Source organism: Triplophysa dalaica, chromosome 12 (genome assembly GCF_015846415.1).
Source record: "Triplophysa dalaica isolate WHDGS20190420 chromosome 12, ASM1584641v1, whole genome shotgun sequence".
NCBI lineage: Eukaryota > Metazoa > Chordata > Actinopteri > Cypriniformes > Nemacheilidae > Triplophysa > Triplophysa dalaica.
The window spans coordinates 16,131,577-16,356,280 of NC_079553.1; the positions used below are offsets into that span (position 1 = coordinate 16,131,577).

Consider the following 224,704-nt stretch of genomic DNA (forward strand, 5'->3'; position numbering starts at 1 on the left):
TCGATGGACAGAATTATGAAACTTTCCAGCTGTATGCAGCAACAGTATAAATTACTTAATAAAACAATAGTTAAATGTTATCAGTTAATACAGTAAAGGCCTCATGCAAATAGTGTATATGTTGCCAATAAGAAATATAGTTAACAAAATAAAGACCTGCAAAATTCTGTACATCGAAAGAGGGAGTTTGTGATGCATTGAATGATATAACTCAGACAAGCCTTCAAATGCACGGAATGATAAAACCTTGCAGGAGTATGCAGAAACAGTACAACTTAAGTTATACAATTCTAACAATTATTCAGCTAAAAGCATGCATTTTAACAGTCTCTCCCAAAGAGATATCCCATGCTTTACAGTAAAACATCCAACCCTGAAGCCTCAACTCATTTATAACATTAACAGTATATGTTGGCCATATGTAACAAGAAATGTAACAAATGCTGATGGGTCAAAATTTACAAAAACAATGTTTTCCAAAACAACAGCAAAAGGATATGGCAGACATCAGACAGATCTAGATTACTAGATCTACTCTACTCAACAGATAGAACATAGTCACTTTAACAAAAACCAAGTAGGAATCAAACTGCCATTTCTTTGCTAGCGCATCTTAAATACTCACAAAATTAAAATGGACTCCAGTTGGCGGTTGGTTTTCCTACACGGGACGCCTAGCTTCTCTTTCACGCTTGCGCTGTATGCGGGGTGAGGAAACCAATTCAGTTTTTAATCATTAGTTCAAGCACATTTACTCTCACTTCATGAACAAGCAGGACAATTTAAATTTATATAATGTTAAAATTAATGATCTCTTTGTTTTTGGCATTAAAAGTAAAAAATCCCCGTTGGCCAAAAAGCAAAACATCCTTATTGACCGATCACCCCATATTGAAATGGTTTGGTCCTGCCCTAGCACTCAGTGACGGTGTTTAGTTGCAGTCAGTAGATGAGCCAGAACTACAGTGAACACAATGTTGCCTACTAACATTAAATCAAAATCTGGTTTTCAAAATAGGAAAAAGAGGAAAGATTAAGGAGAGTGTGTCAAACTGTAACCCAGTTTTTCACCAAGAAAGGTAGGTAGCCTATAGTCTGTGAGTGGTATTAACCTGTTGGCTGTTCCATAGTGAAATAAGCTAGCTAGCAACAGACTAGTGCTAGCCCACATTTAATCACCTTTCATTTCAGTGCAGGGAAACGTTTAGCACTATAATGACCCTGGTGTGAAAATTCCATTTTTCATGTCCACTTTATTTTCTTGTTGGCATATACAGTCATGGCCAAAATTGTTGGCACCCCTGAAATTCTTCCAGAAAATCAAGTATTTCTCACAGAAAAGTATTGCATTAACACATTTTTTGCTATACACATGTTTATTCCCTTTGTGTGTATTGGAACAAAACAAAAAAACGAAGGGAAAAAAGCAAATTTGACAATGTCACACAAAACTCCAAAAATGGGCTGGACAAAATTATTGGCACCCTTTCAAAATTGTGAATAAATAAGATTGTTTCAAGCATGTGATGCTCCTTTAAACTCACCTGGGGCTAGTAACAGGTGTGGGCAATATAAAATATCACACCTGAAAGCAGACAAAATAGGGAGAAGTTGCTTTAGTCATGGCATTGTGTGTCTGTGTGTGCCATACTAAGCATGGACAGCAGAAAGAGGAGAAGAGAACTGTCTGAGGACTTGAGAACCAAAATAGTGGAAAAATATCAACAATCTCATGGTTACAAGTCCATCTCCAGAGATCTAGATGTTCCTTTGTCCACAGTGCGCAACATTATCAAGAAGTTTGCAACCCATGGCACTGTAGCTAATCTCCCTGGACGTGGACGAAAGAGAAAAATTGATGAAAGGTTGCAACGCAGGATAGTCCGGATGGTGGATAAGCAGCCCCAAACAAGTTCCAAAGAAATTCAATCTGTCCTGCAGGCTCAAGGTGCATCAGTGTCAGCGCGAACTATCCGTCGACATTTAAATGAAATGAAGCGCTATGGCAGGAGACCCAGGAGGACCCCACTGCTGACACAGCGACATAAAAAGGCAAGACTACAGTTAGCAAAAATGTACTTGAGCAAGCCAAAATCCTTCTGGGAAAACGTCTTGTGGACAGATGAGACCAAGATAGAGATTTTTGGTAAAGCACATCGTTCTACTATTTACCGAAAACGGAATGAGGCCTAAAAAGAAAAGAACACAGTACCTACAGTCAAATTTGGTGGTGGATCAAAGATGTTTTGGGGTTGTTTTGCTGCCTCTGGCACTGGATGCATGGACTGTGTGCAAGGCATCATGAAATCTGAGGATTACCAAAGGATTTTGGGTCGCAATGTAGGGCCAAGTGTCAGAAAGCTGGGTTTGCGTCCAAGATCGTGGGTCTTCCAGCAGGACAATGACCCCAAACATACTTCAAAAAGCACCCAGAAATGGATGGCAACAAAGCGCTGGAGAGTTCTGAAGTGGCCAGCAATGAGTCCAGATCTAAATCCCATTGAACACCTGTGGAGAGATCTTAAAATTGCTGTTGGGAAAAGGCGCCCTTCCAATATGAGAGCCCTGGAGCAGTTTGTAAAGGAAGAGTGGTCCAAAATTCCTGCTGAGAGGTGTAAGAAGTTAATTAATGGTTATAGGAAGCGATTTATTTCAGTTATTTGTTCCAAAGGGTGTGCAACGAAATATTAAGTTAAGGGTGCCAATAATTTTGTCCAGCCCATTTTTGGAGTTTTGTGTGACATTTTGTCAAAATTGCTTTTTCCCTCATTTTTTTTGGGTTTGTTCCAATACACACAATGGGAATAAACATGTGTATAGCAAAACATGTGTTAATGCAATACTTTTCTGTGAGAAATACTTGATTTTCTGAAAAAATTTAAGGGGTGCAAACAATTTTGGCCATGACTGTATGTGCACATCAGTTAAAAAATCTGAAAAAAATGATGTTCATTTATTTTGATTGAAAAGTTTATATATAAGTTTGTTCGTTTTTCTTTTTTTAAATCTTTCATTAATAATTATAATAATAATTAATAATAATAATTTATCATAATTTTGTTTAGAGAATTTTCCATTTTGTCAAATTTTACAATAAAAATGCATTGAGACTGTAAAAGATAGCCTTCAGCACATTTTTTAGGGCTGCTTTTAATCTTGCATCCAAGAGTGAACAGCATACTAGACTTGCATGAACAAATCACCAGCAGTAAATACTGTGCTAGTAGTAGTATTGAACTACAAGAAGCAAGACATTTGCAAGACTGTAATTAGAGTTATGTGTATTACAGCGGTGTAGGCGGGATGAGGGAATACATTTTTTAATCATTAGTTCAAGCACCTTTACTCTCATTTCATGTACAGCCAGGACAATTTACATTTCTTCGAGGAAATAAAAATACATCTGTTACAATGTGTAATATTTGAATTGATCTAAAATGGAAACTTTATGGTAATCAAATGTAATGCCTATGGAAAGTACAGTTGTATAGATTAATTAATTATTCTAAAATTAATGTGAATTTTAAAGCAATAATAACATAGGGCTACTATGTAAAATTACAATCTGTGTACAAAAGGATAATTAAGGTATAATTTCGGTAAATTAAAAACATTTTTTGTGTGTATTTAATGTCACACTTCACATTTTTATTATTTTTATTAAACCGTAAGAGGATCTTCATGTGCTAAGTTAAAAAATGTGCCGTAATTATATCGTTTTCTAAATCAAAGCCTTTGAACTACACATGGATCCTCAAATACCAACACCAAAACTGCCTCAGGGTCTTTGTAAATAACTGACAGAAGGATTTGAAACACTTTTAAGTAAACCACTTGAAAGCTTATTAACTGTTTAATAATTAAAACTGTTTTAATATAAAAAACAGGAACACATCCTTGATTGACAGTTGGTCTCACTGCAAGTAACACCCTTTCCCACCAGTAAAAAACCTGTTTCTCAAAAGTGTTATCAGAAATGTGTATAAAGTCTCGATTTCAGAAAAAAGATACATAAAGCTGTAAAATCCTGTCTGACATGCCTGAACTCTTACTTTCAAAATCTTCTTGAACAACATAAAGATCTCTTTAAAGGATAGAGACACAACTTGATGGAACCCACTAGAAGACTTCAGGAAATTATCTGTCATCAAACAATAAACCTTTGGAAATATACTATCATACTGATCAGAAGTGTATTTGTATATTGTTTACTTTGGATGAACACAGAAATCATGTGATTTGTATCGCCTGTAGCTGAGAGAACTGAGAAACAGGTAGACTACTGGATTCTGGAATTATGATTTCTTTTTTTCTTAGTCAGTTTTTAGAAATCTCTGCTACCATGAGCCACACTTACTATGTGGCATGTCTCAAGTAAGAAAGAAATCTTGATTCCAGAATCCAGAGCCTGTTATCAACATTTATGTCGTATACAAGGACATTTGGGAGAAACACAGAGAAAACAGCAGCAAGATCAAACAGAAAGAGAATTTGCTTTAGAAGCTGAGAGATGCTGTGGGGTCTCATAAGGTGAGTTTTGTAAAGATACAGAAATAAGTAGCAGTTGATTATTGTTTGCCAATGATATAAAAAAGCAATTAACATGCTTTTGCATCGTGACTTTACTGTATGAATTATAGAGCACTGCTAAAGCAGCATTAAAGACTAAATATTACAATGTCCTTATTTACATTTCATTCCGTGTGTAATATAACTGTAATGTACTCTCTCACAATGAACAAACCCTAAATTTTAACACGTGAGTGGGCCCCCATTGTAATGGCGGCATGCCGTGTCAGCACATGTTGTGTTTATTCTTTCACATGGGTGCTGTTCAAAATGGCGACAAGCCTTTTGACGCACATGCTCCATGCATTTGTGAGGCGCCCTTGTAGGACACTGATCCAAGCCATTCTCTTCTACGCGGGAGATCGGGCTTCGATTCCCCACTTAACCATCACTTCCCATGTCCAAAGTACATTGTATTGTGTTTTACGTGTGGGCTATATCTTATATTATATGTGTCAATGCCGGGGCTCGGACATGGGTCTCCGGTGTGGGAGGCGAATCCTTAACCAAGATGACACCGGGCATGATGAACCCAAGAATGAGAAACATGGGCAGGCCACACCAAAACATGAGCATTTTGAATATACCCGTAGAATGTCTTTCAGTCTAGCACGGTTTGTTTTCCCGGATTTCCGGTGAGTTAACAGGACGAAAGCCCCCAATTGTTAAAACTTCAGGCTACTTTCGAACACTAAGTTTCTTTCTGTGTTTTGGATTACACTTAATATCAAATCAGAAATAGGTTTGATGTTGTGAGAGAATTCTTCTGCAGATCTGGGAGCATAAAAACAAGACACGGAGGCATAAAGCTTTTGAACTCTTCTTTTAGAAACTACAAGTCTTTATACACGTTACCAAAAGACATCTGGATGGTTTTATATGTCCAGGGCTTCACAGAATGACCAAATAAGGTATAGCAGGTCAGACAGTGAATGTTTAGCTAAGAAGGAATCCCCTTCTTAATTTAAATAGCCAGAAGCAAACCCTTCCTCCCACTATTTAGCCAGCCAAGTATTCAGTGAGCTTAACAACTTCACAATTCATTATTTTGTGGGCTTGTATTCATTTAGGCAGAAATTAAATATAACAGTTTCTATCCAATCTAAGTATTGTCACACTTAGGACATACGAGAAAACACTGAACTCACTGAGAAAGACACTGCTGTAACTCTCTTTCGTTGTAATGAATAAGCGTTACAGGTCACAAGTCTTCTGAGCCGATGGGCACGATGTGTTTTACCACAAACATTACGTCATAACACCTGTCTTTGGACCAATGTAAAATCGCAGGTTTAGCCGTGAACATGTAAACAACAGCCACTAACATGCTAAACACATTATTTAAGAAAGGCGATTTAAAAACGATGTGTAATACTTACTTCTACCGGTGAAGAAGTTTGATCGCGAACAGCTGGTACTGATCCACTCTTGAGATTTTGAGCCGGAGATACATTCGGCGGAATCCCACCGGGTCCTGGAGCTTCGATTTTTCAACCTTTCTGGCTACCTTTCCTTTCCTCGTTGCTGTAAGTCTTTCCGGACCGGAAAGACAGACCATTGAATGTTGGTTTGTCGATCCAAAAAAGAGCTTCTTTCCCGGACGCAGAGTTCTCCACATCCCGCCCGGGACTTTCAATCGTTAATAACTGCGGCCCCAGAGGTCGCAGCGGAAGGGTCTCCTCCCTGCCTCCTTTTATGTTCCATTTTACATCCAACAACATCACACATTTGTTGTCTCTTAGACATTTTGTCGCTGGCTAGTGGCTACATCTGATCATGCCTGAAACCGGAAGACAGTTTGTCTCTGGCGGAAGGTGGAGCTACTTGCTCATAAGGTGGAGTCTGTGAGCGGTCATGGGAAGGCATAAACAATGTGACATCAGATGGTTAGGGGATCCCCAACAGCCTGTTTTGTGTCACTGTTGTGGTTTAAAGGTACAGTGTGTAGGATTTTGAAGGATTTATTATTTTAATACAAAACTATGTTGTGAGTGGTGAAGAAATAACTTACAAAATGAACCGAAATGTTTATATTACCTTACAATGAGCCATTTTCTGTATATACACCGCGGGCACACCCTTACATGTAATTTATCAACGTGCACAGCCATGTTTCTATAGTATCACTACACGGACAAACTAAGCGCGTTTCGTAAAACGAAGGATGCACGGGACTAGTTATTCTTCTTCGGCTGTGTTTTGAGGCAGCTTGCAAAGCGACTACATAGAAGGATTAGCAGAAGATAGAGGAAGAACAATAACAGCATTTACTTGTCGTGTTTTTTATTAGAAATATAAACGGTTCTTTGTTGCAGTAAGAAGCAAAATTTGCGATAATGGTGGACCACACATACTCTGCACAAGAGCCGATAGAGCGTCAATCTGTTCGTTCAAAAAAGAGAAAATACGATGCAGCAAGGCGAAGTTGAGACAAAAAAACGGCAGAAAACCCGAAAAAACATCAGCGTGGCTTTTCCCAAATGGAGGGCACTGAAGCAGGACAAGGGTTTGCTAAGCGACGCCGAAGTTGCCAGCCTTCTGCTGGACCGGTAAATTTGTCTAATTTCCGCTATATAAGTGAACAGTTTGTTTGATAGCTTTAGCTAATAGATGAGCATGAGCATCAAGTGAGTTTTTCCTTGTTTTTAGCACTTTGTAATTGTACAATAATTCCTTTTTGCATGGCCGTGTGCAACTCAAGTTAGAAATCATTTTTACGATCCTAATTTGCATAAATCGGGTGTAAATTATATTATAATACTGCTTAGCTTCTGTGTAATTAAATAATTGACAGGATAAAATCCAAACTTCCAAGTTGCATGGTTTATCAGCAATACAGTGTCAACGAAGATTTGAGAAGATACAATTGATCAATTGGTGTGATGCCAGACGTCTGCTAAGACTTTCGCGGTTAGATTACTCGCAGTGGTGTAGTCTAGTTTTTTGTAGTGAGTATACTCTGATTCCCCCTAGCCTACTCATCCGTTCCAGGTCGACAACCCATGAGCACCACCACACTCACGAATGCAAGGATAGAGTATGCCTCTATATGTAATCAAGAAAGATTTATTGCAAGCAAGATTTCAATAGCCAATGACAGCTGTGGGACTTGCTGGTTTTAAATCAGTCAGTTAAGAGTTTTATTTATGTATACAGTCACTAAAGTACAGGTTTTATCAGCTGGCAATTTTCAATGCACATTAGTGATCGACAGGAAAAGCTATTAAGTATTTCTACATAAACCCATCCTGCTAAAAATAGTATTGCATACATTCTAGTGGTTTCAATTTAAATACCATTATGAAACACATTTCTTTATATTTTTTTTTATTTTATGCCTTTTCTATTGATTCCCATCTGCATCTCTTGTGTTTTGGGCAGGGTTCTATTGTTTTTTTAAGCAGGGCAACTACATAATGTAAAGAATATCTTGTGAATGTATAAACTTTAGATTTTGATTTAGTTTGACTAAGGCCAAGTCAGAGACATACAGTAAATCATATTGAAAAAAATGGTTAAAATCAAACTCTGATACTCGTCCCTAATAACTAGATTTTTCACACACTTGAAGTGTGAGAGTTGCATCTATTATTGACATTGATAGTTAACTATAATAATTAAGAATGAACATTTGTGCAGTTTTATCAAGCACCTGTTGCACCTATAGATTGCTGGCAGTGTCTCTAGCTTGACTTTCACAAGGCTTGTAAGGAGTTCTCATCTCTTATCATCTAAAACAATTATAAACAGTATCTCTGTAGTATAAGTTATCTCTCCCTTTCTCCCTCATGTATTGATTCAACACACAAACTAACGTTTGTGAAGTTGGCTAGTTAGATACAATTTAATATGCCGGCAGTCACAATATGACTTAGTTATGTTAATGATAACAAATATGCTTGTTTTATTAAAGACTTTGCAGTGGTTTTAAAAGTGGGGTGAGTTAAAGGCAGAAAGTATAATACACGGGCGAACAGTGTGCGCATTGCGACCCCGGAACACTAACGCGAGGAGTGGGGACCCCGCGTAAAGCATCGCATGAGCCTCGTCGTGCTCATTATCTGTAACACCTGCTGCAGCTGCACGAAGCGCCAGTAGCTTCGAGGGCAGGCTTACGATAACACTGTTAGTGTAAATGCTGCCTTTAATTATCTCCTTTGGTTTCATATCTCCTGGTTGCACCAAAAGTCAGTGCGTCGCACTTTTCTGACACAAACGATGTGGTTACGTAACCTTGCGCTTTTTTTAAGTGGGTATACGGAAATTCTTGATCTTTTCTAGTGGGTATACGGCGTATACCTGCGTATCACGTAGACTACACCACTGATTACTCGCCTTTAGCATTAGCAAGCGGTTTCAATAGGCAGTAAATTACGAACCAAGATACCGTGCCAAAAAATGCTATGCAAAATAAGCAAATACATCACTGACAGAATGCTAAACAAGTAACAATAATATTCACTATAACGATTAGAATAAATAAAAAATTAAGTCAATTTAATATATTTATTTTTCTTTGTAAATAAACCTCGTCACTTGACTTGCAAAGGTTACTCTCTGCTGTCTCAGACGACGACATCTCAGTCCTGTGTCCGTAGCTTCGGTCTGTTGTTCGCCTGCGAGACGTAGATTGCAATTATCAACACCACCGATAATGGCCGCTATCATTTACGGAACCCTTTTGTCCTGTGACGCCAACCGTAGCTTCTCTAATGGGAGGGATAGGGGAGTAGAGGAGCTGTAGGTTGCAATTTCAGCAAAGTAAAAAATTAGTCCAGTGAAAGTTTCACACATTCACTGGAAGGTCAGAGTCTGATCATTATCAAAAGTCAGAAAAAAGCAACAGATGGATCATAAAATGGATCATTTATTGGGGTTTTTTTTTGTGTGTGTGTGTGTCAGACATTCATGTTTATTATGTGATTGAACAAGTCTTACTTCTTGGGATACTTCACCCAAAAATGAAAATTCTGTCATCATTTACTCACCTTCGCGTTGTTCCAAATGAGTATAAATTACTTTGTTCTGATGAACAGAGAGAAAGATATTTGGTATAATGCTTATAACCAAACAGATCTGAACACCCATCGACTACCATAGTAGGAAAAAAAACCAGAGATAGTCAAAATTGCCCCAGAACTGTATTGCAAAATGTCTTCTTTTGTGTTCAACAGAACGAAAAAATATATAAATTAATTTTGTTCCACTATAGGAGTCAATGGGTGTTGAGATCTGTTTTGTTGTAGGCATCATTCCAAATATCTTTCTCTGTGTTTATCAGAACAAAGAAATTCTTAAACATTTAGAACAACGCGAAGGTGAGTAAATGATGACAGAATTTTCATTTTTGGGTGAAGTATCACTTTAACTAATGCTGATATTCTCAGTTACTTCTTTTTTGTTTTCAAAGCCAGTGCCTCAAGATTGGCTGGACCACCCCACACTGTCCCAAACACATTTCTCTCAGATGTAAGTGCTTCTTCTAATGGAAGCTCTCGTCCTGAGAGAACAACTCTTTTAACAGCTCGGATGACTGCTTCCGGCCCTTTAATGAACTGACTGAGCCACTGCTCTGCCTGATCCAGCGTATTCCTCTCACCAGAAGAGCAATGGAGCACCTCATCCACCAGTCCAATCTGTTTTCCGAACTCTGGATCCACCATTTTAGCCCCCGCAAGCAATTTCAAGGAATTCTGGCTGCCAACTATACGAACCAACCTTGAAGCTCCTCCCCAACCGGGTACTAAACCCATATGCTTATGGACAAACTGGATAACACCACCAGACGTCATCAACCTGGTAATGAAAACAAAATACTGAGATTCCACTTTACAAGTAAAATCCTGTGTAAACAGTTATACAAAATGTGGCAAAATGTTGGTGCTTTCAAACCTGAAATCACAGGCGGTCGTGACTTCTGCCCCACCACCCAATGCTTTTCCTTCAACCAGTGCCACAGAGATGAGTGGCAACCTACCTGAAAGTACAGGACTTTAGCAGTATATAACTGGACAACAAACCATACATTCACTTCTCGATATGATACACAATATTGGGTTCAAAGTTACGAATGTATCCTGATATTTCGAAGATAATGAAAAATATGCAAACAAAAATTTGAAGGACATATTTATTTCCAATAAATTAAGAAAAAAATTGTCAACATTTAAGGTTTCATTGAGCCTTCTCTGTGTACGGATAAAAATTAAATGAGTCTGTCAACTGAATTTAACTAAAATATGTTAACAAATAACAATCTTAATATAATCGCCATAGCTCTATGACACATCATTATTTTTCTGTATATTTTTGCTCTAAGATAAAAGAGATTGAAAAGTTGCTTCTTCAGACAAACAAACCTAAGGAGTCTTGTAAGAGTGGTCTGCATAAACTCGCACATCTTTATCCCATCCTGGAAAACAAAAGAGCATATTAAAATAAAGTTATGGTTTAAAGGGGAACTCCCTCTGCAATTTTCTGCCAAAATTCTGATATTAACTACTCACCTTCAAGTAGTTTAACATCCCTAGGAACTCTGTTTTCCCCCAGAACACAAATTAAGGTAGATTTGGAAGCTTTCTGACTCCTCTATAGATTGTAACACAACCAAACACAGGAGTCACATGACATTGTATCCTATGTCTTTGTCAGAACGTGCCCACTTTCAGCGCTTTGAAGATCGGTTACGTTGCAATCTAAGGATGATTCAGAAAGCTTCCAAAACTACCTTAATTTGCGTTTTAGTGGAAAATGGAGGTCCTAAAGATGCTAAACTACTTGAGGGTGTAATTTACATGTACATGTGGGCAGTCAAGTGTTCTGATTAATTAATCTGTCTGACGTCAGAAAGTTACAGAACATTTACCATAAAATGACCCTTTCCTCACGACTTGAACATTTCTTTGTGACATAACAGCATTAAAAGAAAGCAGGTTTTTAACAGAAGAAATTTACACCTGTGGGTTTGCTATTGCTTTGACCATATTCAAATCAGCTCCAGAGCAGAATGTTCCTGCAGCACCCTGTACAATGACCCCTTTCCCTTCTGACCAGGTCTCAAGCTCATGCACCCGCTCCTCCAATTCAAGCATCATGCTACCTGCAAGAGAGCAGGTGCTTAACACTGTTTCATCTCAACATAAAGTACAGGGATGCCTTTCTGAAAAGCATCGTAGCCTTAAGTTGATCTTAGAACCATTGTCACCAATGGAGCTAGGATCGATGTTAAGGCTACTCTGCATTTGGGAAACACAGCCCTGATAACTTAAATCCCAGTACCTGAGAAGGCATTCATGCGTGCTGGGTTATTGATGGTGATCACTGCCATGCCTGACTCTCGTTTCTTCAGGTCTATGGATCCTCCTGGAAATGCCCGCAGTTTTTCTCTGATATCTCCAGCTGATAAACTGGTGTGGCTGCTGCGCACTGTTCTGCTCTGAAACCTCACACCACTGCGAGACTGAATCAACCGAACAGCACTGCACACGGACATAATGGTTCTGTCTAGAAAGACAAGAAGGATGGATTTACAGATATGCAAAATTTACCATTAATATTATTAATTAATTATCGTCGGAAAATTAAGTGTTGATTGAAGCTGTTGAGTCGAATATAACTTACAGATAAGTCAAAAACGGCCACTGTGTTAGATCACGCAAAATTAATATAATGACACCGAAGCATATTTAGCAAAATAAGCATATTAATAAAAGGTGACGTGGTGCCTCATGCTGTAATGTTTCAAGTAGTATAATATCTTACATGGTGTAAATCGCTTTCAAAACAGTTAACAGTTCTTGACCTGCCTGTATCTTGCAGCTGGAGTAACTTTAAAAGCAGTCCTGAAAGAAACAACTGCTAACTATATGAGTCCGCTTTTCATAACCTCAAATTGAGTCTAAACTAATTGATGAATAGGGCTATGTTTATAGATTGCTTTCAATACGTGTGTAAAAGACAATGATTATGTATAAAAAGAAGAAAGGTGTTGATTAATTCAGAAAATGGCGCTTTTGGTCGATGCGACAATTGTCCAGAAGGAGGAGGTGTGCTACAACGAAAGCGTTACAGCCAAGGCAGAAGTACAAGTAAGTTGAAGTAACAAAATGTGGTTTGGGGTAGTTTGGCTAACTGTGTGATTACAAAAGTGTGTTACTAAGAGTTTTAAAAAACTACTTAGTATTTATTGGTTAATTCTTGTTAGTAATTGAAAAAACTGTAAATTCCCCCATCCTCCATCAAATGAGTCCTCCATATATATACCCTAACAACCCGAATACAATTTAAGATTAACTAATTTGGCCCAATTTACCTCACTTCATCACAAATCTCTTTGTGTCTATCATAACTTTTGAACATACAACTTTTTATAAGAAAACTAATAATACATTGTAAAATGATAGTTTGTATATATGTGAATATGCATTTTACATCGCGGTTTGTAGACCAATTTTGTTTCAGTACACTTTTTTGGTATTAGACAATATTTATAACTATAAAGTCTTTAATGCTTTAGGTTATACTAGACTGTTGGACTATGGCAGCCTGCGTATTTTTATCTGGCGCCAAACAGACGCTCTCGAACAGAAGCCTCGTTGTGGTGGAGCGGTAACCATAGCAACATAACAAGTAGGCCCACTGTCGTTATTTCTTGCTTTATTATTGTCATACTGTGTTTCACAGGTTACATATTTGTGACCATACTGAAAAAGAATAACAAAGCGTGGAAAAAGATATGTTGTGTCAACTAAATAATAAACTGTGTAGGTTGTCGGGGGGGGGGGGGGGCACGGTGGCTTAGTGGTTAGCACGTTCGCCTCACACCTCCAGGGTTGGGGGTTCGATTCCCGCTTCCGACCTGTGTGTGTGTGTGTGGAGTCTGCATGTTCTCCCCGTGCCTCGGGGGTTTCCTCCGGGTACTCCGGTTTCCTCCCCTGGTCCAAAGACATGCATGGTAGGTTTATTGGCATCTCTGGAAAAAATTGTCCGTAGGGTGTGAGTGCGTGACTGAATGAGTGAGTGTGTGTGCCCTGCGATGGGTTGGCACTCCATCCAGGGTGTATCCTGCCTTGATGCCCGATGACTCCTGAGATAGGCGCAGGCTGCCCGTGACCCGAGGTAGTTCGGATAAGCGGTAGAAAATGGAATGGAATGGAATGGAATGTAGGTTGTCATTATACACTTTGAACAATAAAGCATTTATTAGCTATTCAGATATTTAAATATCTTTATAGAAAAAGTCTAAGATATCTCATCTATATTCAAGTTACTGTTATAAAAATATTTTTCCTGTAATTTTTTTTTCAATAAGACCCTATAATATAACATTAGCGTCACACATAGTATTATGTGATTATGTTTAAATAAACACAGTAACAAACTTAAAATGACTGAATATACTGTCACAGATGCCTGACTGACTTTTCAATGTAAGGTTTTCTGACAGGGTACTACAATAAGCTGCAATAAAAAAAATGTCTGACCTAATAGGTGAAGAAATCTGAAATCTAAGACTGAGGGAGTTGATGTCTATAACCTACCTGAATTATTATGGTAGGCTATTGTGATACTCGTGAGGTACAATGGAAATCACTAATATAGTGATTTATAGTAAAAAGAAAATTTAGATCAAACTTCATACTTAAAAGGATATTTTATGTTAATGTTGAGTTTATGTGGTTGGAAAGGAAAAGGTTTAGGATAAGTTTACTCCTCACTAAAAAGATCTGTTCTGTGTAGAAATAGAAGTAGAATTCTGTTGTATTTCTTTCTAGTTGTGTTATTTAATCATATCATGTGGGAATAAGAGAAAATGCCTTTTCATCATTTGGGTTTCTCAACAATGGTTTAGATTGGATTTCTGGCACCAAAACATGTCACCACAAAAGTCACACTCACTATTTCAATGAAGGGGTAGTGTTCTACAGCAAGGCATAAGGAGTCCATGTCGAACTCAATAATACTTTCAGACAGGATGATAATTGATCCCCAGCTACACTGTTACTTACTGGTTATACTGTATATCATTCAAGCAACTATCCAAAAATACCATAGGTGATGGTAACTGACAGAATATTAAAGGCCCGGTGTGTAATTGTTTAGAGTATCTAATGACCGAAATGCAATACATATTCTATCTACATATACTATCTACTGGTCCTCTTGCATTGAATCGCCATGATGTTTACAGTAGCCCTAAATGGACAAACTGCTACAGAACGTGCTTCATAAATAAGTTTTCTCATAAGGCAAAGAAGTGAAAACGTGACGACATCTTAGTTCTGTGTCAGCCACGGTAGTGCTTCGACTGGACCTTTAACAGGGCATAAGATCACAAGACAGGTTATTGCTATTTAATCCAAAATTAAATTTTGCAAGGATACATTTCTGTATTGTAATGAATGACAATGTTTTATTTATTCTTAAAAATGTACATTAACTTGTATTATTTAAGGAATTGCATTGTCTATCTGATATGTCTTACACCAGATAACAGAGTTAGGAACCCATCACTTTTTGTAATAAGACAATCATTTTCGCTAAACTTGGTAAATGTATAACAAGGTGTGCTGTGAAATAGGCAGCACTACGGCGCTTTTATATTCTCACTGACATTAGACCTCACACATACGAGGCCACATTAGAGGCGGTTATACATTGGCAGTTTTAAAATATCTAATGGAAACATATAAAAAAGAACTGGTTCACGAAAACAGAAACAAGAACACACTATAGATATGATTTATGAATTTGTAAGTCACATTGGTAATAAAAGCATCTCCTCAGAACTTCAATGTAAACTCAAATAATTTTAAAGGCAATTGCATTGAATGGTTACGGCAATGTAAACAGACAAGTAGGTAAGTTGAACAATTGTTGGTATTTAGACAGGTTATCACTTTTTGGAGAACAAGGCAGCATTCAGTGCTTTAAAAGGCATTTGTAGATCTACCGGTCAGCATGTTATCCTAATAGCTTGCACATTTTAGATCACTGTCTCTGTGTGATAGGTGGAGTAGGCGAGTGTTTGCTGCTGGCTGAAAACTGTGGGTGGTTTTGTTGGTGGATGTGAAGGAGTAGATGCAGATGAGGTGAATGAAGGGCTAGCCCAACGTGAGGGCAAACGTCTCTTTGCAGGACATGCAGGTAGTGAAAACCTCTTCTTGAAAGTCAAAGATGACTCTTTGCCTTGCTGTTGAGACAAATACTTGTATGAAATTTAAAATATTCTTGTCAACAGGACCGTAATCTATAATTCCCCAAACTTTCATGTACATGTAGAGCAGTAAAGAAATTAATTTGAAGTACATGTTGTTTGGATATTATCAGAAATCTTAACACTGTGACTACACCGGACAGGCCACCCTGCTTGTTCTTAATGGGTTGTCGCGTCGCACCGTGCCACATCCAGTGTGGATTTTTTTTTAATTATAAAGGGGTCTAATGCGTTTCTAATGTTTTTTGTCATGTTGCACCCGTCACGTCCGGTGTAGACAAGGTGTAAGTTTTAGTCTTGTGCTGAAATATGACCTCATTTTTGAGATTTACTCTAATGATACCTTCTATGCTTTAAAAAAGGAAATGACTGTCCAGCCCTATAACAGCTATTTCTTCCTCCAAATGTTATTTATTTTTCATTCCCACTCGATAAGAAAAGAACTGATTTAATCACTTTGAAGTCTTTCTGATTCATCTGACATTCATTTCCAGCTTTTTAAGCCGTACGTGCAGAGGACTACTTTTACTAAGACTCCTAGTACATGTTTCTGTAAATACACCACATACCTTGGCCTCTTATGAAACTGTTAATTGAGGTATTATAAAGGACTCAACGTGAAAGATGTAAGATGTTAATAAAGAAATGTTTATTTCAAGCCTTGACGGAAGTCCTCAACTTCTACAATAAGGGCTTTATGCTTTGAGCAATCTGCTAATATTTTTGTCATAATTCAACCTCAGGAATTTTAATTGTGCTGTAGATGGTTTTGTGAAACCTACATATTTAACAAGACATTTTGAGTATTTCCAGACACAGTTTCATTTGAATTTTGAATTTTATATATTAAAAATAACTATTTTTGAGCAATGCGATTATCTTTGTTTCACAGTGTTGGCACTATATTGGTGCTATATTGAGTGTAGATAGTCCTTACTGAACAGTTTCAGTCTCAGGAAATACAGGAAATAAATATATTATAATAAATGGTATATTACTACAATACATTATATAGTAACATGAAGTTGTTTTGAAACACCTGTTTAACTGCATTATCTCACTGGATCGCACCACAGCCAACAAATACCCTAGTTGTTACAACAGAAACAATGCCTTCCAGCAGAACCATAATACAAACAAACTAATATATAATTTATTTTAACATTTGAATATTTTATTATTTATTTGTAATATTACATTTGTACATTTACTGACAGCAATAAGGCACTTAAGGCCATGCTATATTGTGAGTACACTCATGTCTCATGTCTAACAAAGCTCTTTAACCTTGACCATATTCGCAATATAGCAAGGTCTAGCATAAACTTATTGCTAAAATGCATTTAAATAAGGAACAAAGCTGTTGCCCTTTAAATCTTAACTTAACACACTTGCACCTCATACTCTTCCCCAGCAGAATTATTTTGAATTAGGTTTTTGAATGTGTTTAGCGCAGGTGTGCGTGTGTGTTTTTGTGGTTTAAATAATGTCTGTCTCTGTGTCGGAATGTGTGCAGTACTGACCTGCACTCTTACATGTGTCTCTTTGTGAGCTATGACCTGGTGTGGTGTGCGTGTTAGTCTCTGAATCGAACTGGGCTCATGTCGGATATCCAGCATTTCCAAGAGGTCCATGAGGTTATTCTCCTTCCCTGGACTAGGCTGTGACTGCTGTTTGTCCTGAGATCTATTCTGATCTTCATAACTTTTAAGAATCCTCTCAACAGCTCCATAGTTAGACCTAGACTCCACTGGCCGAGGATAAGCTGCAAGTATAGATGGCTTCCATGGATTATCTTCTAAAATCCGAGACCTTGTGTCTTGCTTTGCCTTTTTGGGCTGTTTTGATGGTTGCTCTATACCAACCTCAATATTTCTTCTGAAACGTTCTTTTTGGATCTGCATCTTTAATGGGGTTACACTCAATTCAAAGGATTTTTCTCCAACACTTGGACCAAACGGGACAACTGGCATTGCTGTGCTGTGTTCAGTCCATGAAGGCTTAACCTCCTTGCTATGCTTGGATGAGTAAATAAAATCTGCTTGAAGTGAGGACAAATCCTTGCTTGCTTGATCTGATGAACCTAAAGGTAATTCTGTTATATCAACATCCTGTTGAAGAGATGAAGACATAGAGACAAAGTCCTTTGTTTCATTTTTTAACTGTGGTCGTGTGTGGGCGTTCATCCCCAAGAATGGGTCTTCTTGGCACTGTGCCATATTACCTTTCTTTTTGCCCTCAACACTAAAATTGTCTTTTGATTTGAAGAATGTCAGACCTGCAGTAGAAGCAAGTTTACAATCGATAGACACATTTAAAGAATTTTCTTCATCACGCCGATGACCCACACCTGTTTGAAAGAGTGTACAATTGACCTCAGCTGTTTTTTGCTCAAGCCTCTTGTTCATGCCATTTGCTGTAAAATTTGAATACGGTGAAACAATATCCAGTGATATTACAGAGTCTGTAGACATTTGATCCAAGTTCATAGGATGAGATGAAGCCTTGGAATATTTTTTTTCCACTGCATCTACTGGGTTGCATTCTCTAGGTGTAGTTGCTATGTCAATGTTGGAGAGACATTTCTTAACGGGTGCATATTTTGATGACTTGATGCTTCCAAATGCATTACCATCACAGGACCAACGGCTCTGACAGCAACTGATATTGCACTTTGAATCAACATGCACGGTGCAGGTTACATTCTCAGAGTCCATCAGAATTTTCCCCTCATTCTCTTGAAGCATTGCTTCGAATTTTCGTACAATTGCAGGGCTGTTGAACTTTTTGTCTTGATGGAAACCGGGCCTTTGAAATTCTCTGTCTGACAGTGCCTCTGTACCACTAGACTCTAATAATGAGGGACTGCTCAGGTACCAAGATGAACTACGGGCTGGGATAGGTGGGGCACATTGACCTTTATTCGCAAATGGCTTAGCATCATTTTGGGTTGGTTGTCCTTGCTGTTTAAAACCTTCCCAGTTCATCCAGTATTGCTCATCAAGGGATTTAAGCTCTTCGCTCAAGTTTTTTAGGTCTAATGCTGTGTCAGCCATTTCCTGACTGTCCTTTACTTTCTCCACCATCTCATCCTTTCCTGGAAAATACACTGACTCATTGCAGCTTCTGAGACAGGAAACCAAAACAAAATTAGATCATTTTGACGCACTGATGTAATACAGTTCATTCATGATGCGTGCAGTACCTGTAAGCTTGGTTTACCTCTTAAAAGCAGGCAACTTCCTCATCTCATCCTGGTAGCTACACAGCTCCTCACTTACACGGGCAATCTCCTTAAGGGCCTAAACCAGAAAACATACAAGAAATGTGTTGTTGAAAAAGTAACTTGGCCTAATTGAACCTAAACATTTTTCTCAATATTTATTGATATCGCATGGAAAAAAACTATTAAAAATGTCTCCTTTTTTAATCTACCATTTGTGACACTGGTAGATGGCACTTAAGTTTGTAATAAGATTGCATAAATTACTCATTAGGTCATTTCTGGAGGAAGGCTTAAGGTATCTTCTATGTTTTGGTTAAGAAATGTCTCAAGAGAATTACCTTGAATGCAGAGCAAGAGTTATAGTATTATCTGAGTTATAACCTTGTCCCACTACTGTAGTGTATTGTACAAGGAAAGCCTCACCGTATTAAGGGCAGTATTCTTCTTTTTGTAACTTCCACAGTTTATTTCCATGCTCTGAAATCCTTGGAAAGGGTTAAGAAGGTCATCTTGTCCGATGAAGGAGGACTTGTTCGCCCGTTTCAATTTTAAACAGCTTTCCAAAATTTCTTCCAGCTCCGCAGTGTCTATTGCCTGTCGTTCACCAAGCTCATATTTCTCAGCACCTTGATGATTTAATTGCTCATTTTGATCGCTGTTGCACGGTTTATAAGATTCATTGGAGTCGTAATCAGGTTGATTTGGGGACTCAATGCTAGTGTTGCTATGCTGGGTTAGAATTTCAGAATATTCATTACTCTGGGCATCACTGGAAAAAGAACATGAACTGATCCTCAGGGTGCTGCTTTGTTGATCAGTGACTGGTTTGACAGGACATCCCTTACACTGTGCCTTTACTTCATCGTACAACTGCAAAAAGACAAAGAAATGTGAAATGTTTTCCATGCAGATTTAAACCCATTGGGGTGGTTTTCCATACAGGGGTTAAGACTAGTCAGCCTGAAATAAATGTCTGAGTTATCTAAACTGAAATTAGCTTGGAATGACAAATCTTCAAATATCATTGTTTTGTTTTTGTAAGGCATGTTTGTAAAACTACAGAAATAACTAATGCTTGGGCCCCACCCATTGGGCCGATTTCTCACCTTCCAAGAGTCCTAGGTAAAGTCCTGATGATCTTAAACGGCTTATCTTATCAGATTTCCCTGAGGTGTGATGTGTGTTAAGAGTGAATGAAGCTGATCGGAAGAACATCAGTGCGCCCCGATAGGGAATCTTAAACATTCAACATGTTGAATATATACGATTAGAAATCCTGAATTGTGGGTGAAACCCAGGGACAAAAGCACAAGAACTATGTTGATTGTCACGTGGAAAAAAAATACCCAATAAGAAAGCCATCTGTCAGAAGTATAACAACAGTAGTTATCACTTCCACAAACCCTTTTCTTTAATATATCAATTTTCTGTCAAAAGTATTACAAACACTATCATCTCAATTACAAATAATTTCATAAAAAACCAGGCTATGTGCAATTGACAGTAGTGGTTGAAGTCCGAGTGTGTGGATGCTTTAAGGTGAAACAGTAAAAAGGTCCAGGGGAGCTAGTGGAGCAAGTAGACTCTTTCTGTCAGAAGCAATTTTTTACAAAACTGTATTAATTATAGATAACATTTTTAATTACTGTGAAGACATAAATAAAACAATATTTGAGTTGCAATAAAATTATATCTGGTGCTGTGCTACCTTAAATGCTTTAGACAGCGCGGCTTGAGCAATTTATCAAGGATGAATCATTTTTAAAATGACATAAAAGGTTATATTGAACACATATATAATAAACAAAGCTTAGAGTGAAATAATAAAAAATTATTATTCTGAAATATCGAGAGAATTTGCTGTTGGTGTGTGGTGTGCTTTCTTTGTCACATCACGGTGCACCACACATTATAGGACTAATATGATTTAATCTAGGATTTCTTCTCCTCATGTTTGTGGTCTCTCACCTTTTAAATTTTTTATAAGATTTAAAGAAATATTTTGGTGTGGCCCCAGCATAAAGCCTGTCCTGGCTTAAAGAGAAAAAAAAGAAAGTTCTGTTATCATTTACTCACCCTGTTGTCATTTTAAACCGTTATGGTTTTCTTTCTTCCGAAAAAGAAGATTGTAGTGGAGTAGGCGAGGCGGGACCGTGGTACGAGACCGGTGAGTAATTGTTAATGAGCGCCAGCTGTGCGCGCACCGGTCTCGTATCACATAGGAGATCGAGCGACCGGACCGTCAATGAGAGACGACCGGACCCGCACATGTTTATGTTTGTATTTATGTTGTATTCGCCAGCTGTTGACCGTGAGGGGCGGCCGGCTGTCTTTTTACTTTTGATTTTATTTGATTAAATGTTTAAATGTCTGCCGGTTCCCGTCTCCTTCCTTCCTTTTATTGAGCTTTTCTACAAAGATAATTTTAAGAAAGTTGGTAACCGAACAGAACTGGACCCCATTCACTTATATTGTATGGAGGGTTAGGGGACAGTTGAATGGAAGTCATTGGGGTCCAGTAAACAACATTTTTCAAAATATCTTCTATTGTGTTCTGCGGAAGAAAGAAAGTCATACAGGTTTGAAATGTCAAAAGGGTGAGTAAATGATGACAGATTTTTTTTGGGGGTGAGCTATCCCTTTAATCTGATCCCTGTCTGGGAAACAGCCCCATTATGTCATACTTTCGATAGACACACGGCAATGACCTTCTCCACTCATCTTCCTCACGCACCAAGAGTCAATGTCATGGTTTAGTCTAGAGTGAAATTTGAGGCTAGGCGCACTACAAATATAAGTTAGAAAGGTTTCTGAATGGAGCTAGACATTCTGCACAACTGAAGCACCTAATCCATAAACCCAAAATGCAGAAATTAGTTTACTTTATACCTCTTGTTTCTGAAGTCACCACTGAGCTAGACTCTCTTTGGCAGTCATTTGAAATTCCAAGAGGTATTGGTTTATATAACATGACCAATTTTAGGTGTTACGATTGACAATCAAGGCTTACTGGCCTTACTTTTCATGTAACATGGAAGCAAACAGAACCCCTTGGACATCAGTTTATTTGAAACAAGTTTCTGAGGTATGGCACACATCATCAGACTCACTTCCTCGATCTTCTGCTGCATGTCCATGAGTTGGTTCTCCCATTCCTTCCTCTCAGAGTCAAAGCGTTCCAGCAGCTCAGATTTCTCCTTCACCCAACCCTTCTCGCTGTTCTCCAGTCTGCAGCGGAGGTCGATGGCTGCACTGTGGGTGTCTGCCAGCAGCCTCTTCTGTTCTTCTCTCTCCCGCTTTAGAGTGTCCCCTTGTTCAGGTCTCCTAATGGTCTCCACTGGCAGGATACATCCTCTTACTTCCAGCTGTAAAGAGATGAAGAGATATACGGACCGAAAAAAAAGCAAATGGCAGTGCAGGAAAGTTTAAACATTATGACAGTAGAATGAGGAAATTGAGGTTCCTGTTGCTAACCTCACTGGACATCGAGGCTAAATCTGTAACACAAACACCACAGACTAGTGCAGATGGTCTCTGTATGTAATGTAGAAGGCACATTCGTATGCTGACCCCCCAATGATCCTGGAGAGTACTAGACAGCAAACACTAAAACCAAATTTGTCACTGGGCTTCATGGAACTCTGCAGTAGTGATGGGAAGTTCGGATCATTTTACTGACTCGGACCTTTGAGTCTCGTTCAGCAAAATGAACGAATCTTTTTTCGAGTCATATCGTTCATTTTAGCAAAATATAATTCAAATATTACAGGTTACTTTCCAAACACATCTACTACTTATGCAAACGTTTATTACATTACAAACAATACAAAACGTTAATGTTATAAGAAACAGAAAAGATAAATTAATTGTTAACCTGGGTCTTTAGTCTATGATTAGCTCACCTCATCTGACAACAAGTCTTCGGGTCTGACGCGTTCGTTCATCACGTGACAGTTTCGTAAGCTAAACCAATGCAGTCAAAGCCGGAAAGAGAATTGATTAGTTCACCTCTCGAGTCTTCGGGTTTGAGTCGTTCGTTCATCACGTGACAGCCCCGTACGCATAAGCAATGCAGTCAGAGCCGGAAAGAGAATTGATTAGTTCACCTCTCGAGTCTTCGGGTTTGAGTCGTTCCTTCATCACGTGAAAGCCCCGTACGCATAAGCAATGCAGTCAGAGCCGGAAAGAGAATTGATTAGTTCATCTCTCGAGTCTTCGGGTTTGAGTCGTTCCTTCATCACGTGACAGCCCCGTACGCATAAGCAATGCAGTCAGAGCCGGAAAGAGAATTGATTAGTTCATCTCTCGAGTCTTCGGGTTCGAGTCGTTCGTTCTTTTGTCACGTGACCACTTGCCGTATCAGTATAAAATACTATAAAGTAAACATGTATTTTTTGTATGTTGGATTTTATTTAAGGAGTTATCATAAAATTATAAAAATATGTGTAATTATCATTTTTCTAGAAATAAAAATGGTCTGCTCATTTATGTGATGTATGTTTTTGTTACTGTTTCTTCAGGATCTGTGTTATTTTATATATAAATAAAACAATAATATATTGATTGATTTGTCATTAAACTGTCTTTGTCCATCAATAAACAAACACTAGGACTAGGCAATATAATAAAAAAATCCAAGCCTAAAATTACAAAGCACTTATAGTTTTTATTCCAATTTGGACCATTTTAACTAGGCAGACTTGACATATTGGTTTAATATTTGTATAAGAAAATTGGTCAAAAATTGGTCACAGTGACATAAAGCAAATAACATTTTGAATTTGAATGATTAATGTTAGTTTAACATATTAAGGTTATGATAACGTCAGCTTCAACATTTGTAACCAAACTGACATAAAACTGGAGAGCTAAAGTGATTTACTTAAAAATAGAGGGTGCTTGGGTCACACAAAGTTCAGCTGAAGGACAACTGTCACTCTGGACTGTCACCAAGGTGACCATTCCACACCCACCCCCACTAGGTGAGGGCAGGAGAAGAGCCTCAGACATATTCTAACATCTCAGGAGAATGATCACTAGAAAAAGGAGTGATGTTTGGATTCATTTTGTGGCAACTTCAGCCATTGAAGCAAAATGCAACATATGCAAAAAATGTTTTTCAACAAAAGGAGGAAGCACTTCTAATTTGAGGAGGCACCTTAGATCCTCACATCCTACTGTGCTGTTAGCACACGTTAGAACAGAGAATGAAGATGATAGCCCTGCAGCAGCTGGAGCTGTTTCTACCACCACCACTTCTTCAGCTGGACCTTCGACAGCTTTGGCTGGCATGCTGACCACATCTACCGCATCCAGTACACCAGCAGCACCCACCACCATCCAAGGACCAGTTAGGCCAAGGAGGCCACAACAGCAAACTTCCCTGAGCAATTTTGTAACAAGACCAATGGATCCATTAAGACAAAGCAAACTTGATGAGGCTCTGGTGAGAATGATTGCTTGTGACTTTCAGCCATTTTCTATAGTGGAGGACAAGGGCTTTAAGGAATATTCACATCTTCTGGACCCATCATACAGTCGACCTAGCAGAAAAACATTGTCAAAAACTGTAATGCCTAGGCTGTATGACAAGTTAAGAGGTAATTTAATGGACAAAATCAAGAGTGCCTCTGCTGTTTGTCTCACAACAGACTGCTGGACCTCTTTGACTACAGAAAGTTACATGACTGTGACATGCCATTTCATAGAGGACTTTCAGATGACCTCCTATCTTCTGGACTGCTTTGTTTTGACAGAGAGACACACTGCTGCTCACCTGGCAAGTGAGCTGGCAAGAGTTACAAATGAATGGGGTGTGGGTGACAAAATTGTAGCTTGTGTTACAGACAATGCCAGCAACATTGTTTCAGCCCTGAAAGACCATCTCCACTGGGACCACATACCTTGTTTCGCTCATATGCTGAACCTCATTGTCAGAGCTGCATTGAAGGAGGTCCAAGCAATATTGCAAAAGGTCAAGACAATAGTTGAATACTTCCATAGAAGTACAGTTGCTTCAGACAAGCTCAAGGCCACACAAAAACAGATGGGTCAAGAGACGTTGCGGTTAAAACAGGATGTGGCCACAAGGTGGAATTCAACATATTACATGTTGAAAAGATTTACTGAAATCAAAGATCCAATCATCTCCACCCTGGCACTTACTAATGCATCTCTGCCAACCTTGTCGCCAGAGGAATGGAACATTTCCAGAGAAATTTTGGACATTATTAAGCCATTTGAGGAGGTCACTACTGAAGTGAGTGCAGAAAAGTAAGTATGTTCAACATTTTTTATTATTATTAATTTTAAAACATTTTAAACTCTCTTAATGATCCATGTTTTTCTGTATCGTTATTCATAACAGAGAATTATATGAAGTACTGTTTTTTTTTGCTATAATTAATTTATAAACTATTTGTAATCTTCATAGGTTTGTGACTGCCTCCAAAGTCATTTTGATGATAAGAGGTCTTCAGAGGATTGTCACCCGATATCAAAGAAATCCCTCCAGCTCTGACCATGTTAAGAAACTAGTGGATTCCCTGATGTTGGAAATGACCAAGAGGTTTGGCAAAGTAGAACACATTCAGAAGCTTGCTGATGCTACTTGCCTGGACCCAAGGTTAAAAAAGCAAGCTTTTGTCAATCAGCAGGCAGCAGAAGAGACAGTAAAGAGGGTTACAGCAGCTGCAGCAGCTATGAACGCTGCTCAGAGTGAGGAAGAGAATACTTCAGATAGAACTTCTGAAGGTGGCACTGGTGCGACTGCCAGTGCAGGGGCCATGTTTTGGGAAGACTTTGACGAGAGGGTAGCAAGCTTGAGGCCTTCTGCTACCACTTCTAAGACGTCAGATGCTATGATGGAGATGCGGGCCTACCTTGCAGAGCCCCTCTTATCCCGCACATCAGACCCTCTGGCCTGGTGGAGGAGCTGTTCACCAGTATACAAAACCCTTTCTGAGGTCATGAAGGCAAGACTTTGCATTGTGGCCACATCTGTTCCATCTGAAAGAATGTTTTCTAAAACTGGGCAGATTATCTCGGAAAGAAGAAACAGACTCAGCCCATCCAAGGTCCGGGAGCTTGTATTTTTGAATGCAAACATGGCTTAAAGGATGTTCTAAAATATAGCCACAGTGTGCTATTTTTTTAAGCTTGTTGTGCAATATTTTGTTTTAGTTTTTCTTAAGGCTCTGTGGCTTTAGTTTATTTGCATTTTCTTGTATTTTTTATTTAAATTGTTTTAATTTATTTTGGAATTGTAATCCTCTTTGCTTAAGCTTTTCTGAAACAAAAATAAACAATAAAAAAACATTCAAGAGTGTGTACACAGTGTTAATGTCTAAAGTGTCTTATGTTACAAAAGTATAGTAAGTAACACTATAGTCTAATCTAAAGGGCTAACTCAAAGGAAATTAATTCACCAAGTTATTGTATTTTACGAAGATTAGACTTATTGTTTTTAAAGCATAACCAACTCTTTATTATCTTTATTTCCACATTCAGTGTTATGGAAAAGAACCATCGAGACAGAAATTAAAAGCAATAATTTGAGCCCAGAAATGACTGTGCATATGCACCAATTTGAAAGGAATATTGTAAATTAACTAATTTCTCTGTCAAAAAGCTGTCACGTCACATGACAAAAGAACGAACGTCTCGAACCCGAAGACTCGAGAGATGAACTAATCAATTCTCTTTCCGGCTCTGACTGCATTGCTTATGCGTACGGGGCTGTCACGTGATGAAGGAACGACTCAAACCCGAAGACTCGAGAGGTGAACTAATCAATTCTCTTTCCGGCTCTGACTGCATTGCTTATGCGTACGGGGCTGTCACGTGATGAACGAACGACTCAAACCCGAAGACTCGAGAGGTGAACTAATCAATTCTCTTTCCGGCTCTGACTGCATTGCTTATGCGTACGGGGCTGTCACGTGATGAACGAATGACTCAAACCCGAAGACTCGAGAGGTGAACTAATCAATTCTCTTTCCGGCTCTGATTGCATTTGTTAAGCGTCCGGAGCATGTTGCGCAATGCGCATGCGCGACTGAACGAATCACTTCCCAAGACGACTCGTTCTTCCCGAGTCACATTTAAGATTCGTTCAAAATGAACGAATCGTTCACGAACGGCCCATCACTACTCTGCAGATGACAGGTGCTACTGATGTCATGAGACCTATGGACTTTATGAGCAACTACCCCGTATTGTGCATGTTTTATTTTAACCAAACAAAGTTAATGACACTGATAAATGTATATTTAAATAAAATAGCCGTCACACTTTATTTTACAGTGCCCGTGTTACAGTGTAATTATACATTTAAGTACTGAGTGATAAAAATTAAATACATGTACTTTAGGGTTAGGATTAGAGTTTGGTTCAGGGTTAGTTACATGTAATTACGCACAATTTATAGTAAATACTAAGTTAATACATGTTACAAGTGTAACAAGGACACCATTAAATAAAGTGTTACCAAAATAGCTAATCATTGGCAACTGTACTATATAGGGGGTTTTGAAGCAAAAACATAAACAAACGTTAACTGCACATGCGAGCGTTCATGGACCGCCCTTAACTTCCAGGTACACATTTGCAAGTAATAGAGTGACTGTAGATTGTTTCTGAAAACAAGGAAAGATGCAGAGAAGAACCGTTACTTGGCTGAACTTGCCTCTCCAATATTTTGTATTTAGACTGCGATGCCAAGCTCAACCGCTTGATGTACCATACTGTTTACTTAAATGTGTCAAAACTACAGGACCCTTCCAACAGATAGTTAATTTAATAAAATGAATGTATAACAAAATTCAACAAATCGTTTAATACAATTAATATTAACATGAATAAATAAAATATAAATACTTATTAGACACTAGCCAGACTGATAAACAAACACCTTCCCAAAATTAACTGCAGTCCAGGCACGCGTGTCCGATGAAATGTTCTATAGATATTGCCCCTGGCTAATTAAGAGTTCATTTCAATCAACCACTAAAATTTGTTTTTTACATGAGTGAACCCTTGCCATTGTAATTAAGCATGAAATGCATCAACTTTTCCTTGACAAAAAGTCATTAAATATCATAAAAACTAAATATATAGACTTGACTAGATTAAACTTGTGTGATTCATCTTTGCGACAACACATACAAAGCTAAAAGTAGGCTAATCTTATTTATGTTTATCATAGCAACTCGGATTGTGTAAACAGTACAGCCCTAAACCACGAAAATGTGCTGGCACACTGTCATTAAACATATGCATTCTCCTAGGTACATGAGTCCACAAGCAGAAGGCATGTAAAACAGCGTAATATTTACTATCTGTGCATGAAACCAGAGTTGAGAGCTTTACGACTAAAACATAATCACTGCTGTTGCTGTGCTATGAAGCCTCTATATCTGGGTAACAATGTCACAGAAACAGACCTCTATAAATAGACAGTAAGACCAATCCTTTAGCATCTCACATTCCTAGGGTTGGGCCTTGGAGGAACACATCTCTGTTTTAAAGATAAAAAAAATATGCTAATAAATATACTGGCAAATACCCTGCTGTGAATGCCTTGCGGTTAACACAAGAAACCCACTGGGACACAAGTATGTGCTGTGGTAGGATATCTGCAAACAAAACAACTTTTTACAGTTTAGCTTGACCCCTCCCTGAATTTTAAACTCTTTACCAACCAATACTTTAACTGGATTGGTGCATTCGAGTTGCAAACAAGTGCAGTCTCGTTGCAGACACACATGAGATACACATGAGAGCCTTGTATTTTAGGTGTAGGCAATCCCAGCATCACACAACATTCCTTAAGCTGCTGTTCTCACCATCTAGCGTACAATGACTTGTGTAATACTGTATTAGGAGCGTCTCTAAGCCATTCACTTAGACATTAATGTATATCCACGACCCAAATGGGATGCAAAAGGTTCTCTCACCCACTCTTACAATAAACATGGGATGGTCTGGTCTGTGTCTTTAAACGGATGTCATAAACAGACGTTTCATAAGACAGAGACAATGCAAGAGTTAGAAAGGATGGATGCTATTTTATTTACTCCTTCCACACTACATTTTACTGATACATTTGCATCTGTAGAATATAATCTAATTACTCAAACTCATTTTCTACAGAAAGCTGGTTTGTGATGATAATGTTATCAGGAAATAAGAAAAGCCTAATCTCTGTTCTACATACCGACGCCTCCATAGGACGGCAACAAATAATTATTGACACCAGTTAGACTGTTGTGGTTTTAAAAAATGTTTGTGTTTTGTCTTTATCTATAGGCTAGTATGCTCCTAAAAGGTTGAAACAGTTAATGTTTGGAATGCTGCGCTTGTCCTGCCACTGAGCTCTTTAGCCATTAATTATTCACTGACCTGGCCAAAAAATAACATAATTTACATATTAGACAGTTCATATGGGTTCACATCTATAGTAACTAGGTTTTCATTTAATTTAAGTTTTTAATTGCACAAATACTTGTTTTCCCAATTTTGTATGTTGGTTTCAAACATATAGTTCACATATTAAGCTCAACTGTTTGTAACATCTGTCCTTTCAACAAAAAAATCTATACTATTGTTTTTTATAGATGTTGGGTAAATAACCGGTTATAACACCCTGTTGTTGTAACAATATTAAAAGTTAGTTTAAATAAAACATTTTTATACTTTATATGTTTTGTATGTTACCATTTCTATTTTTGCTGTTTCTGTTTGCAACTTTAGAGTATTTATATGCTAAAAGGCATTGCTCTTAAAGCAGTGTCAACATTCCCACTGTGACATCTGAATGTTAGCTTGTGTTCAATGAACTGTATCTTCTCCCTAGGCAACAGGGCAAAGGTTTTTTTTAGCCATAAGTATGCCTACCTATAAAGAAACTGAGTTTTATATATAAACTCACTCTTCACAAAAACAAGACTTAGCAAAACAAGTTCAGACACCTTTTATAAACGACTAAATTATTTTGAAGAGACTGACTGCTGCATACCTGAGTAATGCGACTCATCAGCTCTACCCGCTCCAGCTGCCAAGCGCAACGATCCTTAATGTAGCATAGCTCAAGATCGCTCCGTTTACTTTCCTCCCGCTTCACCTCAGACTGAACCTCCTCTAAAACAGACTTCATATCCAACAATATCCTCCTGTTTTCCCCACCCTGTCAAGAAACAGCAGAATAACAAAAAACATTTCAGTGCGCGCTGTACACATGACCTCTTTGGACAATTCGACATATGTCTCGTGCTTCTTCTAATACTTGTATATCAGCAAATTGTCTCAAAAGCGTTTCCTTCTCCATCCTCCAAGCCTCTCTCTCCAGGTCGTGGCGCTTTTTTAACTCCTCAAATCTCTTTTTTAGGCGCGTGTGTTGACTTTGCAGCTCGCTGTGGGGCGTTGCATCGGTTGCAGCAGCTGGTCCAGGTGGAAGCTGTTCGAGAAAGTTGCTCGGGAAAGACCGAACCCGAGGACTCTGGACCTTCTTACCGCCCCTCTCTGAACGAGAACACGGGACGAACTCCCACCCTTCCGCCTTGCTTGTAAACCCGCTCGATCCATTACCAAACGCACTCCACATCTTTTTGTCACAACTACACACGAATTAAAGAGCCTTTGGAAATATATTTGCAATTAGAGTCCCCATATAAGACGCACGGGTTATTATCCGAAGCCAGCCTTATTTGCCGTCTCTGCAGTCCATGCTGCTCTCCTGGAGCCGGACGCATTTATTCTGTCCATGTCAATAAATGACGATAAGGTCAGCCTGTCATTTTTGGAGGCGCCGACTTTACATTATTAAAAAAACAAAACGCCTTATATACTCCTAAAACACGTTTTTAGTAATCAACTGCCTGTTTACATTATTTCTCTTTAGTAAAACACACGAGTGATCTGCAGATTTTCGCCAGCCCTCCCTGCTTCATACTGAAAATGACACCAATAAGTCGGGAGCCATAAATAGTCCGAGTTCACTGATGTAAGAGTTCAGATGTATTTTTACCTCTACGACTATGTTGTTGGACTCCATTATACCAAAGTAGGCCTACGCTAAGAAAACAACACCTTTAAGGTTATGCATTAAAAAAATACGACAAGGACGCGCGTTACAGCCGTTGTCCCGTAGGCCTTCAGATGCTAAGTAGCCTACAAATAATAATAATTTTAAATAAAGCGAAAATAGTGTTGCGTTGCCATGGAGTAAACAGCGATAAACAACTTTGAAAAGTATTTAATGTTAAAATATCTACAATTATGAAGTTCATTTCATTAGATAACATTAACATATCAAACAAAACCCAGGTGTGGCAATTGACAAATATACAAAAGGATTGTTGAAAAAGAAGGAAAAACATCACAGTGGAAAAAAACAATTGACTTATTTCCCCAGCTTTCCTACAGCTGCTCACGACAGCACAACATTCAGAGTCCCTCCCCAAACCAATAACCACCCCACTGAGTGATAAAACATTTGGCCCTATACTGGCTATTTTACAGTCATTGTATAATATAAAAAGTTGTCAGAATAGTAAACTATAAAATAATGTGCTTTATTTAATTAAAGAAACATTTGGAATTAAACTGGTGTTCAAATTGGAATTCAAGCATGTGTTTTAACATTTTACAATCTGAGAATGCACAGATCATCAGAACATCCTTTAATATAGGGAAAAACATGGCTAGACACTTATGTATTTTATGTTTATTTACATGCATGTACATTACAGTCATAGCTGAACCTAAGGCTGAATGTTCTTGGATGAGAGTAAAGGGGACAAACTACCTCAACCTTCAAAATACAGTAACAGATTCAAAAGATCCTGGACAATAGTAATACAGGACATAGAGAAGATATTGTAAATATATTTTTCACTTACCAAATAAAATGACAGTGCAAACAGTGAGGCTCTCCCATCATTGCTGTTTTTCAGTGGAAGCTTTGTCTGAAGTGACTGTAGTCTGTGCCTGAAATTTTGATTGATTCCTGAACCTAGCAAAACCTTAATGACATGTCCAAAAATAAATGTGACAATAAAAGGGAACAGAATAAGGAAAGAGGAAATGAAGAAAATTTGAAAAAGGCTGAAAATAACAAAACAGTGAAACATATCTGAAAAATTTAATTACAGAACAAAGAAAAGTGTGAAAAGAAAGACTAGTTTGAAAATAGTGGCATAGGATAAAGACGAGAATAAAACAAGAATGAGAATAAGCAAAATAATGGGTTGAAACATCTGGGTTTATGTAAAAATGAAGAGAGAGAGAGAGAGTAACCGTGAGTATAAGGATGGAAAACTGTGTTTGTTACTTACAACTATTACTTGAAAAGTGATTGAATTGAGTTTTGTGTTTATTTGGACTTACTGACAGTGGCTCTTCTGTTTCTCTGTCATCTGGTTTTGGTACCTCCAGACGGTCAATGAAGTTCTGCAGCTCCTTCCTAAAAGCTTTCATCTGAGCGTTTATGCGGTAGAGAACCTCATGTTCTCGTATTCGACCGCCCTCATCGTCATCATCCATCCTTCCAAACAGCTCACCATTAGTAACATAAACACGTGCCTCTGCAATTATGGTGCTTGTGTCAGCGATCAGTCTATCGATGGTCCTGCTTAGCCGCTCTGCCTCTATGCGGATGTCAATCATGTGTTGACGGTCTTTGAAACTTCTTGATAAAAGACGTCCCTCTGGACTGTAGAGGGAGTGTGTTGGCGTGAGACACCGGATATTCCTCACTTCCTCCGAGTCACTCTCTCCACCGATGGGACCCTCACGTTTGCGATGAGGCGGGAGACGAGAGCAATCATCGTCGCTTTCTCTGCGGCCACAGTCACTCTCTGCATCACTGTCCCTTGGGCTTCCGCGGATGCCAAAGTGAGTGGCCAAATCATAGCGTTGCATGTTGGACAGCAACACGCGGTTCTCATACTGTAGTTGCATTACCTTCCCACTCAACTCATTGATCTGTAGTCTGGCAGCCTTAAGCTCCTCCTGCAAAGCCTCGACCTTTGCCCCATCAACCACCCCGCTGTTGTAGCGCAAACCCTCGTGTGACCCCGCCTTGTATTTAAGCTTGTTGAGCTCACTAGTCAATTTGGCATTCTGCTCTTCCACATCAGCCAAATTCCGTCTTAAAAGCTCAGCCTCGTCCTCCACCAACTGTAACTGCTGGCGCAGTTCAGAAAGGGCCTCACTCTGCCCTCGGGATGATGGGTCCGAAGTACCCGCCAATTCCTCCCCACGCAGGTCATCCAGCTCTGCCTTTAGCCCGCGGTTCTCTACTTCCAGCTCAACGATTTTACGACCTAAAATGTTGGCCTCTTCTTCCACCAGCCGCAAACGAAGCTTTAGTTCAGATTCTCGGGTAGTGGGGGGACCTCCCGCCTCACCTTTGGGGAGAGGACTGTCTACATCCCCATAAAAGGAGCGATACTTCAAGAGCTCCTGTTCCAGACGGTCCTTCTCTTTATCTATTTTAGCCATTTTCTTCCGCATTAAAGTAGCCTCCTCCTTGATGAAAGCCAACTGGCATTTTAGATCTTCATTTTCCTCCTATGGAAGAATACATTTCATGTCTTGTTAGCATTTTGTTATTTGCTTAGCATTCATTAACACTGCCATTAGTATGAATGGGGAGGAAATGCAATGCTCAATGTGACCGCAAAGGAAATTCCACGTTCCAATAAAAAGACCAATCCTCAATTAATAAAGACTACAACAACCTGTGGATCTGAAAAAGGTGCGGTTTTAAAAAAGATGGTTAGGGTGCTCTCAACTGTGCCCGAGCGTGATTGTCCCCCACTCCCCCGCTGGCCTGCGCTCACATTGCTTTTTACCATCCACACCCGGGCACCCTTTCATTATTACGATGCGACTGCTTTGAAGCAAATGTAAACAAAACGATCCCTCTCAGCACAAGGGAATCCATCGCAATGTTCAGTTTGGGGCTTATTGGAGGTGTTTAACTTCTTGCATGCGCTGCACAGACCGATCTGCCTAAATGATGTCGCTGTCATATGAGAGCGATACGAAGGTAAACGGCTCATTGTGCTTTTAAATCACCCTCTCGTACTTTATTATCGTAAAGCCTATCGTGACACACGTTGGATTATGTTTGTCAAACCTGGAGTAGTTATGGTTGCGATGACACACAATTGCACGTGTAAGTGCGCGGTTTATGATTTTTTTCCGGTGACAGTTGAATCTCAGGGAGAAATTTAAACAGTCGCATAATTTACGGCATGCTTTCAGTTCTGTTCTCTGGTGCGATTTGCGCTCACACTGCATGTGTACCAAACCCGAGCCCAACCTCACCATGCTCTGGTCCACCTATTCCAAGCGAGCCAGGGACTGCTAAAGAAACCATGCCGGGCGCGTTCACCCTTGTCAGATGAACTGGGCTTTGGGGGTCAAACGTGCTAGGGCACAGTTCAGATTACCTAGTGAGAGTACACCCTTAGTCATTTACCCTAGTCATTTATTTGGCAGCCAACCAACAGGATGATCAAGTTTGATGGCTCATACCCCACTTTAAAGAAACTCCTAAAGAAAGCTTTCCCCCAGGGTAACTGCACTCACTGTGTTTGACAGCTCAACATGCAGTTTTGCCATTGTTTTACCTCTGTTGGGGTTTGTGGAGTCCTCTTTTCTGATTTCTGTACATCTTTTCCTGCTCTTCGTTTTAGTGAAAGCTGAAAACATATTCATGCTTTAAAATACAGTTAAAATATAGTAATACTTATTCAAATATGCTAATTCAGAATTGGATTATGAGGTGTATGATATGTTTCATGTTTGTTTAATCTATGTCTATGTATGAATTTGAATTTAAAATTTTTAGTTTCAAATCTCCATACTTATTTTTGAAATATCTCTCTCACCTCTTTTGTCTTCTCCAGTTCATTTTGTAATGCTTGTTTTGTCACCTCCACTTCAATCAGCTTTTGCCTCAGTCTTTCATTCTCCTCATCCGTTTTTGTTCGTTTCTCTTCCACATTCTCCAGTTCATTGTGCAGTCTCACTGACACATCCTTGGCCACCTGCAGAAAAATTATATTTTACTGATCCTGTTGCCTTGTGACTGTGATTGTCTCATTTGCTGCTGATTGGTGATGGGGTAGTTTTTGTTCAAATTTCATATTTTAAAAAGCTAACATCAGATCACAAAAATCATACTTTTCTTGATCTTTATAAAATTTCAAAGTTTAAAAAAAGACTATAAGACACTTTCAAAATACTACAAACACAAACAGGCAAAAAATCCCAACCAATAAACACACTGTCTCGTTCTGAAAGTAGTGAGTAACTTTACAAATTGAGGATGCCTTTTGTGTGAAACTTTATGGGCCTAGTCATGGACTAATATAATGATTTACCAGTGTCTTTTTCCACCCAGGTCAAGACCATAGGTGTCATCTTTGATAGCACCCTATCATTTGAACCACACATAAATAGGGTAGTTTGCTCTGCATACTTACACCCATGAAATATAAACCGTCTTCGCATGACTCTTACAGCAGAGAGTACAGTGACATTGGTTCATGCATTAGTCACTTTGAGTATCGACTACTGTAATTCTCTCATTTACGGTGCGCCGTCAGAGCTCCTCCACAAATTACATTTGGTCCAGAACTCCGCTGCACAAATCATCTGTTGGACCTCTATAAATGAGCATATTACTCCCTCATAACAACATCTACATTGGCTTCGGGATAAACATCGCATTAATTTTAAAATCCTACTTTTTGTCTAAAAAAGCATTAAACAACTTGGTTCCTCCATATTTAGCAGAACTCCACAACTACACTCCAACTCGCACTCTCAGATCATCCTCTGCACTTAACCTTGTTCATCCTGAAACTCGTACTACCATTAGTTCTCAAGTTTTTTTGTGTTATGCAGCTCCTCACCTCTGGAACTTGTTACCGCAGGATGTTAAGAGTAGCGAAAGTCTTTGTGATTTTAAATCTCGTCTTAAATCATGTTTTTTTAGAGGATTTTCTGTGATTTTATATCTGTTGAAGCCTGTATTAACTGTTCTTAACGATGATTGTTTTTATTGATTGTTCCTGTACGGTGTCCTTGAGTGTCAGTAAGGTGCCTTTAAATAAAATATAGTAGTAGTTATAAAAAGAAAGCAGGATAGACACAAAGTTATAAAGGAAAACTGGCCTGTGCATTAGCACAAAAGACAGAGTTATCTGATCATACTACTCTACCTTTAAATCCTGCTCCAGGCTCCTCAGCAGATCCCCATCGATTTCACCTGTTTCAGCATATCGCAGTCTCTTCCTTTCTGCGTTGCGCAGTCGATACTGAAGAATTCGGCAGTTCTTATTGGCTCTCTCAAGCTCACGTCGCATGTCCTGCAGCTGACATGCGTCTTCCTCATAGAAAGTGTCCCTCATTTCATCCATCTCTGCGCGCACTTCGTCAATTTCATGCTATAAAGTTGCAAACAAGCATATATAAGCCTTGCCAGAGTATCATATATATATGGGTCAAAGTAGAATTTGAAAACTTAAGGTTTAACTCATGTGATTAATTTCAACATAGAAATGTAATCTTTGTATTCATGTTGGTTTAGAAACGTGTTAAAGATGTCAATTAGTGTCATGGTTCCGCCATCTTGTCATGTCTATTCTTGCTCTTGGTGCGGAGCCATTGCATAGCCTTAGGTTTCGTGTGGAGAGAGAGCGATAGTCTTCCTTTTATACTCTCTCTCCGGTCCGCGTCTCTGTTCCTGCCATCTCGTTACCTCGTTAACTCTCCCTGAGTGTTTCATTACCACCACCTACCTCTCGTTAATTGTTCTTGTCAAAGTCTAGTTAAGTCAAGTTTAGTCTAGTGTTTGTTTTACTTAGTTCATGTCAGTTGTCAGTTTATCTAGTACTAGTTAGTCTGTGTCCCGTCTGTTTACTCTTATCTTGTTTAAACTTCATCGTGGGTCTTTGTTTTATGTTTTTTTTATTAATAAATCACTGTTAACCCGTTCTTCCCTGTGTCTGCCTGCATCTGGGTTCTTCTGCCGCCAACCCTGACAGAATCCACAAGCCAGAACCGAACCCAGCAGGCAGTATGGAAGCAAGTCGATCGAGCCAGGCTCGTCTCCTGTGTAGCTTGCGTCAGGGACACTCTGACGTCTTGGAGTTCGCCGACAGATTTTTTGAGACCGCAGGGAGATGGTCCACGATGAGCAGGAACAGATGTTCTGTTCAGTGGCGGCCTCAGCAAATCACTGTCGCGGTGGAAAATGGAGACGCTGAGACCACTGGGCTTCACGGACATGATCAGGTATGCCATGAATTGACCGGAGCCCAGGGTCTCAGTCCAGCCCAGTTTTTCCGCCTGCTGGCCGCTATCCCAGAGGGTCGTACCCTGCAAATTGGCGTTGTGGGCCTCTCCGCACCCCCTGCAGCCTCTCCTCCACCAGTCAGCCTTCATGGGAAGAGAGGGAGGAGGGTGTCCTGGAGTTCCTCGGAGGCGTCCAACCCGGAGCCAGACGCATCCTTCACCTCATTCCTTCAGCCGACCACCAGACAGGTGGGTCAGCTGAAGAAGAAGAGGCAACGGAGGGGGGTCCCGAGTCCGCTGGTCCCAGCTCCGGTGGTCCCGAGTACGGTGGTCCCAGTTCCGGTGGTCCCGAGTCCGGTGGTCACGAGTCCGGTGGTCCCAAGTCCGGTGGTCCCAAGTCCGGTGGTCCCGAGTCCTGTAGCGCCGCCCATCCGCCAGAGAGCGCCGCCCAGCCGCCAGAGAGCGCCAGTCCGTGTGCCAACCTGCATTCCAGCCGGCAGTTCAGTCCGGCATTCCAGCCGGGCCCGGCCCGGCATTCCAGTCGTGGACAAAGACATCTTCCCCCAGAACTCCTCCTGTCAAACCCTCCGGGGCTACGCGCTCCCGAATGCCACCCAGGGCTAAGACTGTTCCACCCCCACCTTGCCAAAACCCCTCGAAACCCCCCATGTACTCTTGTTTGCCCTTAATCTTGTTTGCCATGTTTTGCCTTGTCTTGTCGTTGTCCCAGTCTTTCTTGTCTGGTTAATCTTCCCCTTGATGAACACCTGGAGGTGTTCTTTAAGGGGGGGCTTATGTCATGGTTCCGCCATCTTGTCATGTCTATTCTTGTTGTCCCTTGTTAATTATCCTTTGTCTGCCTCCCTATAAAACATCCTCATGTCTATTCTCCTGTACTTGTGGATTGTATTCGATTGTGTACTCGTATCTGGTTACCTCTGTGACAGTCCTCTTGGAATTGTTCTTGTCAAAGTCTAGTTAAGTCAAGTTTAGTCTAGTGTTGGTTTTACTTAGTTCATGTCAATTGTTAGTTTATCTAGTCCTAGTTAGTCCGTGTCCTGTCTTTTTAATGTTATCTTGTTTTCTTGTTTAAACCCCATCGTGGGTCTTTGTTTTATGCTTTTGTGTATTAATAAATCACTGTTAACCCGTTCATCCCCGTGTATACCTGCATCTGGGTTCTTCTTCCGCCAACCCTGACAAATTAGTGTAACCATCAACAAAACAGTGATATTGTTTTTCTTATCCATTGAAATTGTGTCTACATTCATGATAGGCTACTTGTTATTTTCAATGACCTATATTTTTGAGAGGCTTACTGTGGTCGACTCACTTCCACTGGCATAGGGGTCTAAAGGGGTAATGTATGTAACCAATGATATTTAACCTTTTATGATTCTCATGTCACATGACAACAGCCTGGATGTGGCTTATGATTGTTTAGGCTAACATAAACAAAACGGCTCTGCTTCTTACACAAACTTTTCTAAGAAACTATGTCAAGCTAGGTATATTTACAGTTGAAAGAAAAAGTATGTGAACCCTTTGGGCTTACTTGGATTTCTTTATAAATTGGTCATAAAATGTGTTCTGATCTTCATCTAAGTCACAACAATAGAGAAACACAGTCTGCTTAAACTAATACCGCACAAACATTATACGTTTTCATGTTTTTATTGAACACAACATGTAAACATTCATAGTGCAGGGTGGAAAAAGTATGTGAACCTTTGGGTTTAATAACTGGTTGACCCTCCTTTGGCAGCAATAACCTCAACCAAACGTTTCCTATAGATGCAGATCAGACCTGCACAACGGTCAGGAGAAATTTTGGACCATTCCTCTTTACAAAAGTGTTTCAGTTCTTGTGAATTTCTTCAGTATTCTTGGGATGTCTGGTGTGAATCGCTCTCTTGAGGTCATGCCACAGCATCTCAATCGGGTTGAGGTCAGGACTCTGACTGGGCCACTCCAGAAGGCGTATTTTCTTCTGTTGAAGCCATTCTGTTGTTGATTTACTTCTATGCTTTGGGTTGTTGTCCTGTTGCATCGTCCATCCTCTGTTAAGCTTCAGTTGGCGGACAGATGGTCTTAAGTTTTCCTGCAAAATGTCTTGATAAACTTTGGAATTCATTTTTCCATCGATGACAGTAATCCGTCCAGGGCCCGAGGCAGCAAAGCAGCCCCAAACCATGATGCCCCCTCCACCATATTTCACAGTTGGGATGAGGTTTTGATGTCGGTGTGCTGTGCCTTTTGTTCTCCACACATAGCGTTGTGTGTTCTTTCCAAACAACTCAATTTTGGTTTCATCTGTCCACAGAATGTTTTGCCAGTAGTGCTATGGAACATCCTGGTGCTCTTTTGCAAACTTCAAACGTGCTGCAATGTTATTTTTGGACAGCAGTGGCTTCCTCCGTGGTGTCCTCCCATGAAGTCCATTCTTGTTTAATGTTTTCATTATTGTAGATTTGTCAACAAAAATGTTAGCATGTGCCAGAGATTTCTGTAAGTGTTTAGCTGACACTCTAGGATTCTTCTTCACCTCATTGAGCATTCTGCGCTGTGCTCTTGCAGTCATCTTTACAGGACGACCACGCCTAGGGAGTGTATCAACAGTGCTGAACTTTCTCCATTTGTAGACAATCTGTCTTACCGTGGACACATGGACATCAAGGCTTTTAGATATACTTTTGTAGCCCTTTCTAGCTTTATGTAAGTCAACAATTCTTGATCGTAGGTCTTCTGAGAGCTCTTTTGTGCGAGGCATGGTTCACATCAGACAACGCTTCTTCAGAACAGCAAACTCAAAACTGGTGTTTGTTTTCAAGCTTTAATCAACACATCCAATCTCATCACATTGATTGGACCCCAGGTTGGCTGACTCCTGGCTCCAATTAGCTCTTGGAGAAGTCATTAGGTTTCACATACTTTTTCCACCCTGCACTATGAATGTTTACATGTTGTGTTCAATAAAAACATTCCATTTTCTACCACTTATCCGAACTACCTCGGGTCACGGGGAGCTCGTGCCTATCTCAGGAGTCATCGGGCATGAAGGCAGGATACACCCTGGATGGAGTGCCAACCCATCGCAGGCGATGATCGCAGGGCACACTCACTCATTCACGCACCACGCTCCACGCACGCACGCACCCTACGGACAATTTTTTCCAGAGATGCCAATCAACCTACCATGCATGTCTTTGGACCAGGGGAGGAAACCGGAGTACCCGGAGGAAACCCCCGAGGCACGGGGAGAACATGCAAATTCCACACACACAAGTCGGAAGCGGGAATCGAACCCCCAACCCTGGAGGTGTGAGTCGAACGTGCTAACCACTAAGCCACCGTGCCCCCCCCCGCAATAAAAACATGAAAACGTATAATGTTTGTGCGGTATTAGTTTAAGCAGACTGTGTTTCTCTATTGTTGTGACTTAGATGAAGATCAGAACACATTTTATGACCAATTTATGAAGAAATCCAAGTAAGCCCAAAGGGTTCACATACTTTTTCTTTAAACTGTATAGTAAACCACTTTAAAATGGAAAGACAATGTTAAAGAATTGCAACAGTTTCAGGGTGGTGTAATATCAATAATTAACATAAAAATATCAAAATGATTGTAAGTTAAGTTATGATTGTTTTCTATTTACGTGTGCTATTGAAAATTTAATTTTAAATATGTTTATAGCAACCTACCTTGAGGTATTCATTATCCTCCTCTAATTTCTCGATTTCTTCCTGTAGTTCGCGGTTTTGTTGAGTTATGGCCTCCGTCTGTCGAGCGATGTCCTCCTGCACCTGCCGATCCGCCACCGGCAAACTCGATTCTTTCGCCTGCATACTGCTTTCTTTCTTCAAGCTTTTGTTCATGTGAAACTGTATTAGTTCAGACTGCAGGCACCCCTCCCTCCAAAATCCCGGGCCGCATCCAACTGCACTCTTAGCGCTTTGCTTGCCTCCGTCGGCACTACCCGTCTCCCTTTTAGCTTGAGAGGATTTAGTAGAGCTCGGCTGATCGGAAACCACCACACCTGACTCGTCTGCGCCATAGGGCTCCTCGGAGGAGCTGCTGCGCTCCTCAATGCTCCTGCTCTTTTCCGCCCTCTTCAGCGTCGGGCTTTCAGCACCACTAGCGTGGACAGCCGCCGCGCCTTTAGCCTGCTTGTCTTTACCGGAATTTACAGTTATTGGAGAATTGCTGCGGCTGCTTTTACCGCCTGTTTTTGTAGCAGCAGGAGATTTGGCAGACGTGCTTTTGGTTTTGGATGGCGAGTCTTTGAACCTCGCAGGCGATGATGCTCGCTGCTGCTTCATGCTGCTATAATCCACATTCATTCTGTCATCTGTGTGATTTCTGAGGGGCACAACCCGTTTTCGTCCCACCTATGGAAAGAATTAGTTTGAGTAGATTTTTTATCAAAATGTATTTTCTATATTTTCTCCCTCACTCTGTCTTTTTGTAGGCGAACACTGTTATTTCCTGCTGGAATATTTATCTTGGCTGGTGGCTGTATTATAAAACATAAGCAAGATTTTGGGGATCCAATTTGGTTATTAGTTGGTCTACCATCTAGTCTAATGATAACCAATGCGTTTGGAGAAAGTAGAAACCAGTTCTCATGGATGTATTAGCACGGGCAGCCCAGCAATTGTAACTTTATTTTAGCTATGGAAATGTTAATTTATCTAATTTATTCTATTAGTTGATTTAAACTAATTTGCAGAACAGATATGCACACGTTTATGTCGATATTGTGGGCTATATAGACCATATGGGCCAGCGTGTTATGATTATGAACAGGAAAGGAAAACAGGAAAAATGACACAATATTTGCCGTTTTGTGGTAGGCCTAATTCAAATGCATATGAAAAATATCATAAATTGTTAGTGGTTTTATGATAGGATTACTGGACAGCTCACCATAAAGCCTAAGGTCAAGTATAATACTATTCCGTCATTTTAAAATTACTGTCAAGATTCGAATTCTAACTCTAAAAGATAATCTCACAAAGATAATTATAAAATAAGAGGTGAGGCATTTCGTAACCTCTCCAAGGTGAATTCATAATTAAAGCCTTTCTTTGTAGTGGTCGAGCAATAGCCTATAGTCGTACAGATAATATAAATATCTATAATGTGCCCGAGAATAAGAAGTGAACACAATTCTTACCTTTTAACATCTCATCTTTACTCCGGCACAAATGGTGAAGGCAAAGAATGATGATAGTGTCCGTCGTAAAGCCACCATTTAAAATCTGATCAATATTCACGAGTTGACGTCACAGCAGGGCGGGGCCTCTATCATAAAAGAAGTTGACAGCGCGCAGTCCCATCTATCTATCTATCTATCTATCTATCTATCTATCTATCTATCTATCTATCTATCTATCTATTTTTGTGCCATTTTATTTACCATAAATTCAAAAATGTAAAATGTAAAAAAATGTTACTTATCACCACATGTTTTACTTTGATGGTCAGACAATACTGTGGTATTTTTAGATATTTTTAGATGACATAGTAGTGACATAGTGTTTTTAAATAGCATGGCATTCACTTTGTTCAAAGTCACTATGGTAGTACAAAATATATAAATGCTTTTTAAATAGTTTTTAATAAACACCTTTTGTATCATGTTTGTCCTTTGATTCAAATTGTGTTAAAGGGGTCATATGACAAAGCTAAAACGAGTATTATCGTTTGTTTTCGATGTAATGTAATATGTATACACGATTTAAGGCTCAAAAACACTGTATTTTCCACATTCCGTGCATGTTTTTATCTCCTCTATGACCTGCCTCTCTGAAACGCGCAGAGACATCAGGTTCCAAAGCAATTGTACTGACAGGTAAGCCCACCTTACTTGCATATAATTTGGGAGGTCTTAGTCAAATCATACTACAAACTGACTAGATTTGTGGGGGTGTGGTTACAGGAGGCATTTCAGGCAGGTCTGGCTGAGCAATCGCTTTTAGATAAAATGCATCTTTTGCTCCGACACTTTATTTTTTGCAATTTTAAGTGTCTAATACATGCATGGGCAACTTATAACACACCAAAGACACAGAAAAAGATGTTATCGCGCCATATGACCCCTTTAATGCTGCATCAGCTTTTATCTTTTCACTTTAGAAGAATACAAGAATTATTACTTCCTTGCTTGCCAAAGTCCCATATTTATTTAGATATTTAGGCACTTTTGGCCCATTAGTAATTGCAGGTTAAATATATGAAGATCTGGGTACTAAGTACTAGAAAACCTTTTGTGACTTTAAAAACCTATTGAAAAAAATAACATCACTATAAAAGTCTCTGAGGGTTAAAACTGTTAAGACTATATTTTCTCTTCTACGATTTGTACTTTATGACCATACACTTCAGCGTTCGACAGAGACAAGAATATTCATTCAGGGGTAAGCCCTAGCAACCACACAGCAATCCACTATGTAGGCCCTATAGTATAATACTCAGAACACCTTGACAAGAGCAATGCCCTGACAACTACCAAACTCACCTGGCAGCAAGTTTACATGAGATAAACATCTTTTTCTGAAGAAATGTATCATGTATTGGCAATTTCAATATACTTTACTTATTTGCATGTCTCACACCTCTTTCTGGTCTTGTTGTGACGTCGCTCAGAAATGGGTTAAGTTAAGATCCACTCTCATAAAAAAAAGCACAATGACCGATATATTTTGGCTCCACCCAGGTGCAGCCTCCATTAAATCACCATCTGTGATTACATCACAACCAGACATGGCATTATGCAATTACTGCATAGTTGTTAGCTTACTGTTATCTTACCGTTTGTCCATGATGTACTAGCCATTATAATGATTTAGCATTAAATATTTTTTTTCATGCAAGATACATGTCTGCTGTGTTGTGCCTCAGAAATGATAGTAATTTAAATCATGCACATGAGAAGTGTTGCAGTGGTGAGGGGGATGGTCAGACATGACCTCTCTGGGCTCAGGGGCGTCCAGCTGGTAGCTGAATGACAGCTGGGTAACGTAAGGAAGGTTTATAATTGTCACCATTAGGAGAATGTTTAAGAGATTAATGAATTCAGTCAAATAATTGAGTATTGCAAGATGCTTGACAGCTGGGAGTCTCTGGGAAAAACACACAATCATACGACAAACTACATTTTTGCTTTTATGCAGCCACTCACATGGGGTACATTTGTAACCAAAATAAACAAGAAAGAAAAAGCAGAGAGGTCCTTAAACAACTTAACTGTCTAAGCAAAACAAATGGGTTTCTCATTATGATCTTCCATCTTTAAAGAAATATTCAATGCTATAAGAATTAAATTTGGTGTGCAAAAGACGAAACGTCTTTCGTTTATTTAGTTTCCAAGTGACCAAACTTAATTCTAGCCGGGTGGACAGTTGAAACACCTGCAGTTTAAACCACTTAGATCACTCTGGACACAAGGCACTTGATGTGTGTTTTGTGTAATAAAAAGTGCAACTCAAATTTAAAAACTAAATATTAAAGTATGTAAAGTCTTTGTTTATATTCTTTGTCTTTGTGAGTTTTTCTAAATGTTATTTTCCCTTTGTTTTCCAGATTCTTCAGCAGTTTACGGCTATTTATTGCTGAAAAAAATGCTCTTCTGATAGCAGGAAAAATCAATGGTCCATTCCACTGATCCTTTCAGTGTCTGACAGGCAGGAAAAGGATTACATTACTGTGGCATCTGTGAAGAATCAGAGTAAGAATTAAAAACAGCCCACTGCATCCTGCCTTAGGGAAGCAGGCTTTCATCAGAACCGAGGATGACTGTCTCATCCTTAGTAACATGAGCAATGCTTCTCATTGAGTTGAGCTTCATGTTGACATTAGTTTTGATTCAGAAAATATTTTGTAAAAGTTGTTTTATGAAACCTGCAAGTAAGAAAGTATACTTTAATGGTAGATTTCTATATGATTTTATAAGAGCGCAAAAATAACAAATCAACAAACTAAAGAGCAGTACTTTATAATCAACAGAACATTTAAAACCAAATCAAAATGTTAAAGTAATAAGCCTATCCATAACGGCGAGTTACCAGGCACAGAAGCGGATCTATGTGCAGTATAGAAATTTTATGAAAGTTAACAAAGTAACAGAACAATAAACGATCCAAGACATACAAAAACCACCTAGACAAAAGACTAAACCTCTAACAATGACAGAAAGACAAAGGAAACACATGGCCTTAACTACATAGGGTAACCAGAGGGCTAACAAGACACACCTGAAACAGATCATGACAAAAAAACAATGAACAAAATAACTACAAAAAAACTACAACACTAGACAGGAAACAGGAACTAAGAAATACAACTTCCACCTTAAAAAGTCCACAATAATCCACAAGATTTAATTATATATGTAAGATTTAAAAAAGAAACCCTAAAGCAACACTTTTCATTAGGTTTGATTAAATGCAATTTTATTATTATTTCAGTTATTCAGATATTCATTTATTTCTTATTTTATTTTCAGGCCCAACTTTGTTATTTAATCATATTCTTTATGAAACGTGGGGTACATGTTATGTTCAATATAGGAAAACGAGGTGTGAAAAGCAGCAGATGGTAAGTCCCATTTCAGTAAATCAGTAGTGAAACTGGGTGTGTGCAGGTTACTATAGAAACCTTTGTCTTTGCTGAGGAGGAGAGGCAGCGCTCTGATTGGTCCATTGAGCCCTCAGTAGCGTGTAAATGACTGAGGGGGAGGAAAACAGCGCTGGTACAGTTCATTGGGCCAAAGGAATTTGTACTGGAAATGGCAGTTTGTTGGGATGACGCTGTTGCTGTGGGTTATATTAAAAAGCGACATCCTCTGTGAAAGCATTGAGAATACAAATCAGACCTTTATATGTATGTCAGAGACAACAAATGATGACAAAGTGAAAGCCATTTTGGGCAGTTATTTTTATGAGTATTATTTTTGTGCCATGCTCGAGAGTATTTTGTCTTTGATGACATATAGCATGTTCCTGGAGTAATTAATGAGGCTAAAGGTAAACACACAACTACACCAATAGTGTTTTTTTTGTGAAAATTAAATAACATGTAACGTGTACTATGCATTAGCATACAATTTATTTTATATACAATGTATATTTGTCATTTAAAAACAAAACTAAAGCCAGAGTTGTTGATTATTGAATTTTTAAAAGCACAATGTACAAAATTGCACAGAATATACATTATAAAACAATTTGAGATGAAGCAGATGATGTATTTCAGGATTCAAAACTATTCAAATTAAAAGTTCTGTTGATGAAGGATCATAAGCCTTTATGTACAATGCAGTATTACAGCTCCAAACATTTTTCACACTTTTATTTTCCCTTTTTCCAAGGATATCGTTTTCTTAATGATCATTAAAGCTGATCCTTACAACTGTTTTTCAATAACCATGAAATATGAGAATGTCAACACATTTAATAAGGACTAACAGTATACTGCATGGTTTAATTTACTGTTATCCCTTTATATTGGCTATTTTTTCATTATTAGTATTGTTCTGATTTGTCCAGATAAGGGCATATTCCCATAAAACAGTTATTGATCTTTTCTAGTGTAAATATCATATTTTGTCTTAAATTTACAATTTCGGTTTGGCAATCTAAACACATATCAGACAAAAAATATAATGATATAATATAATCAGGATGTATTGGATGAAAAAAAATGCATTATAGCGGTTTCCCTATAACTAAGAATCCGCAGTGATTTTGCAGTGTCACATGATGAATGCATCATAATATTGCCATAATATATAACCCCAGCACCTTAACAGCTTTTAATTGACACCTTACAAGAAACGTGAAAGTTCAGATACATAAACATGTAAAAGAATGGATACACAGTAGGGCTCATAAGTTTTAGACTAAATTGAACATCTAAAATATTCACATTTGAACCTAAAGATAAACAGAATGCTTTTGAATTTGAAACACTTTGAACGAAGGAAAGTTGTGATATGAAATGAGGAAAAACTATGTCACTGATCCAATATGCACATTTGAAACGTCTATATTACGTAACTCAGATTTTTCAACTTCCATTGAAGAACACACGATGCGCCCTGACATATACAAATCATACTGATATGATATAAATTATCAGACTTTCTTTCTTCCATTCTGGCTTGAGTGAATGCTCACCAATGCAAAAGGGGGAATACCAAATAATAAAAAATTCCAACATTTCTGTCAATTAAAATTTCACTCAAATTGTTCTATGGCCATAACATTTATCACAAAAAGATTTGTCTGACAAATAGAATACAAAAGCACTTCTCTATTGGTATCTGACTTTGCCCGACACTGTATTGAATAATGAAAAAACTTAAGATCTTGACATTATTATAATAATAATTTAACAATGATGAGACACAGATCAGATACATATATTAATGTAACAAATATAAGGACTGGTGATAAGGAATGATATACTCCACATTGATAAGATCCTCTCATAAATTAATCACAAGTTTCCAGTCTCGCAATATCTAGACTCTGATTTCTCCCCCTCTGATGCAGAAGCTCAGCATACTGTTTGTTCGTAACAATTTTGGATTGATCTGAGCCAATACACACCACCTGATGGACTCCATCAATGCTATCAGCTCTCTGTGTGGAGGTCTGCCTGTGTCTGCTTCTCTCCCTGCTCTGGATTCATTCACGCTTTGCTCTGCCCTTCCGCTTTCTCCTCCCGGTTTCAGCCACAGTTGGCTTCTCGTCCATCTTGGTGGGGTTTCCATTACTGGCTGCCGGGGTTCCATTAGAGGCTCCATTGGAAAGGGCTTTGCTGGACCTGGACGTGCGTTCACGACGGGGCTGACGGCGGTATGTCTGGTAGTAGAAATTCCCAAAGAGGATGATGAAGGTCAGGGCGTATCCAATTAGACACCAGTGCATCCACTTTGGGAATGGGCAGTCGGAGTACAGTGACAAAGCAGTATGGCCGATGGTGACGTGAAACTGGATCTGCAGCATAAGTTGATTAAGCATGTTGGTAGTCAGGAGTTGTTGGTCATAAAAATGTATGCGTTTTACCAAATAAATGTAAATATTTGAATATACACATTCAAAGCTAACATTAAAACACACATGTATTTAAAACTGTGCAAGTAAACAAAAATGTTCTAATTGGAGAAGTCTCATATTTAACATAATTTATATTTTGCTTGCAAAATGTTTCACTTTACCATTTGGATGATAGTCAGATATTTCTTCCACCACAGATATTTCTGTATTTTTGGACCGAATGCAGCCAGACCATAATACAAGTACATCAAAACATGTATGGCTGCATTCATATGAGCCCCGAAAAATGCTGCAAAAACACATGAATGCACATTAAGGTCATTTAATGTAACATACAAGACAGCTTTATTTAAATTGGCTATTTACATTGTTTAAATTGCAAATTTATTGAACACTTACACTGTCCACCCGCAACCCATTTGATGCCAATCCACCACAAAGTGAACATGGTGCAGTGGTGATAGACGTGCAGGAAGCTGATTTGGATAAATTTCTTGCGTAAAATGAAAAACACTGTGTCAAGGTATTCCACACCTTTGGAGATAAAGTACCACCACAATGCTGCAGCCACCTGCACATTACAGGACAAAAGAGAAAAGGGATTTGATAAAGTCACTATAAATAAAGCTTTGATAAAAGTGAAATTATGCCATCCTAGATGTATATGACTTCCTTTCCAGTTGAAAATAGACAAATAATAAATTACTCCTGATTCTTAAATAAATGACTTTTGAAGCAAAACAAAACAGTTGTGAGAAAAAACTAATATTATACCGTTTATGATATGATATATGGTGACAAACAAATGACAACTAGTCCCGAGACATGCAAGAACCAAAGACTCTAAAAAGATGGACGACGCAAAAAAGTAAAGCCAAAATGTCCCAGATAATGCAACTGACATATTGCACCAATGACATCCTTTGGAGCCTGCCCAGTAGTGAGTGTGAGGTGTAACCCTGTTATTAATGTCCAGCCAATATTTCAAATGTCCACGAAAATCATGTTGCAATGCCACTTTTATAGCATAAGTATTTTTATAACATATCTTATAAGAAAACAAACCCTTGAACAAAGATCAGTGTGATTCGAACAAACTAAAATGACAGAAACCATCTACAGGAAAATGTCTCTTAGATGCAATTGGATTTTTTAGTTTGGTTTACATCCAGTTAGTTTACATGGACAGGGCGGATTAATAACATGCCACAACCAGCCACTAGGGGAGCTTTGGCTTTACTTTTCAGGACATGTAGGGCACCCTGGCAAGAACCAATAAGATCTAAAAGTATCAAAGTGCAGCCATATCTAGCGCTTGTTTGAGTTTCTTTGCAGTTTAATCTTACTAAATACACAAAAAACAAATTGTTTCACTTGTTTCACACAATATTTATTTACCCACTGGAGACATTTTAATTACTTTCATGATTTGTACTTTTTGGAGCTTTAACCTTTTGAGCACCACATAAGAAGACTTAATAATACTATTTAAATAAACAAATTTCTGTCTATGTTCAGAAATTAGAGTAAAAAATTAGAGAATTTCCATTTTCCGTTCCACTGTTCTTTTAAGGCGTGCAGTCCTAAAATACAAAAAACAAGCCTATGACCTGTGTGCCAGCTCAGTTCTTTACCAGCTACAGGAACCCATCAGATTAGATACTGTTTATTTCTTGAAATTCTGCAACCTATTTACGGATTTAGTCCAAAATAAAAACAAACAAAAAACTGAGAAGAAACATGGTGCTGTTGAAAATTCTCATGTGGCTCATTTATAGTATTGGACCCAGAGGCCAGATGGCATTTGTGTCAATGTGACATCAAAGTGTGAAACTGAGCTCTCAGGTTATCCTGCTCTGACAGCAAACTTTGGGCCAGTAACTGGAGAGCGGAATCACGGGTCCAGTTTCAGTTTCAGTGAAACTCATCATGACTTTATCCAGGAAATATACTCACCCTCACTTCATTAGGATCATCAGAATAGTCTACAGGCTGACAGATGTAGCTGTAGTTGGCTGCCCGTGCAGCCAGGAAGAGCTGAAATACAACAGGTAGTAAATGATGCATCACAAAACACTAAAAGACATTTCTGAGACTTATAATAACATGTATATGTTGCACAAGATAAAATACTAAAATTGATATAGTGCATTATTGATCAAATCCTGAAGAGTGTGGGTAATTTTGGTATTTTAGGACCTGTCCATTGAGGAAACATCTTCGAATGTTGTGGACTTGATTATTAAGTTATTTACTTTGCACGTACTTTATTAATACAATTATGGGTGGCCAAAGGTTATCCACTGCCTTGCACCTAAAAAAACAAGTTTGCAAAATGAAATATATGACCACAAAAGTATCTAAGAATTTTAAAAGCAACATTTGTGTGTGGGTGGTTGTTATTTGAGAGGTTGCTGAATTTGTGTGATACGCAACACTTCATTTGAATTCTTGCTGATCAGACAAAGTGACACTAAGCATCTATTGTTAAATACAACTAAGATTATTCATTAAACTTTGCTCTTTTTATTTTAGGATCACTAGAAACTTTTCGTTAAATTTGTTTTTATTAAATTTCATATGGGGTGTGAAAGCACAGGAAACGCGTGCTTCCTCCACCCTGTAAATGTTGGTCCATCTTGCATCTGATTGTGATTTGAAAGGTAAAAGAGCGGATTTGGCAAAAGATGGATTCAAACATGGGTCTTCCACGTCAAAACATTTGACAACACACTTTACTCCATACGCCACTAAAGCAGCTCTTTTAATTACGTTTGTTCCTACTCTTTGTCTATTCCAGTCAGATACTGGTAAGTATTAAATTGAGGAGGAAAGTTTCAAAAAATGAGTGAGGCAATGTCCCCTTGGTCCTCCTTTGGAATTCCGCCCCAGCTTCATAAAAATTTGAAGTGGCTTTTGACCAAGAGTGCAAGTGGAGTGGTACGAAAAAAGAAGTCTTTTATCAGTTGCTGTGTCTTGGTACTAAGAACTCGGCTTCAGACGTAGGCATCTTGTGTGTGAACGCACCTCTTTAAATATGAAAAAGTTAAGGATGACCATGCTAAAGTTGTAGACAATGAGGGTCTTTCTCAGCTGGAATGGCTCTCTCCCCTGCATGTACTTTGGACCCAACCAGAGGAAGAGTAGGTAGGTAGAGCTGATAGCCAGTGTGGGGAGAGGGGAGTCCATCAAAGGCCATTTCTCCACACGCTTGTCTACAAACAATAATGGAAGCCCATTATTACAATTTTATCTAATGCATTAATCTACAATTCTGCAAGTAGATGCCAGCATTCAATAGCATAGCAAAAATAGCATTTAGCTTACTATATACATTAATCTGTAGTTTACCGCATACATTAATCTGTTTTTTGTGTTCTACAAAATAAAAAAATAAGCTTTCTCATGGTAAATCCAATAAAAGCCTGATTTGGTGATTTTACAGTACAACCATAGACTGAGTTCATGCCGCCATCATGTTGAAATCGAAAGCAAGGCAGAGGTGGAAAGAAAACCGGAGGACAGATAGACTGCAGAGTGGTTCGGACAACCAACCTAAAGTTATTAATGCGATTTATGATCTTAAAAGTGAAAATATAAGCAAAGAATGCATGTCACACTAGCTGTTTTACTTGACCACTTTAGCTGTACTAACACAAATTAGTGACTATTTAAGCTGCCATAAGTAGGTTTCATTCGCCCACACACAGCAACTGCAACGTTGTTTTTCTATGCATCATTTGTTAATTAATGTGACAGACACTCAATGGTAGTCCAAACCATTGCAGTCTATCTGTCATTCGGTTTTCTTCCCACCTCTGCCTCGCTTTTGATTTCAACATGGCAGCGGAGAGAAATCAGTCTATTGATATCATGTGTCACATGCAGTTCCAGACATCAGTTACCTGCAATGGTAAGACTCCATTTGTAGAATTCAATGGTGTCGTTGATTATATGCTTTACAATATCCATCTCTCAATTTCTAGTTTTCTGAAAACAAAAGCATAAGAAATGCATTTTTGGTGCAGTTGTAAGAACAAAAAAAAGCATTTTGTTGGTTGAATGAGCACTGTGAGGTTTTAAAGTTGTTTTTGGTGCATGGGATTTGGGGGTTTCTTATGGAGAGGTAGCCTTTTAACAAGGGTAATATTACAGGGATGGTGTGGTTGGGGGAGGTGGGGTATGGACGAGGGGGGTTTATTTCAGCACAAAGACCACGACAGCATGTGTCAGCACATATCTACACTGTTCGATCTTAATTATAATGGAAATGAATCTATTACAGATGAAAAGATTTGATCCAGAAACAGGTTATTCTTAAATGTAACTCTTAATATTTATTTTGTTAAATGTAGTAAAAGGGCAAATATTATTATCCTAGTATGGCAGACCCCCAACACAGCAAACCATAAGGATTTACAGAATAACTATTATTAGATAAACAAGAATCGTTGCTTTTCTTACTTAAACTAAGTAAAAAATGAATAAGAGAAAAATGAGAGATGCAATGAAACAACGTGCGCAAAAGTGCTGCTACGGCAGACAGCTATAGACACACAACCATTTTAATGCACTCTCCTTATATAAATCCGATACACATCGTTCAACCAGAATGATATTTTACATGCAACGGTAACACGTACCGCTTTAAATCCCCGAATTAAATTTTCCGTTTATTCTTACCGTAGCGAGATTAAAATCCCTTTCTAATGACATTCAGCGCAAGGTCATGCGACGCAGTGCTACGATGAACACACCTGTCTCTGATGTATCCGGATCTATTTAAAGGACTGTGGTGAAAACACACGCGTATATAAGATTATCCGTGTATCGAGCATCCTACACTGGCATCACTGCTGCTCTCGGGTCTCTCTCCGCTAAACACAGCAATGAATGAGAGTCGCTCAACTGCGCATGCGCCAGAGCAGGTGCAATTGATGCTTGATAGGGTGATACAATACTGTATTTTACCCCTTTGTTGCTCATTTAACCTTATTTAATAACGGTACCATGGAATTTGTAGTAAAGCATAGTAACAGCACATTTACAACTGTCTCACTGCATTATAGTTTAACAATAAAATGTGTAATACTATGGTAGGCCTAATCTAAATGGCGATCCATCGGCCAAAACGTTTTTCAAAATGGTTAAAATAACGACTTCCTGATTTTGCTGTTGTGAATATGGTTATCTTACATTTTTGCTTGAGATGGCACTGTCGAAATTATTTGATATTTTACAGATTTGTTTAACGTAGTCAGCCGACCACTAATATAAATGTTGTAGGAGTGTGTAGTGTTATAGTATTTCAAGTTTTATAATATTTCACTTTGTTGAGAAAGTATGCGCGGAGTTTGACATGAATATCGCGAGACTCGAGAGCATTGTAAAATAACAGCTTTCTCATTAGGCTTGTTTGAGATGCGTCTTTGCTCGCCTGAATTGAAGACGAGAGTAGGCGGCTGAAGTAAGAAGTCAAAAAACAGCTTTAAATCGGACACTCCCCGAATCTCGCTTTTTTGTGTTTCCGTAAACGTGAGGAATGGAAGATATCGCGGACGAAGCATATGCAATTGAAATACCCCTATTTTTTACATGAAGATGAGGACAATCTTTTTATCTATTATTAAAATTATTAAAAGTTGCTTTTAAGGCACAATGTGTCAAATAATAACAAATGTTTGTCTTGTTGCTAGGAACGTCCCTAGAATTCGTAATTTTGTTGAAGTGGCCAATTTGTACAGTCCTTCTGATTTACAAAGTCATTTCAGACTTTCTAAAAGGCCTACATAAAAAGGCCTACATTTACAGTTTGGCAGACGCTTTTGGCGACTTACATTGCATTATGCTATACATTTATACATAGGTATGTGCAATCCCCTGGGATAGAAACCACAAACTTGCGTTGTTAACGCAATGCTCACCACTGATCTACATGGTGTAAGAAGCAAGTAACACATCATGTTAAAATGCTGTACTGTAAAGTGTGATATAATATGTGTATTTGTTTTGATGGATTGGCTTACTTATTTCATGGAATAATGTTGTTGAATAAAAATTTACACCAACATAAAATACAATAAAGTAAAACTGACAACAAAAGGATTTATACAAGTAAAAGGCTAATTGAAACGAAACGAATAAAATAAAGCAGTTATAAAGAGTTATTTCACAAACGTCAGCATGACATCATAGCAACGCGGACGTAATTCAGACACATCTCGAACGAGCCTTATATCTTGCGATACTTCATGTCACAGGCAGTTCTGTCTGCGCAGCACTGCGTTAAGTTGAATACGCCTTTCTTTTCTTTCTGGCCGGGTGGATTGTTGCTCTAACTGCAAGCGTAAAGCATCAGTGCTAAGCGTCATTTCCGGTTCAGGGCAGAGTGTGAGTGTCAAAAAAAAAGATGGAGGACAAAAACAATTTTGCGCATCTAGACTCTCGCCTGGAAGAGCTCGAGAAACGCATTTATGGCGAAAGAGGAGGAAACAACAATAAGCCAGTGAAGGTGATTATCTGTCAGACATGTAACTTATTTAACCCTTTAGATCGCTTTCTTATGCTCATGCTAGATAGCAGCGTGACGATACATATTATAGTTTAACAGATCATGGATTTCACATAATATAATATGTTTTTTGTCGTTGATAATTGCAACGGTTTAGTGTGCATCAGCAAGACAACCTATACCGGTAATTTATTTGACAGATGCTTTGATTCAGTTATGTGGGCGCTGTTTATTGCAGGTGTGGCACAGCCTAGAGGTAGAGTAACTTGCAGGGTCATTCCGTGGTGGCGCTATAGAGCCATTTTGCCAGACTTCATTCCCTAACCCATACCAGGGGGATGTTCAAGCTTAAACCGGAGCGCAACGTTTTGCTACGGATTCCAGGTTGAACGACATGTTTTCTGAAAACGGTTTGCAACGGTGTGCAACAGGGTTTGAGATACGTTTTCTATTGTTTGGTGGGTGTGTCAAGAATGTCAGCCCAATCAACAGCAACATGTATATAACCCACGCGGTATTAAAGAGACAGCTCGCACAATGGGTCCAAGTAAAGTCAAATGTGCCTGCTCCAGCTCGGTATACGCAACAGTTGAAGATATTAGAAGAGATTTATTTTGCAGTATTCAACACATATTTATACCAATTTCATCAGGCTCCGAAAATTCTTCAATAAGAACACAAAGAACGGCCATCTCAGCTGCCATAGTTTAACTCTGGCAAGAGTGTGTTCAACCGCACCACCGTTTTACATTTATAAAACGTTTTGTCGGGGCTAAACACAGCCCACATGTAAAATTTTGACACCTCTGACACGTAATATGCACACACTGAGCCTCATTCATAAAACACGAACATAACTTTTTTTGTGTAAATCGTTCTTAAAGTCTTTTTTACGTAAATTTTCGGATTCATGAAAATGGTTGTAGTTTCTAAATGCTAATGTTAGTTGGCACGAAAAAAAATGTAAGCCTGCTCCATATCACGTGTAAATAGTGCGTCTCCGGAGTACCGCGCCCCAGCGCCTCCAAAGCGCTCTCAGGCGCCAGCACCTGGTCGTTTTCAGAAGAGCTCCAGGTATTAGTATTTTAGCTGGCTTAAAAAAATTGGTGGACACAGTTCAATTGATTAATTTATTGGTAAGCATAGAGCCTATTAGACTCTTATGCATTCACGCAATATAATGTAACCAAACCAGAGAATGAAGTCCAGAGGAATCCAGCATTCCTAGATGCGTAATTTGCGAAGCTGTTAAATCACAGGCGAGGATTATGCTAATTGTGAGTGATCTTGAATGCTAGGGCTGTGTATTGGCAAGTGCCTCCCGATACGATACACATCACGATGGATGAATGGAAGAATTTTTGTCTTTTTGGTATACATTTTTTACTTAACAGAGTGTAATTTCGTTAACGAAAATAATGACGAAAAATATACGTCAATAGCTATTTTCCCAGGACGGAGACGAAAAGTGAGGCCATTAAACGACATCTAAAACGTTATCAGCACGCCATATTGTTGACAAAAAATGATGAAGCTAAAATGTAGCTATAAAAACTGCAGGCATCAGGAGGTTGGATGTGTATGAATAGGCCTTTGCACTTATCAGACTTCTTTGGAAATACTTGAAGCTATGAAGTTGAATAAACTATGCACATGATTTGACAATCTATTGATTGATGAGCTTATTGGTAAAATAGATATTTATAATGAAATATAAAAACAAATTTCTCAAACAATAAATTCTCAAACAATCACAATCACCGTGATTATATTTTTTGGCAAAATACCAGCTTTAACTATTATACAGCATGACGAAAATGTGACTAAGTTTGACTAAAACGAAAAGAAAATGCATAGACATTTAGTAGACTAAACTGGATTAAACAAAAACAGGACAAGGATGACCAAATATGATAAAAACTAAAAAGTGTTTTCGTCGTGGGACTAAAACTAACACTAAAATAAAATATAGCTGACAAAACACTACTCCACGACTTAATTTAAACAACCGAAAGACACCTACACATTAGCTCTGAGAGCTCAAAGCGGGCTCTTATATTTTTCACCATGCTTGCTTCCACTTACTTTTGGCCATCTGTATATGTCATGATTTTAAAAAATGTATCGACAGTAGCAGTATCACTATCGATACACTATCGAAAACAATAGTATTGCGATAGTTTCATGTATCGATATTTTTGCACAGCCCTAGTGCATGCACACAGTGTTTACGAATGATTGAAATTCATTAACATACACACATTTTACTTTTAGATCTGAGATATGAGATTTGGCTTTTGATGACTCAAAATGTGTAAATTTTAACAATTTTCTTATTAAGCCACATTAAGATATTTAAGACTGACTCATATATGATTCCTAAAGTTAACAGATTTAGCAAAAAATATATAGCCTACTAATCTCTGTTTAAAAATATGTGTGTAAAGTTATGGTGCTGGTATATTTCTCACATGATTTTTTTAACCCCTCTAATGTCTGCAAATTTTAGGTGAAAATTTAAAGTCTTACTTGCCTTAACAAATGTGTGGATTATATAGTTACTCTTCATTGGTGGCATTTAGTATTTTTATGTATATAAATGTACACAGTGCATCCGGAAAGTATTCAAAGCGCTTCACTTTTTCAATATTTTGTTATGTTACAGACTTATTCCAAAATGGATTAAATTCATTATTTTCCTCAAAATTCTACAAACAATACCCCATAATGACGACCTGAAAAATCTTTGTTTGAAATCTTTGTAAATGTATTATAAATAAAAAACTAATTAAGCACATGTAAGTATTCACAGCCTTTGCCATGACACTCAAAATTGAGCTCAGGTGCATCCTGTTTCCACTGATCTTCCTTTAGATGTTTCTACAATTGATTGGAGTCCACCTGTGGTAAATTCCGTTGATTGGACATGATTTGAAAAGGCACACACCTGTCTATATAAAGTCCCACAGTTAACAGTGCATGTCAGACTACAAACCAAGCCATGAAGTACAAGGAATCGTCTGTAGACCGCCGAGGCAGGATTGTATCGAGGCACAGATCTGGGGAAGGGTACGGAAATATTTCTGCAGCATTGAAGGTCCTAATGAGCACAGTGGCCTCCGTCATCCGTAAATAGAAGTTTGGAACCACCAGGACTCTTCCTAGAGATGGCTGCTCGGCCAAACTGAGCGATCGGGGGAGAAGGGCCTTAGTCAGGGAGGTGACCAAGAACCCGATGGTCACTCTGACAGAGCTCAAGTATGTCTCTATGGAAAGTGGAGATACTTCCAGAAGGAGGGCACTCCCCAGTGAAAGGCAAATGACAGCCCACTTGGAGTTTGCCAAAAGGGACCTGAAGGACTCTGACCATGAGAAACAAAATTCTCTGGTCTGATGAAACGAAGATTGAACTCTTGTGCCTGAATTGCACATGTCATGTCTGGAGGAAACTATGCACCGCTCATCACCTGGCCAATACCATCCCTACACTGAAGCATGTTGGCGGCAGCATCATGCTGTGGGATGTTTTTCTGTGGCAGGAACTGTGAGACTAGTTGGGATTGAGGGAAAGATGTACAGAGACATCCTCGATGAAAGCCTGCTCAAATGGGCTTGGGACCTCGGACTAGGGGGAAGGTTCATCTTCCAACAGGACAATGAGCCTAAGCACAAAGCCAAGATAACTAAGGAGTGGCTACAGGACAACTCCGTGAATGTCCTTGAGTGGCCCAGACTTGAACCCGATTTAATATTTCTGGTGCACTGACGCTCCCCATCTAACCTAATGGAGCATGAGAGGTCCTGCAAAGATGAATGTGAGAAACTGCCCCAAAATAGTTTTGTAGCATCATACTAAAAAATACTTTATGCTGTTATTTGTGCCAAAGGCGCATCAACAACGTATTGAGCAAAGGCTGCGAATACTTATGTACATGTGGGTTTTATATTTTTTATAAATTTTCCAAGATTTCAAACATACTTCTTTCACGTAGTCATAATGGGGCATTGTTTGTAGAACTTTGAGGAAAATAATGAATTTAATCCATTTTGGAATAAGTTATACATTCTGGATGCAGTGTATATATTTCTCCAACTTAGTTATTGACCGCACGGGTGCACTAGTTTGAACCAACTAAACCGTTCCAGACTGTTGTCATCATTCTGTTGGATTTTAAACAAGTTACTGCCATTAGCAGGTATTCAATGTTGTAGTGCTGTTTGTTGGAATTGTTAAGGATAATAATCAAATCGTAAAGGATGATAACGCACCCAAGAATTGATGATAAAGAAACAAAGAAAATAAATAACAAGCCTTCTTTTCCCCTTACAGTGTGCTGAATCACTCACAAAGATCAGTACTGCTCTTGCAAACACCGCTAACAAGCGAGAACGGGTCAAGATACTTCACAAGAAAAGTGAGGGCATTCAGCTATGTATTTCACCTCCACTTTAAGAAGTAAAATTTGAGGAAAAAAATAATTTAGATGTTTTATGTAACATGGTGTTCATTTTTTTCTTCCTTCAGTTGAGGATTTGCTGAAGTATTTGGACCCTCAGTTTACTGATTTTATAGCTGTGCCAGATGCAATGAAATTGGAGTTTATTTTAGCAGGTCAGTACACAGATTGATATTTATACCAGTGTAAGTGGTATTTCAGGACATCGGGGATCAACCCAACACACAACTGAAGTAGTTTATCAAACAAAAGTTAAGCTAAAAAATCCTACCATTGTCAAACTGTTTGTTTGTTTTTCCCAGCAAAATTATAAGCACAACAATGGCTAAGTATTACAGCTTGGGATCTTTTTTTCCAAACATCTCGGACTTGAACTTTAACATATAGTGATTGCATGTATTTGACAGGTAGAAATCAACCACATGACACATATTGTGTGTGCATAAATTTATTAATGGTTTTCTAAAAGGTCATGTATACTATGATAGGCTTTGTGACACCAGTTTTATTGCAGTTATGCTTTTTTTTTGTCCTTATTTTGTTTCAATTGCTTCCACTGTTGCTTCCATTGCGTTGGATAAAAGTTCTACTAAATGTAAATGTCATGCAACCTGTCAATCTTAGGATAATATGGCCAATGACCAGGAATTTGTGTCATACCATATTTAACTCTATGCTCATTCATTCACCAAAGATATTGACGCAATCACATCCATTCTAGAGGTTAAATTCCAAAAGTTATAAGTCTGTTTCTCTTGCAATACTAATAGTGCAATAATGCATGTAGTAGTTACACTTTTATTGTTTGCCTACTTTGATCAGTTTAAAAACTATAATATAATTCCTCCTCCTGTTACCACAGAGGAAGAGTTTTTGCGTTCACAAGCTGCATTACTAGAACAGGTGCACAATCTGCAACCTCTTCTGGACAGTAACCACATAAAGGGTAAATTCTCACTTTACATCCATTGTTGTATTTTATTTTAAGTTTGTTCATTCGTATCTCCAGTATGACTGAAGTTGTCTGAATCTATCATTAATGACATGGTATATGGTGGTTTGTACCTGTGTTTTTCTGTTATAACATAGCGGTTCCAGAGCTGACCAATAAAGTACAGCGGCTATCACAAATCCACATTCAACAGCAGGTAACAAAATATTTATTTCTTCCTCTATATGTTCTTAAAACTTATGTTTTATTCTACAGTTCGAGCATACACCTATAGATGGCAGGTGAAAATACATTGCCAGCTGCACAATCTTCTTATCGGCCACCAAACTTAATTTTGTATTATTTAATTTAAATCTACTTTAAATGCTTGAACTTTAATTTTACATATGTAGTTCTATGTGTTAACAATCACTAAATTATAACATGTTATGATGAGCATATGTTGTTCTCCTTGCTTCAATCCCACAGGATCAGAATGGAGAATTGTCCTCTGAAGTAAAAAAGCTTTTCGAAGAGTACAACAAAATGGTATCCTTACTTAGAGTGAAAGAGAAAGCTAACTTATTTCCAGTTATAATTTTTTAATGCTTATCATGTGGTCAAAACTCCCCTCAGCTTCAGACTGTTAACAGTATGCCTATTTTTAACAGTTCCATTTAAACTTTTGCATGAATTGTTTATCGCCCTTAACTATTTTGCAGATGTTTCTTTTATCCAAACAGTTCGCTCAGTGGGATGAATCCCTTCGAACACTGGAAGGATCCAAGCAAGGCCGGCAGATAGATTAGTATAGTAATGATTTGATGTTTCATTAAAAAAATGTTGAGCTCCTGGTTTATGATTCATAATTAAAACAACACTGTCATTCATTCCTAATCATACTTCGTTCTATTGAATTTAAAATATGGTCGTTATACTGTGCTATAAAGAAATACATGCTAGTCTATGTATAGAAACTAGTTTCTCTTGTAATATTAGATGCTTAAAAGATATATTCCGCCTGATCTATCATGATCCCCACATTTTCTTAAATTGCTTATTTGTTTTTATTTATTCCTCCATTTGTTATGATTGTTTGTTTGAGGGTGGTATTTTTTTGTTTTTACCAACTTCAAACAAGGTGTCTTAATAAAAAGAACCATAAATAAATCAAAATGTCATGCTGTGCTATGTTATATTTGTCATTCTTCAATATTTCTAAAAAGAAATTACATTTATGGTTGATAAATTCATTTTAAAACGGCCATTCCCCGTGATGCCAATTTTCAAACTTCAGTTAGTGTGTAATTTTGCTGTTAGAGCATAAACAATATCTGCAAAAAAAAGTTCACTGCCAAGCGAGTTTTTGGGACTCATTTATGAAAGAAGCGTAGGACCACTGTCGTTTCGACGCAAAACTTGGCATTTATCAAATTGGACGTTAGCGTTTGCTATGATCAAATCTCACGACAGGTTAGCTCTTGTATGCAAGTTTTAAGAACCCTTTAACTCTTTTGATAACTATATTATATGATTATTTAAATGATTGAAATTTCAAGATTAACGGGTGCTTTTGTGTACAAAACGTAAATTAAATTTTAGCCTGCTACTTAAATAATTTATGACGATTAAAATGCACATTTAAAAGTAAAACATTTTTAAAAACTACAATAGGCCAATATATTTATATGCAATGAGTTAGTTTACCTGTTAGAAAGAAGATAGTCTTTGTTTGACAAATATGCATTCTAATAAAAACAGACAAAACGCATTATTTAATGTTTATTTATTTATTTGTGCTATGTTACCTTGGGGGTGTAAGACGCGCGCTGGGTCAAAGCTCGAGATTTCCTGGCTTTGTGTGGCAGGCCCCAGGCCGTTTTGTGGGGGCAGAAGACCGCTGTTTTGGTTCTTGCCTCTGATAGATCTGAAAGAGAGAAAAAATAAGTAAACATAAAGTAGCGTGTTCTTCATTTAAGCAGCCTGAAATGCAAGATTTGGAGCAGATCCCGTTTAGAATCATGCATCTGTCTCCTCCACCATAATAAAAAAATAATTAATTAAGATCTACTAGTGTAGGATTCGGAAATAACAACATTAGAGTTTACATCGCTTTTAAATTTTTAGACTCGGAGACCGTTTTTTAATTAAATTAAAAACACCTTAATGTTTGATTTACTACTTGTGAAATTGCATTTGTAAACACGAAGCTTGGCCAAAAGCATAAAAAGGTTTATTGTATAATACTGCCTATTTGTTTAAACACCTCATGTTAACAAAACCAAATAACACATCTTTCCAAAATAAAGAAAACTGAGAATACACATTAACACATACATTTTATTATGTATAAAAAACTAAAATTCCAAAAATTCTTTGGTGAACTGACAATGCCAAAAAAAGAGAATCACTAATAAAACTATTGTATATTCGTATTTCTATATATAAAAAATATATTTTATATATAAAAAATATTTCTCACTCATGACACATATCATTTTTTAAATTGTATTTTCATTGATATTCAAAAATAAAATAAAAAGTATCAAAATTAATAATAAAAGACAATAATTTTCCTCTCTTAAAAGGGTAGTGTAGCCTATCCCTCGTTCAGTACATCTCAACCATTACAAATTGTAATTTGTTTAATGTCTTTTGATGTTATGTGCAATTTTCAATTTAGAGTTTATTAAAAATGATTTCCGGTATGGAACGAGTTGTGTCAAACTACTTTTTTTTTAACTGCCGTAAATTGTTTTGGCCGGAAGTAGACGCACTTTCGCGCATGCATCGGAACAAATCGTGTTTCCGGGACGTATCGGGTAGCGACAGCGCCGCTTGAAGCCGTACTAGCCAGACAACCCCCGCCCCTAAAATGCTGAGAGATCACGTGATCGCTGGGCGGCTCCGTAGATACGAAATGACCAATAGAATCGCGCGCTTTCGGGGAAGTTGCGGATTTTGAAACGGTTGTGAAAAAAAACATTCAGAGTTATACTCGTCTCTATTGTCCGTCTTAATGTAAGTGTGGAACTTAAACAACTCCTTATATAATCTAAAATGCTTACTGTGCACATACGTACGTGAAGATCTGGTTTGTTGCTGACATGAGGACATCATTTAGCTGTTCTGTTCTGTTGTAGTGTGATTCTAGCCTTGTAACGTAGTCTCGCCCGATCACGATGTATCTGTATATCGAACAGTCACAGAATGATTGAAAGTGAACGTTTTAGACTTGTTTAAAGGTTTAAACTTTGAGGTTATGGGTTGTGTTGTACTGATCTGTGATTTGTGATATATCGGAGGTTATATATTGGATGCATACATAGATCACAGATAATGTTGTCATTGTGTTGTATTGATGTGTGATATGTTGTGTCTGCAGTGTATAAAGATGGATGAAGAAGAGAGCACAGAGCGACAGATGCAGATCGCCATGCTGTGTCAAAGGCTGGCAAAGATGAAGCAGTTATTTAATGATGGTAATAAAATCTGTATTTGTGTAATAAATATAAATGTTTTTTAGTCTCCCCATACTCACAAGAAACCTGAAAATATTTGATAAAAGTTCAGTTGTCATCAAATCATTTGTATAGTTCATTCAACAAAATGATTTTTGTAGTTAATTTCATCAAATGGTTTTAAGATAATATTTTGTCCAAATCAACCACACGTCTTTTTATACAGATGACACAGATTACATTAACCAGGCCATCAGTTCAAATTCCCCTGACACCTGCCGGACATTTCTGACCAATCTGGAGAAAAAAGGCAACCTCCAAACTGATGCCAGCCTGCTCACCAAGCTTATCGACTGCTACACGCGTGTATTTTCCAGCATGCCATTGGGAAAGTACAGTCAGAATGAGAGTTATGCTAAAATGCTGGTCAGATTTGCAGAGTTAAAAGCGTAAGCAGTTTGTGATTGTAATTCACCATGTCCATGTGTATTCCTTAAATCTTAATCCCTGTGTCACTGATGCAACAGTTCACCCGGAAATAATAATACTGTGTATATTCATGAATGCCATTCACTTCACAAAATGGTCTTGTATACAGTGGCAGCTCAATGAATTGGTTTGTTGCTTGACAGATGTGGTCAAACATGATATATTTCTTTAAATCAACACAATTGTTCACTGCCTTTCAACAGCATCCAAGATGTGAATGAAGCACAGGCTAGTTTTGATATTGCAAGGTCCCACTGCAAGGATTTTGCTTTTGTCCACATAGCTTACGCTCAGTTTGAGCTTTTACAAGGTAAGCAGTAGGTTCTTATATAAACTCCATTTCTGAAGCCGAAGTTAATTCACAGTGACTAAAACAGAATTTGCTCAGGACATTTTTCAGAAATGTTTACTAATTATTTATTCGTTGTTCCTATGTCATGTGATTTCTCACCAGGCAACGTTAAGAAGTGTAGTTCAATTCTTCAGAAGGCCCTTGAAATGAACTCGAAGCCCAGGTGCCTTCTCGAAGCTGCTGTTCGGAATCTAAATTCAGGCAAACGCCAGCTCATTTCCAATGAAGACAAAGAGAATATATCCAGTAAATTCAAAATACACTATAAATACATTTTAAAATGTGAAAGGCATTATCATAAGAAATAAAACATCTCTTTATAAATGCTGTAACCACTTTACTGTTAGTCTTTTAAACATCTGACTGTTATTGTATTTTTAGTGTCTGCCCATGAAAGGAGCTCCAGAAGATCAAATGAAACATGTGACCTGCAGGCCAGCTGTGCTCAGGGGTATTAGGAATATTCCTAATATATATTTTTGTCCAATTTAAGATTTGTCAGCAACATTATAATTTTTTTTAAACTAGTTGGCTTTTTCATATGGTAAAACGTTTATGTAAAAAAGTGTATACAGGTGCTCAGCTCTTCATATAAATGCAATCTTGATATTCCTCTGATTAAAATAACAATATTGCAAATAACAGTTGGTGTTTAAATTGTCTATGTAACAGCTTATTTTGAATTTCAGGAATGATCAAAAGTTTAGTCCACAGGAGGAGAATATGCCAGTTTGGAGATCGGGTTCACAACAAAGAAGAAATGTCTTGGTGAGTAGCAAGATGAGTGAAGTCAGCGAAAAGATTTGAAATAAAGTTGAAACTAATGTATTAATGTATGCTTTCTCATACAGGGAGAAAGATTACCCATGGGTCCTCTGTCCATACCTGAAAATGAGAGCAGTGACTCTGAAAACGTTCAGAAGCCGGAAGCTTCCTCCTTCAGCAGCAGCTTCTCCAGGTGTGTCCTCTGAGTTCATACAGTACTAAGAGCTATGATGTATAGAAGATATAATGCACATGAAGATTTTTTTCTTGAAATTATTCCAAATACGGGTATGTATTAAAAAAGGATGAAATAGGTCATGGGTACAATCCCAGGAATTGCACATATGTGTAGTATTATGCAATGTAAATCGCTTTGGATAAAAGCGTCTGCCAAATGCGTAAATGTAATAATGGTTACCTTTGACTAATCCACAGAATTGAACATTTAACAGATTTAATTATGAATTTACTTGAAATTTGTTAATGCAATGTGTTGGTGTCACTTTTATAAGTTTCTTTGATCTAACATATAAAATGCAATTTCTTTAAACAGACAAATACAATGTTCGAATGTCAGGTCCACATTTCTGTTGTGTCCCTCAAAAAAAGGGACTCCAGATGGAGACTCCTACAGTTTAAACCTCAAGGTATGAGAGTCAGCTTGCCTAATGAAATATTCAGTGATTGAAGTTACGAGTAATGTTAAAGACGCATTAAAAATAAACATTTGTTGAATATATTTTGCCTGTATGTATGCTAATGTTTTCCAGAAAGTTGAAATGTATGAACAATTTCTTCCTGCAAACACAGAACAAAAATAGTATTGATCCTTCTCAGCCCTTATATCTCTTACTAGCAGTAGAATGTAGTGAACATGTGACATAAATTAAAGGTTACTGGCTGTTTTCCAGAAGGGCAGCAATCCCATGTAGGCTACAATGTGTCTTTATATGTGACCCTCATATATGGCTGTACTGGTGTCACATTTAGCGCTATATAAACATCCAGTATGTTCATACAGTACTGAGATGTTCTCTTTTGTGTGCAGCCTCCTGTGATTAGTCCAGATCATCATAGAGGAGAGATCGATGAAGTGGGCACAATAACAGAAGTCTTACAAGAAAGAAAAGGGAGTTCTAGAATGGAAGGTAATTATATAAGAATGAGATTTTCCTGACTATCATCTATGAAATAGAGTTTAGTTCAGTCTACTCTTTTTCATACAATGATTACCAGCCTACTAACATTTGACTATACACATATTTCAGAGTGAAATTATACTGTTAGATGGTGAACTATGATTTGTATGATTGCAAAAGCGCTGTTTTCTATGATGTTATTTCTTCAAACTTGTGTTTTTTTTATAGACACCATAGATATAAACCAGTTCATTGGATCAAACTCTCCTACAGACTGTGAAAAATTCCTAAGAAACCTTGAAATGAAAGGAGATCCTCAGTCTGACCCAGCTTTTTTATCCAGACTCTTGGACTGTTACGCAAAAGTGTTTGCCAAATTTCCCCTGGCGAAGCATAACAAGCTTGAATGTTATGCCCGAATGCTTTTGCGTTTCGCAGAGCTGAAGGGGTAAGCACATATAAACTTAACAAAAACACATGATACTATTTCACCACACAACGTCTTAACGAATAATAACTTTTCCCCCTTTTGAAGAATTGAGGATTCAGAGGAAGCTCAAGATCATTTCAATATTGCCAGATCACACTGTAAAGTTTTTGCTTTTGTGCATGTCGCACATGCTCAGTTTGAGCTGTCACAAGGTAATGCACCGTTTGTTCACATGATATGGAAAACAGATGTAAAAATCAATGTCTCTATAAAATGTGTTGTAAATCTCAGGCAATTTTAGGAAGAGCAGTATGATTCTTCAGAAAGCTCTGAGCTCGAACGCACAGCCAGCTGATCTCCTCCACGCTGCCATCAGGTTTCTAAAGTCTGGCAAAACTCGACTGCTTTCTGCTGAGGATCAAGAGTGCAATCCTGGTATGTCTGATTTTAATTTTAAGCCCTAGTTCCTGTTAAAAGGGGATTTTTACCTCAGGAAGTCCACATAAGTATTAAGAGTCCTTAAAATTGTACTATATACAGTATATCTGCTATAATAGAATGGAATTTCAAAGCAAAATTCGTCTCATTTCTGACATTGGGGTCCCTCTGTGTGAACCACATTATGTGTTCATTTTTGCAACTTAGTTAAGGTAAATGGTCCTTTTGAATTCTGAAAGTTACAGTTGGTCTTCATTAGAAATTCAGCAGATGCTTTAGCCACTAGCTTTTTACAGTTATTTGGCACCATAAACTAACACAAACTGGGTAACACTATACCATAACATTAAATTTGTTAACAATTAGTTAATGCATTAGCTAGCATGAACTAACAATGAACAGTATTCTAAAGCTTTTAGTCATCTTTGTTCATGTCCATTTCAGAATTTGCTTAATGCACCATAAACTTAAATGAGTAATTTGTATTGACCTTAACAACATTAATAAGGATCATTAAATACGGAAAACTCTATTCCTCATTGTTAATGCATGTTAGTTAATCAATTTACTACTGTTAACAAAAACAACCTTATTTTAAAGTATTTGTAAGCAAAGGCCTCTGTAAGGTATTAATGTGTTTGAACTTGAAGTTTTTTCTTCAAAACAGATGCAAAATTATTTCTGTTTTGCAGAAACTGCAGCAGCAGCCAGAACCAAAAATGAAGAGGTAGATCCAATTATGGTTCATGAAAAGCCCCCTGCCAAAGAGCCTTCATCAGAGTGGAAGATTCCTGCTCTCATAAACAGACATGCATCTCCAGAGGTCTGATCAAAGTTTGGCTGTTCCCATTTCATGTTTTCACTTTGGGGCAGATAGGTTTGGCTGAAATAGGTTCAACACAAATGTGTTCTTTTCTCTATTTAGGACCACAAGCCTCCAGCAGGCGCTGTTTCCATGTTTCACGCCACAAGAACACCCCTGCCTCGAATACACTCGACTCTAAGCTGTCAGACGCCCAACAACAAAGACCCAAATGCAAACAAGTAATGCAGATCACATGCAGCCAAAGTCATGCTTTCTTTGGTAATGTTAACTTAACTTTCCCTCTGTTGTTCTGCAGTTTTATTACTCCTGTGGTTAAGCAGAGGCCAGTGATTGTTACTGTTCCATCTACGGCTCAGAAAATGGGTTACACACAATTGCCGTGCACTCCTCAGAGGCAAGTGTCCTACATTCAGCAGTCATCTCAGGTAAACAGGCTCGATTGTCCAGTTTATCATGCTCATCAATTGGTATCCTTGATTAAGGGTGGGCGATACATTCGTCATGTGTAAAATTTAACAATGTAAAAGTGTATTCGTACTGAACCGTAACATGCAACGTTCAAAATATAGTCATCATTCCTATACCCTACTCCAGTGGTTCGCAACTCTGTCCCGCGAGATCCATTTTCTTGCCGAGTTTAGCACCAACTCTGAGAAAATTAAATTGAACGCATTTTTTCCTAAAGAAGCTGATTAGCTTGTTCAGGTGTTTTATATCATATTTGGTGCTAAACTCAGCAAGAAAATGGATCTCACGGCCAGAGTTGAGAACCACTGCCCTACTCACTTCGAAGGTTAGAGTCCTCAGAGTTTTGACTTTGGAGTGAACAAATCATCTGCGTGCATCATGTAGACATTTTGGAATTTCACAACGCCATTTCCTCATTATCTTCAGCTGGCATGTTCCTGCGACAACGAAGCATTGTGTAGCTGTTTTAAGGGCAAAACTTAGGCATAAAACCTAACTGTTTTAAACTATAAAATGTATGTTTATTTGCAAAAAGTTAGGTTTTATGATTGTTTTGCCCTAAAAACAGCAACATCTGCCGACGGACACAATGCTTTGTTGTAATAGGAACATGCCAGCTGAAGATGAGGAAATTACGTTGCTTCCTTTGCCAAGTGCATTCCAAACGTCTACATAATGGCACGCAAATGCCTTGTTCACACCACAGTCTAAACTCCAAGGGCTCTGCCCTTCGAAGGGTAGGGCATAGGAATGGTGACTTCATTTTGTAATTTTCCCCTTGACAGCTTGTGACGGTTCCGTACAAATGTGCGTACCTTCACACCCCTTGTAAAATTTGTCAAAACTCAGGCTTTGTTAATGGACAGGGTAGTTGGCTAAATATGTTGATGGATATAGATTTGAGTGCTACTTTTTTATACTTTTCACTCAAAATTCTTTAACTCTGTGATCTTTTGCTTTCAGCCGTCTGCTTCAGCTTTCTCAAATGAAACCATCACAATCAAGGGCAAACAGTTCTTCATTTTCAAGATGATCGGCCGGGGTGGATCCAGTAAGGTATGGAAAAATAAACTGAACTTTTTTCATTTCATGCAAACCACCACCGGGTAACAGAACTTCTGTTTATTTTCAGGTCTATCAGGTATTTGACCAAAAGAAGCATACATATGCTCTGAAATATGTGAATCTAGAGGAGGCTGATGCACAGGCAGTGGAAAGCTACAAGAATGAGATCGAGCATCTGAATCATCTTCAACAGTACAGTGACCAGATCATCAAACTCTATGACTAGTAAGTTTTTCCATAAGTGATCTCACCGTCTTAACTGGGGTGTACTCAGTTTACCATCTCTAAATGTACAATGAGGGAAATAACTATTTAATCACATGCTGATTTTGTAAGTTTGCCTGCTTACAAAGAAATGAAGGGTCTAGTAGGTTTATTTTAACTGATAGAAACAAACTACAAAAAAATCATGAGAAAAACGTTATATGAATGTTATAAATTGATTTGCATTTCAGTCAGTGAAATAAGTATTTCATACACTAGCAAAACATAACTTTGTACTCGGTTGAGAAACCCTTGTGTGCCAAGAGGTAAAACATTTCTGATAGTTGGTCACCAGGTTGGCACATTTGTCAGAATATATGTTAGTCCATTCCTCTGTCAATCATTTATGGTTTCTTGGCTGTCGCTCAGAAAATAGGAGTTTTAGCCCCCTTCACAGATTTTCTAGGACTAGGGTCTAGAGACTGGCTAGCACATTTAATGTGCTTCTCCTTAAACCACTCTTTGGTTGTCTTGGCAATATGTTTTGAGACTTTGTCATGTTAAAGTTACATCCACGACCCATCTTCAGTGATCTAGTTAAGGGGAGGAGGTTCTCGTCCACGATTTTACGGTTCACAGGCTGTCCCTCAGCCCCTCAGTGCGGTGAAGTCATCCTGTACCCGTAGCAGAGAAAAATCCCTAAAGCATAATGTTTCCAACACTGTGCTTCTTTGTAGGGATGTTTTTTCTTGTGGTCGTAGTCAGCATTTCTCTCCCTCCAAAAACATAAGTTCATTTTGATCTCTCATCACTTTCTCAAAACCTTTTCTGAATCATCTTGATATTCATTGTCAAACTTCAGATGAGCCTTCTTGGGGAGGAGGACCATGCGGGTGCTTCAGGATTTCAATATTGTGTGGCTACCAATGGTTTGCTTGCTAACTGTGGTCCCAACTATCTTGAAATCATTAACAAGCTTCTTCCGTGTAGTTCTGGGATGATCTTTAACCTTTCTCATGATCATCTTAACACCATTGGGGAAATCTTGCAGGGAGCTCCAGACCAAGGGCAATTGAAAGTTATTTAGTATTTCTTCTATTTCCAAAAAATCACACCAACAATTGTGAGATGGTGGTCTAGTGGGTTAAACCACTGAACTGGCAAATCAAAGGTTGCTGGTTCGATCCCAGCAGCCACCACCAGTGTGTCCTTGAGCAAGACACTTTACTCCATGCTGCTCCAGGGGGATTGTCCCTGAAATAAGTGCACTGTAAGTCGCTTTGGATAAAAGCGTCTGCCAAATGACTAAATGTAATGAAATGTCTCCTTATCACCATGCTTATGTCTGTAGCCTATTCAAGGTTTGGGCAGGTTCACAATCTTGTCCCTGACATCTATTGCAACCTATTTGGTCTTGACCATGGTGGTGGAGAGGGAGAAATGGAAGATACAGATTCTGTTGGCAGGCATCTTTTATATACATAACAAGTTGACTTAGGAGTACTTTCCAATCTTTGGAGCCAGAATTCTTTCTGGTTGGTAGGGGATCAAATACTTATTTCACTGTCTGAAATGCAAATCAATTTATAACCTTTATATATTTTCTCCCTGATCGTTTTGGATGATGTTCGGTTTCTATCAGTTAAAATAAACCTACCATAAAATTGATAGACCCTTCATTTCTTTGTAAGCAGTTAAAAATCAGCAGGGGATCAAATAATTACAGGGTTCATACGGGTGCTGGAAATCCTGAAAAATTATTGATCTTTAATGTGGTGCTTTCAAGGTTTAAAAAATGCTTGGATTTGTGACAAGGGCTTTTGATACTGCTTGAAATTTTAATTGCTTGGTTTCATATAAGATCACTATGTTACAAAAGTTCACATTTTAGATAAATTAACTGAACATTTCTTATTGCGTTTGCCGTTCGCATTAAAAACATTCTACTAGATTTTGATGCTATGATTCTGCGCACATGGCTGGCGGCTACGAGGAGTTCAGATGCGAAACCCTCTAAAAGCAATCTCCATCAAAATATAGATTATGATGTTATGTGAATGCTTTCCACACATAGTACACGTTAGCCTACTTAAAATAAAGTTGCTTCTAAACCCACTGAAAACCACACACTGCCCCGGTCTGAAATGTCCGTGCTGGAAGTAAAATGAAATGGAGAAGCTTGATAATAAATGCTTGTTTAAACGAAAGTCATCTTACGCACTTTTCAGGGGTTTGCATCTGAATTCTTCAGATGGAACAGACAACATGGGAGGATTGTAAACAAAAACTATTTATGGTTCAAACGAAGACCAAATTATCAAATAACCTTGTCCAAAGTTTGCAAAAAGGAAATTTTTCTCCATGGGGAGTGAACTCTTTTGAGCCACGTAATAATTGTTCAGAGGGGGATTGTGGGGATGGTTCATAATTTAAATAATTTTGACTTTAATAATGCAAGAAATTTGCTTAATCTTGGGTCAAATAATAAAAAATATATTGGTCTCATCAATTTTGAACACGGGAAATCGCACACATTTGTTCCCTTTCAGTGTTTTCCTTCTTATCTTAAACAAATAAGTTTTTTACCGCAATATAGGGCTGCATGATTATGGCATCATCAGTTGTGAATATTATTATTGATTAAATTTACATTGGAGTATGCTCTAAAACAAGTACACCAATGGGCGGAAATGCATTTGCTATTTACACATGGACTGAAACCAGCAAAAAACACTAAATTCAGGCTCTGCAAGCTCTTGCAAATGATAGTCAATTTTTGGGAAGCATGTAAAATGTAGGCCTATTTAAGACAGTCAACAATTTAAGTTGGGAATGTCATTTTAGGATACTTTTAGCACAATGTCATCACTTTTTGTGATTAAGCATTTATACTGGAAAAGCATGAAAACACACATTGAACATACTGGAAAAGTGCTGGAATTTGACATTATAAAAGGTGTAAGAACACTGTAATTATTTCCCTCACTGTACCTGATGAGCTGTTTCTGTCTGATTGAAGTGAAATCACCAGCAGTTATATTTATATGCTCATGGAGTGTGGCCACCTCGACCTCAACACCTGGCTTCGCAACCGGAAATCTGTCAACCCACTGGATAGAAAATGTTACTGGAGGAATATGCTGGAGGCTGTGCACACTATCCACAAACATGGTAACTTCCTCTCTACTTTCTAATCCTTACAGAGTGAAATATCATGGATTTAGCATCATTATTGTGGAAAAGATTAGAATGACAAGAAATAAATCTTAGTGGTGCTTATAGTGGTCAGTATTACTTTTCCTATGTATTCATCTCAGTCACAAACCCTGCACTGTTTGTGCTACAGGTATTACCAATTATTATTTATTATTGTTGAAGAGTAATGTAGGCCTATATTGTTTTACAAAAGGCCTGGTGTGACACCAACATTTGAACAGAATACAAGCAACAGAACATTTTAACCGAATCAAAATGTTAAATCAAATGGCTTTAAGATTTAATCCTATGTGTTAAGTAAAAAAATATTTTTTTAAATGATCTATAATTTAAAGTGGTCTATAGAGACTTTAGTGTAGTTGTGTTTGTTTGTAATCCCCCAAAACAAGATTTAAACTGCATAGCAATGTGCTAAAATGCCCTCAGAAATACCTTAGTAACTAGATAGCAACCATCCACAATGATGTAGCATCACGCTGGTGAGTTTAATGGGCAAGTCACCACTAACTTATTTATTCACAGCTCTTTTTTGTATTATTTTAAGGTATCGTCCACAGTGATTTAAAGCCAGCAAATTTTGTAATAGTTGATGCCTCTCTTAAGCTGATCGATTTTGGAATCGCCAACCGCATTCAACCAGATATGACTAGCATCATGAAGGACTCGCAGGTCAGAACAGAACTGTCATGTAGATTTACATTTCTGGACTGTGTTATGAATTGATTTTATACTTGTTCTTTCATTGTGCTTCAGGTGGGGACACTAAACTACATGCCACCGGAAGCCATAAAAGACACTTCCTCGAATGGAAGGCCAGGGTCAAAGGTGAGATGGATGACAGTATCAATGCTGTTAGTTACATTTTAATCATAGATTGTAGCATGATTACAAAAACAAATTCTGCTGTCTACAGATCAGTCCTAAAGGAGATGTGTGGTCACTGGGATGTATCCTCTATTATATGACTTATGGAAAGACTCCGTTCCAGAACATCACCAATCAGATCACCAAAATCCATGCCATCATAGACCCGTCCCATGAGATCGACTTCCCTGATATTCCAGAAAAGGACTTGCTTGATGTGGTCAAGGTGTGTGAATATTTTCCTGTGCTGAACATTCATTTATGGACAGTTTATTGTGCTGTGCCTAACATCAATCCGTTGTCTTTTTTAGAGGTGTTTAGTCCGTAATCCTAGAGAAAGGATTTCTATTGCAGAGCTCCTCGATCATCCGTACCTGCAGTTGCAACGACAGCCACAGTCAGGTATGTGCTACACTAAAGGAAAACTTGAATAATCCTCATGTATCACAAACATTGATCCCTTAGCGAATTCTGGTTGTATTTTGAGCATTAAAATGATGAATCCCCCTCTGTTTGCCAGCAGAACCGTGTAACAGTGATTTGAAGAGAATCCTCAATGAGCTGGCAGCTCTTCAGTCTCCCAACAGTATCGCCAGAGCTGCTAGTGTAAGTGCTTCTCATTTCAACTTTCAGTGATTAACCATTATAATGCAACTTTCTTTTATTGTATTGTTGGACATTTAGTAAAAAACTGTTCATTTTCATTCATATTAACCATATCTTTCTCGACTTCAGAACCTGGCCAAGATGTGCAACAGTGGACAGAAATTAGATGTTTCTGAATGTGTGAAAACATCGAGTCAGGCTGGAAATAAATAGGATGGTCTGGGGGTCATTTTTTCACGGCACTTGGAGATATCCAGAACTCAAAACCACTATTCTTCATTTAAAGGCTTCGAAGCAACTAAGTCAAATGTTTTGTTTCTGAGCTTCTTGTATCACTAATTAACATCACGCTTACCACCTTTTTATAGGTGTATCAAGGTTTTAGTTTTCTCCCTAACGGCTTCTGTTTTTATTTGACTGCATTAATATTAAATTCTGTAATGCTACAGTCTAAAAAATGTGTATAACAAATAAACGTACCTTTTGAGGTATATTTCAAATGTTGTATTTGTTTGTAATTTTATAAACATTGTCCTTGTACTGTTGTAGCCGTTTTGGTAGGTAATCTGTCATATTCCAAAATGACATCTGGCATGCGATAAACCAACTTTACACTGCTGTTTCAGTCACGATCAAAACCTTGGAAGCTACTGTACCTACTGACCTACCAAGGGTGCATTTTAACTAATAAATGCACGGGGCACATTTGACTTCAAATAAAACATACTTATAATATTAAAATTAAGCTAGTTTTACAGGAAAATAATAGTTCCATAAATGTTACGATGATGCAAAAATCTAAATGTATGTACGTTAGGCTTTTGCAACATGATTATGCAAATGATGTTCTGTTATCTTGGAAATTAAAATCTTTTTTTCTGTATTCTGTACATTGTATTGTGAGATATTGCATTCTCTGCACTGTGCTTTTCACTATCCATTTATTTATACATACAGAAAATAATACCTTCCACAGTAAACGTACTATATGGTAAAAAAAATACAAACTTGGATAGAAAGTGATGGCAAAAAAACAAACTATACATAGATTATCAACAAAAGCAAAATATTAAAAACCGTTTGAAAAGTTATTTTTTTCATTTTTATATTTGAGAAGATTTTAGCATTTTCAAGGGACATGGGGACCAAACATTTATAGCAACACTATTAATGCACCCAACGAAACAGCTTTTCTGGTGTATTCCTAAAATAACATCAACGTAACCCAATTACATTAAAATTCAAAAAAAAGTACAGAGTACTGCGCATTGAGAGAGTTATGTAGGAATCCTCTTCTCTCCGTTTGATGATTTTAAAATATTATGCTTATAAAAAGGTAAACCATGTCAAACATTTATTTAATCGTACAGTTTAACGTCGACTATATTTCTTTGGTATTTTAATGCTTTTGTTCGTTGCGTGTTTGTACAATTCTTTGTAGACTGTTTCGGACCTAAGAAATAGGTCAATTCAAATACAGATAAACAACAAATGAGGGGCCATAACCACCTGGGGCCCGTTTCAGAAAGCAGGGTAAGTGCAAACTCAGAGTAAGTCAACCCCAGAAAACGGAATACTCAGGGTTTTTGGTTTCAGAACGCGAGGTATGTCAAACCCGCGACCACGGAGTAAGTCAAGCCCATTTCAGAAATCGAGGTATTTTATACTCCGAGTGAGTAACCAGAGTAACCTACTCCGTGAACCTAACCTGGTCGGGAGCAGGTTTTATTCCGCAAACCTAGGGTTTGTTACAATCTCCTCCCCCTTTTCGAAGTGAAAGCGAGCGGTGTTGAAATTACATACGTCATTTGTTTATTGATTCGTGTTCCTAATCGCGCTCAATTTAGTCACACAGAACTTAAAATGGCATGTCCGTTTATTTAGGAACCCATAGAAGAGGAAGCTGCATTAATTCGCAGAGAATTATATTTATGTCGGGAGAGAATTGTGAGGCCCCGTTTGGACGTTTTATCTTAACTTTTAAGGCCAGTTTAAGAAGTATATTTAACATTTCCCAATCAGGCATCTTACTAGCAAGACCATTTTATTTCTTTAAAGTTTCCTGAATAAATGATGTTATTGTATTTCTACGACGGCGTTTTAGTGGCACTTTAAAAATAAAATAAATTCAAGATTACGAGATTAAAGTCGAAATGTTACGAGATTAAAGTCGAAATGTTACGAGAATAAACTCGTCGTAATACGTATTTTATTTTCGTGAAGGTTGTAGTTTAAGAGTTGAAGTTATGTTTGAGCACGTCATCTGAATCAGTGAGTTAATTCGTAGTTCATGTCAGATTTTTTCGTCTGAATAAATTCAGTTTCCTACATAACGGCTGCAGTGTCCTTTTACTAATTATAACTCCGTGATGATGCGCCAAAATACAAAGAATTTCCTTATTGCTAAATCATAATCTAAAGTAGGATTTAACCAAATCCTCCACATCCATTGTTTCTAGAAATTCTGTTATTTTTCTCAAAATATTACGACTTTATTCTCGTAACATTTCGACTTTATTCTCGTAACATTTCGACTTTATTCTCGTAACATTTTGACTTTATATTTCGACTTTATTCTCGTAACATTTCGACTTTATTCTCGAAATGTTTTTTTTTTTACGACGCCGTCGTATATTTCATATTCAGCTGCTGCCAAGATCTTTTTATTGCAAAAGGATAGCACCTACATGAGAGCGAGAGAGTTAAATATAATTTACATTTTCACAGTTTCAACAAAATAAATATAAAAGTGATTGACATATAAACTGGCGCATTAACAAGTGAAGCACTTTTCTCCCATACCAACTCTCTTTCTTTTGCTGCTGCGGCTGTGTTGCTCTTTTTTTCTTAATATTCACCTTAGGCTTGTAACAGTACCTTCAATTCGATTGGCGAGAAATGAACAGAGCGCTTTTTGTCACGTGCCGTTGCCATGGTGAATCGTGCTATCTTCACTCAATTGATAATGGCTTTTCATCGCCATGCTGAACGCGCGTAACCTAGAGTGAACTTACTCAGAGTGGATTGAACTAACTCAAATCAGCTGTTCTGAAACTGAAAACTCAGAGTAGCGATTCTCTGAGTAAATCAACTCAGAGTTCAGATTTTAACTCGGTGTTGGTTGAACTTCCTTATTGAAACGGGCCCCTGATATAGTGTCAATCAAAACTCCTCCCACGCGTTTATCCAATCAGAGCAGCGCTTTTGTCCTTGCGCGTGGTTACGTCTCATCGCTCTTCCTGTTTGCATCTCAGAGCAATGGCGGCGGCTGCACGGCTCTTCTGGAGGAGAAGTTCAGGCGTTAAGTCGTCATTCAGCGGTTTATCCGGCGCCCTGCAAAGCAGTTTGAGGGTAACTCTTCTGGAACTGTCCCCTGACTGCACAACCAAGCCGAAAACACAGATAAGACATGCAGCGCACTTCACTTATCACCCTGACCCTGTCCCAACTCAGTATGGTAAATGACCTTGTTTATATTTTACACTGCATATCTATAACACTGGCATATTATTAACATATAATAACATTCATATCTGTTTTAGCCACTTTCATTTATGATTTATAAATCATGCTATTGGACATATGGGGATTAATGTGGCAAACCAAAGTGAACTTTATATACATATGCATACACATACACAAATAAATACATACATACATGCATTAGCACGCACGCACGCACGCACGCGCGCCGCGCGCACGCACACACACACACACACACACACACACACACACACACACACAGAAATACATATCCTACATACACATATAATACATATAAAGAGCTGTAAACAGCATCTAACCAGCTTGAAGATAAAAGATAAGCATTAGAGATAACAAATGAAGTGAAAGTATAATAAAAAAAGTATATAAAAAATAAGTGCGTGAGTAATGATGTTAAGAGGTGTTTTGATGCGTCTTCTATTGTTTAGTTTCATCAAGACATGCTGTAACTGAAACTACACTGAGACATTGTGACTATGATCATGTCATGAGTGTATTGTTTGACAACAATTGACAGTTTTAAAGTTGTCCATTACACTTTTACATTTACTAAATTGTCAAATACTTTTATCCTAACGTATCTACAGTGAATTCAAATTCAATCTGTACAACTGTAGTAACACTGCAAACATACTACATTTAAGCATTTGGCAGACGCTGTTATTCAAAGCAACTTACATTGCATTGTACTATACATTTGTTTTCAAATGTATAGCGTCTGCCATCCCTGGGCTGTTGGGATTTCTAATGCCATGCTCTTACCACTGAGCTATAGGATTGCTGAATGTGTGCTCAAAGTAGTGGTGGGCATAGATTAATTTTTTTAATCTAGATTAAAATGGCTCATTTGAATTCTGCCGAAGGCATTCAGAATATGTGTGATACCCAAATAATGACTAAAAGTAAGTCTTTGAGAACGGGTTTCTCAAGCCAGGTGGCGCATTAGACCAGGGGCTCATCTCCTGTTTCCAAAATGCATCACAAACTGCTTGAGAAAGCTGTTCTACTATGATAATTGGTGATGAAAATTAAATTATGTTCAATAAGATGAACTTGTGTTTACTTCCGCATTAGCTAAGAGATGATTTGCGTTTAGGTGGTACTTGAGACTGGAAGAGCTCCTACAGTACATTTACATTTAGTCATTTAGCAGACGCTTTTATCCAAAGCGACTTACAAAGAGTGAGGGAGCAACAAGCGATATGTCATACAGGAGCCATAATACTTTAGATCTCAATACAAAGTTACTGGTTTCAACTAAAGCTAGACCACTACCCGTTGAGAGAAAGTGTTTTTTTTAAACCAATTCCGCATTGCACAAGGTGCAAACAACCTTAGTCTTGTCGATGTTTCTATTGGGAAGTTTCTTAAAAATTAATATTCCCTGAAGCAAACCCGGCGGCTTCATAGCTGCATCCATGTTAGCACGTCACGTTTGATGCGGTAATTTCACAGTAACGTTATGTTGTGTTCAGACCGAACGCGAATGGTGTGTCAAGCGCGAGTGATTTATATGTTAATGCAAAGAGCCAATAGACCTACTTACTGCGCGAATCACGCGAATGAAGCCCTGGTTATGTGATGATGAGGCGGCGCTAAGGACGGGAATGAAGCCCTGGTTATAAGATGATGAGGCGGCTTCTGCTTCCGCGAATGACACGAATCACGCGAGTTGAAAAATCTCGTTCTCGCCCCGTGCAGTGCAGTTAAGGTGGTATACATCCGCGCTAAAATATCAAGGTGAAAGTCATCATAGCTTGCGTAGTATAGACCCAGCTCCCAACCCAACTTTGAGAATAGATTAACGGCGACATTTTTTTTATCGCGCGATAAGAGTCTCACTGCGTTATCTCACCATGTCTCAATGAATTATTGATTTGCAGGGCCCACACAGAAGATGAATTTTTTCCAGGCAATTACCAGTGCACTGGACAATACTCTAGCAAGTGATCCCACCGCAGGTATTTCTGGAAGTTTCTTTGCTTTTGTGTGTGTTCTGTTTCTTTCTAGGTAAATTATTTTAATTATTAGGTTTGGATAACTTCATTTGCCACCATTTGTGCAGCAAGCACGTATTAGAGCACGCGCTTGCTGTAGAATAGTTATAATGTGCATGCATGGCGGATTTATACCACATCATTAAAACATATTTGTCTTGGTGATGAAGTGTGTAATACACTACCAAAACATTACGAAGGGTTATAGAGGTCGATCGCCTCAAATATGAAAATTCTGTCTTTTATGCTACCCTGCTTCTTACTTGACTTTTCTAAGCATGGTTTTTTTCTGGTCAAAATATGGCTTTCAGCAGTGAAAGTGAATGGTGACCAGGTGCCGTCAAGTTATCAAAAGCAATCATCCCATCGGCTCTATTCCACATCTCTTGAAGTCATTGAGTAGCTTTGTGTGAATAACTGACTGCCATATTTGTTGTAGTTCTGAGATCATCCCCATTGCAAAAAAATTCTTGTCTTATATGCAATTTGTTCATTTAATATGAAATAACCGGTTAGTGTCTGGCAACATTGACATTGAACCTGATGTGAAACCCTTGCCCCACTGCTTAAAAATTATAATTAGTTTTTTTATTGACAAAAGGAGACCTCAACATTTTTTAACATGATCAAGTATGATAAAAACATTTATTTATTTCCTTCCTTTCTTCCTTTCTTCCAGATTGGCTTATGTTTAACTTTAACATTTTACTTTGAGCATGTTACTGGCAAAAACCGAAAACTGAGTGTTTCAGCTGGTGTAATATAAAAATATCCTTCTCCTTTAGTCATTTTTGGTGAAGATGTCGCTTTTGGTGGGGTTTTCCGATGCACAGTTGGACTGAGAGATAAATATGGTGAGTATACCATCATCTGCATCATCTGCATCATTTATGCACAAGAACAAATATAACACAAATCAGCAAATCATCTGTCTGACCCTAGGATCCTGCTTAGAGAATCCTGTCCTGCAGTCAAAAGAGCTGGCGCGTGAAAGAAACGGATATGCTGCGTCCCAATTCTTATACTATCTATCCTAAATAGTATTTGAAAATAGAATTGATATGTTGAAAAGAGTATTTCATAGATTCCCGGTTGGTCTACTACTCCCGGTAGAAATTCGAAGTGAAAAATGATGCACACTCTAACAGCTCAAACCCACAACACACCGCAAATAGGCGGAGTTTAGTTAAATAACTGATGTGTCACTATATTAATAAATATAACTATAGAGTTAACATCACATATGTAACAATGAGTGAATAAATACTTAAATGTAAAGAAGAGCTTTATTTTGATGTGTGTGACAGTTAATGGCCTCTCTGTTGTCTATGCAACAACGGCCACTTCCGTTTCCTGTCAGTATGTCCCAGTGCGAGACCGAGACGGCTGATAACGTGCCCTGTTTATTTTCTTTATTTCACAAAATAACAACGCCAAAACAATGTGATGTCAAAGTAGACAACTTACAACTTGTGTACACCGAGAGAAAATGTAATATTTTAAGTCCCTTTTGCTCTGATAAGAAAAATGTGAGGTAGTGGCACCCGTCAACATGGATATTAAAGGGAAAATAATTGAAATAAACGAATGGGAAAATTACGTCGGTTACAGGTTCGGAATGTACCATTACTTACTTTTTGGTATATTCATCCAGCCCTAGAATGATACCAACTTGTTTGCATTTTATTTTCCTAGTACATACAGTAATGGTAAAGTTTCATGTGTTTTCTACTCACTAATCCACCAGTTTTTGTTTGTATTTGCATTAGGGCTGTGCAATATATCGAAATATCGCAAATGTGCATATCGCAATATGCATATTTCACAATGATTTGCAATAAATGAGCTATTTAATTATTTGAAAAGTTACGTATGGTCAAAGTTTTAGGTGGATGGGGATAGTAGTATCTATCTGCCAAGCTCATGTTAGTTGGGATATACGTGCGTGCGAATTCTAGCCTGCATGAACTGTGACGCAAATCAATTAACAATCCACTTGTTAACTTTATACTGGTCTATGTTAAACTGGTTTGAAACAACCACAGCCTACTGTTAAGGATGGAGGCCACACCAAAGACAACAATAATAACTATTAAGATAGCTTACTTTTTTAATAATAGCTGAGGTTAACATAGTGTTGAAAGGTACCTTATCAATGTTATCAGAGTTTTTGTCCTAAGCCTCCAACAATTACATGTTGCAGCTGTGCCTTATAATTTTCCAGTAAAGCCCTCCATACTACTTTTTTTTTACTAGAAGCATTTTTGCATGCAGTATTTGGGAACAGTTTTGGAAGTGCATAAATGGTTTTAACTGGAAATCTGAGCTCATTATTGACAGACCGAACAACGCATTGAATGTTTATTTTGTCTGAGTTCTATCCAGTTATATGCTTTATCAGTAAGGTAAAGATATGTTTTTTATTAAAAGTAGCTATTTTCAATGTAAATCTCCAAATTTGATTATTAATAATTATTCTTAATTCATTAAATAACACCGCCTCAAAAGTAACAAGTAACTAGTACACCGAGTAGTTTTTGAGAAGAGTAATTTTTTACTTTTACTCAATTACTTTTTAAACACCAGTGCGTTTACTTGTAATTGAATCCAATCTCAGCAACGTAACAGTACTTGTTCTTAAGTACAAATTTCCAGTACTCTTTCCACCACTGCTTAATACCAGGGTCATATGGAATCTGCAGACTTTTTTGTTAATACCGTGCTAAAATTTTGAAAATGTAAATGTTAAAATAGTTTAAAAATACTACCTGTCTATGCATTCAGTCACATGTGGTTTGGTTCTGCTCGTCATTTAAAAAGAGGCAAAGCCTATAGAGAAGCTTTACGGGCTAATTAAAGAGAATGTTTAAGCTCTCAATACACCAGAACAAATTAGTACTGTGAATTAATTTGAACCAACAGAAAATGTGCATTATATGTGCAATATTTTATTGTTTATAGTGTTAAAGCAAAACGAAAGGGCTCCTCTAATGCATTCTTATGATGATTTTACTGTGTATTAAGGACACTTTACATAATGTTCACAACACAATGTAAAGATAACTTCCCATAAAACGTCAGTCATTCTTGTTGTTAACATATGGGAAATGATTCCATGCAGTCTCAAGTAATCAACAGATAAATGGTGTATTCTGAACTCCACCGCGGTTAGTTTAGTTTTAAACTTCTTGTATAAACCAAATCGTTCGTCATCAGGTTCCCGCCTATTCTGGCAACATGGGAGCAGGGCGAGCCTTTTTAATCCATACAACAAGATTTGCATAGCAGGCCGTGATACAAGTCCATGTGGCGAGTCTTAACATAGCACTTCAATCGGATAAGGTAGTTAATTGTGTTCGGCCTTATTATATAGGAGAGCAACTCTGCCTAAATAATAAAAAATAGAGATGAATATTTAGGCCATTGTTTAATTGAGAGTTATAAGATGGTTGGCTATGAATGGAAAAAACTTTATACTTCAAATATAGCATCTTATTCTTCAGGATTCAAGGGTGAAGTGGAAAACAGGCTTTGTTTTCGTGTGAGTTTCAGTATATTTGTCCTGTTTTGATTTACAACATTATTTAATTATTACAAACATTACAGTGGAGTTTATAGTTTGAAGCGAAAAGTATATTTTTCAAGTGTTTTGATTGTTGATGTTACAAATTATTATTATCATTCTAATTATCATTGCAGGCTTAACACACACCTGCTGTTTACTGTAAGTTCTCATATGTGGGCAGAATGTGCTAACATTTACCCTGTTCTCCTCAGGTAAGGACCGAGTGTTCAACACCCCATTGTGCGAGCAGGGCATTGTGGGATTTGGTATAGGTGTGGCCGCTGCGGGTGCCACGGCTATTGCAGAGATTCAGTTTGCTGATTACATTTACCCAGCATTTGATCAGGTAAGGAAGCATTGTTATTATCATCATTCATATTTACATTGTTTACTTTTCCGTGGATAAGTTGCTCAAACTTTTTGCTCAAACATAAAAAATTATGGTCAGTCACAGTACAGTGGCTCCAGTGCGCTCACCTCACAACAGCCATAGTAGGAGAGGAGAGAGAGATAGAGCCAATTCAGTTGGTGGTGATAATTAGGAGTAGGGATGTGCACGAATGTTGGAATATTCGATCCATAATAACTATTTGAATATAAAAATGCTATTCTAATATTCATATTTTTCATAAGAATAAAACTGCGTCTCCACCAAGGTTAAGTCTAGGGATGGGCATTTAAAGCAAAACAAAATTCGAAGATCGATGAGAACTTTTCGAAAATTATTCTAAATTCGCACCCCTCCCCCACATGGTCGGAGAGAGACCATTTACGCTTTAAATCCACACTGATTTATTTATCATGGAATAGGCAATCTTACATCAAGCCATACATTAAGATAACGCGCTAAAACAATAATATATTAACAACCAAATGACGGCACTTTTTAACAGTACGTCGATCAGTATCAACCTCTAATAATGCTAGGACATTTCCTTGTAATATATGAGCATGCACATTTATACCAACTAAAAAACAGCAGTGTGATTGATCAAGGGAAATATAATAAAGCCATAAAGATTTTAGTCCAGACTTAAAACGCGTTAAAACATATTAACCGAATGACGGCATTTATTAACAGTCCGGAACGATTTCATGAATTGACAGCTCAAAAGGCTTCCATTTCTATTGTCATGAAAAAGATCTCCAATCTGGCAGTGATCGTTTTTCAGTAAACTCGGGCTGTACGAACTCCATAAGATTTTTAAAGCCCTCTACTCCGACAAAGCTGATCGGAAGCATATCCTTAGCGATCATCTTAGTAATTAACTCTTTCACCGCCATTGACGAGTTATCTCGTAAATAAATAAAAAAACGCTTCCCCGCCAAAGACGAGTTATTACGGCAATCAGTGTTTGTACTGTTTGTAATAGCAGGTGGCACTATTACACACCTTTGGGAAAAAGTACAGAATCCCAGAACCTAGAACGTATATGTTTTGGCGGTTTTTAATGATTGTTCTGAGTGTAATCTGGGTGGAATCTTTGACAAAAACGTTAATTATCTCAGCTGTTTAATCAAAGTGATGCATTTGTTAAGAAACCTTAGTGATAAAAATAAAAAACCGGAGTGATAAAAAACGAGCATATGAAGATAGAAGAATACGGTTTCTTTTGTTTAAAAGCTGAGACTCTGTTCTTTCATTTGACATATTGTTTGTCCATATATTCTTTACAGAAAATTTACTGTGAGCCATTAAAATTGGGCGAAAATGTCAAAAACGCGGGCGTAGGCTGGCAACTTTTTTTTAAAAAAGGCTGGCGGCGAATGAGTTAAAGCCGTGATTTGCTCCGCCCGTCTGGCATCCAAATTGGTTGGTCTGACCATAAAACTAGCAACTGGTTGCTGACCTGTGGATGGACCTGCGGGGTGCTTCGCCCTCAAATGATTGTTCATCGTAGTTGTTGATCCATGATAAGCCAGCTTTGCATTGCAGAGTTTGCACTGCACTTTACTCTCATTCATTTTATTAAAGGACCCATTTTTTGACAGAACTCATTTTTGACACAGTCTCAATTTATTATATCCGTTATGCTGCGCTGGTCTACAGTGTGCGTAACTTCGTTAACAATTGTTGTGAGAAAATGTTTTGCTCTACTGTCTCTTGATTGACAGCCTTTAGGTTTAAGGTGCGTCGTTATTGGCAGCGCCACCCTTTGGTTACATTAACACAATAAGGGTGAAAACACAGCGATTTTTTTAAAGATTGCTTTTTAAAGATTCGTGACTCATCCCTAGGTAAGTTACCGCTACAGAAGACCTTAGAGTTGTCACATCTTATTTAATGCTTCTTCACTTCATCTTTAATGTTTTATAATATACAGAAAATGTAAAAAAAAAAATTATGTGTTCCTAATCTTTGTTCACTCAGATCGCAAGTTAGTTTAAAAATTTTAAGTTTCCACACCGGATGCCCGGAATCGTGTTATTGCTAGACTCACATCACAATATTAAAAAGTTTCAAAACTGGTGAGCCACAGAATTCGATAACATTACTTACAATAGGTATGAAAATACCAACGTAATATTAAATTATTAACAATAATTAATTTATAACCATAACTGGTTCGGAGTGGTTGTTCTTAGTATATTTTTGACAAACAAATATGAATTAACTAAGTAATCCTAATTTCCACAATTTAAAACATGAAAATGTACATTTCTCTTATGTTAATGAATTTGGCCTTAACATAAGACTGGCGCCTTTTTTCCATACCTAAAAGCCTGAATTTTCCTTCTAGAAGTCCAAATAGGGTCGTCGCCTTCAAGTTACAGCCTCGTAATAAATTTGCACGGATGCTTTTTGGTTTGTTTTAAAGCACTCTGTGATTCCTTACCTTAGTTGAAATAAATGGGCCTACATAATTTGTTGATGCAAATGCAACGCACAGCTAAACAAGACAGAGTTTATTTATTATCAACAGTATAAACAATAAAGCCAGATATTCATGTCAGATCTGAGTTTTGTTACTGGGAGTTAGAGAAGAGCAGTCGGCTTGTTGAACAGACTTTAAACAGAGTAAAATAGACCTACAGGTACATCTAAAAAAAATGGAATATCGTGAAAAAGGTCAACATTTTTTGCCACTCTTTTCAGAAAATGAAACTCATATATTATATAGATTCATTACACATAAAGGCTTGAAATATTTTCCTCTGTTTCTTGAAGTTTGGATGATTATGGGATACAGATAATGAAAACCCCAAATTCAGTGTCTCAGAAAATAAGAACATAACATAAGGATATTTTAAACAGAAATGTCAAGCTTCTGAAAAGTATGTTCAATTCTATGCTCTCAATACTTGGTTGGGCCTCCTTTTGCATGAATTACGGCATCAATGTGGCGTGGCTTGGAGGCAATCAGCCTGTGGCACTGCTATGGTGTAATGGAAGCCCAGATTGCTTTGATAGCGGCCTTCAGATCATCAGCATTTCTGGGTCTGATGTCTCTCATCTTCCTCTTGACAATACCCCATAGATACTCTTTGGGGTCCAGGTCAGACAGCTTTCTTGGCCAATCAAGCACAGTACCACCATGGTCATTAAACAAGCCTTTGGTACCTTTGGTAGTGTGAGCAGGTGCCAAGTCCTGTGGGAAAGTGAAATCAGCATCTCCATAAAGCTTGTCCGCTGAAGGAAGCATGAAGTGCTCTAAAATATCCTGGTAGATGGCTGCGTTGACTGTACCAACACCAGCAGATGACATGGCAGCCCATATCATCACTGACTGTGGAAGTTTCACATTGGACTTCAAGCAACATGGATTAAGTGCCTCTCCACTCTTCCTCCAGACTCTGGGACTTTGATTTCCAAATGAAATGCAAAATTAACTTTCATCTGAAAAGAGGACTTTGGTCCACTGTGTTTTCTGATGTCCACAGTCAACGCATCCATCTTCCAGGAATTTTTTTGGGGTGTCCCCGACCAAGAATTTACATAATAGAATTAGAATTGTCACATCTTGCCTAAAGTCAACTGATTGTTGAATCAGACGTGTGTGCATGTGCGGATGACACCCGGTGGTTAAGGGTTCAGCGCAACATTGATGCACCAAAAATGGTGATTTTGGTTATTTTACTTAAAAACAAATTATGTAGCGTAAAGTTCAGTTTTAGTTACGGATTACTTGCATTTAAAGAGAAGATTAGGTAAGTGACAAATGTTTGGAAACGGTGTACACATTCATTTGCGGGTGTGTGCGGAACGTGCTGCTTTTCTTTACCGGTCTCACAGCACAGAAGACGTGGAAAGACGCGATCCTGCACTTGGTCATAGCCAGACCTTGCGCTCTAAAGGCCGCTATCAAAGCAATCTGGTCTTTCGTTACCCCTGAGCATTGCCACCTGAAATATTTTACTCTATGTGTAATGAACCTATATAATTTATGGGTTACACTGTCTGAAATTAATGACAATAAATATTCACTTTTTCATGAAATTCTCATTTTTTGAGATGTACCTGTATATGCTTGATTTTCTTATCAAGAACATGTAAAATAAAATAAACAAGATAACCAAATTCCACAGACTGTCAATATACGTTGAGTTTTGTTCGTAGTGTTTTGTCTGTTTTCTTTTTATATTATACCGTTCCATGCAGGTTTAAATGCAGTTTTTATGTATTTTTCAAATTTTTCTTTTTTCAACATTAAAAGAAGCTATAAACATGATATAATATTCATGCGTTCTGAATAGTTCATGATAATTATAAGCTTGATGTAAAATTATGACTAAATAAAAATGTAACAAATTACGTCAATATGAACTTATTTTAAATGAACAAATTCATTTTTTATGGGCTCAAATATTCAAATATCAAATTATTGAAAAATGCCCATCCCTAATTAGGAGGCCATTATTGACAAGGACCAGTGGAGGGAATCTGGGCAGGACCCAGGGGTTACACCCCTACTCTTTACGAGAAGTGACAATAATTCATCATGAATAAGTCTTTCATTTTTAATTTCATATGAGGATAAAATGTCCAGATACATCTCGGAATAAAGAACTTCTCCCTGTCTGTCTGCTGATGTTCTTGTTATGTCTTTGCCTTGCTGAAGATTTATGAGTTTTCTTTCCATCATCAAGGAGACTAAATACCAAATTGAGCATCAGAGCCGGACCTAATATTTATGGAGACTCTCAAAGTCTGTTTCGTATTCCTTATTATTATATTTTTTTGCTCCTACGCTTCCTGTTCGAGACTGTAAAACTCAACTTTACCCTGAGTTTCTTCAAATGGTTGTTGTCAACATTGTAAGAAAATTCCCTGGCTTCATGCTCGGTTAACTTAAAAAAATCTGCTTTTAATTTAAAAGCTTTTTATGACTTGAGTTTTAGGCACGTTAAACCTCATGAGCATGTTATTTCTTAAGCACAGCTGTGAGTAGGTATTGTTTTTATTTTATGCCATTGTAAAGACATTTTACTGTTTCATACTTTTCATGACTTCGTAGATTGTAAATGAAGCCGCCAAGTACCGATACCGCTCTGGAAACATGTTTGACTGTGGAAACCTGATCATCAGATCTCCATGGGGCTGCGTGGGTCATGGCGCGCTCTATCACTCCCAGAGTCCAGAAGCCTTCTTCGCACACTGTCCTGGGATAAAGGTGAACACTTATATTGATTATTTATGTAAGGACAAAAAGTAACACCATTGTTCTACTAAGGGTGTACTCTCACTCATGGGCATAAATCTCAATAAACAGAAGGGGGGGGACAATACACATAAAATTTCTCAAGAGCAATTTTTCAAGGGGACACAAATAATACAGTCAAAATTGTACTAACTATGACACAAAGCAACAATATGCATTCGGTTCATAGGTTTATCATGTAGACTTGGAGTCATATTATAACTGAACTGTCACATACTGTAATACAAGTGAACAAAAAAGCTTTTTTCCATTTATATATTTTTTTTCTCTCTGTTTTTATATATGTCTTCACAACACACTACCCATGATACTACATGTTATCAATGAGTCACTTTTTAAACACTTGTTATCCTGATATATACTGCAACATCGTCAGACAAAGTCACCTTACATCGACATTAATGAGTAGTTGTTAATTTCCCCTGTAGTGCACTGCCTCGGCCAACAAACTTTGTTCATGTTAGTGTAGCCAAACAAACAGTCAGTAGCAGTGACGGATGCTTAAATTCTATGTTGTACTCGTTGATGAATCGCCCGAGTTTCAGTATACTGAATGTTTAGCTTATCTGCCGCACACAAACTGCACAAAATAGATGCTGAGAAAACGACCTTCTCCAACTGAATGAAAGCTGTGCACCTTTTGTGGACACTAGAAATAGTGCCAACGTCACAAAATTGTAACCGGTATTTTCGCGGCTGTGTGTGACACGGGACCTGAATGGCAGGATGGGTGGCTAGTTGTGGCCGTTAATGTTCACATTATGCCAGGCCGCACAGTAAACATTAGTTTAGGTAAACATAAATATATTTATGACAATAGAGAATGCGAGTTTAATTGATTTGAGGGGGATACAACCCCCGGATGGAGGGGGACATGTCCCCTCCGTCCCAACCGAGATTTATGCCCATGCTCTCACTAGGCAATCTGAACTGTGCCCGATGTAGCGATATTAGCTGCATGTTAAATAAGGATAAGTTTAACTCAGCAAATATTATTCTCCACCAGATCTATCAAGATCACATCCATGAAATGAGTTATTTAAAGCATCAATTTCATTCAAGGAATTACGTTAATAATCGTAATTACACATACATATTTTACAATTTCTAATTAGCAGTGTAGTGATAAAAATCCTATATGTATTCGTCCAGCAAATGCATTAATGATTTTATTCACTAATGTTATCTCATGACCATAAGTGACGTGACTCTACCAAACAGAATTAAGAGCAGAGGTAGCATAGATCGAAACACAGTTTAAGTGACCAAGTTTGAAAGCGTGAGCACAGAAATCCCATCACAAATGCCTTTGTTTTTTTATTAAACTCTACTCGACATGGTAAACATAATGACGATCGCATAAACACACAAAAAAAGAAACCTACTGCCCCTAGTGGCATCCCACCACTGCCACCAGTTGTGATGGATCTGCCATGCCTTAGCAAATCACAACCAAAAAATTGATTCCATTGCCACAAAAACAGGGAGCAAAGTAGTCTTCAAGTGTGACAGTTTTTATTAAATCCTGCTTACGCAAGATAAAAGGTGATCAAGCCTCATCAGAGATGAAAAAGATGCAAAAATTGTATTCCATTCAAATTAGATCATAGGAAAGATCTGGAACTAGTGGTCGACCGATTATCGAATTGGCCGATTATCGGCGTCGATATTAAGGATTTAGCCGATAATCGATATCGATCATTTTCAAAGCCGATTTGCCGATAAAGTCATTTAATTTTGAAATGCGCTTTTTGGCTCTGACGCAGCCAAGGATTTAGCGAGAGCAGTCGGAACACGTCACTCTAAGGGTTTGCCTAGAGTAATGCCCGCCCACTGCCCCTCTGATTTGTTGGGACTAAGTCACGAGTCCGGCCAATCAACATGGGAGGCTGCGGAACAGAAAGTCTTTTTTCACTGTCACACCGAAAGCGCTGCTTCGGGTTCCTGCTCTATGAGGTAAAGCAGCATCAAACGTTGAAATAAATCTCAATCCACTGCACTGAAGATGCAAAACACTTCAATATAATAAGTGCCTGAATTTCGGAACAGCTTTGCGGGTTTCCTGCAGGTTCCGCGGGATTTACGCATTATTATCATGTAGATATAATTCACATCCTCAGTATAACAATGATTTGCTCTGCAAGCGAGCAGCACACTGCACACGCGTTTCTTGTAATTGATCGAGCTGGCGTTTTGCACGTCACTTAAAATGACGCCATTTCAAAAATACAAGACATTTTAAAGCATGAAGAACTTGAATCGTTGGTCTTCAGTCAGAGCGCTCTCATGTTCATGTTATAGCTTCATGAAAATATTGCGGTCTTTTCAACAACATACACAATAAAGCTATGAAGGCAATTCAATTATTTACACTTAATATATAAATTCAAATTGTGCCAGTTAATCCAATGATTAGCATAATGAACATATTTTTTTCCATTAATAAATATAATTTGTTACATTCAATTCATTTTTTCATTTGTTGCTTGTTGTTTTTTACTGTGTTGCTTGTGGTTTACAAAATGTTCACAGAATTCTGCTGGGTGCTCCCATCTTTCTTTTATTAGTATTAATATAAGTGTTATGATTAAGATTTCTCAGTCAGAATTAAAAATATTTCAAATGTTTCAGAGCATGTTTTCTTAATTTCTATATAAATTTACGTTTTTACACCATATATATATATCGGTTCAAAATATCGGTTATCGGTCTAATTTGCATGGAAATAATCGGTATCGGTATCGGCCTGAAAAACGCATATCGGTCGACCTCTATCTGGAACACAAAAAAGGACTCATTATGCTTTAGCATCTCACTAACAGAGGACAAAAATCCAGCATCACCTTTCTCAGGGTACAACAAGTAACACACCTCTAGACAAACATACACTGAATTTATAAGAGGTGGTCAGCACCATGAAAATAAAAAGGGGAGACAAAACAATACAAATTTTCACAACAGTAACAACACAAACCCTGAAATAAACACAATACATTTAACTAAACTTAGAGCCATGGATAAACTTTTGTCAATGCAAAATAATTATATTAAACAAACTCACATTGATCAAGACATCACATTTTCCAATGTCCCCTCTAATACTTGAAAGTTGGTGCGGTCTCATTTCCTTAGAATTCCCATAAAACAGATGAACTTCCTGTTTGAATCTCTTTGTCACTAGGCTGGTCCATTCCAACAACACACCAGGTATTAAACATTTCAAGTCGTCTTAACTATAAAATGAACTTAAACAATTTGAGCTAGGTTTTTATAAATCACATTCTAGCCACAGAGAAATTTTAACTGGTTTTAATATTTTTATCTTAAGCCACATAACTAAGCCCGTGCACTGACTCGGTACAATGACAAAATAAAAGATCTTAAACCAAACCAATATAGTAATGTCCTTTTATTTATCAATCATTGCAAAGATAATGGTATCAGAATTGTGTGGCCCAAATCCCGGCCATCACACATCCCCCCACAAAAGATCTCACGCTGGTAAGCGGGAGAGGAAGTCAGCAGTTGTATTACTTTTCCCGGGCACATGCTGGATGTTAAACTTAAGGCTGCATAGAAAGGTACCAGCGGGTAATTCTAACATTAGTATCCCGCATTCTGTCCATCCATTGTAACGGTCGATGTAGTATTCCATCCAGTTTCAATGGTAAACTCTCTACCGAGAAGGTAGTACCTGAAAGTATCTAAGGCCCACTTTAGCGCCAGGCACTCCTTCTCAACGGTGGCGTACCGTACCTCCCTTGGATACAGCTTCCTACTGACGTATGCCACTGGATGTCTACTGTCCAACTCACCCTAAAGGAGCACTGCACCAATGCCAATGTCAGAGGCATCAGTCTGCAACACAAATGGCTTTCCAAAATGAGGGCAAAAAAACACTGGCTCTTCACATACAGCAGCTTTTATGTCCTGGAAAGATTCCATTGCTTCCTCTGTCCAGCAAATCCGGTTGGGGCAATTCTTTCGAGTCAAATCAGTCAGAGGTGCCACACGAGCAGAGAAGTTCGGTACAAATCTTCTGTTCCAACCAGCCATCCCTAAGAAAGATCGGATCTGAGTTTTGTTCTCTGGCAGAGGGCAGTTTTGGATAGCCTCAATCTTTTGAAGTTGGGGTCTAATGACCCTGTTACCGACTACATACCCTAGGTACTCTGTTTCCTTTTTAGCTAGAGCACACTTGGAAGAGTTAATGGTGAGGGCCGCCTCCTGAATGCGATGGAGCACCTCCTTCAGATGTTGGAGATGTTGATCTCAGGATGAACTATACACAATAATATCATCCAAGTATGATGCTGCGTAATCAGAAAGGCTAGACAACACATGATCCATCAGCCTCTGAAATGTAGCGGGAGCCCCATGTAACCCGAAAGGCATAACCGAAAAATGGTAGAGCCCCCAAGGAGTGCCAAATGCCGTGAATTCTTTTGACTGGGCAGTCAAGGGGACCTGCCAATAACCTTTACAAAGGTCAATAGTGGTTATCCATTTAGCTTGGCCCAGGCGATCAATCAGTTCATCAATCCTGGGTGTTGGATAGGAGTCAAATCTAGAGACGGAATTAAGATAACGGAAGTCCACAAAAAAACGGAGACTGCCATCCTTCTTTGGAACTAACACCACAGGACTACACCAATCACTTCGTGAGGGTTCAATGATGTTCATAGTCAACATTTGATCCAGTTCCTCTTTTAGAGAGGTCAAAGCCGCTCAGGCACACGATAACTCCTTCGTCGAGGTACTGCCCCATCGCAAAGTTCTATATCATGCTGTACCAAACTAGTTCTTCAAGGTATCTCTTTAAACACCTCTGGGCTACAGAGACCTTGAACGTCCGCCTGTTAGTGTAATGACAGATGCCGAAGGTCCAAAGTAACATTAGAAGGAATGGGAAGATACTGTTCACAAACCTCCTCTTCATCTTCCACCCGGCGAAGCATTAGAACCTCCACTCCTGTATCTGACCTCTCATGCCACCCTTTTAATAAGTTAATTTGGAGTACCCTTATGGATCGGCTCTGTCCGGGTGAGGCAATCACATAGGTGGTAGACTCCAACTTCCAACCACCTCAAAGGGTCCTTGCCATTTAGCCAGTAGCTTACTATTGTCCCTTAGCAGCATCACCAATACCTTAGCTCCAGGCTGAAAACTTCTGGCTCTGGCCTTTTTGTCATACCATGTTTGCTGTCGACTTTGAGATTCAATCAAATTCCTGTGGGCAAGTTGTGTCATACTTTCCAGTCTTTCCCTCATTTGGAGTACATAGGAAACAACATTCTGGGAGCCAGTGATCTTGTGGCCTTCTTTCCAGGTTTCCTCCAGAAGGGTCAGGGGTCCCCGGACGTCCCGGCCATACAGCAGTTCAAAAGGGGAAAACCCTAAGGAAGCCTGAGGTACCTCCCTGTATGCAAATAAAAGATAAGGGAGCCACTGGTCACAATCGGCTCCAGTATCATTAACAAATTTGCGTAGCATTTGCTTAAGGGTCTGGTTGAATCTTTCAACCAGCCGTCTGTCTGTGGATGGTAGGGTGTAGTCCTTATGCCCTTTATCCCTAACAGCTGATACACTTGTTTTAATAGTTTCAACATGAAGTTGGACCCCTGATCAGTCACAATGGCCCTAGGGAACCCCACTCTAGCAAACAGCTGAACAAGACAAAGAGCTACATTCCTGGCAGTTACTTTCTTAAGGGGAAAAACCTCCGGATACCTAGTGGCATAATCATTAATAACCAACATGTACCTGTTCCCGGTTTTACTACGCTCAAGGGGCCCTACCACATCCATTCCCAGCTGTACAAATGGTATGCCTATAACAGGTAGTGGTTCTAAAGGAACTTTAGAGGGGCGTCTACTAGTGGTATATTGGCACTCTGGGCAACTCCTACAAAAGTTACCCACATCTCTTCTCAAATTGGGCCAAAAGAAATGACGACTAATACGAGCTATGGTCTTTTGTCTCCCTAAATGACCTGCCCATTGGACCGAATGGCCTAGCTGAAGCACCAACTCTCTTGCCTTCTGGGGGACAACCATCTTGGCCTCTGCACCCTGCCGCTTATAAACCACTCCATCTTGTAAAAGCAATTTACTCTCCTGGCCTTCTTGACTTTCCCGACTATGGTACCCTTGTGCCTCTTTGTACAATGGGCCTATCTCTAAATCATCCTGTTGCAATTTGCCTATATCTTGCAGGAGTACAAAGTGTGATTTAAACTGTTCAAGGAGTGGTTCTTCTTCAACACTATTGGCAACAAACCTAAATTTTTCCTGTCTCCTTTGCCTCTTCGGCTTACGGGATTTTCCTGGTTTATCATCTAAACCAGAATCAAAGAAAGGTTATGCACTGACATACTGGATATCTTCCTCTCTCTTACTAGCCATAGCCCGTGTTTCAGCCATATTGCAATCATGCCTACCAGGTAGCAAATCAAACAACACTGGTAAGTTTTGGCCCAAAAGCATGGAGTATGGAAGATCATTTACCAGACCAACATTCAGCAAATAAACCTGTCCTTGCACTTCTACAATAACATTTCTCGTCTCCATGAATGCAATGTATAGGCACCTTTGAACCAGAATTTCTGAGATTACCTGAAACTAAATCTGTGCGAACCAATGACTGCATGCTACCTGTGTCTACTAAGGCCCTTACTTCCTGACCAATAAGGACTACAGCCGCAAAATGCAAGGGGACATCTCTCTTCTCAGGGTGGACAGGTCGTGGCACACAACACAAATAAGCATTGGAAGAAGGATTGTTGGGACACCTAGGTTTAATGTGACCCTCCTGTCCACACTGATGACACACAACACCTTTCCTGCTATTAAACTTCTGGTTAGGGCTTTGATTAACAGGACCACCCCGATCACCCACAGACTTACCCTCACTTGCAGTCTTGGTCCCAACCTGGAACATCTTTGCTTGACTTTTTGGTTCTTTGAATCCCCGCCACTGATTGTAAGTCCATACTTGAGTCTTCCGTCGAGCTGACAGAAAGACATCCGCCAAAGCGGCAGCCTCAGAAGCAGTTTTGGATCACGCTCTTTAATCCATATTTGCAGGTCAGGGGGCTAACATGTGCAGAAACTGTTCCAGCACGATCACTTCACAAATGTCATGCTTGGTTCGATTCTGGGGTTGAACCCACTTGTGATACAGTTCTTTCAATCTCACATATACAGTTGTGTTCAAAATTATTCAACCCCCACTGAAATTGATTGTTTTGGTCGGTTTGACATTGATTATGATCATTCAGTCATCCTGCTGACAATTAAATCAAAGAGGCACGTGTAGGTCAGACAAATATAACATAACATTTATAATGAAATAACCACAAATGTCTTTTCTGAGCTCACATCATTATCAGTTTTATTCAACCCCCAAGTGACATTCAATCTTAGTACTTAGTGCAACATCCTTTTACAGTTATAACAGCTTTTAAACGTGAAGCATAGCTTGACACAAGTGTCTTGCAGCGATCTGCGGTTATCTTCGCCCATTCATCATGGGCAAAAGCCTCCAGTTCAGTCACATTCTTAGGCTTGCGCACTGCAACTGCTTTCTTTAAGTCCCACCAGAGGTTCTCAATCGGATTTAAGTCTGGTGACTGCGATGGCCACTTCAGAATGTTCCAGCCTTTAATCTGCAACCATGCTCTAGTGGACTTGGAGGTATGCTTGGGATCATTGTCCTGTTGAAAGGTCCAACGTCTTCCAAGCCTCAGGTTTGTGACGGACTGCATCACATTGTCATCCAATATCTCCTGGTACTGAAGAGAATTCATGGTACCTTGCACACGCTGAAACTTCCCAGTACCTGCAGAAGCAAAACCGCCCCAAAGCATGATTGACCCCCCGCCATGCTTCACAGTAGGCAAGGTGTTCTTTTCTTCATAGGCCTTGTTCTTCCTCCTCCAAACATAGCGTTGATCCATGGGCCCAAACAGTTCTAATTTTGTTTTATCAGTCCACAGAACACTATCCCAAAACTTCTGTGGTTTGTCCACATGACTTTTGGCATACTGCAGTCGACTCTTCTTATTATTTGGGGACAGCAAGGGGGTGCGCCTGGGAGTTCTGGCATGGAGGCCTTCATTACGCAGGGTGTGCCATATTGTCTGAGCAGAAACTTCAGTACCCACATCTGACAAATCTTTTCCCAGTTCCTCAGCAGTCACACGGGGACTTTTCTCCACTCTACGCTTCAGGTAGCGCACAGCAGTCGAAGTCAGCATCTTCTTTCTGCCACGACCAGGTAGCGTTTCAACAGTGCCCTTTGCCTTGAATTTGCGAATGATGCTTCCTATGGTGTCTCTTGGTATGTTTAACATCTTTGCAATCTTCTTATAGGCATTGCCCTTCCTGTGAAGAGTAATCACCTGTTCTGTTGTCTTCCTGGACCATTCTCTTGACCTCACCATGTTTGTAACCACACCAGTAAATGTCTAGAAGGAGCTGAGTATCACAGTCATTTTAAAGCTGCCTAATTGGTGCTTATTAGGCTTTATTGCTGCTCCCTGATATCCACAAGTGTTTTCAATACCTGATTGAAAACACTTCATTGAACCTCTGTTCTTCAGAGTGGTAGTCTTTAAGGGGTTGAATAATTATGTCAATGAAGATTTCACAAAGAAACATTTACTACTGTATTGCAAAACTAATTGATGTCATTTTAGTTGCATATGGTTCTTTAAGAAGTCCTTGTAGGATTTCATTCTGAATACAATAACAAATGTACACTAAATTCCCTAAAACCATTTACAGCATTGGGGGTTGAATAATTTTGAACACAACTGTAGCTCTTTTGGGTTTTCGTCCTTCCCCACCTCGGACGACCTGAACTGCAGACGATAACTTTCAGAATTGATGTCATATTTGTTAAGTAATGCCGTTTTGACTTTCTGGTAGTCGAGAGATTAAACAATGTCCTTATGTACAAATGCACTTCTGACTTTACCTGTCAATAAGGGCAATAGTCGAACTGCCCAGTCGGTTGTCGGCCACCGACACGCCACAGCTATTCTTTCAAATGTGGTTTTTATAAATCACATTCTAGCGACAGAGAAATTTTAACTGGTTTTAATATTTTTTTCTTAAGCCGCATAACTAAGCCCGTGCACTGACTCAGTACAATGACAAAATAAAAGATCTTAAACCAAATTAATATAGTAATGTCCTTTTATTTATCAATCATTGCAAAGATAATGGTATCAGAATTGTGTGGCCCAAATCCCGGCCATCACTCCTACAGAGAAACCAAAGGGTCATCACACCCTCGGTGAGAGTTAAAAACCTAAAACCAGACCACTGGAGCCAGGTTTTTCTATGGTCTTTTGATTAGGCTATCTAGAAACCAGGACAAAAGTGAGTGATGGGGTTTATGGCTTTCCTCTCAATGATCCAGTCACTACACCAAAGCCCGGTTCATTTGACTAGCGTGGTCTCTCCTTATTGCTCCTGGGCATGGTTCGTTAAGTGGTCCCTGGCACGCTTGGAAGAGGTGGGCAAGAGCACGGTGGGGTTGGGGACGGGCGCGGTTCACATGTAATGAGCGCAAATCGAGCCAGAGCACAGAACTGAAAGCATGATGTAAATTATGCGACTGTTTAAATTACTCCCTGAGATTCAGCTGTCACCCGTGTTTTCTAGGACAAAGCAAAGAACCCTGGACTCCTATCTTGGGAAAGAGATGCAATGCATGCTAAATATATGCAAAAACAGGAATTTTATATTGTGTTAAACACTCTCAGGAATGTCTATACTGTGCACTGCACAGTGTTTTTTTTTGCACTACAACTTTTTAATTTTTTGAACAAGAGAGTTTTGTTGGTACTAACATTGGTAAAGAGTAAACAAGCTGGTCTTTCATTTTGTATAACAGTAAAATAATTTAATTAAATTTTGTGTAAAGTAAATATTTTTTGCTGTGCAAAACTGTATTTAACGCATTCGCTGCCAGCCTCTTTAAAAAAAAGTTGCCAGCCTACACCAGCTTTTTTACATTTTCACCCAACTTTAATGGCTCAAAGTAAATTTTCTATAAAGAATATATGGACAAACAATATGTCAAATGAAAGAACAAAACAAAGAAAACCTTAATCTTCTATGTTCATTTGTTAATTTTTTATCACTCCGTAGATGTGGGTAGGTTTCTTAAAAAATGCATCATTTTGATTAAACAGCTGAGATAATTAACGTTTTTGTCAAAGATTCCGTCCAGATTCCACTCGGAACAATCATTAAAAACCGCTAAAACATATACGTTCTAGGTTCTGGGATTCTGTACTTTTTCCCAAAGGTGTGTAATAGCGCCACCTGCTGTACAACAGTACAAACACTGATTGCCGTAATAACTCGTCAATGGCGGTGAAAGAGTTAATAAAGTATATTTTTACGATTTTTTGGGTATTTATTTTGAGATTAATTATCTTTTTTATTAATCGAGCTACAGAAAAATAATCGTTAGATTAAGCAGCCAATTAGTGGTTAGATTAGTCCACCAATCAATAAAATAATCGTCAGATTAATCGTTTAATAAAAAATCGTTTACCCCCAGCCGTAGCCGTAAGTAGGGATGCTGACATTGACCGTTTACCTGTTAACCGATCGTTAAAATGTTTACAGGTTAATACTATTAGTAAACAATTTAAAAGGTTTATATTTTTTTGAGTTAAAAAATATTCATTAATATGTTTTTAAATAACTATTTAATCGCGTTCACAATGCGCTGTGACATTCTCTGTCTTCCTGGCGTGTCTGCGGCTCAGCAAAGCTAATATAGCAGAGCTATATATATGGAATTTTGGTGCTAGCCATCAATTTATCCTTTACATAAAATTATCTCATGTATGCTTTGCATTGGCTGCCCGTGTGCTTTGGAAAGGAGAAGAAAATGGCTTGACCGGTTATTCGAAATGATTCAAAGTTCCATAATTAAAAAAACTAATCGAATATTCAAAATTCCTATTCTGGGGCACCAATTTTCAATTCAATACCATAGTAGGAAAAATTAAACGGTAGTCGATGGTGTTACAGAATTGAAAATTGCTTACATTCTTTGAAATGTATTTCTCTGTGTTCATCACAACAAAGTAATTTATACAGGTATGACATTACAGGTAAATGATGACAGAATTTACATTTTTGTGTGAACTTTCCCTTTAAGTATGTTCTGCTGGGCTGCATCCATTACACCCAATACATTTCTTGACTATTTATGTGTTTTGCGTATTTGTGTACTTTTTTAATCGTAGTTACTTATCTCAGCTTATCGTTTGGACCACTACAAATTGGATTCATTGTGCATTTTGCTTACTACAAACTACTTGTTTAGATTGTTGTGCCCAGAGGTCCAGTCCAGGCTAAGGGTCTCCTCCTCTCCTGCATCGCTGATCAGAACCCCTGCATCTTCTTTGAGCCCAAAATCCTGTACAGAGCAGCAGGTCAGTGATCAGAGAAGAGTTACCGCATTATCATCCATGTTCAGTTTATTTTTATTATATAAATATGTCAAGCTGAAGTATACTATCTTTAGCACGTTTTACACCGTGCACAGTGAAAGCTAACAATAGACTGGTATATTAACTCTGCAGATGTTTTGTCCAGCATTGGGAACATTTTGAGATCGCCTGCAGCAGACCATTAACAGAAGTGGTTTTCCACCTAATGTCAGTTCCAAAATAAACAGACCAAAAGTTCCTAATCAAAACATACTCTGTCAAAAAACTAAAATGGGACTGTATCGATATGAAACCCAAACCCAGAAACCTTTAAAAAGGAAAGCAGATATTAAACACAAAGATGTTAAGCAATAAAGAGCAGAGAACTGCCCCATTTATTCAGCTGAAATGCAGAGATCTGCACAATTCAGATGAAATGAGATCGGGAAAATCAATATGCATATGGTGTTCTTGTGTTTGTAATATAACACATTCGATGACGCTTAAAATATCATAGATATTAGACAGTGTAATTTGTTTGTCTTTTGAATGGTAATATCTGCCTTATGGTTGCTCAAGGCAGGTCAGATATTGATAAGGTCACTGAGATATCTGAGATGACATATTATTTCAAACAAGTTATTGGGTTTTGTAAATGGTTTAAACGTTGCTTGATGGTTTGGTCCTGGTGACTGAAGACAAGTTGTCTCTCTGTCTCAATGTTTATTCTTAGGAATGGATCAGTTTTAACAAAGTTATTACTTATAGATTACTTTTCTAATTTACTTACACATGGAGGGAACAATTTTTGATGGATTTATTGATGATTGTATTATTGTACACAACGTTGAACTCACACGCTTTGGAGTTTAAGCATAGTCTGTGTTCCTCCCACTCCTAAATAATAAAACAAAATAACAATTTAAGTAAAGGTCAGAGAAAAGATCTGGTTGTGATTTAATCTAAAGACAATTTAATAAACGAGCAAAACCAACACTTCAAAAAAGTTCTATATATTCAAAAAAGGAGGACAAGCCTAAAACTAGCCCGCAGCCCAGCCCGCTTGTGAGCTATGACATATAAATTGGCCCGAAGCTCGGTCGATGGGCTATACTGTTGTTTGTGTTATTTAATTTACAATAACTGCGTTTGAATTTAATGTGTAAGGTAAAACAATCTGCACGTGGTTATTATTATTTTAAATTGTTGATATTTTACTCGTTTTCGTTTGTTTTCAGCACGCTGTTCGCCATTAAAAGCGGCAGAGCACCTCATTTTAGATAAAAACGTGCCCTTTTACTGTTGTGGTGATAATGAACTTTAAACTAACATTGTGATATGCTTAAATTGTTGTTTTTTCTTTATTTAAAAATATATATATTTTGATTTTATTGCAGGCGAGCCAAGTGATGATTGATAGACTTAATTGATCAAACGTGATCAAATCACCATCGTGCACTAGCCGCTTGGTGTTCTCTTTAAATAACCAAAAAGTGTAATTAACAAAAAAAAATCCCCCGAAATTGCTGTAAAGTAACTTAATAAACGAAAATATATAGAACTACTTTGGCCTTAAAAAACAAAACAAAACTTTTTTAATGGCTGCAACAATAGTATTGGCTACGTAATGGGACCAGGCTCTAGGCTGGCTCGCACCATTAAAAGAGAAACACGTAAACTGGAGCGCAAATGGAAACAAACCCAATTAGATGTCTTTAAATGGAAAGAGAGTGCAAACTGTATGCAGTACCTCCGAAACCTCATAGAAACTAACAGAAACAATCCAAGGTTTTTATTTAGTACAGTTGCTAAATAACAAATAAACAGACATCACCTGACCTTGTTATTCCGCCACACATTGGTAGCAATGAATTCATGAAATTAGGTAAAAGGTAAAGGTAACATCTCACTCCTAGTCCTGCTTGACCTTATTGCTGCGTTCGATACCATAGACCATAAAATACTTTTAGATCACTTACACAGATATACCGGTATATAGGGACAGACACTACAATGGTTCAGATCTAACTTATCAGTCAGATATAAATTTGTCCATTTAAATGGGGAATCATCAAATCTAATGTAAGTACATCATGGATTACCTCAGGGATCGGTTTTCGGACCCTTGCTAGTCTCCATTAACATCCTGCCCCTTGGCAACATTATTAGAAAACACAGAATTAGCTTCCAATGTTATGCAGATGATACTCTGCTATCTATCCCATTAAGACCAGTTGATTCCTTCCGGCTATCCAAATTGGGAGAGTGCATTGAAAATATAAAACATTGGATAACTAGTAATTTCCTTTTTTTAAACTCTAATAAAACAGAAATATTCTGTATCGGACCAAAGACATGTGAAAATAATATTTCAGATTATAACTTGCAAATTGAAAGCTGCACTATTACTCCAACTAATACAGTTAAAGACCTAGGTGTTATATTAGACAGCAACCTGTCATTTGGTAATCATATCTCAAATGTCACAGAAACAGCCTTCTTCCATTTTAGAAATGTTTCCAAATTACCAAATATTCTATGTGTTGCTGACGCAGAGAAGCTTATTCATGCATTTGTGACCTCTAGCCTTGACTACTGTAATGCTCTACTTAGTGGTTGTGCTGCATCATCAATAAACAAACTACAGTTAGTTCAGCTGCCAGAGTTCTAACCAGGTCCAGAAAATACGATCACACAACCCCAATGTTATCATCCCTTAAATGGTTACCCATTAAGGATCGTATTGACTGTAAATTTATTTCGATTACTTATAAAGCCTGAAACTTTTAAGCCCCTATCTACATAACAGAGCTTCTATCACATTACAACCCATCATGCTATCTAAGATCTCAAAACCCAGGACTTTCGATAACACCTAGAATGACTAAATCCACCAAAGTGGGTAAAAAATCCTCAAATTAACATTGGTTCATCTTTTACACGATGGAGACAGCTCTGGTAGACAAAGGGTCTGAAAGAATATACCATGGTTGCTCTTTCTTTTGGACAAGTATGTACATGGTTTGAGAAGAATTTGTTACCAAATACATTCATGTGTTTGGAGGAGGCGTGGCTTTGAACGGCAAATCGCATGGAGGGTGGGCTTATAGCAGGCTAAAGTTAGCACCATTCCAAATCAACCACCCCACCTTTACTGCATAATATGCTAAATAAACAACCGGGAGACTGCATTTATTAGATATTATTTACTAGAATGATCTTACTTGTTCTATAAACACCATGCACTGTACTGTGTTTTGCCTTTTTTGTGTTTTTCTTATTTTCTCATGTAAAGCAGTTTTGGAAGAATGCACATTGTGAAAAGCGCTATAAAAATAAAATTTAATTGAATATTCTTGTAGAGAACATGAGAAAGAGCAACTCTCATTTAATAACCCGTTCACTTTGATAATCGCAGAGTACAGAAAAACAAACCTGGTCACTAACAGCATTTCTTATTAGTTTAAAATATTAAAAGTGTTTTAAATCATTTCTGGAAAACTGTTTGACACCTGTGGTCTGGTGTTGGTTCATGATTACAACAGATTTAGAAACCCCGGGCTTCACCCCCTTTGACACCAACATCTTTTTTGGTTAATTTCTTTTATGGATGCACTGAAATGTAAATTTTGGCCAATATACATTATCAAATATTAATATAATAGCAGTAAGTGAAGTGAAATAATTTATCAGAGCAAATTATCTATAATTTATTGGCTTTAATATATGAGGAGTTCAAAATCAGTTTTTTTATTTTGTTTTTATTGTCTTTTGTAGTATTAGTTAGCTGTATTTTTTGTTATTATGGCTTAAATCGGTACGCAGAGGTACAGCAGGTGGCGCGAAACGGTTCACAGAAACCCTAACCTTTGCATCTCGATCACGAATGCACAGAGGAACATGATTGCAAATTGATGGAGGGTAGACTTATTGTAAGTCCTGCACGGTGCAATTTTGTGCTGCACATAAAAACTTAAAATCTATGTAGCCCCCTCAAAAGGGAAGCTTTTAAGTATGTTTACTTTGTTTATGGTGTTTACCTATTAACAACTTAATGCGTTATTCTTGCGTGTTATATAACTGTTTCTTTGGTTCGCTGGTATATGCCAAGAGTATATATTTATATGCGTGTCCCCTTTAAGATTTATTTTTTCAATGCTGAAGTTTGGTTTATGTGCACCAGATAAAAACGTGGGTTTCTGCAATCATGTTTGATTATACTGGGTTGATTGGGTGAATAAGTGCTTAGACCCGCCTATGTATAAGAGATAATGATGTGATTGGTCAATGAGAGTGAGGAAGAAAAAAGGAGAAATAAAGTAATCGAGATAGATCTGAAAGATATATCCGCAAACCGTGAGTTATCAATCAAATTGATTATTTCACTTCACTTACTGCTATTATATATTAATCCATCAAATTTGCAATCACGTTCCTCTGTGCATTTGTGATCGAGATCCAATTGGGATTTTTCGTGAGTGTTTTTGTAAATTGATGTGTACTGGTTGACACAGGCAATGTGTTACAGTATTGTTCACTGAGAATGTTCGCCCGTGAGCGAGAGAGACAGCACGTTCGGCTAGCCTTTAATTAGCTGCCGGATCACATAGCGCTGTGGAAAGTGTTTTTGTGCTACAAACTTTAATAGTGTCGGCTGGCCGTGATCATTCTGTTGTGGGAAGCGATTAAGGAACTACATAGCTCTTGTCGGGATACCGGATAGCGCACCCAGCCACCGGGAGCGTTGGGTGTTCCTCCGGCATCGTGGGATGGATGGCGGAAAGTCACTGATCGTGTTTATAGTGCAGCCCAGGAGTATATCGTGAGTGCATAAGGAACAGAGGTACCCTTATTGATTTTATTTTGCTCGCAGAAGAGCGAAGAGGCCAGTTTGCTGTTTCATAGGCCCCTACGCTCACAAGCAACGACTCAGGCCTGCATCGGGGGGGTGTTTGTGTGTGCGAGTGGGCCCACTTTAGTTTACTTTATTGTATATATCTTTAAATTGACATTGATCATTGTTACACTAACGAACAGTGTTCCCTTATTGAGGACTGTTAACTGTGGTTTCAACAGTTTGTATTTCTTACGCATGTTTAATCCGCAGGTTAGTGTGCGGGTGCAAACTATCTAACCATTAAAGAAACACCAAGGGTATTGAAAATAACAGGTTTTCTGGGTTAATATTCCCTAGGGGATATATCTGGTTTAGTTTTCGGTATAGTTATTATTTCCAGTTGTATATCTCTCTATTTGAGTTTTGTTGTATGTATGAGGGATTATTCATTCCTGAAATCTCGATATACACATCTGCATAATTCTATTGATTTGTAGATAACCTTCATTTGTTTTATTTCATTTCTATTTCATAAATAAATCTCTTTAACTTAAAGTTCTCTAGGTCATTTATTTATCCAAGCTAACTGAGAGGGGGATTTAATACTTTGTCGAGAGACAATAATAACAAGGATCCGGTGCTCCACCCTATAGAGTTTAGGTCAGGAAAAACCTAGGAGGGCAGGGGGGCTACATAAATTGGGGGCTCGTCCGAGATTTTCCCCTCCCTGTCTCCCTGCCTGCCTCTACCGTGGCAGTGAAGATTTGTGGACATCCATGCCATGCTCTTCTGGACAGTGGTTCCCAAGTCACCATTGTATTTGACTCGTGGTATTCTCAAAACATTCCAGACAGGCCCATACATCCTCTTGCGGGGTTATCCATTTGGGGCCTAAGCTTGTCCTGTTATCCCTACCAAGGCTATGTCGTGGTGGATGTTTCCTTCCCTGGTACACTCACGGGTGTGGAAGAGACAGCTATCCTTGCTTTAGTTTGCCCAGAACCTCAAGGTCCACCCCAGTTTCCAGTGATAATCGGAACCAATGCTAGTTTCTTTCAGCGACTGACTGCTGGAAATGGCACCACAAGTGAAACCAACCGTGCCCACTCTCTGAGGATCCAAACCCACTCAGCCTCCCATCCATTTCAAAGAGAACGAAACACTGCTCTGGATCGACCTAAAGGTACAGTGACATGGGAAGGCCCAGAAACTTTCAGTATCCCAGCCCGAGGGGAGAGGTATGCCTGGTGCAAAGTGGACTCTGATAAGCCCTTGAGGGAAGATATCTTTCTCATTGAAACCTCAATGGTTGATTCCCTTCCTGCTGGTTTGTTTATTTCCCCAGTTGTACTGCCTTCTTCTGCTGTGGATGTGAATAACTTCAGAGTCTTGATCCACAACGAAACCAACAAAGATCTCTCCATTCCTGCGGGGAGTGTTATTGCCCGGGTATTCCCCACTGATACAGTTACTGTGGCTCACAGAGTTCAAGAATCCAAGAAACCGATCAATCCTGAGTTGTTTGACTTTAGTGAGTCCACCATTCCGACTGCCTGGGAACAGAGATTACGCCTGAAGATGGCTGAACGATATAATGTGTTCTCCATTTAAGAATGGGATGTAGGTCCTGAGTGCCTCCCGACCCTTTAGAGAACATTCTCGACGCATTGCTCTAGCCGATATTGATGATGTAAGACGTCATCTTAAAAACCTTCTAGCTACTGGTATCATCATGGAATCCCGAAGCCCATATGCGTCACCTATAGTGATAGCTAGGAAAAAGAGTGGAGCTATAAGGATGTGCATAGACTATCGCACCTTAAACAGTCGCACCGCCCCAGACCAGTATGTTACCCCACGAATCGATGATGCTTTAGACTGTCTGGCCGGCAGCAAATGGTTCTCAGTCTTGGATCTTCGCAGCGGTTACTATCAGATAGCCATGTCTGAAGAGGACAAAGAGAAGACTGCCTTTATCTGTCCTCTGGGATTCTACCAGTTTGAGCGCATGCCGTTGGGCATCAACGGAGCCCCAGCTACATTTCAAAGGCTTATGGATAGAGTAGTCAGTGACATGCATCTCCTACAGGTTATCGTGTACCTTGACGACCTCATCGTGTTCGGCTGCACCCTCGAGGATCATGAAGAGAGACTGTTTAAAGTTCTTGACAGACTAGAGGAATGGGGCCTGAAGGTATCCATAGACAAGTGCCAGTTCTGCCGTCCAAGAGTCAAGTATGTGGGCCACATTGTGTCATCTGCTGGTATAGCTCCCGACCCTGAAAGAAATTCTGCGGTAACTCTGTGGAAAGAGCCTACTGACCTGAAATCTTTGCGGTCCTTCCTTGGATTCTGTAGGTTTTATCGTCGTTTCATTAAGGGTTACTCCTCCATTGTCAGACCCCTGACTGAGCTAACTAAAGGATACCCTCCTGCAAAATGTCGAAGCAAGATGGATGTAAAGAAGTACTACAAGCAGACCGAACCAGTCAGGGAGTGATGGGATAAAGAGTGTAGAGAGGCTTTCCACAGGATCATCCACTGCCTAACTCATGCACCAGTGCTTGCTTTTGCTGATCCAGCTCTGCCGTATGTACTCCATGTGGATGCAAGTCTGAGTGGCCTTGGGGCTGTATTAAATCAGGAGTATTCTGATGGACTGCGGCCTGTGGCCTTTGCTAGCCGAAAGCGGAGTGCTTCCGAGCAACGCTATCCCATACACCAGCTGGAGTTCCTGGTTCTAAAGTGGTCTGTCGTGGACAAGTTTCACGATTACTTGTATGGTGCCCAGTTTGTGGTGAGGACCGACAACAATCCTCTTACTTACGTATTGACAAGTGCCAAGCTGAACGCAACAGGTCATAGGTGGTTGGCCACTTTGTCCACATACAGTTTTTAGCCTGCAGTATAAGCCCGGAAAACATAACATTGATGCTGATTTCCTTTCTCGGGACCCTACCAATGTCGATGTATCTTCTTCTTGGAATGAAATTCCACAGTCTGGTGTTAAAGCCATCTGTCAGCTGGCTCTCCAGCAACGTCAGGGTTCAAAACTGGTGGTCCTTAACAACTTGCTGCACCGGTTCACTAAAACTCAAGATGGAAAAGAGAAAGTCCAGCTAGTTCTGCATGAGAAGCATCGATCAACCATTTTGCAATCTTTACATGATGATTCTGGTCACCTGGGAGTGGAGCGGACAACGGAGCTTCTCAGAGACCGGTTTTACTGGCCACGTATGACTAGCGTAATTGAGCAATACATTAAGAATTGTGGGCCTTGCATTACCCGAAAGACCATCCCTCAGAAGTCTGCACCGTTGAACCACATTACCAGCAGTGGTCCATTGGACCTGGTATGCATTGACTTCTAGTCACTGGAACCTGATTCTAAGGGCATTGCCAATGTGTTAGTAATAACCGACCACTTCACTCACTACGCTCAGGCTTTCCCAACGAAAGACCAGCGAGCCGTGACTGTTGCTAAAGTCTTGGTAGAGAAGTTCTTCGTCCACTATGGGTTGCCTTCTCGAATTCACTCGGACCAGGGAAGAGAATTTGAAAGCCGCCTAATACGAGAGCTCCTAGGGATGCTGGGAATTCGTAAATCACGGACCACACCTTACCACCCCCAGGGTGACCCACAGCCAGAACGCTTTAACCGGACTCTTCTCTCCATGCTCGGTACTCTGGATCCTGTCAAAAAGAGTTATTGGAGTCAACATGTCAGTCAACTGGTACATGCCTATAATTGTACAAGGAACGATGCGACCGGTTACTCTCCCTATTACCTCCTTTTCGGAAGAGTAGCCCGTCTACCAGTTGATGTGTGTTTTGGCCTATCTCCTGATGGAACGAACGGAGTGAATCATCAGCAATATGTTGAGAGAATGAAAACGGAACTACAAAAGGCCTACCAACTTGCTTCGGAAACCGCATTAAAGGTCCATCAAAGAAACAAACGGCGCTACGACCGAAAAGTGAAGAATCAAATGTTAATGGTTGGAGACCGTGTGCTCATCAGAAACCTTGCCTTCACAGGAAAGCACAAATTGCAAGATCGTTGGAACTGAGAAGCTGAAGGGCTTACCGGTCTACCGATTGCGACCTGAGAGTGGAATGGGAGGGATACGAACGATGCACCGGGACCACCTTTTACCCATTGGAGACGATGTAAGATTTTTACGGTCTGAGGACGTTGACAAAATCATGCAACCACCTGTAACCAGAGCAAAACAGCGAGAAAGAGACAAAAGACACAGAGCTCCGACTAGGGATGGGTACCGAAACTCGGTACTTTATCGGTCTCGGGGCTAAATTATAAAAGACAGAAGTATCGATAAGCTCCGACGTTAACGGTTCTGCTGTCGGTACTGGAGAAATTAAGAAAAATATTTCCTATTTATTATTGATAAATAAACGTTAACTAGCATATTTTAACTGACCAACCATTTCTAATTTGCAATAATATTAAAGACATTTACCTGCGTTTTCGTTATTTTCGTTATATAATCTCGCACGCTAAATGTCCGTCTGTCCCACACTACAGAGCTCGCGCTCACACTACACAGAAATCGCGCGCACACAACACAAGAGCTCTCGCTTAATAGAGTGACGATGGCGGAAAGAATCAAACGGTCTAAAGTATGGTTACATTTCACTCGAGTGGATGCAGACAATGCTCGTTTCAACAAGTGCAACAAGATTTTTGCTTGCAAGATCGGAAACACAAGCAATCTGGCAAATCATCTTTCAAAAGTGCTTAATGTGCAGACAGATAAATGCAAAGTTTTCGACTGCCTAGCTACTAGTTCATCATCCACGTCCTCAGATACGTGTATACTAGCCTAGCAGTCTTACTAAATAACCCCGACATAAACATTGCATAAGGTTTCTTTAAAATAGTATGTACTCATTTAATAAACACACATCGCATTAAAAAATAGCCTACATATAAATCTTTAGAGTAATTTTTAATTAAATCTTAAACATTAAAAATGCTTTCACAGTACTACATTTAAAATGCATGAATAATAATAAATTATGCTTAAGAAATTATAAAGAAGAGCTTACCTAAAAATTAATTTGTGTTGATGAAATACATAAACTTTTTGTGTGTGTGTACTTTGCAAGAGGTTCCAAACCTGTATAACTTTTAAGCCCAAACAGAGTTAACTACATTATGTGAATGTAAAGCTCCAGTTACAGTGAACCAATCCACTCCAGCATCTGGTCCAATAATGGTTATTATTAAACAACAACAAAAAACACAAAAAAAACTTAGGCCCACATCCATTTTATTTGAATTCTCTATGAATAATAGGCGGGTATCAGTCATCTTTTACCTGCATTAAGATATGTTGGGTCAGTAAAGAATGTTTTAAATAGTGAAAACAACTCCAGGTTTAGTTTTATCTTTTATAAAAAAACACAACAAAAAGTACCGATAAGAGAACCGTTAAAGTACCGGATCGATAAGCTGTATCGATAAAAGTAGTAATACCGTTAAAACCTTAACGATACCCATCCCTACAGATATATCCCCCAGGGAATATTAACCCCGAAAACCTGTTATTTTCAATACCCTTGGTGTTTCTTTAATGGTCAGATAGTTTGCACCCACACCCTAACCTGCGGATTAAACATGCAAGAAATACAAACTGTTGAAACCACAGTTAACAGTCCTCAATGAGGGAACACTGTTCGCTAGTGTAACAATGATCAATGTAAATTTAAAGATATATACAATAAAGTAAACTAAAGTGGGCCCACTCGCACACACAAACACCCCCCCGATGCAGGCCTGAGTCGTTGCTTGTGAGTAGGGATGGGTATCGTTAAGGTTTTAATGGTATTACTACTTTTATCGAAAGTACACAATGGGGGCACTGCGCCATGGGGTGACACCATGCAGTGCTGCAGACCTTCTTCTGGGAGGTCTCTTCAATGTGAACCACCATTCCTCGATGGACAAACGTCAAGGTCTTATTTGTGGGCCGGCCTAACTCATCGTAGCTAAGTTTAACCACCGGTCTTACTTCTCTCCGGGATTTACGCAACACAGCCAGTTCTGCCTCTACTTGGGAAACACTTTCTCCCCCTTCCACTTCGATTTCAGGAGGCTCCTTCAGAATATCCCCTGGATCATCCACAGTTGGTGCATCTCCAACAAAACCTGCCTGATTAAGCTCTTGGTCATTTTCGGGCTGCAGACTTTCCGGTTCTCCTGCGCACAGAGGCAAAGGCCATCTTCTTGGCATGCTAATACATTCTGGGCGGTAATAGCAAAGATCATCATCACTCTCAGAAAAGTCACGTTCCACAAGACCTACAGGGTCGGAGGCTATATCATTGGACTCCATATATCGTGTATGTTATGCATGCCAAGCATGTGCGCATCATTTGCACCCAAAAACACACAGGGTCACACACAGGCTCACACATGATGCACATTAGAACTTCTTATGTAAATAAAAAGACATTGTAGGTTCATGCATCTCAGAATCACCATGGACAGACTCCTGGAACACATAAAGTCATCAGCCATCCAAATGCTGTAGATACGTTGATTGTTGAACTACCTGTCAAAGAATGTTTTGTGTATGTCTCCTAGCTTATATGTTAATATCTTGTGAATGGTTAGAAGACTACACTTTAAGATTACCTTTTCATAATGAACTTTGGTCACACTTCAAAATAGGGACCAATTCTAACTATTTACTAACTACTAACCACAAATTTTGCCTCAATAAACTCGTAGTTACTGCTTATAAGGTAATTTTTAGGTTAAGGTATTGGGTAGGATTAAGGGATGTAGGATAAGACAATGCAGAATAAGGCAATACAGAATAAGGCATTAATGTGTGCTTTATACATAGTAAAATACAACCAATATGCATGTTGATAAGCAAGTAGTTAACCTCTAAACCAACTGTCAGCCAATCACGGTCATCAATAACGACTCGCACTTTATCAAAAGATACTTGGAAGCAATGCATCAGACTCTTTCATTTTATTTTTCTGCACAGCAAGGATCCAATTGGTTTTATCAAAAACATGTTCTGAATTACGTCAATTAAATCTACTGAAAATGAGATCATTCATTTTGTCAGGAATCCACTGATATGCCAAGCTGGATTGAATTTGACCTGTTGCTGTCTTTATCAATGGAGATTTGTTAATAATTATATTTTCATCCAAAGAGATAGTTGTGTGTTTGATTTGGTCACAACTTTTTAAGCTTTCTGTGTGAAAGGGTGAGCAGGCTACAGCAGAGTCAGTTTCGACTTCAAAGTGCAGCATTTCTGCAGGGATAACAGAGGTAATTGACCGCACTGGTAATATTTTTAACCCCGCAGTCAGTGTCTCGGTTTCCACATCCTGGCAGCGTTTGATTGATTTCCATTTCTAAAGAAAAAATTTGACTAAAATGTTTTATTGCTGTCGGTTTTTGTAGAGTTAGATGTATAGTTTTGTCCGATGTATATGGCTACAAAGCAACTACAATACCAAAAACCTTGCTGCCGGTATGGTTACTGGAGGGTTCAAAGCCAGTTATTTGTTAACCCGTGGTCCAAAAACCTACTAAGATTTTCTAACCACAACACTACTTTGACATGACAAAAACTGAACTGTTTTTTTCTTTCATTGCTAGAAGAATAACACTGAAAAGCTTTCAGATTTTAACACCTAGAGAATATTTATTAAAAATTTTTTTTTTTACAAATAACTGTCACTAGCATCACATGATTATTAATTGTTAAGACGCTTTGACTAGGAAGTTTATTTAAGCCACATAAATATCTTAACACTGCCAATTGAAGTTTACAAAAGAAATGCAATGGCATATAGGACAAAGAAAGAGATTACTGATACTTTTTAAACCCTGTTTCACATTCTGAACAAAAGTACAACCTTACCAAAAATAAACAATTTCAACAATGTTAAACAAAAATGACTAAAAGCCTCTGCTCAAAAGCTTTTCCAGAAAACACTAAGACCTTGGACACAGATCATTTTCAAACTCTAGAAGACCACAGACATTTTTTTATTGATTTTAAAGATTATGTAATCCTCTGAATGATCACACAAGACTCTGCAGCCAGACCGCGAAACCACTCACTTGCTGATTGTAACCATTTCACAGGCTCTTCCACAAACATGAAATCTCATGTCGTTTACAGGAAATTGGAGTGCTGTCGCTCTGGTCCTATTTGATCTTAGCTCAGCATTTGATATGGTCAATTACTCTATTCTTATCTCTAGACTGATGAGTTTCTTGGGACTGTTTTATATTGGTTTTGTCTTATTTATGCAATAGGCAGTGCATCTTTCCTGTGGTGTTCTGCAGAGATCTTTTTTGGCACCAACATTGTTTTCCGTATACTTGCTACCATTGTGGTTCATCTTTTCCAAATTTGGGGTGTCATTTCACTTATATGTTAATCACACCCCTTTTAAAAATGATTCACATTCCATACAGAATTTACTAGCGGATAAAGTGAAAGTCTTAAATGAGAATCAAACCGAAGTAATATGTTTGGCCCAAGTGATTTCTGGTAATCTGGATTTCAGCGATTTAAAGAGCACGTTCCCGTGATCGCATTTTTCAACCTTTAATTAGTGTGTAATGTAGCTGTTAGAGCATAAATAATACCTGCAAAAAGATAAATCTCAAAGTTCAGTGCCAAGCAAGATATTGTCTTTAACAGTATTAGCTTTTTGAGGACTACAGAGAATGGCTGGATCGGAGTACAGCACTCTACGTCCCGGGTACATGTTGTCACGATTTCGAGTGCTTTTAATAACCTCTGCCCACAGGAATACGCCAAAAAAGGGGCGAGTCTTCCTTAGTGAAGGGGAAGAGCCGTTGGAGTAGTGTTCGGTTATCAGAGATTGTAAAAATTTCACTGAGCAATTAGCAAAACTACTTTCACTTTCATCACAGTCCTACAGCTGGAAATAAGAATTGGGCTACACACATTCTAAGATAACCAACGGTGAAATAGCAGCTTCCATGACTTTAACATCGGCTGTGAAAGCTGTTCTGTGTGATATACTGATATCGTGCACGATGAAGAATAGACTTGAAATATGTGAAATTTAAAACATTTTTTGTAATTAGAAACATGAACATCCATTGTTAAACACCCAAAAACATAATCAAAGCCTCTAAAACAACCTAAGACTTGGTTCTTTAAGATCTCATGTCACTCCTTGTGCGAAAAACTTCTGACTTTATATTTGATAATCAAATAAATTTTGTTGTCAAATCATGCTTTTCGTCCTGCTGAACTCAAACCCATTCTATCGTTCAAAATTTTTGAAATAGTCACCCATGCATTCATTACCTCACGCCTTGATAACTGCAACTCGCCATGCTATGGAGTAAACCAATTATTGACAGGGAGCCTTCAGACAGTACAAAATGCTGCAACCAAATTGCTGACTGGAAGACGAAATTCTATTACATTTCTCCCATTTTAACTTCTCTCCCCATGTTACCAGTTAAACAGAGAATTGAGTTTAAAATTACAATTTTTGTTTTTAAATTAAATTAAATTAAATGAAATTCAAGTTTATTTATATAGCGCTTTTCACAATGTGCATTGTTCCAAAGCAGCTTTACAGGGGCAAACAGGAAAAACAGAAAAAGTAAAACACAGCACAGTGCATGGTGTTTATAGAACAAGCAAGATCATTCTAATAAATAATATCTAATTAATAAAATAAATAAATGCAGTCTCCCGGTGAGAGACCAACACTGCACTGCTGTGGCAAGGAACCCTGTGGCAAGGAACCTTTGTGATGCAAGTTTACCATTAAATACCAAGTGTAACTTCAGCATAAATGTGACAAGTAGTCCTTCTTTGCTCTTGGTTGGGGATGTAGTGGTCTGAGCTGGGATGGTCCGATCGTCGTATTTCTCTTGGGTGGAGTTGGAATTGCCTTAAATGGAGCTGGGATGGTCAGTCAGTCTGCAGTTGTTGCTGGAGTAATCTCTAGGTGGGGAAGGGCATATGTCGATCATCTGGATCTGGTGGAAAATGGGCATCCCGAGGCGAAGGCAGAAGGATAATAATTAGCGTAGCTGCTGTTCATTAATTATGCATTAAGTGAAAGCTTGGCTGAAAAGATGTTTCTTTAATCTAGATTTAAATTGGGAGAGTGTTTCTGACCCTCGAATAGTATTAGGAAGGCTATTCCAGAGTTTAGGTGCTACGTATGAGAAAGCTCGACCCCCTTTAGTGGATTTAGTTATCCTTGGTGTCATCAAAAGTCCCATGTTTTGAGATCTTAGAGAGCGTGATGGGTTGTAATGTGATAAAAGCTCAGTTAAGTAAGTAGGGGCTAAACCATTTAAAGCTTTGTATGTAATTAAAAGTATTTTAAAATCAATACGATACTTAATGGGTAGCCAGTGAAGCGATGATAAAACTGGGGTTATGTGATCGTATTTTCTTGACCTGGCAAGAACTCTGGCAGCTGCATTCTGAACTAACTGTAGTTTGTTTATCGATGATACAGGACAACCACTAAGTAGAGCATTACAATAGTCAAGTCTTGAGGTCACAAATGCATGAATAAGCTTTTCTGCGTCTGCAACACATAAACTATTTCGTAATTTGGCAACATTTCTAAGGTGGAAGAAGGCTCTTTTTGTGATATTTGAGATGTGATTTTTAAGTGACAGGTTGCCGTCTAATATAACGCCTAGGTCTTTAACTGTATTTGTTGGAGTAACAGTGCAGCCTTCAATTTGCAGGCTATAATCGGAGATATTCTGTTTACGTGTATTTGGTGATATAAGTAATATTTCCGTTTTGCTAGAATTTAAAAGAAGGAAATTACTAGTCATCCAATGTTTTATGTCCTCGATGCACTCGATGCCAGCTTGGATAGTTTGAAAGAATCATCTGGTCTTGATGAGATATATAGCTGAGTATCATCTGCATAACAGTGGAAGCTAATTCCATGTTTTCTAATAATGTTGCCAAGGGGCAGCATGTATATGGAGAAAAGCAAGGGTCCTAATACCGATCCCTGAGATAATCCATTATTTACTTGCGTGAGATCTGACGATTTCCCATTTAAATGGACATATTGATATCTTTCTGTTAAGTTAGATCTGAACCATTGTAGTGCCTGTCCCTGAATACCGGTATAATTGTGTAAACGATCTAGTAGTATTTTATGGTCTACAGTATCGAAAGCAGCACTAAGGTCAAGCAGGACTAAGAGTGAGATGTTACCTTTATCTGATGCAATAAGAAGGTCATTTGTAATTCTAACGAGCGCAGTTTCAGTGCTTTGATGCGGCCTGAAGCCAGACTGAAACTTTTCGTGTATGTCATTATTTTGTAGGAAACTACACAACTGTGTTCTTTTTCTAGTATTTTAGACAAGTACGGTAGCTTCCAAGTTCGTTGGGGTCTAAGTTTAGTTTTTTGATAAGAGGCTTAATTACAGCCAGTTTATAGGGTCCTGGGACACGGCCTAGATTAATTGACGAGTTAATAATGTTACAAATGGGCTCAATTGCAACAGGTAGTAGCTCTTTTAATAAGGTATGCGGAATGGGGTCTAATAAGCATGTTGTTGGTTTGGATTTTGCTATAAGTTTAATTAAATCTTCCTGACTTACAGGAGCAAAAAAACACCGTAGCTTTTCTTTTTGGATGATGGTCGATACTAATTCTTCAGACAAAGTTGGGGGTTTGGTTTTAGCTATGTTGTCTCGTATTTTTTCGATTTTCTCTGCAAAAAATTTCATGAATTCATTGCTACCAAGGTGCAGCGGAATAGCCATGTCAGGTGAAGTCTGTTTGTTTGTTAATTTAGCAATTGTACTAAATAAAAACCTTGGATTGTTTTTGTTATTATCTATGAGGTTACGGAGGTACTCTGCTTTTGCTGCTTTTAGTGCCTTTTTGTAGCAGTTTGCACTCTTTTCCCATGCAATTGTAATGAACTCTAATTGGGTTTGTTTCCATTTGCGCTCCAGTTTACGGGTTTCTCTTTTTAGGGCGTGAGTGGTGCTATTATACCATGGTGCTATGATCTTTTCATTAATCTTTTTTGACTTCATAGGTGTCGACCGCTTCTAATGTATTAGAGAAAATAGTGCCCATGTTGCTGGTCATGTCGTCGAGCGATTCTATATCTTTTGGCAATGTTATTAAAGGAGTCAGATCTGGCAGGTTCTTTATAAAACTATCTTTAGTAGTTGAGGTGATTGTCTACCCTGTCGATAACGAGATATACAACTGATTTCTGCCATGCACATGTTATAAGATGGTGATCGGAAACATCGTCGCTTTGAGGTATAATATCGATATTGGTTAGATCGGCTCCGTGAGATAAAATCAAATCTAGTGTATGATTAAGTCGATGAGTAGGTCTATTGATGTATTGCGTTACACCAAAAGAGTGAAGTAGCTCTTTAAACGCCACTGCTAATGGATCGTTATCACTATCTAAGTGGATATTAAAATCTCCGACAATCAGTACTTTATCGATGTTAACCAATAGGTCCGATAAGAAGTCTGCAACCTATATAAGAAAATTAGAGTAAGGCCCAGGGGGTCTATACACAGTAGCCAATGTAAGAGAAAGCAATGGTTTTTTACTTTTGTTTGGAACAATTATGTTCAACGCAAGCACTTCAAATGATTTAAATGTACGCTCTGTTCTCTGAGTTACGGTGAGAAAGTCTCTAAAGATTGTTGCGACACCACCACCTCGACCAACCGGACGTGGCTTGTGCATATAACCGTAGCTTGGTGGAGTAGACTCATTTAGACCAAAATAATCATTTGGCTTAAGCCATGTTTCAGTAAGGCATAGTATATCAAAACTGTTTTCTGTGATCATTTCATTTAGATCATTATTTACAATAACTGCCTTTGGATTTAGTGATCTAATATTAAGTAGCCCAAACTTTAGGCGTTGGTTTTGCTCATTAAATATATTGTCTTTTGGTTTAATCTCGATAAGGTTTTTTATCTGACTTTTACATAAATTATTATTTGGTTTTACTATTCAGGGACAGACACAGTCTCTATGCATTTGGAAGCAGTAACATTCTTAACAGTTGGGTGAGGGGAACACAGACTATGGTTAAAGTTTGTACTTACTAATCAAATGGTGCGTAGTGTCTTTGAGATGTTGTCAGACAGAATTTCGGCTCCAATGCTGCTGGGGTGCAGGCCGTCGGGGTGGAAAAACCTTGGTCGCTCCCAAAACAGATCAAATTTATTGACAAAGAGCAGCTTCTGTTCAATACACCATGACATTAACCAATTATTAAGCGTAAATAGTACACTGAACTTTTCGTTCCCTCGTCGGTAACTAGGAAGCGGCCCTGATACGATGATCCTGGCCGAGGGCGATGCGTTGCGTACAGTATTGACAAGGCTCTGAAAGTCCCTCTTCAGGATCTCCGACTGCCGCATTCTCACATCATTCACCTTGAGTTTTTAAAGCATTGCATGGACTAGCACCAGCATATCTCTCTGACATGTTACATTGGCACAATCCCTCAAGGTCTTGGAATGCTCTCTGTTCATAGATCTAGGTTAAAGCATCTGGGAGACCTACCTTTTGCAATCATACGCTCTAAACTCTGGAATAATCTTCCAACATCGATCCGAAGGTGTCATCACTTTTCTATTTAGAAACAAAACTGAAAACACATTTGCTTAATGAAAATTGTTTATTTTATTTCTATGTGTTTGATTGTCGTTTGTGAATGCGTTACCTACAATTTTATGAGTATTCTGGACTGTATTTTGCACTTTGGTCAACCCTGTTGTTTTTATAAATTAAATAAATTTAAAATAAATAATGAATGAATTATATAGGCACATTATAAGACATTATAAAGACACTCGTACTCTTGTTTTTTTGTGTGGAAAAAAGTTTGTTTCAACAAGCCTTGAGTGTGTTAAAACTTTCACTTTACCAGCTCTAATTTCTCATTTTGTTCCTCAGTGGAGCAAGTCCCCTCAGAGGCCTATCACGTCCCTCTTTCACAGGCTGAGGTCCTGCAGGAAGGAAGTGATCTCACAATGATCGCCTGGGGCACACAGGTATGTAGGGATTCAATGAGCAACAGTGTTATTTAAACACTTTTCTCCAACAAATTTGTATCATTATCTCCAAGAGCTTTTATCATGATAATAATTCATATATTCAAAATATAGAACAAAATAAATAAAAGCTTGATATTTATTTTGATTATTTGCGATACATGAATGTTTTTTGTTCCAGTATAAAGCTCACAGATATTAGGAAGATTTCAGTACTTTTTATTAATACATAACAAACATTGGTTGCTTAAAATGGTTCACAGATGTTCTGGTATTTTGCCTTGTCATTTTGGGGAAAAAATATTTTTGTATTGGAGCATATGAATAGATTTTTCTCAAAAAGTAGGTTATTTTTAGCTAAATGTCTTTGATGGCTCTTTGTTGACTTGCAGGTGCATGTTATGAAGGAAGTGGCCTCCATGGCACAAGAGAAGTTGGGTGTCTCCTGTGAAGTCATTGACTTGCAGACTATTTTACCTTGGGATATAGACACAGTTTGCAAGGTAGGATATGTCCACATACACACAGTTGGGTGATTTTTTTTCTTAAACCGATATCTCACCCAAATATTTGCATGCTGTCATCATTTATATTTCCATTGTATTCTTTATTTGATAAATGAAATGTTAAGCCTTAAACTGTCTGATGGGCATCCCAAGGCAGAGGGAGAATGAAATGAAAATAGGAAATAGAAACAATATATTTTTTTTAAATTTAGTAGACATATTGTTAGCAGTTTACAGAATGAAACAAAAATAATCGTACTACGTAAATGCATAGTAAATTAAGAAAAAACTGAAATAATTTTTAAGTGGTCTTTAAATTTTTTCCACAGCTGTATATGTTTTTGCAATGTGTCTGAGAATATGTATTAACCTTAGTAGTGTTAAAATGGTCCGTGCATAGATACCAGTCAACACCACTTGATGTCCTTATGAGAGTTAGTTTTTTTAGATTGCAACTCTACACACGAGTCAGAAGTCTCTGGTAAATGTCATGAGCCTTTGGGTTTGGTATTCATTGTGGTATAATTCAGTAATGAAAATCATCTTGTGTAGAGACTTATAGTCAAAAAATAAGCTCCATTTTCATTAAGAATAACATCCTAAAACAGGCTTCATTTTTTTTTTTACACCAGCGTGCAAGTTGGATGGAGATAAATAGAGTCATTTGAGGAGTTATATGAACTTGATCTTAAAGTGCTCCATCAAAGAAAGGACTGTTAATCCTGTCACAATCTGAAGATATTTTAGAAATACAATTTTTCCGTTCTGTAAAGGTTGGTCTCAATTTCCATTCTGCCTTACGAGCCTGCTTGTGTTTTTTTTCTCTTCGCTGAAGTTTGAAGATCTGCTGACTGTTTGATGTTTTTCAGTCATGGCTTTTACAAGCAGAGAATGCTGTCATGGTCTTTACTACATGCTATTTCAATTTTTACTGGATGGAGCACATATTTACTGCCTCTATATAAGATCTAGTTGAGTTGTCGTCATCAAGACAAGCAATATGGCGGAAAGCGCAATTACGTCTGTAAAGTCTGTCCTAGGGGTGTGCGATATGACGATATTAGATCGCGAACGATTATAATGACTGCACGATCCACTTTTTCGGGAAAATCGTTAAATCGTCCTATATAGTAGTGTTCTATAGAATTCGTCAACATACTTGCGATAGATTGCGCCATGTTAACAAGCTTGTATACGTTGCCTGTGAATTCAGTAAGATTAAGTGACGCGGTCAGTGAAGATGGAGGGAAACACGGAGGACTTGGTCCCAAAAAAAAATTCTACATCAGTAATATTGAAATGGTTTGGGTTTTCCCCAACTGACACGGCCCAAACAACAGTTATTTGCAAATGTGGCAATGATAAGATTCGAGCGTCGTAAGGCAACACAACGAACCTTTTTAACCACCTCAAAATAAAAGGGACTGAAAGAGTATGCCGACAGTCAAATTATAAAGGGATCCCACGCGAGTAAATCAGGTACAACCAAGCACACGGAAACTAAAAGGCTTAAACAACGAATTTAGCGAAAGAACCATTTGGGAAAGGAACTCCGTATCCGTATGACAGAATGAACAAGCGCTGGAAAGATGTCACTGACGCGGTCGCATTTTACCTCGCCAAAGACATGATTCCCATAAAGACTGGGGTAAATGAGGGCTTTAAAAAACTGCTCAAAGTCGTAGATCCACGTTACGAAATACCCAGCCAAAAATATTTATCCTCCACGCCCATTCCACAGCTTTACTCAGAGTGCCGCAACAAGATGAAAAACCAAATTCAAAATGTAAAGTTTTTTGCTAACAGCTGATTTATGTTCTTGCACTTGCATTAAATATTAACTTGATTAAAATATTCTTCAAAATATAAATGGTAAAGAGTATATTTTTATATGGGGACTTAGTTTGGCTGTATTGAAGCCCCTTTAATTTGCAAAATAGTCTTAAAACCAACTTGAAGAAGAACCGCGATAAAATCGTGAATCGTGATCTATCTGGAAAAAATCGTGATTTGAATTTTTTTTCTAGATCGCCCACCCCTAGTCTGTCCAACCAAAACCATACACTAACTGCAATAAAAATCACATTAATGCCTTGTTCATGAATACGAATTAAATGGAAAAGACAAAAACATTGAGAGAACAACATATGCTGACCATTTGATGTATATAATGTTGGCCATTGATGATAAATCATGTGCATGCATATTACTAACAGACATAAACATGGATATAGGCATAAACAAGCATTCAGATGCATTCTTGTATATGACAGACAGGTATGTAAAGATCAGCAACCAGGTGTTTTTACGTTGTGAGTAACAATTTCTGCGTAACCTCATTGTCTTTTTTTACAATTTTTACAAAAAAAACTCTGTTTCTATGCACTCCAAGGATTGTAGCACTTAGGACATACGAGAAAACACTGAACTCACTGAGAAAGACAACGCTACAACTTTTTTCATTAATGTATAAATTATGTCGGTCACAAGTCTTGTGAACCAATGGGCACAATGCGTTTTACCTCTAACATTACGACATAACACCGGTCTTTGTACCATCTCTCAGGTTTAGCCGGGAATATGTAAACATCAGCCACTAACATGCTAAACACATTGTTTAAGAAAGCCGATTATAAAATAATGTGTAATACATGCTTCTTCCGGAGATGAAGCTTGATCGCGAACTGCTGGTACTGATCCACTCTTGAAAATATGTTTTTAGCGAAACCCATGCTAAACTGAGGGCCCACTGGGTCCCTGAGCTTAGATTTTCAACCTTTCAGGGAGCTCTATCGGTCAGCGTCGTTCGAATACCCCGGCAGAGACCTTTAAAGCGAGTCCTGGCTTGTTTCTCTTAGTCTTTCCAGACTGGTGAATGTTGGTTTGTCGATCCGAAAAAAGTAAATTCTTCCCGAAACATTAAGTCATCATCATCCAGCCCGGGACATTCGATCGTTAATAACTCCGGCCCCCGAGGTCGCAGCGGGATGAACCTGAGCTTGTCGGAAAGGTCTCCTCCCGGCCTCCTTTTATTTTACATTTTACAACAGCACACATTTGTTGTTTCTTGGACATTTTTGTCGCTGGCTAGTGGCTCTCGACAAAAACAATGTCTGAAAAAATCACCATGCACGTTCACTAAAGACAGTGTGGTGACAGACATAGGTGTGGTGATTTCGGCAATATGATATCACTTTTAGAAGTTAAGAGACTAAATGGCCTCCGCTCGCAAAATTTACCTTGTCTCACATCATGTCATCGTCTTTTTTCCACGATGCGCTGTTCGCGTTCGGTATAAATTAGAGTTCGAGTAAAACTGTGTGGCCTGCTTACAGCAGTTATGCGCAGATTGCACGCAGTGAGACGTACAAGGGCTGTTATAAGTATTGTTGCTTTTTAAATCTAATCTATCAAATTTGAAAATTTTGAAAATTGTTACTGATGAGATCTGGGAAATTTGTTAGGTCTGAAACAAGTACTGCAAAACCAGAATTAAAGATAGGAGACTAAAATGTTCTGCTGTTGGTTGTGAATTGTGTAGATAAGAATATAGCCAAACTACTATGGTCTGCAATCTGCATATTGTTGGTTTTAAAAATGAAAACTTATATATAAAAGGCTTAAGACAATTGTAAACGAACAAACTAGGCTTTAATGATAAAACTTGCACTATATGAAAATGAGAAATTGCCTTAAATTAAAATAATATAAAAATTTAATTTAATCCAAAATAGTCAATCAAAACTAAAATTTAACTAAACTTTGTCCAGTATGGTCCCTCAAGACATTACTTAGTCAAGTCTTTTTTTAAAGGATAGCCGTTTGAGGACAGGCCGTGGTCAGTAAACCTTGGAAACACTGGCTCCTTTTACAATGGAAATTTTGTTTCCAAATGGGGTCGGAACTGTATTTAAAGGCTATTTTGATTTAAGGGAGTGAGTTAAAACCTTTGTAACAGTACAGAAAGTTTCAAGACCTAGCCTGGTAGATGAGCACAGTGAAGATTAATCTTTTCAGTATTGTTTGGAATATGATTTGCATATGTTTAGACACCAAGCAATAAATTAAAGTTATTGACAGTTGTGGTTTGATTTATTGTGCAGCGTAAGAAAAATTATTATTTGGAATATTATTTTCCTAAGGGAAAGGACCATGATGTCGGTCTCAAAGAAAAATTTGCCAATTAAAAAAAAAAATGACTTAATCTACAGCCTGCGGAAAATATGAGACCATTCCAAATGTACATTTCAAATCAGCATTTCTTTGTGTTGTGGTCATTTCAGTCCACTGTCTGTTATAATTCAATAAATCAAACCTTATGAGTGACATAAAGTTATCCAACAGGAATGTGAAAGATTGACACAATGACAAGACACATTTAAACTGTGATAAACTTCCAGGTTATCTCATAATTTTCTTCACTTTTCTTAAATACATGTACACATATTACTGTTGTATTGCTTAAAAGAGAAATTAAACTTGTTTTTCAGTATTCTAATTCTAAATTATTCAGAGAATCTTTTCTGTTGTTTTGACCTGTTTCTCCAGTTTTCATTTTCAAAACATATTTTTCATATTTCATATTTAAAAATATTGTTAGTTCACAGCATAAAATGAAAATGAAAATTTTACCCAAACATAAATATAAATAGTTTCTTTATCTAAGATGGTCTCTTCCCTTTTGCGGCTGTATCTTTCAATACATCAGACATCAGTCATTGACAGAATTTTTGGTTCAATTTGGTTAGAGAAGTTCTTGCCTTTCACTTTAACACCTAAGAAAAGCTGTTGAAACATCCTGCAGGATATCTTTCCCAAGCCGTTCTTTGAGTATTTTTTATACAGATCTTGTAATCGCTTTGAAAGGGTCTTTCTGTAACACAACTGCTCCCCTCGCTTCAAAGGAGTTTACCCAGTTAAGGCTACTTCACGAGATAAAGCTCCTCATCTAAGGTCATACATAATCTATCCTCTCGCTTACCTGATGCCTGTGGAGCCAGAAATACACCTGACACACACACACCGCTAAATAGAGGTCTTAATAGGATTGTTTGCTCTGTAAACCAAGAAAGAAGGAGCCCGCCATGGAATTCTGGACCTTATTCCATGTTGATATACTGTTGGCTGAACCTCTCGAACCCAATCATGAAAACACACCTCCTTACATGTTTCAATTCACAGTTTACACCAGCTTGACTATGTTTGTGGAATGACCCCGATGCTCCAAAAACAATGAATCTGCTCAGGATTCAAGACAGATGTGGCATGTTATAACACGTGAATTTAGATTAGGAATTGTGTGCTCGTGTGCTGGACGTGCTGTGGGGATTGCTGGAAGAGTCTTGGAGCCACATGCCAAACTGTCTTATGTCTGAATGAAAGAAAACACCACACCCAAATGCACTCCTTATTAAAATACTGTATGATTCAGACCTGTGTGTTTGTTTCAGAGCCTGAGAGTTAAGATGAAACCGAATAAATACTTGTTTATATAGTCCGTAAGCATTTAGCACGGATGACATCTTATTTATTGCGTATGTTCTATTAAATTGGAACAACAATTCATCCCAAAGCTATGCTCTGAAGGTTGGAAGAATGGAAATATGGTCCAAACTAGGGGTCGACTGATTATCGAACTGGCCCATTATCAACGTTGATATTTAGCCTATTTTCGATTATTGACATTGGTCATTTTAAAAGCTGATTTGCCGATAAAGTAATTTAATTTTGAAATGTGCTATTTGGCCCTGACTTCATTAAAACACTTTTAAAACTCTAGGAATAATGTTACTCATCATAGAAACGTAGAGCACATGTCTGAAGAAAGCTTGAAGTGTCTACATTTAATTAATATTTAAAATAACATCATATACTATGTATGAAAGTAAAGACAGGTGATATGATATAACAGCTTAAACCGGCCAAAAACAGACCAAGTAATATGCTAAAACATTTGCCTTTGCAATTGACGTCTGATGCCATTTACACGTTTGTATGTTGAAACTATGCATATCGCAATTGGTTTTTAGAAGTGCTGCAAAGGAGAACCATTGCATTACATTGGTGAATGAAGGTTTAGTTGCATGTCAGTTTGTTCCACACATCACGTAACTGTTATTTGGCTATATAAGACCTGGTAATCCCTGTAGGTTTGGAGACTTTCTTAAGGAAACTTGGCAGAAAGGTTGCATACATGAGTGAATTTAAATTGCCCTGTCATTCTGAATACTTTTATAGTGCTCTTTATTATTTTTTGGAGTTCACCCTCATTCCTCATTTATTTCCTTAATATGCAAATGAGCCAAAGAATCTCTTTTTGTGTCCTACAGAAGAAAATAGGTTTGAAATAACTTTGTGAAATAAATGATGACCGAACATATTAATAATGAAGTATTAAAACCTACTAATTATTTGTTGAAATAATAGGGCTGGGCGATATACCGGTTCATACCGAATACCGGTGTGTATTTTTGTTATGATATGAATTTTTAATATACATTAAACCGGTGTATGTCCCTTTAACAACATGCGGAACACAGCGCAGCGTGACACTGTTACAGTGGGGTCCCTTTTCACCTTTGCACTGTGACCCGTCATTCACACTGAATGCATCTTTCTATGCCGCGGCCCTACATTATCTTAATTTTTCTATATAAACATGGTGAAATCTGAGGCGTTTGGATGTTCGCTTGCGTCTCGGGCATGAGCTGTAACGTACATACTTCTTACCCGTCACAATGGGAGCACGCACCTTGTGGCTGAACAGCTGCACAAGTATAGCAATTGCAAGTAACATTACATTAAATATACTCACGAACAAACATTTAAAAAAATGTGATCAATTTAAGCATATAAATATGATTTGTTTTAAGTTGGAACTGTTTCTCTATAAGCTATGATGAGAAATTATGGGCCGTAAGGGGGAATGACAGCACGATCCAATCGCTTTTCTCTCACATATCTAATTTAATCCTTTGTTTAATGATAAAAAAATAAGATTTTTGGAAATCATGAATCCATTGTGACTATGTAAAACACAACAGACATCACATGCATGTTATGATGGTACAATTGTTACTATCTTGTTTTAAACTATTAATTTCTGGTTGGATGCTAACTCTTGAAGTTGGGAGCACCAGAGCAACTTTACCCTCTAAGGAAAAGTTAATTTCGAGCCCTGGTATCTATTTATTTGCTTAAATATTATGTATACAAGTTACCTTTGCCTGCTATTCAGTTGTTGAAGAATTCTAAACTTTGCAGTCATGATTGGGGATACTGTTACCATGACTGTATAAAAGTGTATTTTAAGCCAATCAACCAATCAGCCAATCATCTATTTGAGTTCTGTTAGAGAGGTAATGATGGAAAAGTAAACAGATTAATAGGTCTCTGATCAAATCAGCTACTGGATCAGCTTTTTGAGGACTGCTAAAACCATCCATTATAGTTCCATTTCATTTTACTCATGTGCTAGATTTGTTTAAATATTGGACAGAACTTTAGTGTTTACAGTTTTGTTTGAACCAGAAACTTTTAGATGTGATGCAGACTAGGCACCAAGAATCGTTTTGTCTTTAACGTAATATCCTGTTGCAACACCTCTTCCAGCAGGTCTTTTGTTCGCGATGTGCAGAAAACAACGTTTAGAACTGAAAACTTCCTCTAGTCCAAAACAGCTGCAAGAACCACTTGTTTTGGACTTCAGCAATTTCATGGCCTCACTCATGTGGTAATGATAAATGCATTATCACATGAACAATGATGTTTGCACATAAACCACCCCTGTTCAGTGTTCAGAAACTTATTGAAATATGGAGAGAAAAGCTTGGATGTTGTTCTAAAAAGTATCAAATCAAAGTCAACCATCGGTCACAATGTAATGCAATTCCTGCAAAATTGGAAAACAAGTTATATGAGATTTTTAAAAAACTTTCTGCTGAAATGGAATGATAGAGTGACATTGAGTCAGACAATCAGACAATAGCATTTATTACCGGCAGACGTAACGTGCAGTTTTTAAAAGCTTATATTTTCTTACAGCAGAGGATACACACACAGTTATTGCCAATCTCCTATTAATCTTGAGTACCTAAAGAGTTGTACTGCATACTACATATATTCGAGGAAGTATTGAGTTTGTTCAAATTTTAAAAGACCGATACAGCTGTACGATTATTTCCGACAACAGGCGAGCCCCTGGAGGCGTGCAGGGGGGACGAAAATAAAGCAAAATTGCTGTAGAAAGAATCTTGGGCGTGCTGACACTCTAACGTAGATCGAAATCTTATCTTGTATATAAAGGGGCCGCAAAACAAAAAATCTATGTTGATCTATAGCAGACTGACAACAAGAAATTGATTGGTGGTAAGAACTTTATTGTTGTTACACGTTTGCTAACAAAATTATATTCTGCAGCAGTAACACTGTTTTGCATGGTCTAGCGATAAAATTAGCATGAAATTCCTGCTTATTTACAGAAAATGTTTAACGTTAATGCATATCATCAGCAACTCAACAGGAACACAAACAATCTCAGACACCTTGGTCCACGCATACATTTTTTATTCATGTCCCTGTACGCAAACAGGGATGCGTCATATATGATTGGGAAACCTGCCACAGCAATAATCAACCTCTCCTCCATTCTCCTTGATGCCCTCAGTGTCCAAGACGCGCTGCTGCTTGTCACCGGCTCACATTGAAAAGGACTGACTTTTGGCCACTCTTAAACCTTTCTAGAAAATAAACATAAATGAAAGCAGCCATAAAAACAGCTAAGAGTATAACATAGGTTTCCTGTTTTTGACGTTCTGGTGTCTTGCAGCCGTAAGAATATTAACCGTTTGGTATCTGTTATTTTTCAGATGTTCCTCTTGTCAGTTAATTATACTTAATTATCAGACAAAAGCTTTGTGTTGTAGCTCTTTTGCAGCCTTGCAATGTTAATTTATTTTTAACCACTTTTATGTCTCTTGTTTGGTCTTAGATTATAAAGCTTGACACTTTTGGTGTTAAAAATGGTCATTTGCGAATATAAGAGAATTTTTGGTTTTATAAAATTATAATTAGTGGTTATCGCGCGATAAAAAAAATGGCGCCGTTAATCTATTCTCAAAGTTGGGTTGGGAGCTGGGTCTATACTACGCAAGCTATGATGACTTTCACCTTGATATTTTAGCACGGATGTATACCATCTTAACTGCACTGTACTGGGCGAGAACGAGATTTTTCAACTCGCGACATTCGCGGAAGCAGAAGCCGTCTCATCATCTCATAACCAGGGCTTCATTCACGCGATTCGCGCAGCAAGTAGGTCTATTGGCTCTTTGCATTAACATATAAATCACTCGCGCTTGACACGCCATTCACGTTTGGTCTGAACACAACATAACGTTACTGTGAAATTACCGCATCAAACGTGACGTGCTAACATGGATGCAGCTATGAAGCCGCCGGGTTTGCTTCAGGGAATATTAATTTTTAAGAAGCTTCCCAATAGAAACATCGACAAGACTAAGGTTGTTTGCACCTTGTGCAATTCGGAATTGGTTTAAAAAAAACACTTTCTCTCAACAGGTAGGGGTCTAGCTTTAGTTGAAACCAGTAACTTTGTATTGAGATCTAATGTATTATGGCTCCTGTATGACATATCGCTTGTTGCTCCCTCACTCTTTGTAAGTCGCTTTGGATAAAAGCGTCTGCTAAATGACTAAATGTAAATGCACTGTAGGAGCTCTTCCAGTCTCAAGTACCACCTAAACGCAAATCATCCCTTAGCTAATGCGGAAGTAAACACAAGTTCATCTTATTGAACATAATTTAATTTTCATCACCAATTATCATAGTAGAACAGCTTTCTCAAGCAGTTTGTGATGCATTTTGGAAACAGGAGATGAGCCCCTGGTCTAATGGTCTAATTTAAAAAAATTAATCTATGCCCACCACTAATTATAATATGTTTTTTCTATGAAAATATGGCATCACTGTCACAAATCTGCGAAGGCAAAGGCTTCTTTCACTGCGGTTTTCTACCACCTAGTATACAAAACATCTCTAATCTCTAATTTAGATATGTCATGAACACCTAGTTATTGAGCTACATTTACATTTATGCATTTGGCAGACTCTTTTATCCAAAGCGATTTACATTGCATTATCCTATACTTTTGTTTCTAAATATGTGCAATTCCCTGGGATTGAACCAATGACCTTGCGTTGTTAACTCAATGCTCTTACCACTGAGGTACAGGAAAGCTAGTTCATATACTGTTGTCAGTATCTGGATTTTTGGGGGGCTAATTTGATAGTAGAATGCAGTTATCACTCTGGTAAACTGAATTTATCTGAAGTGGGTAAGTGTATCAGTTTACTTCAGACTGCAACAAAAAGGGGTGACCGACAGCTGAGTAAATGACTGAGCTGAACGGTGCAGACCTCATACACTGCTCGGTCTGCACAGCGGGGTAGTTGAACACAACTACGGTCTACACGTTTTTTGCCATTTGATCTGCTCTTTTCATCGGCTGTTACAGAGATCACCGACACCGAGCTTTGTAAAGCGATTATCGACCAATAATGATCGCGGCCTATCAATCAGAGCACCCTTAGTTTATATAGCATTCATCACGAAATGCCTTGAACAAACAGAGCTGAAGGCTGAAAGCACATTGATGCTCTTTCTCTCGCCCTCACTGGTTGAAGTGTGGCTGTCCTTTTCCAGGTGAACTGCTCAAAAAGGGGAGAAAAGTTGTACATAACAGAATTTGATGTTCGAAAAACAACTTTCCGTAATGTGTACGAACCTTTGGGGAGTGTATTAAGCACAGAAATACTACGTCATTCGCCCAACTAGTTTTTTGACAAGTTGACCATGTTAAGCATGAGAAGCCAGCACGTTTAACATTGTAAAGAAGTCAGAATGCATGGAACACTGTTGAGCCAATATTTTAAGCCTTAAGACTAACATATTTGAGATAAATCTATAAAAAAATATTGATTTCATGCAAACAATTCAGCTTAACCAAAGAAAAACAATGAATCAATACAGTCTCTCACACAACAGAATGCTGACAGATCCATATTTCCTTGAATTCTACAGAATGCACAGACCGTGCAGTTCCCTATCGATACTTCACTGGTTATTTTCCTGGATCTGAAATACATGTACTTCCACATCCAGATAGCTCCCCATCACAAACGATTCTTGAGATTCGCTTACGAAGGGGTTGCATATCAGTACATGGTCCTTCCATTCCGTCTGTCTCTAGCTCCTCGCACTTTCACGAAGTGCAATAATTGCGGCTCTATCCCCTCTCAGGCAGACGGGAATCCGCATTCTGAACTCCCTTGACGACTGGCTTGTCCTTGGGCACCACATGCAGACGAAAGGTGATCACGACAGATGCCTCCAACATGGGTTGGGGGGCTCTGTGCGTTGGCGCACTGGCCTTCGGCCACTGGTCGATTCAGGAGAAGGGACTGAAATATCAACTACCTGGAAATGCAGGCACTTCGCTACTTCCTGCCAGTCTTACAGGACTGCCACATCTTAGTCCGATCAGACAGCATGACAGTGGTGTCCTACATAAATCACCATGGAGGCCTCTCCTCAAGACGCCTTTTTTCCCTGGTACTTCACCTCTTGTAATGGGCCCAGTGCAATCTGCGCTCACTGAGGTCAACTCATGTGCCGGGCAGACTGAACCAGGGAGCAGATATGCTATCTAACCCTAACCCATCAGAGGAATGGACGCTCCACCCCAGGTCGGTTCAGAAAATCTGGGAAGTCTTTGGCAAGGCAGAAGTCGACCTTTTTGCCTCAGAAGACAACACTCATTGCCCAACCTATTTTTCGAAGGCCAAGGACGCCTTGGCCCACAGCTGGCCCAACCGGCTCCTCTATGCCTTTCCCCGATTGCTCTTATACAACAGACGATCAGGTGAATCAAAGAACAGGCGCACACAGTTACTGTTCATAGCCCCACTCTGGAAGAACCAGCCTTGGGCTGCGGAACTGTCTCAGCTGCTTGTAGCAGCCCCGGGGCCTATTCCCCTGAGACGGGACCTCCTCTCTCGGACAGGCAACACCATTTGGCACCCCCAGCCAGAGCTGTGGGCTCTGCACCTTTGGCCTCTCGACAGGAGCCTACGATCCTCCCTGAGAGTGTCATGAACACACTCAAGGTTTATGTGGTAGAAATCGCAGCCCCCCATGCCCCCATAGCGGGCCAAGGAGTGGGAAAGAATGACTTGATTGTTTGTTTCTTGAGGGGTTCCAGGTGGCTACGCCCTCATCGTTCCCATATGGGATCTACCTACTGTGTTGAGAGCTCTGAAGGGTTCTTCCTTCGAGCCTCTGCAGTCTGTGGACCTCCGTCCCCTAACGCTTAAAACCACACTGCTTCTAGCATTGGCATCGGTTAAACGTGTGGGTGATCTGCAGGCGCTCTCTGTGAGCCCCTCCTGTCTTGAATTTGGGCCTGATGACTCTAGGGTAGTCATCAAACCAAGACATGGTTACGTACCTAAGGTGCTCTTTACTCCGTTTAAAGCACAGTGACATTATCTGCGCTCCCCTCCACTGAGCAGGACCTGGAGCTTAATCTGCTCTGTCCAGTAAGAGTGATTAAAATTTACATTGAGCGTTCCGCCACCTTCAGGCGGTCGGAACAGCTTTTTGTCTGCTTCGGTGAACGCACCAAAGGGTTCCGGTCTTACAGGCCCGGGTCCTTTCTGCTTAAGACTAGACTGCCGGAACGTGGTTGCCCTCAACCACTCCGGCACCTAGCACATTTTGGGACGATAAACCGGATTAAGCCACCTATTAGCTTGGCTTTTCCGTCTTCTGCAGGGCTTCCCTGCCTTATACCTATCCTCGAGCCACGGCTCCGGAATTATGGAGTGTTATTCGTTTCATTTTTAGCACGGCGGGATTATACTGGTTCCCCATAGCGTCCTGCTACGCAGTACGAGTGAAGTATCGATAGGGAACGTACTCGGTAACTAACGTAACCTTGGTTCCCTTAGATACGGGAAAGAGTACTGCGTTCCTGGCCGTGCTTACAAATTGCATATGGTTGTCGCTTCAGTCTAAGTAACCAGAGGACCCTACCGCAAAGTGTCTGCTTATATAGCCATTAGCCCCGCCCTTTTTGGCGGGAGCCATCGCCATAGGTCCGTGCAGCTACGCTGCCATTGGCGTAAAGTTCTACTTTACACGCTCCAATGGCTGTGCAGTATTCACTGCGTTATTGTAAATCTTCAGTCATCGGAGAAAAAGGAGTTTTCCCCATAGTGTCCTGCTACGCAGTACTCGTTCCCGTATCTCAGGGAACCGAGGTTACGTTAGTAACGGAGTAGGTTTAATGCACAGACTTTCTGCTTGGTTCAGCAAATACACACAAAACAAAACTCACATATGCACTGTTATGTCTTATTTGACTTAAAAACGCAACTACATTCTCTTGCTTTGATTCTAAAATCTTGAAGCAGCTATAGAGATAATGGCAGAGTAAAAAAGGGCCGGTGGCTTGGTCTATTTCCTGCATATTTATTACTGACTCTTGCATATACCATATAATTAAGTTATTAACGGGCATCACTTTGGTTTGGATTTGGTTTGCACAGATTGTAAGGAGATTGTGTATCTTGTGTGGCCCCTGTTTCAGTTCTTCATTTCTGGAAAAGCATCAGAAAAATTACTCATGACTGGTCAGAATCCAGCTCTTTATGCTTCCTGTTCCCACTGGACAGCAGCCTAACCCAATGCCTGTCAGGTCCTAGACCGACTGAGATCTCATGTGGCTTGCAGACCATGAAAGCCTATTGAGTGATGCCAAGGATGGTTGAACTGACAAAGTGTAGCATACACAAATGATGTATTCTGCTTGACAGCAATCATATTAATTCCTGTAGAGCTGTATGTCATAATGGGGTAGAAATACTTTGTTGTCAAGTTTTCCGTTTTGTAATCCAGCACAGTCAACAATTTCTCAGATTTGTTATTTTACATTTGCCTGACAGAAACTTGTCAAAATAAACACAAACCAAGCATCAGATTTATGACCTTGTGGCTATCAGTTTATTGCTAACTGCAACACAATCTTTAAAAATCTTAAAATTATACTTGAAACCTGCTAATCTAAGTGAGTGCACAGGTCAAATAAAAACCGAAAACCATCTACCAAAGAAAACATCTGTGGCGATGTGTGTGAACTAACCGGTGCAAAAGTTGGATGTGTTTTGAACTTTTTGCGAAAGTTACCATTATGGAGGATTCACATCGTACGTGGCAGTCGGGATTGTCTAGTTAATTTTTTACGGGAAACATGCGGTAATCGTTGGGCGGAGCGGAGGCGGTGTGCAAGTGGTGCTTGTGGATCCAAAATCCTACAACTTTCACAGGCACAGCTCTTTGTGGCAGGCAGCCACAAATAATAGGGTGACCAAAAAATCCTTACAGACAGAAATTCTTTCGTTTCTACCTTTTACACCAATTCTTCATTACACATAGCTTGCTGGTCAAAAGCATAAAAAAAAAACGTAAAGTAAACCATTTAATTGCAATGCTTTCATAGGTCTTTGCCTGCTTACTCTTAAACGTGTTTGTTTTTTGTTTGGCTAATTAAAAATTTGCCATAAAACCAGACAGCTGTTGGAACATTACAAAAGATAAGATGTTACAAATTACAAGACTATTAGCAAGGGGTTATATGAAACAAAGTGTGTAAAATATGAGGGGCCGTTTAGGCCTTAATTATTGAAATGACTCTTACAAACACTAGTGAAATAAAAACATTGATCGAACTAAGTGAGATTTATTCATACGTATTAATGAAATGCATCTTGCAAACACTAGTGAAACTAAAACATTGATCAAACTTAGTGAAATTCATTCATACGTATTAATAAAATGCATCTTACAAACACGAGTGAAACCATACATATGTATTACTGTAATCTTTTACAAACACTAGTGAAATGTATGCATATGCATGCTAAAAAGCCTCTTATAAACACTGGTGCACTAATGAGGCAACATATTTCAGGTATAGTTGATGAAAGATTTCAGTGTAGTTGATGAAAGATTTCAGTGTAATTGATTTTTAAGTGTAGTTGATGAGAGCATACTTCACTGGATAAGGAAGCTGCATCCGCACTTGCGTTTAGTTAGGCGCGTTGATGACGTTCAGATATGCAGCGAACAGGAACCTGTCAGATGCAATTCATTTATGGAGTAATATTTTACCATCGCCCACGCTACCTTCGGTTTTTCCTTATACAGTTCTGTTGTCAATGCAATTTTTTTCTTTGTCTAAAAATATATTTTGGCTGGCATGGTATGCTTTAAAACTGTCCCAAAGAGCTGAAGGCGTGCGGATTTTGTAATTTTTGGCGTCTGCAATTACGAAAACGGTGGCGTGTTTCATAGCGAGGTCCTTGGGCTGGACGAAAGACACTACGTAGTTCACCTTCCTCTGTGTTGTTTGAGGGCACACTAACGTTAGACGTTTGTTGTGAATTTAAAGTCGAAGCTAGAGTAGGTAGCGCAGGCGATTGTAAAATGTTACTCAGTAAGTTAATTACATCCGACAGGTTTCTGTTCGCTGACATATATGCACATCAATGTGCGCCAAACTAAACGGAAGTGCGGACGCAGCTTCCTTTACCAGTGAAATATGCTCTCATCAACTACACTGAAATCTTTCATCAACTACACTGAAATCTTTCATCAACGACACTGAAATATGTTGCCTCATTAATGCACCAGTGTTTATAAGAGGCTTTTTAGCATGCATATGCATACATTTCACTAGTGTTTGTAAAAGATTACAGTAATACATATGTATGGTTTCACTCGTGTTTGTAAGATGCATTTCATTAATATGTATGAATGAATTTCACTAAGTTCGAACAATAGTTCTATTTCACTCATGTTTGTAAAAGTAATTTCATTAATACGTATGAATGAATTTCAGTAAGTTCGATCAATGTTTTTATTTCTTTCATGTTTGTAAGAGGTATTTTAATAATACGTATGAATGAATTTCGCTAAGTTCGATCGATGTTTTTATTTCACTAGTGTTTGTAAGAGGTATTTCAGTAAGACGTGTGAATGAATTTCACTAAGTTCGATCAACTTTTTTATTTCACTAGTGTTTGTAAGAGTCATTTCAATAATTAAGACCTAAACGGCCCCTCATAGTAAAACAAGAAACTGAAGTCATTTTCTGTTATCAACCACATGTACATTCTTTTATCAATTACACATATAGGGCCCTATTTTAACGATCTGAAACGCAAGTGTCAAAGCGCGAAGCGCAAGTTACTTTGTGGGCGGGTCTCGGCGCTGTTGCTATTTTCCCGGAGGGATAAATGGCTCTTGCGCCCGGCGCAAATCTAAAATGGGTTGGTCTGAAGTAGCTTCATTATTCATAGGTGTGGTTTGGGCGTAACGTGAAATAAACCAATCAGAGCGTCATCCAACATTCCCTTTAAAAGCAGGTGCGCAAGTTCCATTATGGATTGCTATTATTATGGCGTATTTACCAGGCGCACGCCTGGAGCGGTCCACAGCCGAGGAGACTGATGTTCTTGTAAGAGCAGTGAAAGACAGAGAAGTTGTGTTGTATGGGGATGGGAGAAACCCACCCAAAATAGCGACGGTTAAACAGGCGTGGGAGGAAATAGCCACAATTGTTTCATCAGCTGGCATCCCCAGGACGTCGCACCAGTGCTGCAAGCGCTACAATGACATCAGAAGACGGGGAAAGTCCAAGCTTGCCAGCATCAATCGGGCACGCCATGTTACGGGAGGTGGATCTGCCTCTAACTCAGGACCTGACGCCAGCAGAGGACACCACAATGATTTCCGTCATCTCATGTGTTAATATTTTTTTAGTGTAACAATTTATGATTTGCAAAAATAACTGTTGCATCTGTGTAGATTACATGAGCAAAGTGTATGCGCGTTGTGCAAGCTATACATTATGGTCAAGCATGCGCCCTTAAAATAGCATGATGAACAACGAGCAACGCGCCACTGACTTTAGACTAGGTTTTTTCTGGTCAGTGGCGCAATTGTTTAATGGAACAGCAAAATAGCACCAGCCACAAATGGTATTGTTCAACATCTTATAATGAAAGATATGTGGTGTATTTTGAGCTGAAACTTGAGTCACATTCTGGGGATACCTCTGACTATTTTTACATTGCACCTGGGATTGCGTCCCTGTAATGTTTTTGATTAAAGATTACAAGTGCAAATAAATGAATATAATTATGGTGTGCACCGATAAATCGTTAATAATAATCACAGCAGCGCTTAGTAAAACACTTAGAATTTTCCTTTTTGATTTTATGATGACTTTAAGGATTTCACTGTGATTTCCTTTCTTTATGTGAAGAAAAGGAAACCAGCTGAATTTAAGGCCAAATTTATGGAAGGATTGAGAATTACTTTAAAAACGCTTATTTATTGAAACGCCCTTTGCTTTGGGCTCCCTGCTGACCTCTTCAGCTTTTATGTGGCTGTAGTCAAAGGTGATTATAGTTTGTTTTTGATCTTTATGTTGCATCATGTCTGTGGTCTGTGCTGTGGGGTGGTGGCCTGTTTTGATGAATAAAGGGCACGTCGGGTCTTGAGTGAACTTACTTTGGTTGAATGGGGATTTATGGGTCGTTTAGAGCTATTTCGGTCTGAGGTCTCCCTTGGCGTCCAGGATACTTATTGGGCAGGTCTGGCTGAGGACCTGATGCCCTGATGTGCCTGTGCATGAACACAGGCTATTACATTACACCTCATCCTCTTGTTTCTCAAGTCAAGCTGTGATTTGTGAATATTTCCACTTTGATAATTGTACAGGACCTTTTCTTTTTTTTGTTATTTTATCACTTTGATCATTAAAATTTGTAATCATGACTTTTTCAAATGAAAGCGATCTTACTATAACTCTATAACAGGGTTGGTATGTGTATTGTATACATGCATCTACTGGTGTGTATTTGCAGGGCTCTACACTGCGGCCAAATGGCAACTCCTTTCCGGCCCGTGTTTCTTAATGGTGCGACTGCCAAACTGAATATCAATTTATAATTTTTAACTTTCTAAATTTAATGCTGAAACATTATATTATGCAAGCGGCACATCCAGTCACTCCATGTCGTCTCCCCTCCTTCAGCCATTCGCTTATCTATCAGTGCCCCTGCCCCCAAAGACGTAATATGCGCGGGTACAGAGCTGGTGTAAGAGACGCATTTAATGCTATTGACAATGAAGCAGAAGGACTGATATAGCGGTGCTAAAATAAATATGCTTTGCCTGCAGAATACAAAAATTTCCCCAGCTAAGGTACAAAACAGCAACAATAACAAATTGTGTTGCCGGTGTTGTATTCAGTGCGAGGCTAATGCAGAAAACATGTTTAAACATCCGCGCCCTAAGAGTCAGAGCGCAAACTACTAAACTGAGTTCTCTTTCACCTCTTCTTACTCTGAAACAAACACATAAACACAAAATAACGTCACAATTCCCATATTAGCAAGGATTATGGTAAAAGTAATCAGTTTCAAGAACGTTCACAGATGGGAAACAAAACGCATGTGTCATTAGATCCTTATATCCGTATACACGCAACAACAACAAAAATCTGTATAATCGCTCTGAAAGAGGCAGCAGCATATTAAAGATCTCTTATTATAATGTTCCTCAATGAAAAAGGACGGGCCCAAAACATTTACTGATATTAAATGAATTGTGTTCTCCTTACATGAGTTGTTAAGATAAAGAAAAAAGTAACATACAATAATCTAGTCGTTAAAGATGTGCTTTAAATAAACTTTACACTTTCTGTTGAAAGAGCTTTGAAAGAGAGTTTATGTATAAGCAGAAAAATATATAAAATATATAATTTTATTAATTTGCAATTGATTTATTATTATGTATTAAACATCAGACTACCAGGACAGGGGCAACACTAACATTCAATTAATCTGTGAATTAATTCATTCATCACTAGTCAGTGAAGGTGACGTGAGCTTGTCTAGTTCAATTGCTCTGAAGCGAATCAAATCTTGAATTTCTAAGTGTATCTTGTAGGTTTGAAAATGTGCAGGAGTGATGAGTCAAGTCATTCTCACTGACATGTGTTTCACGTTCTTAAACAATACGCCTGGAAACAACAAAGCCAAATGAAGAAGCTCTATGAAGAAAGCTGTCGTGTTTACATCGGTGACAATGAACATTCATCTCAATCAACTAATCACTGATTTCTTAAAGGTAAGCGAGGTTATGGCATAAACTCATAAACGTTGTCGTAAAACTTTGAAACCTTTGTATACACACACCAGTCTGTTATCGCAGGGACATTTCCACAACCATAAAAAAGAAGTGGCATGAAGCGAAACGTGATTGGTTGCCGTAGAACTCGCACCGGGCACAGACAATGTAACCGCTCTCTTCGTCAGAGGAAAGATTGCCAGGCTGAACAAGCGCTCTGAATAGTCTCGATCACATTAGACGGTAATCCAAAGTCATTTAAATTCATCCTTCCCAAACTAGTACCACAGATACCTCTTGAAAGGTGCAGGATGAAATATCACTCCATTTGCCTGAGAACGGTGCAACAGGAGAGGCCAGGGCTGTATGTACAGAAGTGGGATTATGTCCACTATCCACAACTTCCCTGGCCAGAATGGCGCAATCAGAATCAGTGAATGTTTGAATTCCCCTACTCTCAGTAGTGTCAGCCGGATGAGGCTCAGAGGGGGAAGTGCCTATAAAAGTGCATTTGGCCATCTTCTTCCTTTAGAGAGAAAAACAGAGGGCACTGCACAATGTGAAGAGATCTAGGCCACGCCTGACTCGCCACCTGCGGGTGAATTGTCCAGTCCTCTTATCTGGAATTTGCCTTGACGACAAATCTGCTCCTCTGTTCAATATTCCCAGTACGTGTGCTTCCCCAATGACAGGAACCAGGTGCTGCTCCAGTCTCTGTTCTAGACTGTTTAGCTGGCGCGAGCCTACACCCCCTTGTCCATTTATGTATGCTACCAAGGTTGTGTTTTCCATTCTGACCGACACATGGAATCCCTGAAGGAAATGAACGTAGTGTTTAAGGGCGAGGAACACCATTAGTAGTTCCAGAAAATGTCTCTCTCTTAGAGTTGGAGACCACACTGCCTGCTCCAATTGTCCCTCGAAAACCTCTTTCCATCCAGTGAGTGACGAATCCGTCATCACCACTTTTCTTAAGAGTGACCAGACCTTACATCGTTACCTGTCAGAGGTAGGTGGGGTCTCACCAATCATGCACTCCTCTGAGACAATCACTTTACGCTGAGCTGCTATCCAAAGCTGAAATTCCCTCATTCTTAACAGGCCCAGGGGAATTATGACCTACCACAGATGCCATCAGACTATGGAAGCATATGTGCTGCAAAATTCAATTTGCAATGTAATATGCAAAATGTCAATGCAGTATGTAAATTGACAATGCAATTGTGTATCTAAATATACATTTCAAATAACGTATGTGCAACATTAGGTGCAAAATGAAAATAAAAATTCAATTATATCAATCACATTTGTAAGTTCCTACACTAGTTTTAATGTTATTTAAATTGATATTTTTAACGCTCTTTAAGTTGCAAAATTAAAATGAAAATGCTTTCCCGGATTGATTATACATATTTAAGATAGTCAAGCAAAACTGTAGCAAAAAGAAAATTCTAATGTCATTTTCCCTTAATGCATTAACAGGTTGAACATTTGGGATTGCATTTTCATTTACACACAGAGCGTTGAGTGGTGCAAAATTCAATGTGGACTTGAAAATGCATTTCGAGCTGACAACGCCCCACCCCGGTACAGCGTCATTGCATGAAGGCGGAGTCAGCATCGCTTGTTACAAGCATGGATGTGCGGCTACAAAGCTGATAAAAACATTAAATTGCATGCACACGAATTGGAGCACAAAGAAAAAAAATACTTGGGTGTTTTTTTAAGATTAGTACGTCTCTGTAGACGACAGAACTAGTAGCTACATTGCTACAATATTCTGCCTTATCAAGCGGGAGCTCGCCTCTTGAATGTCTTATAATCACTTGACTTTCTCATACGCGTTTCATCATGAACACATTCAGTATTTTGATAACTGTCTTTTTTGTCACAATATCTTCATACAATTGTTCAGAAATTGTCGTTTTGTGAGACCACTGTTCAGTAACTGTACAGTACAATCACAAACGCGATACGTCCACGTGAAATACTCCTCTGTACTGTGCTTCTTTCGTGCTTGAGGCAGTGTAAGGGGAGAGAATATGCAGAAATACACATAAACATTGCCAAAGTGGAGATCTGCCCTTACGAAAATTAACCTTGGTTTCTAATTCAACCGGATGCTGCAGTTTAGGCTGTGACAGATCCACTGTATAACTCGATTCCTGAAGTTAAGGAAATGTTGCACCACAAAAACAGTCAATATCTTAACATAATCCTTCAGAAACAAAGACAACAAATACTAAACGTGTATGTTCAAGTGATTTAACGCTTTTATTATCTCTGCACTCGAACGTGTTTTCAACACCTCAAAACAACACACCTCACTAGCAAATAGCGATGCTGGCTCCGCCTTCATGCAATGACGCTGTACCGGGGTGGGGAGTTGTCAGCTCGAAATGCATTTTCAAGTCCACATTGAATTTTGCACCACTCAACACGCGGTGTGTAAATGGAAATGCAATCCCAAATGTTCAACCTGTTAATGTTAATGCATTAAGGGAAAATGAAATTAGAATTTTCTTTTTGCTACAGTTTTGCTTGACTATCTTAAGCATATATAATCAATCCCGGGAATGCATTTCAATTTTAATTTTGCAATTTAAAGAGCGTTAAAAATATTCATTTAATTAATTTATTAAAACTAGTGTAGTAACTGACAAATGTGATTGATATAATTGAATTTTTATTTTCATTTTGCACTTAATGTTGTTTCAAATGTATATTTAGATACACAATTGCATTGTCAATTTACATACTGCATTGTAATTTTGCATATTGCATTTCCATTTTGCATATTACATTGGAAATTGATTTTTGCACCACATATGCTTCCATATCAGACCCAGTTACCGCATACACACCCTGAAAGAAACTGATTTCCCCTTCTGGAAAAGATTAATGCAGTTGTGTAATGACTTGATTTGTTCGTCTGATAAGAACCATTCTCCGTGATATGGTTAGGAAGTTCGTAACGTAAACTTTCTTTGGAATTACAAAGTACCGAGAGTAAAACCCCTTCTAAAATCTGAGCTGATTCCCTCTTTGCCATTGATATCACTACTCCATTGAATGTTGGAAGTTTTATAGTGAACTGGAGTCCTTAGCTCCTTTCTATTATGGTTAAAAACCAAGGGAACACTGTGCATACACACCAGCTCTCCTCTTGTGCACTGACTGTACACTGCTCTCTTTCGCCACTGGCGGTGTGGCGGCACCGCTCATTTGTGAAGATTGGGACATTTTGTCTCTTCTTCCCCCTTGAGGGTTGCCCCGTTTCACCACTGGCGGTGTGGCGGCGCCGCTCATTTGCGAAGATTGGGACATTCTGTCTCTTCTTGCCCCCTTGAGGGTTTGAAGGACGGTGCTTTTCAGCGGCCACAGCATAAAACCGTTGCATATTCCCGTCAGTAGACCCAAACAGTGCTTTGGGTTCAACGCGGGCGTCAAGAAAGTCCAATTTCCCTGGTCGCTTTTGCGATTTGTCTGCCGGTCTGACAGACGCCTCAGGCGTTCCCATAGTGAGATCATGAAATGATGTTAGAAAGAGAACTAATGGTTTCGTTGTTTTCTGCAGTGACTGTTTTCGAATAAAAGCAGTTGTCCACTTTATACCTTTTGTTTCGGGTTTAAAAAAATGTATGTTAATATTTAGATACTGTATATCGGCCAATATATTGGTTAACGGCTTCAAGTGTTAAATAATTATTGGTTATCATCATCATGGTACAGTAATTAAGTAACAATCATAGGTTTGTTTGCTTCTGAACTATCTGTGGAATGTGCTGGTCTTTAGTTTGAAGACACAAAATGCTCAATGCGAAGACTTTCCCTTACTTTCTAGGTTATTTTAATCTACTGCACTGCATCTGGGTCTGGTTACTTCATTTGTTGGCCAGGTCCTGAAAGTCCTGTGACTGTCCTTAATCGAATCAACAGTCATCCGTTAAGGAAGTTTTGCCAACCGAACAAGTGTGTCCATTGAGCAACTCGCTGTCTGTTGAGAAATATGAGACGGGCATTAGAAAATGCCTTTATTCACACACCCTTACTTGTAATCTTATTGAAATCTCACATCATAGCGTACAGTTTCAAAAAATCTGCTGCTGATCCCCCTTCTCTATTCAGTCTTTCACTGAGGTCTGATACATTGGTCTTTACTGAAAGTGTGTGTATAATTAAATGATTTAATTTATTTATTCATATTTTATTGGCCCATTGGTAAACATAGTTGCTGAGTGATAAGTTGCAAACAAAACTTCAGATAGAAGTTATTGCGGGATACTTTTCACCACAACTGGCTGTGGCAGAGACCAGTAAGCTTCATACTGTAGAACTGACATTGTCCTGCTCCAATCTGATCTAAACTTTCCCTCTGCAAACGTAAAGCCAAATTTTCCAGACGTTGATTGTTTTTAATGGTGGTTGTGTAACAAAGCTTTTCAGAGGCCGATCAGTCTTTTTTTCCAATTCAAAAATCAAAATATTTTTCTCACTTACAGTGTGTCCTCTGCAACAAACTGCAACAAACTTGACTTGCATCATTTTGATATGGCTAGCTTTTTACCAAGTATTACAAATTGGCACCAAAACACTTAAATAAATTTGACTTTAACATGAACTGTAAAAACAGGAATAAGCTCTTCATTTTGTTCAGAGTGTTTATTTTGCTATCCTAACTATATAGTATCTGTAGTAGAGTAGGCGGGCGAGACCGTGGTTCGAGTCCGATGAGTAATTGTGAATTAGCGCCAGCTGTGCGCACACCGGGCTCGAATCACGTAGGAGATAGGGAGCATATAAAAAGAGCGAGCGACCGGACCGTCGAAGAGAGAGGACCGGGCCCGGACACATGTTAAGTTTATATTTATGTTCTTGTGTTTTGTATTTATGTTTGGTTCGCCGGCGGTCATCCGTGAGGGGCCGCCGGCTGTTATTATTTCTGTTATTAAATGTTTAAATGTTTGCCGGTTCCCGACTCCTTCCTTCCATTTTATGGAGATTTATTACATTGGTGCCGAAACCCGGGAGGAAGGAGAGACATGCTGTCGGAGAGTCCTCGCCACCGAGTGGCCTCGCGGTGCCGGAGAGTTCGGTGAAGCGGTGGCTCCTGGGAAGCGGAAGTGCACAGTGCGGCCACCGTCAAAACTTCGGTGGAACAGCGACCTTTGCTGCCGCGCCCCTGGGTCGAGGTGGGGTGGCTTTTGTCCAAGCGGGAGTGGGGGGGTTGCCGCCGTCCGCCAGAGGCCGGAGCCTGCGTCCGTCCCCCGAGGGGGAGGAGCAGGGGGCGAAAGTGCCGAGTTCGGCCACCACCTGCCAGAGGCCGGAGCCTGCGTCCGTCCGCCCAAGGGGGAGGAGCAGGGGACGGGGAACCCTCCCCCAACTCCCAGATAAAGGAGGTGACAATGTGCACCTACACGATTTGTACATCTGGACCATCTGTCATAATCAGAGTAAACCAAGTTAGGCATCACAGACATTTTTCTCCAGAATCAACCCACTGAACTCATTGCAAGTTATATTTAGATCTTTCTTCGCAATTTAAAGCTTAAAGACAGATTATAATCTTGGAATGCGTGGCCAAATGTCTCTGGAGCATACATGAATGACAAACCCACTGTGAATACCACAAAATCAGAGGTCTCAAAAACAATACCTCAGATTGTTTAGTCATACGCGAACACTATGACCAGAGCAAAATGCAATCTTTAAACCTCAGTATTGACTGCTCTGCTTATTAGAAAATGTCCACTATGAGTAATGCACTTTAAAATTCTAATTATTTTGTTATGTACTCATGTCATTTCTAACCTAGGTGCTGTTTTTATTTATGTCATTATTTTTGTAGATTTTTATAAAGAAATATAAGCAGCTCTTTCATATCACAAGTCATTAACCAGCTTTACCAGGCTATAGACTAGACCACATACCATTCTCATGATCTTTAAAGTTATTCAGTCCGAGGGAGTACACTCTTAAAAATAAAGATGCTAAATTCTCAACTCAACTCAATTTTATTTATATAGCGCTTTTTACAATTTTCATTGTTACAAAGCAGCTGTACATGAGACACATTGAAAACAAGTATGAATTCTAAAGCAGCCCCCCCGGCCAGGCAGATAGTGCAAAATAATATGCAAACGGTGGTGAGGAACCCAAAACTCCCATCGAGAAAAAAAACCTCAGGGGAACCCAGGCCCAACCAGGGGATTCCAGTTCCCCTCTGGCAAAAGCTGCTGCCTCTGCACAAGCTCAACAGTGCTTGCACAACAAGGCTTAATAAAAATATAAAAATTAAGGATTTAAGATTATCATTAACAATCTAATAGCATTTGAAATGTTGTAGGAAAAACAAAGTTATCGCGTCCTTTATCCAGCTCTATCCTCTTAGCTCTTGTCAGGTCACCGCTTTCCATTCTCAGCTCTGCCATCAGGTCTGGGCATGAACTGCATCCTGCGGTAACCTTGGAACAAAGAGACAAGACTGGCTGAGAGTAGAGTACTGTTCTGCACTCTTTGATGCAGCAAGTACATCATTTGTTGTTGGATGTGTTCCTGGTTCCGGTTGATCTAAATAATGCAGCCTAAATCCTCTGAGGATTAATATTATGGAGGTGTAGTGTATGCAAGATTAAAAAGATGAGTCCTTAGTCTAGATTTAAACTGACAGAGTGTGTCTGCCTCCCGGACCGTGCAGGGAAGAATATTCCAAAGTTTAGGCGCTAGATAAGAAAAGGATCTACCACCTGCACTTGATTTTGAAATTCTAGGTATTACCAACTGACAGGACGCCTGAGAGCGTAATGTACGCGGAGGTCTGTAATACAATTGAAGTTAATTCAAATACTGCGACGCTAAACCATGTAGGGCTTTATAGGTAATAAGCAAGATCTTAAAGTTAATGCGATGCTTTATAGGTAACCAGTGCAAGGTTGACAGAACCGGGGTTATATGCTCATACTTTTTTGTACGTGTAAGAACTCGAGCTGCCGCGTTTTGAACCAGTTGCAGTTTTTGTAATAGGCCCGCAGGGCAACCACCTAGAAGTGCATTACAGTAATCTAGTCTTGATGTCATGAATGCATGAATTAATTTCTCTGCATCTGACAGTGACAGCATATGACGTAATTTAGATATATTCTTAAAATGGAAAAATGCAATTTTACATGTGTTGGCGACATGGCTTTCAAATGACAGAGTACTATCGAATACAACGCCAAGATTCTTAGCTGATGACGAGGATTTTATGGAGCATCCGTCAATCGTTAAGCAGTATTCTTGGTTGTTTCGCATAGCAGTTTTCGGTCCAGTAAGTAACACTTCTGCTTTGTCCGAGTTTAGTAGTAAAAAATTGTTACTCATCCACATTTTTAAGTCAACTATGCAATCCTTTATTCGATGAAACTGCTGGGTTTCGTGAGGCTTCGAGGAAATATAAAGTTGAGTATCATCAGCATAACAGTGAAAGCTAATTCCGTGTCGCTTTATTATATCTCCTAGAGGTAGCATGTATAATGCGAAGAGCAGAGGCCCCAAGACTGAGCCCTGTGGTACACCGTACTGGACTTGTGATTTGCGGGACGCCTCATTGTTTATTGCTACAAATTGAAAACGGTTGGATAAATAAGACTTAAACCATTTCAATGCTATTCCGTTAATGCCGACGTAATTTTCGAGTCTATGTAGAAGTATGCTGTGGTCAATGGTGTCAAATGCAGCACTGAGGTCTAGCAGCACCAATAACGAAATACAGCCACGGTCAGATGCTAAAGAATTTGTAACTCTTATCAAAGCAGTCTCTGTACTGTGACATGCTCGAAATCCAGACTGGAATTCATCATTAATGTCATTCCTTTGGAGGAAGGAGCATAATTGAGTTGAAACTACTTTTTCCAGAACTTTAGATATAAAAGGTAAATTCGATATAGGCCTGTAATTCCCTAGTTCTTTTGGGTCGAGTTTGGTTTTTTTTAAAAGCGGCCTTATAACAGCCACCTTAAATGCTTTAGGCACATGTCCTAATGTCAGAGATGAGTTAATAATACTGAGAAGAGGATCTATAATTTCTGGGAGCATTTCTTTCAGTAGTTTTGTAGGTATAGGGTCTAGCATGCATGTTGTTGATTTGGATGATCTAATGATTTTAGACAGTTCATCGTGATCTACTGTAGAAAATAATTGCAATTTCTCCTTAGGGGTGCTGTAGTTAGTTTGTTCAGCGAATTTCCCTACAGGTTGCATTGTTATAATTTTTTCTCTTATATCTTGGATTTTACTCGTGAAGTAGTAATCTGACGTCGATGACGACTTATTTTTTGTTAATTTAGCCACGGTGTTAAATAAAAACCTAGGGTTGTGATGGTTTTCCTCTATTAGTGTTGAAAAGTAGGCGGATCTAGACGTTTTTATGGCATTCCTGTAGTTTCAAATACTATCCTTCCATGCTATACGAAATACCTCTAAATTAGTTTTCTTAAAGTTGCGCTCCATTTTCCGGGACGCTTTTTTTAGAGTCTGAGTGTGTTCATTATACCACGGTGTTGGGCTGCTATTTTTAATTTTCTTTAAACGCAGAGGAGCAACTGTGTCTAATATTTCCGAGAAAGTAGAGTTAAAATTTTCAATAGTAGTGTCAAAATCGTCAACGTTTTTACTCATGCTAGATATTTTAGACAATTCAGGCAGATTATCGAGAAACGCATCTTTGGTAGTTGAAGTAATCGTTCTACCATATTTGTAACAAGGAGTTTGATTTGCAGCCGTAGGCCATTGAAGCAAACATAATATCAGATAATGATCCGAAATGTCTTCACTCTGCTGAACGATTTTAACATCGTCCACATTTATACCATAAGAAAGTATTAAATCTAAAGTATGATTACGAAGGTGAGTGGGTCCTGACACATGTTGACTAACGCCCATGGAGTTAAGAGTGTCTTTGAAAGCCAGTCCCAAGGCATCTGTATCATTGTCTACATGGATATTAAAGTCACCGACGATAAGGACTCTATCTGCGTCCAGTACTAGTTCTGATAAGAACCCACCAAAATCTTTAATAAAATCTGTGTGGTGCCCTGGGGGCCTATATACAATAGCTAGAATAAATTTTAAAACTGTTTTGTCCTTAGTATTAGTTGTCGATACGTGAAGTACCATGACTTCAAAAGAATTGTATTTAAAATTAGACTTCTGAGAGGTGATACAAGAATTATTGTAAAGTGCAGCGACACCTCCCCCTCTACCTTTTAGACGAGGGTCGTGTTTATAGTAATAATCTTGGGGAACGGATTCATTTAGAGTAATATAATCATCTGGCTTTAGCCATGTTTCTGTCAAACAAAGCATGTCTATTTTATGATCGGTTATCAAATCGTTTACAAAAAGTGCTTTATTTGAGAGAGATCAAATATTAAGCAATCCGAGTCGTAACAGTTGATTATCTGTATTTTGTTCATGTTTGATTTGTTTAACGTTTATTAAATTACTTTCAAGAGGTTTACGCATTATCTTATGTTTGCTAATCCGGGGGACAGACACAGTCTCTATTTTATGTTGTTTGTAAAAAGGGATTAAATGATGCCACAGAACCATTGTTGGCTTCATGGTTCCATCAGGGGTTTAGCACAAAGTTTTACTTTTATTCCTTTGGCAGACGCTGTTATCCAAAGCACGTTACAAGCAGGAGAGCATATAAACATTTTGTCAACAATAAAACTGTGTTTTAGATAAACTTTTTTTCTTAAAAACTTTTCTATTCTCTATGCTCTTTTCTTTTTTGATAACCTAATTTTATTCTTCATGCTTTGTAGTGCAAGGCTCCTTTCTAAGTTACAAGCTGAAAGTAGCCGACACAGCGCCGGATTACAAGACAAAACCATTTTTTTCTTTTGATAAGGGGATTGCTAACTTGGGTGTGCACAATAACATTTCTCATTTTATAAGTGACAAAAACAATAGATAGCATATTACCATGTAACTATGGTTATTCTATGGTAAATCTCTTTAGAACCCCTTTGCTTAAATGTTAAAAAAAAAATTATGTTACCCTAATTATATTTGAAAAAGTTTGAAATGCATTTATTATTAATAAAAAAATTAAGATGTCAACTGCTACAATAGTGTTATCTCTGCGTGAGACCTCAAGAAGCAGGTTCAAATTGTAGGCTAAGTGTTGATATTTTAAAGATGCTAAAATTTTAATTGTATTTTTTTTTTTTTTTTTTTCTAAATGTTTCCAGGCTTGTCTATGTATTGTTCAAGACCATCAGATCTCTATTAAGTGAGCCACTGGTAGCACTTTTTAACAAGTTACTGTATGTTCACACAGTCGCCATCGAGAGCATCAAAAATCGCCCTGGCCACCCTGACAACAACTCTGTAGAAAGATTTGTGGAAGCTCTGGAGCTCTGACGTAGACCAAATTATACAGGGCTGCTTTCTCTGGAATCCTCTCAAGCAGGGGACTTCTACGTTCCGATTGGTTCCCCCGAACCGCGTCATCGATCATTACCATAAAGTTGACCTGATTTCAACTCTCTTCAACGGCCAAAACAGCTTGCCGGCTCACATTGAAAATAAATGACTTCCGGCCACTTTGACGCTCTCGACGGCGGCGGTGTGATCACAGCTAGGCAGCTGAGTTTACGCCTCTGGTCTAATGCTTTTGAATTTACCACTGAGCTGCAAGTAATTTTGACTGACTTTAAACGGAACAAATTTAGTCATCTGTTCATATGTCACTGTGCACATAGGTGTACATATTTCATCGGTCAGTTTTTATTTTTGGTTCTTTTGCTATTGTTAAAATATTTTCTCATTTCTTGTAGTCTGTGGTGAAGACAGGTCGCCTGCTCATCAGTCACGAGGCTCCGGTGACAGGAGGATTTGCTGCTGAGATCAGTTCTGCAGTTCAGGTAAAAACTGCAGTGAAATTAAGTTGCAGAGGTGAGACCTGATTTGATCTTGAGAAGTGAGTGTTTTATACCATAGCCACGTGGTTGAATTGGAGGGGCTTAGCATTTAAGAGTGTTTAGAAGAACTGATGTTCATACACATTTTATAAGAACAACATTACAGTTACATTTACACGTTTGGCAAATAAATTTATCCAAATGCACTTACAGTGCTTTTTGATCAGGTCTTTGCATTCCTTCAACGCTACCTTTTTTGTGCGCTACAGGAATAACACACCAATAAACCATGCATTGTATGCATTGTAACCAACCATTTACATCAAGAAAAAATGAATTGGTATAACACACTCAGAATAGCACAGCACTTATATCTGTCTGCTGCAGGTACATTTCAGGAGATACAAAGAATGCAATCTGCTCGCGGATTTGGTTTATACCAGTTACAAAACACACAATCGACTTGATTTGAAGCTCACAAAGAAGCTTTCACTTCAACTAAGTAAACAGTGACATTAAACAGGCACTTTTTTTCGATAGACACATGACCAGAACTTGTCCTTAGCTGGGTTTTATTAGTATTTCTAATGGCCCTCAAATCATACGTCTGTCTGGTAGAAAAGAGCAATAAATTATCCAGATATCGGCCTGAGGTCATAGTCGCAGTCAAAGCATTTTTATTTTTCACTAAACAGCACGCAGTTTAGTGCAGCTGAAGGTACCTTTCGTGCACACAGATGCACATTCATGTGCACCCCGGGTCTTGCCGAGCTAATTCCGACTGTGACCATTTTATCAAGAGATTCACCCATGCATAGATGCAGAGGCAGTCTTTGATGCGGACATCAGTCACGTTTTTGACGTCGTAGGTCGCTATTGAACCCCATAACCTTAAAGCCAGAAACATGCTCATACACACAAATAAAGATGTCAGTTGCTAAACAAAATTCTTCTGGTAAAAATATCCAATTCTTTAGAGACATAAGTTTGAACTCTTGACTTTTGGTAAACAGTAGCAATAGAAATGCATCCTAAAATACCCCATTAACCACATTGTATTGACCTGGCAACCACTCAAAACACCTTACTGAAAGATCTGAGCATTGAAAGAAATATCCGACTGTTAGAAGAGACAACTGTCCTGTTATTCAAAGACTGAGGGGCTGGAACACAGCTATTATTCAGATAGATCTCAGTGTTCCTAGACAACTCGATGGACTAGTTTGAATAATTGGATATTTTCTCTTTATGTGAGTGTATAAAGCAGCCAGACCATCTGGAATTGAACTGTGTATGTGTGTGTTAACGTCATTATATTTACACTATGCCCTGCCTTTTAAACTCTGTAAATAAATAGAAATAAATGCTTTAGTTCCAGGTAAAAGTAAAATAAAAGTGTTTAAAATAATTTAGTACAAAGTCTGTGGTCACGTCCACTATATGGACGCAGAAGTTCACAACTTTAGCTTCTTTATTGTAAACTTCCTTAATTTACTTTAGTTTATTTAGGTTATTGATTCATTATCTTGGACCGTTCACAAAATCTAACAATGAGAAAAAGGCACTTTGTGCCACTTTGTAGCTTCAAGGTAATTTCTGCAGTCCCTTGGCAGGTAAATTTAGATGGCATAAAACATACATTTACATGTATATACACAACTTAAAACTAAGAAACATATTAAAAATTTAAAGCAAAAATAAACATACAGCATCCATTTAGTGTTAAAAAAGTATTTTTCTAAAATCCAGGTTTTTTACAAAACTTACCAACATCTGTACATGTTTTAAGATAATCAATGAACTTAGTCTTTTTCATATCAGGCAATTAAGAAATAGAATAACATTTTCAAAGCTTATTTATACTGTACTTGCATCATATCCCATAATAAAGATACTGAAATGAGCTTTTATCAAAGACTTCTACAGACGTTCTTTACATGTGTTTAAGTTATGTCGTAAAAACTGACATTTCCTGTGAAAACAGACGCAATAAGTTAGATGATACATTTTCATTATTACACCGTGCTCTGCAATATTTTGATGGAATACTCTGATCAGATCAGTCAACTATTCCATGATGATCAGACATTCCAAGGTCTGTTTTTCCCTTTAGCAACCACTTAAACTAATGATGCAAGGTCTTGCGTCTGCAAGGTCTTGCGGGTACTGCAAGTCATTGGCCATAAAATAATTAACTAATAATAATATTATATGTAAATAGATTTTTTGTATTTATTACACGGCTCGTTGGAATAGTTGATTCTGATTAGCCAGTCGTGACATTTGCAGGTTTCGTAGTCTCAGATAACAACCGCTCAAAACTAATAACCCACGGTAACCTGGATGCAGCAAATCATTTTGATTTTTTTTACAAATTAAATATAAATATGTCTTTTAATAACATATATGATATTAGATTTACAACTAATTAAACTAAATTGCCTGTTCGTGACAATTGAACGTTTTTCTTACCTTAAAACTGGTTTTCCCCTCAGAAGGTCTGCATTCTGTAAAAATTAGCTAATCAAATATTTAAAATTCACATTTCATGTCTAGTTTTTTTTGTTATGGGGCAAATAACTGTGTAATAAGCGAAATAATGTACAAGCAGCTGGGTGTTATCGTGCCCCTTCTGTGTGATCCCTCCGCTTTGCATGATCACACTGTCGGGGCTCATATTTGCGAAAACAACCTGCTGCCTGTACATTATCCCACTTATTACATACAGTGCATCCGGAAAATATTTACAGCACTTCACTTTTTCCATGTTTTGTCATGTTACAGACTTATTCCAAAATGGATTAAATTCATTATTTTCCTCACAATTCTACAAAAAAATTGTACAAAAAGAAGTTTTTTTGAAATCTTTGCAAACTTTTTTAAAAATAAAAAATGAAAAATGAAAAAAGTACATCTACATAAGTGTTCACAGCCTTTTCTCAATACTTTGTTGTAGCACCTTTGGCACCAATTACAGCCTTGAGTCTTTTTGAGGATGATGTCACACCTATTTTTGGGCAGTTTCTCCCATTCTTCTTTGCAGGACCTCTCAAGCTCCATCAGGTTGGATGGGGAGCGTCGGTGCACAGCCATTTTCAGATCTCTCCAGAGATGTTAAATCGGGTTCAAGTCTGGGCTCTGGCTGGGTCACTCGAGGACATTAATAGAGTTGTCCTGTAGCCACTCCTTTGTTATCTTGGCTTTTTGCTTAGGGTCATTGTCCTGTTGGAAGATGAACCTTCGCCCCAGTCTGAGGTCCAGAGCGATCTGGAGCAGGTTTTCATCAAATGTCAGGATGTCTCTGTACATTTCAGCATTCATCTTTCCCTCGATCCTGACTAGTCTCCCAGTTCCTGCCCCTGAAAAACATCAGCACAGCATGGTGCTGCGACCACCATGCTTAACTGTAGGGATGGTATTGGGCAGGTGATGAGCGGTGCCTGGTTTCCTCCAGATATGACGTTCAATCTTGTTTCATCAGACCAGAGAATTTGTTTTCTCATGGTCTGGAAGTCCTTCGGGTGCCCTTTGGCAACCTCCAGGCGGGCTGTCGTGTGCCTTTTCAGTCTTCCGTCTTGCCACTCTGCCATAAAGGCCTGATTGGTGGAGTGCTGCAGAGATGGTTCTTGTGGAAGGTTCTCCTCTCTCCACACAGGCAAGCTGGAGCTCTGTCAGAGTTACCATCGGGTTCTTGGTGACCTCCCTGACTATGGCCCTCCTCCCCAGATCGCTCAGTTTGGCCGGGCAGCCTGCTCTAGGAAGAGTCCTGGTGGTTCCAAACTTTTTCCATTTACGGATGATGGAGGCCACTGTGCTCATTGGGACCTTCAATGCTGCAGACATTTTTCTGTACCCTTCCCCAGATCTGTGCCTCGATAAAATCATGTCTCGGAGGTCTACAGACAATTCCTTTGACTTCATGGCTTGGTTTGTGCTATGACAGTGGTCACCAACCCTGTTCCTGGAGATCTACCGTCCAGAAGATTTTAGCTCTAACCCCAATCAAACACACCTGAACTATCTAATCAAGGCGTTCAGGTTTGCTTAATAATTAGAGACAGGTGTGCTGAAGCAGGGTTGAAGCTACAGTCTGCAGGAAGGTAGATCTCCAGGAGCAGGGTTGGTGACCACTGTGCTATGACATGCACTGTTAACTGTGGGACCTTTCTATAGACAGGTGTGTGCCTTTCCAAATCATGTCCAATCAACTGAATTTACCACAGGTGGACTCCTATCAAGTTGTAGAAACATCTCAAGGAAGATCAACGGAAACAGGATGCACCTGAGCTCAATTTTGAGTGTCATGGCAAAGGATGTGAATACTTGCGTACATGTGCTTTTTTCTATTTAAAAAACATTTGCATTTGCATTTCAACTTCTTTCACTTTGTCATTATGGGGTATTGTTTGTAGAATTTTGAGGAAAATAATTAATTTAATCCATTTTGGATTAAGGCTGTATCATAACAAAATGTTGAAAAAGTGAAGCAATGTGAATACTTTCCGGCTGCACTGTACATAGCTACTTGCTTATTAGATTTTTTTATAAGTTTATTTGTAACAAAAACAATCATTCTGCGAGAAAAGACTTTCTCATTGGCCTTTAGCAAACACACAACATTCAAACAAGATGAACATGCAATTTGGTTTAATCACTTGTAGAATAATCTGATAAATGTCATTGGATATTTATATTTCTAAGCAAGTTATGTTTAAGGTCATGATGGCTCACAGTACCTGGATGACTCTTGCTGCATCCAAATTGCATACTGTGACAGTACAAACTGAATTTAAAACAGTACCTGCTTATCGACCACTAAAAAATGTTCTAGATAGTATGAGTGGGAGTAGTATTAAATACATTTCAGACACACTGCATGCGCTATGTTTCATTATAATGTGACCCGGATGCTCTTCAACCTATGACGTATTAAAAACATCCTGTATGTTTGCGTTGATAAAAAAAATGATTTGTCCATATTAATACTGCTCGTATACAGACATTTTAAGGTAAGTATATTTTGTGTAATAATGTGCTGCCTATAATAAAAACAGAATTTTTACAGACGTTGGCTTGAGACTAGGTAACACTTTTCTTTTCTCCTGCATTTCCAGTAAGATAGTTGTGAGGTTTGATCTTGCATGATCTGTGGATGGTCTGAGAGGAATTGGGTAGAAGCTGTTCTGTGGACATATGGCAGGTTGGCAGGCGTACTTCTGCTGTGGAACTAAATATTAAATTACATAAAATTACCCCTGGAAACAAACCAGAGGAAAATGGAATGGTTTTGTAATTCAATGTTTAGCCAATGGTGAGTCAATCCTAAATGTTTGGGTATTGTGGTGATTTAGGCCCCATAAATGGTGGAGGAAAAAGCTGCTTTCACTCAATGAGTTTATTTTTTAGAAGTGTAACATGTAATGCTGAATTAGTTTTAGCTTCTATTTAATTAACATGCAGATAAGGTGAACTGGAGTCCCTAAATTGTGAGTGCCCTGCAATGGACTGGCGTTCTCTCCAAGGTGTACATCGCCTGTGACCCAAAATGCTGGGATAGGCTACAGCCATCCCTGTGCAAGAAGACAAGTGTATTTTTGCTCCATAAACACATTTCCCCATGTTCATATCAATCCACAGGGGAAAATGTGCTTGAAAATATTTTTTTGAATTTCCTCCAGTTTTTCAAATTACCCAGCGAATAAATGTGTGACTGCCAACATTTAAACTGCAATTTGTTAAAATAATAGTTTGGCGTGATAAGTGAAAACTGTCATTATGTACTCATTGTCAGTATCACACTACAGTAATCAGAAACCACATTGAGTTAATCTCAAATGAATGATTATCTGTAGGACAGGCATTATCAGGCCGTCGGTAATGTATAGAGCAATAGATCTGAGGCCAACTTTTTGACCACTTACAACAGCTGTGGGGATGATGTTCAAGGACCTGCTTCAAAACATCAGAGGTTTTCCTGACATCTCTCCTCAGGCTTTTCAAGGCTGGCCTCTGAATGCAAATCTGAAACAGATTTTTCTGTTTATACAGGCCATCATATGAGACAAACACACAGCTTTTAACATAGCTTGATGCTCCTTTGTAGCTATTTCAGAAACACTAGCAGAACAAGTTCACCCGAAGTGCAAGATGTTTCATGCTTGGCCCACGTGTTTGCCTCGTTTGGATTTGGACGTGGATATGCTTTAGCTTGCCTCGTTTGGATTTGGACGTGGACATGCTTTAGCTTGCCTCGTTTGGATTTGGACGTGGGCCATTTTTAGCTGTTAATAGTCTGAGTTCTCTTGAACTCTAGATTTCAGCGTTGGCTGTGTATCAGAGAACCATTCTTAGCGTTTCCTGATGCACAAGTTTTTTTGGTTAAGGGTAGTCTTTAAAACAAGAGAAGTTTTATGCTTTAGGATTGGGTTTGCTGGACTTGCATGTGTGGTGTTCAAACCTTATTATGCAGACCTTCAAAAGCATGATTTAAGAGAACAATGTGCAAGAAAACCACCCACCAAGAGAGAAACCTTGTGATGGAGGATTTGGTTTCACCAGTCACAGCTGTATGGGAGAAGCAAAAGAGAAACCACTTTTAAAGTGGCATCTCTACTTCAGTTTCCCAAAAGACAATTGGTAGACTCCAGGCAGCTGGAGGAAAGCTATTTGGTCTTACTGAACTGTTTGGCAATCAGACTTAATTACATGTTTGGCATTAGCTAGAATACTCTATATTATAACAAAAACTGTCTTTACTGTGAAGCTTTTTGGTGGCAGCATTGCTGTGGGGATGAAAATGAAATAAAATCTCTTTATTGTCACTGAAAGAATGTAAACTTCTTATGTCCCCTATCTAAACAATATTCTACGGTTGAAGAGTCTAGTCGACGGAACACACAGAGTTTGCAGATCTGGAGACAAAGTTTGACACAGACACAACTGCTTGTTCAATCAGAGTCCAAAGTTTATTGTATTAAGGACTAATACTTATACGTTTGCATCAGGAGGCGTCATATAAAACCACCAAAACAGTGGAAAATCACCAGACTTTCTGTTTAGTCTTTCCTCCTGAATAATCAGATATGATTACATATTTAATATTACAATAACAGAACAATCGTCCATAGGCATCATTAGGAACCTTGGTATGGAGAACAACAGATACTTATATCAACATAAGACAACATGACATGATAGAACTTTCAACGAGGTTAAACAACAAGAATGAAAGGCACATCTAATATGAATAGAAGCTAATATTAATAGGAATGAATACGAATGAATACATATGATACATGAACTTTGTATTAAACACAGATGCAATATTTGTAGAGGACAGGACGAAATCCAGATTCTCACAATGGCCACTTTCAGACCAACGGTCTTACAAGCAGTCCTGTGTCCCTTTAAAGAACAAGGTGTTAATACAAAATCTTTAATAAAATGATAGTTCCATTCGCGTATTTTTAAGTGGTTTTCCTTCTTGAATATACAGAGTCATTTGTACTATTAGAGACATTTGTTTTGGCATCTCGTAGTTACCATCATCATTTAAAATCATGTCTGTTGTAAGCAGTTAATTTCTCTCTAATTTTACTTCTTAATTTAGGATTATACCAGTGATTATTATACTTATTAGGATTAGAATAATCGTTGTTCCACGCAGTCCACCTGGCTGCCTGAAAGGGTGCCATGGCCTGTTAGGTTCTATCATTTAAGAATTTAAGAATATCTGGGCCAAACACAATAAGGGCTTCTGTAAGTGTGCACGCAGTATAGGAATTGATATCTAAGAATTCCATGGGAAATTTGCACTTAGGATAACAATTTTTCCCTTTTTCCTTTTAAGAATAGAATTTGGCCCTCAATGCACCTCAGGGGAAGCTACAGAGTCAGCACTGTTGGCTCAATGGGCCTCCTATCTTCTTGCTTTGGGTGGCCCCCACCTCACGAAAGGTAGTTCTTTCCTCAGCTTAGTTAGTGCTTTCTGCACCCTGAGGTGTAGTAAGGTGAATCCCCTGTTGAGATTCTATGTTAAATTGGAGCTTGCCTGCTCTCCTGAAGAACACAACTTCAGTCTGGAAGCGTTTATCCACTGTGGCTGGTAGTCCGTCATAACTCCTGTCCGTGTTACGGCAATCACAGTTGCTGGTCTGTGGTACTTTGGTTCTCCAACCTTTGTTGGCTTCAGATTCCTCACAAAGACCTTTTGTCCTTGAACAAAGTTATGAGTAAGCTGCTCTGAGGGAAGAGCAAGGCACAAAGAAACATCAGCACATATAGAATTTAACTTTTCGACTAGGGAAGTCACATAGTCCTCCTGGATCACCTTCAGATCACCTAAAGAAGAAATACCAGACCGGCCTTTGACCCACGGGGTCGGGAAAGGTCTACCCATTAGTATTTAGAACGGTTACAATTTTGTCGTGGAAGATGGGGTCATTCTTATTTCTGCCAAGACTGCGGGCAATAAATCAACCCACTTTCTTCCTGTTTCAAGTACAGCTTTTGTTATTCGTGTTTTCAGTGTTCGATTACATCTCTCCACGACTGCTGCACTTTGCGGATGATATGGAATATTAAAATGCCAATCAATAGACAATGTTTTTGCTAAGAGCTTTGTTACCTTTGACGTGAAACTCGTCCCGTTATCCGATTCCAATCTGGCCGGAACGCCCCACCTGGGCACAATCTCCTTCGTTAAGATTTTGACCACTGTTTTAGCATCTTCCTTTGAGCATGGAAATGCTTCAGGCCACTTTGAGAATCGATCAACAATTACCAAAAGATATTTCAGATTACCTATTGGCGGCATGTGCGTAAAATCAATATGTAAATGTTGAAAAGGAGCTTCCGGATGTGTCAATGCATCGTGCTTAGCTGATTTGTGCGGATTTACCTGTTAAGCATGTTAAGCATGCATCCAAAACAAGCTTTGCTGTTTTATGAACATCGGCTATACAGTACAATTGATTAATTGCTTGAACTACTTTTGCAAAACTGGTGTGAAATAACCCATGGTAATGTCTTATTAGGATAATTAACCCTAATTTCGGTAGTGCTATTCTACCCTGTCCATCTCTTATAATCCCTTCCTTATCAGGAGTGCAAACATTTTTTTTTCCAATGCTCTAAGTCTCCTTGTGTTGTTTGACTTTGCAGGAATTTGATATCAATGTCAGATACATTCGTTATGTGCACCGTCATTGCTACCTTTGTTTCATTTTTTGGATGAAATGGTGATTTAATCTGAGCTTGGGCTGCTGCCTTTGCAGCTTCATCAGCCCTTCTGTTGCCTATAGCCTGTAAATCCTCCCCCGAAGCGTGACCCTTGACCTTTACTATGGCCACTTCGAGCGGAAGCTGAACTGCTTCAGTTAACTGTCCTATCAGATTTGCATGTGCAATTGGCTTTCCATCAGCAGTTTTAAAACTTCTCGCTTCCCACATTCTGGCATAATGGTGAAGAACACTCCAAGCATACCGAGAATCGGTGTGAATTGTTACTCGCTTTCCTGTCATCAGCTCACATGCCCGGATTAATGCTATCAACTCTGCAGTTTGAGCCGAATTGTAATCTAGAGCAAAAGCTTCTTTTACCTCTCCTGACTCGGAAACCACAGCATAGCCACAGAGGTAGACACCGTCAGATGGCTTTGAACAAGACCCATCAACATAAATGTGTTCTCCCCCCTCTAGGGACGTATCCAACAGATCGAACCTAGAAGAGTAAGAGGTGGTCAGTTCAAAGATGCAATCATGTTCAACATTAAAATCTGCCATGTCTACCATACCCAAAATACCCATTAATGTTTGGATTAATGTTTGCTGTAGTTTGAATGCTAAGATTTTTCGTTGCCAACAGACTAGCCTCGTAACCTGAGCGTCGTTGCGCTGTCATCTGTTGTGTTTGCATGTTGTGTAAAATTACACCTACCTGATGGGATGCATATTATATTAAAGGATGTGACAGCACAGTTTTCTCAGCCATCTGTACAATCAGAGCAGCTGCAGCCACAGCACGAAGACATGCTGGCATACCTGTGACTATGTTATCTAACTTTTTAGACAGATATGCAACTGGCCTATATGTTGAGCCATGTAGTTGCAATAGGACCCCTAAGGCGGCACCCGCTGTCTCCCTAACATGCAAGTGAAAAGGCTTGGTGTAGTCCGGCAGGCCCAATGCTGGTGCTGTCGTGATGGCTGCTTTCAAAGCATTGAAATGTTCATCAGCTTCCGCAGTCCACTCCAATGCTGTGTTTGGCGGAGCTTTGTGATCTATCAGACCCCTCAGGTGCCTATCGTGAATCGCACAGTCAGGTATCCACTGTCTACAATAGTTAATTAGTCCCAGAAAGCTTTGTAGCTCCTGTATTGTTCGTGGGGACTTAACCTTTCTGATCAGCTGGACCATATCTGTAGATATTGCTCTGAGACCCTGCATCAACACATGTCCCAGATAGGTTACCTTGGATTGAACCCATTGCAGTTTCTCTTTCGAGGCTTTAAAACCTGTTTCGGCAAGTACATTGCAAACAATTATAGATGCTTTTTCACAGTCCTCCTCCGTCTCCCCTGACACGAGTATGTCATCTGCAAACTGAAGCACACACACGATTGAAGGCAAATCAGTCATTTTGGCCAAAGTTCTGTGCACTGCTGCAGAAAAGACAGCGGGTGAGTCTACATAGCCCTGAGCAAGGCGTTTCCATGAATATTGCTGCCCCTTAAATGTAAATGCTAACAAAGGCTGAGTATCTGGGTGTACAGGTACAGAGAAAAAGGCTGCACACAAATCAATTACTGTAAAATACTTGTGCGAATGTGGCACTGAATTCATAACAGTCAAAACATCAGGCACAATTGGTGCGAGTGGTATGATTAACTGATTAACTGCTCTTAAATCTTGAGTTAATCTCCAAGTTTTCCCATCCGCTTTTAAAACAGGATTTATTGGCGTGTTATATGGAGAATGTGTTTGTTCGAGGACACCCTGCTTGACAAAGTTTTCAATCAAATGTTGAATGCCTTGTTCCTTTTCTTTAGACAAAGGGTATTGTTTAATGTAGACAGGTTTGTTTGTTTTAAGTTTAGCCCGATGAGGACCCATGTCAATGAAACCAGTTTCATCCCTGAACTGAGACCATAACAAAGGGTTAATCATGGTGTCCGCCCCTATAGATATGCTGCTACCGGAGGGAGTTACCCTTGAGCCGCTTATCAGTCCACTCATAGGCAGAGGATCGACGGATGCCTGTAAACTAGACAGAAAGGAAAAAAACAACCTTGTTATCAGTAAACTTAATGTCCATGCCTAATTTATGCATCATATCACGACCTAAAAGATTTAGTGGAGCACCTGGAATAATTGTGAATTTGTGGAAAAATGGTTTAAGACCATTGGCCTCCACATTACTCGAAAATGTTAGGGTTATCTCACATAAATTAGAACCGACATCTCTCTGTGAGTATCCCTATGCTTGATTTGAATGCCACTCAGTAGGATATGAAGCACCCGTGTTCTCATGTCTGCTCTGTGGTGTGTGTGTGCGAAACTTGTGCAACTCTCTGCACTCTCGTTTGTAATGGCCCCTCCTTCGCAATGAAAGCAGATTATTTCTGACTTCTTCCTTTGACTAGGATGCGGCAATTGCGGATTTACAGACGTTAGTTCAATGTTCCTTTTTCCTAGATAGCCTGTAAACATGGCACTCTCTAAAGTCATATCATGCAAGTTATTCTGATCAGTTGCGCTGGTTTATGATTCATGTTATTTAATAGAGTGCTAAAAAAACAGAGGCTTTATGTCATTATTTAATGGCAATTTAGAATCTTCAATCCATGCTTTCTTAAAACGCACAAAAATTGAGCAGCTGAGTCTCTCTTGCTGCCTGTTTCAAAAGATAAGACCTGTTGACTCCCTAGAAATTTATCAAGAAACTCTCTTATCTGTCTAAAAGAATATTTCAACATCTGTAAAAGTTTCCCAAACAACGCATTTGGGTTTGCCCCCGTATCGCTGTTTGTGATTTTATAATTTTCAATTGATAATTGTGGGGAAGGCAAACTTTTCTTAACGGTCTATCATTTAGCGTGTTCCCAGCTCTTACCCAAACCATTGAATTTTGAGGGTTTGTAGTTACATTAGGTTTATCAATTAATTTTTCCGGTTTCATCTCTATTGGTTTTATCGACAGTGATGGTGCAGAGGGAGAAGTCTGTTTTTGGCAAGGGGCAGTTTTGATTTGCATATGCAACAATTTTTGTTTTTTCCGGACCCTGGTCCCAAAACCTTTTTCATGTCTTTCCATACTGCTTAAGCTTTATTCATGTATGGATAATCCCATATTGGGTCTCCCCAGCATGCCCTTTGCCAATAACATACACTCATCAGAAAAGGACCCTTCCCTCGGATAGGGAATATCAATTTTCGGTTTTATTCCCTCCGACCATCCTGCAAGATTGCTAACATATGGATCTGTATAAAATCCTTGATTATTTCTGTACATAAATGCGACTGGCGTTTCCCCCGGCAGTGGCCTCGAAACAGAATTTCCCATCTTACACTCTATATATACCCGGCGGTGATAAACAGTACAGTACAGACAAAACAAAGAAAAACCCTCGTGTTCAATCGACCAACAGTTTCAACAGTGCTGCATGTATTATATTGTGTTCAGAGGTGGATATTATATTCACCGTGCTTTTCTGACACCAATATTTCAGTACATGCAGTAACAGTGATATCAATAATATTTTCAGTTTTAACTGTAAGAATGTTATCTTTTAGAATTACCATTAAACAGATTTTATTTATTTTTATTTATTTTTTGTGAGTAACAAAGCCTTTACCTCAAAACTAACACTTCGATCCCAAATTACAGTGTGATCAAGACTGCATATACCATTCATATTCGTGCGTTAATAATTATTTTATTAATTACTGATGCCAGCCTCGCTGTCACAACAATAGGAAGTCGAATCCCACTAACATGAATTGAAACCTATTCATATTCGTTAATAATTATTTTACTAATTACTGTCGCCAGCCTCACTGGTCAACAATGGGAGAATCAACTCCCACTAACATGAATTTAAACACACAAGAATCCTACAGGGTAAGCGTTAGATTTCTGTAAGTCGTAAAAAACTGTATAGAAAAACACTTACCCCTTTTAATGTAGGTCTGTGACCGATCGTCAGTGCGCCCCATAGGTCTTTTGTTCTCTTTGGTTCAATGAGAGAAGAGTCTCCCCTCAGAAGAGCCCCCAACTGAAAGAATGTAAACTTCTTATGTCCACTATCTAAACAATATTCTACGGTTGAAGAGTCTAGTCGACGGAACACGCAGAGTTTGCAGATCTGGAGACAAAGTTTGACACAGACACAAGTGCTTGTTCAATAAGAGTCCAAAGTTTATTGTATTAAGGACTAATACTTATACGTTTGCATCAGGAGGCGTCATATAAAACCACCAAAACAGTGGAAAATCACCAGACTTTCTGTTTAGTCTTTCCTCCTGAACAATCAGATATGATTACATATTTAATATTACAATAACAGAACAATCGTCCATAGGCATCATTAGGAACCTTGGTATGGAGAACAACAGATACTTATATCAACATAAGACAACATGACATGATAGAACTTTCAACGAGGTTAAACAACAAGAATGAAAGGCACATCTAATATGAATAGAAGCTAATATTAATAGGAATGAATACGAATGAATACATATGATACATGAACTTTGTATTAAACACAGATGCAATATTTGTAGAGGACAGGACGAAATCCAGATTCTCACAGTCACACAACATGTACACAAGTGTACTGATGGTGAAATTCTTAGGTACAAGACTCTTGACCAGCTACAAGTAACAAGATATGAAAATGCCTAAAATACATAAACAAAACTATCCATACATTTACACAATATACATATTGTAGAGGAGTAGGCGGGGCGAGACTGTGATTCGAGGGCGGTGAGTGTTAATGAGCAGGCCTGGGTTTTAGGAGTGGTTTGTCTATTTACTTTCTGTTATTCGCCGGCAGTTGTCCGCCAGGGGCTGCTGGCTGTTTATTTACTGTGTTATTATTTGATTAAATGTTTAAATGTCTGCCGGTTCCCGTCTCGTTCCTTCCCTACTTTGAATCTTGTTACACATACATTTACACAATAACTAATAGACAATTGTACACAATAAACAGCGCATACATTTCCATAATATATACATATTACACTGTATTGTCAAGAGACGTGTTGTACAGTCATGGCCAATATTGTTGGCACCCCTGAATTTTTTCCAGAAAATCAAGTATTTCTCACAGAAAAGTATTGCATTAACACATGTTTTGCTAAACACATGTTTATTCCCTTTGTGTGTATTGGAACAAAACAAAAAAAAGGAGGGAATAAAGCAAATTTGACATAATGTCACACAAATCTCCTAAAATGGGCTGGACAAAATTATTGGCACCCTTTCAAAATTGTGGATAAATAAGATTGTTTCAAGCATGTGATGCTCCTTTAAACTCACCTGGGGCAAGTAACAGGTGTGGGCAATATAAAAAATCACACCTGACAAAATAGGGAGAAGTTGACTTAGTCATGGTATTGTGTGTCTGTGTGTGCTATACTAAGCATGGACAGCAGAAAGAGGAGAAGAGAACTGTCTGAGGACTTGAGAAGGGTGGTTCCAAGTCCAATGGTTACAAGTTCATCTCCAGAGATCTAGATGTTCCTTTGTCCACAGTGCGCAACATTATCAAGAAGTTTGCAACCCATGGCACTGTAGCTAATCTCCCTGGACATGGACGAAAGAGAAAAATTGATAAAAGGTTGCAACACAACATAGTCCGGATGGTGGATAAGCAGCCCCAAACAAGTTCCAAAAAAAAAAACAATCTGTCTTGCAGGCTCAAGGTGCATCAGTGTCAGCGCAAACTATCCGTCGACATTTAAATGAAATGAAACGCTATGGCAGGAGACCCAGGAGGACCCCACTGCTGACACAGCGACATTAAAAAAGCAAGACTACAGTTTGCCAAAATGTACTTGAGAAAGCCAAAATCCTTCTGGGAAAACATCTTGAGGACAGATGAGACCAAGATAGAGATTTTTGGTAAAGCACATCATTCTACTATTTACCCAACACGGAATAAGGCCTACAAAAAGGGAAAAAAAACAGTACCTACAGTCAAATATGGTGGTGGATCAAAGATGTTTTGGGGTTGTTTTGCTGCCTCTGGCACTGGGTCCCTTGACTGTGTGCAAGGCATCATGAAATCTGAGGATTACCAAAGGATTTTGGGTCGCAATGTAGGGCCAAGTGTCAGAAAGCTGGGTTTGCATCCGAGATCGTGGGTCTTCCAGCAGGACAATGACCCCAAACATACATTTTAAAAAGCACCCAGAAATGGATGGCAACAAAGCGCTGGAGAGTTCTGAAGTGGCCAGCAATGAGTCCAGATCTAAATCCCATTGAACACCTGTGGAGAGATCTTAAAATTGCTGTTGGGAAAAGGCGCCTTTCCAATTTGAGAGACTTGGAGCAGTTTGCAAAGGAAGAGTGGTCCAAAATTCCTGATGAGAGGTGTAAGAAGTTAATTGATGGTTATAGGAAGCGATTGATTTCAGTTATTTGTTCCAAAGGGTGTGCAACCAAATATTAAGTTAAGGGTGCCAATAATTTTGTCCAGCCCATTTTTGGAGTTTTGTGTGACATTATGTAAAAGATTGCTTTTTCACCTCCTTTTTTTGTTTTGTTCCAATACACACAATGGGAATAAACATGTCTATAGCAAAACATGTGTTAATGCAATACTTTTTTGTGAGAAATACTTTGATTTTCATGGGTGCCAACAATTTTGGCATTGTCTGTATGTATGCTTTTATAAATAACTTCCAGTGATGTACAGTATGTACTCAACAAGAATGAGTGTTCCACTGCCGCCGTATCCGCGGCGGTACTTCTTTATTGTCTGTTGACTCTTGTTTACCGCTGAGTGGCAGTCTATTCATAGATTTGTGTCGATTTGACGCTTTAAACTCATTGCCTCAGTCAGCAGGCGGGCAAGAGTTAAGACGTTTAGGCATAAAAGACAAACGCTGTCTACGATATCAAAGTTAGAAGAGCTTAAATCCACAGGCACTAATAATTATTTTTAATACTAGTCATAAATGCATAATTTCATTCAACAAGGGTTTACATGTTAAATTTGCTTTATGCATTCAATCAGTGCTTTATTTGAAAATAATTTATTTTCAATATATAAGTAGTGTTTTCATTTAATGCTGGGTTGCTTGCAGAGCTTTAATGTTTGTATCTGCTCTGTCTTTTGTGCAAATTGAGAAGTACAACGAGATCAGACTGCCTGTGCAAAACTCTGCGCATGTTTGCTTGTGTGTATTGCGATGCATGTAGAGCAAAGCTCTAACATGATTTAGCTTTATTTCCTTCTATATTGTCGTTGAATTATCAAGAGACAAGCCCCGTTAACAAATTGTATTGTCCTGAAAGCGTGGTCTGTCAAAACGTATCAAAACTTTTAAAATTAAACTGTTGATCCAGTTTACCAAATGAAAGCATGTTCTGAAATATATGCATTTGATGCCATATTTAGATAGCCACCAGAACCGCAGGTAACATAAACATTGAAAAAAACATTGGGTCTCATTCACTAATAATTGCATAGATGTTTCGTATTTATACGCACATTTGAACCTCCCACGAAAACTTTCCGCCTAATTCACAACACATATGTACGCACATGAATTTGTTCTTCACCTCGTCCTAATGTTAGTGTTAATGATCGGAAATATATTGTGTAAGTGTTCTGAATTCTAAACTCAGCTCTTTTAAAAAGCGAGTCATTCACACCCCTCACAGTCCCCATCCCTGGTCAACTGAGGAGTAGAATCTGTTTATAAAAGCCTGAACCCTACTGACATGGAGAGAATTAAAACATTTCAATGCATTTCATTTAAACGCAGGTTAATAAACTATTTCGTCACACTTTTTTTTATTAATGATGAAACGGTCTATAAACTTCGTATTTTGGCAAATATTATGTTTCTTTGTTCACGTCTTCACACGGCCTCTGCTCTTTAATAATTTATGTTACATTTTCGCCTTGTGCAGTTTACGGTCACCGGTCCACGTTCATTTATAATTATAAAATTAGTGATATTGTGTCACATTCGCCCTTACTCCTACTGTTGTCGCTTTGAATAATTTATTTCTGATTTAGCTGCTTCTCACACTTATACCCGCTCCAAGCAGGCCTCGAACCGCCAATCGGTCCAAAACGGCTTAGAAGATGGAGACGCTCAGGAGGAGGGTTATAAATGTCTTCATAGGCATATTGAAGTAGTTGGTGCAAACTGCCGACTCCCGCCTGAATTCAGGGGTGGACTTGAAAAAAACAATTCAACAGCTGAAGAATTGGCCGTGTGTCAAAAACGCTGTGAAAACAAATCTGACATTGATTTAATATCTGCTATACTGTATACAAAACTAGATAGTTTGCATGGTGCCAAAATATCAATAATCCTAAATGTGTTCTCTGCAGGAAGAGTGTTTCCTTAGTTTAGAGGCACCCATCACTAGAGTCTGTGGATATGACACACCCTTTCCACACATCTTTGAACCCTTCTGCATCCCAGACAAATGGAAGTGCTTTGAAGCTGTCAAGCGTATGATCAACTTCTGAAACCCAGGTACGGAATTTTGGCTTTGACAGCTTGTATTTTATTAATGTTATTTAATTGTTCCTGTATCATTGCCTAGAATATTCGTAGCCTGTGTACAGAAAAATGCCGTTCATTTTTCTCTTTGGATGTGGAAGCATGAATGCAGCGCTGTTAAAAAATGACATATGATGTTTAATTAACAAAGTTCGGGAGGAACCTAGGCACATAATCCGCCCAGCTGGTCTATCATCAGCAATCACGGCTTCTACCTATCAGCTCAAGCAAGCTATCTCATAACAATCAGCCTGGCTTGTCCACCGTAAGCAATCACCGCATCTACCCTATCATCTTAAGCAAGCTCTCCCATAAATAGACAAACCATCTTTCCTGCTGCATCTCGCCAGATAAACATTGTCCACTTCGATACCATGTCCGAGACTCCCGTCATTACCGACGTTTCAACTGCTCTCAACCCTCAGCGTGCGATGCGAACCCCATTTCTCCAGCTGTGGGTCGGATTCCACAGCTTATTCCCAAGCTTCGCCACGGGGCCGCCAGCCCCACCGCTCTATGCGGCAAGCAGCTAAGAAAAGGGGTTTGTCTTATCCTCCTACGAGGACGCCTTAGCGCTCCCCACGATCCCCGCCTTCAACAAATGGATCGTCCAGTGCCTACGACTGGCCCTCTCCGATGTGGAAGTCCATTTCAACAGGCGGCTGACCAAAGCAGAGCTTTACATCCTCTACGTCTCGTCCCAGTTCGACCCCCCCCCTCACTGAGGTCTGTTCTGCCAAAAGCCACCGACAAGTCATGCCCGCCTCGTGGTTCTCCGTATTCCTGGCCCAGGCAATCCACCTCCGCGGCTAAACGAGGCCTCCCTCACACTAGCCGCCACAGCGGGCATCGCAGAGTCTGGGTCGCGCTTCAGTTTCCCAGAACGCCACGGAAATCTCAGCCGAGAGCTTCCAGCAGCCCACTGCATCTCAGCTCGCAGCCAAAGCCTCACCAGCAGCTGACACTGCTAGCCGCCCAGGTCAAGCAGGCCGGCTACCACCTGGAGCCCTGGCTCACCCATTCACCTATCCCGCCCCGGGCTATTGGCCCGCGGTGCCGGAGTTGATCTCTAGCGTGAGACTGCCACCGCTAAGGACACAGGCGATTGTCTCCGGACCTCATTTATTCGACACCGCAGCCGCCGAGATTCCCTCCCTTATCTCTCTTCAGCAGGCACCCCCTCACTTTTCATTGGCCACTGCAACAACTATACCCGCGCCTTCCAATGCGCCAGCGCTGGAACCACCACCCTTCTCCAGCAGCATCAGAGCACAGATTTTGGCAGGTGCAGACACAGATCTTTATTTTCACCTCTCACCTCTATCACCTCCGTCAATCGAGCGGCAGATCACTTACGACAATCTATCTTTCACCTTAAAAAAACGCATCATCCCACGACTTCCGTATGCTGTCATTTCCAGAAGTCATCTGCACTGTGTTCCATCATAGGAGACGCAAGCTGAGGGATTACCTAGCCATCGTGGCAGAGCTCGCTCTCTCCTATGGGGGTACACACTTTTAGACCTACCACAAGCTTTTTGTCCCCAAATGTTCCTCTTGCGTAGCTCAGTGGAACCAGTGCCCTTACTGGGGAGCATTGGACACTGAGCTGCATAGTAGAGTATTCTTGGGTGCACGCAACATCTCGTAGACAGTCTGCCGCTCAGTGGTTCACAACACCAGCGACTGCCCCCTAGTCACGCCCTATCTTCCCTCATGGCCATCTCCACCTCACCAGTCAACTTCATCGGTTCCGCGCATGCCAAATCACCCTGCACACTCAACCTCGCGTGACAGAGCTGTCGCTTCCTGCACGTATGCAGCGGCGCTCACGCTTGCATAGTTTGCCCAGTCTTGCAATCTTCATATAAAATCTCAAAAAGTACCTCGCGCTCTTCCTGAATGAGCTCTACCTTGAATGAGCATTTATACCCACATTCAACTCGAAGAATTTCCCCTGCACTATCATGACTTCGACCAAGCTATCACTTTGATAAAAAAAATGGTGGTCGAGGCGCTTGGCTAGCTAAAGTCGACATCACCTCAGCATTCAATGTTATGCCCATCCACCCACACTACTGACGCCCTTTCACGTTTTGCCTTCCAGAAGTTCATGGTGCTGGTGCCCAAAGCGGACCCTATGCCAACACCTGTACCACCTTATTAGGAGTTGATCTTCCTGTAAACCACCCACTGCAAACCCTTGATGCCTCTCTCAATTCCATAACTCAGGTCGTTTCCCCTAGGACCCTATAATCATATCTTACAGAGTGGAAAAGCTTCAGGCTGTTTCACGAGGCTTTCAACATTCCCTGCCCCGATTTTTCTCTCCTTACAATCACCTCTCCTTCCTCAACACTGAAAAATCTCTTCAGGCCAGCTCTATTAGAGGATACTTGAGTGGAATCCAGTTCTTCCACAAATTAATCTTCAACTCTCCACCAACAGCCATAACCAGCTCCCAAACAACATAACCCTGGAAATTCTCACAAAATGCATCTTCACCCTCCGCAAAGGATATTACTCCATGCACGTTGCAAACTCGACGCCATGTTCACCTTGGCATTCTTCGGTTTTCTAAGATGCTCGGAAATCTCCACCACACCCAAATTTGACCCCTTAGTTCACCCAACCATGTCTGACCTACTAGTACTGGATTCGGAGACTGTATCATACTCGATCAAGCAAAGCAAGACGGACCAAACCAGGAGAGGCCATTTCATGTACGTCTTCGACCTCCAGTCACCGATTCAACCGTACCAAACCCTACCAGCCTGTCTTCACTTCAGAAAACCTTGGACCACAACCGCATCGGATCCCCTCTTTGTCAACCATGCCCGGCCACACACTTCTGGTTTCATAAGCACCTCAAAGCCGTCCTGCTACAAGCAGGCATCCCGGCAGACAATTTTTCCAGTCACTTCTTCCGCATAGGAGCAACTACCACAGCTGCCCAAAAGGGCCTCTCTCAGCCGCAAATACAAGCGCTCGGCCAGTGATCATCAGAAGCTTTCAGAAGCAACATCCGAACAGACCTCTCACTCATCAGTGAAGCCCATCGAACCCTTATTTCCCGTATCGTCTAAACAACTCCTCTGTCGCCCAGCACAGGATCGAACCTCGACATCTTGTCGCTCCAGACCGCCTCTTCAGGGGCCAGCACTAGCACCTTGCGTTCCGCAGCGGCAGACTTCATAGCTGATGTCAGTACTGCCATACTTCTTTCCAAAGTGGCCAGCGCTTCCGTCTGGAAGGTAAAAATCAGCATCACAAAGCCAGTATGGGTGCAGCGACCACCCCCTTAGGGGCCCGTGCTCCTCCCGTGCTCTGCCGAATCAGTCACATCTCCTTTAAAATACCTTCCAAACACCTCCCTGAAGCCAGTTTCGTCTCCTCATCCGCAGGGGCCCGTGCTTCCTCTTTTTGCTCTGCCGCAGCTGTCACAATCACTATTTGATCCCTTCCAAATCCCCTTCCCGAAGCCAGTATCGCCGCAGCAACCGCCCCGCAAGGGGCCGTGCTTCCTTCCGTGCGCTGCCACTGCAGTCACATCTCCTATCCAATCCCTTCCAATCACCCATTATTATTATCTCTGCAACATAGCTGGTTATCTCTGCAGGTGAACCCGTGAACACCTTCTTGTTAAAGTAACATCTAATCCACAGATTGTGTTCTCATTTACTCATATTTTTATTAAAATCTTTTGTTTGTGTTCAGCTGAAGAAAGGAAGACATATAGTTCTTGGATTGCCTGACAATGAGTAATCAAAGAGAAATAAAAGCTTGTGTATCTCCACTGACTGATTCATGCTGCTTGCATAGTCATGTAGTCATGTAGTTTCTTTGTCAGACTTGCTTATAGTTTCTGACAGCCTCTGGCTGATACTTGATGAGTTTATGGGTGGTTTGCAGGAATTCTGGCTTGTATGCCAGGCTTGTCTTTTGTTGTTTTCACCTTTTTCTTGTTTTTACAGGTATATGCATTTAGTTGTTTTTCTTGTATTCAATGTGTCTCATGTACAGCTGCTTTGTAACAATGAAAATTGTAAAAAGCGCTATATAAATAAAGTTGAGTTGAGTTGAGTATGCAAACACTCCAAATAAACTCTGACCATCTCGTAGTTCCACAACAGTGAAGCATGATTCACTTTTATTTTGTTTTGAAGTGTTCTAGGTTCACTTGTTTATCTTCTAATATTTCCAAATTTATTTGGAATCATGACAGGCTAATAATCATGATGAAGCTAGAATAGGCGACAAGCCAGGTGATGTGATTTTACAGATTCAACTAGTGGCTACAAAATTACTCGACCCCTCAGTGTGAGCCCTACTGTAACGTCTGACCCAAAAATGTATTTTTTCTATTTGCAGACAACAGGATTTATAACATAACTCTCTTCTGCTATCAGTGAACTGACCACAACATTGATCTCAACATGGCCGCCTTCAAAAGATTGGACCACTTTACCTGAAGGGCTGTAATCCTTTTGGGGGGACCCTAGAAATTCTCCTGGATCTTTGTCTGAAGAAACATTAACTGAAACATGGTTCATGAACACTTACATTTAGACATAGGCTATAGGTATTTTGTTGTATTGTCTATTCCTGAATCTCTGTTATATTGCTGTTACCTAAACTATCACCATCTTCCATCTAGATTTTTGTTATTATACTTAAATGGGAGTCTGGTAATTAAAGGGTAGAGTTTTTGGTGTGATGCTGTGTTTATCTTTCTTATGTGTGTAATTAGTGACTTTGAAGCTTTGATTTAATTGAATAAATAAGATTTACTTCAGAGCCTACTACATTCCCATAAATACCAATGCAATCTACCAAGAGCAGCGCAAATAGGTGCAGGGTTTGAAGACATGCGTTTTGGGTGTTACCTGTAAATGAAGCCTCAAATACCAGCATAATGATGAATGCAAACCTTAGTTAACCGTGTTGCGTGATTCATTTAAATTCTGTTCTTCCATAAAGTTTGCAACTGAAAAGGAAACTCCTACAAATGCATATGCACAAAGGTCAGTCCAGGCCTTTTCAGCGCTAATTTTTCCTGCATGTCTTTAGTGAATACTGTCAGTAGCTTTATTTTAAGGCAAAAGAGACGCACAAGATAGTACAAGAACATTTGAGAAAATTTGAATTCTAATCATAGTTGGTTATAAATTGCTTAACCAAAGAAGACCCAGAGGCTCTGTAATTATAAAATATCTGTTTCCATCTGCTTCATACATGCTTTTTGGTTTTGTAGATCATTCAAGGCCAAACTAGTTAAGGTGCTGTTTTTGAATTTCACAAGACACCTTGAGCATATCAGATGAGTGTGTGCTCATGTCAAACATGTAGAAATTGCATTTCACTTCTTTACTGTCATTGTGTAATGAATCCTTGAAGCAGATTGTGTATAGAATGTCCTTAGGAGACAGTGGAATGTCACGGATAAGGAATTCATGGCATTTGCGTAGAGCCCCAAAACAAATATGATTTGCTGTTAATTTGGGTTTGTCTGCCCTGAAGAAATGTTACAGCCTGTCAGATTGCCTGTTTTTTTTTGTACTGTATTACATCTTTGTAGGTGACCTTGGCAAGTCATTGACAGACCCACAAACACCAAATATAAATTTTGCTCAAATGTTGATAGTCAAGTTTTTCCAATACAATATATCAAGCATAACTGAGAGGCAGAAATGTTCTTGGATCATGTGATTGGTCTCCACCTCTTTTGAAGGGACTGTTATGTAACATTATACAGGTAATAGAATGAGCCCACTCTAGACTAGAATTAAACTCACGTCTATACTACGTCTATTACAGTTTATGAAACAGTTTCCCGGACAAAGTTTGACTTTAATCCTGGACTAAAATAAATGTAAGAGCTGTCAAAACTGAAAATAGCTTGCAGTGACACATTTTAAAATGCACAGTAGCCCTTGTTTTGTCCCAAAATGCACACAAGTAAAGCTTTTTTTGGGTTGGTAAAAACTGCTTAAATGTCCTAAGGCCTAGTCCTGTCCAAGAAACCATCCCCCTATAGGTTTCAAAGTGACAACAGAAACAAAGTTACTGCACATGTGTGCATTCATGGGCTGCAGTTAACTACCGCTTCACATTCACAAACAATAGAGTGCCTGTAGATTATTTCTGAAAACAGTTTAAAGAAACCGAGAAGAACCATTATATGGCTAGACTTCTCTGCCATATTTTGAATTTAGACCGCTATATAAACCTCAACTGCTAGATGTCAATGTACAATACGGTTTCTATAAAGAGTACGTAGCATATTGTTCTTTAGGTCCTACTTTGGTTTACGGAGTGTCCATAATAGGCAGTTATTCGTACCTTACTACTTGACTGACTCTCAAATGATTCGTTCCGCAATTCATCCGTCTAGTGCCCTCCTACCCGCGAACCTTGTGTCATGTGATTTGTCAGATTATGTAGTCTGTTGTGATTGGTCAAACGCATTCATCATTTGTTGCAAATGGAACACCTACCATCATTACAGGATCACTGTTTACATGTGGTTGGATTTCATTTATATTATACAGTTGAAAGAAAAAGTATTTGAACCCTTTGGGCTTACTTGGATTTCTTCATAAATTGGTCATAAAATGTGTTCTGATCTTCATCTAAGTCACAACAATAGAGAAACACAGTCTGATTAAACTAATACCGCACAAACATTATAAGTTTTCATGTTTTTATTGAACACAACATGTAAACATTCATAGTGCAGGGAGGAAAAAGTATGTGAACCTTTGGGTTTAATAACTGGTTGACCCTCCTTTGGCAGCAATAACCTCAACCAAACGTTTCCTATAGTTGCAGATCAGACCTGCACAACGGTCAGGAGACATTTTGGACCATTCCTCTTTACAAAAGTGTTTCAGTTCAGCAATATTCTTGGGATGTCTGGTGTGAATCGCTCTCTTGAGGTCATGCCACAGCATCTCAATCAGGTTGAGGTCAGGGCCACTCCAGAAGGCATATTTTCTTCTGTTGAAGCCATTCTGTAGTTGATTTACTTCTATGCTTTGGGTCGTTGTCCTGTTGCATCGCCCGTCCTCTGTTAAGCTTCAGTTGGTGGACAGATGGTCTTAAGTTTTCCTTCAAAATGTCTTGATAATCTTTGGAATTAATTTTTCCATCGATGACAGTAATCCGTCCAGGGCCTGAGGCAGCAAAGCAGCCCGAAACCATGATGCCCCCTCCACCATATTTCACAGTTGGGATGAGGTTTTGATGTTGGTGTGCTGTGCCTTTTGTTCTCCACACATAGCGTTGTGTGTTCTTTCCAAACAACTCAATTTTGGTTTCATCTGTCCACAGAATGTTTTGCCAGTAGTGCTGTGGAACATCCAGGTGCTCTTTTGCAAACTTCAAACGTGCTGCAATGTTTTTTTTGGACAGCAGTGGCTTCCTTGGTGGTGTCCTCCCATGAAGTCCATTCTTGTTTAATGTTTTCCTTATTGTAGATTTGTCAACAAAAATGTTAGCGTGTGCCAGAGATTTCTGTAAGTGTTTAGCTGACACTCTAGGATTCTTCTTCACCTCATTGAGCATTCTGCGCTGTGCTCTTGCAGTCATCTTTACAGGATGACCACGCCTAGGGAGTGTATCAACAGTGCTGAACTTTCTCCATTTGTAGACAATCTGTTTTACCGTGGACACATGGACATCAAGGCTTTTAGATATTCTTTTGTAGCCCTTTCCAGCTTTATTTAAGTCAACAATTCTCGATCGTAGGTCTTCTAAGAGCTCTTTTGTGTGAGGCATGGTTCACATCAGACAACGCTTCTTCAGAACAACAAACTCAAAACTGGTGTGTGTTTTTATAGGACAGGCCAGCTTTAATCAACACATTCTTCCTTTGGTTGTTGAAATAAGACCCACTTAGTGTCATACCGTAGAGCAGAGGCTCTAGATATGATACGCACGCATCACGAACGAGCGACAGTGTTAGGGGGAGGGGAAATAAGTTTTCCCAGCAGTCTCAGAAAACGTAGGCGGGGACTATGTCTAGTGATGTAGATACATGGGTGAACTATTTCACGTCTTGTTTGTGTGATTCAGAGTCGACTCCCATTTTTAGAAAGCAAATAACTTAATTATTCACCTTCGGATTTACAACTTGGCAGACAGCAGAAAGCTGCTGCCTCTGCACAAGCTCGACAGTGCTTGCACAATAGGTTAAATAAAAAATAAATAAAATTATTAATTAGTCAAATTATAAATTTAAGATTATCATTAATAATCTAATATATTATATTATGGAAGTGTAGTGTATGCTAGATTAAAAAGATGCGTCTTTAGTTCTCTGCCTCACGGACAGTCCAGGGAAGACTATTCCAAAGTTTAGCGCCAGCGCCTATTTCTATTAGGTATTACCAACTGACAAGGATGCCTGGAGGACTGTAATACAATAGAAGTTCACTCAAATACTGCGGAGCTAAACCATGTAGGGCTTTATAGGTAATAAGCAAGATCTTAAAGTTAATACGATGCTTTTTAGGTAAACAGTGCAAGGTTGACAGAACCAGGCTAATATGCTCATACTTTTTTGTATGTGTAAGAACTCGAGCTTCAAGTTTTGGACCAGCTGGTGTTTTTGTTATAAGCGTATAGGGCAACCACATAACAGTGCATTACAGTAAACTAGTCTTGATGTCATGAATGCATGAATTAATTTCTCTGCATCTGACGGTGACAGCATATGACGTAGTTTAGATATATTCTTAAAATGGAAAAACGCAATTTTACAGGTGTTTGCGACATGGCTCTCGAATGACAAATTAATATCGCTTAGAAAACCAAGAATCTTAGCTGACAATGAGGGTTTAATGGAGCATCCATCAATAGTTAAGCAGTATTCTTGGTTGTTACATATGGCGGTTTTCGGTCCAATAAGTAACACTTCTGTTTTGTCCGAGTTCAGTAATAAGAAATTGTTACTCATCCAGTTTTTTATATCGACTATGCATTCCATTATTCGATGGAACTGCTGTGTTTCATGAGGCTTTGAGCAAATGTAAATGTGAGTATCATCAGCATAACAGTGAAAGTTTATTCTATGTCGCTTTATTATATCTCCTAGAGGTATTATGTGTGACGGAGGCAAGCTAGTGAAGTGCTGTGCAGTATGTAAACCTCACTCCACGGCCTCAAGGACTCTCTAGCGACAGACGCTAGAGACTGCGGTCTTTAGCCTCCTCGCTAGAGTGCCCAACTCCCATGCCAGACCGACCCGGTTCGAGGCCCGCTTACAGTGGTGCGGCGCGTTCCGGTTACACATGTATAATGCGAAAAAGCAGAGGCCCTAAGACTGAGCCCTTTGGTACACCGTACTGGACTTGCGATTTGTGTGACACCTCATTGTTTAATGCTACAAATTGAAAATGATCGAATAAATAAGACTTAAACTATTTCAATGCTATTCCATTAATGGCGACATAATGTTCGAGTCTATGTAAGAGTGTGCAGTGGTCAATGGTGTCAAATGCAGCACAAAGGTCTAGCAGCACCAATAACAAAATACAACCTCAGTCAGATGCAAAAAGCAGATTATTTTTAACTTTGATCAAAGCAGTCTCTGTACTGTGACATGCTCTAAATCCAGACTGGAATTCTTCATTAATGTCATTCCTTTGGAGGAAAGAGCGTAATTGAGTTGAAACTACTTATTCCAGAACTATAGATATGAACGGTAGATTCGATACAGGCCTGTAATTCCCTAGTTCTCTAGGGTCGAGTTGAGTTGTTGACAAGGGGCCTTATAACAGCCACCTTATAACAGCCACCTTAACAGCCATGTCAGAGATGAGTTAATAATACTAAGAAGAGGATCTATAATTTCTGGGAGCATCTCTTATAGTAGTTTTCTAGGTATAGGGTCTAGCATGGACGTTGTTGATTTAAATGATCTAATGATTTTAGACAGTTCATCGTGATCTACGGTAGAAAATAATGGCAATTTCTCCTTAGGGGCGCTGTAGTTAGTTTGTTCAGCGGGTTTCACTTCTGGTTGCATTGTTATAATTTTTTCTGTAATATCTTGGATTTTACTTTTATTTTCACTGTTATGCTGATATCCAGAATCTGAAGTCGCTGACGACTTATTTTTTGTTAATTTAGCCACTATGTTAAATAAAAACCTAGGGTTGTGCTGGTTTTCTTCTATTAGTGATGAAAAGTAGGCGGATCTAGACATTTTTATAGCTTTCCTGTATTTTCAAGTACTACCCTTCCATGCTGTACGAAATACCTCTAATTTAGTTTTCTTAAAGTTGTGTTCCATTTTCCGGGTCGCTTTCTTTAGAGCTTGACTGTGTTCATTATAATACGATGTTGGGCTGCCTTTTTTAATCTTCTTTAAACGCAGGGGAGCAACTGTGTCTAGTGTTTCCGAGAAGGTGGAATTAAAATAGTGGAAATTTCAATAGTAATGTCAAGATCTTCACCATTATTTTTCATGCTAGAGATTTGATGCACCCCACACTCACAATTTCTAAAGCGACGCCAATCAGTCGTGATACAGAGTAAAGCAGGTTCTGTAGCTCTGACATCACATTACTTTTTATTTGCTTTTTTTGAGTCTTTTTCTTGGAAATTATATTTTAATATATAAGAAAACAATTACATGTTTTGCACTTTCCCTTTTTTACCATACTAAAAGGGTCAGTTTTTTCATTTGTCTAAATAAATCCATGTTGCTAACAGCAAATAATCATTATACAGTATATTTATATATACAGTCAGGTCCATAAATATTGGGACATCGACACAATTCTAACATTTTTGGCTCTAAATATGACCATCAGACCATCCAAGCTCAGGCCACTACATCCCCAACCAATAACAAAGACGGACTATTTGTCTTATTAATGCTGAAGTTACAATATTTGGTATTAAATGCTAAACTTAAATCACATGTCACCAGTTTGAGTGCAGCTATGACACGTCAGAGGGGATCTGGCCCTCCCGGTTGAGCCTGGTTTCTCCCGAGGTTTTTTTCTCAATTAATCAATCATTGGAGTTTGGGTTCCTCGCCACAGTAGGGCAGAGTTGGCCTGCTCACCGGGAGACTGCATTCATTCATTTATTTATTTAATTAGAAATTAGATATTATTTATTAGAATGATCTTACTCGTTGTGTAAATACCATGCACTGTGCTGTGTTTTAACTTTTCTGTTTTTCCTGTTTGCCCCTGTAAAGCTGCTTTGAAACAATACACATTGTGAAAAGCGCTATATAAATATACTTGAATTGAATTGAATTGAATTAAACACCACCACAATGGATTTCAAATGAAACGAACAACATGTGCTTTAACTGCAGAGTGTCAGTTTTAATTTGAGTGTATTTACATCCCAATCAGGTGAATGGTGTAGGAATTACAACAGTTTGTATATGTGCCTCCCACTTGTTAAGGGACCAAAAGTAATGGGACAGAATAATAATCATAAATCAAACTTTCACTTTTTAATACTTGGTTGCAAATCCTTTGCAGTCAATTACAGTCTGAAGTCTGGAACGCATAGACATCACCAGACGCTGGGTTTCATCCCTGGTGATGCTCGGTGAGGCCTCTACTGCAACCGTGGTGGTATGCTTAGGAACATGAGCAGTTCCTTTCCTTCTCCATACTCTTCTCTTCCCATCACTCTGGTTCAAGTTGATCTTGGTCTCATCTGTCCATAGGATGTTGTTCCAGAACTGTGAAGGCTTTTTTAGATGTTGTTTGGTAAACTCTAATCTGGCCTTCTTGTTTTTGAGGCTCACCAATGGTTTACATCTTGTGGTGAACCCTCTGTATTCACTCTGGTGAAGTCTTCTCTTGATTGTTGACTTTGACACACACGACACACCTACCTCCTGGAGATTGTTCTTGATCTGGCCAGCTGTTGTGAAGGGTATTTTCTTCACCAGGGAAAGAATTCTTTGGTCATCCACCACAGTTGTTTTCCGTGGTCTTCCGTGTCTTTTGGTGTTGCTGAGCTCACCGGTGCATTCCTTCTTTTTAAGAATGTTCCAAACTGTTGTTTTGGCCACGCCTAATGTCTTTGCTATCTCTCTGATAGGTTTGTTTTGTTTTTTCAGCCTAATGATGGCTTGCTTCACTGATAGTGATAGCTCTTTGGATCTCATCTTGACAGTTGACAGCAAAAGATTCCAAATGCAAATAGCACACTTGAAATGAAATCTGGACCTTTAATCTGCTCATTGTAATATTAGTATCTTAACAATATTACTATCTTAACAAAATAATATACATTTACATGTAGTCATTTAGCAGATGCTTTTCCAAAGTGACTTACAGAGAGTCCAGGGAGCAATTAACGATATGTCATACAGGAGCAATAATACAAAAGGTGCTCATACAAAGTTACTAGTTACAGCAAAAGCTAGACCAATACCTGTTGAAAGAAAGAGAGAGGGTTAGTCTTTTTTTCTCATTTGTCAAGTATTCGCAGAAGAGATAGGTTTAAGTAGTTTTTTTGAATGTTGTGAGAGATGTGGTTGACCGGACTGAGTTAGGAAGAATGTTCCACCAGGAAGGAAATGAGTGGGAAAGTGATTTACTGCAATACAAGAAGCAGCTGGATTGCTGAACGAAGGGATCTTGATTGGGTGTAGGAGTTTAGGAGGGTGTGAAAGTATGCCGTTGCAGATGCAGATATAATCCTGCAGGCAAGCATTGGTAACTTGAATCTGATACCGGCTTCAACCTGTAGCCAGTGGAGAGATGAAAAGAGGTGTCACACGAGCCCTTTTGGGCTGTTAGAAGACTATGCTTGCTGCTGCGTTCTAAACCACCTGGTTTGATAGCCTTTGCAGTGGACCAGCAAGGGGAGGATTGCAGTAGTCCAACCTTGAGATTACCAGGGCCTGGACAAGGAGTCGTGCCGCATGCTCAGTGATATAGGGTCTAACCTTTCTAATGGTGAATAAGGCTTATTGGCATGACCGCGTCGTCTTTCCAATGTGATCATTGAAGGATAGCTGTTCATCTAATATGTCTCAGAGGTTACTGGCTGTTTTGGAAGGAGTGATTGTGGTATTGCCAAATTTGATGGTGAGATCGTGTTGCATTGTTGGGGTGTGCCGGAAACACGAGTAGTTCTGTCTTGGCAGGGTTCAGCTGGAGGTGATGCTCTTTCATCAAAGCTAAGATTTCTTCTGGGCAGAATGTAATGTGAGCTGCTAAAGTGGTATCGTCTGGGTGAAACAAGATGTTAATCTGGGTGTTGTCACCGTAACAGTGAAGCCGTGTGCCAGTATGATGGGTCCCAAGGATGTTGTGTAGATGTAAAAAAACGGCAGCCCAAGCATCGATGTATCACCCAGTGATAATGTGGTGAGCAATGGACAACGAGCCCCTCTATGACACCCTGAAAGATCTGCCAGAGAGATAGGATTTGAACTAGCGGAGAGGAGTGCCTGAGATTGCTAGAGATGACAGGGTAGAACTATCTGCAGGGTTTGACACTGTCAATCACCAGGTACTGCTAGCAGAATCAGGACAGAGGATTTGGACTGCGTCTTGGCTAGCAGTAGTGCTTCTGTGACCGATAGCAGTGCAGTCTCAGTAGAATGGTTTATTTTGAAGCCAGTTTACTTGTCTTCCAGTAGTTTATTCTGGGATGGGTAGGAAGACACCTTGTTGAAAACTGCCCTTTCAAGTGTTTTTGCAGTAAATGGGAGGAGAGAGACTGGTCTGTAACTGTTGGTAGTAGAGGGGTCCAATGTTTCTTAAGTAGGGTTGTGACCAGGGCCTGTTTGAATGTGGATGGAAATGTGTAATGTTACTTACATATATTGAAAACGTGACACATTTCTTTGGAGCCTCTGGTCTCTGTTCCTGTGTTCCGCCGAAGCCAAAATTTGTCATTAGCTGTTACGCTTTTTTGCCCAAAGATTGCAGGCTATCTATCTAATGGCCCTGTATGCGTTTTCTGCTGGAAAGGAGGTGTTGATGATGTGTTTAAGTGCAGGTATGAATGTGCTGGGTATGGCCTGATGGAGATGGGAGGGGATTGGGTCATGGGGACAGGTGGTGGGGTGACTGGAGAGAATTCTGGTGACTTCCGTGTCAGTCAGTGGGCCGAAAGAGGAGAGTTAAATGTTTGAGGTGAGTGCAGTGTGTACCCAGGTCAGAGTTGCTTAGAATTGTGTGCTGATGGATGATGTTTTCTCAGTGAAATGTACTGCAAAGTTCTCCGCATATTACTATCTGAAACAGAAAAATTGTATGGAGAAATGATCTCATCAGTTTTTTTTTTTTTGTTAATGGTTTGAGCAAAAGATCAAAAGTTTGTAGTGGCAACATTAGTGGATAACCCATAAGAAAACCCTAAGGAAATTCATGACAAACAAATATTGAGTGATATTGAACACAGGGATTGACTGACTCTAGCATGCCAAAAAAATCAATATTCAAATAACAACGCATACATCAAATCTCCATCTCCAAATCTCCATCTTATTAAACACAGCCACAGTTTGGAACTCTATAAATGCCTATGATCCAAGGCAACCTGGATACAAAGATAATAGGAGGCTCATGCGCTCAAACTGTCCCTTCCCTTCTCAGTCAAGACTTCATCTGTGGTGGGTAGCTTGGTACTAATGGTTGCTAAGGAGAGCCTGAAAACACTGGACAGAGAAGGTAAATTGGCTGAGATTTGGTCAATGTGTTTATTAATCCATGAATTCCATGCTGTTGGAGACAAAGGACTGATTTGTCTCGAGTGACATAAGTGCTTCTAATTGTGTGTGAGATGATGGTCTAGAGGGTTAAACCACTGAACTGGTAAATCAAAGGTTGCTGGTTCGATCCCAGCAGCCACCACCAGTATGTCCTTGAGCAAGACACTTTACTCCATGTTGCTCCAGGGGGATTGTCCCAGTAATAAGTGCACTGTAAGTCGCTTTGGATAAAAGCGTCTGCCAAATGACTAAATGTAAATGTAAATGTAACAAAATCATTTCCACCACTAATTTAAGGATCCTTTCATGTCACACTCTGCACCTAAGCCTCATGACATCAAGTTACGTCAAACCAGCGGTCACTGAGGTACGTACATCCGTTGGCCAGGCAGCACAATGAATGAAGTATATTGCGGAATTGAAACAAATTGGTTGTTATAAAATGTACTGCCCACTTAACAGAGCAGGCATCACGACCGGCTCAAAGCCATGACAAATGAATGGAGTACATAAGGAATCGGATTTAAAGAAAAGGATTTTTTAACATAATTAGAAAGAATGTATAAATCAATAGAACGGATCCGTCTGTAATGTATGTAAGGTGCATGTTTGTTAGTGTAAAAGCAAGCAATAACTTAAAACAAAGGATCAAGCAAAACCAAACATAAAATTTACATTTAGTCATTTAGCAGACGCTTTTATACAAAGCGACTTGCAAAGAGTTAGGGAGCAACAAGCGAAATGTCATACAGGAACCAAAATACATTAGGTGACAATACAAAGTTACTGGTTTCAACTAAAGCTAGACCACTACCTGTTGAGAGAAAGGGTTAGTTTTTTATTTATTTATTTGTCTCTCAGGTATTCATAGAAGAGTTGGGTTTTAAGTAGTTTTTTGAATGTTGTGAGAGATGTGGTTGACCGTAAAGAGTAAGAAAGAATGTTCTACCAGGAAGAAGTTGTGAAGCAGAATGAGCGGGAATGTGATTTACTGTCCTTATGAGAAGGCAATACAAGACGCCGCTTGTACATCCAGGAGTTCCATAGACAAACGAAGTCTCTCCTTTTTATAATGATAGAACAGATGTCACTGATTCTCATATAGAACCCTCCAACCACACCCATTGGCCGGCTAAGGCGGGTAGGAAAAGGGAGAACCGTCACATACACCCCCCCCCAAAAAGAGGGGAGCAAAGAAAAATAAATTTAGCCCAGACAAATATACAATGCACACAGCCCAAGTAACAGAGTTGATGAAGCTTTCAACTTTCAAGTCAAATCCATTCTCCAACTCCTTCCAACAACCCTGGCGCCTAGGGAGCACAATTTAAGAAAAGACAAGAAGAAAGAGACAGAGAAAGTAAGTCATATGTAATACTTAAGTAAAGTAAACACGAGATAATGAATCATCAGTCATAATTTCAGAGCCTTTAATGTGACGAATATCCAACTGATAACCTTGGAAAAACAAACACCATCTCATAAATATTTGATTTGGATTTTGCAAGGAGTGCAAAAAAGTTAAGGGATTATGATCAGTGTAGACCACTAACTGTCCCTCTGATGACCCCACATAGACCTCAAAATGCTGTAAAGCCCAAATCAATGCTAGCGCTTCCTTCTCTATCACCGAATAATTAAATTGGTACGAATTAAATTTTCTAGAGAAAAAACAGCATGGATGATCAATCCCATCCTCAGACCTCTGCAACAAGACAGCTCCAGCACCCACATTACTGGCATCCACCTGCAAATGAAGAGGCAAATGAGCTGCTAAAACCGGAGCCTCCGTAAGCAGCATTTTTACATCTTCAAATGCTTGTTGACACAACGGGGTCCAACAGAAATTCACTCCACCACCCAACAAATTAGTCAAAGGCATTGCCACTAGAATTATTTTTACAAAAACAACGATAAAACCCAACCCTACCAAGAAATCGCATCAATTCCTTTTTTGTAGTGGGAACAAGGTATCCATCTATTGCTTCTACCTTAGCTCGAACAGGGCGCACTTTTCCTTGACCAACGACCTTTCATAAATAGGTGACCGTGGCTTTGGCAAAATCGCTTTTTGATAAATTAACAGTCAAATTTGCATACAAAAGACGTTTAAAAAGTGCTCGAATTTGAAGCACATGCTCCTCCAAAGTTTGACTATAAATAACGACATCGTCCAAATAGACATTGCATCCACTTAGACCAGAAAACATCTCACTCTTAGTCCTGCTTGACCTTAGTGCTGCTTTCGATACTGTAGACCATAAAAAACTACTAGATCGTTTACACAATTATATCTGTATTCAGGGAAAGGGAACTGCAATGGTTCAGATCTTACTTAACAGACAGATATCAAAAACGTCCATTTAAATGGGAAATCGTCAAATCTTACGCAAGTAAATTATGGATTACCTCAGGGATCGGTTTTAGGATCCTTGCTTTTCACCATATACATGCTGCCCCTCGGCAACATTATTAGAAAACATGGAATTAGCTTCCACTGTTATGCAGATGATTCTCGGCTATATATCTCATCAAGACCAGATGATTCCTTCAAACTATCAAAGCTGGCAGAGTGCATCGAGGACATAAAACATTGGATGACTAGTAATTTCCTTCTTTTAAACTCTAGCAAAACGGAAATATTACTTATAGCACCAAAATCAAGTAAACAGAATATCTCTGATTACAGCCTGCAAATTGAAAGCTGCACTGTTACTCCAACAAATACAGTTAAAGTCCTAGGCGTTATATTAGACGGCAACCTGTCATTTTAAAATCACATCTCAAATATCACAAAAACAGCTTTTTTCCACCTTAGAAATGTTGCCAAATTACGAAGTAGTTTGTGTTGCAGACGCAGAAAAGCTTATTCATGCATTTGTGACCTCACGGCTTGACTATTGTAATGCTCTACTTAGTGGTTGTCCTGTATCATCGATAAACAAACTACAGTTAGTTCAGAATGCAGCTGCCAGAGTTCTTACTAGGTCAAGAAAATACGATCACATAACCCCAGTTTTGTCATCGCTTCACTGGCTACCCATTAAGCATCGTATTGATTTTAAAATTATTTTAATTACTTACAAAGCCCTGAACGGTTTAGCACCTACTTACTTAACCAAGCTTTTATCACGTTACATCCCATCACGCTCTCTAAGATCTCAACACTTAGGACTTTTGACAACACCTAGAATAACAAAATCCACCAAAGGGGGACGAGCTTTCTCATACGTAGCACCTAAACTCTGGAATAGCCTTCCTGATACTATTCGAGGGTCAGACACACTCTCCCAATTTAAATCTAGATTAAAGACACATCTTTTCAACCAAGCTTTCACTTAATGCATAGTTAATGAACAGCAGCTACGCTAATTATTCTCTTTCCGGGGAAGAAGTTCCACCATGTCCAGACGACCGACAGATGCCCATCCCCAATTTGAGATTACGCCAGCTACAGCTGCAAGACTGACTGACCATCCCAGCTCCATCTAAGGCAATTCCACCACCAGCCAAGAGAAATACGACCATCGGACCATCCCAGCTCAGACCACTACATCCCCAACCAAGAGCAAAGACGGACTATTAGTCTTATTAATGCTGAAGTTACAATATTTGGTATTAAATGCTAAACCTAAACCACATGTCAGCAGTCTGAGTGCAGCTATGACACGTCAGAGGGAACCTGGCCCTCCCGGTTGAGCCTGGTTTCTCCCGAGGTTTTTTTTCTCCATTAATCAATCATTAGAGTTTGGGTTCCTCACCACAGCAGGGCAGTGTCGGCCTGCTCACCGGGAGACTGCATTCATTCATTTATTTATTTATTTATTTAATTAGAAATTAGATATTATTTATTAGAATGATCTTACTCGTTGTATAAATACCATGCACTGTGCTGTGTTTTAACTTTTCTGTTTTTCCTGTTTTCCCCTGTAAAGCTGCTTTGAAACAATACACATTGTGAAAAGCGCTATATAAATAAACTTGAATTGAATTGAATTGAAATTTACACACAAAAGAAGGTTTCTGTGTACCACTTTCAAATGACTAGACACAGGGTGTTTAATCTTGTAAATGTGAGTATTGGGATCCCTATCAACCACAGTATATACCATATTTTCCCACTTGTCTGCGAGTTTGCGCTTGCCGCGGTCACTTTTATTGGCTAAGAGGACCCTGTCACCAACTTCAATTGACACACCCTTGGTTTTCCGATTGTACAGGTGGGCTTGGCGAGACTGTTCTTTCGAAGTGTTAGACCCGGCAACAGCAAAAGCATCCTCCAAATCCTAACTCAGAGACTCTACGTACTTGGGAAGAGACTCATTCGAATCAGTCCTCAGCACACTCTTGAAAACGACATCAATCGGCAGTCTCTGAGTGCGACCGAACATTAGATAGAAGGGAGGGTACCCAGTCGTCTCATGCACTGTGCAGTTATATCTATATGTCAATGTATGGAGCAAGGGCTCTAATCATGTTTCCCAATGTTCGATTAAATCTTTCTGTGATGCCGTTGCCCATCGGGTGATAAGGTGTCGCCCGTGACTTCGTAACACCAGAAAAATCAAGCAAATGCCTATTAAGCTCATGTCACAGGTCGGGATGGGTCAAGCCGGACTACGCCCACCCCTGAACCAGGACCACCTCGAGGAGCGTATCAGAGGGAGAAATCGGAGACAGAATAAAATTTCAACAAGTTTTATTTAGAGGTAAAAGCAATTTGAAAATCCTAGTCTAAAATCTTCTTCCTTCTTGCCCTCAGGAATCGAAGGTGAACAGTACAACAACCAGGGTCTCTCCCGCTCTCTTCCTCAGTGCGGGCCCTGTAGTGAATGGGGCGGTGGACAGGTAAATTGTCAGGTAGGTCTTTCCCAGGTGGAGATGCAGTAAACAGGCGAACGGCCCGGTAAGTCTCTCTGGTAAGTAAATATTTCCAACCTCCCTTCCTTCACAGGTACGAGATCCGGAGCAGATGGCCGTCAGTCAGGTACGTATACAGCAGATTCACACTCTGATGATGGGGTGGCGAGGGAATCTTTACAGGGTAAGCGAATAATTTCAACCTCCCTCTCTCCACAGGCACAGAAACTGGAACAGAGGAATACTCCAGACAAAGTGTACCAACCCCGTTCGTAACAGAAGGACAGCCACTTCTCTCAGCACAGGTGACTATAAGGATACAGTAGACTCGAAGTCAACCGGTTGCACAGGGCTCCTACTGAAACAGACAGAAGGGATACTCCAAGTAAGCATACGGTTCACATGAGTTGGAAGGGGACGAACACTTCTCACGATACAGATGAATTGCGGGAATTCCCTAGACTCAAGTCGACAGGCTGAGCAAGACCTCTTCTGGCCTAGATGAAGTGGATATTCCAGACAGAACGGACCGGCTTTACGTTCACAGCAGAGGGACAGTCACTTCTCCCCACACAGGTGGGCTCCCAGGTTGCAGCAGGCTCAAAGTCGATGGGCTGAACGGGACCTCTACTGGAGCAGACAGAAAGGGTGCTTCACACAAGGTATACAGTTCATGTGCATAGAAGGGAGTGAGCACTTCTCACAATACGGCTGCGTTGCAGGAATACAGCAGACTCAACGTCAGCAGGATGAATGGGACTTCTACGGAGACAGACCACGAACAATTCAACAAGGCATCTCGTCTCTTATTCACTCAAACAGAGGGGTTAATTCAGAGTCCAGATGATAATTCCTCAACATCCACTCAGTTAGAACAGAGCAATGACACAGAACTCTCACTATTGACAGTAGACCAGCGTAGCACAGGGAGAGTGCACGGCAAAGGGAATGTATCTTCCACACACACAGCAATTCCACTTCTAGCATATAAGGTGGGGGAAACGTCAATCTTAGGCACTGAAATCTCACTTCACGACGTGCAATTTAAAGCCCGCACTCACCCTTGGGTCTCTGTCCGAGGGGGCCGCGTTCATCAATGCTGCAAAGGGTATTTCGGGATGTTTTTCTTCACAAACACAGGCAGAGTTCACATCACCATTTATGATGGAGAAAGAGACAGGAGGTCGGCAATGAATCAGTACAATCCACTCGGTGACATTTATGATCGTGATCCACACACTCCAAACCACATCCAATTCAGTGTCGAATACATGCAATTACGAGACTCAGTTCTCGACTACCTAGCTCCTCTCCAATGCAAACAGGATATTTCACTTTCCCTCTGTTGCCCTCGAGTCCCTCATCAAGTCCACACTCTCCTCTTCATTCACCCGCACTCCAATAACTGCAACCACTCGATAAAACGACTTCTCACGGGAGAGAACCACCCCGACAGTCTCTTTCTCTTGCTTTTTATACTCTCTCAAGTGCTGACAGGACCTCACTCAAACCCCCAAGGTAAATTCCCCACACCTGTTTCCAATCGGTCATTTGGGGTTGTCATGGCAACAGACGCACACACAGGCCTGGGACCGGTGTTACACTCAAAGTGTCCCAGCGGAAACACGGCTTCAACGGGAATAAGTTCCATATACCATTTGTCACACCGTGACACTCACTACAGAAACTGGCCCCCTGATCAGAATGGATTCGTTCCGGGAACCCATAGTAGCAAAAGTAGTCATCCCAGAGCTTCTGTGCGACTGACTTAGCTGTCTGGTCTCGGCAGCGAAAGGCATGAGCCAGCTTGGTAAAATGGTCAGTGACCACTTAAACATCAACTGACCTGTTCTGTGAATCTTCCGCTGTCCCGAAATCAATGCAGACTAATTCAAGTGGAGCAGAGGTCTTGATACTCTCCAATAGAGCTCGGCCCTCTGGCTCTGGAAAGCACACAACGACTACACATCTTCACATAATCACTAACATTACATTCAATGTCTGACCAATAGAAACGTTGTCGAGACAATTGGAGAGTGCGATATTGGCCTTGGTGTCCGGCCTCATCGTGACATCCTTTTAGTACTTGAGATTTCATGGAAGAAGGTACCATGTACTGAAATCTTTTGTGACGTGACAAAGGGTCTCTCGATACACGATACAAGACACCGTCATTCAATAATAGCTTCTCCCACTGCTTCATAATCTTCGTTACAGCGCTGGGGTCCCCCATGCGCTCACGTCTCGAAGGCCTGCGCTTTCGATCAACGTAGAACATCGCCCTCCGCAAATTTTCATCCTCCAGCTGTCTGTCTCTCAACTCTTGACGAGAAAACATGGAAGGACATCAAACCCAACATCTTCGATCTTTTGGATGAATCCGGCCCTTGTTTGTATTCCTTCGTTCCAAGAAAGGTGATTAGAAAAAACAGCAGCCACTTCATCACTCGAATAGCTTCCAGGCACTCCCGTGTCCGATTTGACTGATAACCGCTCACAAGCAGTCACTGAGGCCTCTGTACTATCAAGCACTTGCTGACTGGCGTTGGACAACCGGAAGACATCTTGGATGGCATCACAGGTATGGTTACTTGTCTGTGCGAGCAGCTTGTCATAGGGTTCCCTTACTATGCGGTGACTGACGCGACTGTTGACAAAAGACTGTCTGCTCAAAGCATCAGCAATGGTGTTCTGCGGCCCTGGAACATATTTGATGTCAAACTTTGGCCACCCATCGTTGGCCACAGGCGTCAAGCCTAGGTTTGGTCAAGATATGTGTCAAGGGATTATTATCCGTCCAAGCTGTGAACTGGTGTCCTTTGAGCCAGTGACTAAATTTATCACTTACTGCCCACTTGAGAGCGAGAAACTCAAGTCGATGTGCTGGATATCTGGCTTGCGCTCTGGAGAGTGACTTAGTCGCAAATGCAATTGGTCTAACCCTATTTTCCCCAGGACTCAGTTGCGATAGCACAGCGCCCAATCCCTCAGATGAAGCATCAGTAGCTAGAACAAAGGGTCTGGAAAAGTCAGGATGCGCAAGAACAACATTGGACAGGAGAGCTTCTTTTAAAGCAGACAAAGCCGCCTCACAAGCTGGAGACCAATCATTAGGAGTTAGTTTTCTGGATGCAGGAACTCCTTTTCGCCCAACACCTCTAGGTTTCTGTCACCGGGTGGAAAAACCCAGAGACTCAAAAATCCCTCATTGGTCCCAACTCTGGCTGTGCTTGATTGCTGGCCATAATGAGCGGCAGCTGAAGGAAATTAAGCTGCACTTCATTGAAGCACGCGCTCAGGACAAGGGTGCATAAAAGTGGTGTTCTGGGCAAGCAGTAGGTGTGGTGTATCTGGGCTGGTGTGTGTCTTGACGGTGGCGTAACAGGAGAGAGTTGAAGGTTGGGTGTCTGATCGGTGTTCTATTGGGCAGAGATTACACAGCAGAGGAGAGGACCGCTGATGTGTTCACGTCAATCTTCTGAAGTCGCCATCCTTGGAGTCATTCACCCTACAGCGAGAGGAGAAACAGGTCGACTAATCACTGTGGAGATGAAGTGAGTTTGCAGTGTCTGAGAGAGTGAAATGTACACACGTGAGGATTTCTAAGAGTGATTTATGCACAAGTGTGGTGAGGTCTAACGACTGTGTTTCTTCCGAAACTGAGATGAATGACAATTGACGTCTGAATATGAAGATCCCTTTAAATAGATCTGTCTGAAGCTGTGTCCAGGTTTTCCTTTGCGCCCGGTGTGGCGACAGACTCAAGCCGAGCTCGAAAACCCGTCGTTGTCTGTCCCTCGGGGAAGAGGTGAAGCTGCTGTCCTTCCGCCGACTGTTCTATGAACACACACACCAGCCGAGCCCGAACACCGTCATTGTCTGTCCCTCGGGGAAGAGGAGAAGTTGCTGTCCTCCCCTGGATTGTTCTGTGAACTGACACACCAGCCGAGCCCGAACACCGTCATTGTCTGTCCCTCGGGAAGAGGAGAAGTTGCTGTCCTCCCCTGGACTGTTCTGTGAACTTACACACTAGCCAAGTCTGAGCATTGTCGGCTGCCTGTCTCACGAACACATCCGAGGAGGCGAAGAAAGCCACTGTCTCACCCACGAACATTCGCATCACTGCTTTTATTGTTTTAAATTAATAAAATACTTACCCTTTTAAATTCACTTCTTGTTGTCCGCCTCTTGGTGTCCTCTGGTGTCTGCTCCTCCGGAGTGTGGTTATTTACCCTCTGCCCTAACATCGGTGACATTTCCTTACTCCACTGGTCAAAGCAAAAAGTAGTTGTGCAAGAGACAAACAATTCTCAATGAAACATTGGTACCACATAATGAGGCCAAGAAAAGACTGGATTTTTTTTTTGAAGTAATTTTAGAGATTGCTTCAACTTTTCCAGGGTCTGTTGACTACAGAAATTGTACAGAATGTCTCAAGAAGTGGCCTTTCTTCTGCGATAATTTCAAGTTGTGTTTCTTCAACATACCAAAAACCATCTCCAGTCTCTGCAACGCAACTTCTTCGTTAGGTGCGAAAACCATTAGATCGTCCAGGTAGCACAACAGTGAGAAAAAATTCTGTTCACCGAAGATGTTAGTCATCATCCGCATGAAGCTTGCAGGAGAGTTACAGAGGCCCTGCGGAAGCCTATTGTATTCGTGCAATCCCACGGGCGTAGTGAATGCTGTATACTTTCTGTCATCCTCATGCAGTGGGATATTATAAAATCCTGATGTCAAATCCATAGTGCTAAAGAACGAATTCCCCCTAGGGCTGCTTGACAGTCTTCCTGATGGGGCAGGGGGTGAGCATCTTTCATTGTTCACGCATTTAGCCATCGGAAATCAGTGCATTTTCGAAGATTGACGTCTTTTTTCCAGCACAGAACCAAAGGTGATGCGAATTCGATGGCTGACTTGCGAATTATTCCCTTCTCTTCCATCTCGTTCAACGCAACACGTAATTTTTGGTACTGTGAAGGAGGAACACGTCTGTACGGTAATCGAAACGGCTAACAAAGTCCTTGACTTCACCGCAGTCAAGAGAATGTCTTGAAAAAATTGACCCATACTCGAGCACCAAGTCACACAATTTAGCCTTCCAGAATTCAGAAGCTTCGCACTTGTCCAAATGAACGGTCTCTAATCCACACATTCGGAGTCTGTCGGTTAACATATTTGATGGTTCCACCATAACTGTACTGCCTGGTTGGTTACAAGACTTAACGGGAAACTTACCCCATACTAGATGTTCCTGGCCAGGCGCAAGTGTCACTGCATGTTGAAGTTTGACTGTACCAACGACATCAGGAATCGTTCCGCCCCTCCAGCGACACACACCAGCCATCATGGAAAAAAACTCGTCACTCTCTGGGTTATGTCCAATGGGCGTAGAGATCAGTTCCCAATATCTGTCAGAATCTTTTAACCTGTGGACAAGATGTTTGATGACGTTCGTCCCCAGAATGAGGTCATCTCCTTGACTTGGAACAACAAAACATGGGACTAAGACATCACAGCCATAAATGTCTAGCTTAAGCTCAAGCATGTACTTTGTAAATGTTCTCTTGCCAACGCACCCAATCAAGACGATGTCTGTATCCTCTTCATTTACAGTATCCAAAGCACCAGCTTCCCTTAACTGACAGGCGACCGAGTCATTTAACGTACAGGCCATTGAACCTGTGTCCAACATTGCACTGACGGTGAAGGAATCATTAATACGAACGGATGTTTAGAAAAGTGTGTCTGAGCATTGAACGCGTTGTGTATTTTGAAAGACGACTTTCTGTGAGCTAGGACATACATTCTTAAAAGAGCTGAACAAAGCTTCGAAATCTGTATCCATATTGAGGGAATTATCAACAGCACCCACACACCCCCTCTCCATATGTGGGTAAGTCAGTTTCCCTGACTGTTGGGTGACAGCAAAGCAGAAGTCGATTTTGGGAATTTCGCTGTACAATCACGTTTGGAGTGACCAGCATCATGACATCTAAAACACAAACGATCGGATCTACAGTGGTCGATTGTAGTGTGCGTTGTGTTGCCACAAATCTTACAGTTGCTTGGTCGAGCTGTATTACTTCTATGCGCTCTCCCAAAAGACAAATACTCAGGTTTGTGCTCCTCCTTCGTCTTCAAAACTTCGATCAGTTGAGCCAGCATGTCAGCCATCCGATTCAGACTGGAATGATCCGTCGCGTCCAGTTGAAACTCACTAGGCCCGTTGGTCCCCTGCTTAAGGCACATTAATGTAGGCTCAGAAACAATGTTAGAATTTCCACAGCTCTGAACGGTCGTGTGTTCATTTTCGTTTGATCTTAACTTGAGCTCACGTTGGAAACTGTCTAAAAGCTCCTGGACATCTTTTGCAGTCCAGCATTCTAACGGCCGTACTTTAAAAGTGCATGCTAGGTAAGGGTCTGGGCAATTTCTCACAAACATCATTGCAACTTCAGAATTTAGATTGTCCATCCTTCTGCCTTGCCCTTTTAAACAATCATCAGCCATATCAGCTGCTTTATTAAGACGAAGGACACAGGACACTTCACTAAAGTGTTGCTTAAGTATGGTGTATATAACCTCAGGGTGTTTTGTGCAATCAAGCGCTGGATTACAGGCATCGCAACTCTCACTATGTCTTTGGCCCTGCCCATCAAACGACGAATAACCTCATCGGACTGTTCAGTAATTTTGACATTTCTCTTTTGCAGGTAAGCTTTCATCATTTCAACCCATTCTTGAATGTCGCACCTACCTAATCCATCTCCCCTAAACACTGGTGGGATTTGCTTATCAGATTTTAAAATGACATTCAACTGTGACAAATCAAGATTAGCACATTGAGAGCCTGTGGCGTTATTACCATTATTGGTTCTGGCAAATTCGTCCCCTGACAAAAGGTTGGCTGTGACAGAGTCACCAATTTGTCATCCCAAGTCTTTAACTAAAGCACCGAGTTCACTGACGTCTTAATCGCTAGAACGTTCTACATTAAATGGCTTTGGAGTTGAGGTAAGAGGGACAGTACTATGCACATCAGGAGTCATATCATTTCTCCCGTTTCCAGCATGATTTTCAGCCTTATAGCCAATTTCACCCAACCCTGGTTTGTTATCAGAGAACTGCATCAGGTATTTCCCCCGTCCCATCCCAAGTAAGGAATTATCTGCACCACCCTCAGCCATTTTGTCAAATGTAAAATACCCCTGAAAAGTAATAATCAAAACGTAACAGTCAGATCAAAGTCATTCATCAATGCAAAATTGTTGTCCAATTCTTTTCACTTATCTGCGGTGCAACGTGTCGCTTTAAAAAAAGTCCTTGAAGAAAATGTCTTTAACTGGAGGATCTGGCAACCGCAGTTCACTTATGCGAAGGAGGCACGCGACGTCCATTCTTTCCGCTGTAGTGCTCGTCGTCGTCCCGGAGATTGGCTTTTCTTTGATCACAGACGGGAATTACGGAACCATTGTCACCCCTTCTTTCTGGTTCCTTCATACAACCACTCCGGGAAGAATAACACGGACACACAGGCGGAGTTCACTTGTCACTTTTACTGGAATATATGAAACGACACCAAATGGCCATTATACATCTCTTCCGGTCACATACATAATTATCAAAAAAAAACAAACATGTGGAAATAAGCAATTGGAAAATACAGAGATAGGAACCAAACGAACACCATGTGCTCCCAAACCCCTCGGTGGTAAGTTCGGTACAAAACAAATTCTCCGTCGACTCTATATATCTTTTATGACTCAAATTTGAAATTAAATACTTTTAAGAGAACAATTTGACCTCAAAAACAAATTAAATAATGTCTAACTACATTTTACTTCCATTTGACCGGAGTAAGATTCTACACTTACCATTCTCCTCAGCAGTTTACATGTGACTGAGGAGAATATGGAGGACTCCGCTTTAAGTTTTCATTAGCCACCTGTAGGTGTCCTCCTATCCTCTTCTTACTGATGCATTTATTTAATACAATTCAACAAACGTTTCGCAAGATGAACAAACTTTTCTTTTTTGGCACAATTCATAACAAACTTCTTTTACCCGTTACACATACAGTACATCTCTGATGTTTGGCCAGCATGCTTGGAATCAAATAGGCCGGCTTACAAATAAAACAAGACAAAAAGGAAAGGAAAGTACGTTTTAGGTGGTCAATAATATTTGGAGCAAAGTCTGTTAAAGGTTCATCTCATGGTCATCTTCTATATGACTTTCTTTTTACACTGTGTTCAACCTTACTTTAATTCAAACTCTTTTAACCTCTGGGTAAATACACTTTTTAACCCTGGGTTAGCTTCTGCTTAAACCAAATTACTGTATGATATCAAGGGTATACTGTATAATAAAAAATATGAAGGATTAGATGGTTTATGGTGATGAGTAGGGTACAACGTTACTAAACGCCACACCTTAAGAAACAATGTGCTTTTCACTACACCTATATGATAGCTGAAAAAATATATATATTTGTATTAAAAATGTATGGAGCAAAAGATTGTGAAAATGAATCATAAGTGGTTAATTTTGTTTAAAAATCTTATAAATGTATGATGAGGTGGAATTTTACCCCGCATGGGATAAAAGGCATAGCCTGACTACATCAGACTTCGTACCTCTGCTCAATTTCATTTCGCTTCTGTACTCAGTCTGATATAGACATAGCAAACCATCTCCCCGTTTATCTCCGGCTCCATACCAGCCGACCAACCAGCGAACAGAGGGCGGGCTGAGAGCCGTGACGTATACGCTAAGCGCAGAATTTATGATTGTAGTTTGGGAAATCTAGAACGACAGCGGACATGGAGACACGGGATGCTATTCGTTTTGTTGTGGAGAATATAAGCGGGATTTGCCAACTTGAAGCCCGAACAAGTTTTTTACTTTGAGGTACAACTTTGAAGCTAATCCTGTTCGTGCTGTCGCATGTTGAAAAAGCACTCCGGCTTCAAGTAATTCGGGCAACAAGCAGGTTTTTACTCATGGTTTCTGAGGGATTTCCACTCAACATAAAATAAATCCACCCGTCTCTTCCTAGGATTGTGCAGCGACTACATTGCATGTTTTCCACAAACTTTAGCTATGGCGTCACCTACACCGCTGTCCCTTGTGAAAACAACAATGCCGGTCTGCGGTTGGTGGAATGGCGTAGATTAAGGGGCGGTAACATTATAAGAAAATCTGCTTTGAACATCACATACGGAGCGAATCTGAACGGCTCGATTTCTCACATCCTTGCAGGGAAAGGAACACCAAAACAAATTTATTGGGTTCTTATTTTTTGGTTTCCTAGATGCACCCAGGACTCGATTATAGCACTTAAACACAGAAAAAGTGGGGTTTTCATATGATGTCACCTTTAACAGAACTAATCCTAACTTTGACAGTTGGCTGCAAATATTTTCTCTTTTGTCTCTACTGTCAAATATTAGTTGAGATGCACTAATTGTTCCGTTGATGCATAAAAAGAAAACTAACTTAGCTCTGTATACTGTGTTAGGTTATATGAGTCAAGACTTCTTTTTGATTGCACTTTTGCTTTTGTTGTACTTATGCTGTCCCAATTGCTTCCATTGCTTACCCCACCTGTAAATCGCTTTGGATAAAAGCGTCTGCTAAATGACTAAATGTAAATGCATAGATTTACTTCACAAAATCTGCAAAATCGTTCACAGCCATTTTCACTCGATGATTTTGTTTTCACCGCCAGTGCCTAATTTGTAGCCTACCAGTGTTTACAGCAGATGCTCGAGGCGGCTGAGAAGGCGCATAACATTCATCACAACCAAACGTTATGTGATTGGCTTACGGGTACACCAATGATTTTAAACTTCAGACAAGCACCTGCCCACGAGAAAGTAAACACTTATCAATTAAACCCATCCAGACTCTGTCTACGAGGCAAAGCGATGTAGCACAGGTTGGTATTACCAGGCTATAAAAGGCACACAGTATTGAAACAAATACTTTTGAAAAATAATATGGTTTAATAATATTTAATTAAATATTTGTTCAGAACAATCACTTTAGCCAAGTTTGTACTATGTTTTTGTTTATTTTATATAAAATATGTTAATATCGCAATATAGATAAACAGAAACAAAATTATAAAAAAAATTAAGAATGACTTTCATAATAATGTAAAATAGATTTCCAGTAATAACAAAAAAATGTTTTTATTGATTACATGATTCAATATATTTGTTTCATTATAAATATGGGGATAAGGTGGACACCCAACTGAATAGGCTTTATGATATTTATCATCTGAATCTAACCATGTCATGTAAACAAATGGAACTGTCAGTCAGCTGTTTATTATCATGTTAAGTTATGAATCAGTGATGGTGCTGTTGGATGAGAAGATACTGGGAACTGGCTACAAATTATATGTAGACAATTTCTACACCAGCCCATCACTATTCAGAGACCTCCTCAAGAAGGGCATCTGGGCCTGTGTGACCATCAGAAGCAACCGGGTGGGCTTCTCACAAACCACCGCTAACAAGTTGGCCAAAAATGCTCCCCGTGGGAGTATGCGGTGGATTCGAGACAACAGCCTCCTCTTTGTGCAATGGAAGGACACCAGGGAGGTGCATATGTGCTCATCCTTCCATGCAGCAGAGGGAGATCGCACTGTACGGAGGAGGATGAAGACGAGAGCTGACGGATGGCCGGAACTCCACGTACCAATTCTACAACCAGTGAGTTGTGTTTCTTTTTTGCTGTTGTGTACAAAATTGTCAAGATGTGTTAATTTTATTTACCTGGTTATGTTTGTATTTAGAATTGTTCTATTATTTTTCACAAAGGCACATGGGAGGAGTTGATCTCTCCGATGCCCTTGTTGGGTATTATTATGTGCTCAGAAAGACCAGGAAGTGGTACTGCTCACTGTTCTTCCACTTTGTCGACATCGCAGTGGTAAATGCATTCATTCTGCACCAGCAGTTCGCTGCGGCTCATAACCAAAGAGCGAAGTCACAGCGGAATTCCGTGAAGCTTTGGTTATGGAGCTTGCAGTCCGGATGCCTCAAAGTGAGCCTGCTCCTCCTGCCCCTACTGCTGCAGCAACTCAAATGACACACCATGTCTGCCACAGGCCAAAGCACGTCACAGATAAAAGTGATGACTCCAGGCGAAGATGCCAATTGTGTCATCAGAAAACAAATGTGTTCTGCCAGGGATGCGCAGCCTACTTTTGTTTCCAAAAAAACGAGATTGCTTCAATACCTGGCATGATGTTAATAGTTTGTAGTGTTTAGATGTTATGAAGATTTGTATATAGTTGTAAATACTTGAAATTACATCCATAGTTTGACATTTAGTTTTCCTGTATTTTAATATTTTTGTTTTCATTCACGTTTTAATTAAAATTTGCATCAAGAAATGAAAATATTTATATAAAGTTTGGAAAAAGTAAAAAAAAAAAATGTGTGTGTGTATGTGTTTGTGTTTGGTCTGTGGCATTTAAAGCAACCTTTTAAAGTGACCTTTGGGAATCATCCTATAGATAGGGTGTCTCCTAGTGACCATTTGTCATATTTCAACTTAAAAATTTACAGAAACAAGATTACAGCAGATAGAAAACTGAAAATTTGAAGACTACTTGTTTAGACCTATGGCTTTTACTTTTTATAATTTTTGGCCACATCTTTTTTTTTTCATTGATATTTCATAAAATAAAATTAATATTACAGCACATTTTCGTAACAATACATTTAAAATCCAATACCTTTTAGACACATAATTATAGTTTTATTTTTTAACTTCTACAATAATCCTCCAAGTGTCTTTTTTCAAAAGAGACCAACCATATGTCTCTACTCCAAAGCATTCAACAGTTACAGCTGTTTAAGTTTGCAATGTGCAGTCATTGTTTAAAATATGGACCGACAGTTAAGGGGTTTTAATAACCGGATTAACTCATCTATTGCACTGCAACTTTAATAGCTAATGTCTATAATTAATGCACACTTAAGTCACTTGCACTATTGTATAGTCTAAATTGTTATCTGTTCATAACCACCTGTACATTAATGTTCACAGTATATAGCCTTCTGTATATATTGTTCATAGTTCATACTGACTGTCATATTTTCATAGAACATTCCTTCTGTAAAGTATTTTCATAGTATGCCCATTGTATAGTATTTTCCTTGTATTGTATTCTGTATTTATTCACACTGTATATCCTGCACTTGCTAATTGCACTTCTGGTTAGACCTAAACTACATTTCGTTACACTGTACTTGTATATGTGTTATGACAATAAAGTTGAATCTAATCTAATCTAACATCTGGGGCTAGAGCCACGGGCGCCATATAGAGAAGGGACAAATTAGGACAATTCCAAGGGGCCATGACTGACAGGGGCCCCAAAAATAGGTAAAAACTAATATAAAATTATTTAACCATCCTCATTCAGTATCTATAATAATACAATTAATGATCCCTTTGTTTTTGGCAGTAAAAGTAAAAAATCCCCATTGACCAAAAAGTAAACATCCATATTGACCGACCACCTGTATCCCCGTATCTGCACTGTTTGGTCATTCCTTAGCACTCTCAGTGACGGTGTTTTGTTGCAGTCAGTAGATGCGCCAGAACTACAGTGACCACAATGTTGCCTAGTAACGTTAAATCCAAATCTGGCTTTCGAAAAGGGAAAGAGAGAAAAGAGAGAGTGGAAAGTCAAAGGAAAGGATGTCAAACTGTAACCCAGTTTTTTACCGAGAAAGGTGAGTAGCATAGTCGGTGAGTGGTATTAACTTGTTGGCTTAATGTCCATAGTGAAATAGGATAGCTAGCTACAGACTAGTGTTAGGCTACATTTAATCACCATTTAATCAGTGCAGGAAAACGTTTAACATGATATTCATATATGTGCTGCTAAGTAAAAAAATCTTCAATTAATAATTATAATAATATTTAATAATAATTTTGTTAAGAGAATTTTCCATTTTGTCAAATTTTACAATAAAAATACATTGAGACTATAAAACATGGCCATCAGCACATTTTGCTATGGTTGCTTTTAATCTTGCATCAAATAGTGAACTGCATTATAGACTTCACCAGCAGTAAATCATTTTCTAGCACTAGTATTGAACTACAAAAAGCAAGACAGTTGCAAGATTTTAATTACAGTTATGTAAAGCTTTTGATGGCACAGTTGGGACAGGGGCGCAATTAGATATTTTGTCATGGGGGCAAAAATTCATGGCAGCGCCCCTGGCTAGAGCACCTCTTGAGATCAGGGAGTGAGGTTTACACACTTCACAGCTCTGTTACATCTGCAATGTTTATCAATAAAAGCGTAATGGCTAATGCTAACCCCTTGGCTTCAGCGGAACGTCGGAAAGGACACCAGAGCTTAACGTTGTTTTTTTAAATGAATGCCAATGATTGTTGTTGACCATTAGGCTTTCTTCAATTTAAAGTATTTCAGATCCTTCCTCATCCCTGGGTGCTTCTCAATATGCCTCCTCGTTTCTTGGCTCCTCCGGAACCTTATCGTGGTCAGCCATCTTTAAGGACATCTCAATTCTCTAATGGCACTGGGAGGATGGAAGGATCGAGGAGAGAGAGGAGGCTTTCCAAGCAAGATATACACAGGTGTTTCCTTTGCGGAAGTGTTTTATCGACTAAACGTGACGCACATATACATTTTCCTCCCCCTTCACATTTCCACATCTTTGGATCATATTCAAACACGCATAAATGTTATGATGGAGCATTATATTACTGTAAATGTAGACCTATTTCAAACAGTATAGGTAATTTTCACATAGTTCATATATTTATATAGATCATATTTATAAATAAAATATATTTCACATATTTCATATACATTTCTGACCACATTTATTTTCACTTTATACAATTTTTATACCTTTTTTTAATCAATTTTAACATTATTTTATTGTAGGATTATGTAATTTGCCTAAAGTATGTATTTAACTCTATTTATTTTTTAGGTTAAAAAGTTAGAGATTATTGTCTTGTTAAATATTTTTTTCTGGTTTTGGACGCTTTTGTTTAGTGTGTTTCTTTTATGTTGTCAGGTTTAAAAAATTTCAATGCGCACTTTTTTATTTCATATAGTACTGCAGAGAATTGTATTCTTGGAGGACTGCAAGGTTTAGTATTAACTTACTACTTGTTAATAACATGTGTACACTGATGATTTCCTTTACTTTAACTACTGACATTAGCTCATGACCTGTTAATGCATCGTTATGTTATGACTTTACTTAAAGGTTTTGATTTTGAATTTAATTTAGCTACAGTAGTGGCATGTTAAAGGAAATAAAATCACTCCACATATCAAGTTATCAAGATCACAATATTGGTAATTTAGTACATTCATGCATAGTCATACACTCCACTGTTTATGTGATTTCCCCACTCTCGATAAAATGGTGAAGATGTGTAATCGGAGGACCATCACTAATCCAGCAGTGTGACAGATGCTATATCAAAAGTAGTAAAAGTTTGATAAAAATTGTATGTATTAATTATTATTAAATGTTACACAAGTACTCATTACAAGTACTCAGAAGAATTCCTTGTTCTTTATTTAAGGGTCGATTTTGTAAGTTTTACTTCAAGGTGTTAATTAATACATAAGCTAACAAACATGTACAAACAAGTAATTTACCTGGGTGGTATTTCAATCCTTATGAATCTATAGTATTAGCTAAGGTTAGCCCTTTATTAATTCTTGATTACATAATTTCTTCATTCATCATTAGTTCATGTGAAAGTAAGTATTTACTCAGATATTAGAACTTCATTATTCATTGTAAAGTGTTACTGAAAAAATACTAACATGCCTATGTTTTTTGCACAGGAGTGTTTATGTATATGTACATTTTCAAATGGTTAAGTCACAGCCTCTCAGGTCCAATCTTTATTAGTTTTCTGTCTTTGCTGAGCTACAGATAAAATGAGCTCAGGTATGTTTATATAAAAAAATATCTGTTCAGGGATCTCTCATATCTGATCTAATTCCTTTTCCAAAGTCATTCCAACCATACGATTCATTCTCTCATAAAAATTCAATTTTTGCTGAAAGTGTTTGCTTATTTATATTTCACACATTCAGCATCATTGGTAAATGTTTGGGGTGTGCACAGATTTTCAAAGGCCCATTTATTTATTCCCACAACCAGTAATTTTCACCTTGTTTACTCTTTTCACCTGGGAAAGCTTGTGTGTGTTTACTGTATAACCATATCCACCATGGCTCTGCGCCAATACATGGCAAGATCCCTTGATGTCTACTACAGTAGGCAACTGCCTTCTGAGACGGCATTTTAACTGAAATTTATTTTCAGAAGTGACTGATCACTCTACAGACAGCAACTCATGAGCAATTCCAGTATAGAGAGTATGAGTGGCAGAAAGACTGAATGCAGCAGTGTTTACAACTATCTGTCCTCTATTTAAATAAGTTTTTAAAACTTTTTTTTTCTATTTTAAAAGTTGTTGTGCTATTGAAAGGTGTGTGAGCTCGCAAGCACGATGTCAGACACTGTAATATTCTCTGGCCCCCTCACTGCTTACCGTGGTGATGAGATTTATAGCAGACTATCATCACTAAATGGCTGGTTGTCTGAGTGGTGCCTGCAGAATAATATAGATTTTATAAATAACTGGTAGAGTTTTGAGGGCAGACCTGACCTGTTGAAACGAGATGGGGTTTCCCTCCTCTCTAGAAATTTGGCACACAGTCTTAATAATGCTAAAGGCTGACTACCTGGGGCCCAGGTCAGGAAGGAGACAGAATGGCCTAACAAACTGTCTGCATGCTGTCTCACGTTACAGAATACACAAAATATACAACATGTAATAATCCCTTCTCACAAACAACATAAATAGAGACTGTGTCTGTCCCCCGGATTAGCAAACATAAGATAATGCGTTAACCTCTTGAAAGTAATTTAATAAACGTTAAACGAATCAAACATGAACAAAATACAGATAATCAACTGTTACGAATCGGATTGCTTAATATTAGATCTCTCTCAAATAAAGCACTTTTTGTAAATGATATGATAACCGATCATAAAATAGACATGCTCTGTTTGACAGAAACATGGCTAAAGCCAGATGATTATATTACTCTAAATGAATCTGTTCCCCAAGATTATTACTATAAACATTAGCCTCATCTAAAAGGTAGAGGGGGAGGTGTCGCTGCACTTCACAATAATTCTTTCATCACCTCTCAGAAGTCTAATTTTAAATAGAATTCTTTTGAAGTCATGGTACTTCACATATCAACACCTACTACTAAGGACAAAACATTTTAAAAATGTATTCTAGCTATTGTGTATAGGCCTCCAGGGCACCACACAGATTTTATTAAAGAATTTGGTGGGTTCTTATCAGAACTAGTACTGGCCGCAGATAGAGTCCTTGTTGTTGGTGACTTTAATGTCGCCAACAACTGTAAAATTAAATTTTTCCATTTTAAGAATATATCTAAACTACGTCATAAGCTGTCACTGTCATATGCAGAGAAATTAATTCATGCATTCATGACATCAAGACTAGATTACTGTAATGCACTTTTAGGTGGTTGCCCTGCAGGCCTATTACAAAAACTGCAACTGGTTCAAAACGCCCAGCTCGAATTCTTACACGTACAAAAAAGTACGAGCATATAACCCCGGTTCTGTCAACCTTGCACTGGTTACCTATAAAGCATCGCATTAACTTTAAGATCTTGCTTATTACCCATAAAGCCCTACATGGTCTAGCGCCGCAGTATTTGAATGAACTTCTATTGTATTACAATCCTCCACGTGCATTATGCTTTCAGGCGTCCTGTCAGTTGGTAATACCTAGAATTTCAAAATAAAGTGCAGGTGGTAGATCCTTTTCTTAATAGCGCCTAAACTTTAGAATGTTCTTCCCTGCACTGTCCGGGAGGCAGACACACTCAGTTTAAATCTAGACTAAAGACGCATCTTTTTAATCTTGCATACACTACACTTCCATAATATGAATCCTCAGAGGATTTAGGCTGCATTATTTAGATCAGGGGTGTCCAAAGTCAGTCCTGGAGGGCCTGTGTCCTGCAAAGTTTAGCTTCAACCCTAATAAAACACACCTGAACATTCAATTTCAATTCAATTCAAGTTTATTTATATAGCGCTTTTTACAATGTGTATTGTTTCAAAGCAGCATTACAGGGGCAAACAGAAAAAACAGAAAAGTTAAAACACAGCACAGTGCATGGTATTTATACTACGAGTAAGTTCATTCTAATAAATAACATCTAATTTCTAAATAAATAAATAAATAAATGAATGAATGCAGTCTCCCGGTGAGCAGGCCAACACTGCCCTGCTGTGGCGAGAAACCCAAACTCCAATGATTGATTAATGGAGAAAAAAAAACCTCGGGAGAAACCAGGCTCAACCGGGAGGGCCAGATCCCCTCTGACGTGTCATAGCTGCACTCAGACTGCTGACGTGTGGTTTAGGTTTAGCATTTAATACCAAATATTGTAACTTCAGCATTAATAAAACAAATAGTCCGTCTTTGCTCTTGGTTGGGGATGTAGTGGTCTGAGCTGGGATGGTCCGATGGTCATATTTCTCTTGGCAGCTGGTGGAATTGCCTTAGATGGAACTGGGATGGTCAGTCAGTCTGCAGCTGTATCTGGTGTAATCTCAAATTGGGGATGGGCATCTGTCGGTCGTCTGGACATGGTGGAACTTCTTCCTACCTCGGGATGGGCATCCCGAGGCAGAGGCGGAAAGAGAATAAAGAGAATAATAATGCGTAGCTGCTGTTCATTAACTATGCATTAAGTGAAAGCTTGGCTGAAAAGATGTGTCTTTAATCTAGATTTAAATTGGGAGAGTGTGTCTGACCCTCGAATAGTATCAGGAAGGCTATTCCAGAGTTTAGGTGCTACGTATGAGAAAGCTCGTCCACCTTTGGTGGATTTTGTTATTCTAGGTGTTGTCAAAAGTCCTAAGTTTTGAGATCTCAGCGAGCGTGATGGGTTGTAACGTGATAAAAGCTCGGTTAAGTAAGTAGGTGCTAAACCGTTCAGGGCTTTGTAAGTAATTAAAATAATTTTAAAATCAATGCGATACTTAATGGGTAGCCAGTGAAGCGATGATAAAACTGGGGTTATGTGATCGTATTTTCTTGACCTAGTAAGAACTCTGGCAGCTGCATTCTGAACTAACTGTAGTTTGTTTATCGATGATACAGGACAACCACTAAGTAGAGCACTACAATAGTCAAGCCGTGAGGTCACAAATGCATGAATAAGCTTTTCTGCGTCTGCAACACATAAACTATTTCGTAATTTGGCAACATTTCTAAGGTGGAAGAAGGCTGTTTTTGTGATATTTGAGATGTGATTTTTAAATGACAGGTTGCCGTCTAATATAACGCCTAGGTCTTTAACTGTATTTGTTGGAGTAACAGTGCAGCTTTCAATTTGCAGGCTGTCATCTGAGATATTCTGTTTACTTAATTTTGGTGCTATAAGTAATATTTCTGTTTTGCTAGAGTTTAAAAGGAGGAAATTACTAGTCATCCAATGTTTTATGTCCTCGATGCACTCTGCCAGTTTGGATAGCTTAAAGGAATCATCTGGTCTTGATGAGATATATAGCTGAGTATCATCTGCATAACAGTGGAAGCTAATTCCATGTTTTCTAATAATGTTGCCGAGGGGCAGCATGTATATGGAGAAAAGCAAGGGTCCTAAAACCGATCCCTGAGGTAATCCATAATTGACTTGCGTAAGATTTGACGATTTCCCATTTAAATGGACGTATTGATATCGGTCTGTTAAGTAAGATCTGAACCATTGCAGTGCCTGTCCCTGAATACCGATATAATGGTGTAAACGATCTAGTAGTATTTTATGGTCTACAGTATCGAAGGCAGCACTAAGGTCAAGCAGGACTAAGAGTGAGATGTTACCTTTATCTGAAGCAATAAGAAGGTCATTTGTAATTCTAACGAGCGCAGTTTCAGTGCTGTGATGCGGTCTAAAGCCAGACTGAAACTTTTCGTGCATGTCATTATTTTGTAGGAAGGAACACAGTTGAGTTGACACTACTTTTTCTAGTATTTTAGACAAGTACGGGAGATTTGAAATCGGTCTATAGCTTCCAAGTTCATTTGGGTCTAAATTTGTTTTTTTGATAAGAGGCTTAATTACAGCCAGCTTAAAGGGTCCTGGGACATGTCCTAGATTAATAGACGAGTTGATTATGTTACAAATGGGCTCAATTACAGCAGGTAGTAACTCTTTTAATAAAGTAGTCGGAATGGGGTCTAATAAGCATGTCGTCGGTTTGGATGTTGCAATAATTTTAATTAAATCTTCCTGATTTATAGGAGAAAAACACTCTAGCTTTTCTTTTTGGGTGACGGTTGAAACTAATTCTTCCGACAAACTTGGAGGTTTGGTTTTAGCTATGTTGTCTCGTATTATTTCGATTTTCTCAGTAAAAAATTTCATGAATTCATTGCTACCAAGGTGCGGCGGAATACCCAGGTCAGGTGGAGTCTGTTTGTTTGTTAATTTAGCAATTGTACTAAATAAAAACCTTGGATTGTTTTTGTTATTTTCTATGAGGTTACGGAAGTGCTCGGCTTTTGCTGCTTTTAGTGCCTTTTTGTAACAGCTTGCACTCTCTTTCCATGCAATTTTAAAGACCTCTAATTGGGTTTGTTTCCATGAACAGCTAATCAAGGTCTCACAAAGCAGACTAGAAACTTCCTAACAGGTGTGTTGAGCCAAGGTGGAGCTAAACTCTGCAGGACTGTGGCCCTCCAGGACCGACATTGGACTTAGATCGACCGGAACCAGGAACACATCCAACAACAAATGATTTACTTGTTGCATCAAAGAGTGCAGAACAGTACTTTTCTCTCAGCCAGTCTTGTCTCTTTGTTCCAAGGTTACCGCAGGATGCAGTTCATGACCAGACCTGTAGGCAGAGCTGAGAATGGGAACCAGTGACCTGACAAGAGCTGAGATGATAGAGCTGGATAAATGCAACTTGACACAATTTTTCTCCAACACTTCAAATGCTATTAGATTGTTAATGATAATCTTAAATCTATAATTTACCTTATTAGTGAGTTTATTTATTTTTTTATTTAGCCTTGTTGTGCAAGCACTGTTGAGCTTGTGTAGAGGCATTAGCTTTTGCCAGAGGGGAACTGGAATCCCCTGGTTGGGCATGGGTTCTCCTGAGTTTTTTTTTCTCGATTGGAGTTTTGGGTTCCTTGACACTGTTTGCATATTGTTTTGCGCTATTTGCCTGGCCGGGGGGGCTGCTTTAGAATTCAGACATAATTAATATTGCATATAAGAATTTATAGTCTGTTAAATATTTGACCTGTGGTTCTCTCTCCTTTATCTCAAATGTGTGCTTTCACTGTGAGTGTGTGCCAGTGTGTTTGCGTGTGTGCGTCTATGTCAATGTGTGTAAGCATGTATGCATATTGTGTGTGTGGAGCATGTGTATATCTGTCTTTTGTTGTTTTTACCTTTTTCTTTTTTTTAACAGGCATATGCCTTTAGTTGTTTTTCTTGTATTCAATGTGTCTCGTGTACAGCTGCTTTGTAACAATGAAAATTGTAAAAAGCGCTATATAAATAAAGTTGAGTTGAGAAAAGGTCATAAATTTAGAATTGCTTAATAAGGGAAAATTTGGAATCCGTGACTGTTTATGCTTAATTTATGGTAACTACATTTTATTAGGGTTTGTCTGGTACATAATTTTATTAAGGGTACAGTGTAGATTTACAATATTTAAATGTATGTCACACATTTCTCTAGCATATATCGCAATGATAAGTTTAGTGTGGTCTGTTTGAGATTTATGAAGCCGACCCTTTACCAATATTGAGTTGATTACTATTATTTTGTTGTACATAGACTGTGGACAGGTACATGTACTGTAAAATAGTGCCACCAATAATGCTGTATATTGTAATGTTGTAACGATCAGATTTACTCATTGTCAAAGGAGAGAAAATTACAAATCCCAAATTGCCTTGATTTTCAGCAAGTAGACAACATAAAAGAACACTTTGCAATCTTTACATTTCCTTTTTTATTCAGTAAAACGTGTTTTAGCTTTTTGTACACAAAGTTAACCAAACAAGCAATTCAAGAAACATTAAGCAGCTAGAAACAAAGAATTCAAAGCATTTTAAATCACTAATACAAGTAGCAGCAAGATGCTTGTGTCTGTGCCATACAGAGATGGGAACAAGTCACATATGGCCAAGTCCAAGCAAGTCTCGAGTCAAGTCTCGAGTCACAGTTTAGACAAATCAAGCAAGTCAAGTCAAGGGTTCACCCTAAGCAAGTCAAGTCAAGTCCTGATAAGTTTCAAGTCAAGTCAAGTCAAGTCGCAGTACTAAAATAAACAGAGGTTAATTTTTTAGATACATGTTTATTTTTGCACAGAAAAGATGAACTTATATACATACATTATGTATCTTATTCACATTGCTATATATGAATTATATGCATATCTGTGCAACATTAATATCTGAAAATAAAAGTGTAGCTTACACAAAAGAAATCCAGTCTGAAATGTATAATTAAATCTAATTCAATTTAATTGCAACGTCTACACAGAAATGGAAATACTTGAATCTGAGAGAATGCATTTATACAGGCTATGAAGCTTATAAACTAAGAATTGTGATTGAAAACTTGACTATTGTATGTTTTAAGTATATGATGCTGTAATACTTGTGCTGTCCATTAATGTGAACAGTAGGCCTATAGGGAATTTGCATCTAGTGATGGGAATCCCGGATCATTTTATTGACTTCGATATTGAATCTTGTTTATCAAAATGAACGAATCTTTTTCATTTCGGTAGAATATAAATAAAATATATGTTAATATAGCCCAGTGATGAAGTTATGATGCTTAATCGTCATCTCTGCGGTGGACGCGCATTATGCACGTTTCATACGTAATATATAATCTGAGAATATTTGTTTTCTATTTGAACTGGTTTCATTATTTTACAGCACAAAACGTTTTAGTGTTATTGTGAGTATAAAAAAAATGTAGACATTTAACAGATTCGAACTATGAAATTATTCTCGTCAGTATGACCGAAAAGTTTTTAAAGAGTTTTTTAAGTTCAAGTGATCTCACCGGCGCGTCCATGTCAGCCAGTCATGCAGTATATAAGCGAGCTGCTATTCAGTTTCCACACGCAGTCAACACAAACACTTGAACATGCGCACATTTAATATAGACATTCGCCTACATGTAATACAGAGAAGCCCTTCTTTATTTTAAGATGATTTTAATGTTTTAAGAACATAACAATTCGGGCTACGCCATTATCCAGATTCCCCAATTCATCACCTTATGAGATGAGATGTAGGCCTACCAGTGATGATCGATTATCACTTTTCTAATGATAAAAAACAACCAAAGCAAAATTATGACAATCAGAAACGATTAATTAATTATATTAGTAATCGTTTTATTACACTGACTATAAAGAAAATACTTTCTAACCTTTCCTTGTGGTTCTTGTAATGTCGGATGAAATTCGACGTTGTGGTTGTCGCGTCAGAAATCCTCGCGTTGCATACTCTGCATCTGGCAAATCTTTTTTTATTTTCACGGTCCAGTTCAAAGTCCTTATAGCCAAACGTGACTATCTGTGGAGCTCGACTGTTGTCCGCCATTGTAACGGCCACAACTGTTTCAAGCCGCCAGGCGCATGCGCAGTTTCCTCTCTATCGTAACTGCTCTACAGTAATTGGCTGTTACACCTTGTTTGGCGCGGTTTGAGTTGAGCAGCGTTAAAGGCACATGCGCTGTAGTGCTGCCGAGTCACAATAATTATTTTAGGTAATTTCATTACTTTACAAAGTTCAAGTCATTGTCGAGTCTTCCATTTAAAGTCAAGTCAAGTCTCAAGTCACCTGCTCTCAAGTCAAAGTCAAGTCAAGTCATTTTCTTACTTCAATCAAGCAAGTCGCAAGTCCTGAAAATTGTGACTCGAGTCAGACTCGAGTCAAGTCATGTGACTCGAGTCCCCCACCTCTGGTGCCATAAAATAATGTTTCACTTTTAATGGGACACTGACTTTGTAAATGAGTTTTTAACACTGAAAACTCATCATCGCATAATCCACAACTAAGATAAAAATAAACACACCACAACTTTATCCTCCTTCTGCCAGTAAAATCCACAGGATCTCAAAAATAACAATAAATAGTAGTGCAAATCACAGAGAGATCAGAAATGTAAGCATGTGATCATATACAGTAGATGTGGCCATGCTGTCCTGCAATGAACACTGATTCAGTCTTAAACTGCAATAAGTTCAAATCTTTCAATCCGCTACAAAAGCCACACAACGCAGAGCAACAATCTGCTGTATTCACAGATATTTTTAAAAGTAGTCATATCCGGAGGAAATAAAATGACCTTCATCTTATGAGCTTATATTATGACTACTGGGATGAATTCTCAGAACTGCTTCCTTTAGTCTGCTCACTTATAAGCAATACTGTATTATAATAATAATTTTCAAAACCTCAAATGACACTGTTTTAGGCGTAAGTAGGTTCTTACTAAGCAAAGTACTAAAATGTATTTATGTAGCTCAAAAACACAATACATTTGGAAAAAAAACCTATTTTAATGGTATTCTTTTCAGTACAAGCACAGCCGTTTTTTTGTGGCTTTCACAATTTAAGTCAATGCTATTTTCCTCACTCAGTCATCCAAAAAAGAGAGATATTTGTAGAGGAGATGTTTCAGCATTTGAGGTGATCAACAGAAGTGATGCTGTAAAGTTACGGTAAAATCTATTTTTTTATACCTTTTCATATTCTATCTCAAAATTTCCTCCACCACAAAGACAATTAACACTACACCGCAAACACCTTGTTCTACACTTTTATGAGACGGATAAATATATTTTTACATGACCAGTAACAATTACACCAGGGTCCCATAAACTCGGTCTTGGAGGGCCACAAATATTAAACACCCATCTGGTTTTAATAATTAAGGGAAAAACAATCCAAACATTTTTGACCCTATGTGAAAAAGTAATTCCCCCCTTGGTAAATCATGAATAAACTGTGATGAATTGAATAAATTAGTTAAATTTCACTAGCCACACTCGAGCCTAATTACTGCCAGATCTGTTGAATCAAGAAATCACTGAAGTAGACCCTGTCTGACAAACTGAAGTAATCTAAAAGATCTCAAATAGCAACACATCATGCCGTGATCTAAAGAAATTCAAGAACAGATGAGAAACAACATTATTGAAATGTTGTCTCGACTCGTCCAGGAGGACATAAAAGATCCCAGGATAACATCTAAAGAACTGCAGACCCCTCTTGCTTCAGTAAAGGTCAGTGTTCATGATTCTACAATACGAAAGAGACTGTGCAAAAATTGCCTACATGGGAGAGTTCCAAGGCGAAACCACTGTTGACCAAAAAGAACACAAAAGGCTCGTCTCACATTTGCTAAAAAGCATCTTGATGAGCACCAATACTTTTGGTCAAATATCCTGTTGACTGATAAGACAAAGGTTGAATTTTTGTGAAGGTGTGCATCCTGTTACATCTGGCGTAAAACTAACACAGTATTCATAAAAAGAACATCATACCAACAGTCAAACATGGTGGAGGTAGTGTGATGGTCTGGGGCTGCTTTGCAGCTTCAGGACCTGGACGACTAGTCGTAATTGATGGAACCATAAATTCTGCGCTCTACCAGAAAATCCTCAAAGAGAATGTCCGGCCATTGGTTTTTGACCTCAAGCTTAAACGCACTATGCAGCAGCAGGACAATGATCCAAAACACACCTAGCAATTACAACTCTGAATGGCAAATAAAATAGAAAATGGCCTAGTCAAAGTCCAGACTTAAATACAATTGAAATGCTGTGGCATGACCTTAAAAATGCTGTTCATGCTGGAAGACCCCCCAATTAAAACAATTCTGCAAAGAAGAGTTGGCCAAAATTCCTCCGCAGCGATGTGAAAGACTTTGCAAACGCTTGATTGCCGTTGTTGCTGCCACGGGTGGCCCAACTAGTTATTAGGTTTAGGGGGCAATTACTTTTCACTTAGGGTCAGACATTTTTGGATTGTTAATTCCCTTAATAAATAAAACCATCATTTAAAAACTGCATTTTCTATTTACCATTCTCATATTTCTTTGTGTAATATTAAAATTAGTTTGATGATCTGGATCATTTAAGCATGAAAAATATGCAAAAATAATAATAATAATAATCAGGAAGGGTGAAATACTTTTTCACACCACTATATGTTGAGGAAGATAAACCCCTTCACCAGCTGCACCCATCCCTTCAGGCCTCTCTCACTTCCTCACTCACTTTCTACTGCCTCACATGATTTTGCCTTTTTTTCCAAAGTCTCGCCCTCAAGATTAAACACATATTCGAAGACTGCCCCCACTTCCTTCAACGGTGCTATTAATCAAGAGCAGGTTACACACTCTCTTAACATGGGGTGAACACTAGGTCATGTTTATCAGATGGTGCAGTTGCAATGGGAGCGCATGAACACAGGCCGTTTTGCTTTGAAGGTTTTAGCAGGAGCTGTTGAATTCCCTGCTTGTGTGTTACAGTAAATAGTGTCCCGCTATCAGAGGTACTGTGGCAAATATCTTCCTTCTAGAAAGCTTGAAACACACATTTGACCTGCAAAATAAGTATTTTTTTTGTTTCCTGCAGAATATATTGTGTATAATTTTGATCAATATCCTGTATAATATGGGGATTGTTATTCACCCCGGTTATGAAGAATTATTCATAGGAATGTTTGTAGCATAGTTGTGTTAGTACATCAGAAATCATTAACTTAGATGAGTATTAGAATCAAGATTGTTTGACAGAAATCATATTAACTTGGATGAGTGTTAGAATCAAGATTGTTTGAATATATATGAACTTATGCAGTAATTGCTTTCATAAAACATTTTAATCAGTTTCAGCAATACAAAATCCAGTGATGCGTTAAGAGGCCTGACCTAGTTGGGTCAAACTTACAATACATTATAGCAAAATCCAGTGATGTGTTAGAGGCCTGACCCAATTGAGTCAAACTTATGATGCACAATGTAACACATTCTCCATAAAAGGAAGGAGTCGGGAACCGGAAAACATTAAACAAGTTTTAATATAAATAATAACAGTCGGCGGCCCCTCACGGACGACCGGCGGCGAACAAAACATAAACATAAATATAAATACCAATATAAATACAAACGTAAAACAAGTTCGGGCCCGGTCCTCTCTCTTCGACGGTCCGGTCGCTCGTTCCTTTTATATGCTCCCATCTCCTACGTGATTCGAGGCCGGTGTGCGCTTCCGCCCCCTGCTCCTCCCCCTCGGGTGACGGACGCAGGTTCCGGCCTCTGGCGGACGGCAGCAACCCCCCCGCTCCCGCTTGGACGACAGCCACCACACCTCGACCCAGGGGCGCGGCAGCAAAGGTCGCCGTTCCACCGAAGCTTTGACGGTGGCCGCACTGTGCAGTTCCGTTCCCCAGAGCCACCGCTTCGGGCAGCCACTGGCGGACGCCCTTCGTCCACGCTGCCCGAACTCTCCGGCACCGCGAGGCCACTCGGCGGCGAGGACTCTCCGACAGCATGTCTCTCCTTCCTCCCGGGTTTCGGCACCAATGTAACACATCTCAATAAAATGGAAGGAAGGAGGCGGGAACCAGCAAACATTTAAACATTTAATTAAGTAATATATTTTTAAAATAAGAAATAAGTTGTGTGTAGTAGAGTAGGCGGGGCGAGACGGTGATTCGAGGCCGGTGTGCGCACAGCTGGCGCTAATTCACAATTACTCACCGGACTCGAACCACCGTCTCGCCCCGCCTACTCTACTACACACAACTTATTTCTTATTTTAAAAATTAAGTCAAGGTTGAAATTCCACCATTAAACCACAGACCTTGATGCCCAGAAACAATGGTGGCAGACAAGGACAATTGGAAAATAAAAATAAGAGATAGCGGGAATTTACCTGATTGGTTTCGAGGTTGGAAAACACCCGATTTTCAGATGCTTTTGGAAAACATCTCACTTTGTTTGACTTGAACAAATAAAGTAAAGTCTTTGACACATGGACCTTCTTTGTCTGAGCAATTTTTTGAACGGCAAGATCAGCATTTTTTCCTCATCATAATTGGCGAGCCAGCCAGGAGTGGAAGAGGCTGAAGGCATCAGACAACAACCGAGGGCGGGCCATCCGGCTGACTGCACAGATCAGGAGAACAAAACAGGTGAGCATATTTTTGCTTAGAGTTTAAATTTTGTCATCTGTGTGGTCCGCCGGAGGTTAGTTCTGGGTGGTGTTGATGTCTATAAAAAGCTTCTCCAGTCTAAGAACTAATTGATACTAGAATTGCAGGAGGGTTCCAGGTCTCAAAACAAGGAATGAATGTGGAAGAATGACTGAGATGTCTAGACATTTATTTAAGAGTTAAGAGTTCCTGTTATGAGAAGACAGAATTAAGAGTGCCTGTTATGAGAAAGCAGAGTTAAGAGTGCCTGTTATGAGAAAGCAGAGTTAAGAGTGCCTGTTATGAGAAGGCATGCATTTATTGTGTATTTATAAAGAGAACCACGTGGGGATGTAGAATAAATGTTCTGTTTTGACTGTGTCAGTGTTCTGAGGAGATGAGAAAAACTTAGGAGTGAGAAGGAGGGGCTGCTGGCCACAGTCCCAGAGTTGTGTGTGTGTGTGTGTGTGTGTGTGAGTGACCATGTGTAAAGGGAACAGGGAGCAAGGGAGAAAGACAGAAAAACTGTTATGAATAGAGCCTTTTCTCTTGAAATAATGGGTTTGAGATATTATAGGAGTTTTGAATGTGAAAATAATAATTTGTTGTAAATAAAATAATAAATTTGAAAAAAAAATAACAAGAGAATGACATTACATGCTGATATATTGTGACCCAAGCAAAAAGAATATGAGGTGTATTTATGAGACGATCAGGGCATTGCCTTGTGAGAGCTCACATAGGACCAACACCTAGAAAAAAGATGGTGATATATTAGGGACGATCACGGCTGAAAGGCTGTGTGAGAGCCGACATAGGAAAAATCACCCATGGTCACAATACGATGCATGTACTGCATTTTTTCTAAAGCACAATGGTTTATAAAAGATACGATAGCTACTTTTCTGTTAAAATATGAAAAGTAGTTTGAGTCTGTATTTGGAAACTTTTAATTTGTTGGTCTCAACCGAATACATTATTGTTAGAGTATTTATTTTTTTAGAAACTATTGAATCTTATGGTGTTTTAGTAAAGTTGTGAAATCTTCCTTTCCCCAAAAGTAGTGGTCTCTGATTTTTGTTTTAGTTTTGATAATGGGGTTGTAGCATATTATAATATTTTTTTATTTTATTAGTCCTGGGAAATGCTTGGCACTTGACTGTTATAAAATGATATGAAATCCTCATTCCCATATTGAGCATTGGTTGTAAGTTAATTATTAGGTTTCATGTTTTGGAATTTTCTTCCCCCATTGGTGACTTTTGCTTTATTTTGTTTTTGTTTCAGTTCACTGCATTACAATTTGCATGGCTGAAGAGGGGCCAGGCCTTGCTTATGAGAGAGGAGAGGCCTTTCAGAATAAGATACAAACCCTAAGAAAAGTACTATCTGAAACTAAGGGGATTGGAAATCACTTTTGGAAGGAAGATACATACATTGATGCGGAAGGGGTAGAACAAATTCTGTTAGAAGAAAGAAAAGACTGGTATCTGAATCAACTGACAGAGATTCGGAATTTAGACTCTGCTCAGTCAGAGTGGCCTTACATAGAGTGGGAGGAGATTGTAAAAAACTGTTGTAAGGTAGATATATTGAAACACTACCTAAACGGAGTCTGTGATTACCAGCATAAAAGATCTAATTATCCCTCAGGTCTGACAGCAAGAACCTTGTTGATTCAGAGGATCCCCATTGGTAGGCTCACAGGAGCTTACTTTGAGATAGGGGAACTGCAAGGGTTTTCCTTAGGGCGAGGACAAACTGGACGCCTTATTGGTTTCCCTGAGCTGAGAGTATATGCAGAAACTCGATATGTAAATTGGAAAAGTAAGGTATTATGTGCTTGTAATGAAACTGGAGAAGTGGTTCCTCAACAGTTTGTGGCAGTAACTTTGAAAAAATTTGTGATGGAAATAGCCCCAGAGAACTCCAGATCTTGGTTTGCACCCTAAATGCTTAAAGAAAGAAAATGAAATACATTTGAATCTCTGTACTCTTTTAATAATAATACATTTAAGAAAAACATTGTTAATTTGTGCATTGTTTAAATATGTCATCCACTCCTGTAGATCTGTTGGGGTCTAGATACCCAGTGTGTAGAGACTCAATAAAAAGAATATCTAAAAAATGGGCCACAAGAACTAAAGATTTAAGAAAGACGTGGCCAGAAAGTGGTACCTTTGATGTAACAGTGTGTGAGGAAATGGAGGGATTAATTAAGAACCATAAACCAAGAGACAAAAGCAAAAAACGAGAAGAAAAGAGAAAACTAGAGCAGGAAGTGCTAAACCTGTTCAAAAATGAAGGAGTTAATTTCCAGAAAAATATGAAAAAGGGATGATGAAAAAGAGAACTTTGAGAAAATGACTCAGCCACCTCCCTAGGAACCTCCCAGCAACAAGTTAGAAAAGATACAAACCAACTCAAATGCCAATGGTAGCAATATCAGGAGATGTCAAAATAGAAGGACAAGTAGAAATAGGTACAGAGACACCTGAAGAAAAGAGAAAGGAAGCAGAAAAAAGTAAGGATGATAGGGCTAGACAACAATCCCCAGTTTATAGAAACCAATAAGAGGGAGGCAGAGGTGCATGCGGTCCTGATCCTTATATAGGACTGGCAGAAGTGCTAAACAACATGACAAAGAGACGTGAAGAGACTTACGACAGGGTGACAAAAGATCTAATGCAAATACATACAGATTCTGCACAAGCTCTAAGTCAAGTTTCAGTAAACAGCTCAGGAGGAGAAGAAGAAGAAGAAGATGCGCCTGAAGTAAGCAGCCAAGAAAAGACACAACCTCCAAAAATTAACAAAAGAGCCCATTCGGGATCAGCCTCAAGAAACCTTTCGAGAGGGGAGCGAAAGCTGGTCACAGGAAGCCTCTATCTCCAGGATGCGGACCCAGAGCAGTGGAACCTGTCCTGGATCCGGACGCCAGAAGGGAGACTGACGAGATCCTCAAGTACCACATGTCTACCTAAGTTGCGTGACACCAAAGAAGGAAAGCAGTTCCCCATATTGATAAAAGGGGCTCAAGCACAGTATGTGCCTTGGGCGTCACAAGATCTGGATGGACTGGTTGCACGTCTACCAAACTTGGATGAAGGGGCAGGCAAATGGATCAGACTGGTGGAGGTATTGCCGTTGGGGAACATCAAAGCTCTCCTTGCCAAATGTGTGGTAAGCTCCAAATTGAATGACCTTTTAAGAGCAGCAGGTATCCAAGCGATAGATGTCCCAGATCTTGACGGACACCCATTCAACACATTTAGAAGGCAGACATGGCATGAGTTGAGAGAAGAATTTCCCAACCGCATTGATCCGCGAGCACTCAAAGGAGAACAGATGGGAGAGGAAGAAAACCCTGCCACCTACATACAAAGACAACTAAGAAAATGGAAGCAGGAACTTGAAAGGGACCCTGATGATGACTTGTTGATGACAACATTGTTCAGAAATGCAGTTGTCGATGCAATGCCTCCACTAGTGAAGACCAGGCTGGAAGACGTAGTGGGTCTGAACTCTAAGTCACACAAAGAGTTCTGTGATCATGTGACCCATGCAGTCGAGCAATACAGGAGAAATGAACTAAAGCTGAGGAATCAAGAAAAAGAACTTCAAAGAAAGTTGGTACAGCTACAACTTCAAGAACTGGCAAGAAAGAAAAAGACGCAAGCTGTGGTCAAAGACAAAGAAAAAGAACATGCAGCAATGATGGCTCCAGTAAACGCCCCAGCAACTATGACGCAGCTACCGGGCACAGGAGCCACTGTGCAACAAACACCTGGAAGTGGACCTCAGCAACCAGCGCCTGTCATCATCTATGTAAAACCTGAGCATAAAAACAGGTTTGGCCCGAGGCCTGCGCAAGGAGAACAAGGATGACAGAATAGAGGAAGGAACCCATGTTGGGGATGCGGACAAGTGGGACACAACAGTAGAGATTGTCCTACTAACCCTTGGAATACGAACCAGCAACAAGGTTCCCGCTGGCAGGCAGGTCAACAACAGCGACCCCCCTGGCAAGGACAAGGACAGCAACAGCAGAGGTGTGGGACTCGAGTCACATGACTTGACTCGAGTCTGACTCGAGTCACAATTTTCAGGACTTGCGACTTGCTTGACAGAAGTAAGAAAATGACTTGACTTGACTTTGACTTGAGAGCAGGTGACTTGCGACTTGACTTGACTTTAAATGGAAGACTCGACAATGACTTGAACTTTGTAAAGTAATGAAATTAGCTAAAATAATTATTGTGAGATTTGCCAGATGCAGAGTATGCAACGCGAGGATTTCTAACTATTTCTATAATTCATATATAGCAATGTTTTTCCTGTTCAAAAATAAACATGTATCTAAAAAATTAACCTCTGTTTATTTTAGTACTGCGACTTGACTTGACTTGAAACTTATCAGGACTCAACTTGACTTGCTTAGGGTGAACCCTTGACTTGACTTGACTTGCTTGATTTGTCTAAACTGTGACTCGAGACTTGACTCGAGACTTGATGGTTAAGACTTGAGACTTGCTTGGACTTGACCATATGTGACTTGTTCCCATCTCTGAGCAACAGCCCCCATGGCAAGGACAGGGGCAACAGAGACCCCCATGGCAAGAAGGGCAACAGCAACCCCCATGGTAGGATCAGAATCAGCAGGGACCTCGCTGGCAGGACCACCAAAATCATCCAGAACAAGGACAACAGCAACAGGGACCTGTCAACCCATGGCGTGGTCCAGATGTTGGATACTAGGGCTGCCAAGAAGATCCTACGGGGAGGGGTCAGCACCCAATGATAACTGAAGATGCTGATACAGAACCAATGCTACAGGTCAATATTGAAGGCAAAAACACAAGTTCAAGTCATGCCTCTCACCTCCCCATGTCTGGCAAGTTCACAAAGACAGTAGGATTTTCTGGACAAAGGCAGCTAATTCCAATAACAGCTCCAGTGCGCCTGAAGACCAAGGACAAAGAAGTAACTCTACCCATTTTAGTGTCAGAGCAAACCCCTGTTAATCTGTTAGGGAGGGATGCCCTATGTAAACTAAAGTTGCAGATATCATGTTCCCCTGAAGGTATCTATATTAGCAGCAAGGGAGTCAGGCAAATGGTAGTTGCAGCCCCCCAGGCCAATGCTTACTGGATAGGAGATTTAGAGGTAGAGGTAGGACAGACATTGCAAAAGTGGGAAAAGTTTGTTAAAGAACAACTCGAAGACCCCCAGTCACCTGAAATAGAATTTCACTGCACCATGATGTATGACCCACTAAGAAGAGTAGACATAGAAAAAAGGTGGTTGCAAGAAACCAAGGATAAGAAAGTTCCCCTCATCTCACAACACATAATAATAGGACCACAGGGAGCGGCACTACAAGTTGACAACAATGATTTTATTGAAGAATGGTACAATATCCCAAATTCGGTCCCCCATATTACCTTATATTTAGAGCAGGGAAGTGAGAACAAAGAGATAGGCCCAATGATGAAGAAAGCTAAGGGAATGCAGTGGAAAAGTACAGACAACCCCCTAATATTTATCTCAGCAGATAAACACTTTATGAAGATTGCATGCTCAACAATTATGCAGGGAACTCCTAAAGAGGTGGAAGTCAATAATCAAAGAAAAATGAATCTGGAAATCATCTCAGAAAAAGAGATGAATCAAACAGAGCTCATTGAAGAAATGGAGCAATTAGTTCATGAACAGTTGTGGTCGAAAGATGACACAGATGTTGGTCTGATAAAATCAGCTAGCCCTATAGTCATTAAAACAAAACCAGGAACTAAGTTGCCACGCAAGTACCAATATCCTCTAAAACCTGAAGCAATAAATGGCATCAGGGGTACTATAGAAGGATTAATCACAGCAGGAGTGCTTTGCAAGACATCCAGTCCTTGTAACACTCCTATATTGCCAGTTACCAAGGCTGACAAAGCAAAATGGCGCTTGGTACATGATTTAAGGGCAATCAATGAAATAGTAGAAGATTGGCCAGCAGAAGTTCCGAATCCTCACACCCTGCTTACAAATGTGCCACCTGACGCTAAGTATTTTACAGTGATTGATCTTTGTTCTGCCTTTTTCAGTATTCCATTGGCAGAAAGCAGCAGACATTTGTTTGCTTTTACATATGAGGGGAAACAGATATCCTATACTAGGGTCCCTCAAGGATTCCGACACAGCCCTCATATATTCAATCAGCTGTTAAAAGCTGATCTAGAAGATCTGTTGCTGGACAGCACTCTTCTCCAGTATGTGGATGACTTACTGAATTGTGCCCCTACACTCGAACAATGCCACAGAGATTCCATTAAAGTTCTGACTAAATTAGCAGAAGGAGGACATAAAGCCTCAAAGGCAAAGTTACAGTATTGCCTTCCCCAAGTAGAGTACTTGGGAAGAATGATTGCATATAAAACCAAAGCAATATCACAAAGCCAATTAGAAGGAATTAGCAAGGTGCCACTTCCACAGACTGTTGGTCATATGATGACATTCCTGGGCATGACTGGTTTCAGCTCAGATTGGATAGAGGACTATGCAATCAAAACTGCCCCACTAAGAGCCTTAATGAAAGAGGCAGGGCAGCAAAATTTAAGAGCCACACTCACATGGAACAATGATGCTACAATAGCATTTGAGTCCATAAAAAGAGAACTGCAAAGTGCTCCAGCTCTGACAAGTCCTGACTATACAAAACCCTTTCACCTGTACGTAGCCAACAGAAAAGAGGGATATGCATCTGCAGTATTGATGCAGGAACCTTGTAAGGGGAGGGGAAAACAGCCCATTGCTTTTTATAGTACAAAATTGGATAGTGTAGCACAGGGATATCCCCCTTGTTATCAAGGACTCGCAGCTGTATATTATGCTTATGAGAAGGCTTCTACTTTGACTATGGGATACCCTGTGATAATATATGCACATCACAAGGTGGTGGAAATGTTGGAACAAGGCAGATTTGTTTTAACACAGGCCAGAAGCTTGGCGTATTCAATTCTTTTAACATATCCAGATGTAACATTAAAACATTGTGCTACTGTAAATCCAGCAAATTATATACCCCTGGACAATGAAGGCACGCCGCATGATTGTGTAGCTGAATCACTGGCTTTTACCCGTCTCAGACCAGACTTAGAGTCTACGCCCATACTAAATGCAGCGGCTGACTATTTTGTAGATGGCTCTTGCTTCAGAGACCATTTGGGAAATCATGCTGGGTTTGCTGTGGTTAAACGCGAGGGATATGAGTTTACTCCTGTAGTCTCTCAGCACTGTGAACAGCCTTGTTCAGCACAATTGGCTGAGCTGAAAGCTCTGACCTCAGCTTGCCAGCTCGCAAAGGGGCAAATTGTAAATATTTATAGAGACTCTGCATATGCCCATGGAGTTTGTCATCTTGGAGCAGTTTGGAAACAGAGAGGGTTCAGAAAGAGTGATGGTTCCCCGATACAGCATGCCAAGCAGATTGTACAGTTAATATCGGCTATGATGCAGCCTAAACTGCTGGGTATCATTAAGTGCATCTGGTAGATGCGGAGGCCAGAAAAGCCTCAGGATGCCAAGCTGCTGTAATGGCACCCATGGTGTTGATACAACCCGAACCCCGAATTACGGACCTTGCTCACATACAAGAACAGGCAAGTGCTGTCGAACAGTCAGTATGGCAGCAAAGGGGGGCCACAAGGGATGTAAATGGAGTATGGCGATCCCATGAAGGACTAATAATTGCACCGCATGCCTGATTGACTGTGTTAATTTCTGAGACACATGGATTTGATCATTGCGGTCGAAATGAGATACTTCGGAAAATCAAGCAACAAGGATATTGGTCACCTTATTTGCAAGCAACAGTGGATGATTTCCTAACAGGGTGTGATATTTGTGCTCAGAACAATGTGAGAAAAGGGACTTCAGCACCAATAGGACACATCCCTGTGCCAGAGGGACCTTTTAAACACTTGGTAATGGATTATGTCGACATGATCAAGTCGGTCAGAGGCAAGAGATACATGCTGGTGATTATAGATAGATTCAGCAGATGGGTGGAGGCTGTACCATCATCGGACCAGGGCTCTGGGACGGTGATTAAGTTTTTGACAAGAGAAGTGATTCCCAGGTTTGGAATTCCATCAGAGATCAGTTCGGACAACGGCTCCTCATTTATTCAAAGAACTGTAAAAACTGTCTTGCAACAGCTGCGAATAAAACAGCGCCTAGGGTGTGTCTACCATCCCCAATCTCAAGGGATGGTTGAGAAGGCAAACGGAACCTTAAAAGCAAAGATTAACAAAATCTGTGCAGACACCAAGTTGAACTGGGTAGATGCCCTACCTCTGGCACTAATGAACTATCGCATGCAAACTAATAGGACTACAAATTCAACATGAAATGCTCACGGGTAGACCTATGCCAGTACCTTTTTTAAGAGGCCCTTATGATGGACCGGGCCTAAGTCGGAAGGGAGATGCAGGACCTCATGGTCATGGTATTACTTCTGATGAGCCTGGTGCAGACCATACCACCGACCCAGAGCATTCCAGCCCAGAATTATCCTTCGAACAACTACTGGCAGAAGAATTCCCAACAATCGACTTGTCAACACTTGAGTGGACACCCTACGATTTAACGTGTGATGAAGTACCCCAACATGAGAGACTTTGGGACATTGCTGTTCAAAATGAATGGTACAGGTGGGCACACTTCACAGTAGATCAGTTCATACATGGACAGTTGTGTGTTTTGCACCCCGTCACCATTAAGCAAACTAACTGTTGTGCCAAACCCATATGATTACAGACACTGCGCTGGACATTATGCAAAGCAGTGCAATGTGAAAAGAGACACTGTTCCTTTTTGTTATGCAGAGTGTTTAGCCCTGGCAGGACGTGAAAGTAGGGAACGTTATTACACTCATCCATTGTGGGGAGAGGAATGTATGAAGATTAATGTGAAGCTTCCAACGAATATGATTGAAATCCCGGCTGTTTATGAAATAGATTAAACATTAGAATATGAATGCTACAATAATACAAAAGAAAAGGGAAATAATGTGGGGGTGTTTGAAGGGAATTGCATGACTGTTTGCCATTTAGATAAAAATATGCGAAGTCAGAAGGGGATAAAAAAACAATGGGACAATAGGTTTGCTTCTGCTACACTCAAGGATAACTTTACAGTTGTAGGATGGGAAGATTGCCCAAATATGACAATAGGATGGCCCCTGATTGAGTCCTACGAGACTCAGATTAATGCTGTGGCCGATTACTTTTGGATATGTGGGGGAGGCAAACTAAGAACAACACTGCCAAAAGATTGGAGAGGTTTATGTGCAAGGGTTAAGCTAATACAGGAGGTAACCATGATTACATGGGATCCAAATGAGAATGCACAAAGTGAACCAAAACAGAAAAGAGTGAAAGGGCTTACCAAAGTGACCCCAATGTTTATATAGACGCTATTGGTCAACCTAGGAATATCCCACACCAGTTTAAAGCAAGAGATGAGGTTAATGTCATGAATCTTCTCAAAGGGCATGGCAGGAGAACCCAAGTGCAGGCACAGTCAAGGCGGATGAAGATGTTTAACAAAGATATTT

The 224,704-nt window shown here is 39.3% G+C and overlaps 8 protein-coding genes across 16 annotated transcripts; 5 read left to right on the top strand and 3 right to left on the bottom strand.

Moving 5' to 3' along the window:
• Nucleotides 1-9,416: 9,416 nt before the first annotated feature.
• On the bottom strand, nt 9,417-12,465 carry echdc1 (enoyl CoA hydratase domain containing 1). Of its 2 annotated transcripts, XM_056761670.1 has the most exons (7): nt 12,331-12,465; nt 12,190-12,209; nt 11,848-12,072; nt 11,526-11,668; nt 10,929-10,981; nt 10,462-10,542; nt 9,417-10,365 (listed from the first exon to the last, which is right to left on the bottom strand). In XM_056761670.1, the coding sequence occupies exons 3-7, from the start codon at nt 12,059-12,061 to the stop codon at nt 9,957-9,959; spliced, it is 900 nt and encodes a 299-aa protein (XP_056617648.1). In that variant the 5' UTR covers nt 12,062-12,072; nt 12,190-12,209; nt 12,331-12,465; the 3' UTR covers nt 9,417-9,956. The 2 variants fall into 2 exon arrangements, with proteins under 2 accessions (XP_056617648.1, XP_056617647.1); XM_056761669.1 differs by lacking the exon at nt 12,190-12,209 and having other exon boundaries at nt 12,331-12,442.
• A 2,484-nt stretch (nt 12,466-14,949) lies between these two features.
• soga3a (SOGA family member 3a) lies at nt 14,950-42,583 on the bottom strand. 4 transcript variants are annotated; one of them, XM_056761664.1, is made up of 13 exons: nt 42,502-42,583; nt 41,027-41,713; nt 36,248-36,472; nt 34,910-35,068; nt 34,649-34,720; nt 32,397-33,581; nt 31,910-32,032; nt 30,028-30,195; nt 22,121-22,375; nt 19,434-19,880; nt 19,007-19,086; nt 17,308-18,910; nt 14,950-15,760 (listed from the first exon to the last, which is right to left on the bottom strand). In XM_056761664.1, the coding sequence occupies exons 2-13, from the start codon at nt 41,663-41,665 to the stop codon at nt 15,554-15,556; spliced, it is 5,163 nt and encodes a 1,720-aa protein (XP_056617642.1). In that variant the 5' UTR covers nt 41,666-41,713; nt 42,502-42,583; the 3' UTR covers nt 14,950-15,553. The 4 variants fall into 4 exon arrangements, 2 of the variants coding, with proteins under 2 accessions (XP_056617642.1, XP_056617643.1); XR_008908458.1 differs by lacking the exons at nt 14,950-15,760; nt 17,308-18,910; nt 19,007-19,086 and adding an exon at nt 20,117-20,286 and having other exon boundaries at nt 19,757-19,880; XR_008908459.1 differs by lacking the exons at nt 14,950-15,760; nt 17,308-18,910; nt 19,007-19,086; nt 19,434-19,880; nt 22,121-22,375 and having other exon boundaries at nt 30,170-30,195; nt 31,910-32,266.
• Nucleotides 24,567-26,404, top strand: LOC130432348 (zinc finger BED domain-containing protein 4-like). Its single transcript, XM_056761666.1, has 2 exons — nt 24,567-25,283; nt 25,444-26,404. The coding sequence occupies exons 1-2, from the start codon at nt 24,583-24,585 to the stop codon at nt 26,123-26,125; spliced, it is 1,383 nt and encodes a 460-aa protein (XP_056617644.1). The 5' UTR covers nt 24,567-24,582; the 3' UTR covers nt 26,126-26,404.
• A 3,833-nt stretch (nt 42,584-46,416) lies between the features above and the next one.
• On the bottom strand, nt 46,417-53,280 carry elovl4a (ELOVL fatty acid elongase 4a). 2 transcript variants are annotated; one of them, XM_056761667.1, is made up of 7 exons: nt 53,072-53,280; nt 52,294-52,378; nt 51,416-51,603; nt 50,345-50,425; nt 48,788-48,959; nt 48,550-48,677; nt 46,417-48,328 (listed from the first exon to the last, which is right to left on the bottom strand). In XM_056761667.1, exons 2-7 carry the CDS (start codon nt 52,358-52,360, stop codon nt 48,017-48,019), a joined length of 948 nt encoding a protein of 315 aa, XP_056617645.1. In that variant the 5' UTR covers nt 52,361-52,378; nt 53,072-53,280; the 3' UTR covers nt 46,417-48,016. The 2 variants fall into 2 exon arrangements, with proteins under 2 accessions (XP_056617645.1, XP_056617646.1); XM_056761668.1 differs by having other exon boundaries at nt 53,146-53,269.
• A 1,465-nt stretch (nt 53,281-54,745) lies between these two features.
• On the top strand, nt 54,746-61,478 carry dctn3 (dynactin 3 (p22)). Its single transcript, XM_056763495.1, has 7 exons — nt 54,746-54,899; nt 59,230-59,314; nt 59,425-59,511; nt 60,219-60,302; nt 60,446-60,504; nt 60,777-60,836; nt 61,010-61,478. Exons 1-7 carry the CDS (start codon nt 54,798-54,800, stop codon nt 61,094-61,096), a joined length of 564 nt encoding a protein of 187 aa, XP_056619473.1. The 5' UTR covers nt 54,746-54,797; the 3' UTR covers nt 61,097-61,478.
• Nucleotides 61,479-63,167: 1,689 nt separating this feature from the next.
• ttk (ttk protein kinase) lies at nt 63,168-75,500 on the top strand. 2 transcript variants are annotated; one of them, XM_056762489.1, is made up of 25 exons: nt 63,168-63,308; nt 63,673-63,769; nt 63,975-64,197; nt 64,441-64,547; nt 64,692-64,835; nt 64,971-65,040; nt 65,279-65,357; nt 65,441-65,547; nt 65,908-66,001; nt 66,403-66,502; nt 66,722-66,941; nt 67,029-67,135; nt 67,215-67,358; nt 68,054-68,184; nt 68,287-68,405; nt 68,483-68,612; nt 69,619-69,711; nt 69,788-69,945; nt 72,944-73,095; nt 73,685-73,809; nt 73,894-73,965; nt 74,054-74,230; nt 74,316-74,406; nt 74,525-74,610; nt 74,740-75,500. In XM_056762489.1, the coding sequence occupies exons 2-25, from the start codon at nt 63,682-63,684 to the stop codon at nt 74,821-74,823; spliced, it is 2,901 nt and encodes a 966-aa protein (XP_056618467.1). In that variant the 5' UTR covers nt 63,168-63,308; nt 63,673-63,681; the 3' UTR covers nt 74,824-75,500. The 2 variants fall into 2 exon arrangements, with proteins under 2 accessions (XP_056618467.1, XP_056618468.1); XM_056762490.1 differs by having other exon boundaries at nt 74,528-74,610.
• Nucleotides 75,501-77,832: 2,332 nt separating this feature from the next.
• Nucleotides 77,833-172,967, top strand: bckdhb (branched chain keto acid dehydrogenase E1 subunit beta). Its single transcript, XM_056761704.1, has 11 exons — nt 77,833-78,067; nt 79,998-80,075; nt 80,897-80,965; nt 83,889-84,022; nt 89,133-89,288; nt 100,693-100,801; nt 119,625-119,722; nt 120,115-120,225; nt 150,334-150,420; nt 167,998-168,145; nt 172,544-172,967. The coding sequence occupies exons 1-10, from the start codon at nt 77,869-77,871 to the stop codon at nt 168,136-168,138; spliced, it is 1,182 nt and encodes a 393-aa protein (XP_056617682.1). The 5' UTR covers nt 77,833-77,868; the 3' UTR covers nt 168,139-168,145; nt 172,544-172,967.
• Nucleotides 172,968-182,259: 9,292 nt separating this feature from the next.
• Nucleotides 182,260-201,568, top strand: LOC130432605 (uncharacterized). 3 transcript variants are annotated; one of them, XM_056762053.1, is made up of 3 exons: nt 182,260-198,469; nt 198,578-200,506; nt 201,209-201,568. In XM_056762053.1, the coding sequence occupies exon 1, from the start codon at nt 188,492-188,494 to the stop codon at nt 189,512-189,514; it is 1,023 nt and encodes a 340-aa protein (XP_056618031.1). In that variant the 5' UTR covers nt 182,260-188,491; the 3' UTR covers nt 189,515-198,469; nt 198,578-200,506; nt 201,209-201,568. The 3 variants fall into 3 exon arrangements, with proteins under 3 accessions (XP_056618031.1, XP_056618032.1, XP_056618030.1); XM_056762054.1 differs by having other exon boundaries at nt 182,260-197,685; nt 198,178-198,469; nt 198,578-201,568; XM_056762052.1 differs by having other exon boundaries at nt 198,578-201,568.
• The last annotated feature ends 23,136 nt before the right edge of the window (nt 201,569-224,704 follow it).

Excerpts from the sequence above, each read along its gene's own strand:
- echdc1 (XM_056761670.1), bottom strand. The coding sequence starts at position 12,061 with ATGTCCGTGTGCAGTGCTGTTCGGTTGATTCAGTCTCGCAGTGGTGTG. Across the intron at positions 11,669-11,847 it reads ACGCATGAATGCCTTCTCAG|GTAGCATGATGCTTGAATTG; the intron begins GTACTGGGATTT and ends GCTCTCTTGCAG. Across the intron at positions 10,543-10,928 it reads ACTCTTACAAGACTCCTTAG|GTTGCCACTCATCTCTGTGG; the intron begins GTTTGTTTGTCT and ends ACTTTCAGGTAG.
- LOC130432348 (XM_056761666.1), top strand. The coding sequence starts at position 24,583 with ATGCCTAGGCTGTATGACAAGTTAAGAGGTAATTTAATGGACAAAATC. Across the intron at positions 25,284-25,443 it reads ACTGAAGTGAGTGCAGAAAA|GTTTGTGACTGCCTCCAAAG; the intron begins GTAAGTATGTTC and ends TAATCTTCATAG.
- soga3a (XM_056761664.1), bottom strand. The coding sequence starts at position 41,665 with ATGAATGTGGATTATAGCAGCATGAAGCAGCAGCGAGCATCATCGCCT. Across the intron at positions 35,069-36,247 it reads GCCTGGAGCAGGATTTAAAG|GTGGCCAAGGATGTGTCAGT; the intron begins GTAGAGTAGTAT and ends ATTTTTCTGCAG. Across the intron at positions 19,087-19,433 it reads AGAATACTGCCCTTAATACG|GCCCTTAAGGAGATTGCCCG; the intron begins GTGAGGCTTTCC and ends TTTCTGGTTTAG.
- elovl4a (XM_056761667.1), bottom strand. The coding sequence starts at position 52,360 with ATGGATATTGTAAAGCATATAATCAACGACACCATTGAATTCTACAAA. Across the intron at positions 50,426-51,415 it reads ACTTTTTCATATTTAAAGAG|CTCTTCCTGGCTGCACGGGC; the intron begins GTGCGTTCACAC and ends GTTGTATTTCAG. Across the intron at positions 48,678-48,787 it reads ATGGGTTGCGGGTGGACAGT|CATTTTTCGGGGCTCATATG; the intron begins GTAAGTGTTCAA and ends GTGTTTTTGCAG.
- dctn3 (XM_056763495.1), top strand. The coding sequence starts at position 54,798 with ATGGAGGACAAAAACAATTTTGCGCATCTAGACTCTCGCCTGGAAGAG. Across the intron at positions 60,303-60,445 it reads GGACAGTAACCACATAAAGG|CGGTTCCAGAGCTGACCAAT; the intron begins GTAAATTCTCAC and ends GTTATAACATAG. Across the intron at positions 60,505-60,776 it reads AAATCCACATTCAACAGCAG|GATCAGAATGGAGAATTGTC; the intron begins GTAACAAAATAT and ends TCAATCCCACAG.
- ttk (XM_056762489.1), top strand. The coding sequence starts at position 63,682 with ATGGATGAAGAAGAGAGCACAGAGCGACAGATGCAGATCGCCATGCTG. Across the intron at positions 69,946-72,943 it reads ATCATCAAACTCTATGACTA|TGAAATCACCAGCAGTTATA; the intron begins GTAAGTTTTTCC and ends GTCTGATTGAAG. Across the intron at positions 74,231-74,315 it reads ACTTGCTTGATGTGGTCAAG|AGGTGTTTAGTCCGTAATCC; the intron begins GTGTGTGAATAT and ends TGTCTTTTTTAG.
- bckdhb (XM_056761704.1), top strand. The coding sequence starts at position 77,869 with ATGGCGGCGGCTGCACGGCTCTTCTGGAGGAGAAGTTCAGGCGTTAAG. Across the intron at positions 78,068-79,997 it reads CCCTGTCCCAACTCAGTATG|GGCCCACACAGAAGATGAAT; the intron begins GTAAATGACCTT and ends ATTGATTTGCAG. Across the intron at positions 120,226-150,333 it reads ATATAGACACAGTTTGCAAG|TCTGTGGTGAAGACAGGTCG; the intron begins GTAGGATATGTC and ends CATTTCTTGTAG.
- LOC130432605 (XM_056762052.1), top strand. The coding sequence starts at position 188,492 with ATGAATGGGACTTCTACGGAGACAGACCACGAACAATTCAACAAGGCA.